General features: G+C 44.9%; 23 protein-coding genes, 3 long non-coding RNA genes, 4 other non-coding genes and 3 pseudogenes across 42 annotated transcripts; 18 read left to right on the forward strand and 15 right to left on the reverse strand.

The window, feature by feature from the left end:
* Window positions 1–373: 373 nt before the first annotated feature.
* On the forward strand, window positions 374–4,190 carry LOC133929249 (proteasome subunit alpha type-1). The gene is made up of 2 exons (XM_062375939.1): window positions 374–853; window positions 3,520–4,190. The coding sequence occupies exons 1-2, from the start codon at window positions 503–505 to the stop codon at window positions 3,970–3,972; spliced, it is 804 nt and encodes a 267-aa protein (XP_062231923.1). The 5' UTR covers window positions 374–502; the 3' UTR covers window positions 3,973–4,190.
* Window positions 4,191–5,090: 900 nt separating this feature from the next.
* Window positions 5,091–8,363, forward strand: LOC133929879 (probable pectinesterase 53). Its single transcript, XM_062376635.1, has 5 exons — window positions 5,091–5,826; window positions 5,970–6,159; window positions 6,252–6,458; window positions 7,479–7,714; window positions 7,799–8,363. Exons 1-5 carry the CDS (start codon window positions 5,444–5,446, stop codon window positions 7,944–7,946), a joined length of 1,164 nt encoding a protein of 387 aa, XP_062232619.1. The 5' UTR covers window positions 5,091–5,443; the 3' UTR covers window positions 7,947–8,363.
* Window positions 8,364–15,705: 7,342 nt separating this feature from the next.
* LOC133929250 (protein IQ-DOMAIN 19-like) lies at window positions 15,706–18,735 on the reverse strand. Of its 2 annotated transcripts, none has more exons than XM_062375940.1 (4): window positions 17,989–18,735; window positions 17,240–17,546; window positions 16,578–16,751; window positions 15,706–16,497 (listed from the first exon to the last, which is right to left on the reverse strand). In XM_062375940.1, exons 2-4 carry the CDS (start codon window positions 17,528–17,530, stop codon window positions 15,886–15,888), a joined length of 1,077 nt encoding a protein of 358 aa, XP_062231924.1. In that variant the 5' UTR covers window positions 17,531–17,546; window positions 17,989–18,735; the 3' UTR covers window positions 15,706–15,885. The 2 variants fall into 2 exon arrangements, with proteins under 2 accessions (XP_062231924.1, XP_062231925.1); XM_062375941.1 differs by having other exon boundaries at window positions 18,144–18,734.
* Window positions 18,736–24,157: 5,422 nt separating this feature from the next.
* LOC133929252 (hexokinase-5) lies at window positions 24,158–29,215 on the forward strand. 3 transcript variants are annotated; one of them, XM_062375944.1, is made up of 10 exons: window positions 24,158–24,744; window positions 25,762–25,912; window positions 26,000–26,182; window positions 26,583–26,657; window positions 26,877–27,032; window positions 27,167–27,265; window positions 27,358–27,488; window positions 28,356–28,437; window positions 28,521–28,880; window positions 28,990–29,215. In XM_062375944.1, the coding sequence occupies exons 1-9, from the start codon at window positions 24,446–24,448 to the stop codon at window positions 28,866–28,868; spliced, it is 1,524 nt and encodes a 507-aa protein (XP_062231928.1). In that variant the 5' UTR covers window positions 24,158–24,445; the 3' UTR covers window positions 28,869–28,880; window positions 28,990–29,215. The 3 variants fall into 3 exon arrangements, with proteins under 3 accessions (XP_062231928.1, XP_062231929.1, XP_062231927.1); XM_062375945.1 differs by having other exon boundaries at window positions 29,079–29,215; XM_062375943.1 differs by having other exon boundaries at window positions 24,169–24,744; window positions 28,521–29,215.
* Window positions 29,205–32,941, reverse strand: LOC133929251 (receptor-like protein kinase 5). Its single transcript, XM_062375942.1, has 2 exons — window positions 30,014–32,941; window positions 29,205–29,928 (listed from the first exon to the last, which is right to left on the reverse strand). The coding sequence occupies exons 1-2, from the start codon at window positions 32,718–32,720 to the stop codon at window positions 29,477–29,479; spliced, it is 3,159 nt and encodes a 1,052-aa protein (XP_062231926.1). The 5' UTR covers window positions 32,721–32,941; the 3' UTR covers window positions 29,205–29,476.
* A 21,936-nt stretch (window positions 32,942–54,877) lies between these two features.
* On the reverse strand, window positions 54,878–57,874 carry LOC133929255 (auxin-responsive protein IAA18-like). Of its 4 annotated transcripts, none has more exons than XM_062375950.1 (7): window positions 57,580–57,874; window positions 56,732–57,079; window positions 56,493–56,652; window positions 56,000–56,262; window positions 55,717–55,864; window positions 55,410–55,472; window positions 54,878–55,315 (listed from the first exon to the last, which is right to left on the reverse strand). In XM_062375950.1, coding segments are annotated over exons 2-7 (978 nt in total). In that variant the 5' UTR covers window positions 57,075–57,079; window positions 57,580–57,874; the 3' UTR covers window positions 54,878–55,314. The 4 variants fall into 4 exon arrangements, with proteins under 4 accessions (XP_062231934.1, XP_062231932.1, XP_062231933.1 ...); XM_062375948.1 differs by having other exon boundaries at window positions 56,732–57,084; window positions 57,580–57,873; XM_062375949.1 differs by having other exon boundaries at window positions 57,555–57,873.
* Window positions 57,875–83,938: 26,064 nt separating this feature from the next.
* LOC133929256 (protein OXIDATIVE STRESS 3 LIKE 3-like) lies at window positions 83,939–84,887 on the forward strand. The gene is made up of 2 exons (XM_062375952.1): window positions 83,939–84,328; window positions 84,452–84,887. Exons 1-2 carry the CDS (start codon window positions 84,108–84,110, stop codon window positions 84,714–84,716), a joined length of 486 nt encoding a protein of 161 aa, XP_062231936.1. The 5' UTR covers window positions 83,939–84,107; the 3' UTR covers window positions 84,717–84,887.
* Window positions 84,888–84,943: 56 nt separating this feature from the next.
* LOC133929253 (phosphatidylglycerophosphate phosphatase PTPMT2-like) lies at window positions 84,944–90,351 on the reverse strand. The gene is made up of 6 exons (XM_062375946.1): window positions 89,868–90,351; window positions 87,496–87,618; window positions 86,992–87,085; window positions 86,123–86,205; window positions 85,948–86,037; window positions 84,944–85,873 (listed from the first exon to the last, which is right to left on the reverse strand). Exons 1-6 carry the CDS (start codon window positions 90,099–90,101, stop codon window positions 85,376–85,378), a joined length of 1,122 nt encoding a protein of 373 aa, XP_062231930.1. The 5' UTR covers window positions 90,102–90,351; the 3' UTR covers window positions 84,944–85,375.
* Window positions 90,352–91,490: 1,139 nt separating this feature from the next.
* On the forward strand, window positions 91,491–102,958 carry LOC133929261 (uncharacterized). The gene is made up of 3 exons (XR_009911584.1): window positions 91,491–91,539; window positions 92,791–92,912; window positions 102,823–102,958. It is a non-coding gene; the product is annotated as an uncharacterized LOC133929261 (long non-coding RNA).
* LOC133929257 (uncharacterized) lies at window positions 93,953–95,067 on the forward strand. Its single transcript, XM_062375953.1, has 5 exons — window positions 93,953–94,216; window positions 94,311–94,398; window positions 94,502–94,626; window positions 94,724–94,795; window positions 94,906–95,067. The coding sequence occupies exons 1-5, from the start codon at window positions 94,135–94,137 to the stop codon at window positions 94,998–95,000; spliced, it is 462 nt and encodes a 153-aa protein (XP_062231937.1). The 5' UTR covers window positions 93,953–94,134; the 3' UTR covers window positions 95,001–95,067.
* Window positions 102,959–107,104: 4,146 nt separating the features above from the next.
* LOC133929258 (putative leucine-rich repeat receptor-like protein kinase At2g19210) lies at window positions 107,105–113,605 on the forward strand. Its single transcript, XM_062375954.1, has 13 exons — window positions 107,105–107,219; window positions 107,364–107,922; window positions 107,999–108,495; window positions 108,591–108,729; window positions 108,938–109,009; window positions 109,102–109,173; window positions 109,259–109,339; window positions 109,427–109,587; window positions 109,669–109,943; window positions 112,259–112,385; window positions 112,540–112,608; window positions 112,693–112,885; window positions 112,978–113,605. The coding sequence occupies exons 1-13, from the start codon at window positions 107,114–107,116 to the stop codon at window positions 113,477–113,479; spliced, it is 2,853 nt and encodes a 950-aa protein (XP_062231938.1). The 5' UTR covers window positions 107,105–107,113; the 3' UTR covers window positions 113,480–113,605.
* Window positions 113,606–116,123: 2,518 nt separating this feature from the next.
* On the forward strand, window positions 116,124–117,064 carry LOC133929260 (uncharacterized). The gene is made up of 2 exons (XR_009911583.1): window positions 116,124–116,339; window positions 116,794–117,064. It is a non-coding gene; the product is annotated as an uncharacterized LOC133929260 (long non-coding RNA).
* Window positions 116,684–117,673, reverse strand: LOC133929259 (uncharacterized). 2 transcript variants are annotated; one of them, XR_009911582.1, is made up of 4 exons: window positions 117,510–117,673; window positions 117,337–117,417; window positions 117,076–117,242; window positions 116,684–116,995 (listed from the first exon to the last, which is right to left on the reverse strand). It is a non-coding gene; the product is annotated as an uncharacterized LOC133929259 (long non-coding RNA). The 2 variants fall into 2 exon arrangements; XR_009911581.1 differs by lacking the exon at window positions 117,510–117,673 and having other exon boundaries at window positions 117,337–117,477.
* A 769-nt stretch (window positions 117,674–118,442) lies between these two features.
* On the reverse strand, window positions 118,443–119,571 carry LOC133928170 (putative leucine-rich repeat receptor-like protein kinase At2g19210; annotated as a pseudogene).
* Window positions 119,572–125,672: 6,101 nt separating this feature from the next.
* Window positions 125,673–131,545, forward strand: LOC133929262 (ATP-dependent 6-phosphofructokinase 6-like). Its single transcript, XM_062375955.1, has 14 exons — window positions 125,673–126,152; window positions 126,846–126,892; window positions 127,006–127,045; window positions 127,130–127,192; window positions 127,281–127,418; window positions 127,890–128,048; window positions 128,132–128,185; window positions 128,780–128,848; window positions 128,959–129,088; window positions 129,375–129,415; window positions 129,567–129,785; window positions 130,399–130,444; window positions 130,540–130,691; window positions 130,961–131,545. Exons 1-14 carry the CDS (start codon window positions 125,847–125,849, stop codon window positions 131,180–131,182), a joined length of 1,686 nt encoding a protein of 561 aa, XP_062231939.1. The 5' UTR covers window positions 125,673–125,846; the 3' UTR covers window positions 131,183–131,545.
* Window positions 131,546–133,513: 1,968 nt separating this feature from the next.
* Window positions 133,514–135,258, forward strand: LOC133929265 (putative leucine-rich repeat receptor-like protein kinase At2g19210; annotated as a pseudogene).
* Window positions 135,259–147,488: 12,230 nt separating this feature from the next.
* On the forward strand, window positions 147,489–151,473 carry LOC133929263 (putative leucine-rich repeat receptor-like serine/threonine-protein kinase At2g19230). The gene is made up of 13 exons (XM_062375956.1): window positions 147,489–147,612; window positions 147,702–148,461; window positions 148,542–148,822; window positions 148,920–149,058; window positions 149,141–149,212; window positions 149,297–149,368; window positions 149,460–149,540; window positions 149,639–149,796; window positions 149,895–150,157; window positions 150,268–150,394; window positions 150,470–150,538; window positions 150,667–150,859; window positions 150,958–151,473. The coding sequence occupies exons 1-13, from the start codon at window positions 147,495–147,497 to the stop codon at window positions 151,280–151,282; spliced, it is 2,658 nt and encodes an 885-aa protein (XP_062231940.1). The 5' UTR covers window positions 147,489–147,494; the 3' UTR covers window positions 151,283–151,473.
* A 2,109-nt stretch (window positions 151,474–153,582) lies between these two features.
* LOC133929266 (pentatricopeptide repeat-containing protein At1g09410, mitochondrial-like) lies at window positions 153,583–158,669 on the forward strand. 2 transcript variants are annotated; one of them, XM_062375957.1, is made up of 5 exons: window positions 153,583–156,798; window positions 157,090–157,184; window positions 157,288–157,334; window positions 157,446–157,554; window positions 157,665–158,669. In XM_062375957.1, exon 1 carries the CDS (start codon window positions 153,703–153,705, stop codon window positions 156,499–156,501), a length of 2,799 nt encoding a protein of 932 aa, XP_062231941.1. In that variant the 5' UTR covers window positions 153,583–153,702; the 3' UTR covers window positions 156,502–156,798; window positions 157,090–157,184; window positions 157,288–157,334; window positions 157,446–157,554; window positions 157,665–158,669. The 2 variants fall into 2 exon arrangements, with proteins under 2 accessions (XP_062231941.1, XP_062231942.1); XM_062375958.1 differs by having other exon boundaries at window positions 157,713–158,669.
* Window positions 158,670–160,790: 2,121 nt separating this feature from the next.
* Window positions 160,791–162,353, reverse strand: LOC133929267 (zinc finger CCCH domain-containing protein 37-like). The gene has a single exon (XM_062375960.1). The coding sequence runs from the start codon at window positions 162,300–162,302 to the stop codon at window positions 161,166–161,168; it is 1,137 nt and encodes a 378-aa protein (XP_062231944.1). The 5' UTR covers window positions 162,303–162,353; the 3' UTR covers window positions 160,791–161,165.
* Window positions 162,354–180,403: 18,050 nt separating this feature from the next.
* On the forward strand, window positions 180,404–181,851 carry LOC133929268 (photosystem I assembly factor PSA3, chloroplastic-like). The gene is made up of 3 exons (XM_062375961.1): window positions 180,404–180,831; window positions 180,906–181,070; window positions 181,176–181,851. Exons 1-3 carry the CDS (start codon window positions 180,502–180,504, stop codon window positions 181,485–181,487), a joined length of 807 nt encoding a protein of 268 aa, XP_062231945.1. The 5' UTR covers window positions 180,404–180,501; the 3' UTR covers window positions 181,488–181,851.
* Window positions 181,852–184,668: 2,817 nt separating this feature from the next.
* LOC133929269 (F-box protein At5g52880-like) lies at window positions 184,669–187,723 on the forward strand. Its single transcript, XM_062375962.1, has 6 exons — window positions 184,669–184,987; window positions 185,931–186,082; window positions 186,583–186,670; window positions 186,748–186,947; window positions 187,051–187,202; window positions 187,430–187,723. The coding sequence occupies exons 1-6, from the start codon at window positions 184,770–184,772 to the stop codon at window positions 187,562–187,564; spliced, it is 945 nt and encodes a 314-aa protein (XP_062231946.1). The 5' UTR covers window positions 184,669–184,769; the 3' UTR covers window positions 187,565–187,723.
* A 199-nt stretch (window positions 187,724–187,922) lies between these two features.
* LOC133929270 (reticulon-like protein B1) lies at window positions 187,923–190,035 on the reverse strand. 2 transcript variants are annotated; one of them, XM_062375963.1, is made up of 5 exons: window positions 189,671–190,035; window positions 189,004–189,184; window positions 188,627–188,768; window positions 188,463–188,532; window positions 187,923–188,375 (listed from the first exon to the last, which is right to left on the reverse strand). In XM_062375963.1, the coding sequence occupies exons 1-5, from the start codon at window positions 189,858–189,860 to the stop codon at window positions 188,206–188,208; spliced, it is 753 nt and encodes a 250-aa protein (XP_062231947.1). In that variant the 5' UTR covers window positions 189,861–190,035; the 3' UTR covers window positions 187,923–188,205. The 2 variants fall into 2 exon arrangements, with proteins under 2 accessions (XP_062231947.1, XP_062231948.1); XM_062375964.1 differs by having other exon boundaries at window positions 189,629–190,035.
* Window positions 190,036–191,215: 1,180 nt separating this feature from the next.
* Window positions 191,216–191,287, forward strand: TRNAD-GUC (transfer RNA aspartic acid (anticodon GUC)). The gene has a single exon. It is a non-coding gene; the product is annotated as a tRNA-Asp (tRNA).
* A 7,664-nt stretch (window positions 191,288–198,951) lies between these two features.
* Window positions 198,952–200,206, forward strand: LOC133929271 (RING-H2 finger protein ATL67-like). Its single transcript, XM_062375965.1, has 2 exons — window positions 198,952–199,829; window positions 199,938–200,206. The coding sequence occupies exons 1-2, from the start codon at window positions 199,222–199,224 to the stop codon at window positions 199,945–199,947; spliced, it is 618 nt and encodes a 205-aa protein (XP_062231949.1). The 5' UTR covers window positions 198,952–199,221; the 3' UTR covers window positions 199,948–200,206.
* Window positions 200,207–209,440: 9,234 nt separating this feature from the next.
* On the forward strand, window positions 209,441–212,379 carry LOC133929272 (anthocyanidin 5,3-O-glucosyltransferase-like). 2 transcript variants are annotated; one of them, XM_062375967.1, is made up of 3 exons: window positions 209,441–211,343; window positions 211,457–211,606; window positions 211,708–212,379. In XM_062375967.1, the coding sequence occupies exon 1, from the start codon at window positions 209,521–209,523 to the stop codon at window positions 211,003–211,005; it is 1,485 nt and encodes a 494-aa protein (XP_062231951.1). In that variant the 5' UTR covers window positions 209,441–209,520; the 3' UTR covers window positions 211,006–211,343; window positions 211,457–211,606; window positions 211,708–212,379. The 2 variants fall into 2 exon arrangements, with proteins under 2 accessions (XP_062231951.1, XP_062231950.1); XM_062375966.1 differs by having other exon boundaries at window positions 209,441–211,606.
* Window positions 212,380–213,077: 698 nt separating this feature from the next.
* LOC133929974 (small nucleolar RNA Z247) lies at window positions 213,078–213,216 on the forward strand. The gene has a single exon (XR_009911695.1). It is a non-coding gene; the product is annotated as a small nucleolar RNA Z247 (small nucleolar RNA).
* Window positions 213,217–220,251: 7,035 nt separating this feature from the next.
* Window positions 220,252–222,250, reverse strand: LOC133929274 (anthocyanidin 5,3-O-glucosyltransferase-like). Of its 2 annotated transcripts, XR_009911585.1 has the most exons (2): window positions 220,690–222,250; window positions 220,252–220,384 (listed from the first exon to the last, which is right to left on the reverse strand). XR_009911585.1 is itself a non-coding variant. In XM_062375968.1 (1 exon), the coding sequence occupies exon 1, from the start codon at window positions 222,135–222,137 to the stop codon at window positions 220,743–220,745; it is 1,395 nt and encodes a 464-aa protein (XP_062231952.1). In that variant the 5' UTR covers window positions 222,138–222,250; the 3' UTR covers window positions 220,477–220,742. The 2 variants fall into 2 exon arrangements, 1 of the variants encoding a protein (XP_062231952.1); XM_062375968.1 differs by lacking the exon at window positions 220,252–220,384 and having other exon boundaries at window positions 220,477–222,250.
* Window positions 222,251–227,478: 5,228 nt separating this feature from the next.
* Window positions 227,479–235,111, reverse strand: LOC133929275 (respiratory burst oxidase homolog protein A-like). Of its 2 annotated transcripts, XM_062375970.1 has the most exons (15): window positions 234,386–235,111; window positions 234,132–234,291; window positions 233,999–234,047; window positions 233,243–233,356; window positions 231,292–231,714; window positions 230,345–230,728; window positions 230,164–230,259; window positions 229,975–230,090; window positions 229,689–229,856; window positions 229,445–229,604; window positions 229,059–229,256; window positions 228,837–228,965; window positions 228,622–228,700; window positions 228,182–228,300; window positions 227,479–228,081 (listed from the first exon to the last, which is right to left on the reverse strand). In XM_062375970.1, exons 1-14 carry the CDS (start codon window positions 235,062–235,064, stop codon window positions 228,191–228,193), a joined length of 2,865 nt encoding a protein of 954 aa, XP_062231954.1. In that variant the 5' UTR covers window positions 235,065–235,111; the 3' UTR covers window positions 227,479–228,081; window positions 228,182–228,190. The 2 variants fall into 2 exon arrangements, with proteins under 2 accessions (XP_062231954.1, XP_062231953.1); XM_062375969.1 differs by having other exon boundaries at window positions 227,479–228,300.
* Window positions 235,112–245,413: 10,302 nt separating this feature from the next.
* On the reverse strand, window positions 245,414–246,015 carry LOC133927934 (uncharacterized; annotated as a pseudogene).
* Window positions 246,016–249,088: 3,073 nt separating this feature from the next.
* Window positions 249,089–250,488, reverse strand: LOC133929881 (probable WRKY transcription factor 56). The gene is made up of 2 exons (XM_062376637.1): window positions 249,934–250,488; window positions 249,089–249,462 (listed from the first exon to the last, which is right to left on the reverse strand). The coding sequence occupies exons 1-2, from the start codon at window positions 250,455–250,457 to the stop codon at window positions 249,282–249,284; spliced, it is 705 nt and encodes a 234-aa protein (XP_062232621.1). The 5' UTR covers window positions 250,458–250,488; the 3' UTR covers window positions 249,089–249,281.
* A 2,805-nt stretch (window positions 250,489–253,293) lies between these two features.
* LOC133929963 (small nucleolar RNA snR60/Z15/Z230/Z193/J17) lies at window positions 253,294–253,394 on the reverse strand. The gene has a single exon (XR_009911684.1). It is a non-coding gene; the product is annotated as a small nucleolar RNA snR60/Z15/Z230/Z193/J17 (small nucleolar RNA).
* A 356-nt stretch (window positions 253,395–253,750) lies between these two features.
* On the reverse strand, window positions 253,751–253,847 carry LOC133929979 (small nucleolar RNA Z43). The gene has a single exon (XR_009911700.1). It is a non-coding gene; the product is annotated as a small nucleolar RNA Z43 (small nucleolar RNA).
* Window positions 253,848–254,559: 712 nt separating this feature from the next.
* Window positions 254,560–258,364, reverse strand: LOC133929276 (protein LIKE COV 1-like). The gene is made up of 7 exons (XM_062375972.1): window positions 258,014–258,364; window positions 257,260–257,312; window positions 256,142–256,251; window positions 255,563–255,730; window positions 255,392–255,489; window positions 254,991–255,117; window positions 254,560–254,881 (listed from the first exon to the last, which is right to left on the reverse strand). The coding sequence occupies exons 1-7, from the start codon at window positions 258,179–258,181 to the stop codon at window positions 254,805–254,807; spliced, it is 801 nt and encodes a 266-aa protein (XP_062231956.1). The 5' UTR covers window positions 258,182–258,364; the 3' UTR covers window positions 254,560–254,804.
* Between the last annotated feature and the right edge of the window lie 3,640 nt (window positions 258,365–262,004).

Genomic DNA, 262,004 nt, shown 5'->3' on the forward strand with positions numbered 1-262,004 from the left:
CTTACTACTGCGAGAGGCAGCGTTGCCTTTGTGTGCTTGGTGGGGATGGTCACCGAGATGGCGATGCGAGGGGAGCCACGGCAGCGGCAGGAGGAGGAGGAGCAGGCGGAGGTTGATAGGGAGCTTGACCTCTTCCACAACGGCTCCACGCTGCCCATCGTCGAGGGCTTCATGGGCGTGCTCCACGGCGCCGGCACCGGTGCCGTTGTGTTCATTTGTTTCCGACACCGATACTTTTTAGTTATGATCGCTACTTTGTTTACATACCGGTATTTTCTAATTACCTTTGCGTTGGCGTTACCATTTCTGAGCCGAACACCACCTAAATTAGTAGCATGGATGGAATTATTTTCACACAGGGAATTATCTCTCCCTCCTCCCGCTGCCACGTGGGTCCCCAACCAAACGCTCCCCACTGTTCCGTCTGGAGTCCAAGAAGAGATCTCCCCGCACCGGCAAACCCGAGCGAGGGAGAAATCGAAAAGGAGGAGAAGCTTCGAGAATGTTCCGGAACCAGTACGACACCGACGTGACGACATGGAGCCCCGCGGGGCGGCTCTTCCAGGTGGAGTACGCGATGGAGGCCGTCAAGCAGGGCTCCGCCTGCGTCGGCCTCCGCTCCTGCACCCACGCCGTCCTCGCCGCCGCCAACAAGGCCGCCTCCGAGCTCTCCTCCCACCAGCGCAAGGTCTTCCGCGTCGCCGACCATGCGGGGGTAGCGCTCGCGGGGCTCACTGCCGACGGCCGCGTCCTGTCCCGGTTCCTCCGCTCCGAGTGCATCAACCACGCCTTCGTCTACGACGCGCCGCTCCCGGTCTCCAGGCTCGCGCTCCGCCTAGCAGACAAGGCGCAGGTCCGTCCGTCTCGATTGCTTGATCTGCTTATGTGCTTAGGGTTTTGAGGTAGAGGGATCAGATCTGGCGCGGGAGCTGGGATTTCGCGCGTAGTCTCAGGTAGGTTTTTAGTTGGTAGTTTGGGTTTTGATCCGTGGTATCGCTGGGTGCCCGCACCAATGGTCAAGTTTTCATGGTGGTTTGTGCTGCGGGTCAGGATACAGACTCCATATTGGAGCTTACACCTCTTATTTCGACTATATTTGTGCGTGTTGTGTATTTTGGTGATAGTTTTCTTTTTTCTTCTGTTGGAATTCCCTGGAATTTTACAGCACTAGAGAAATTCTAGCAGTATCAGAGTTTCCTGTGATAAGTCCTTACTGCTCACATTTTACTCTAAAGGCACATCAAAAGGTCTGAACTTCTCCCACCACGTCGTAACCTGTCATCGTTGGCATTCTGTTGATCTACTGAGGATGTTGCTTAAATATGGTCTGATGTGTATTTAGGTTGATAGGTGCTTATATCTTACTACAGACGTCAGCTAGGTATAGTGTTAGACTTTGCAAGTGAAATTGTTGAATTTTCGCAGTTGGGTTACTGCTCACTTGTGAAAAGGGAACATTAAGTCAGGTTGAGGAGAAGCTGTGATAGGATAGGATATGATTGAAGACCAACTGGACAGATTACTCATTCAGAATAATTGAGTACTTGAGTTTGGACACATGGAAATTGAGATATCATATCTTGCAAGTTTGCAACACGCTGAGATGGTTATAATTCAACAAAGAAAAGTCACAAAAGAAGCTAGATAGGTTACAATTATTGAAAGATGATTCGGGAAGTAAGAATTATTGTCTTGACCTTATTCCATCCAGCAGGATTATCTGCTTCAATGGGAACAAGCAAGAGCAATTTTTTTCCCTAGTTGTTCCATTCTTCCATTGTCACTGCTTAGCAAGAAGCCAAGAAGTTTGTCCAGTGAGTTCAAAAGGGCATTCATTTTGGCTTCTTCACATGTCACATTATGTATTGTTTGTTGCTCCTTAATCCTTGTTTGCAAACTTTATGTATGTGACATAACATTAGGTTTTACTGTACCACTATGTGTTTTATGATTCCATTACTGTCTTTGCCATAACATTTTCAAGTAACAAATCCTAGTTGTATCACATAAGCGGCAATTTGGCAGTTATGAATCAGAATGTACTCTCTCTTTTTTCATATATTCACTGGATTTTTTCCCTTGTCATCCTTTTGCAGTTAGCGACAAATAATAGACATTAAAATTGATTTTTGTGATAAGCTTATCTTGCTTGTTTAGTGGCCTATCAACATACTTCTAGTTAATTCTCACTTTCTTGCCATCATATATTTGCATTTATAGCTGTAGTGCCTTCTAGCTTGTTGTGTCCCTGCCAGTGAAAACAATGTGTGTTTATATCATTTATGTTAGTTCTGCTCTTGATATGGTGTTCTTGGATGTATCATGCATATGTTGCCTATGTTGCACCTTAAAGTTCGAGATAAAATATCAGGTGTTCATGAACCAGCATGACACGATTCACAGTTTCACGCTCAAACTGGTGAATTTAGAAATGCATGCAACATGCAAATAGAATACCTCTTATGCAGCTTCCCAGTATTTGTGCCTAGTCATCATGCTGGTAAGATTTTACACCCCGAGTCATACTGAAAACCGTCTCTCAGTATACCAAATCTTATGTAAAAAAGTCGTTGGAATATGCATGTTCAATAAACAACTAACTGTTTTATATTGTTTCAAGTATCTGGTCTATCACATTAGGAAAGAAAAAGCCACACTGGGGAGCAGTTTCTCAGATTTAGAATCATCAATGAGTAGGGCCGTGGTTCCATAGTGTTTATTTTTTCTTTTTGCTTTTCAATATGCTACCTTCTGCCATGTGTTTTTTTTTAACTGTAAACTATGAATTGCATCAGCTCACAAACAGTCTTTAAGAGAAGTATAAGTAGTTATTGTTGAAGACTAACGATTTGCAAAAACCTTTCTGTGAAGGCTGATTTGTTACCTGGTTACTATGATGTGGTATCCGGATCACCAGCTAGCAACTTCATTCTAATGTTTTGTTTGAAGCATACTTCTGTCTCCAAGTTCTCTACTTAGTCTCCTTAAGATTTTAATTTACACTTGGTACATCAACTTAGTATTGATGCGGAGTTGGGTACTGGTGCTTAAGATATCTGTTTGTCTACCACCAAGTTGAGCCCAGTATCACATCTGCTCATTGTAATAGAATTTTTTAATGTTGGTTCATTAATATATCTATTGCTCATTCTTATTGCCTCAAACTTGACTGTGATCATACATTTACACTTTAGTACAAATATGTTTCTTGATTACCATGCTTTTATTCTGGGACAGTTCATTAGATGAGATATATCTATCCTTCCCATAAGGCCATAAGCATGCGATTTATTGTTGACCACGAATGTTGTTGTGATTCTAATTTTCTACTCGTAGGCAAATAATGAGATGAGTCAAATAATCACTTTAAACAGGCACCTAGTTCATGTTATATCATGATACTGTAACCTGTATGGAAGAGTATTCATAAGTAAAATCCATGTGCTTATCCATGCATTTTGTTTCGTCTTCCACTCCAGGTGGGCATGTGTTTACCTTGTTTCTTTAATGCTATTGCAGGTTTGCACACAGCGGTCATGGAAGAGGCCATATGGTGTTGGCCTCCTTGTTGCCGGACTGGATGAGTCTGGAGCTCATCTCTATTATAACTGCCCCAGTGGGAATTACTTTGAGTACCAGGCATTTGCTATTGGTTCTCGCTCTCAGGCTGCCAAGACTTTCCTTGAGCGCAGATTTGCAGGCTACAACAACTACACCCCAGAGCAACTCATCAAGGATGCTCTCTCCGCCATAAAGGAAACACTGCAAGGTGAGAAACTGACCAGCTCCAACTGCACTGTCGCCATCGTTGGCAGAAAGGACGATGGCACCATCGAGCCATTCGAGATGATTGACGCGAAGAGGATCCAAGAAATAATTGACTCCATGGAAGCCGCCGATGAGGCACAAGCAGAGCCGAGCTCCATGCAGGAGGAGGACAAGGGTTCCAATGCCGCGCCAATGGACATCTAGGCCTCCAATACTTCATCTCGAGCCTTACAACACAATTCTTAGTTTGCAAAGACTCACTGTTTTAGAAAGTTAGTGACTCTTGTCTACTCTTGCTTCCATGCTCCAACTTTGTGAGTCTCTTTGACGAACTACCTGGGTTTGGAGTTGGACCGCTTGTTTATCACGCGATGCAAACAAAATATTTTGGTTCCGGGTACCAACTTAATTTTGCCTATCTACCATGGTTTCAACAAAGTATCTACCATGGCAGACTTAGCGTGTTCCTTGTTGGCAGTTTACTACTCAGGTGTACATATTTCACTCTGCCGAAAATGTACTTGTACACTGGTGGCGCTGTAGACAGTAGCACAGCTACATGGTTAGCTGTGTCGATATTTAGTCGTTAGTTACTACTGAGCTGGAGCCAATGGCAACCGCATGAGCCTAGCTATCTAGCAAGCGGCAGCCAATGCGTATGGCACATGTGCCGTGGCCGCGATTCTACGCATTGTCCTTTTCTTTTGAGCCAGAGTCTCTGGAGCCACTAGCGATTGTGCAGAGAGAACCCTCACGGTCACGGCTGGCAGCAAACAACCAGACAGAAACGAACAGAGAGTTGAAGCCACAGGAACAGACTGACTGGAGAGGAGCTGGTCAGATGGGAGGAAACACAACAATGGTGCTGGAGGAATGCACTTCTTCGCGTTTGTATCTACCTAACCTTAATGATTCGCTGGAAATGCTCTAAGGAATCCGAAATGAAATCAGCTAGCGGAGTGAATTAGCGAAAAGGGGCGTTCTCTATCTGGCTTACTGCATAAGCGCTGCTGTTAGTGTTTCATGCTAACCGCGATACCACAATAAATTCACCTGATGGTTGCATGATAGTAGAAACGTATGAAATGTGTACTGGCACTAGAGGCCTCCGAAGAGCAAAGACAGGGATAAATCGTCAGACGATGCTCTTTCTGTTGCTGGACAAATAATTATGATGACACATACGCCATTGGAAAAATAAGAGACAGATGAACTCAACAAGTACCGAAGGAACAGTGGTCGGAACAAATCCAATCACGGGGTAAAAACAATTCCTGCACACCAAACCCCAGCAGAGGGCTACTTGCTGTCACATTCCCCGGGACAATTCCTGCACAAGAAATTCCTCAGAGGCGGTGCGCCGCCGCTGTATTTGTGTCTGTCAGCATGTCATCTTTGCTAAAGAGACAGGGTGAGGTGAGTTGAGGCAACGAACACGAACACATGCATTTGCTGCGCCACCGGCTAGATGCGCACGCGCCACAACCAACCAACATAACAGCCTCTCCTGCTGCGACTCGCGAGTTGTGTCATTCCATCGCTCCTTCGCCTCGCCGTGCCCGTGATCTCCTTAGATTCCCCAGCGCTATCCCCTCCGGGATAAAAACCTGGCACCCCTGGCCGCTTGCTAGTTAGTGTAGCTCACTGGGTGACCACAGCGACCACCGCCACTGCGATGGCCGTGTCGTTGCGGGCGCGGCTCTTGCTCTACGCCGCCGTGGTGCTGCTCGTCGCGTCGGGCGACGTGGCCGGCGGGCGGCACGGGCACACGAAGACCCTGAGGCCGGGGAAGAACGCGCCCGCGAAGCCGTACCCGGTGGACGCGACGCGGGTGGAGGCGATCGAGCGGCAGTTCACGCGGTGGGTGCGGTTCATGGGCGGGCTCGGGCACAGCACGTTTAACCGCGCGCTCAATCGCGCGTTCCTGCCCACGCGCACGCTGGTGGTGGACAAGAACCCGGCGGCCGGCAACTTCACGTCCATCCAGGCCGCCGTCGACTCGCTCCCGCTCATTAACCTCGCCCGCGTCGTCATCAAGGTCAACGCCGGCACATACACGTACGTACGTAAGTGCGTGGCCGCGTGCCCCCGCGCGACGTCGCGGCATCGCGCGCCCCTCTTGCTTACCAGTTTTCTTCGGTTTACTCAGTGCTTAGCGCAGGAAGAGCTAACCCGCGAACCGTGTGCCGCGCGGAGTGCAGGGAGAAGGTGAACATCTCGCCGATGCGCGCGTTCATCACCATCGAGGGCGCCGGGGCCGGCAAGACGGTGGTGCAGTGGGGCGACACCGCCGACACGGTCGGGCCATGGGGGCACGCCATCGGCACGTTCGCCTCCGCCACATTCGCCGTGAACTCGGCGTTCTTCGTCGCCAAGAACATAACTTTCAAGGTGCGCCGACGCGACAACCAGCTCCTCCTGTGCAAATGCAGTCTTCTCCGTTGCTACGTAACTGACACGGTGCTGCCATTTGCGTTGGCCAGAACACGGCCCCGGTACCGAGGCCGGGCGCGCTGGGCAAGCAGGGGGTGGCGCTGCGGATATCGGCGGACAACGCCGCGTTCGTGGGGTGCAACTTCCTGGGCGCGCAGGACACGCTGTACGATCACCTGGGCCGGCATTACTACAGGGACTGCTACATCGAAGGGTCCGTGGACTTCATCTTCGGCAACGCGCTCTCCCTGTTTGAGGTATGCAGCTTAGCCTACTCCCAGTGCTGGTATCTTATGCGCTATGCAGTGTAAACTCTGCATGTTCCTTTCAATGCGTTCTGCAAAGCAGAGCACCAGCTTAGTCAATGAGCTTTCGCACAATCGCACAGGGCATCCATGTTGGCCAAAGTGGCAGTACCCCAATCCCCAGCACAGAGGCCGTCGTTGCAGTATGGCACCAGGGCACTTCTGGGACACAGACAGTCAGACACTGTTAAACCCGGGATTTCCTGCTTCCTTCCTATGCAGGGGACTGTAAGCACTCTGAATCTGTGTTACTGCTCCCAGTAAGGCAGTAACCATTCTTGGACAAAATGCCATCTCACTCCGTGCTGCCATATCCATGCGACAGCACCACCGATTCTGTTCACAGGCTCACAGGTCACAGCCGCTTGTCCCTGTCCACATTTGGCCCTGATCTTGTGACTGGCCCTACAGCATTTCCATCCATGGACAAGATGATCTAGTACCAAGTACCGACACTTGATGCCAGACAGGCAATATCTACCACGTTTACTGGCAGAAAGTCACATAAAAGTTAGTGCAAACGGAATGTTGATGGCCATTAAGTAACCAGCCTTTTGGTTTTTATGGGGCTTAGTTCAGTGATTACCTCTAGCTGACATCACTTATTTCTTCTAGCATATTTTTCAAAAGATTATGTTTTCAATTCCCCGTATCTTATGATGTTTAGAGATATCTTTTATTTTCTCTTATTTAAAAACTAGTTCTTTAAGATTCTTCTTCAAGTGAGTAAGATTTTTTTTCTTTCTTTATACCACGGTAGTAAGAGCTAGCTGTTATATCTGAAGTTGCCGAATGCGGTTTCTGAAACCTGCAGGTTCTCTGGTCCCCTGGCCCCAGGTGCCGGCCGATCGGGCCGGCCCGTGACGCCGGAGCTGGGCGCCCTTGTGCCTGCCTTTTCTTTTTACTTCCTTTCTCTGCTCCCAGCTCCCTCCCATGGCTGCGTACACGCTTACACGCATATGTGAATTGCAGGGGTGTCACGTTCACGCGATCGCGCGGAACTACGGCGCGCTGACGGCGCAGAACCGGATGAGCATCCTGGACGACACGGGGTTCTCGTTCGTCAACTGCCGGGTGACGGGCTCCGGCGCGCTCTACCTGGGCCGCGCCTGGGGCTCCTTCTCCCGCGTCGTCTTCGCCTACACCTACATGGACAACATCATCATCCCGCGCGGATGGTACAACTGGGGCGACCCCACCCGGGAGATGTCAGTAGTGCCCACCGCCTCGCCGTTCACCTCTCGATCTGCTGCGTTTCCGCTACTGATTGCTATCTGCTGGCTGCGTTGCAGGACGGTGTTCTACGGGCAGTACAAGTGCACGGGGCCGGGGGCCAACTACGCCGGCAGGGTGGAGTGGTCGAGGGAGCTCACCGACGAGGAGGCCAAGCCCTTCATCTCCCTCGATTTCATCGATGGGTTCGAGTGGCTCCGGTTGTAGCACATCTAGCTGAAACTCATTCACCTATGACCTTATTGTGAAGACAAGAAAGAAGACAACAGAAATACTAATTCGATTGTTGCGATTGCATGATATTGGTGAGCACCGCAGTCTCCTTCGCCTCGGTTTACGGCTATTGGGATCACTGCAAATAGCACCAAAGCCGATAGTCACTGCTACTGCGCGTAGGTCTTGAACTCTCTCGGTGATCAGCAAGCACTCGACACACGATGAATGAAACAAAACTGAGGGCTGGAAAACCGAGGCAGGCTTGCATGGGCCTCTGCTGCCTGCCGTCCCCAACCGTGGTCGGTCCAAGCAACAAGAACAACGGTTGTTTCGTCCACTGTCAGACTCAACAAGGCCTAGTTAAAAAAGGGCCCATTGCTGGCCTAGGAACTCCATTGCAAGTTTGCGACCAAAACAGTACATGCGTAATGGTAAAACTGAGCATTTTCCTCCAAACAAAGAAACTGAGCATTCGTATTTACAGTCAGCTCAACTACTCGCATTGTCCTACGTTCATATTTACAGGGGTCAACTACTCCCATTGTCCTACGTTCCAAGTTCCAACGAGTTCCGTCTTTCCAAACACAAAAAACTCTGCAGATTTCGCTCGGTTTTACAGACCCTGTGACGATACCAGCATTTACTGAGAGGTCAGCACAGAACTTGACCCCTGCATTGACCTGAGCCACTGACAGCGTCAAGAGTTTTACGTACACGCTTAGACCATTTTCAACCGATTTTCTTCAAAGTTCAGAATCTCACTGTGAACGGATTTTCATATACTTCAATTTTCCAATAATTTACCTCACGATTTTCATCACGAAATGATTCCTAAGATAATTTACTTTCAGACGGGATTCTCTTTTTGTTTCACAAATCTTTTTAAAATAAAGATGTGAGAGATAAGAGAAAATAAAAACAGAAAGAAGAATTAAGAAAAGAACGAAATGGATAAAATATAATTGGATTGTCTTACGGCGCAGTGGCACCACAAAACAATCTTCCCCGGCACGTACAGTCACGCCACGCCGAGCTTGTCCAAGCAGGATCCAGATCGAGCAGCGCGCAGACGAAAACAAATCTCAACCCCTTCGCTTTCGAGTCACTCCGTCAGCTCGAACAAAAATCGACAGCTGCAGGTCATGTGCATGTCCTCTTCAATGGAGTCGCTCAACCTGACGCCTTTGACCTGTCCTTTGCTCCCCGGTGTCGAATCACGAGTCAGAGCAGATCACCTCAAAAGCATGGGAAGACAGCTTGGCGAGGCGATCGAGTGGACACGGGATGAAAATAAAAATTTGCTGGCAGAAGCTTTCTTCCAAATGTTGGAACTGTGACACTGTTTGGATGTCCAAATGCCCAAATTATACCGCCTGCTTCCAGCTTTGTAGGAGTAATTTCTGTCCCCAAACAACCACATTTCCCCCTCCCCCCCTCAACTCTGAAATATCTTCAAGTGCACATAATGTCATAATCTGGTTAAAAAAAGTGCTGAAACTGAAGAAAGAACCAAAGATCTGCAGCGGCCTCATCAGCATGGAAAACAACCAGCAGCCATGAATGAACACATTCTGATGATCATCACTTATTCACTTCAGTCCATGCTTCAAACCAGAACTTTTCAAACTTAAAAGGGACCATTAAGGACAAACAGGAATTTTTCTATTTCTACGATAATTAAACTATTTTATGTGAAATTCTTGCGTTCAAAATAGGTACGAGAGTACATGCACAACGAAAGACCACCAAAATGTACTAATCTGTTTTCTCCATCTTTGGTACACTATGACATTCGGCTACTGGCCACTTGGCCACATTAACTTGGAAGAAAACTCTGAAGATCGAAACATTATCATCTCAACATCCAAACATGCAGAGGCATTGAATTCTTTCCTTGCAAACTCTTGTAACCGAAACCAACTCGGTCATGTCAGCACTCAACTGACGCCTTATGCGCAAAGTCCCAAGCGCAACCATGGTCTAGCACCAGTTCACTACCAGTTCTATTTTTCACGATCCTTGCCTGATACTACTTCGCATCAGAGCACCGCACCAGACAACCACAACCTTGTCTTCACTGCAAAGGATGTGTTGCCTTTAATCCTGTGCTTGCTTAGGTAGTTTACAGTTTTTCTTTTTAGCTGAATAAGCTGGCCTGTCTGTTGGGCTAAGCGAGTCTGTAGGAGAGCTTGACGCATGCAAGTTCAAGTCCATGCGGAGTGCGTCTTCAGGGAAGTATGCGTGGTGGAGTTCGTGGCCTTGGGATGGCAGGGCTGTTCAGCGGCATGCCGCGCATATAGGGCAACTAGTGCCACGATTAGTCTTTGGATTTCCTTTATATGTTCAGCTCATGCATAACAGAAAAGTCGCCGAGTTTTGCAGCACAATCACCTGTCCACAATAGCTCTGTGTGCGTGTGAAGCTTGTGCAGATTTCAGTTGATCGCCGGCGTCCGAGCTCGCCGGGATTGACAACAATTGCTATCAGAGCATTGCCGGTTCCTGAGCCATGGCGTCGTCCACTCCGCACGACGGAAACTCCAGGACACCGCCACGGGATGGTCGTCGCCAGTCTCCTTCCCTGCCTCCACGCCGCTCGCGCCACCAGGACGCCGGAAGGCACGAGGTCGTCGTGCAGCGGACGGTGCGGGAAGTCGCAGGAGGAGCGGCGCACTACCCCACGCTGACGCCGACCAACTACAACGACTGGGCGCTCCTCATGAAGGTTAAGATGCAGGCGCGCGGGCTTTGGGAAGCCATCGAGCCCGGCGGCGTCGACGTTCAGGAGGATCGGATGGCCCTCGACATCATCTGCAGCGCGGCGCCGCCGGAGATGATCTCGACGTTGGCAGTCAAGCCGTCGGCCCGGGAGGCATGGGAGGCCCTGAGGACGATGCGGATCGGTGACAACCGCATCTGAAAGACGACCGCGCTGAAGCTTCGCCGGGAATACGAGTTGCTCGCGTTCCGGGACGGCGAATCAGTGGAGAATTTCGCACTGCGTCTAACCGGCATCGTCGCCCAGCTTGCGACGCTGGGTGACCCCGAGCCTCCCAACAAGGTTGTGGAGAAGTACCTTCGCATCGCCCGTCCCAAGTTTAAACAACTCGTCCTCTCGATTGAAACCTTGTTGGATGTGTCCACACTCTCGGTGGAGGAGATCACCGGCCGGTTGAAGGCCGTCGAGGACGATGAACAAGCATTTTCTGCCACGCCTACAGCCGGTGGGAAGCTTTACCTCACTGAGGAGTAGTGGGAGGCGCGGTTGAAGGAGAGGCAGACCAGCGACACCGGCTCGTCGAAGTCGGGGAACCGCCGGCGGCGCCCACGCCGTGCCGCGCCGGGCGGTGGCAGTGGTGAGCGCTCTGGCACGGGGTCTGGACGCGCGGTGGGCCATGACCAGTGCCGGAAGTGCGGGAAAACCGGGCATTGGGCCAGAGAGTGCCGGTCCAAGCCCAAGCAAAGTGAGGCCCATGTCGTGCAGGCAGAAGAAGAGGAGGGCACGTTGTTGATGGCCCGAGTCTGCTCCGTCCAGCTCCAGTCCGTCTGCGATGCCGACGGCGCTCCCCTGCCGGTTCCGATGTCGGCGCTGGAGACTCTGCCGGCCCCGCTCCAGAGGCCGATGGCCCAGATCCAGGCGCCGTCCGCGCCGATCCCAGGGGCCAGGACCTCGCCGACCTCGCCGACGGCGTCCTCAGCAACACCGGCACTAGCTCCGCAGCGGGTGCTGGTCGCCTCGATTAAGGAGGGGCTGGTCCGCATCCCGGCGCTGAAGGCGCCACCGACCGCTGTGGAAGCCCCGTCCCCGCAGCTGGTGGAGCCGCGAGTCGCGACGAAGCAGACACGGGTGCACTTGGAGGAGGTGCGCGCCTACACGCACGTCGATGGCGCGGGAGGCCAAGATGACGCCGCCTGGTTTCTCGACACAGGCGCGACCAATCACATGACGGGGTCGCGCGCGGTCTTCTCTGACATCGACAAAACCGTCACTGGTACCGTGAGGTTTGGCGATGGATCTCTGGTCAACATCGAAGGTCGGGGCACGGTGTTGTTCTCCTGCAAGACTGGTGAGCACAGGGAGCTCGCCGGCGTCTATTTGATTCCACAGCTGGACACCAATCTGATAAGTGTTGGCCAGTTGGATGAGGACGGTTATGACATCCACATCAACAAAGGGGTGATGCAGATCCGCGACGAACGACGACGGCTTCTCGCTCAAGTGCGGCGCTCCCCCAACCGGATCTACTCGATCCGGTTCAACATCACTCGCCCAGTATGCCTCACTGCGCGCCGGGTGGACGAAGCGTGGCGCTGGCACGAGTGCTTCGGCCACATCAGCTTTCAAGCGTTGCGCAAGCTGGTGACCGGAGACATGGTCCGGGGCCTGCCACGGATTGATCACGTCGATCAAGTCTGTGAAGGGTGCCTGGCCGGGAAGCAACGGCGCAACCCGTTCCCAGCTCAAGCGCGGCGACGAGCAGAGGATGTACTTGATCTGGTGCACGGGGACATTTGCGGGCCGGTCACGCCGACAACCCCGAGTGGCAACCGTTTCTTCTTGCTGCTGGTAGATGACATGAGCAGATACATGTGGCTCTGTCTTCTCGCAAGCAAGGATCAAGCGCTGGTGGCGATCCGGAGGTTCAAAGCGGCTGCAGAGGTGGAGTCTGGGCGGAAGCTGAAGATGCTGCGTACTGATCGTGGGGGTGAATTCACGTCGATTGAGTTTGGAGCCTACTGCGCTGAGCAAGGAGTGCAGCGTCAACTCACGGCCCCCTACACGCCACAGCAAAATGGGGTCGTGGAGAGGCGCAACCAGACGGTCGTCGGGATGGCGCGAAGCATGCTGCTGGCGAAGAGACTCCCAGGGATGTTCTGGGGTGAGGCTGTCACCACAGCGATGTTCATCCTCAACCGTTCTCCAACGCGCAGCCTCGACGGCAAGACACCGCATGAGGCCTGGCATGGCGAACGCCCGGCGGTTGGTTTTCTCAGGACCTTCGGGTGTGTGGCGCACGTGAAGAACACCAAGCCTCATTTGAAGAAGCTGGATGCGCGCAGCACGCCCATGATTTTTGTGGGGTATGAGGCAGGTTCGAAGGCCTACAGGATGTATAATCCTGTGGATGGTCGCGTACACATCACGCGCGACGCTGTATTCGACGAGGCAGCTCAGTGGAGCTGGGACCAAGACGCACCTGGAGGCAGCAAGGGTGTCGACACGTTCACGGTGGAGCATAGCACGTATCAGCCGACCGTGGTGGGTGAGGCTGCAGGAGGGAGTCCTGTAGTGGCCAACTCCCCGCCCATGGTTGCTGATTCTGGTGGAGGTGCTGCTCCAGGAACGCCTCCTGAGGCACCGGCTTCACCAACTATATCTGGAGCAGCAGCATCACCCGAACACATCGAGTTCGCCACACCACCCGCGAACCTGGAAGAGTTGGTGGACGCTGAGCATGACGAAGACGTTCCTGCTCGGTTCCGCACCGTCGACAACGTCCAGGGCGCGGCCATGCCACCAGGCATGGCGGCGCGTGTCTTGGACGGTGGTGAGTTGCTGTTCACCTCAGCGGAGGAGCCGACGACATTCCAGGAGGCTGAGCAGAGCACGTGCTGGCGGCGGGCGATGCTCGAGGAGATCAAGTCAATCGAAGAGAACAAGACTTGGAACCTCGTCGACCTCCCCGCCGGCCACAAGCCCATCGGCCTCAAATGGGTCTTCAAGGTGAAGCGTGACGAGCGCGGCGGCATCATCAAGCACAAGGCACGGCTGGTGGCCAAGGGATACGTCCAGCGCCCAGGTATTGATTTTGATGAGGTGTTTGCTCCCGTGGCTCGGCTGGAATCCGTTCGCTTGCTGCTGGCAGTGGCAGCACATGAAGGCTGGGAAGTCCATCACATGGACGTAAAGAGCGCCTTCCTGAACGGCGATCTGCAGGAGGAGGTGTATGTCGCCCAGCCAGCAGGTTTCGTTGTCAAGGGAGCCGAGCACAAGGTGTTGCGGCTCAAGAAGGCTTTGTACGGTCTACGGCAAGCACCCAGGGCCTGGAATGCCAAGTTGGAAAGCAGCCTGCTGTCACTTGGTTTCCAGAGGAGCACGGGAGAGCATGGCATGTACATCCGTGGATCAGGCGGCGACCGTCTCGTCGTTGGGGTCTACGTCGACGATCTTGTGATCACAGGGCGCAAGGGCATCGCCAAGTTCAAGTCTGAGATGCTGAAGCTCTTCAGGATGAGTGACCTTGGGTTGCTCTCCTACTACCTCGGGCTGGAAGTGCGACAGGCGGCGAGTGGCATCAGCATCAGCCAAGTGGCATACGCTGCCAAGCTGGTGGATCGGAGTGGCATGGCAGGTTGCAACTCCTGTGCTACTCCAATGGAGCCAAGGCCCAAGCTGAGCAAGATGAACAACAGCCCCCTGGTGAATGCAACAGAATACCGAAACACCGTTGGTGGGCTCCGGTACTTGGTAAACACAAGGCCCGACCTTGCCTACGCGGTGGGGTTCATGAGTCGTTTCTTGGAGGAGCCAAGAGAAGACCACCGTGCAGCAGTGAAGCACTTGCTTCGTTACATCTCAGGTACGCTGGATCACGGTGTGTCTTATGGAAGGGGAAATCATCTGCATTTGATCGGATATAGTGACAGCGATCACGCCGGTGATACTGATGATCGAAGGAGCACCAGCGGTGTTCTGTACTATCTCGGCGACAGCCCCATCACTTGGCAATCAAGCAAGCAGAAGGTGGTGGCCCTTTCTTCGTGCGAGGCAGAATACATCGCTGCGGCAGCAGGTGCATGTCAAGGAGTTTGGCTGACTCGGCTGCTAGGAGACCTCATCGGTTCAGTGCCTGGAGCACCAATCCTCAAGGTGGACAACAAGTCCGCCATTGATTTGAGTAAGAACCCCGTCCACCATGATCGGACCAAACACATAGACACAAAAATTTCATTATATCAGAGAATGTGTGGAGGGGGGAAAGATTGTCCTCAAGCAGATTTTAACACAAGATCAGCTTGCCGACATTCTGACAAAGTCGCTTGGGTGGATGAAGTTCCAGGAGCTTCGCAATCGCATCGGCGTCGTCAACATCAAGTCCAAGCCTCAGGATTAGGAGGAGAATGTTGCCTTTAATCCTGTGCTTGCTTAGGTAGTTTACAGTTTTTCTTTTTAGCTGAATAAGCTGGCCTGTCTGTTGGGCTAAGCGAGTCTGTAGGAGAGCTTGACGTATGCAAGTCCAAGTCCATGCGGAGCGCGTCTTCAGGGAAGTATGCGTGGTGGAGTTCGTGGCCTTGGGATGGCAGGGCTGTTCAGCGGCATGCCGCGCATATAGGGCAACTAGTGCCACGATTAGTCTTTGGATTTCCTTTATATGTTCAGCTAATGCATAACAGAAAAGTCGCCGAGTTTTGCAGCACAATCACCTGTCCACAATAGCTCTGTGTGCGTGTGAAGCTTGTGCAGATTTCAGTTGATCGCCGGCGTCCGAGCTCGCCGGGATTGACAACAGGATGTGAGTGCCAAGAAGCCAGAAGCTCATCCGTATAACCTTCATTCCCTTCGTTCCTATCTCCATGCCATTTGTACGGTCAAGCTATAGACGTCGGTGTCCGATTCTCCGTATGAGCACGGAAGCTGCGCTTGTACAGTGTCAGAACTGTTTTTAGATGCGCAGTGTCAGAACTGAAATAAGCAATTAAAAGTTCAGTTTGCATCTCTGTTTTTTGTTTCCGTTTCCAAACAGTCAGTAGAAGTAGAACAGAGTTTATCTCCTCTGTGATGCATGGTCGAGCCACATAGTACTTAGATTAGTAGTCATACTCGTAGTATAATGCCATCTTGCCATGATCTAAACCTTCTTGATCCTACTACTAATATGTACCAAAATGTTAAGAGTTCCTTCTCCTAAACCAGTGGCGCAATGGCGGGATCACCAGAGCCGGTCCAGGTAGTAATCTCTGGTGATCTCGTTGCTGAACTCCGACTGCTCCACGCGGCTGGCCTCCGAGCTCTTGAAGCTGAAGCTGTCCAGCTGCCGCGCCTGGTTCCTCGAGCAGGAGCGGCTAAGGCTGGGCCACGGCTCGGCAGGCGCGGGCGCCTGTGCTACGTGCGCGCCGTGACGCTGCTTGGGCGTGCTCTGGCACCGGGTGCGCGCCACGGACGAGGCCGTGTCCGCCATGTAGCGCGGGCTGCTGCCGGCGTCCCGGCACGAAACGGCGCGCCCCCCTTTCGCCGGCGAGCCGAGGAAGCCGGGGAACGCGCCGAGGCGGGGCGTGTTGTGGGTCGTCTTGGGGTGCGGGGGCTCGTGCTCCTGGAGGCGCGACGCCGGCTTGTACAGGTAAAGGAGCGGCGAGGAGCCCGGCGAGTCGGCGGCGTACCGGCTCGTGATCCGGGACGACCGGCAGCGGAGATGGCACGTGTCCATCTCCACGATCCTCGGGCTGCGCTCGATGGCGGAGTCCCCGCCATCAGACAGCCGCCGGCGGTGCACCACCGGAAGCGACAGCGGCTTCACGCGCGCATCTTGCGCAACAATCCGCTGCTACTTATAAAAAACGATGAAAAAAAATTAAAACTTAACTTCACCTCGTGAAATGTGATCAACAGCGGCAAAATTCTCACTTGTTCGATGGATTTCCGGGATGAGGCCGTCTTGAGGGCGTGCGAGGAGGCCTGGAGCTTCATGAGCGCTTGCAGCCTGCGCAGAGTCGTGTCTGCCTGCTTCCTCACGAGGTAGCCACGTATCAGAGCTTGCAACTTCACGAGCGACTTGAGGGCACGCAGTGCCTTCCTAGCCTGCAGTGCAAAATTCAAATTTTTACAGTCGCATTGGAACGCTGCAGGCTGCTTCGGAAACAAAAGAAGAATTGAGCATTAAACAGCTGCGGTGACGAGTGACGACTAGGTGCGTCACACTGTGCAGTTCACAAACCGCTCTAGCAATAAACAAAAATATCGCCAAAAATTTGGAAGCAGATTAATCAATGAGCAAGTAGCTAACGACTCAACGGAAAGGAACAGCTAGCAACCATGCAGTGCAGCAGTTACTGAAGTCAAATCTCATGTCCAATGCGAAAGCAAAAGAATCTACCAAAATCATGTGCACTTGTTCATCCATTGATTGCTTAGAATTGAAAAACTGTACCGACAGAAAACTAATGAATCGCCAAAATCACCCAACTCTGCAGTTCAACAGTCCTATTCAGCAGAATCATTTTTTGAAGAAAAAAATGGCAACAAAGCATGAACAGAAAGAATCCATGCCTAGGTGATAAATGACTTACCAAGTAGCCTCTGAAGGCCTTCTGGATCATGACGACGGCGTCCACTTCTCGCTCCTGGCCGCAGTTGCACGGCCGCACCTGCGACAGCACCCCGGCGGCGACGGTGGTCACCGAAGGCCTCCGACTGCCATCAGCCACGCTGTTCCTCGGCTTCGCGAAGCTCCACCTCCTCTTCTCTACCGATGGCCCGATGACACCGCTGGCGCACGCGGCATGGTGCTCCTTGTGATCCCTGACCCCTTCCTTCTTGCCGGTGAGAACCTTCTTGAGCCACCTCATTGCGCGGCCCATGGCGTCGCCGTCCTAGCTGCACGAACAGATGCGTCAAAAAGTGGAGCAGGCGCCAAAAAGGATGCAAGAAAGGAACTGGTTAGATGAAGCAACGAGGTTTTACAAAAAGGTTGCTGCAGGAGCAGAGGCACGACTACAGTATCGGAACTCGCTGAGATCAACTCGGGAGTTCTTTAAAGTTGGAGAGTCCAGATGCAAGGACTAAAAGTTGCAGTTTGAACCCTTGCCGAAACAAAAGGTTGCATATTTTTTCCAGATAAAAAACAAATAAAGGGTCACAAATTGAAATAGCAGGGTGAGAAACTTGAACGATGCAAGAAAGATCACAGGAAGGAAAAGGAAGAAACTTTTAGGAGAGGGAAAGGTAAAACGGAAAGGTCTCAGAGAACACGGTAGAATAAATGCAGGAAGCGTAGCGCCAAGGGAGAAGAAAGAGCGGGTAAGAGCAGGAAAATTACAGAGGCGACAGTCAGTCGAAGCGAAACGGCGAGACGCCTACGTCTACGTGAAGCCCCGAAGCTGAAACCTTTTTCCCGAGAACTTTTCAGGCAACAGCCACCGAGCAAAGGAAAGCCACTAAACCAAGCGGAGACGACGCGACGCGTGCTCTCACCTCGCCACACCAACGCGCAGCAGCTGCAGCTAGGCGGGGAGGGGAAGATTCCTCCTGCTTGCCCCTCGCCTCCTCAGCCTAAGAGTCCGAGCACAAGGCAACAAGGCGAGAGAGGCCACCGCCCCGCCCCGCCCCGCCCAGACCCGGAGCACGGCTCAAAACGCGAGCGGGACGAGGCGAGCAGGACGAAGGCGTCGCGGGGACGCGAAGCGCGCAATCATTCGCACACCTCAAAAGGGTCGACGTCGAGGACGAGGTAATCGCCGCAAGTGGCCGCCCCCGGCTCGGCTTTTGGAGCTGGCCGGGCACGTCCGGCCAAGAACCCACGCAAAGATCCGATCCGGCAAATGTTTTTAATTTCTGGGAGGGATGCTAGTTTTCTTCAGCTCAAGCCTCACCCCTTTCTGCACTCGGGGCAACGGGAACGGGCGGTGAACTCCCACGGCAGCACCGGTGGTGCTCACTGATCCGGCCAAATAAATGTCTCTGCAGATTTTGTATCGCCTTGCGCTTGTGCATCGACTCGACGCGGCAGCGGAGAGCGCGCTATATAGGGCTCGGTTCAAATGGAGGCCTAGACGATGGACCACCTGAGGTGGTTAAGCCAACTGCAACCCAGATGTACAAGAACCCCTCGTCCCCTCGCATTACTTCATCAGAGTTATAAATGCCTCGTAGTACATGAACATTGTTGGGAAGCCTATGCGTATTGCTACCCCTGCAAATGCGAAAACGATGGTTCCATGTGATACCATCGCCAACAACGAACCTCAGACAGAACGTTTAATGGCCGGTGTTGACTTATCATGGCTCTCTGGTACTAGAGTAATAGCTTATCAAACCAGACGGCTGCACATACTTAAAAATTTAGCTTACAATTAAATTATAGATATATATGTTAATAATATTTGTATGATAAGATACATCAGTTATTTATATTTAAATATTAGAATGTAAAATATAAATATAATTTTTGTTCATAATATTGGAATCATGTTTATTATTTGTGAATAGATCTAATTTATAATTTTCATTTTATGTGTTATGCAAATTGGTTTTTATTTGTTTCTTGATTTTTGAAATTATTATTATTTTTAATGTTGTCACCGTATCTCATATTATTTTTTTAAAATACATTATAAATTCTTTGATATTATTTTTATGTGATAATCCGTAATATGTTTGTGTTCTGTTGTTTTAATTTTGTAATATTTGATTACACGTATATTTAATTGATATATTTTAATTGATTTGGAAAAGTGTGTTAATTGCTAACGTAACTAAGTTAAAGTAGAGTTTGCTAACGTAATCTTGTTGGACAAAGTGTATCTACAACAAAAAAGGAAGGAAATACAATGCAAGAAATAGTCTTAGGGTTGGACTATATGATTTATTTTTTAATCTTCTATATTATTTTGTTTGATTATTGATACATGGTTACAGTTAGTTAATCAATCAATTCGATAGTCGAATGTTTTATTTTTTTAAATATTTAGGATTTTTCTACGATTAACGTGGAGTCACAAAGAAACCTACCATTAGTAAATATAAGATGTTGTTTGCATTATTTTTAAAGTATGCTGTAAAAAAAAAATCAAAACAAGAAGTTGGTGCGGTATACCAACCCCTGCGGCCTTGAATGTTCTCAAATCACTAACTTCTGATTGGTGCTGGTCAATGCCGCCACTCCAGTTTACATAAATTTTAATAGAAATAATGCTCACCAATCAAGGGAAAATATTTAGTGGCCACCTCTCTCTCGTGGAATCGTGAATCCTTGGACCCTCCCCTCCAAACAAAAATATTTAGAAGTTTCAAAAATTATGAAAAAAAAACTAACACATATAGTGGTAATGATGACATACATGCATATAAAGTTTTAAGTCCAAACTCGATTTTGCTTATGAGATATGAAACCGACAAAGTACGATAAAAAAGGAAAGAAAAATGACAAAAACAGCATATATCTTATAAACGAAGTCGAATTTGGACCTAACATTTTATACGGATATGTATCACCACCTTATTTATATGTGTGATTTGTTTGAGATTTTTTCAAACTTCTTAACATAGTTTTTGGATTTGTTCAAAACTTCTAATATATATTTGTGTGTCTAACCAGTAGGCCAGTAGGCCAACTCCAAACGGTCCTCTCGTAACCACCACTGTCATGTGGTCTCTCCTTCCCAGAAACGGGACAGACGATTGCCATTTGCACGGAAAAAAGCGCCCGTGCAAGAGAGAAGATCCTCTATAGAGTGCATTAAAAATCACTACGTGTAAATCCGAGGCTCACATGTGAGCGACTCTGCATTGGATCCCTAATTGCAAGCGAACCCTGGACCCCGCCGCGGACGAACGCGTGACGCAAGGCGCGTGCACAGAGAAGAATTTTTTTTTTTGAAGGGAGAGAGTACGGACGCCGAAAGATATAACTTTTTTCTGTTAAGATCATGCCTTTCTCAACCAATCTCTATACGAAGAGATTTTCTTTTAGTTTAACACTGTAACGATTTTTTTTTTACGGTTTTTTATGAAAGGGTTTTTAAAGGTTATTCTTTTCAAGATGAGATCTCACTTTTTTACTTTACGAATTCTTTAGAAGGAAAGTTTTTCGAGATAAGAGAAAATAAATTAAATGAGAATAAGAAAGAGAATAAAAAATAAAAGAAAAAGAAAAATGGTTAGATGGTCTAACTAGTGGCACCACACGCTTCTCGAGGCGGACTCCGGGCGGCCGGTGATGACGTGATGTCATCCCGACGAGGAATAAGGTTTCAGTCTGCGGCTGCAGCGTGGCCTCGTACTTGATCTTGATCCGGTGAAGAGGAAGAGAGAAAAAATCACAGAGGCGGATCTGTGGTGCTGTACGGTGGGGCCCGCCGAGCTTCTGGCCGCTGCTGCCTGCTGGTCCGGTACGCGATCGCCGTATCGGCCGCGCGTCCCCGGAGCTGGAAGGCACTAGCTCGCGCCGCGTACGGCACGAGACAGGACCAGAAAGAGCGCTGGCGTTGGCTCGTAGTACCGGACGCGGGATCTGGCCCGCGGCTCGTACCTTGCCCTCGTCGCCCCGTCGGTTTTGCCGTCCTTTTTTCACAGCGCCGCGTGCGTCGATGCTGGGGACCGGGAGATCTCACTCGGGATTCATGGAGGCAGCTAACGAAGTTAGAGCGTGCGCGTGACGAACGCAGTACAGTACCACTGCGCCGCGCGGATCGGTTTGGGTGTGTAACGACAGGCCGGGAAGCACCGTGCATAGCAGCGTAGGCACAGCAAAATTGACACCGAACGAGAAGCATCGGCACGGTAGATAGACAATGAGGGCTGGAAGGGTGCAATCAAGCGACGCGATAAAAATGGCGAGGCAGACCAAACGGCATCACCATCGTCAAGTCCCAATCCTGCCCCGCTTCGATTCGGTTCTGCACTTGTGCTGCTGCCGCTTCTGCAGGGTCAGCCCTCATTCCTGCGAGGCATTTTCGGAGCAGTTCTAGACCTGCCGCGCCGGTAGGGTCATGCCGGAAGAGGAGTGGCGCCGCGTCCAATTCAGTCGCAACCGGGGGCACTGCCAACTGCAGTGCCGCGAGCCCCCTGCGCCGTGCAGGCTATCCGTTTCTATTTAGTAAAGCAAGCCCAGCGAGCGCAGGCTGCAGTGCAGCAGCGGCAAGTGGAGTAAAGGGAGGCCATGCGCGTCGCATGAACGGACGGCGTGGCCGCGTGGGCTCGCTGTCGACGCTGTGGTACTTGGAGGAGCCGCATTGAAGAGGTAGACAAATCGGTACTAGTGTCGCTGTGTCGAGCTACTATAATGCATGCGCGTTTGCTATGGTCATGCTGCAAGGCGAGGTTATGCGCTGCATTGATAAGCTTCTGAGGTACCCCATGCAATTCGTTACACAACTTTTTGCTATGGAAGAAGCCGAGAGAGGATAAGCACTTTTCTAACAAATAATATTATTTAAAAAAATCACAAAGCGTGGCCTTTGCAGTACTCCGCTGCACAGCCCAGGTACCGTAGCCACATTCTCCAAGAAAAACAATTGCCTTTAAAGAGGAAATGGCAACCTTCTCAAGGTCGTGTAGCGACCGAACAATACTGGGCCATCGCAGGCCAACTTGTCTACTACACTTGGTTTCACCGCGACACATGGACTCCATGGTTTATTGTGGGCTGCTTGCGTTGGGCCATCACAGGCCACACTGTGTTTCGTGCAAAGTAGAATCAGATGAGTTGGACGAGCCTTTTTTATTTTTATATTTAGAAAATAAAAAATTGCTAAACTAAGCATCCTTTTGAAAATTTTCAAAAATAGGCTATCGTCGGCGTCGTCCTTCCAATATACAACATCTTAAAAAAACTTTTCAACAGATGATAGATTAAAAAATAAAAAATATTATATTTTATTGCTCTTAAAATTCAAAACACTATTAAAATAGTCATAAAAAATCTAAATGAAGTATGTTGCAGAGGATGCTATAATTTATCTCTAAAAAAAATTCAACTCAAACAACTATGTAAAATGAATTTGTATTTTTGTTTCTTATTAACAAATTATTTATTTGTTTGAATTTTTCAAGTGCTAAATCATAGTATCCTCTACAACATATATTTTTAAGAACTTTTAATGACTATTTCGATAGTATTTTAAATTTTAAGAGTAATATAACGTAGTGTTTTTTTAAAGTGTCGCCCGTTGGAAGGACGATAAAAGTGACGTAATTCCACGGGACAACGATAGCTTATTTTTTAATTTTTTCAAACGAGACCTCTAATTTTACAATTTTTTAATTTTCGAAATATAAAAAAATCGAGTTGGACTAGGAATTCTGCAGCTTTGAGGCCTTGGTATGAATAGACAGGCCTTCGAAGGAAGACCAAACACAGTACCTGGGCTTAGGCCTTTATAAAAACATCAAGACCAAGTACAATTTAGATGACTGTGGCATCCTCTCTCTCGTGGCGAAACATCTCTGGTTTCTTGCCATAGCTTTAGAAAGACATTTCTTTGTTGCGTATTTTGGGCATACATTTCACCATTAGATATAGGTCGAACCGCAGGGCATTGCAAATAACTTGATGCGGGCGTATATATTTGGATCAAACCAACATTTTTGCCTGTCCACAACTAGGCGCCTCTCCTACCATGGGTTTTCATCAGCGGCCATCGGATTCTTCAGACCAACATCTTGCTACGTGATCCTCCAGAGCGGTTGCGTTGTGGTAAAAGGGACATATCACCTGAGCAAGACAAGTTGAAGATCAGCTCTGATGGAGCTTATTATGATCAAGCTTCTTTCTCCGGAAGGATGGGGTTTTGTGAAGAGACAGTTATGGCGAGTTAGTGCATGCAGGCGCTTTGGAGAGTTTGGCATATATGAGCTATCTGCAAACTTGGATAAGGAAATGTTCGAAGCTTCGATTGGGTTGCTTTCTTTATCCAAATTTTTCTGAAACGGTGAATTTGATCAAATTCATCTTATGCATGGCCATGGGACTATGCCATGGTGTACAAGCAAATCGCCGGACCTGTCTACCGTACTTACCATCCGTACGAACGCAGGTGTCGGTGGTGATCGCGATACAGTTGCCCGTGAGCGATCGTTGAAGAGGAGCTGTTCGTCCATCGCGGGCAGTTGGTGGCTGGCGGTTGACCCTGCAGCCGCCGCGCAGATGGCTTACACGAATCTCCAATAGGCCCGCGAGACATCCCGTCAGGAATCTCCGCTGGGCCCGGCTATCCACATGGGCCCGCTTTCATCGCTCACCAGTCACCTTCCGATTTTGACCTAGAGGCTTAATGCAATTTCGATTAGAGTCACTGAAATGTGGGCCTAGCTGCGATGGGACCACCTGTCACTGTCATCCGATTGCTTGGTAAGGCATTTCTTGCGGTAACAGTCGCTTATCTATTTCCGTACTCAAACTAATCCCCCAATCCATTCGGTAAATTTTTTGAGTGGAAACCCATCCGGTAATTAACACACATCCTATCACCCCGAAGCCTTCATTTCCAGGCAAACCCCCAGATCCATTTACCCCACGCTCCGATCCAGACCGTCCAGTTCGACACGGAACGGATCTCAGCCGTGCAAACCCGAGGGTGGATCCGTGAATTCCGGAAAGCCGAGGGGTGGTTAGCTACCGGTAAAAACGCCCGAGCCAGTGGCTCCCGTCTTCCTCCAACGCAGCCGGGGAGGGTGGAGGAAGGATTCGCTGGTGTTAGCGCTCGGATCCAGAACGCGGGGTTCGTGCGGCGCTCGGATTGGTCGCTCGAAGGGTGAGGTAGAGATCAGCTTCGGCGATGGGGAAGGCGGCGGTGGTGGGCACGGCGGTGGTGGTGTGCGCCGCGGTAGGGGTGGCGGTGGTGCTGGCGCGGCGGCGACAGCGGAGAGGCGCGGAGCTGGTGGGGTCCGCTGCGGCGGAGCGGAAGAGGAGGGCGGCCGCGGTGATCGAGGACGTGGAGCGCAGCCTGGCCACGCCGACGGCGCTACTGCGGAGCATCGCGGACGCCATGGTGGTCGAGATGGAGCGTGGGCTGCGCGGGGACATCCACGCGTGTCTTAAGATGCTCATCAGCTACGTCGACAACCTCCCCACCGGGTAAGTGGCTCCGTTCCGATCTGATCTCTCTTTTCCTTTACCTTCGGGCTGTGTGATGTGACCTGTGAACTTTGTGATCCGAAAGACGATGCGTTTTTTTTTTCTTTTTTTCGTGGGGAAGGTTGCATACGGACGTGATCTGGACGCAGAAGCGCCTTATTGATCGCTTAAGTGTGGGGATTTTTCTTCTTGTTTCGATTAGGAACGGCCGAATGGGTGGCCTTTTGGTTAATTGGCTGGAAATCTGCGAATTTTCTTGTAATTTTTTTCAAGAAGGCCGCACTTTTGGTGTTTCAATGCCAAATCGGGAAATATTCATATTTTATTGATCTTCCTTTGGTAATGTTCTCGGCGACTCATGGGCAAGGAGGGAATCTTTCTGTTTATTGTGGATATCATTGTTAGATGAGCTTTGGACTGTGTGATCTCTAGCAGATTGCATGGTTTTCTTCAATGAGCGTGCACCTGTCATGGTGCTTCTATCATATAGGTACGAGTTGGATGTGGTGTTTGCTTTGCAACTCTGGGAGTTGACTTACCAAGCATTAGCTGATCGGCCACTAAGTTGGATGAACTAACCAGTTTATGGCAGCGATATATCTTTTAGATTTACTACCACTCTACTGTTGCCAATTCTGTAGAAATGTGAGCATGTCGTTGTGGACCTTGTAGTTTCTTGTAGCAACCGAACCAGTTATATCCATCAAATGCGCACATCTGGAGGAATAAATTGGTTTAGTCATTTATTTATCAAGGACTACTCTCCGTATTGTGTAGTTAAATTGTCAAATACATGCTCACAGAAATGAAGGTTCTTCAATCCAATGATTCATTCACCGCCAGTCTGTTAAGTGCAATCCACTCATAAGTATGAAATATTGAGTAGGGATTTTCCTTGCTGTAATCCTTAAAAAAAATGTATGAAATATCGGTTTTAGCAACATTGAGTATCATCTGACCACTTCCAGCACTTGTGCTTCACTTCATTCCTTAATCATCCGGGTCTTGCTTATTCAGAGATGAACATGGGCTGTTTTATGCACTGGATCTTGGCGGGACCAACTTCCGTGTATTGCGAGTCCAACTTGGAGGAAGGGAGAAACGTGTGGTCAAGCAACAGTACGAAGAAGTCTCCATTCCACCACATCTGATGGTCGGAACTTCCATGGTGAGTATTTGCTGTTCTATTTCAAGTTTCTTTGAGTTGTACACTTTCAACCTGGCTTGCCTTATGAATCTTGAATTATTGATACAGGAACTTTTCGATTTCATTGCTGCTGCATTGGCTAAATTTGTGGATACTGAAGGTGATGATTTCCACCTCCCTGAGGGTAGGCAGAGGGAGCTTGGTTTCACCTTTTCCTTCCCAGTGCACCAAACATCAATATCATCAGGAACACTCATCAAGTGGACAAAGGGCTTTTCCATCAATGGCACGGTAAAAAGTCAAAACACCTTTTCATGCACCCCCCCCCCCCCCCAAAAAAAAATCACCAGTTGAACATCATCCTTGTAGCTCAGTAAGCATAGATTGATTATTGAACAGGAATCTCCTAGTAACGCATGAATTCCTCTTACAAATTTCCTTGATAAAGTTTCATTTTTTAGGGGTAACCATGTAGCTTACTACCTACTCCGTTCTTTTCATTCCCAGTTATACAGATTCTGATCAAACAGATTTATTTGTCTCAACGAAAATTGAGTTTGTTTAGGAAGGATATTTCTGAGGCTCTTTATGAATGCTATGTCTGTCCAGTCGATGGTGTCTGCGTTAGTTGTCAAGTGTCCTATAATAATCACAGTTACTTGATTTGAATATTTGATTTCTTCTGAATCAGGTTGGTGAAGATGTTGTGTCTGAGTTGAGCAGGGCCATGGAGAGGCAGGGGCTATATATGAAAGTTTCAGCCTTGGTGAGTAATTATCTGTTAAGTTATTCAATTTCTGCACCATATCTGTGCTTACATTTCATATCTAAAACATTGTTTTTTTTACCATGAATTTCTGTTGGTTCGTTTTTAGCTTTTCTCTCGGGTGACAGGATGCAAACATGATTAACATCATGCAAAACTTTTCTTCTGGAGACATTTTCAAAATCTCCACTATTCAGACTAATTATTGATTTTCTGTAGGTTAACGACACAGTTGGAACATTGGCTGGTGGGAGATATATGGATAATGATGTAGTTGCAGCCGTAATACTGGGCACCGGTACAAATGCAGCATATGTTGAGCATGCTAATGTAATTCCTAAATGGACTGGGCTACTTCCTAGATCCGGCAATATGGTCAGAGTTTGTATTCCTTAAGCTTGTAATTATAAATTTTGTAGAACCAATGTATGGTCTCTCTTATATGCACTGTGTCTATGCTGGTGTAAAATTCACCACACGTGAAATAACATATAATCTGTGTGCTCTAGGTAATCAATACGGAATGGGGGAGCTTCAAATCTGACAAGCTTCCTCTTTCGGAATACGATAAAGCCATGGACTTTGAAAGTTTAAACCCAGGAGAACAGGTACTGTCTCTGGTCTTTTACTTTCCCATTGTCTTTTTCTTCTGAACTGCATCAATGTATGTTGACAATTTGTGTTTGTTGCCTTCCGACAGATATATGAAAAGATGATTTCTGGCATGTATCTTGGAGAAATTGTGCGAAGAATTCTACTGAAGCTGGCTCATGACGCTTCTTTGTTTGGGGATGTTGTTCCACCTAAGCTAGAGCAGCCATTTGTACTGAGGTATACTTTCTTGATCTATTGGTCATCGAGCTGTCCGTGCCGGTTGGCATGGAAAAGCTGTTTTATTTTTGTTATTATTTGTTAGCTAACCAGCTGGTTAAATTTTTTCTCAATTTCCACAACCATCTTCCTTGGATAGTAAATGTATCTGACATCAAGAGTTTGGCAATCTTTTCCCATGATAATATTTAAGTTGGTGGCAATAATAGTCATACTTGACTAAATCGCAGCCATGGAAGCTGTGTGTCTTCTCAAGTTTCATGTTGCATCAGCTATGTAATCCAAAGATGGTGGCACATGACAATTTTTTTTTCTGCTGGTCAACTCTCAGTTTTATCACAATTGCTTGCAACTCTAAACTTGGTCTCTTTTCTTCTCTGATGTATTGGCAATTTTGCAAAACTAGCTGGATGGCATGAGAAATTGTGTGGCTAGATAGACTGTTTCATGGATAGTTTTATAGTATAGTTCAGAAATTAATAGAGTATTTGTTGGGTTCAAATTCAAAATAAATAATAGACCTCTAATCTCTACTTAGTTTGCTAATAAATATATAAATTGGGTAGTATAGCATATTAATAGAGTATTTTTGGGTCCAAAATAAATAATAGACCTCCAATCTCTCCTTAGTTTATTAATGAAATATGAATAGGGTAGTCTAGCATACTTGGCATATCATGAAGACCTCATGCCATTTGTAACAAATCTTTGTGCAATGCTTAACATTTTTTCCCACACCAGCTCAGTTACAGGAAAAGGATTTATTTATAGAAACTCTACTAGTCTTATGTGCTTAATTCATCCAACTTCTGAATCTTATGGAGCTATAGAACTAGTTTTGTGAATATATTGATTGTGGTATCACAGGACGCCAGATATGTCGGCCATGCATCATGACTCCTCACATGACCTTAAAATTCTGGGAGCTAAGCTGAAGGATATCGTGGGGGTATGACTTGATCTGTGCCAAAGTGGATATAAATGATGTTCAATGACTATTAGTTGCTTATGAAATATTTGATCTTTGTTCAGGTACCAGATACTTCCCTGGAAGTAAGATACATTACTCGTCACATCTGTGACATTGTTGCAGAGCGTGGGGCACGCTTGGCTGCTGCTGGTATATATAGCATCCTGAAGAAGGTAGGTCGGGACAAAGTACCAAGTGATGGCAGTAAAATGCCGAGGACTGTCATTGCCTTGGATGGTGGGCTCTATGAACATTACAAGAAGTTCAGCAGTTGCTTAGAAACAACTCTTACAGACCTGCTCGGAGAAGAGGCCTCGTCTTCTGTGGTTGCCAAGCTGTCCAACGATGGCTCTGGCATTGGAGCTGCACTTCTTGCAGCCTCGCACTCCCAGTATGCCGAGGTTGACTAGTTTTGAGAATGAGTATGGATCAAACTGAGTGTAACTTCTCATATTTTTTCCCATCAAACGCTCCTAATATTCCAGGCTCCCGTCGGGGAATGTTTATTTTTCTTTCTTGGCTATTCTGCAGACCGCACTTCGGTTCTCTGCAACGGGATATAGCTAGTGTAGCACCAATGAGTTTGGAGGTTATCTAACGCATAAGTGTTTCGATGGCAGGAGCATGGAAATGGAGGCTTGAACGATGCCATTCCTGTTCTGCCTATTCTTTCCCCTCTTGTATGGTGTTGTAAACTAAGAAAAAATTTGAACTTTTTTATTTGAAATAAAGATGAGAACACGATGGAATTTGAAAATCTGTTCTCTTCCTTGTTTCTTCCAATATATATGGTTGAATTTACTTGCATGGCTTCCAAATATAGTTACACTTACAGTACATACACACCAAAGGATGTGGCATTGTCCATCAGTTTTATTGCAACTAGTGTTGGTGTGGTGATTGGGCTTTCGTTTGCTCTGCTCTCCTAAGATTGTGCACAAGGCTTGCTAGTGTATCGTCCTAGATCCTAACCTCAGGCGATCAAGCTTCTTATCGCCATTGCTCACTCTGCTTTTCTTCAGACTTCGCAGTCCAAACCGCCCTTGCCCTTGTCGACCCCTTTGGCGTCGGAAAGCTGCTTCCGCCGGCTGCCTCCCCGTACCTGCAGCAGCGGAGCGGCGTCGTAGTTGGCAACATTCTCGTCCACGGTTTTCTGGTGCGCCTGCTCGCACCGCAGCAGTATCTGCAGCACGTCCTTCATCGTTGGCCGCGTGGACGGCTGGGCGCCGGTGCATATGATGCCGAGCTTGAAGACGGCCTCGACGTCATCGCCGTACCCCGCGTCGCTGAGGCACTTGTCTGCGGCATCGGCGATCCTTTTACCGGACTGCAAGTGCCGCCACGCCCACTCGGCCAGGGAGCCGTGCTCGCCGCCGTCGTTGGCCTCCCTGCCAGTGCTCAGCTCCAAGAGAACAACCCCGAAGCTGTACACGTCGACCTTCTCGTTCACCTTCCTCGTGTACGCGCACTCTGCACAAAGAAACGTGACGAGCACAAAAATAAGCTGTGCACCACTGGAAATTGGCGTTTAGGATCACCGAGGCAAGGCAAGTACCGGGAGCCGTGTAACCAAATGTTCCGGCGACGGCGGACACGTTGTCGGGCGCGCCGGCCTGCACCAACATCCGGGCGAGCCCGAAGTCGGCGACCTTGGCATGGAATTCCGAGTCGAGCAAGATGTTGCTGGACTTGACGTCCCGGTGCACGATCGGCGGCGAGCATTCGTGGTGCATGTAACACAGCCCCCGCGCGGCGCCTACGGCCACCCTGACCCTCGTCGGCCAGTCCAGCGGCGCTCGCCGGACAGACGGGGCCCTCGCCATAGCGCTTCCAGCCAGCCATTTGTCGCCGTGCAGCCACTTGTCCAGGCTACCATTGTCCATGTACTCGTAGACGAGGAGCTTGGTCTCCGCGCGGGAGAGGCAACACAGAAGCTTGACGATGTTGGTATGCCGGATGTGGCCGAGGATGTCCACCTCGGACGCGAACTCGCGCTCCAGGTTCTTGTTCAGCTTCCTGCCGGTCCATATGCGCTTCACGGCCACGGTGCCCCCCATGCAACCGCTGCTCCGGCTGGTGTAGGCGACGCGGTACACGCGCCCCGAGCCACCCTTACCGATAAGATTTTCGTCGGAGAGCCCGCGCAGCACGGAGGCCTCGCCGAAGTCCAGAGGATGGAAAGGGGTGAGCTTCCAGGCCTCCTCGGCCTGAACGAGCCGCCGGTTTCGCCTCTTGATGTCGCGAACCACGAAGAAGGCGAGCGCCGCGATGACGACGAGGAGCGCGGCACCCGCCGCGAGGAGACCCGCGCGGAGACGCGGCGAGACATGGTCGGATGAGTTGGCCGCACACGAGCGCACGCCCGTGAGGTACACCGACGACGGTGCCGCGGTGCAGAGGCCCGGGTTTGCCAAGAAGCTTCGGTCGTTGGCAGAGGTAGCGAGCGCCACCGGGACCTCGCCGGTGAGCTGGTTCGACGACAAGTTAAGCTGGTTAACTCTCAGCGATCCCAGCGCCGGCGGTATGGCACCGGAAAGCTGGTTCGACGAAAGGTCGAGCAAGGTGAGCACCGGCATGGAGCCTAACCCGGCCGGTATCTCGCCGGTGAGCTGGTTATTGCTGAAGTTCATCTGCGACAGACCACTGATCGACGCAATGTTCGCCGGGATTGCCCCGGACAGCTGGTTCACTGACAGATCCAGCTCCTGCAGCAGTGGCATCCCGGCGACGAATCCCGCTGGTATATCGCCAGAGAACAAGTTATTTCCAGCGTGAAACTTCTGGAGCCGAGGGGCCGATGCCGGAAGCCGGCCGGTGAACCGGTTGTTGTCGATGAAGAGCCTCGTCAGATTCCAGTACAGCTTCTCCGGCAGGCTTCCACCTAGCTGTCCATTATTGTGCAAATACAGGGTGGTTAGCTTCGTCTCCGTCCACAGAGCGGCCGGCACCTCACCGGACAAGTCGTTATCTTGGAGCTGCAGCCATATGAGAGCGGGGCAGTTGGCAAGGCTGGTCGGGATTGAGCCGTTCAAGCGGTTACCGGAGGCGGTGAGCACCCACAACTGCCGGTGGTCGCAGATCCCCACCGGTATTGGCCCATAAAAATCGTTCTCATCGATCTGGATGTCTCTCAGCAACGGCGTCTGCTTCCCGAGTTCCGCCGGGAGAACTCCAGTAAGGTTATTGCTCCACAGCCACAAGAATACCAAGGAGGGTAGTTGGACAATGCTCGCCGGTATCTCGCCAGAGAGATAGTTCTGGTGCAAGTTCAGTAACCTTAGGTTCACCAAGCTTCCGAAGCTTTCTGAGATCGTTCCACTCAGCTGGTTCTCGGACAGGTCGACCTCTACCAAACCTGTCGCTCCGATCGGGCCGTTGATGACGAGGTCACCGGAGAGGTTGTTCTTGTACAGATACAAGTACTGCAGCTTTTGGAGGTTCCAGATCCCAGAAGGTATGCTTCCGGTGAATGCGTTCCCAGACAGGTCGAGCCACTCAATCTCCGACATCTCCGTGACATAGCTCGGAAATTCGCCGGTGAGTTTGCACTGCCCCATCCAGACAGTCCTTAGCTTCGTCAAGTTCTTGAATGACTGCGGCAGTATGCCGGCACCGAACGGATTCACCTCAAGCTTGAGCGTCTGAAGGCTAGTCAACTCACCGAGCTCCGGCGGGATCGTGCCGGTGAGCTGGTTTTCGTTGAGAGCAAGGTAAGTCAGCCTCTTGAGCTTCGATACCGCCGCCGGTATTTCGCCGGTGAAGTTGTTGTGGTCCAAGGCGAGGTAAGTCAGGTTCCCCCCAGCTCCAAGGCGGCCGATGTCGGCCGGGAGCTCCCCGCCGAGCTGGTTCTTCGAGAGGTTGATGGACGTGATGCCGGTGAGGTTGTAAAGGAACGCCGGGAAGCCGCCGCCGACGCTGGTGTTGTGCAGGTCGAGCACCGTGAGGCCGGAGAGGCCGCCGATGGCCTCGGGGACAGTGCCGGCGAGCGTGACGTTGGGGAGGGCGAGCGACGTGACCCGGCCGGCCGCGTCGCAGGACACGTAGGCCCAGTTGCAGTGCGTGGCCCCGTTCGCGGCGCCCCACGACGCGAGCGGCGCCGGGTCGCCCCACGCGCGCTTGATCTGGAGGAGCAGCTGCGCCTCGTCGGCCGGCGCTGCGGCTGGCTGGGCCGCGGCGTGGCGCGGGAGGCACGGGAGGGCGAGGCAGACGCACGACAGAACGAGGACACGGAGGCAGGCGTGCGCGCGTGGCGATGGTGCCATGGTTTTGGCGTGGTTTTCGGTTGGTTTCGTCTTTCGTGTGATTCTCTCCGTCCGCCGCCGCGGGTGCGCGCGCGCGTTCAGTTTGCTGGGCGGGTGCGGTAGCCTGCCATCGCGGACCGCGGGAACTGCGAAACGAGCGTGGGCACTATATTATTGGGTCGTTTTGGGTCAACTGGGTGTGGTTGCTTGGAAGATTCAGACTTGCCTGATTCCTACGACAATTGGTGCTTGCACGTTCTTTTATTGGGGTTTAGACGGGTCAAATTGCTTTGTTTGAAAGGGATGTGTTCGAGATGAATTTGTTGGATGTGGCTGCTAAAATACGGACCAAACTGAGCTACGTGGCTGCTAAACTTCGTTGACCATTGTGCTGATCTAGAAGATAATCTGCTCCGGTCCTTTGGACTAGAGGGGTGTGCCGGCCCATTGCTTGGCTGAGAGCGGAGAGTTTTTATGTTTATATTTTCTAATATTAATATTTAAATAAATATATTTTTAATGACAATATTTGTATAGATGACCGTCTAACGTCTTCTGAAAGGGCTGTAACTCTTTCAGAGATAGTAAAGATGATAACGTGACAGCAGAATATTTTATCGCTATCTCAAAGAACGGTTAGTCCTTACCACCCTCTGAAATATATCACCCCTTACCGCTCACTGAGAGGGCGGGTAGCCACCCTCTTAGGAGACGGTTAGCCTCCGCACCCCCCATAGCCCACACATTATAAAATAGTTGAATATCAGCCAAAATAGCAATTTAAATCCAAAAAAAAAGTGAGGGGAGGAGAGGAGAGGAGGTAGCGCGGCAAAGTGTGAGTGTGTTTAGCATATCTCGATGTTATATTTGTAAGGTTTTCGTCTTACATATGTACGTTGTATTTGATTGTATATTTATATATTATAATATGTTCATGTAACTATGTGTATATATGTTGTTCATGTAACTGTGTGTATATATAATATATTCATGTAACTTTGTGTACCTGTATGTTATATGCTGTTCACGTAATTGTGTGTATATGTAATATGTTCATATAATAGAATGTTTATATTTGGTTCCAATGCAGATATGACACGCCCACTGACCCCTGAGCTTCTTGTCCTTGCAGTGCACAAGAAGCATCACAGTTTCATGTATGTAGTTTACTAGATAGAGTTAGGAGTTTTCTGACCATGTGGCCTCGAGGAGCTACTTACGATCGACGATTGTTGGAAGCACCGATATGTTATGAGTTAGCTGCGTATGTGCCTAATTATTTATTTATTGCATGCTCTACATTCACTTAGTATTTCAAATGGTATAGGTTGGCAGCATCTGAACTCCTACCGTTGTATCGCTTGGTGGAGGTTCGAGCGACAGAGAACTCTAAGGCAGCCGTGAGACGATTCTATTTTGACCGCTCGCTGATCGCTGCACTGGTCGACTGGTGGAAACCTGAGATCCACACTTACCACTTCCCCTGCGACGAGATAGCTCCGACGTTGCAGGACGTAGCCTACCTGTTAGGCTTACCATGCGGCGGAATCGTCGTTGGATTCATTGACGTGGATGCAGACTGGATGAATGTCATGTTCGCGCGGTTCACCGCTGTTCAGCGGATGGGCGACGCAGCCGCCTACGTGCCTGAGTTTCTGTCAGATCCGCGATGGCCCACGAAGAAGTGGATCCTTCAGTTCTAGGTACCTTGCCATTTACTTTACGATTTGCAAGATATTTTACTCATCATCATTTGATTTACTTCAAGCTTGCATAGATGCACCCAGACGCCGGTGTGTACTCGGTCTCGAGGCACTTGGAGGCTTCCCTGCTTTGATTGTTCGACTGGGTTATGTTCACCAATGGCTAAGACCACCTGGTGTCGAGGACCCTTGTTTCTGTACGTGAGGGGATCGCAGATGCGGAGCCCGATGATGTCCCTCAGTTGAGCTGGGCCTCCGCTGTCCTGGCGGCGACGTATCGGGCCTTGTGCGACGCGTGTACGAAGAAGGAGCCACAACCCATATTTTTTGGGTGCCCACTGTTGCTGCAGTTGTGGTCGTACGAGCGGTTTGCGATTGGTCGACCCGTTGTGGACCAGTATTCGTACCCTTAGGAATGGTACGAGGAACCCGATGGGCCCACCATAGGCTTGTTGTGGTGTCAACGTCGGGTACGTAAGAAATATAGCTCTACTTCACTTGCCACATATTATAAGCCCGATTTCTTACTATTTTTTTCCATAGATGCATTGGGCGCACAAGCAGGCCCACGGTGTGTACAAGCATTTTAGGTTGTAGTTCGACTGTCTGCATCTAGATGACGTGGTTTGGACCCCTTACAGGCACTTGATGATACAAGCTCATGCGCCTTTCGATTTGTCTCTATTGAGCTGCCGTGATGAGGACTATCGGCTTACAAAGAAGCCACTCGTCTTCGACATCTACGTCGATGAGTACTCACCCCACCACGTGATGAGCCAGTTCAGACGCTTATTGGCGTTCCCCCTCATCAACGTTCGTATGGTTCTGAGCCATGTTTGCAGGTAACTAAAATCAAATATATAATCTACAACATTCGTCTCATTTGTAGTCTATCTAATGTGATTGACTTGCAGGTATACAAGTAAGGGCCAACCGGGTGGCAACCTCTGGACAGATCGCTTGGCGCCATATGTCTTAGCGTGGGCCCATGTCCTGGAGGATATCGTCGTGGAGCCTCGTCTTTTTGCCGACCCGAGCTTCAAGGAGTACCTATGGTGGTACGTCCCGCGTAAACGTATACGAGGCACCTACACCCCAGATATTGTCCGGTCACACGTCACTTCAACTACGGATGCCTACACGGGCCATTACGACGAGGACACTGCATTAGCGGTATGTTTAATTAACGTCTTGTTTTTTTATCATATAATTCTATACGAACCAATATAAACTGAAATTCTCATTTCATGTTTGTTTCAACAGTTCAATATCATATACGATATCCATAGGGACATGACTGGAATCATGGAGCGCCTCAGGCAAGGGATTCAGCTTAGTGCGGTGGATGTAGCGGGATTTGTCAAGCGGTTTTTGATAAGGTCGAGTGGGCCTTGAAGCTTACCTCATGCTGATCCACCGTAGACGTCACCGATGCTCCTTTCAGGTCCAGTGGGATCCGCACAGAGTCGCCCAGGAGGTCTGGTGTGCAACGACCTCTAGCGGGATCGACATCCACACCAGCCTCCACCTTGACCACGACCTCTAGGGCCAGACACAACATGTACATATTTTTTATACACACGGCTGTTAGCGATATTCTTTTGTTACTAATGCATTAATTTTAAAAATATATATTAGGTGCACCTGCACACTTATCGACACTGACACCTAGACTCTCGGGTAATGGGCGCCAATATACTGCCGCATTCAATATATTCAATAGTATATCTAATATAATCATCCGTTCGTGGGTTACTACGGTGATGAAGTCAGGACGTTTTCATGTGCACCTCGAGTGTTCCTAGTACTGCTTTCCCAACGTTTATCTCTATTGGATCATTCTGTTACGCCTCAGCTAGCAGCACAAGAGGAAGACCACGTTCACTTGCTATATGTATGTACTGACTCTAAGTAGATGTTGCATTAATCAGGACGAGCTCCCCGAAGTACCCCAGAGTAGCACGGCTTAGTACAGCTCTCAGCTTAAGCTCATGTTGCTAACGATCTAGTTGAAAATGGCGCATCAGCCACTTGCACATGCCAACTATGATTCTCTCATTGGCTCTACTAAGTCCCTTTGACAAATGCTGAAATTTAGAGAGATATCAACCGCTAGAATCATAACCAGTCCGATATTCACCATAATATATATGAAAATATAGCTTATCGGACATCCCTGGAAACATCCGAAAATATATCTAATGTTAATACCGAAAAACTATACTTCTGATTATGGAAACTTTGATAAAATTACCAGAACCAATGATCAACTAACAATATGTTTAGTCCACTACAATCAATATTGCTCATCAACAAACTAACCAACCCCACTAATTTACCATCTATCTACTTAATAAAGTTTATAATTATCTATAATTATAAGATACATCATTATTATGTAAAATCTAGATAATCGATACTACCGTACTCTAAATACCACTATACAAACTAACCAACCCCGCTAATTTACCATCTGTCTACTTAATAAAGTTTATAATTATCTATAATTATAAGATACATCATTATTATGTAAAATCTAGATAATCGATACTACCGTACTCTAAATACCACTATATATCTGACGGTTATCTTGCTATTTTAAAATGGATCTTTACAATATACTACAAAAGATAGAAAAATCATCATTTTCTGATTATCTTGCTAAATCCTAAGTCTCATATAATATAACTATTGTTACGTTGCTAGACCCTAGATGTAGTGGTACTTTAATTAATAATAAAAATATAAGTCTAGAAAAATTAACAGAAACCGAGATCTAAAATTAAGATAAAAAATAGTAGAGCTTCGCCACACTACCTCCCTCTCCTCTCCCCCTCTTTCTTTTTTTTTTATGAATTTAAATTGCTATTTTGACTAATTTTCAGTCATTTTATAGTGTGTGTGGGCAGTGAGGGGGCGGCGCGTGTGCGGGGGGGCTAACTGTCATCTGAGAGAGTGGCAAGGGGCATTACTCATCCTCTCAGTGGGCGGTAAGGGCTGGTATGGTCGATGGGCTCGAGGGGTGGGGCATGCTCGCTCTCTGAAAGAGCGGTAAGGACTAACTGCCATTTGAAAGGGCGGTAAGCGGTTCCACTGTCACGTTGCCATCCTCAGCTCTTTTAGAGAGTGATAGATGTCTATTTATATAAATATTATTATCAGAGATCTATTTATTTAAATATTAATGTTAAAAAATATATAAAAAGAACTCAAAAGCGGAATGGGCAAACTTTTCCGCAGCAGCGAGGTCCATCGCCGGTGACAAAGAAGGATGAGTTGCCTTCAAAGGAAGAAAAAAAAAAGCCTCTACAAGCCTCTAAATTCATCGTTTCAGTTTTCCAGTTGGCTCACTGGTTGAAACTGTTGGTGCTTATAAATTATAGTAATTCTTACGTGTCAGATCGTGTCGTTTTCAACTACCGTCTCAGCCTCTAACTAGCTTGTACAATATTTGATCGTGTTACACTGAGCAGTTGGACCCACTAGAGCTTGGCGCGTTACGTCAGCTCGAGGTCACGGACGGAGTGAGCCACGTCATGATACGAAGTGTTTAACTGATCGCCTGACAAGTGGGCCCTGGATATCAATATCTCTTGGTCGTTCCGGCCTAAGCGAGTCAAACGGAAAAGTCCAAGATAAGGTTGTTGTGGGCGTAGTGGCCTTGTTAGGTTGTTTGACTAATCTAGTGGTATATAGTCAGTCGTCGACAATACATGTTCATGTGCATCAAGCTCATATGCCAATAAGTACCTTTCTTAGACACGAGACAATTGTAATCTTGTCCAACTCGCTACTCTTCGTGGCGGATCAAGAATATTAAAAAAACACGTATACATTCAGATTAACTTAGTTTTTAAGTACTGAAACCTCGACTCCAATTGCTGATTCCTCATATGCTAACTAGTTCATCAAAGTCGTCGTTAATAAAGCTTCTAGTGATATTTAAAAAATCTTGTGCTAATACTGATACTATCTCTATTTTTTTAATTATCATCATATTTTTTGCTGTAGCAATTTTAACTTTATATTTTTAAAAAATATTATAGATATCTAAAATTTTCGTATCATTAAATTTATCGTAAAATATATTCTATCAGTATAGTATACTTTTAAGTATTTCTAAATTTTTTAGAAAAACATAGATTAAAACTGCTACAGTAAAACACGTGACTACTGAAAACGAGGGTAATAGTATTTATGTACTCCATGTGTCAACTAAAAGAAAATATTTCCAGGCTTTTAGGCCTAACAAAACCGGTGGTATATACTTGTCTTCTTCATCTTGACAATGTACCCCTCTTCTATAATTCTTGGGGAAAAAAGAAAATACAACTTTACGAAGAAATGCTTCGCTGGAAACACACTAGATATGAAGTGCAGTATGACGATGCGACGACAAAATAATTTTCCACTCGAATTAACAACTGCTTCTAGACGTTAGCAAATGTTTAACTGCACAGCCCATTGACTGGTCTGCCTCCACTGCCCCACCGAGACAGCCAAGTGCCGGTCCCACCATCGTCCGCCTCTTGTTCAATGTCCCGGCGAACTCCTCGTGAAGCAGCGCGATGACGGAGCGGGATGTCGTCAATGTGCAATAGAAGATACGCGGTGCTGGCGCCACTGGTGTGGATGAAGAGGGAGGGTGAAGCATTTAGGTTTTAATTTGTGTTTTGATAGTTAATAATAATATTTAGATATTGACTAATTTATTTATTTGAGTTATGAGAATGTTAGTCTGAGAATTATTGAGGAGCTCAAAGAAGCATGTGCAGAAGATATATAAATAGTTCACTTAAAGACAAATGTATAAAATGTATGATAATTTTTTTACTGGTCAACGATGATTAGAGAAGAAAAGTGATCGGATTAATAGGATAAATGCTATATTATTAAGAGAGATTGATGTGTGTTTATTTGAGATATCAAAAGTATTATAATTGCTCAAACTTATATTTAATCTAGAGTGAGGAATTCACTTTAAGAGAAATTGAAAATCTTGTATGAAAAATTTACCTTAGGAAGAACCAGAAAAATGCCCTTAGATGTTTCTAGGTAGCTTGGGATCTGACCGCAAGGTGTGACCAGTCCGACTGCTGAATGAGCAAGGGCAAAGTTTCGTATGTCATGGTCTGATAGTGGGGATTCCCGGTCTGATCGCTAAGGGAGTAGAAAGTACAAATTCTCTGCTCCGGTTCGTGGTCTGACCGTAGGGTGTCCTGCTCTGACTGCTAGAAGAACAAAGAGTTTTAGCTCCCTGTTCTAGGATCACGGTTTGACCATCAGGTCAAAATTTCTTCAAAGTCAGAATAATGATTGCACTGATATAGTCGTTGGACTAGTGGCAGTCTGAACGCTAGTTGTATTGTAGTTTGACTGCCAAATGCTCAGAGAAATCAGCTTTTGGATAACGACTACATTTCGAGTTGTAGTCTATATATTATCCTTTTGCTGGTTCAAGGAGTCTCTCTTGGACAACCATTATGACCTCTTGAGCACCTGACATCCTCCCCTCTCTTTCTTGGCTTAGTGATTGTATATTTGAGAGTGTGAAAGTATCTAGTGCATTGTTTTGTAGCATTTAAGTTTTGTGGCACTAGTGATCTTTCAAGCAAGCATCGTCAACTTGTTATTCTTAGAGGTTGTTGCCTCTTAGATGTCTTGGATGTGGTTGCACCATTGAGTCCTTCAAAGAAGTTTGTGAAGGAGCCCCGATGGTGATTGTGAGAGGTTTTGAGTACGTCTCACCAGAGCGGTAAAGTTATACTCTAGTAGAATCAAGATATTGAGTAGTTCATTGTTTTAAACTGGCTCAATATCAGTTGCGATGTGAGCCTGTTCTCGTGGTGAGAATTGCATACTTGATAAAGTAGTGGCTAAAAGCTTGAACTCACCTTAACGTGTATTAGGGGTGATCGGCAAATCACCGATACCACGAGATAAATTCATCGTCTCTTCCGTGTGATATCTCTTATGCATACAATTTACCTTATGCAATTTATCTTCCTAGAATATAAATTATTGTATCTCATCTTATGATTGCAAATCTTGACATAGTTATAGTCGCTTTATTTTGCTCTAGTGATCTCTAGTTCAATTTCCGCAAGTTTTATTTTGATCGCTTAGAAATTAGTTTTGAAACGCATATTCATCCCCATCTAGTCAGTATCCTTGATCCTAAAGAGGGGTCGCTCCTTGATGCAACGAACTCGGCAGAGAGGATGTACCGAAGCGGCTGAACCAAGTGCAAGGGGCTTGGTTGAGGCTGTATATCAACTTGTTAAGGCGGCAAACGTGGTGAGGCCAAGTATCATCGACGAACCTGGGAGGTTGTTGACAGTAAACTGTCTCAGCGATCATACCAAGAAGGGAGGCATTCTTGACATCCAACTGATGAATAGGCCAGACGCTACTGAGCGCGATGGAGAGAATGGTGTGGAACATCGCTTGCTTGACAACAGGGTTGAAGGTTTCATCGTAGTCAATGTTGGATTATTGTAAAAAGCCACGTAGCGCCAACGAGCCTTGTACTATGCGAGTGATCCATCGGAGTTAAGCTTGTGGCGAAATATCCACTTGCTAGTGATGATGTTGGTGTTGACGGGCTGGGTGATGAGAGACCACATGTTGTTGTCGGTGAGTGCACGAAACTCATCGAGCACGGTGGCGTGCTAGTGTGGATCCTTGAGAGTGTTGCGGTAGGTCTAGGAACTGGCAAGATCGTGCCAACGTTGAGATCCAGGATGTCACGTGGTAGGACGCGCATCCCGAACTTGCCGTGAGTCCATATGCTGTGTGTATTCTCCACCGGGTTGACAGGCGCGATTCCAGCACTTGAAGAAGTGGGTGTTGGTGCGAAACAGGTAGGAGAGATCGATGCTGGTGGCCTAGCAGGGAAGGAGGGTTGGCCCGAGTGCAGCAGGTGCCGTAGGGGGCTAGGAAGGAGGCAGTGTGAGACCCCAAACCCGAGATCTCCTATGCCTCCTATATCAGTCCCTAGATAAATTAATTGATACTCATAGTATAACAATTATGGTATCACTATCAAACTTCGTACATAAGGTATTAAGATTCAGAGTACAAAATGTTAACAAACCATACAATATATTACAAACTTGGCCTAACGGCCAACAAAAGTATAGTGAAAAATAACAACCCAAATACACAAGCAGCTAGGGTGCGAACGCGACTTCTAAGTCTACTCTTCATTCTCGCCTTCTCCTCCAGCTAAGTCGGCTTAAGATTCCTCATCTGAATGACAACAAGAGTGAGTACAGAAGTTACTCAACAAACCCTATACTACTTCAAATATTTGATAGATGCAGAAAGGATAATTTAAAGATAAGGCTTTACGGCTTAGTTTTAAGTGCATATTAGTTTATGCCGGGTTTCAGTTGTATTCTCAATTGTTAACTTTAAAACAGTTTGAAATAATTTGAAACCAGGTAACAAGTCATATCTGGGGGTTTTTGGTCATGGGAGGGGCTACACCTCACTCCGCAGTCCCTATCATTATATCTGGTGTAGCTCTAGCATTACATAGATCATGACGGATTGAGCCAACAACCTCATCATATGGACATCTAGTCCACACACTTACCCATCAAGACACACGTACCCAGAGTTTAATCAAGCGTGACATGCCTTCGCATGTCCATAACCGTTACACGACTATTCGAATAGTTTTATACTCTGTAGAGATTGTACACTACACCCACGCGATATGTTCAGCCTCCAACAATTGCAAGTGGAGGAGCGAATCATACCGAGACACTTCAATCACTTTTCTTGTCGGGTTTTTTCTACGAGACACCCCTAGTACTAGAGACCTTGTACTAAATGCTAGGTTTCATTTTTAAGCACTTGTCGGTCTTTGCACATTCAAACAGAGGGACATATTCACTTGACTCATCGTTGCTCTCAGCCTCCTAGTATGATACCCAACACAGTCTGATAAAAGAGAAGTCAAGTCCTGCCCATATGAGACGCATGATTACACGGGGGTGACTAAGTATGACGGTACAAGATTCGATGCTGAAACGGTCAAGGTAGGTATCTTCTGGCAATGAATACCACAATGGTAACTCAAGCCCCCAAGAGCATTCTCGACCGGAGGACTACTCTTCCTATTCTCGCCAAAATATTTTTCACATAATTTTACACATCTCCTGCCATATCCCACTCAACATCAAGGACTTCACGACCATCACAGAATCCACAACCATTAAGGATCCATGGTATATGGGTTAATTTGATAAATAGTGAATTGATATCTCCAAAAAGATGCATTTCAAGATGACATCTCTGAGGAGACGTATTCAATCCTAAGCATGTTAGATATCAAGGCGTAGTCCAACGTTAATATAGACAATGACAGGTAATTCCTAGTGTTATATGTATTCTGGATGATGATATTTTAGACATGATAATTGTTTGATATGATTAACTACTATAAGCAGTTTAGAAAAACGCAATACATGTCACATGTGATAATAAATCCATTTTTAGGTGATAATGTAGATTATTTGAAATAATAGGTTCAATATGATCAAGGAGATAAGACTTGCCTTCTCTGAAGATCTCCTCTAAGTCTTGGTCATAATTTGGATTCTCCGGGCTCTTGACGCTTCCAGCGTAGCACTCACAAAACCCCACTGGTTCTGCAAACGCGACTATGATCAACAATGAACTATACTAGAGAAGAAATAATAACAATAGAAAGACAAAATGAATCCTAATAGATATCACATTGTGATAGATTGGTAGATATCGAATTTAGATGAATTTTGACAAAAGAATCGTCGAAATCGAAGCCAGAATAGAAAAGTGATGACTCTCGAAAGATTTAATATAAAATTAAATCAGGAATATATGAAATAACACTGTTCATGGGTTGGACCCACTGACTAGTAATCGGGGCCCACTGAATAGTAACTTGTGGGACACACATGCATAGTACCCGGTTGGGCTGGGCTTGGCCCTAAGCCGCACCGTGTTGGGTTGCGCAATATCTGGTCTACTCAAGTCGGGCCATTTGGTTTGTGGTTGCAAGAGCTGAGCCGACCGATTCGGGCACAACCTTCTAGTGGCTGGGTTGGCCTGGCACGTCGACTGCTATTGGGCCGAACCACGACCTGGCTGGGCCGGGCAACGCCAACAGGCCAAGACGGTCTCCCACGCAATCGCGGTGCGCCGGTGGGGTTCTAACGGTAGCGAAGGGGAATGGGTGACGGTGAGCCATCATGGTGGTGTGTTGCCGGGGAACTCGCTGGAGCCACTTTACCGCAGAGTTCCATGACGAGATGCTAACACTGACCACGTAAGCGCTACGGGGAATTCGACTAGGGGTTCGTCAACAGTAGGCCGTGATCAGAGCAATGCCAGACGACGGTCGAAGAAGGTGATGATGACGTAGAAAACTTGGGCAGCACCTCCCCTATTCTACGCACGATGTACGTGCATGGAAAAAAGGATTCTAGAGCTCTTGGGCTACAAGGCACAATGGTCGGACCACATCTGAAGTGTAAACACATGCCGGCGGCGACCATGGCACGGTGGCGGAGGAAAAAACACGCTGTTGCACATGGCCACGGGAGTAGAGAGCACTAGGACGGTGACATGCTAGCTAGAAGGTTGTGTGAGGGGACGGGGCTGCTCATAGCTCGAAAATGGAGAGAAACTGGACGGCAGATAGTGATGCGACGGAGCAGCTCGGCTCCCAGTGCGGGAGTGCTCCCGTCAGGCTTCCAGCGCGATGGAGGGTGGCACAAGGATGGTGACAGCATCCTGGTACTCCTTGGCAGCTCATGGGGGAGAAACAACGACGATGAAGCTACGGCGGTGGAGCAATGGTGCGACGGCTGTGCTATGGTGGCGGCGTGGTAGGGAAACAGAGAAACAGAGGTCGGGCTGCTCTATTTATAGAAGGAGAGGGAGAACAGTAAGGTGGCAAGGAGTGAGACGTTGCATATAGAGGCGGTAGTGGCGAGAAGGTGTGGCACAGCTTCTCTATGGCGGTGGCAGGATTGTGCCTGCCTTGCGCACACGAGGTCGCGAAAGTCAAGTGGTGTTAGGCTTTCGGGCGACGTGTTGTGAGGGCAGAGAGAGGGGAGAGAGAGCGAGAGCATGGAGCAACGGGCAAGAAAGTCTCTGGCAGTCGCGGTGGCGGGGCGAACACTGTGGCAGCATTGCGCTAGCGAGGGAGAAGGCGCAGTGATGGTCCGTCAGATGGGGACCGTGGACAACGCGGCTCTTGTGTGGGCACGGGCGATCGGGCTGGCGCACGCGGGCGAAGCTAGGCTGGTGGTGCGTCTACGGCCCAAGCGTAGGAGAGTGGAGCGGGGAAAGAAGCCGGGCCGGTTGGGCTGCAGGTTGGGCTGCGCCAAGAGAGAGGGAGGGAGATTGAGCCCGGGGAAGAAAAAGAAAAGGAAAAAGGGGAAATATTTTTGGAATAATTCAAAAGAGAGATTTGAATTTAGATTTGACTTTGAACTTGGCATAAATTCAAATAGGTATATTTGCATTATGACTTGGATTGGACTTGGAGACCTGAGAGGATTTGAATTCAACTGGATTTGAACTGAAGGGAAACTAAGAGTATATTCGAATCTGAGAGACATTCAAATTCAAACTTCCACAAAAGCACCTCAAAACTTAAACAAAAGCAGAAATATAGAGAAGTTTTAACAAAAGAAAATCGAGGCAACACGACTCCATGGATGATATATGAGCCGTATATTCTATTTAAGATAAATCCATATGTCTTAACACGTAAAAGATCACAACTTGCAAAGAAACAAGAAAAGATGAATACTGAGCAACGAAATACTCCAAGTTGATTGTCTAGAGGTAAGGGAATTCAAGATCCCATCATATAAGCATATGTATGCGAATTTTATGTCTCTAGAAACAAGAAGAATGACTCATAAGGTGCTGAAATTCTAGCCCAAAAACCAAAATGAAAATCAAATTCGGAAACCAAAAAACTTACAAACTTGCAAGGGAACCAATAGATGAAAAATAGAAAGAGGTGAGCAAAATAAAATGAAGAAAAATAAACTTCATTGCAGTAGAGGTCGATCCTATTTTAGACGAATTACAAAGATTTATCTCTTAAAACTCTCACCTATTACATAGGCTAAGCACTTATCATTCTCTTCTCTAAAACCCTAGCTTTAGACTCTCAAATAGGTGGCACAAAGGGTTCAAGTGGCTGGTTCAAACTCTCTCATAGCACTACCCATCTATTTATAGGTCTAAAAAATTTGACCCCTAAGTTTTCTAGTTCTCCCCCAAATACTCATCTCTTGTAGTACACTCATACCTAGCACCAATGGTATTTTGATCTATTTTCTTCTTCATTCATCGGACAGCCGTGACGTCTTCACGACTTAGCTCCGCTTCGACGCAAGCTTCGCGATAGTGTCACGTACTCATCCAGTCCTCCCACGTTTTGAGGCCAAATCGCGAAAAGCGCCTGCACGCTTCTCAAAGCGTGACTCGCCGCCTTACTTACACCTTAAACAAGCACTTCGATGTCAATGCGTGTATTCCTTCATGCGATCATGACCGCCGGCAAGTCTTGCCCGTTCCCGATCCCTCAGGTCGTCTTGTCACTTATACTGGTATACCCTTCGCTTGACTTTGTCAACACACCGTCTCTATCTGACTTTTATGCTTTGTTTAACCTCCACGTATTCAGCTAGAATCATCGTTGACTCCGTCCGGCCTCCTTGATCTTCTGGCACTAAGCACTCCGCTTGACCCCGATCATCCTGCTGTCGACCGCCAAGTTGTATCAATCAACTGCACACCATGAGATAAGCAAACACATATGTCCAACTCCAATTCTAATTAGTCAATAATCAATATACTCAAATAAAATCTCAAATCAATTCAAATCACATCAAAACTCATGCAAAACCAAAGATCATCAAGCTAAATAAATATCAATGTCAATAATTCATCACAGTAAACCAAGACGTATTTTAACCAATAATTCTCAGGTAAGATCTTGTATTAGGCTGATACCATGATAGATTGGATGCTTAAAGAGAATTGCACGCAATGCCTATTCCATTGACCTGTGAGGGCTAAATAGTCAAGATAACAATACATCAGGAGTTGGTTAGGAAAGTTACAACAGAGTTAGGAAAGATATAAACTGAATCAATCTAGCGAATCCTATTCTATCCTTAGCAGCGGAATGAGCTGTGCGCCGCTGGTGAATCGCGCACGTTTCGCGGGTTGCTATGCATGTGTAGTCTAACAGTCCCGTGATCCAGAGTCGAGCTGTGGCAGGGAAGGAAATGAGCGGGAAGCGTCGCCCTGCAACGTCAGGTGCAGAAGAAAATTTCTCACGCCGGTTCGCCTTTGCTGACCGTCGACTCGCCGTGCGTACACTGACCGCTTTCCAACGAAAAAAAGTCACACTATCGCCCACTGTTCTTGCTACACCCACCACCACCAACGGCAGCTCTGTCTTCGTTATCAAACACAAGATCTACAAACTGAACTGTACGCCTGTACTCTGAATCTGAGTCTCTCTAGAACCTTGCAGCATAGTAGCACACGATCTGCAAAAGGAGGAAAACAAAACAGTGCAGAGGTATCAAAATTCGATACTATTTGTTTTCATCCAAGATTTCAAGAGGTAGGCACTACCGCAGCAATTGATGACTTTTTGCTGCGAATTTTACTCACATGCTCTTAGTAAAAAGCCTGGACAGCAGCCGAGCGAGGTATGCAAGTCTACCGGAAGACTGAATAATTTGCTTCCAGAGAGAAGAAACTTCTCTTCTGGGTTGCATGCATATCGCTACCCGCACGAGGGAATGCCTGGTGTCGCTGGCGGCGGCGTCTGGTTTTCTTCTACTCTTGCGACTTCAGAGCTCAGATTAGAGACGGGGACACGAACAACGGGACATGCGACTCATCTGATAGAGACCGTGGCTATGAAAAGAATGCAGGTACCTTCTAGAATGAAAATCCTATTCGAAAGCTCGGCGTTGCTACACGCAAGATCAGATTGCGAAATCCAATTCATAAAAACGCATGGCTAGTTTCGATTGTTGAGCTAGGGATTTTTTCGAGGGAACGGTTGTTGAGCCAGGTGACGAGCAGTCCGGCCGGGCAGCGACACGTCCACCAGAGTGGGAAGCACAAGAAATCCGCAGACCTCGCCGACAGGCCCGTCGTCGTCCGGAGCGTTTTGGAATCGAGATTTGTTGGGTTGTGGCCCACTCAAATACCGTTGCGTGATGGGCTGCTCAATTCGCCGCGCACCCCAGCCTTCAAAATGTTGAGTGTATAGAAAACATAAAAATTAAAATTAGTAAAATAATGAACCAATACGAATATATTTTGCATGTTTCAGATTTTTTATAATTCAATATTTTGAATATAATTTTGCAATATCTTTAATATACTGTTTCAAAAATTTTAGATAAAATGTCGAACTAACGTTTACAAGTTGTTTAGATTTTGAAAAATGTTGAATCTAAACTTTCAAAATGCTGAGTGTACAAAAAGCACAAAATAAAAAACCAGTAAAATAATGAATTACCAATAAAGTTTAGAAACAACTAAACAAAAAAGGGAAAAAAACTTACGTGAGCAAGTGAGCCGTTGCCCTATTGTTGCTGGTCTTGATGGGCCGCGTATGCGACAAGGCCGCTGAAACTTTATTCTGGATGATGGGCCTGCTCATCGCGCGCCGAGCAGCAAATGCGTCCCGCTCTTGCGCCACCACCCGCGCTGGTCTTGTCCGTCGGCACCGTCGAGGCCGGCCGGTTGCGCGCGATGCCGATGAGTCGCTGACACAGTCGTATGTACTCGCCGCTCACCGTCTGGTACCTCATACCCGCGGGCGGCCGCCCTCCCGAATCCCGGCCATCCCGTCTCCTGCTGCACCAGACCAGTCTCGAGCGCTCCTCGCCCAAGGTCCGTGCGCCGCCGACGTCTTGTTTCCCCTCCGACGGACCCGACTCCTCGACCCACCGCCGCCGCCCCTCGTCTCATTTTCTCTAGGTTGGTTTTCCTCCTGCACCGCTGCACGGGACGGGCGGGCGCTGCTCCTGCTAATGGCCCGGCCCGGCGCGGGGAGGCCAGCCGGCCACGGATCGGATCGCGGTCACTATGCTGGGTGTAGTGGAGAGCTTGGTGCAGGACATGAGGCCGACTGGATTGAACGACACAGCATTGGGTTACCGTTAACACTTCTACATTGGCACCAAAAGGTATGAACAATTGGGTTCTTTCCCTTTCGCGGTCTGAAAACGATGTGAAAATCGTTAGTGGCTTGGACCTTCCATTCCAGCATTTCTGGCAATCCGATATGTTCGCATTTGCTCTTTTATGAGTGCTTTCTTATTGACAAGAGCAATTGTAAGCCTTAGCCTCACTGGGATGCTGGTGCAATTTTACGTGTGTTACCAATTTGTTTAGCCATCTCTCATCATAGTATCAGGGAAAGTGACACTGAACAATCTTACTGTTGAGCTGAGTTGCAGGTCGCATCGCACATCAATTCCTTGACGCCTTCTGTTGCAGGCTAGGAAGATGAGGCGAAGTATATAACAGATTAGCAAGCAAGAGTCATTTCACATGCTGAATGGATCCCATGACAGATTAGCAATTGTCTTGTTCTGGCTAGTGGTACTCTTCCTTCAGATGTCACCTAGAATTTACAGGTGGCAGCCTACAGCTGCATGATGTGTTCATGAGTAGAAAATTGTACTAGTGGGAAATTTGAAACTATAATGTTAAAACAAAGAACACAGTTGAGTTGTCAATTCTCATGTACCTGTAGGATCTGATACATTAGCAGATCACTGTTATAGTATTGAAAGACAGATTGCACTCGAATAGAAAATTCAGGAAATGAGGATATGATGCCAGTACAAGTAACAAACATTTATTTTTCATTTGAAAACGCTAAAAGCATCAATTGAGAATATTCTACATGCTGGTTGGTGCACATGTACAAAGTGTGGATCTCTTTCTGCCTGGTGTCGGACAAACAGAGATAAGAATTAAGAAATCCTTAGCCATTATTTAGCGTAGTTTATGTCTTATTTTAATCGGGCCACCTGTCGACCTACCAAGTGTATTCTTTGATGCAATGTCTAACTTATCCGATTTGTGAACTTTGCATGTTTCTAGCATTTGTGCATCTCGCTCTCGGAGAACAAAGCTGCTTAGCAGTCAGCACCACATCTTTGCTTATCGCGCTGTAAAGTGTTTTTTTTTTTTTTGGTTGCACTTACCTGAACTGTCTATGCTTTGATTTTATCTGTTCGCAATGCTCCAACTCGATGTCTTTCCTTGAATAGTTACTTTCAGCGAGTTCACATGCTCTTTTCTCTCTCTTTCTGGAAAAGAGACGCTATCTATTTTTGCCATTCGTAGTTATCTATCTGGCCTGTTAAAGGCTCCTGGCTGTGGTCTTGAAGTAATTTCTAGGAGGATTTGATCTATACTCCCACAATCATTTCGTCTGATGAACTAAACTTCGTAACATAAATTTCACTGGATGATTAGTGCATGGTAGATATACAACTTGTTGAAACTATGAAGTGTTTTGCATAGTCTGCAGCTTGCTTGGGACCATGTATTTTCACGGATGCTGGATTTGCAGATGACCTCTTTATTTTCTGTAAGTTCATGTGCAACCTCTATGTCCCAGTTGTTATTGTTAGGCATGATAACTGTATTCTATGAGTCGTACTACAGTCTAAACGGCTGCAGAAAAGCATGAACCAGTTATGTCTTTTGAGATACTATCTCCGTTCTCTTTTAATATCGTTTTAGTATTCGGCATATAGAATAGTGTTGCAATAAAATTTTTCATATATAATATGTTTACTCCTCTCGATTTCTTCAACATTCAATTAATTACACATAAGCCACTAATCTACTATACTCATTGAATTAAAACTTCACTTTCCAATAAACTTTAATATAGACACTTTAACAAAATAGCACCTTAAAAACCTAAAATGACATCTATTTAAAAATAAAATCAAATTTATAAAACGATATCTAATTGAGAACAGAGTTAGTAGTAGCTAGTAGCTACTTTTGTTCGGCACATATGCGATGAATGACAATGCATGCATGTATGGCATCTATCTCTATGTGAAAAAGAAATAAAGGAGGTACAAAATTAGTGACGAGTCATATATGACTCGTCATTTATGATATGACTCGTCACTTATGATAATAGTGATGGGTCGTAAGTGACGGGTTACCCTAAATAAATCATAAGTGACGGGTCAAATCATTTATTACTAGTTATAAGTGACGGATTATCCTAACTCAGTTATAAGTGACGAATCATTCTAGAGAGTCATTAGCGATATGTCAAATTGTGATCCGTCATTAATGATCAGTTTGATGACACGAAGCAAATACATGAACTTTAATTAATCAATCATTAGATATATTAGTCAATTAATTTTCTACCACAACTTACTTAATTTTTTATATAGTAAATATGTATATAGCATAATGCTATAATATTCTTATTTTTTTCTTATTTTTTCTCACCTCAATAGCACTAGAATAAAAATCATTGTATATTTTTTTCTCAAGTTTGATATAAGGGGTGGCAGTTATGGATATAAACGCGTGTTTTAAAAATTGTACAGAAACTTTAGAGGGCGAGAACTCAATCTTCCAGACTATTTTTGGCCTCGAAAAATTCGTCGAACCCGACGAAGTCGGGGAGAAACAGATATAACTTTTTTTAATATCCGTAGAAAAAAAACATCAAAATCAAAGGCCATATGCAAAAGTTATATTCATTTTTCTAAAGACGCTCTGGATCACCTATTTGGTAACATGGTCATATGTGACAGGTTACGTTATGATGTGTTACATATGACCTTCGGCAATGAAGGTTAAAAAGATAAAATATTAATTTTCTATCACAATGACGTGATAGCTGAGGTGGTAAGAGGGTACGAACGCGAGAGGGGGTTACGGGTTCGATTCTCACAAAACACAAAGACTAAAAGCGGTTTGAAAAATGGCGTGGCTTGTGAGGTATATGTGATGGGTCCTGTGCTAGCTGGCTCGGGTGAATATATATATTTTTATTTTATTTTTTCGTGTCAAAAAGCATGAAAAAAATCATTAGTGACAGGTCATTATTACGATATGTCACTTATGAAGACAGACCAATTTATAACTCGTCTCCTATAATTGAATTGGTAATGGGTGTTAATCCGTTATTAATGACAACTCATCAGTGATGCGTTCAGAATGATAGATACGGAACCCGTTACTAATGACGGTTACCACCCGTTATCTATGACTTTTTTTATGTAGCGCATGATGACTGGCTAGAACTGTTTAACCTTTTAAGATAAAGCTAGAACTGTTTAACTGGATGGCATTGTTCATTGGATCATATCCTTTATGCTGATGAGTGAGGATCTCAATTATATGCAGATCTTCACAATTTACCACACAATTTAAAAGTCTTTTTCATTTGGCCTGACATTTGTAGTTTCCACTACCATGTTCACCATTCCACATGTAGCTTTTCAATCCACCCCAGTACATCATGTAGTATTTTTCTGACAAGTTGTTTTCAAGAGTAGAATACTGGAATGCAATAGTGCAAGCAAGAGTAAACTGTAGTATTGGCATTTTTAATTTTATAGTACTCCTGTTGCTTTCACATGCTCCAATGCGTTGTTCTTGCAAAGGCAATGCATCTTTTAGCCCAGGAACTAAAATATGCACTGGTGACATATGAGCACACAACACGGGGGATACGGATGTTTAGGAAGGACACAACAAAAGGAGCTGAAGATTCTTTCGTAATCCACCCCGTCTCTTCTTCTTTTCCGCAGTTCGGTATTCAGGGTGGTCCAATGACAGAGACCTTTCCTTTGTCCCCAATTCCAAGGCTGGAAGCATGACTGTGAATATTTCCATCTGTACCATAAAAAGAAATGGTTATTTTTGGTCTGTTGTTATATGCTTTGTGTAACTTACAGACCTTGATTATATGCAGAATGAGCTTGTGATTATAAACCAGCTGACTATCTGTCCTGAAGGGTGGCTACTGCAGAACCTAAACCCTAGCAGTCGCCAACCCCCTCCAACCTCGCTGCCGCCCAAGTGCACAGCCAGAAGCCCGTACGACCGCAAGGACGGTGGCGGCAGGGCTTCTTCCTCCTCACACGCGGTTCGCCTCTCTGGATTTGGTCGCCCCACGCGAAAGACGGCGAGACCCGGGTGCGGTTGGGTCAGATCCGACCCGAGGTGGTCAGATCCGACACTTCGCTGGTAGGATCCTTGCAGGAGTGGCGGCGCAGAGCGCGCTGAGGCACGCCGCAGCGCGGTGGCTGCGGCTACAAATGCAGCTGCGGAGGAGAGGCGCGTTTGGGCGTGGAGAAAGCAGATGCGTGGAGGCCGTGAGGGTGGAGGCTCAAGAAGGTGCGGGTGACGCAGCGCACGAGGCGCAGCTGCCACGGAGGTGCTGAACGTTTTGGGCGGAGGCGCTACGGGTGCAGAGGAGCGCACACTCGATGTGGCGGCGCAGAGGTCGTGGAGGCGTGATAGATCGGTGGCATGGTGCGCGTGGAGGACCGGTGATGCAGTGCGTAGTGGTAGCACGACATTGTTGTGGCGCGACACAGTGGGGGCGCAATGGAGACGCGTCGCAGTGGAGGCGCATGGAGGCGAGGTGTCGTGCGCGTGGTGGCACGGCAACCCGGCGGCATGAGTGTGGCGGCTGCGTTGTTGCAGAGGCTAACGGTGGCGCGATCTCCTGTTCAGCGGGACTTCCCATCTCCTTTCGGTGCTTTACGTCAGTGGTTGTGCTCCAATGTCCCAAGACCCCAACTGTTGGCCCTGCGGTTTGGTGTGGGTGCTGCTGACCGAGTTAGGTAGTCAGGCGTGAGAGCATGGCTCCGCCTGTTGAGTTGTCGGGTTGTTCTGGTCGAGGTGCTAGCTGGGCACAGTTGCTTTGCTGGGTTGCGTTGCTTGGTGTGGGTACCGTTTGGGTGAGAAGGCCAAATGTTGCAGCTGGTCTTTGTGCTATGGAGCTGGTGGGGCATGGTGGTGCGGAAGCGATCGGTCACGCGGTGGCCGTTTTCGGCGCATGGTGTCTGTGATCGGTGACATGGTTGGTGTGGCGTCAACCGGAGATAGCTGCACGCTTGTCAGCTTGGCGGCTTGCAGTGGCTAGCCCTGCCTGGCAGCGGCTAATATGATGCGGGACATCGTCGATGACGACGCATTGGCAAGAAGGCTTGCAGTGGACTGTGGCGGCTAGCTTTGCTTGACAGTGGTTAGTTTTGGTACGAGGCAACGTTGCAAGATGGCGCAAGCAGTATCGATGGTGTGTCAGCATGCTAGCTATGTTTTTGCACATTGGTCGATGGTGGCGGGTGGAGTTTGTGGGTGGTGTTCGCTAGTGCGTTTGGGTTGCCGTTGCTTCTAGCAACCTGTGACTGCGCACGTGGTGTGGCCGTGAGTTTTCTGGGTGGTGGCATGGCGGAAGGCGGATGTGCACAGGTGCAGGGTGGTGCTGCGCATCCCCGATGGCTAAGCATACCGGATCCGAGGTGTGGTGTTCGGTGGCGGGTGTGGGGTGGTGCCCGTGCGCTATGGTAGAGGCATCAAGAGGTTGAGGCGGCCTTGGAAAGTGACCGGATCTGGTGCAGCGCTTCGGTTGGTGGGTCTGTTCGGTGCTGCAGCGGCACTGTGGCAACGGGTCCCGCTCAGCGGTGACTTTCTCGGTGCAGCATGATGCAGTCTGCTTCTCGTTGGCTTCTGTCGACGCTCGGTCGCGACCAGGGTTTCGATGTTTACGAGCGCGCGTCGAGGGGGTGTGGGGCGGACGATGGCTTGGTGACGCGGCGACGGCTAACCCTGCTTGGTGGCATCTTTTTTTATGATCGCCAATTGGTTGGCGTGGCGTGCGGGTGCTTTCGTGGTGTTTTCCTTTTCTGTTGTTGGCACGTGTTATAATTCTTTATCTAACTGACCGTGTGGTTAGTTGTTACTGTCGTTTGTGGTTTTGGTTGTTGCCCTTGTTTTTTTTCCTGGTTATAGCCTTGCAGGACTATAGTTTTGTATTTCTTCCTGCTTTATCAATAGAAATAAGCACTGTTTGATGCGGTTGGTTAAAAAAAACCTGCTGGCTATTGATGAATACCGGTGTTTCAACAGTGCAATTGACTACCCGAGCTGCTGCAAGCATATATGGTTTTTTCTGTATATTTTTTCGGAGTTCAAATTTCAGGTATACCTCATGTTTCTCGTGTCTCTGTATTCTACAAAGTCTGAAGCCATGTTCGTATCTTTGGACATCGTGGTTTTGGAGGTCTGACGTCTGAGGTATCCGACCAGGGGTGCTCAAAGTTTACTGTGTAGTCCTGATGCTACAGCAATCTGGCTTCTATACTGGTAACCATTCATAAAGATGGTAAATTTACATGCCCTTGAAGGAGGAAATTCAAGTATTCAACATGGTGATGCTGCTCCATTATTGATGAGCTACCTGCATTCCATGGTTGTTCACTTGCTCCCTGCGTTGGTGCAACAGTTCACGATTAACCATTGTGATCTGAACATTTGGTACGCCTCTTGCATCTCAGCGAAGTTAGTAGAAAATTATCCATCACACTAAAAAACACATTTTCCAGCTTTAGAAACCTACCACGTAGAATTGCACTAACCAACACTACATCCGAAATGAAGCAAGGTAAATTACACAATATGCGTTGCATTTAGGCAATATGCAATGTGCTAACATTTATCTTATTAGATTTATCTCTACAAGCCAAAAAGGGTCATCCAAAGAAAGCTGATTGACTACAGCTGGCACGATCCCATGGCTGGACGATTTCTGCAATTTCAGTGATCTGCTACCCTCCCAGGGGCATCTTTAATCTGGAAAATTACATAGAATGAGGCGAAACATGGGATCGAGGAAGTGAAATCAATAGTGTGGCCTACAAAGGGAACTTCAATCGACTGTACTTACCAGCCATGGGGAAGCTCTGAGCTTCTCATAACCCTCAGCCTCTTAGCAGTAGAAACAAATACACTGCCGGTGTTAAAAACATTTAATTTAGATACGATATCAGACATGTTCTTGTGTTTTCCTTCTAAAACTTTGACAAAACTATACGATAATTAAAAATTGTGACTGTATCTGAAGGCGATAAAACAACTCCGTGAAATACTGCGTTTCTTATGCCTAAGAAACTTACAGAAAGCTACTAGGTGTAAGGTGTGATATGAACTGAATATGCTATAGATAGAAGGAGAAAGGAATAACGAAGGCTTACTTCCATGGTAAGTCCCCAACTCGTGACCTCCCTCCTCCACTGTCTTCGTAAACTAAAGTGTATTCACCAGTTCCATCCAACAACCCTGAAAATATTTTCTCTTCCGCTCCTTGCTCTCCACTTTCAGTACAGGTTACATCCTTTTGAGCTGCAGAACACCAAATGCATATTCCTTAGATTTTTTTTTTTTGTCTCCAATTGGTGGTATTCAGAATTCAGTCACACAAATATTTTTGCTAAAAAAAATGACCTAGATATTTGTTTTCTGTTGTTTAGTTTGTACCTTCAAGAAAGCCACGAAACAACTCTTCAACGGCAGATGACACCTTTTGGTAGCTGTCATAAGCTGCGAGGTCTATTTTCCTTCCAATGGGGATCCCATCCATGTTTATTTTGACAAGGGGGCTCCTCTTGCAGGTTAGCTTTGCCTTGTCACCAGCTTCATCATTTTGTCGTTCAGGGGATTGCTTAGATGAACTTACATTTGTGAGGTTTCTCCTGAAGGATCGGACCGGTGGCCAACCGACTACTGGAAGAACAGCACATCTACATCGAATTAGAGCACCAGTTAGTTCGAGTAAGTTTCCAAATTTTTGTTTATCACATTTGATTCAGAAAGCCAGGATCAAGAAGTCAAATTGAAGAGGACAAAACAACATTAAACCGTGTAATCCTTTCTCATCAAGACCACAAATAGCTGTCAAGAATAAATAAGCACAGCTTCCATAGCTGAGATCACAAAAGACGGGAAAGGCAGTAAAAAGTCCTGTCCTTACCTCCCCTGGAGGTTGCTGCTGCTGTGCAGAGGCGCAGCAACTGAATCATGCGATGATGCTGGGGGACAACATCCTTTCTTCCTCCGACCTGCCATATTTTCACCTCCTAATATTAACTCATTCCCACATCCTTCCCTGTCCTGGTGCCTCTGATTACAACCTTAAATTACACAAGAAAGATGTCAAAAAAGGTGAACACCTCAGCGAACTAAAAGGCTGAATATTTTCCTTTGCCCTACCTTCTGGTTTGGCACCAACAGTGGCCAAGAACCCTCTCTTAGCCCCAGTGGTAGCAGTGCTGGTAGTGAGCTTTGAATGTGCAGGGAAGCAGCCAAGGGAGAGTGCTGTGTAGCTCTCTTCTTGTTGTTGTTCTATCTCCTCTCGTGGGCCGGCCGTTCTCTCTTCTTCTTGGACACCAGGAAGGCCGAGCTTCAGCTCTAGCTTCTTGTCCTCCTCAGCATCGGAGCTTGTGGTTCTTGATCTCCCTCCATCTTTTGCTTCTCTCACCTTCCATTCTCCCTCATCTCGGATGAGGTTTATTAGTTGAGGAATAGAAGCTCTTTCTTTGGAGTCTTCCCCCATTGGACCTGGTCTACGAGAGGCACAAGAAAAGAAAGCTTTGCATATGAATATGCGGATGGTAGTCCAGAAAGAGAACCCAAGAGCCAATTTTAAAGGCTTCAACACTCAAACCCTAGTGCCTATAATAAAATTTGATAGAGAGTTGGGAGGTAACGAGAGGAATAAAAGTATGCAACTACTTGAAAAAGTCTTGTTTTGCAGTCAACTTAGGATGAGAAAGTGTGAAACAAACGTGCTGTATAACTCTTAAGGTCAGAGTGAAGGCTAGCTGAGAAGAGAAAATCAAGTCATGTCAAAGGCATTTCGGGCAAGGGAAATGGAGCCTGCAACTTATCCTATTTGGCGACAAGACACCCAGTCGGCTCATGTCAAGTCTTAAGATTGATTCAGACATGGATAGTAGTAGTACACCCTGAAACTCTCAAACAAAACCATCTAGCAAGAGAATTCAACAGAGCAAGAAGCCAAGAACTCATTCACCTGAGACAAGAACAGCTGCAGTAACCTGAGCTAGCTGAAGAAGTCGAGAACGCAGGTGAGAGAAATGGATGGCCAAAAGCAAGCAAGCAAAAATCTTGGGCAATCAATCTCTCCTTTTTATCCTGCCCTTCTTTGCATCTGTGTTCTTGGCAAGCACGCAGTTGGTGGGTGCATATAGCAGAAGGCAACGGCGTCGTTCTCTTCTCTTCTCGCGTTGCGCACGCGCGCGCGCGGGGGATGATTGGGAGGGCCGGGGCGACGCTTATCCAAGATTCCAAGCAAGTGCGGCGATGTGATGCGATGCTATGATGCTGCTGCGTTACTGGATTATTATATATCTGGGAGTGGTTCGTGTCGGGTGATGGTGGTGTTGTGGGTGATGCGATGGTTTGCTCTTCTGGCTTTCTTCAGCGGCCGGGCCAACCCCGGGGGACCACCGTCGGCGTTCCTGTTGAGCTGTGCAATTTGTATGTGTGATCCGCGGCGACCCATGCTGTTGAAGAATAAGTTCGTGGTCACTGGTGGGTATATATGGCTTCTTTGACAATTCAAGAAAGATCAAAGCGGCTGAGAGTTGAAACAGTGTCTCGTTCTTGTGAAAATAGTTTTTGTTGGACGGAAACGATTCATCCTTCTATGACAACTTCTGCATATGCATATCTAATCAAGTTGTCTTTAAAATGCCAATTATACTTTGCAGTTAACGAAAATCATATCTAACCATGTCAGCTTTTACTCTTCATGTTGCAGCCTGGTGCTGTGCAGGTAGTGCCGGTCTACATGTAGCCGCAACTGGACGGTGCCCTTTCCGTGCCCATGCTTTGACAAATTCAAAAAGGATCCAGAAAGAGGTAACCACCTCTCGTCCAAAATTGGTACTTGACGAAACAAAGCTAAGCTGAAGACGGAGTAAAGCGTGCAATACGTAGATCAGCACGCAGCAAGAGCAACTGCCTAGAGCAGCGAGCCACGTAAGCAACCAAGCAAGCAAGCACCTCATGCCTAAATTCTAAGTAAATTGAGTCTATGCAAGTGAGTTTAGTGTTAATTTAACTGACACTCCGATGTGTTTGAGTGTTAAATGATCAAATCTCTCATGAATGTGATGAGCACGCGCGCACGGAATATGCTACCAGCACAAGACATAAGAGTGAGTGGACTTTGCGGCGGCAATTCGGCGCCGCGTGGTAGAGAAGAGTGGACTTCGTCGCGTTGGCGTCACACATGCACCAGTGGTCACCGGCCGCGGGCGTGCAGTGTGCGTCTACGGCGCTGGGTGGTGGTCCAGCGCTACCTCGCCCGAGTTGGAGTACACGTCCATCCCCGTGCCGCGAGCAGCTGCGGCATGGCCGGGGATGCGCCGTGCACGCGCGCCACCGGACGAGTGGTGGCGTGCAGCTGTGAGCACATGGTTGATTACGTGCGGTGTGATCCTGCTGCGGCCGGCACCGGCCTGGAGCGCGCAGCATAGAGAGGGCAGCCGGCCCATGCGCGTCTCGTGGATTATGGATGAGAGGAGCACGTGGGAAATGCCCCGGGGCAATCTGGTAGACGGTCCCGGCCGCTGGGGGCAGAGCTGCGCCTTCTGCTGGGACGGCGCGGACGCCTCCGCCGTCGTTGGTTGTCCAGGCGCGTGCAGCTGGCTGCTGCCCGCCGGTGGTTAGTAACACCCTTCAACTTTTGCTAACTTTTGTTACTCAGAAGTAGAAAAATAAATCAAACAGTCTGTTTTTGAAAATATTTTTTAAGAAGTAAAAATAGGTAAAAACTGTTTTTATTACTAAGAAGAAAAGCTGGTTTGGAGGAGATAGATAATGTTTTGAGAGACATTATATATATTATATATTTTATTCACATCAAAAAGCTAATTAAAAATAGTTTTTTATAAACCGTTTCTCAACAACAACTTTTAAAAATAGTTGGTGGAAAAATTTCAGCTCATGTGTCCTGGCTGATCTTCGGAATTGCAGCGTGATTTTGCTATGTGAAAAGGCCCATTTGTTTCTGAGAGGAAGATGAATAAGCCCATATATATGGAGTCTAAAAGGGAGAACTCATTTCGGCCTTTGGTCTAAAAACGGGGACTCCCAAGGTGGGCCGTGAATTGTTTGGTCCATTCGGCCAGCGTGCCCGTGATCCGAGTAGCCAGTAGTTTCAAATTCCCAGAGCCGCAACAACCTCCACGACGCGCAGTTCCTCGTCAGGTACTATGGCCTCATAAGCCGCAACAACATCCACGACTTCCTCTTCTCCTTGCCACCTGGCAGCGTCCACGTCCTGATTTTGGACGTTATGTCCATCGAGGTGCTCGACCTCGACGTCGCCAAGAAGCTTGGGATCATCCCAGCTTACTCCTTCGTCCCCACAAGGCGCAGAGGGTCAGCCAAGCTTCAAGGAGCTAGGAGACACCCCTCTCAATTTCCATGGCGTCCCACCCATGACGGCCTCTCACCTCGACAGCGAAATGCTCGAGGACCCGGAGAGTGAGAAGGTGATGATGAACCTGATTTGCAGGAAGCAGCAAGAGGCCGACGGCGTCCTGGTGAACACCTTCGCGTCCCTACATGCTCTGGCGGTGGCGCTCCCAGGGACAAGCTATGTTTGGACAAATTCAAACAAATTTCAAATAGAATTTAAATAAACAAAATTTAAATATTACCGGTAAGTGTTTTTTTAATGTAGTCTAATCTTTTTGAGAATGTAGAGATCTATATGAGAGATGGCTTCAGCTTCGAAATTTAGATTTGCAATTTTAGATTTTTAAGAAAAAAATGAAATAAAAAGAGGGGGAGGGATTCAAACCTAAAACCTCGTAGAAACAAATGATATACTCTATCAATATGTTAGATGTTAATTTATTTAATATTCTATGACTTTCATATTGTATACATTTTAAAATTCAAATTTATCCAATTTTCTTATCTAATTTGTTTTTTACCGGTACCCACCAGTAAACCGGGTTTACCCTTGGTTTTTGCCCCGTAAAATGAACCTTTATTCGAGCGTAGTGTATGCTTGTTGTGCATGTAGAACTTGAACTTATTTCAGCGGGTGTGTCCACGCGTGTTGCTGTGCATGATAGTATGGTGTTTAAGAGAAAGATCTATGTTTTGCTTTCCAAATGGAAATTTACGGCAAACAACCGAACTTTGAGCCGGTCTGGCAGGGCTCTTCTCTTGGATTCTTGTCCCAGATAGAGCCGTAGAGCAGCCGGAGGCCAGCCATACGCACCTCTGGGTTCCAACTTCCGAGGAGCAGCTGGGGAGCGGAGCTACTTTTACACTAGAAACCAAATAACCCTAAAAGTTTCACCTATGTTCTAAATTATATATCCTTTTAACTTTATGTATGGGTTTCAACTAGTAAGGAAAGTCATCATATGTCTCTATATTTTGATAAATATGTATTTATTAATCTCGTTTGTCTCTCCAACTATCCAGTATGACCAATGAACAATAGAGTTAAGTATTGAAAAGTATTAAAAACACTAAATAAGGTAGGACCTTATAGCTATGTCTATTCTTAGGATCTTAAAAGGATAAATAAAAAAGAACGCTTTTCAATTCATAAAAAGACAAATAAAAAAGAACAGAGATAATAAAATTTTTGTAAGCCTGTAATGTAGAAATAGATCATGATAAGTGTGACATCCAATGTCACACACGGAAAAGGCCAATTGAATTTGACTAGCATAAAATTGTTGAACAAGACCACCCAACAACTAAGCACCTGAAATTTGTACGTTTTAATCTCTCAAACCATATCAAATTGGCACTGGAAATTTCGTTTGAATGTAGATCAGAGTCTCATCTATAGCTGAAAATATATATAATTTTTTAGAACTTCTAGCTAGGGTTTCTACGAGATTTGCAACATTTACAATATTTGATGTATTTGCACTATACCCTATGAGAACCGTTCAAATTATATTCAGATTAATTATTAGAACAATCATTTAATAATATGAGAGGCAGCACACGTCCCATCTTTCAACATACTACGTGCTAACCTACCTCTCGATAATATATGATCGCGATCAATAATAATTAATTATAATATAATTCCAGTAGTCCTACCAAGTGTTTTATAACTAAGATTGTAACACGCAACTTTACAACAAACTTCATCATATCAAAGCATAATAAAAAGTAAGTAATGTAAAAATATTATAAGTCTTTAAGTTATTACAAATTCAACAATTTATAGAACAACGAAAACTAGAAGAACAAATTATAACAATTTCATCTTCTAGCCGATTAGAGTTACTACGCACCAGAATTAAAGTTTATAAACAACAAAAGGGAGGTGACACCATTTGCCCTGGGGCACCATCGAAACACCATGAGCAGCCCATACTACTCTTGCCATCACTGACATCAACGGTCATGAAGTAATCGTACACTACTTCTTCCTCACATGCAAAACTCAACAAAACAAGATGAGTACAAATGTACTTGCAAGACTTATTTCATATTAGCTACATATAATAACCTGACTCTAAGGATCATACATTTGAGTATGCATAACAAGAAATCGATCTCAAAGTTAAATGAATTTATTTGTAAAAGCAATTTGTCAACTCAAGAGTGTGAGTATCTACACATCTTAACATCTCGTACCCTCCTATCATGAGATTATAACCATAACATAACTATTATTCAATCATACTCTTCTCAACAGAACTCATCATTGGCCACTTCCCAACATACCACATACATCCTAATCGGAATTCTATGATTAATATGGATGGATATAAGCATGCTTATAACTTAGCGTGCGACAATTTAAATTGATCTTACACCCTGCAGAGGCATATATTTACCCACATAACTCGGGTCCATCCTCTCGGCCCCTGCGATAACCTTTCTCATACCCAAAACTACCCACTTGCACATGTCTCTATGGCACCAGGGTTATCACGAGCGTGTCCCAAACACATCTGACTTTGTGCCACCTTGCTTCTCCTCATCATTTTTCTCTTACGCGTCATAGGGTCGCAAGTCAAGCGTTAGCACAACGTATGATAATCGGCTCATTCGTACATTTAATATATAAAAGTACAGAAAGTGCTTAAACCAACAACAAATAACACTTGATGCTTAATTGATGCAAACGGTCTATGACATTCGGGTTCCTCTCCCGAATTACCTCTAGCACCGTACATATCCCGTCTCATCGTCACCAACTCTTTATCCCAACATTATTTTCATTGTGAACCAATAATTAAGCCCTATAGCTCACAAACGATGGTCGAACCACCGCTCGACTTCTACCAATGATCAATGTGTTGCTAAGCATCTCGGATAACTTTTAAGTTAAACATCACATTGTTATACCCAGGTTACAAGAACGGAGATCATCAATAATTTAAGGTATGAACAACGCATCAACATAGGTTCTACCCACAAATCCCAAAAATTGATTTGCTAACATGCACAACATACATAAAAAGATAACTTATCGAATTAGACACCACAAGATCCAAAGTAAAAGGTGAAATATGCTTAGATGCTTGTCTTATTGCTCTAGCACTTCGCTCACATATAGTTCCGATTTGGTGTCAGCCTCGACTGCTTGAACCGTCGACGCGTCACTCTCTAAATAATGTAAGAACACATCGAATGAACAAATTAACGATGAAGATATAAGCTTATGATGCATAATTGTAAATGAGATGCAATGAGTCGTGTCATGAGAACCTCTGCGAAAGAACGCCTAAGTAATAGGGTTAAAAGAGGTTTGAATCTCGCATGAGACAACATAAAGTCATAGAGTAGTAAGTAGCTGGCGGTCAGACCGTGTGGTCAAACAAAGAAGAAAATAGTACTGAGTAGACCTAGTGGTTAGACCGGTCCTAGCGGCAGTCAGACTCCTAACTATGGAGTTTGACTGGCCCTAGCGGCAGTTAGACAGTTGGGCCTAGCTGACGACACCTCGGCGAGGTCATCGGCGAAGGCTCCGGTAATACCTTCGACCATGAAGGATACCAAAACACTCTAGAAGACTAGGAAAATATTTCTTGAGTGGTTTAGACAACATGCATGTGGCCAAACTTGAGGACCCCATGGATGAAGTCCGTGGCTAGGGTTGAGCTCGGGCCTAAACCAAATAGAGACCGGTTGTAGCTCCGGAAAGGTGGGAAAATAGTAGGGGTATTCTCACCTTAGTATGGAGAAGTTTTCTAGGGGGTTGGTCAACTTTGGGGAAGCTTCGATTCAAAAATCGAGCTCTGGGGTGGTGTTTGACCTTGATGTGGAAGAAGTTGCGTGGAAGCGTCTCCGGCAAAAAAAGACAGTGCGAAGTCGGGAAAGCCTTTGAGAAGCTCGGGGAAGTCCTCTTTGTCAATCTTTGACCGTCGAGGTTGTCAGGGTGGTCGCCTGTCTCTCTAGCGGTTTGGTGACGAGGAGTAAGGGAGTGAATGAACGAGAGAGAGAGAGAGCAAGTGAGAGTAGATCAAGGGCTTTAAGTGGCACATCTGTGCTCTGACGTTTCAACCACGGAGAGTCCCGATTAGATCACGGGCAGAACCCATATGTTGAAAGCTTTCATTCTTTTCTTCATTTCTTTATTTCCTTTTTCTTCTCCTTCCTAAATGACTTTGGACCCTCCTAATTCTTTCTAAACAATTCGCAAAATGTTGCTTAGACAATGAAGGAGAATCAGACTACTTCTCAGACGAATACGAAGACTGCTAGGCAGGTAAACCTCCAGTCGATTGCCTGTGGAAGATGTGAATTTCACTGTGTTTTACTAGTGTGCTTTGGTTAGGACTTTGAGGTCCTTTCTATTTATTTATGTTAAACGTTATAATAATGGAACTATGTATGATATATTGATGAAGTCGTTGCATGTATAAAACTTGATCATGTATGTATGTATAAAATTTGATCATGACATACATGTAGTTTATATCTGATTTTGTTCCTTTATAAAATCGGATGTGACATACTCCGACGTGTATACTTATGTGAGCACTAGATTATCAGGTGTGATATCTTTTCTGAGCACTGGACCATCCGGTGGATGCAATTTGAGTTCAACTTTGATAACTTCTTCATGTATTATATCCATAAGACCTACTAAAATATACGCTTAACAAACATGTTAGTGCTATGAACTATACTATCATTAATCATCAAAATTACATACATAACTAAAAGACTCATATTCACTACAATACAGGATCTCGCGGATCTGAGTCCACAATATCCAAAGTTATTACGGTATACTCTTTTATGTGATATATTTTATAATTAGATATCCGACCGCATAAATAGATCGAGGAGTGGAACACTAGATCACGCCCCAACCACCCGTTCATCTCTTCGCGCCCTTCGAGGGTTGCTTGCTTACTACTCTGCCAGGATAATGAAGCGCCCGCCCATAGATATGGCTGAAGTCTCTCGTCCCGTCACTCCAAAATGAGAGATGATGGGACCGAGAGACTACGCGGCACATAAAAGAGGATACCGTAATACGCGGGCAGTTGTTGCACTCTTCGGCAAACTACGCGGGTACAGCCGCACAGCACATCTGCCGCTGCAGCTTTTGGATCAAGAAACTTGAAATGAACTAGTTAAATACTCGCTACATTTCAAAATATAAGGCGTTTGATTTGTCATGGTCTAAAAAACTAACTATATTTTCATCGTTAATTTCTCTTAAGCACATTGTTCGCAATAGCAATATTACGATCATGTGAAAGTACTTCAAAATACAAAATCAAAGGGTACAATTTTTATGTCACTAAATCTACAAATAAAAATATAACAAGTTTGAATCTTGAAAGTAAGTGCGCCTTGTAAAAAGAAACGAAGGGAGTACTTAATCACCGATGAGTTGGTGCGGGTATATACCCATGATGCACGTTGGACTTACAATTGTGAACAAGTACTATTGTATTGGGTGGATTGACGCATCTACATCGCGTCTATTTTTTTTTGGCACAGAGCATGATAGAAGAAGACTAAAAAAATTAGGTTTACAAATTTTGGACATCTCAATATTTATTTATAAAATTTATCAATATTTAACACATTCATTTAATTATGTGAAAAACAGTGGTACTTTCATATATGCACATAATTTTAACATGTAGACGATAGTAATACGAACCTAACTAAATATTTTTCATATTTTTTTGAGTTTTAGATATTTTCGTATGCATTTTAGATTATTTCAACTGATTTATCAATATGACTATTACTCCTCTTGTTATTTTTCTGAAATATCGCAAAAAAGGTATATATACATATATATATGTACACCGTGTACATATATATATATATATATATATATATATATATATGTATGTATATATGTATTTATATATATATATATGTATTTATATATATATATATGTATTTATATATATATATGTATTTATATATATATGTATTTATATATATATATGTATATATATATATACATGTATACATATGTGAGACCTGTATAAACAGTAGCTACAACACCTTAGCTCCTAGCATCCCTCCGTATTTAGACCTTTAATATATGTAATAGACTATCAGTCTAGCACTTGCATGGTGAATTAACAAGAAATTCGTCAAAGTTCATAGTTTTCTCGGCTCATAAAGTCTCAGTGACGATGTTGGAGCTGAATTGATCGAGACATATCAACGTGCAACCCGATCCTCACAGGAATTTTTCTCTCAAATATATTTTTATTAATATTATAAACCTTTGATGCCTTGATTAATCCCATAAGACAGTTATAGTAGAGGTGTTTAGATATACTGTTACGAATTTCGGTGAGAGCTCTCACATTCTAAATCATGAAGCTCTTATCGGATGAATAAGTAATTGTTTTGTTGTTGTTTCTGCTTGTATCCTTCCCTCCCCTACATTTTACTTACCCCTCCTCCCCTTTATAGTCACATCAGAAAAGTGTAGCCTACTAGAAGTCCCGAACGTAACATTTTCTAGAATGTGTTATTTAGAGGATTATTTTCTAATTCAGATATAGTTTATATATAAAGTATGATGAATTGTATGGAAGTATCCACGCATGTCTTATTTACCTCGGCGGCTCTTAAACCTACCGTATAAGGTAATCGGTATGTGTATGATGATACTGCATCCTCAACATATATTATACTTCTAGTAATTCTTTAATTATTAATTATCAAAACCCAACAATAGAAATGGACCCTATTGCCTAACAAACGGGTGGCAGGGCCTAATCGTTCAAACATTGGCGATTTTTACAAATATTGCCTATTTATTGTGTGACGTTTGCAAAAATCATAAAAATGCCGTGAGTATTTGTTCTCAACCTTCAAAAAACCATCCAGATAGTCCTGGATAATTCTATAAACATTTTTTATATAGAGGATGCTATCTTTAAGTTCTCCATGAAATTTCAACCTAAATAGTATCTTGTACAATGAGAAGCCAAAAAAGACATTGCTTGAGTTCTAATATTGTGGAGCACTTGAAGAGAGCATACTCTACAATACTTTTTTTTCATTTTTGTGACTATTTAGATGGTGTGTGGAAGGTCTGAGCAAAGGAATTTAATTTTTTTATTTTTTAACAAATCGTCCAATCAAAGGCGGATTTTCCTTTGTTGCCATATGGTTGGGGGATAGGGGTATATTTATGCGAAATTACCAAACGGTGGCCTGATTTTGCAATATTAATAAAAGCTACATATATATATATTTTTAAAAAACATCCTCAAAGTACCATTACGGGCCAAAATTATGGGCCTTTTCAAAGTACCAAGCACAGTAGTCTCCAAAAGCCCAAGGTAAGCCCAGCAAAAGGCCCGACCAAAAAAAGCCGAGACTGACCATGTGTGCAGAAGCTATTATTCCCAGACTCTGGTCCACCTGTACGGCTATAAGACTAGTGGTGCACACCACACCGCAAAGAACGTTCTTTTTTTTTTGCGGGGAAGCAAAGAACGTTCTTTGACATCACGACCATGGAGGAACCTTCGCCCAGCCTAACATTCGGATGGCATGGGGTCGGCCTGATCTCAGCCCATCTGACCTCGATCTAATCGTCGGCAGAATGGACTGGATACAGAGCTCGTTCTTCGGCTATGGAAACCGCACGATTTCGTCGAAAAAAACACCGTGCCTGCAGTTCCAAGCTCCAACCGTTTGGTTAGCTCTGCAACCTTCTCTTCTCTGTGACGTGTAGATGTGACCCTGTGACTCGGCTCACCACGAACAACAAGATGGCGTAACCTGATGCATGCCCCCCTGTTCATCTGTCATAGGCCCATAGCGCACCCGATCTGAACTCCGAAACCTTCAATTCCCTACCTGCGATGGGGACTTCTCTGCCTACACGATATCCATGCATTTCTGGTTGGCATTCCTATTTCGCTCTCATCTTTTGCCCTTTTCCTCCCAAAAGGCAGAATGTTCTGGAGACATTATTGTGGAGTTGATCAGTACGTACACCGCAAAAGAGATAGGCCAGGGCTTTGGAACCATTTGATAACTACAGGTCAAGAAGCAGCAGCAGCACCTGTTGCGTTACACCAGCTGTACTTGGTAAAATGTCCGTAGTGCTTGGCCAAAAGTGGTATAAACCGAGAGGCTGTGTTTTCCCGTTCATTCGATGCACCAAAACTGGCTAAAGCAGAAGCCCACGTGTCACCTAGCTCGGACCATTCTCGTAGCCGACTGGATCAGAGTAGCTGGTCCAAAGGCACGTGCCGCCCACTCTACATCAGTACCTTCGTCACATGCTACGGTGCCCATTTCAGCGCCGTGCAGTGCGTCACGTAGAAATCTTACAAATCTTCACGGTTGTAAACACACGATCGGAAGATACCGTCGTGGGATAGCCGGATAACGGGATGAGGAGGCAACCGAGCCACGGCGCCACATGGTGATGCACTATTGCATTCTGCTGTCCTCCTCGCACCATGGATATGATGCAGCCCAAAAACGCCTTTCCCATGCCGCGGACCGCGTTGCTCGGCCGCCTGGCGCGGCGCCGGAGCTCGGAACCGAGGCAGGCAGGCAGACAGGCAACCACACAGGTCGATCGCCAAACGCGGCGGGCCTGGCTGCGATCTCCGCAGGGCGCGATTAGTTTGTGTCACCGACTACACAGCAAAGAGCAGCATGAGAAAGATGGCGTCCAGTACACTTAAGCGGAGGAGTATTCTCAAGTTGCTGGAGAGGATGGCGGGAACGAACCAGAAGTGGAGAGGCGTCAGAGGAAACCTAACACTAGAGCGTTAGGGTCGGAATGGATGAACTGAGGGTGGGCCATGTACCTGGCCGCCCGTTGTGTGGTGTCTGGAGGGGAGAGGTGAACCGATTAAAAGAGTCATGTGTTGTAAGAAAGACCTGACGAAGAAGAGATGATGAACTCGATGAAATCGAGCACAGCTCGTCCCCGTGTCTCTGGCAAGGTTGACGTTACCGAGCTCCGATGGTAATTCAAATCTCACGTTAACCGCGGTTATCGGTTAAAAGTTAAAAAAAATTCAGAGAAAATTTATTCGGCAAAATTTGAATTTTTACAAAAAAAAATCGAGTTTTTGCCATCTCGGTAACCAGTTGGTTGAAGCTCTGAATGAGCATCGGGGGCAGGATAATGGTACGGATATGATCCAGAACTACTCTCCATGCCATGGCTGCTGGAATAGCTCGCACTATCTTGTGGTCCATCGTGGCCACCATGTATTATATACCTTGGTGAGGATGGAGCACTGTGGTCCTGATCTTGCGTGGTATGCGAAAACTGACTCTCACCGGCGAATTGCACAAGAGGAATGACAGATGTTTGGCCTGGATGAGCATCACCGCCCTGACCATCATCATCACCGCTGTCAGTCTTTGAGCTGCTGTCATTCGATTCTTGGTAAGTTGGGCTCTTTGGGTCACTATTCGTGCTCTCATCGCTTTGCATTTATCTTTTGCCCTTGCCCTTAGTCCTCTTGCTCTTCTTTCTTTGCATTATTTGCTTCTTCCTCTTTCCCGTGTGTATATCACCAACCGCTGTAGCAGCCCATTGTTGCAAGTCAGGTGTGTTCACTGTGTCTGTCACCAGGTGAGTAGGCAGGGGTACGTCGCTATCTGTGTCCTCCTCGTCAAGCTCAGGGGCTGCATTTGATCTCCCAATCTCCATCCAGTCCTGGAGCGGATTGTTATCCTCATTCAATGTGAGCTCCATAAGCCGTTGAAATGGATCATCATTAACAGTTGACCTGATACCTGCATCCAAGTTGTTCTGTATTCTCAGGTTGTAGTTGACATACACCAACTTATGGAGGTTCTTGTAGCTTAATCGGTTGCGAACTTTGGTGTGGATGAAAGCAAATGTACTCCAGTTCCTCTCACACCCACTAGATGATGCGCACTACGACACTAGGCGTCTAGCAAGCATTGATAGTGTAGGTGTAGACGAACCAAACATAGACCACCATTGCGCTGCAAGTAGGTATAGTGATATGAGGCTCAGAAAAGTAGGTAAAATGACGGATCAGATAGATATGTAAAAATTTTCGTACCCGGATGAGTCCTGCCGTCACAAGCCATCCGTGTAGCTAGAGGACCTGAGAATGAGAGAGACTTTGTCCAATACGTTTCAGCCTCAATAAGTGCTTCCGCGGCAGTAGTAACATCAGTCATCCTCTCAAATGCCTCACAGAGATCTTCGAACAAGGTTGGACCTGTGCCATACGCGTAATGCGTGTGGGGGTTCAAAGCGGCCGCTGCAAGTTGATGATCGAAATATTAGTACTAAAAGCATTAGAAACACAAGCATTTGAAAAGTGGTAGGAGTGTATTACTGACATTCATGTATGTTCCATTGGCTAGATCATTCATTCTGCAATCGATAATTGCCATGTACTTATCCAAAGAATCCCTATCATTCCGATATAACGATTCATACTCATGCTTCACAATGGTGTATCTCAGGAGCACCTCACTCAATATTGGCACTTTGTCTTGATCCGCAAAACGGAGGAATGCATACAATGGCAGGACGGAATCGACAACCATTTTTAGATTATCCCACCATGGTAAACTGGATAGGCAACTATGTGCATATCTCCCAATATCAGAACTAATCTATCGAGACTACTGGAGCTCACTAGATGTCATCCATTGCATGAACTTATCCTTTCGTCGTAGAAAGCTATCAAGAAATAGGTAGTTAGTTCCAAATCTTCTGGCATTCCACCTCACCAACTCTCCATCAATTGTTGCCTTCATCATTTCATGCAGTTTCGAATGATTGTACAGCCATCGTGATATGGCCCTTGCACTTTGGATGACAATGTCGTGTTCTCTAAAATCACTAACCGATTTTAACATTAAATTTATCGTGTGTGCCACACAAGGCTGCCACGCGATAGCAGGATATTCCCTTCTCAGAACCTGACATGCCTTCTTGTAGTTGGATCCGTTATCAGTCACAATCTGTACAATATTTTGTGGGCCCAAATCAGTTACCACTGCTCTTATCTCCTACATAAAAGAATGAACCAAATAAATATGCAATAATTTAAATACTATGTTAGCAACTGAGAAAAATAATGTACCTTGTTCAAATATTTTACATCTTGACTGTAGTCGGTCGCATCTACAGACTTGTGAAAAAACATACGACCATTGCAATATAAGAGGAAATTAATAATACTCATGTGCGTCGGTCCCGTCCACGAATCGCACATTATAGTAACACCATATTCTGGCCATTCTAGCTTCCACTTGTCAAATATTTTCTTTAAAGTATTTTTATTCTCGTCCAGATACTTACCATCTATATCCCGCCCTGTTGGAGATGGTACACCCTCGCCTATTACAGAACAAATGATCAGACCTCAAAAAGAAAGAAGTATGATAATAATAAATTTATTACAAACTTAATCACTCACCCCATTTTTGTGTTTCTTTAACTACAGCGATAAAGAATGCATCGTCTGCCCTTCTGCCAGGAATGCCTGAAGTGTGAAAAAATTTGGACCATGCCACACCAATAGTTTCCTTCGCTTTCTTTCCCTTAGCACTCTATGACCCGGTGTCAATCCTCGGTTGCACAGGGGATTTTGCTAAAGCAATATTGTAATCCCGGACACTTGGTGGTAGATCCCTTGTTGACGATGCTCTCCTAAGCATCCTCTTTAACACAAAGCCCCCTCTGTCAGTACCACTACCACCTCCATACTCGTAGGACTCGCCTGCCCTCCTCCTAAACTCTTTCTCATCCCTCGATTGACCTATGGTACGCTGCACCTGTTCCTCTTCCGTGTCCTCATTGTCACTTGTCAAATCTACTTGAACTCTAGCTGATTCTTGCCTCCGAACCCTCTCGTCTGCCTTTCCCTTCCTCTTATCTCTTGCCATATCCAACTCACGTCTAAAATAATCACGTACATCTGGAGGCACCCTATCACAGTGTACAACATTTGATCTGTGCCCTGCCAAATGTTCTTTTAACCTTGTGGCACCACCGCCTCTCTTCTCCTTATTGCAATAATTACACCTAAAACCCAGGGCCAAATTGTCCCCATGCTGCCACACCATATCTTTATCTATCATCGATTAGTTTGCAATTTCTCTGTAGGAAGAAGAAATCTCGAAGGTTAGCCTACTAATACATATGCCCACATGTGTTCAAATTGTTACTCAACTCAATTGAATAAAAATTATCAATGCTTACCCAACTAATAAAATTATTTGACCAAATATTAGCATCATATACACCTAAATAGCCGATTATCTAGCACGAATATTACCATCATTCACATGTACACAGACAATTCAATGTAATAAGGTCTATAACTCAATGAATCAACCGAACTCATCACCGAACAATGCATTTTACACAAAAAAAAAACTACTACATAGTTCACAACCGAACTAATAACGCAATGCACCGTCGAAATAACAAGAAATCTCTCACTACCGACCGTGTTACAACGATTACCGACCGTTAAAATCACAAAATCGAGCTAATTGCAGCGGTTACCGAGGAGATCGAAACGGTTACCGAGCGTGAGGCGTTGCTAGCCAATGAGCTGCGGTGGGCGGTCGGTTACCGAATAATTGCGGTTGGTAACCGAGCTGATGACGGCGATAACCGACGAATAAACACCGGATTTGCGCTGGCCTTCAGCAGATTGGCTCGGGAAGTCGCCGGCGCCGCTCGTGGAGCTGCTGGAGTTGCGGTGGGGAAAGTGTAGCGCTACCAGCACGCTCCAATCTGACGCCACCTTATCCACTGGCCGTGGGCTGCAAATGGGCCATAGTCGACTGTTCATTCGGCCCAGAACAGAAACGAGCCCATTACAAATATATCCGAAGTTTGCCCGTCAATTTGGATGTCCAACGATATTTTTTTTTCAAGTTTGGTTTTCACATATACTCTTGAAATTATCTCTAGTTTTTTATCAGATTTTTTATAGGATTTTTTTTTTCAAAATTGGTTTAAATTTTTTGAATTCAAATTCGGTAACCGATCGACTTTTGAAACCGAGCCGCAGCGAGAAGGTCGGTAACCGTGATTTTTGGGCGGTTACCATCGCATTTTTGAACTGTGGTCCCTGGACCATCTCTCGATTCCTGATTCTTCTTCCTTTTCAGAGTAGCGAGATCATAACAACTGGCATCAGTGCCTCCAATCCTGGCAACGCATCATCACGGGACTAGGCTACAACTAGCGATGAAGGTCGACGAGCAACACGCCGAGTTGGTGGCGATGCTGAAGGAGATCAATGCCTGAATCATAGAAGTGAAGTCATCGGTGGAAGATCTGAAGGTCACGAAGGGAGAGTTTGAGCAGTGGAAGCCCCTGGTGGAAACAACCATGATGGATCTACAATCCAGCATGGCCGACCTGCGGATTCGAGTGGAGTAGGTCGCATCCAGAGTAGGATCCTCCACCAAGTCATTTGGCGATTTGCCGACTATGCCGTCGTTCACTCTAGACATGGGGACGCACCCTCAGATGCCAGCCACCACTCACCTAGTGGCATCCTCTTCTGAGGTGGCTCTGGGGCCTAATGGCCATTGTTCTGATGATCATAACCAGGGGTATGGTTTTGGGGTGATTTCCACTCTAACACCGCCTTCGGTCACAAGTGCATCTCAAGCTCGTGGATATGCTTCTATACCATTGCAATTGCGGGATTCACCTGCCACCAATACTATGAGCCTTAATTCTAGTCTAATAGCAGCTTTGCCTCGGCTGAATTGTCCCCAATTCAATGGCAATAGTCCTAAGGTGTGGATTAGGCGTTGTCGGTGATATGGGATCCGGGGGTTCTCAAGTCCCGAGGCCAGGACAGCGCAGTGCCACATGGCGCCTTCCCTCGGGGACCACCTCCGCAAGGGCCCGAGGGAAGCCAGGTTCGGGAGGGGGTGCTCGAAGCCAAGAACAATTGGCCTTCGAAGTACCCAGAGTGCCCCGAAGACCCGAGAAGAGCCAGGTCTGGGAGTGGGCGCTCGGGACCAAGTACAGTTGGTCCTCGAGTACCCGGAGTGCCCCGAGGACCCTAGAAGAGCCAGGTCCGAGAGTGGGCACTCGGGGCCAAGAGTAGTTGGTCCCCGAGTACCCAGAGTGCCCCGAGGACCCGAGAAAAGCAAGGACCAGGAGTGGGCGCTCGGGGCCATGTACAGTTGGTCCCCGAGCACCCGACAAGCCCTATGCCGGTGGACCCTGCAGGGACTCCACGATGAGGTGTCGGTCGGTGGGAGGCCCGATGCTGCATTTAATGGGGAGCGTGGACGGTCACATCCAACCACTCTCCCCCATACCTGTCATACTGAAAACGTCAGTCCCTGCCACCGCCTGGCAGGAAGGCGTGAGCATAATTAATACGACGGGTCCCATCGCATGTCCCCTCGTGGGGCCCATAAAGAAAGAAGGCTCGACGATATCTTCGATGGGCTTGAGGCTTATCGCCTATCGCCCTGTTGCATCAGACCATGTCAGACCTACTCTTACTAGACGGGCATGAGAGAGTACTCAGAGACTGGCCGGTGGGCGCCCCTGCGCCTGCTAAAGTTGGTACGTGAAGACCGATGGGACCGTCCGAAGGATGCATTTTCAACCCTCTGTAATATCAATTGTAGACTCATGATGGTTGTTTTCTATTTATTATTTACGGGAACTTGTGCCTTCGTTCTGGGCACTCCCTGGAGGGCCTCCCCCCTAGTAGATAAAGGGGGGAGCACTTCGTAGAACAAAAAAGGGAAAAAGGAAGCTCGAGACTTCACATAGCCGATAGAACGGCAGCTCCTTGTAACACAGAGAAAAACGAGAGTGATAGAGATCCAGAGAAAGGCATTCGAAAAGCATTGATAATATACTAAACACACAGGAGTAGGGTATTACGCCTCTATGCAGCTGAACCTGTCTAAACCCTTGGTTTATTCATTACTACTATCCAACGACAATTCATCCTGCCTAAGTCCCACACGCATTAACCCCATGTACGAGGTAGATCCAGAATCAGCCCCCCAGCCGAATCTCAAATGGGGTCCCTCAGGATCCTTGCTTACGGTGTTCATCCACCGACAGACGTTGTGAGACATTCTTTGAAATCTATGAGATACTTTATAATTTGTGGGTCAAACTATCCACTATGCATTTTATTGGTTCCATGGCCTTTTGGTTACAGTCCATAGAAGGGTGTTAGTCAGTTGTCGGAGAATTAACTCCTATCGCAGGGATCCTAAGAGACCCCTTTTTAGAGATTCGGCCGGAGGGATGATCCTGAATAAGTTCGTTGAAGAAATAAATGGAGGTGGAAGTAAATGCAACGGCCGGTGGTGGGGGATGAAGACCTAGTGCAAGAAGAAGTAAATGCACCGAAATTTAGACAGGTTCGGGCCGCACGGAGGCGTAATACCCTACTCCTGTATGAATGTAAATAACTGTCCTGAGGAAGTCCCTCAAGGATGTTTCTGGTTACAAGAATATTTGTCTAACTAAGAGCTTGAGGCTCCTTGTTCTTGGGCAGGGACTGTGCCTTGGGTTGGTCTATGGTTCGGCTCTTGGTGCTTCTGTGTTCTCTTGTTCGCTTGTTGGGTCTTTCTTTTGATGGTTTGTTTTTTGGGCCCCCTTTCGGATGTCCTTTTTTCCTTGTCTTCTTCTCTTCTGTGTAACGACCCTTTTATGCACTCGCTGGCCGAGACATGCCCCGAACAGGAAGGAGGGGGGCACAAGTTTTGACGCGCCGTGACTGAGAAAGTCGTCATCATTTCTTCTGGGTGAAGTGATCGGAGGGTGAAAAATGCGTCGCACGCCTGGTCACCTATCACCATAAACGCCCTGGCAACGGGCGCCGCAGAGAGGGCCCACCGAGAAGCCGCAGAGCAACCCAGCGTGCCCGCCCAGTCTTGTTCTTCTGCCACAGCAGGGCTGCAGACGGAACGCCTTGATCCTAGCGATATTTTCCCGAGACACACCGGAGGATACGGGACGGGACCCGTGCAATTAATAGCCCCACGCCTCTCTGCCAAAACATGGCAGGAATTGACACCGCGGCGGGAGCAGTTGGGGATGTCAGGCCACGCACGCCCATTAAATGCGGCCTAAGACCTCTGACCAGTTGACACCCCATCGGTGGGCCCCTCGGGGGCCTTTCTGGGTCGTCGGGGCACCGAGTGCTCGAGGGTACTGTTCACCTCCCCGAGCACTCTCTCCCGAGAATGCCTATCCTTGCCCTCGGGGTACCGGATGCTCGGGGGGACTGTTCACCTCCCCGAGCACCCTCTCCCGAGCACTCTTGAACGAACCTTCGGGGAACCGAGTGCTCGGGGGCTGCCACGTGCAGCCCCGAGCACTCTCTCCCGAGCACTTTTGCACAGATCTTTCGGGGAACAGAGAGCTCAGGGGCTGCCACGTGCAGCCACGAGCACTCTCTCCCGAGCACTTTCACACTAACCCTCGGGGAACCGAGCGCTCGGGGGTTGCCGCACGCAGTCCCCGAGCACTCTCTCCCGGAACTTAGCTCTTCTGATCGTCGGGGGACTAGGGTGTTCGGGGGTGACCGGGCACCTCCCCGAGCACTTTCTTCCCGGTACTTAGACTCTGCGGATCATCGGGGAACTGGGGTGCTCGGGGACCAGGGACTGTGGCCCCGAGCACCTTCTCCAGGGACTTTGAACTTTCCTTACCCCGCAGGAGGGACCTCGCGGGATGGCAACATGTGGCGGATGGCTGGTTTGGCCTCGGGACTCAGGGACCCCCAGTTCCTGATACACCGACATCAGTGGAGTTTGAAAAATCAAGTGGAGAAGTACCTTGATTTATATGTCGTGAGGCATTGATAACAGTTGATGTATCTTGAACTTGGTTAGTATATATTTATAGATGTTTGTTCTTGTTCATGTCTAACTTGAGTTGGTGGTATTTGAAATTGTCGAATTCTTCTCTGTACGTAAAAAAATTACACATGATCCTTCTATTAACAAATTTGTGATTACTAATCATTTTATTGATGAACTAAAATGAGACATCAAATCTGTTGTGTTAATTCATATGCCTTTAGACCTCGATACTACTAGCTCTCTTGCTCTATTATAGGAAGAAGTTCTTCAAGAATCACCTCGAAGAGAACACAGAAGGCAGGAGGGAGTATCTTATTCAAAGAGTCTGCTAAGATCTCATATTCTTGTTCCATCTCCAACAATGAAGAATTATGTTGGTTTGAATGCTCCTAAAGACACAAGGGGGGTGTCAAGTAACAATTCTAGGGAGTAGGGTACTGAAGATTGGCCGTCTAATCTGAGGGCATATAGAAGAGTGAATGACCTATGCTTCAAATGTGGAAACAAGTGGGGACTAAGCCATAAGTGTGATGCAGTGGTGCCACTAAATGTGGTGGAGTAGCTTTGGTAGTTATTACCTGTAGATACTAAAAATATAGATTGTACAGTTGTCTGCATAAATCTTATTCTGAGGAAGAGTTGATGGCAATCTCTCAACAAGCTGTGAATGGTACTGAAGACAATACCACAATGAGATTATATGGATATTTACCTCATTGTGAAGTGATCCTATTAGTTGATTCTGAAGCTCTCACTCAGTTATCAAGAGTAGTTAGAATCAACTATGGCAAAACTGGGCACACCTACGAAGGTGAGGGTAGCTAATGGCAATATACTTATGTGTACTCATGAACTGAAGGATCAAAATTGGGGTGTTAAAGATCGTACTTTCTGTACCAACTTCAAAATCATTCCTCTCAATTGTTATGATATAATTCAGGCATGGATTGAATGCAAGAGCACAGTCCTATGCAAGTCCATGGGATGGATAAGTGGCTGAAGTTTCAGCATAACCACAAGGAGATCAGATTGCAAGGTCTCCAATCTACAGTCAAACTAGGAACACCTATAATTGAGACACAATTGCAAGCTATGCAAAGGGCATATAGTTTTGTACATGTTTTACAATTGAAGCCAATGGAGCCACAATCTGTGATTGAGAGCAATTGGCCACCAGAAATCAAAAGATTGATAGAGGATTTTGCTGAGATATTTTAGGAACCTACTGGTTTGCCACCTCAGAGATAGTGTGACCACACAACACCATTGATGCAAGGTGCACAACCTTTTCAAATTCGTCCATATAGATATAATCCTGCACAAAAGGGTGAAATTGAAAGGCAGATCAATGAATTGCTTAAGACATGATACAATCAAGCTCAAGTCATTTTGCATCACCAGTGATGTTGGTTAAGAAGAAAATAGGAGAATAGAGGCTATGTGTGGACTATAGAAGTCGCAATGCACTAATAGTAAGAAATAAGTAGCCCTACCTATCATAGATGAACTCATGGATGAGCTATGTGGTGCTTGTTGGTTTACCTCATTGGACTTAAGGGATGGATATCACCAAATAAGTATGTTTGAATGTGACGAGAGTAAAACCGCCTTCTAAACACACCATGGACACTTTGAGTACAAAGTTATGCCATATGGACTCACTGGTGTCCCTGCTACCTTTCAAGGAGTGATGAACCAAGTGCTAGCTCCATTACTCAGGAAGTGTGTAGTGGTTTTTATACATGACATACTGATTTATATCAAGAGTTGGCATGATCATGCGCAGCACATTTAGCAAGTTTTTGATATCTTGAAGGAAAATCAATTGAAAGTGTAAATCTCTAAGTGCTATTTTGCTCAGACCCAACTTTCTTACTTTGGTCACATCATCAGTAAGCAAGGAGTCTCTACAGATCCAAGTAAGATTGACATCATTAAAACTTGGCCTACCCCTACTGATTTCAAGGATGTTAGGAGTTTCTTGGAGATGGTTGGTTATTATAGAAAATTTGTGAGGTATTTTGGACATATTAGCAAACCTTTAACCAATTTCTTAAAAATGGTGAGTTATTTGTTTGAAATCAAGCCACTGAGGAAGCATTTCAAACCTTAAAACAAGCATTAGTGTCTGCTCCCATTTTAACTTTGTCAAATGTTCAGAAGGCATTTGTGATTGAGACAGATGCTTCATAAATGGGTATTAGGGTAGTGCTACAACAAGAAGTCATCCAATTGCATTTGTGAGTAAAGCCTTAGGATCTAGAACCAAAGGTTTATCTACATATGAAAAGGAAACTTGGCAATTATTATGGTTGTTGATCATTGGAGATTTTATTTGCAACAAGCTAAGTTCTTGATCAAAACAGACTATAAAAGTTTATTCATTTGGGAGATCAAAGGCTTTCTACACCCTGCCAGCATAAGGCTCTTACTAAGTTGCTGGATCTACAATATAAAATCATCTATAAAAAGGGAGCTGAAAATAGGGTGACAGATGCTTTGTCTAGAGCACCTCATGCAACCCTAAACAATTTGGTCTCTATATCCCAAGCAATATAGCTAGAGGAAGTGGTGTCTGGATATCATCAAGATGACCACACTTCAAAACTTTTGAGTAAACTAGTGGTTAAGGGTTCAGTAGGACACTCCACTCTTAAGGAGGCCTTAATTAGAGATAAACAAAGAATTTGGGTGGCTAATGATCTTACTATGCAAAGCAAAAATTTACAGGCACTGCACACTAGTGCTATTGGGGGTCACTCTGGTATAGAAGTGACCTACAAGAAGGTGAAATGTCTATTTGCTTGGCACAAGATGAAGCAAACAGTTAAGATCTTTATGGTTCAATGCAAGATATGTCAGCAAGCAAAGGCAGAGAGAACTCCCTATCTTAGGCTGCTATCTCCACTACCTGTCCCATAAGGTGCTTGGCAAGTTATCACCATGGACTTCATTAAAGGACTTCAGATATAATTATGTCTTTGTGGCAGTAGACAAGTTTTCCATGTATTCTCACTTCATGCCTTTAGCCTAACCCTTTACTGCTTTTCATGTAGCCATGACTTTTATGAACAACATTTTTAAATTGCATGGTTTTCCTAGAGCAATCATCTCAGACAGAGACAAGGCTAGGGATGATAATTTATCCCGATTACCCATTTACATGCTTGTAAATACCCGAATAGGGTAGGATATATGTAGCAAATGGTACCTAAGCGTATGTTTATGAGTAAAAAATACTACCCAACGGGCAAATAGGTATGAGTATAGGTAAGACATACTCATACCTGTGAAACTCATATACCCGCCATATAAATATCTCACCTTCAAACCCTAACATTCTACATCATATAAATACCCCACCCCTGCCCCCCTCACGTGCCGCCGCCGCCCCGTCTCGCCGCCGCCACCCCACGTCGCACCACCCTGGCTTGCCCCGTCTCACCATTGTCACCTCATGCCTCCCCGCGCCACCCTATCATGTCGCCCCGCCCTGCCACGCCCTGGCCCACCCCATCGCCCTGTCTCGCCGCTGTCGCTGTCGCCGTCACGCCACCCTGTCATGTCACGTCGTCGTGCCGTCCCACGGGCAAACGGGTATACCCATGAATGCCCGCGGGTGGGTAAAAAACTGACGGATACGGGTATGGATGAGCACTACCTGTACCCGTCGTACCCGATTGCTATCCCTAGACAAAGTCTTTACTAGCTTGGTTTGGCAAGAATTGTTTAAGTTAGTGGGCACTGATCTTAGAATGAGTACATCCTATCATCCACAAACAGATGGCCAAACCAAAAGAGTGAACTAGTGTTTAGAAATATACCTAAGATGTTTTCGTCATGCATGTCAAAACAAATGTTCCAAATGGATACCTTTAGCTGAATTTTGGTACAACATAAGTTGTCATTCAGTTCTGAGAAAGATTACCTTTGAGGTTCTTTATGGACATGAACCTAGACATCTTGGTATATTGATAGAGTGGAAGCATGTAAAGTTGCAGATTTACAAGATTGTTTGAAAGATAGGGAACTAATGACTACTTTGCTTCATCAACATCTATTGAGGGCTCAACAGCGTATGAAACTCAAGCAGACAAGAATTGTTCTAAGCGTCAATTTTCAGGTGGAGATTATGTGTATTTCAAATTACAGCCCTATCTGCAACCTTTAGTGGCAAAACGAGCACATCAAAAATTATAATTTCAGTATTTTTGTCCTTATTTGGTTCTGCGGAGAATTGGCACAATAGCATATAAATTGCAGATGTCTCCTTCTTCCTCTGTACATCTAGTCTTTCATGTATCACAATTGAAGAAAGCTGTGCTAACTTCAGACCAGGTACATACAGAACTGCCTCCTATATTTTGTGGCATGCAGGTGCCAAAAATACTCATCCAGTGGTCTGCTTGGCCTATATCTTTGGCTACCTCGGAGGATGAAGCACTTTTTCACCAACAATTTCTAGATGTGCTGGCTTGGGGACAAGCCAGTTCTCAAGGAGAAGGAACTGTCACCAACTACATGACCAAGGGGTAGCACAGGAAGATGGCGTCCAGTACTCTGAAGCGGAGGAGCATTCTCAAGTTGTTGGAGAGGATGACGGGAAGGAACCAGTGGTGGGGAGGCGTCAGAGGAAGCCTAACACTAGAACGTTTGGACCAGAATGGATGAACTGAGGGTGGCCCATGTACCTGACGACCCGTTGTATGGTGTCTGAAGGCGAGAGGTGAATTGATTAAAAGAGATGTACGATGTAAGAAGGACCTAACGAAGAACAGACGACGAACTGGATGATGAAATCAAGCACGGCTCATCGCCATGTCTCTAGAGTATCTCTCGATTCCTGATTTCTACCTCCTCTTCAGATGAGTAAGATCATAACAGTTTGGTCACTTTCCAGCGACTAGGTCATGGAACTTGGATTCGTCGCGTCCAGTCGGGGGCTCCTCTGCATGGTTCTGACGGGAACTATGCAGTCTGCAGCTGGCAACCGTGTGGTCTTCTCCAGTCTTTAACTACAGTTATCAGATCGGTCGCAAATCTTTCGATCCATGCGTCCCCACGAGCTGATCACGTCCTCTGTCTCAACTGGGACGTGTCTGCTGCACCGAACAAGCGAAAACAACGCGACCCAATAGGGAGTAGGAACCGACCGGCCGGACAGACGACCTGAAAGCTCAAGTCTGGTACAGAGCTTTGGTCTAAACCCAGCCGATCACGCCGCAAAAAGGGCCGAAAGGACATCCGGCACATGGCTTCTGTGCTGATCCACAAGACTTGGCTCGGAGCAGCCGTGACGTGGAGAAGGTCGAATTAACGTCAGTTTTTTTTAACTCAAAGATTATGATCATAAGTTAAAATGAATATATTAGATTTTAAAAGCTAGATCGTGTAGTCTAACTTTCAAATTATAACAATTCAACTATTTACTTTTCATCAATTTCTACAAAATATACAATTTATTTTTTATAATTTAACTATTTACACTCCACAGCCTACAAGGCTACAAGTTATTTTTTACTATCCACTACTAAAATAAAGCTACCGAGCGTACTAGTGCCTGACAACCTCGATTAGACGCCGAGACTAGGAAATTAATGCCGAAGATTAGGACACTCGATCGGCTCGAGGGGAAAACGCTGAAAGGGAAAAAGAAAAGGCTGACCAGTCTGACAGACGCATTTGGCCAGCGTGACATCCTGCCGAGCGACATGCGAACACGAGAAAGCCTGTCCCTGGTCTCGCTGGCCGGACCCGTGGCCGTGTCCCTGGGAACGCCGCCGGTTTTGATTATTATTCTTCTCCTCCGGCTCCCTGGCCTACGTGTTGGGTCACTGAGCGGCGTGTCGGGCTCGCCGGGTTCCGGGACACGCAACCTTGGCACGTAGCCGCTTCTCCCGACGCGTGTCCGGTGCCCAGAACGCGGCACTAACCGCATTAAAGAAATGTGGCACTTACATGATGATGTGGCACTTACCCTGAGGAGGATGGGAAAAATAGATCGCGGGAAAACGATATCGTGCCAAAACACCAAAAGAGCTTTCGTCAATTCCCATTTGACCCCTCACCCGAAATAAACATGTCCAGCTCGCTGTCAAGTGTCAAGCTATTCAGGGACTCGGCGTCCAGCCCTCAACCTTCTCTTTGTGTTGCCGTTCTCTCGAGGGCTTTACGGTGACGTGTAAATCTGCCATACCGTTCAAACGCATTTTCGTTCAATTGCCTGATGATACGGATGTACGACTATCACGTAACTTCGAGTTTTTTAAACACGTATTTAACTGTCTATTTAAAAAATATTGAAACAAAAACTGAAAGCTGTACTTTCATTATTAAAAAATATTTTCCCTTCGAGAGCAAAATGTATCTTGCGAGATCCAGCTACAATCTCAAGGACCCTACGATCAGTGGCCACCTGGTACAAATAAAGTAAAGATTCCCTGCGAATTAAGACTCGATTTGGCCACCACGCGTCAGCCCCCGAGACCTCTGCCCCAGGTTTCGAACCAAACCGGGCCCCCATCCCCGCGACCCGAACTGAGATGAGGATAAGATCAGACCAGGGGGGCACTGCCGCGGAACAGAAAGCCATGGGACTGCATAGCCTCGAATCAGGATAGCTCTGACTCTAAGAAACAACCTTTTTTAGTTTTTTAAGTGGAATTTTTTAGAATGATTTTTTAAATAAATTAAATACTAAGAGTTAAAAAAATTATTTGATTCACTCACCATACAGAGTCACTTCTGTTATAAAATTCATTTAGAGAATTATTTTTAATCATAAAATTACTTTTCTTAAATAATCACTTTTTAAAAAAAATTAGACCCAAACAGCGTGGCAGTGCGGGAGCCGCCAACCCGACCCGACCCGACCCAGCATTATTAACCCAAACAGCCATGGACCCGCGGGCGACCGGTATGGACCCCGTGCCAGCGTCGCGGACGACCCGATTCCAGCCGTGTAGCCGCACCGGCAGCGGCGATGCGAGGGAGCATCTGCAGATAGCGCACGTTACCGTGGTGGTGCTGGTGAATGGACGCCGAGCCGCGTCTGAAAGCGAATGGGCACCGCGCGTTATCCCGTCGGGCTCGGTTGTTGCTTTTGCGCCTGTGCCAGTATATATATGGGCCACCCCACCGGCGCTGCGGAGGCCAGTGCCCAGACTCGCGAGAGATCAGAGAAGGGAAACGAAACGGCTCAGAGAGAGCAGGAAGCAGCTAGCTGCGTTTTCGTGGCGAGGGGAGTAGTTCAGACGTTGCCGCCGACAAGAGCTTCAGGATGGCGGCGCACCATGAGGAGGGGAACGAGGAGCTGTTCGAGACGACGTCGTCCGTCTCCGGCGGCGAGTCCGACGCCGACGGCGAGGACCAGTTCCTGGACAGCGCGAGGGAGGGTACGTGTGACCAGGACCACCGCCTGTTCGTGCCGCAGCCGCTGCGGAGGATGAACTCGGACAGCATCTACGACATGTCGTCCATGACGTTGCAGATCCCATCCAAGTAAGGACGCTCTCCCAGTCTCTCGGCAAAATCACATGAAAGCCTGAAGCTTTTCATCACAAGGGTAATGGTTTCTTGCTCACCGACTCACCGTGCACGAACTGGGGTACTCTGAATTTGCAGGAAGAAGGGGTTGTCGCGGTACTACGAGGGCAAGTCCCAGTCGTTCACGTGCATGTCGGAGGTGAGGTGCCTGGAGGACCTGCAGAAGAAGGACAGCGCCTACAAGCAGAAGATCAAGTCGTGCAAGAGCTACGTCGCGCTGGGAGGGATGGCCAAGAAGCCCTCCTCGAATTCCTGCGCGAATCGGGACCTCGTAGCCGCCAACGGGTTCAGGGCGCCCCCGATTCATGTCAACAAGAACGGATATCACCAGCAGGCGAGCTAGAGTACTGCAGGAACGTTTTTGTTCTCGAGGATCTCTGAATTTCTTTTCTTTTCTTTTTTGTCTTCCCACTACTTCTGCAGGAATTTTCTTCACGGGCGCATTAGTCTCTGAAATTTTACGTGTTAAACTGTTCCTTGCTCTTATCAATAGAGAAACTTAGACCGTTTCGCACTTTTGCTGCTCGGCAAGAAAATTGTTCTGTGTACTGTAAATACGGAGCAGGACAGTGCGATGCAGAAACATATCGAAACTTTCCTTACATTGTACATGTGAATCTTTCAATCTAGCACCTTATTGCAGTTTGCCAGGATGAGATTATTACCAGTCTAAGACTCTAGGGCTTCAGGCTCAGTAGTATTCGCGGAGTCTCTCCGGGTGGATCCGTCGAACAAAACGGTGCCCGTACAAATTGAAGCTGATTTGCAAGTTATTAATGAGGCAGATATTCACACAAAACATGCACACCTCAGATCTCTCGCTCGCTCTGCACAACATACAGTTCTATTCCGAGGGCCATCTCTCTCTCTCTCTCTCTCTCTCTCTCTCTCCAACATACAGTTCTCTCCCGAGGGCATACCGCGGCCTGTGCAGACTCGTGCCGCTAACTACACTCTTCCGATGTACAACGTGGAAAAAAGACGCAGACATTGCAGATCTACCTAGCAGGCTCGAACCTCAGTTAAACGGCTCGGAGGTGGTTCGCAGTTGAGGGTAAGCTTCAAGGACCCAAGGAAGCAGGATAGCTTCCTCATGATGGGCTTGTGGCGGACCACTACGTCCACTGAGACAACATCCTTACCGGCATCGGCGTAGGTCCCGTAGCCCTCGAGATCTGCTTCAGTTATGAACACTGCATCGCTACCCCCGGTGGGGCTTGTCGGCCTGGATAGCAAGCTTCGACAACGAGGTAACACAAAATGCTCGCTGTCAAACTCGGTGGTGTAGCCATCAACTTCAGGGTCTGCGACGGATGCTTCACTGGATTCTTCGTCAGATGTTACCGAGGAGTCTTCATTTGAGCACTCTATCCAAAGGCACCTGGTGGTCAGTGTGCTAAATAGTTCACTTGATTCTTTCTCAGATTGTACCGAGCAGGTTCCGTTTGAGCTCTGAATCGAAAGGCATCTGCTGGTGACCGTGCTAAACAGTTTAACAGCCTGCAGCAAAGTACGATGTATCAGCAAGCACTATCGAGGTAGTTGAAAATTGCATCTGAGGTCAGATTGCATGCCTGCCATTGGGATGGCGCTAAAAGCACTCTGGGCCTCACAGACCTTGCATGATCCAAAGCTGCTTCAGGAGTCATATTCCTGTACTTGATCTGCATTTTACACATATAGTAAGTTTGATACAGAAAATGAACGGAAACAAGAAATCTAAAGCCTAAGTAGATCAGTTTGTCCTACCAAAAAACACAAAACAATAGTGGTGCTTCGTCCCCTTCCAGCCTTACAATGGACATAGGTGCTACCACCTTGCATTTCATTTCCTGGGAAAAGAACAGACATTATTAACTTTGTCCGCCTGACTTTTGCACAAACCTTGTCAAAGAAGTATAAAAAATATTGACATGGATTCACTATTATATCGTTGCTAAAGCCGTGAAGCATTACCATTGAGGTGCAATGTTTCTAATTTTATAATGGATATTGGACATAGCACGCCCAATGACTAAAAGTGAGCCTGAGAGGTCCTTTACTATTTCCCAGTGAATCAGCATTGTTGTTTGACTGTTGCTTATGTAGCTCAATCAAATGAATTTTCTTCTGACGATTATCACCAGATATCAATCTTTGATAGTAGGAAAATCAAACAGAAATGTATTAATACAACTATTAAATTAATACGAATGATAACGATGATCAACCCAATTCAATAAGCTATCTTTTTCATTCCTTAAACTGATTAAAGTACTGCAGATTTCTAACTGCACCTTACTAATTAATTCACTACATTGTTACGTCTGATACCGTACATCATAAATGATAACAAATATAATCATATGCTTGCACTTGGGACTTGTATTGAAAAACAGCCCTTTACTTACGACTAGATAAAATGTACAACTACAACAAAGAGAATAGCAACATTCCCTTTGTGAAGTAACATGCACCCCCTAAACCCAAGCAAACCACTATCACCTATTAGTATCCTAAAGCTGAGTTGACATCTACCTAGACAAGTTGCCTGTTGAAGCAGCACATCAAGTAAAAACGCAAATAAATCATGGAATCATGGTTGACCTCATGGTTTAGAGAAAAGTCATGATACTTACGGTGAATAAAATCCACTGCTTGACAAATATGCTCCAGAGAGGGGGCAAAAAGGTAGTCCCTTGTGGGAATTTCGAGGTGATTGATACCATGAGCCTGAAAAACAGAATTTTCTAATTATTCAGATCAGAACTCAGAAAGCAGTGGTACGTAACATTCTCCCACTACCTATCTCAAGTCTACCAATGCCAGTGTGACCAAGTGTTTAACTGATTCCAAAATGCATCACCAGGCAAGGAAATGATGTCTATAAGCACACAGTATGACATTATATATTTTGCACATGCATAGACGAGAATATGATTTCTGCTACTTCTACAATGAGTTAGAAACAAGTACTTCCTGAAGTTTGAACTAAAGGTTTCCAACTTGAGTGCGGCATTAATCTCAAAGATATAGATACTTAGATTATACTTAGCCTGTAGTTATCCAACTAAGTGATGACATTAAGTTCAAAGGGAATAAAATAAATCCTGCAGCTACAAGATTAGGTAAAGGATATCTACCTGGTACAGGGATGTTGAAACGAGAGTTTCGTAAGGCTCATTCAGTGTGACAACTCCTTTTACTCCAAGTTGCTTCAGGCGTGGGACATCACTGGAGAACGGAACAGCGCCTAGCAAAACATACTGAAGATAGAGGTGGAAAAAGTCAGGATACAATAGCTATTGCACTAGACGGAATGACTACAATTATTCCATAACCAGTTGAACTGGCAAGGCTCCACAGACCCAACCTATATGATAAATCTACTCATCATTGCCCAACAAAGCATCACGGAGCAATGCAAACAGGGAACACCATCATACATGTAACAAATAACTGCTCAGATTTCTCATATTGGGAGACTCGAGACTTACTACAAGAGGAGTACTCGAATGAAGACTACATGATTAGAACTATTCAGTATCTACAAACATTCCACAATCGTAGTTATGCATTAATAAGCTGTCAGAAACGGTAACGTCTAAGAGGGGAGAGAATTATGACATTTAAAAACTAATGGCTCTAAAAACTTCACAAGATAAATCTATCACAATTTCTACATAAATGTGTTATAGGTTTATGTAGTGTATCTACTCTACCGCTCAAGAGGATTACAACCTACTCTAGCAAGGTAATTGCAAGTATGTAAATGCGAAAACTAAATAAGTTAGAGAGACAAATTCGACACAATAGATTTTTATCTCGTGGTATCGGTGGCACGCAAGCCACCCCTAATCCATGTTAGAGCTCCACAAAGGATATGCTCCCGGTCGTCAGGTCTCTTTCGGTCACAGCTCTTGAGCTACCAAATTATCAAGACAATGCCTCAAACGCGATTAGTCACCAAGCCACCAATGTGAGGTCTCACCACAAACCTCTCTTTCAGTCACTTGTGCGTCGTCTTCACTTAGGAGCTTTAGTCACAAAGACAAGGGTAATCGCGTCCCCGCACAATCTTCTTACCGCCGATCCACACCAAGTCGGAGGGTCAACAAGTTACCAGCAAGTTACAAAGACTCCAAGGCGCCGGCGTACCTCACGGTACACGTTTGTATCACTCCTTGATTCACTCTCTAGGTTGTAGAACCTAGCAACACTTCTCTCTAGACCTATAAACACTAATCACTCTCTAATGATGTGCTTAATCGCTTTGAATGAACACTTTAAGTATTTTGATGGCTTGGATGTCTTCTCAAGTGCATATAGGATTCTCTGGACTCTAGGACCTTTAAATGGACGAGTGAGAGGGTATATATAGCCTCAACCCCGCGGACTAGCTGTTGCTCCAACGGCTTAACTTTATTGTGAACACCGGATGATCCGATGACCACAGTAGTACAAGCACCGGACCATCTGGTGTGTACATCAGTGGATACTAGCCATTTGAACTTGACTTAAACTTCTTCTGAACACCGAATTGGCCGATGCATACTTCATCTCCATCATCGGACTATCCGGTGTGTATATTTGAGTCTGACCGAGCCAACTTCTTCAATGTTCAACTGTCCGGTGTGTACATCTTCTAATCACCGAATCTTCCGGTGTGTTGATTTTTATCTCTTTGCAACTCTTTGTAAAACACTCCGATGTGCAATGTCATATAGTCACCGGACCTTTCGGTGTATTGATCTTTATCCTTCGACATTTGCAGTCTTCTCTGGAACAAATGCTCTGGTGTGTAGAGCACAGAGATCACTGAACTATCCAGTGAAATCATTTCTTTCCTCCTCTGAGTGAAAACACTATGTGTGTGCAAACACCTGAGCATCAGACCTTCCGGTGAAAACAAACTAATTTCATCTCAGTTTTTCACCCTTCTGGAAAATGCTCCGGTGTGTATACCTTTGGTATCACTAGACTATCCGGCGTAGTCATTTTCCGTGGGACTTCTCCAATTCAATCAAACTTTGTCCCGACTTTAATGGCTTATTCATATATTGCATTCATGAAACCTACTAACATATATTCTTGACAAATATATTAGTTTCATTGACTATGTTATCATTAATCACCAAAATCACAATCGTAGCCTAACAGAGCCATTTTCGCTAAGCAATAAAGATGAAACGTAAGCCGTTAAGGCATAATATACAGAACGAAAACTAACCAGAACAAATTAGAAAGGCCAGCCCAGTGAGAGAATTGGCACAATTCCGAGAAGTTTGTTCCTAAAATTTAAGTATCGATCCTTAAAATAAGGGTCCCTAGGCCGAAGTTTGGAAATTCCACATATTTATTGATGAATCAACAGATGAAAGCCTGGAAGGGCGGAACCTGAATTAACTAACCACAATATATGATATCGATGAGACAATACAGAGTTCCTGATCGCGCCCAAAATACTAACCTAGTTCATAGAACATGGAGGTGGAGACGGGAAGAAGGTTAGCACCTTGTCGACGCGATCCCACCACCGGAACTCGGCCTCGAACCGGTTGCGGAGGACGTTGTAGAGCAGCGTCGGGTAGAACAGGACCCTCGCGCCGGCGCCGACGAGCGCGCGCTTGGCCCTCAACCGCGCGACGGCAGCGACCTCGCCGCCACCGCCGCTCCTCGCCTCCTCCTCCCGCTCCTGCTCCTCCTCCTCCAGCCCCCCGGCGCCGTCCCTGAGCTCCCGGATGCTCATGCCCGCCCGGATCGCAGCCCCAACCCGACCGACAAACCCTAGCAGCCGGCGCGCCTCGCGGTGTCCTCCCGCGCTCCTCGATTTAGGGAGCGGGCGGAATGGAGAGAGGGATTCGCGGATCGAGAGGGGAGGTGATTAATCTACTGGCTTCGAGACGCCAGAATGGGAAGGAAGGGGAAGAGCGCTCAGCTAAGGGCGTCTACATCCGGCGGAGAAGGTCGTTTGGATCTTGGCCCTTCGATATGTATATCCGGACAAGGTAGTTTGGAGTCTGACTGGAGTTTTTTTACGGAGTTTGGGCTAATCTCTCCTACTTAAAAAAGACGCAAGGCGTGTTCCGTCCGCCAGAATATTCCTCCGCTCTTCTCCGATCCGTCCGAGCTTCGTGACCTCCGCTCCGTCGCCGCCTTCTCCGCCCCCCCCCCCCCCATACGCAACAGTCGCGCCATTTCCCCCTCCGCTCCGTCCGATCTCCGCCTTCTCCGCTCCCACAACAGCGGCGCCTTTTCCCCTCCGCCTTCTCCGCTCCCACCCCCCCCCCCCCCGCCCTCCCCGACCCCCCGGGAAAACCCGCTGCCGCGGAGCTCCCGCAAGCCGCCTTCTCCGATCCGTCCAAGCTGCGTGACCTCCGCTCCGTCGCCATCTTCTCCGCCCCCCCCCCCCCATCCGCAACAGTCGCGCCTTTTCCCCCTCCACTCCGTCCGATCTCCGCGACCCCTGCCCACAACAGCGGCGCCTTTTCCCCTCCGCCTTCTCCGCTCCCCCCCCCCCCCCCCGCCCTCCCCGACCCCCCGGGAAAACCCGCTGCCGCGGAGCTCCCGCAAGCCGCCTTCTTCGCTCCCCCCGCCTTCTCGCCCCCGCCCCCCGCTCCGGGCTTCTCCGCAACTGTCGCTCCCTTCTTCGCCGCAGATCCCGTGCTTTTTCCGCTCCATCCGAGCTCCTCTACCCAGCCCTGTACGGGTAAATCTGCCGTCGCCGCCTTCTCCGCTCCCCCCGCCCTACCCGGGAAAACCCGCTGCCGCCAGTCCCGCCCACCCGTACCCGGGAGAAACTGCTGCCGCCATTCCCGCCCCGGGCTTCTCCGCAACACCCGCCACAGCCGCTTCGGGCTTCTCCGCAACAGCCGCACTGGGTTCCCCGCCCACGTGTGGTCCCATGGAGGAGACCCCACTGCCACCAGACCCTCCCTATAAGTACCTCGTCATCGAGGGCAACACCACGGTGGAGACGGCGAGTACACATCCTCCGGCCCCCTTGCGAGGTAGTCTATGTTCCTTTCTCCCTAACAGATCATGATTGAATTTAATTAAAATGCAATGACTTGGTGATTGAATTTCATTCTCTGTTCCTTTCACCCTTCTTGATCATGCTCAGTTGATCGATTCTGTAACAAGGTGGAGGCGCTGTACGAGCTGTACAAGAAGATCCCTTCAAACTGGTATGTCCTGGAATTTGGCCTTGGTGCCTCTTGTCGAACTGATGCTTGTTGTGAATGTGTTCACCCGGCCCTAGCTTGGCTGCAATACCAGATTCGCTGATGTAGTAGAGGTTGCATTTGCTTGCGATAGATCGCTCTCTGGATTTGGTTGTCTATGTGGTTCATTGTATATGAGTGTACAGTCGTTTTATGAATGTCATATACTGGTGCCTCTTGTTCAATTCTTTGATGGATGGCTTTGATCCTGCGGGTCTGCCAAACTCATGCTCTGAACCACATTGCGGGTATTGCAGCGGAACGACGACGCTTTACATCTTCATTGATTCATTCCATCACTTATTTGTGAATGTGTTCACCCGGCCCTAGCTTGGCTGCAATACCAGATTCGCTGATGTAGTAGAGGTTGCATTTGCTTGCGATAGATCGCTCTCTGGATTTGGTTGTCTATGTGGTTCATTGTATATGAGTGTACGGTTGTTTTATGAATGTCATATACTAATGCAAGTACTTGGTTTGCTTACAATTTCTCCCTTCCAGAGTTGGTATTTAATTAAAATGCAAGTGCTTGGTATACAATGACAGTACCTGAACTTTATGTTTCATCTTTCTGTTTCATCTTTTTTTTGCTTAGGTTGGATAATGTGGTAGGTTTTGTAGTAGAGATTGAACACGTACAAATGGATCCACCGCTGATAAACATGGATATCACTTATTAGATGGGGCAATTTAGTAGCAGTTTAATGTGGAGAGCTCATGGTTAAGCTCAATTAAAATTTTCAGAAATTCTCAGTATATTAGAATTGAGTAGTATATCAGCCAAAAAAAAAAAACACGATGTCAGAATTTCTGAGAACTTGTTTTGTTTGAACTGAATGACTTGGTTCGATGTTATTGGATTGTAAGACTTAAGATTATAGTATAGTATGTAACTAAAACTTAAGCAGTTCTGCTACCCTCAGTCATATACTAATGCAAGTACTTGGTTTGCTTACAATTTCTCCCTTCCAGAGTTGGTATTTAATTAAAATGCAAGTACTTGGTATACAATGACAGTTGTTGTCGAATCATGCTCTTGGTATTTCATTAGATCTTATTTACCTTTAGCACGAACTTGCACTCACTACAGTTTAGCCATTCAATTTTTTGCTGTTCTTTTACGGGCGCGTCGGGTTTCAGGCTGGGCATAGGGCTTTTGCTGATTGCATGAAGCTGGGCTCCGGCCTGACGTTTTGACCCCATGTTTTTTTTCAGACCAACAGATCTAGCACTGAATTGTGGCCTGCCATTGTGTTAAGCTTTGCGCTGGATGATCAGCCAGAAGGTGCAGGACTGCTGAGGTGCAACTTGTCGGCATTGTATCTTTGCATTATCAGGTAATAGAGTTCTTTCTTCGTTATCATATGGAATTAATGCAGAATGGGCCTATTTTATTATTTGGAGGTATGCGAAGTAAACTATTTTATCTCGTGGACTATTTTATCTCGTGGACACATTGATTCGTAAACTATTTTATCTCGTGGAATCTATATATTGCGTGTCATATTTTTGAGTTGTTGCAACGCACACAGTACCTGAACTTTATGTTTCATCTTTCTGTTTCATCTTTTTTTTGCTTAGGTTGGATAATGTGGTAGGTTTTGTAGTAGAGATTGAACACGTACAAATGGATCCACCGCTGATAAACATGGATATCACTTATTAGATGGGGCAATTTGGTAGATCTTTAATGTGGAGAGCTCATGGTTAAGCTCAATTAAAATTTTCAGAAATTCTCAGTATATTAGAATTGAGTAGTATATCAGCCAAAAAAAAACACGATGTCAGAATTTCTGAGAACTTGTTTTGTTTGAACTGAATGACTTGGTTCGATGTTATTGGATTGTAAGACTTAAGATTATAGTATAGTATGTAACTAAAACTTAAGCAGTTCTGCTACCCTCAGTCTTCGGACTCTTACCCAATCAGAAAATTTTTCATTTCCTAAAACTTTAGCAGTTCTTACTTTCCTTAACCACCGTCTTGTACTGCCAGCCCAATGGTGCCAACTAATGTTACTCAAAAGAGAACATTTGCAGACTTCTCCTACCGCCCAGCAGTTCCTAGGTGAGTTCAATTTCACCTGTCAAATCAAAATTAAAATTAATCATGAATAAGTAAAGCTAAAAATATGTTTTTTAATACAGATTCCAATTATTCGACGACATTGAATATTTGGACTTGGAGAGATTAAGGAGTGTCGTTGTTAGGGTAGATGTCAAGTTCCCGGTCTCTCGTCATCGTGATAGCCAACACTTTATTCTCATGGATATCAATGTAAGTCACCTGTCTAATGGACATAGAGATAACAATCGTGTTATAAGAAATCGTATCACAACCTAACTTTTCCTGTTATTAAAATTTAAGGGATCCAAAATAGAAGCTATTGCATCGAACAACAACGTTGAGAGATTCAACACTTTACTCGCAGAAGGGTGCGTTTATACCCTACATGATGTGAGATTTCATCCTAACTTGGAGGAGGCGGTGCTGCTTCGTAATATTGGGCATCGGTATGAGTGTGCCTTGAACGATCGCACTAGGGTTGAGCCATATACCATGCCTATTCAATTTCCGCTCTATCCGAAGCATCTCATGCCAATCCATGAAGTGTACCGACGTCCAAACAAGACGTTTGTAGGTAAGAATTAAGTGTGAAACATTTTCTTTTGTCTATTATATTGAGAGAAGCATGATTGTTCATTTAATAAACTGATAATTAATAAATCATACAGATATAGCCGGAGTTGTTGTGCACTGGTGTAAACTTGAGCACGTTGGTAACAAAAAACCCTATAGGGAGGTCATACTCATGGACGAAAGGTATACTTTTGTTGATATGAATAGAAATTTGTAAACTCCAGCTTTATATAGTAGAGATAATAAGTTCATACATAACAACATAGTTTTTATTTTTAAATTGTAGGTTCAACCTCATAGTTGTTGGAATTTGGAGTGAGCTTTTAGAGCAGTATACGATAAGCTTGCAATCTGCAGGAAATAATAAACATGTTATCATTGGCACTATGCTAAAATTGAACAAGAGACACAGTGAGTGATTCATCACCTTTCTTTTTAAAGATAAAGAATATTGATAATTTCTACATATATAAATGTATAGTAACTAAGAAAGTTCAATTTATGATAGGGTGTCTGGAGACTTCAGTTCACACGAGTTTTGCATTCAATCCAACTAATCTACAAACCCGTAAACTGCATGGTGAGTAGTTCTAGAACCATCTATAAAATTTTGTCCATGAACTCAAGTACTAAAAGGATGCTAAATCAAATAGTTGAATTAATTGAGAAATCCCTGATTGGATAATGCAGCCTTGCAGCGGTCGTTAGTCACGGGCAAGTGGGACCTCAGATTCGTGAACAGATTTATTGAAAAAAGATGGGCGTACCTAGCAACAGTGGTGTGACCTATGGAAGATACTTATGGATTTATTCATCGCGAAGGATATTTTTGTAACAGATAGTGCTAAATAATGTTTGAAGGATATTTTTGTAGCAGATAGTGCTAAATAATGTTTGGTTTATAATTTTAGATGAGACATGCTGTTATGTTTATGTTTATGTTTCATTGGATGTTTACTTCATCATGAATTGAGTGAGATCTGCTGCAATGCTTTTGGTGATTTCCAAGCTTTCTTGCTCTCACGTAAGTAACATAGCACACTGCTAAAAGGTTTTAAGTAGACAAAATCTAGCAAATTTGTTGTAAAGGTAAGTAAGTCTATATGCGCAAACTTTGTTATTTTATTCTATTATATACACTATTAAATATGGATCTATATATAAGTTTGGATGGTACGATATAGCTGATCTATATTAAGTTAGTGGTTGACTATATTATTGCTTTAATGTAGCCGGATGTAAAACTTCTTTACTTTATTTCCTTAACGAAGGGTGGTGCTCTTGCCATTTGCGAAAAAATCGAAGAGCATCGTCACGGTATACTTTTGCAAAATTAGTGTGGCTTTGTAAGATCATTTCTAAGCAAATTCTGTCAGGGACTAAATTAACTTTACGAAAGGATTTTTTTCTTTCAGCGTTCCAACAGTTTTCTTCACGATTTCCGTCATTCCCTTTAGGACCGGATTTTATCTACTTTTCTTTTTACGAATTTTTTCGATGAAAAGCTATCAGGTATAAGAGAAAATAAAAAAATGAAAATGAAAAGAGAAATCGGAAAGAAACTAAATGAAGGAAATGTGATTGGTGATGGGGCTGTGATTGGTGATGGGGAAGCAGCGGTGCGGTTGCGTGAACGGACCGGTGTTCGTCGGCGGCAGGGGCTGCGGCGGGTGCCGTGCCCGGCTCCGGCGTCTGCGGCACCTACCTCTCCTGAAGTCCCTGATCGAGCGGGCGGTCGCCCATCAACGTGCACCCGCTGTACACTTGCACGGGAGCGGTGGGCATGCGTGTAATAAGGAGCTGAAATTGAAAGCTTCACTGGCCCTGCACCATGGCTGCTCTGGTCTCTCTTCTCTCTTCTTCTTTTTTCCTAGAACTGTTCACTCTGCTTGAGCGCTTGTGCTTTTCTCCTACTACACAGCATCCTGTTAATCAATAATCAATATTGTAATTAGTTGAGGAGATCTGCTGCAATGCTTTTGGTGATTTCCAAGCTTTCTTGCTCTCACGTAAGTAACATAGTGCACTGCTTACCACTCCTGACATATACATAGAACATGGTTCTGGACAATATCAGACTGTAGAAAAGAACACCTTAATTCACTTTATTCTAAAATTGGAATCACAATTGGTACAATTTCTTCACACAGTACAACTAAACTTTGAAGATAACTAAACTTTGGAGAGGGCAGAATCGGTCATTTTATGGCTTTGGAGTTTGGAACTCGAAAATTCTTTTCAGCGTGCGTGCGATTCTATTGATGGATACGAAACTGAGATCGGTTTCTTAATTTTATATTCATCTAAGCATCAGAGATGTTACCACAGGTGTTCTTCCTCGCATATGTCATCTTCGAATAATTTTGGGTGTCGCGCACCGTTCGGAGACATATCCAACACCACCAGTTCACAGACGGCCCTCGCAGACCCTAAAGAACGTAAAAGGCAACTTGATCGGAAACGGTATGCGCAGAGAAAAGATGAAATACTAAAGAAGCAACGTGAAGCATACCATCGAAAGAAAGCTGAAGCCGCCTTTATAAATGTCCACCAGCATCAAAGTGCTACAACAAATACCTCTGTCCATTTACCAGGTACTTTGAAAAGTAATCAATGGTCATTATTGTTATAGAAGATACAAGTTATTAGTTGAAGCTACTGAATTCTTATAGTATTTTCTTAGTTAACCCCAACATTATCAACAAAGAAAATGTGGCTGTCAGCGGAAGCACAAATTGGCAACAAGTTTGTACCTCGTATAATGGCCAAGAAAACATCGTCAACAGTGCAAAGACAACAAATACCAACTCTGGTCAATTGCCAGGTGGACACGAAAGCATCATAAACGTCACTACGAGTCCAAATTGCCATATCTCAGGTACATACATTGACCTATTTTTGCGTTATTACATTCCTGATGTTGGCACCTGATCCCATTTTAGGAGAAAAGCGTGGTCGCATCGCAGAGCAACATAGTACCATGTCAGAAGAGCAACTACCACTACAATGTACCCCTGATATCATCCAGACCGTGACCATTGATGATTGTGCGACCCATACTCTACCTGCTAATAATTCGCAGAGGGTAGAGTTAACAAACAGGCAAGTTGAAGCTAAACGAGTGAGGGATTGTGCACGATACGCAAATATGACACCTGAACATAGGCAAGCAAGACTCGATCGTCAAAAGGTGTCCTACGCAGTGCGACGCAACACCCTTAGTGAGGAGCATATTGAAGCAAGTCGCGAACGTCGAAGGGTGCATAATATGACACCTGAAAACAATCAGGCAAAGAGATATCGCGATAAAGCATGGAAAGAGTTGCGCCGCAACACTCTAAGCCAAGATTCCATCGCAATGCAGAACCCATTGTATGTCCCTGAGGTTGTGCCACTCACAGTGGATGCATCCAGTCCACATGGATCCACAATCACACGTGATTGGTCAATTCCTGCGGTCAAAGGTAGCCCTATTTACATCCAGTCAGCAGGTGAGCAAATGTTGGACATGGAGATCCCCGATATGGCTGCCAGTCAAATATCACGTAGACAACGTGTAACACCTGGAGAAAGGCAAGCATTGCTAGCCCATCGTAACGTGCACTTTGCAACAAGGCGTGACAAGAAACGGTCTGCCTTGACAGAAGAAAGTCCAACTAAGACTGCGGAAGACATCAATGGTTTAGAACCTCCAACACAATCAATCGTCATTAACAATGGTAATGCTCTTACATGTGTTGTTCTTTCCTCGAAATCCAATACAATATAGGTACCGATTTACGGAACTCGTTTTGTATTGACAGAAAATACCCATCTGACCCCCCGAATTGACAACGCCGCCATGCCTCCAACACAGCCACCAGTTAATGCTGATGGTAATTTCATTGATTGTATTCATTTTATATTTCAAATGAAATGAGGACCCTCATAAAAATTTATATTACCGCGACAGGTGATGATGATGGCGTCATATTCGAGGAGGATTCCGAAGATGAGGAGGGCTACATGTTCGGTGGTCAAGGTACTTCTGACATTGTTTCACCTTCTGTCCATATCTTGTGTAGCATTATCTAACTACTTGATGCTAAAAATATCTTCAGACGGGGACGCCTTTGAGGATGTTGAATTCGATCAAGCTGACGATGCCTCTGCTTCTATCTCTAGCGTACCTGATCTGTACGACCACGTGTATAGCAATATACCCCCAGCCACGCACATGCTGAAGCCTATTGAAAACTGCCAATATTGCAATGCCAAGAAGTTCAAGCATGAGACAAAGGGGTTCTGCTGCCGTAATGGAAATATTAAACTATCCACCCCAGATACGCCACCTGAGCTCGTGAGGCTATGGTCGAGTGTAGACTCTGATGCTAGGCACTTTCGTGACAATATTAGGTTTTTCAACGGTCATTTCTCATTCACCTCGTTGTACTGTCACCTTGACAATGAGACCACTGACATGAGAAAACATGGTATTTACACGTTTCGTGCCCACGACCAAATGTACCACAACATACGATCGTTCGGTAGAGATGGTTCGGAACCCAAGCACCTAGAGCTTTATTTCTACGATGATGATCCCAGTCTAGAGCTTCGATTTCGTCGATGCCGCAAAGAGCAGTACCAGCAAGACAAGGATGTCATCAGAAAGTTGGTCGACATACTGCGTGGTAACCCGTACTCTGAACAACTCCGGTGTATGGGACAGGTCGAGGACCTTGATGACTATCGTGTGACACTGAACCTTGATCATAGGTTGGACCAGAGAACATATAACGTGCCGGCCACTTCAGAGGTGGCCGCTGTTTGGGTTGAGGGGAGTGAACGCCGAAGGCAGTTTGACAATAGCGTTATCCTGCAAGGGAAGAACAGAGAAGTATATGGCATTCAATCATATCATGGATGCTATGATGCACTGTCATACCCTCTCTTCTTCCCTAGAGGAGAACTCGGCTGGCATACCGGCATCCCAAAGGTTGGTGTGTCCATCGATCAGGTGAATGCGGCTCGTGCGGCTCGTAAGGCTCGTGGTAATAATGATGACGACCCAGGTAAGTGTTCTCAAAAGACGGCATTTTCACTGTCAATACTTGCCACTATACTCTCTTATGTACAACACTAGCCTCTAACGTAATATGCTCTGTGCAGATTCTGGTGGCAGGCTATGTGTGTCCGTGCGGGATTACTACTGCTACAAATTCCAGATTCGGCAAGGGATATTCAACCCAATGTTGTTTGGCAAGCGTCTTTTTCAGCAATTCGTGGTTGACACATACATCAAGATCGAGAGCTCGCGGCTGGACTACATATGGGCTCATCAGAAAGAGTTAAGGGCGGACCTGTACCAAGGCTTGGTGGACAGCTTGCATGCCGGTGAGGGAAGAGCGGACGCTATTGGAAAACGGACTGTGCTGGCTACGTCATTTATTGGAGGACCTCGAGACAAGAGGCGTCGGTACATGGATGCTATGGCTTTAGTGCGGAAGTACGGGAAGCCAGACATCTTCCTCACAATGACATGCAACCCAAACTGGGATGAGATCACGCGCGAACTCTACCCTATCCAGATACCCCAGGATCGTCCGGATCTCGTGGTGCGTGTTTTCAGGGCGAAGCTAGAGGAACTAAAAAAGCAATTGCTTGAAAAGGACATTCTTGGCAAGGTGAGGGCCTATGTCTATGTGGTGGAGTTTCAGAAGAGGGGCCTACCGCATGCCCACTTCCTGCTCATCATGCAGGGGCGGTACAAGCTCACGTGTCCCGAGCAGTATGATTGTCTCATCTCAGCCGAGCTCCCGGACAAGCATAAGTATCCAGAGCTCTATAAGATGGTCGCCAAGCATATGATGCATGGGCCTTGCGGTGTGCTAAACCGCGATTGCCCGTGCACAAAGGATCGTTCGTCATGCAAAAATCATTATCCGCGTCCTTTCAACGCGACTACCTTACAGGGCAAGGACTCCTACCCGGTGTATAGGAGACGTGAAGATGGCCGCTGTGCAATGGTTCAAAAACACCTGCTGGACAACAGGTGGGTCGTCCCTTATAACCCTTACCTTCTGCGGCTGTTCAACTGTCACATCAATGTTGAGGCGTGCTCGAGCATAAAGGCTGTTAAATACCTATTCAAGTACATATACAAGGGCCATGACCGGGCCTCTGTGACTGTGAGCGAGGCTGACAAGGCAGACAACAACAACAACATCGATGAGATCAGGCAGTATAGAGATGCGAGGTGGGTGACCCCTCCAGAAGCCTTGTGGAGGATATACGGCTTTGAATTGAGCAAGAACTTTCCACCTGTGATGCAGCTGCAACTTCATCTCCCAAACATGCACATGGTTTCGTTTCAAGAGGGCCAAGATATCCGACAAGTGGTAAACCGTGAAGGTGCCGAGAAGTCAATGCTTACAGAGTACTTTGAGGCGAACAGATTACATGAGCATGCTCGGGGTATCTTGTACCGGGATTTCCCCGAGTGGTATACTTGGCAGAAAGGCAATAAAAAGAAATTCTGGCAAAGAAGGGTACGAGAAACAGGAGGACAGGTTGGTAGAATCGTGTCAGCTCATCCGGCAGAGGGGGAACGCTACTATCTCCGGGTTCTCCTAAACCACGCATCTGGTGCCACCTCCTACGATGATCTAAGGAGGGTTGACGGCGAGATCCTACCGACGTTTCGTGAAGCTGCAGAGAGAAGGGGCCTGATTGAAGCAGACAACACACTTGACGAATGCCTTACGGAAGCCGAGTTGTTCCAGATGCCACCATCGCTCCGAAGGCTCTTTGCAACAATATTGGTATTCTGTGAGCCGAGTGACGTGCGAGGACTCTGGCACAAACACCTAGAGGCAATGTCGGAGGACTATCGCTGCAATAATCTATGCACAATCGCCGTAGAACAGATGGTTTTGATAGATATCAGGAATATGCTACAGTCAATGGGGAAGGATATAAGGTCGTTCCCTCTTCCCGAGATCGACGAGGCACATGATACGGCCAACGGTGTGCCCAGGGAGATCTTCGAGGAGTCCATCATCGAGCTCAACGTTGAGGACGCAACTCTATCGGACTCCCTCAACACTGAGCAGAGGGCTGCCTATGATGAGATTCTATCTGCTGTTGACAGCGACAAGGGCGGCGTGTTCTTTGTGGATGGACCTGGAGGCACCGGAAAGACTTTTCTATACAAGGCGTTGCTCGCAACGATACGCGGTCAAAATAAGATTGCCGTGGCAACAGCTACGTCCGGTGTTGCAGCTTCCATAATGCCTGGTGGAAGAACTGCGCACTCGCGCTTCAAGATACCACTGAGTATTGATGATGGTGCATTCTGTAGCTTCACAAAACAGAGTGGGACTGCCAAGCTCCTGCTGAAGGCTTCTCTCATTATTTGGGACGAGGCTTCCATGACAAAGAGACAGGCTGTGGAGGCACTGGACAACAGCATGCGTGATATAATGAGCCGACCAGAACTGCCGTTCGGTGGGAAGACGGTTGTGTTTGGTGGAGATTTCAGGCAGGTCCTCCCTGTTGTCCGAAAGGGGTCAAGGGCTCAGATAATTGATGCATCGCTGTGTAGGTCATACATTTGGGATTGCATGCGTCACTTAAAGCTGGTACGTAACATGAGGGCACAGAGTGACCCGTGGTTTGCAAAATACCTATTGCGCATTGGTGGTGGCACCGAGGAGACCAATGGTGATGGCGACGTGCGTCTTCCTGATGAGATATGCGTGCCGTATACAGGGGAGGACACTGACTTGGATAACCTTATAGATAACATTTTTCCAATGCTTGATGATAATATGTCGGATCCAAACTATATCACCTCGAGAGCCATCTTGTCCACACGAAACAATTGTGTGGATAAGATTAATATGAAGATGATCGATCGCTTCCGAGGGGAGGAGGTGGTGTACCATAGCTTTGATCATGCAGAAGACGATCCCCATAACTACTACCCCCCTGAGTTTCTTAACTCGCTGACACCTAACGGGCTGCCTCCACACGTTCTGAAGCTCAAGATGAACTGCCCTATCATATTACTCAGGAATATTGACCCCGCGAATGGACTTTGTAATGGGACTAGGCTGGTGGTCCGGGGGTTCCAGAGAAATGCCATCGATGCAGAGATTGTGCTGGGGCAGCATGTTGGAAAGAGGGTTTTTCTACCTCGGATCCCCCTGTGTCCTTCTGATGATGAGATGTTCCCTTTCCAGTTCAAGAGGAAGCAGTTTCCTGTCAGGCTCAGCTTCGCCATGACGATCAACAAGGCACAGGGACAGACCATCCCCAACGTCAGTATTTACCTACCCGAGCGAGTGTTCTCTCACGGTCAGTTATACGTCGCGCTATCTAGAGCCACCGCCAGAGTGAACATCAGGATCCTCGCTGTCCAGTCTGATGACAAAAAAAAGAAGTTCTTAAAGCAAAATGGTACGTACACGATGAACATCGTCTACAGAGAGGTCCTTACAGCATAAGCGAGGTATTTGTGGCATATTTGTCGTTTATACTCTACATAATCATGATTTTTTTTTTAATTCTATCCATCTGTTTATGCACTTCTTCTGACAATTACAATGAAATATAATGCGTTTACAGGATGTGCACGAACTAAGAAAGAAGTTTCTGGTTGACCTGCTAAAATACAATGGGAATGAATCTAAAGACAACATCCCTGAAGTTGTACGAGAATTTGTTAAACGTATTAGATAGTGTATTGTTTCGGAATGAGATATAAGTTGTACTATTATTTTTGCTTATGACTATTGTACTATTTACCGTTTATTTTGCTTATTATGACTATTGTACCATTTGTTAAACGTTATATCGGATGCTGTTTTACCTTAATGTAGTATTTTTCTGAATTTTTCTCTTTTTTTATTCACCACATCATCGTATTATTAGTGTATTTGCTTTTTCAGAGAAATGAATTTTGGTGGAGTAAAAGTCAGGATCCGGAGCCTTGAGTCCTCATCTTGTGCTTTCTTCTTCCTTTTACTATTTCTCCCGTTGCAACGCACGGGCAGAAAACTAGTAGATATATTATATTTGTTATCTTCTTCAACGGGTCTTCTTATTAGTCTGAAATACATAGGATCACTATATTCATATATATATATATATATATATATATATATATATATATAAGTATCTTTATATAATTAAAATTACTATATCTGTTTAATCTACTCTTACTCATCTAAAATATACACTGTTATAAAAAACCATAGGAACGACCAAACACAACCTAAACCTAGGAGGTGGACAACGACAGAATCGGGTAGTGTATTTGGCTGCGACAAATCTGCCTTCGTCTTGGTTCAGCGCTCTGATCAGCGGATGAGTCATCGCAGACGCTGAGGTGTATTTTACGCAGTGGGTCCTTGGATGGTTGGATAATTATGTGGGTTCATTTTTTGGTATGTGAGAACAAAATACTCTTCCCTCTATCTTCAGTCACTGTGGAGTCTATTTTGAAATTAAGAACACTACCTACAAAGTTGACTATGCTATTCTCAATCGAATGCATGAGGGCCTATAATAAAATTTGAAGATGGCACTCTAAAATTGAAATTAAGAGCACCACCAACAAAGTAGACTATGGTTGCGGATATAAAAGAATAAGTGGTTCTCTATAAGAAGGGCATTGGCCGGTAGATACCAACTGACAGCTGATATTTTAAAAACCATAGCCCCTGCGTGACTAGCGAGGCTCACGCAACCAGTCACCTAATCACAGATGAAAATCTCACGATCAAACCTTACTAGTCGAGAGGTAGGTAATCACATAACTAATCTAATCGTATTTAATGGCATCTACTTATGCATTTTTCTTCTTCAGGCACCTTCTCAACGAGCGAAGTCGTGAACCGACGCAGAGATGGTGTGACACATATGCTATGGGATAGCCTGGCAGGCGCGCGTGACAGCCTAGCAGATGGGCGTGATGAGCGCGCAGCAAATATGATAGTGGTTAGCGGATGGGACAGAGCGTACAGGACAACTAGGCTGGGCTGAGCATACCACCCTCCATAATGATGACCTAGGATAGCTATATTTGTCAGATATAGGACAGCCACCATATTTTAATATAGTCTGTTTATATATACATGTGGAGTCACCAACATTACATATCATATTCAAATTTGGAAAATTCACAACTAAATCTGATAAAAAATTAATAAATAATTAAATAGTTATTGTAAATACGGTATATTTTAAAGATAGATCATTATTGTATATGTGTCCTTCATCCGATACGGTAAATTTCATAACCGTTATGAGATACATAAGGTATTTGCTGATGTTCTAGGCAGTTCATTGTGTTTCACACGAATACCATCTACGGATTATGAAAGAGTTCTCCAAATATCGGGAAGTAATACAATCTAAAAAGGTTACACTTATAGACTTCGAGTACGGTACATCTCTCTAACCAGACTATATAAAGAGGAAAGTGGTACGACTAACGGAGGATCGAAATAAGCGAGATTGGAAATTGGACAGGCAATATAAAGCAAGTCTAGTCGGATAGAAGCAGGAACAATCTATTGAGATCTACAACAGATTCGAGTAATAATTAGATTCATCCAACAATACCTTCAGAATCTAGAACATAAGATAACTCGCCAAGATCCTTAATCTTTAGATATAGACATATCTCTATTATAATTATCTTCTCATAAGATTAATCAATGTAGAGCAAGATATAAGACTATTATTCTAAGAAATACATTAACCTATATAAAATCTTGTGTTATATTTTTTATACTTCCAGTTGGTAAATAGATATTTTTACTTTAAATAAATATTTATATAATCTTTTTTACTAATCATCCACAAAACCATTTAGCTTATCGTAGAGAATAACTAAAACCACCGGAATGTATGAATGTCATTGTGTCCATATGGCTACGGAATTGACAGCTACTAACAATTTGCTCAAAAAGATTTAAAGGCCTACGGCGTAGTTATGCAACATGACGGCATAAAAAAGGTACGTAGAGAACAATATTAACCACATGAAGGAGGGTGCAAATGCAAAATCGTCTAATGACCAGGCCGACCAGGCACGACCTTTGATTTCCTTTTCGTTTTAAGCGGACGTCACCTCGACGGCAACCGGTCTAATCACCGAACGCGCGTCGCCTTCAGCGCGCAGCTTCCACAGATCGCCCCCAGATGTCAACCCCCGCCGCGTATATTCCTGTCGCGAAGAGCCGCTCTACGGGCGACGGGCACGGGATTCTCCGCGGTATTGGAGAGGATATTGAAAGTTCCAACTCATACGTTAGTGTCTTAATATTTTTTACACATATATATTTTTACTTATCATTTAAGATATCGATACAATCTTTAACCAGCACAATTAATTGTCAATTTTAATAACTATCTCTTATTAAAAGTTATTAAAAATTAGATAATGTTGTATTATTTTTTATAATAAATTTATTACTACCATTTTTATGTGTCAAATTCTAATAATTTTATGTATATTAATAATTAAATTTTTTAAAATTTGACCCTATATATATTAGGACCACATCTATATCAGAACGCAGTAGTATTACTGTACAAGATCTGTGTTTGCCTAGGCTACCAGCCTTGGACCATCCGCGGCCGTCCGATCCCAAGGGGACGCCTCCGCACTCACTCCGAGATCTTTATGTGGCTTTCAGAAATGAGAAACCGCAGCTCCAGGCCTGCGCCCATGTGGGCGATCGCGGCGGCCTGGCCTTGTGTCACCCATGGCCCGCTCCCTGCTCGTGTCGCCCATGTGGGCGACTGCGGCTGCCTGGCCTGATAGCATGTCTCGCGTCAGGCCATGAGTTCATTTCGAACGTTGGACTCGTACCATGGGCCGGGCCAAATTTTGTTTAATCCGTTTAAACGATGAAGCAGATCCCGGTTAAGCTAACCTTAAAATCTGAATTTTTTATTTTTATATTTTGAAAATAAAAAATTATAAAACTATATATCAATTTAAAAATTTACAAACATAGGCTAATTTTAAGATATAAAAATAAAAAACTCACAAAATCTGCAGGAGCGACACAACAGGTGGCCTGCGGGACCAAAGTTTGACAGGATCCTTTTTCTTGTGCAAAATGCCAGATCAAATTCAAATAGTTTGACTTATGCCTTGTGGAAGCAAGTACGGAAGTACCTACATATATATACACAGGCTGCAAACCTGCTTGCAAAATTATCGATGACACTGAAAATGGGAAAAATATTCAGTACAACGACTAGAGCAGTTTCGTCAATCAAGTATAATGCAACTCGCACCTCGGAAAAAAAAAGTAGAATCCAACTTGCACAATCTAAATTAATCTGACGACTTGTAGAGACAATTTTTCCTGCAAGGTACGTAAGAAACTTGGTTAATATCACTGTATTTTTGGGAAAGACGGTGGATCCTTTGATTCGGCGAAAAAAAACAAAGAGTTTCCGGCTTGCAATCTACCAATTTCCGGCGCGAAGAAGTCAGAAGTCTACTACCGGAGGGCCCATTGGTTACTTGGCGCCATTGCCATACACGGTCACTGACATGCCGATCCCATCAAGAGTTGGCCGGCCATCGATGGTTAGAGAAGGCCTCACGAGTTACGATGAACTCGTCCAGTCGTTTGTGTATGTTTTGCCGTATGATAGGAGCTAGGGGCATCGACGACGACCTGCGGTACGAAAGGTGTGCACTGGATAGAGACGTGCTGACCGCGTGGTTCAAATTATGGTAGTGCTGATGCGATCGGTGTGCTAGCAATTGGCATGTGGGAGAATTGATATATACCTGTTCATCGTCTAGAATAAGGACTCGCTATGTATAGAAGAGGCACATCGATCGTCCTTGGTGTATATTATGCTCCTTCGGCTACTTGCTTGTGCAATGGAGCGATCAATGCCGAGAAAAATGGCAGCAGCGTCGTGGTGGCTGCTTATCTGCCTCGCCGCCGCGGGGGTACTCCAAGCTCGTGCGCAGCCTGACAGCATCGGTATGCTCAACACCTGGGAGGTTTCACACCATTCCGATAATCCTACTGCATGTATATATAGGTGGCATGCATGACAACACAGCTCCATGTACCATGCGAGATCTATGCACGATTGAAGAACGAGGCATTCTTGTGCGGTTGCAGGTTTCACCAGCATAGACTGTGGCCTGCCAGGGACGGCGAGCTACGTGGATAACACCACCAAGCTGTCGTACGTCCCGGACGCCGCCTTCACCGACGCCGGCTCTAACCACAACATCTCGGCCGAGTACATGATGCCGCTGCTCTCCAAGCGCTACTACAACGTGCGCAGCTTCCCGGACGGGGCGCGCAACTGCTACACCGTCAGGTCCCTTGTGGCCGGGCTCAAGTACCTCATCCGCGCCGCGTTCATGTACGGCAACTATGACGGCTTCGGCCGTCCGCCCATCTTCGACCTCTACGTCGGCGTCAACTTCTGGACCATGGTGAACATCACGGACGCAGACACCGCGGTGATCCAGGAGGCCATCGTCGTCGTGCCTGACGAATTCGTGCAGATTTGCCTGGTGAACACTGGCTCCGGGACGCCGTTCATCTCCGTGCTGGACCTTAGGCCCCTCAAGAGCACGCTCTACCCGCAGGCGAACGCGACGCAGGGCCTGGTCCTGCTCGACAGGAGGAACTTCGGCCCGGCCGATGTCACGCCTGCGGACATCGTCAGGTGAGCTCCGTCACCTGTTTTAATTGAGACTGGGGAGCAGTGAATTAATTGACGGCGAAAACAATTGAATGGTCAGGTACCCTGATGATCCATACGACAGAGTATGGTTCCCTTGGGTCGACGCCACCACCTGGAAATCTCTATCGACGACGAACAGGGTGCAGAACATAGACAACGATCTGTTCGAGGCGCCGTCGAAGGTGATGCAGACAGCGATCAAGCCGCGCAACGCCTCCAAGAACATCGAGTTCTCCTGGGAGTCTGAGAAGCAGCCCAAGGACCCGACGCCGGAGTACATCGCCATCATGCACTTCTCCGAGCTGCAGCTCCTCCCCGGCAACGCCGTGCGCGAGTTCTACATCAACGTCAACGGCAAGCTGTGGTTCCCGAGCGGTATCACGCCATTCTACCTCAGCACCGGCTTCGTCTACGGCATGGACCCCTTTCGGGGCTCCGCTCAGTACGACGTCTCCATCAACGCCACCGCCAACTCCACTCTGCCGCCGTTCATCAACGCCATCGAGGTTTTCTCCGTTATCTCCACCACCAACGTCGGCACGGACTCCTCAGACGGTACGTGCATGTAGATATATACATTAGCATGCAGTGAGCTCATGACTAAGCATGCAAGGCCTGGGTGTTATTGAAAACATGGATGCAATTAACAGTATCTGCCATCACGGCGATCAAGACGAAGTACCAGGTGCAAAAGAACTGGATGGGTGACCCATGTGTTCCGAAGACTCTTGTGTGGGACGGGTTGACTTGCAGCTATGTCATATCCGGTCCTCCAAGAATCACCGGCGTGTGAGTACTTCAAATTCATACCGAACACTAACTTACGCTCAAGACTCATGACAAAACGGGATAGAAATCATTGGTCCATATAGGACCTTTCTTCTATCAAAACTGAAAAATAAGGAAAGAAAAAGGAAAGTTGGTTACTATGCTTAAATAAACTGTTTTCTTTAATAATAAAAACTATGGTTAAACTGACTTGTCGGATATTATGTAGGAACATATCCTTCAGTGGCCTCAACGGAGATATATCGTCTTCTTTCGAAAATCTCAAGTCCGTCCAATATTTGTACGTGCGGAGTTCTCGATCTATCTCAAATTCGTAGTGGATCTCTGTAACAAAATAAGCCAGACATATCACGGTCCATATATATTTTGCAGGGATCTGTCACACAACAACTTGATAGGCTCAATTCCTGAAGTATTTTCACAATTACCTTCACTAACAGTTCTGTAAGTTGCTAACTTATTAAATTTTGCCTGATCCGACCCCCATGGATCACGTTGACTCACATCAATTGCATCTGGTTTCTTTCAGAGATCTGACAGGCAACCAGCTCAGTGGATCAATTCCCTCTGGCCTTCTCAAAAGAATTCAAGATGGCTCCTTGAACCTAAGGTCGATCCCTGATACTCTTTTGGTTATTGTGCAAGTATGATATCTTGAGAGTTTGATTAAAACCATTCTTATTCCATTCGTTTGTAGATATGGCAATAATCCAAACCTTTGCACCAACGCCGATTCATGTCAGACCGCGAAAGGGAAGAGCAAGCTTGCCGTCTACATTTCTGTCCCTGTAGTTCTGGTTGTGGTGATAGGACTACTGGCAGCACTACTCTTTTGCTTGCTGAGACGAAAAAAGCAAGGTGACACATCAGTTGTCTGCTCCAGCAAATTTCCCCCATCCTGAACACAAAACCGATGTCTATTGTGTCACTGCCATTCAGGACCGACGAAGAACGACAACGCCGTGGAGCATCAGAACGAGACGCCGATGAGCCATGTGCCGACAGGTGACGCGTACGCGCAGAGCTCGCTGCAGCTTGAGAACCGCCGGTTCATGTACAGCGAATTAGAGGTCATAACGAACAACTTCCAGCGTGTGCTCGGCCGAGGAGGGTTCGGGAAAGTTTACCATGGCTTCTTGGAGGATGGTACTCAGGTGGCAGTCAAGCTGCGGTCTCACTCTTCCAATCAGGGTGCCAAGCAGTTCCTTGCAGAGGTAGAATCTTTCTATTTACTAATTGGAGGTTCTCCTAGAAGCTCCATGATGATTCTTAGATGAGACACACTAAGAATAAAAAAAGAAACCCGGTAAAATTAAAAAGCAAAACATCTAGCCGTTGATTTAGATATTTAACGATGGATCTGCTAGACATCAAGTAGATTTATCATGTAGTAGCAGATGCACTTACACATTGTGATATTGAGTTTGGTTCACATAGGCAACATGCTATCTGTAAGCCCATAACAAATACGGATTATGGGGGTTCTCTTCATAACATAGATGGAGTCCTATTTGAATAATTGAAGACGATGCGATCTAAAAAGGATACTATGGCATGCATGCATGTTACGGACTTAAGCACAAGCAGCTGTTGCCTTCCGTGTAGATCCAGGGCTAAGTCCAACGGTTGAGTCAAGTTTCAACTCGTTTACTTTGTCTTGCAACACCAGCATATTTCCACGCAAAGCAATGGATCCATGTACGTCTTCCTTGCGTGTTGGATGTCACGTGATAACCAAATTAGGTGAAAAATAAGATACAAGGTGTGGAACGAAATAATTACACATTGACAACAATATGTGTACGGGCAAGAAGCAATCCAATTTCTTAATAAAACTGAAATTCCAAGTAAAGGCAATAATAAATCAGGAACTAGAGTCAAGTTTAATTTGGAGCTACAACTATTCAAATTCCAACGTGTAACTACTACTCGAAAGTGACCAGTTAAGTGGGGCCTCGAGGGGCTATCACCATGTTAAGGGCGCGTTTGGTTACAGATTCTCACCCGATTCTCAAGCGTTTCTTCGAGAATACATACCAAACGGTGAGGTGATTCTCTGAAACGGTGAGATGATTCTCGTTGAAACGTGAAACAGCTTCGGAGGTGTTTCTCCGATTCTCGGAATCACCTGCCTCTGAGAAACGTTTTTCCGAGAAACCGAATCCAAACCAAACGCGCCCTAAGTTAGTGGTGGATGTAAAAGCTTGAAATTATCGTGTTAGGCCCCGTTTGGTAGAGTTCTGGGAGCTGATTCTGTTCCGGAATCACTCCCAGCATTGCCAAACGGGTTGGTCGGGGAGTGATTCTGCTCGGGAATCACTTACCGTTTTGTATAGCGAGGTGGGAGCTGAAAAAACTAGCTTCCACCTGATTTTCGACTGATTCTCCTCGATTTCAACACAATATCCTCTCAGGAATCACTTCCATCACTAGTATACCAAACGATTTTACAAACAGAATCACTTTCACCACAGAATCACTCCTACCCTACTCCACCACAGAATCACTCTCACCACAGAATCAGAGCTCTACCAAACGGCCTCTTAGTAAAAAAATGGCTAGAAGTTTTGAGATTATTCAAGCGAAAGAGAAACATATGGCTGTCCATATAAGGTTCGGTTGTTATTCTAAGGATTCATATAAAAAGTATGTGATAGCTATGAATCACAAAGAAAAGACTCAATGTCAAATATGAATCTAAATTATATAAAACAACGACTTGCTTCCAAGTACAATTATATCAAGACTCTATGCCTATACAATTAATAAAATTTCAGATTTGAATGTTCCAGAAAGAATAATTAGACATTCTGAGTATAATTATATCAATAATTTATGTCTGATATGATTCTAAAAACACAAATATGTACTTGAATCTTATTGTTTATCATATTCTGGGGACTTATTTTTTTATAAAAAAATCCAATAATGATGCACTCCAACTGTCAATATTATGAAAAGTTTGACATTCTCCCATTAATCGCAGAAAAATAAAATAAATCAAAGAGATCCATTCTTTAGGACCAAGTCATATAATAGGTTCGATACTTGGATGTGATATATCCCCTTCGGGCCGGTGTATTCTCTTCTTTTTAAAATGAATGCAGAGCTCTTGCCCTTAGTTTCAAAAGTATAATAGACTGGGCTGAAGGAATACATGAGAAATACTCACTTTGTTCTTTCACATTTCACGTCCTATAGTTGGTCCCGTCAAACTTCAGTATGTTTGAAATTATCAAGGGCTATACAAAATGATATCAATATATTTGTCTTCAAAATGCTTTCATCTCAATAGTTTAGTCCATGTCAAAACTTATTCTAGTCCTATGAACCAGGCAATGGCCAATGAGTCCACTAAATTGTTGTAGCTGCAATTGGAATAGGACAATACTTTAGGAGATCAATTATTAGCAGTATATATTACAAAACACAAAAATATGTTTGGCCCGTGTTGACGGCTAGTTTCTTCAAAATTGCATCATGAAAATTCGCTGTGGAATTTGATTAATAGTCGTGATCACTTACTCAGGCTCAGATCTTAACACGTATTCATCACAAGAATCTCGTGTCCATGATCGGTTACTGCAAGGATGGGCAGTACATGGCACTTGTCTACGAGTACATGTCAGAAGGCACCCTGCAAGAGCAGATCGCAGGTATGCCATTTTGTGAGTTGTTAAGCAGTTCAGCTTGCACGGCGCACCGTAACACTTCAAACTGCCAAGATTTATTGAGTGTTATTCAACTACAGGATCATTTGTGAAGTGCCCCCGTTGATATGAATTTCTCGTTCTATGGTTCCGTTTGCAGGAAATGGCGGCAACGGAAGATGCTTGACCTGGAGGCAGAGGCTTCGAATCGCACTGGAATCAGCGCAAGGTACTTATTTATGAATTTCATTTGTAGTCCAATTGATATTGGAGTTTGGTTTTGCCAGAAGCGTGAACGCTGTTGTGCGTGCAGGGCTAGAGTATCTGCACAAGGGGTGCAACCCACCTCTGATTCACAGGGATGTGAAGACGACTAACATCCTACTGAATGCAAAACTAGATGTCAAGATTGCCGATTTCGGCTTGTCCAAGGCTTTCAATCATGACAACGAAGCTCATATATCCACGAATACACTCGTTGGTACACTTGGATACGTTGATCCAGAGTATGTCAATCCGAACACCCTTTACGAATTCTCTCTCGTTTTCCTTTCCTTTTTTTTCCCGGACGATTCATCCATGCAACCGAAACGTGCAGATACCATGCAACAGGCAAGCCGACGACCAAGAGCGACGCGTACAGCTTCGGCGTCGTGCTGCTGGAGCTGGTCACGGGGAGGCCGGCCATCCTGCGGGACCCGGAGCCCACCAGCATCATCCAGTGGGCGCGGCAGCGGCTTGCGCGGGGAAACATCGAGGGCGTCGTGGACCCGCGCATGCACGGCAACCACGACATCAACGGCGTGTGGAAGGCCGCGGATATCGCGTTCAAGTGCACCGCGCAGGCCTCGCTGCAGCGGCCCACCATGACCGAGGTGGTGGCACAGCTGCAGGAGTGCCTGGAGCTCGAGGAGGGCCACGCCGGCGGTGACGCAAACGCCAGCGCCTACACCGGCAGCAGCAGCGACCCCAACTTGGGTTACAACGCGTACGCTGCTAACGGCCAGTCCATTGGCGCGGGCTACAGCGGCCCTGAATTTGAGATGGAGCATAATTTTGGCAAGGTGCCAACAATGGGGGCAGATCCTGTTGCACGATAAGGTTCTTGGGGTTTTTCAGTGACATTAGAAGTGTGTGCAATTTTTCAGACATTAGAAGTGTGTGCAATTTTGCGCTAGCAAAAGAGAGAGCACAGTGTATGTATATTTATATTTTGCAAGACCTCGGAGTCACTACATGAAAAATAGATAAAATAAACATGAAATTAATAACATGTTATTACATAACCTATTACTTATTAACAGTTATTAATGACGTGTCAAATTATGATCCGCCAATAATGATAAATTCATCCGTGACGGGTCATCCTAGATCGGTCACAAATAACAGATCAAATTATGATCCATCATTAATGATGATTTTTTTTTCTAGTGCAGCACTTATGCCAATGACCTTTGACGTATGTTTAGATATTTTCGATGGCTGTGTATAAGAATCAGCTGTCTCACAAGAACTCATCTCTGCAGCTCTCCATCATCCCATCTATGTCCTATTAGTTTATCAGTTACCACAATCAAACAAAGCTGCAGTAGATAGTTGTCGCCATAGTCCCTCTTTAATTTGTCGCCCACCAGCGATCACCGGACTCGGTCGACTGCGGATTGTTTGGTGGATTCGGACAAGATTATTGTCAGATATCGATGCATATCTTAGAATCCTATAATCACGCGAAGTCGGAACAATATGTATCGATATATAGATCTTAATTCACAGAATCGTGATCGTAGATATACTATCAAGTGAATTGCGTAGGATCAAACATAGGTCCAGATTATAACAACCTTGTTGTTAACCTATAAAATTAGGTAATACTTATGGTTAAGCAGGTTAAGTTATTGAAGCATGAATAAATAATATTTTAAACTAAGTTCAATCAAAACTGATATGAAAAGGTACACTCGAATTTCCAAAATTTGACTAAGTTTATCAAAATCAACATTATAAATACTCATTTCTTAGAACATATTGCACTTCTTATATGAAATATATGCATTTTTAAAAATCAAATTAAATCATGATTCTACGATCCCATCATGTCGAGCAAAAACGATCCTAGCTAGGGTCCCAACCCTGATAACCTTCATTCTAACTAATGTGCTAGCTCCTAAACCACCTCAGCCACACTAGAGCTGCTGAGTCAGTGGGATTAGCCCGGTTGGCAGATTTCCAACTGCACAATCTGATAACCTTCATTACAACTATGATTGTTTCAGTTAGAGATCGTGAAAAGCAGTTTATAAATTATTAATTGTAAAAACTATATTGTATGATCTGTCTGTTTATTTCAGCTTGTAAATTGGGATCAAATTGTGATCACAATCCACAATCTGCAAGTTGAAACAAACATGACACTATATTTGTTTTGCACGGCTAGACCAAGATTAGTGGCTTTATTTCAAATTTCTAGTATAGAACATACTAGTAATTATACATGTGTGACACATACACGTAATATTTGTGTATTTACGATTTCTGATATAATTTTAGAACATCAAGAATAAAAATAAATGATACAACAAGTAATATATGATTAAATATATAGTCACGTGCAAATATAATATCGCAACTAATTTATCTTTCGAAACATGTCTAATGTACCTAATAATTTGTTCATATGGGTTGTTGGACAAGTTGGTGTACCACATTGTTCGTGTGGGGCATTAGACGCGTGCATGGGCCAGACTAATTTGGCTTGTTCAAGAAAAAAGTCTATTTCGGCTCCTTAAACTATTCTATTTATCTGATTTTTCTCTCCGAACCAGAAAAACAGATATGGAGGCTCTCGCAACAATTGAAACCGTTAGTTTTTTCTCACTAAGTGGTTTGGACAGTGATTTTATTCAACATAGATCACACGTAACAGTGGCCTTCACATGTCATATGACATCTCATCTTTTCTTCTTCCGTCTTTGCTCTCTCAAAAAAAAAAAAAACAGATCTCACCGGCGCTTACTACGGTCGATTTCTCCGAAAACAAGCTTAGCGGCGCAATCCCAGCGGAGCTAGACAACCTGTCACAGCTAAATTTTTTGGCGGGTCCAAGAATGACTTATTTAGTGTCGTGCTAGCGGGCCTTGCCATGCTGAAGCACCACAACCTCAGCCGCCATGCTGCGGCCAGCGTCCTCGGTGCCCATGCCAGCTCCTCCTTCTATGTCGCAGACAAATTCTCAAACATCACGAAAAACACCTGCCTGCTCACCTCAGGCAACGACACATGACCGACAGCATCAGCGCCCTGCAACAATCGTGATTCCCCTCGAAAGAAAGCTGTTGGAGATGAGAGAAAATAAAAGAAATAAAAACGAGGAATGAAATGAAATGAAGGAAATATGGTTAGAGATGGTCTAACACAGAGTGTGGGAGGAGGCTGGTGGTGGCTGTAGCGGTAGTGGTAGGAAGAGAATGGGAGTGAGCACGTGGCTCTTTTTTTAGAGAGAGAAAAGAGGAAAGAAAAAAAAAGATGAGATGACATATGCTATTCGAGAGCCACTGCCATATTTAACTCACTTTAGATAAATCACTGTTTAAACTATTTAGAAAGGAAAAACAAATAATTTTAATTGTTACGGAAGCTTTTATATCTGATTTTTCAGTTTAGGAGGAAAATCGAACACAGACATAGTTGAAGGAGTCGAATTATAATTTTTCCCTGTTCAACGGGCAAGCCCCCAGTCCATCGACGGCCTACTGGCAGCCCACAAAGCAGTGGCCCAGCGTGCGAGGCGGATCCGGTTCGCCCTGGTCTTTTCTTCCGCCGCACCAGTTCTTCTGCACGCGCGCACCACCCCTCGCCGGCGGCTCCTCCTCCTCCTCCGCCGCCGCCGCCGCAGCGTCGCAGGAGCTCGCCTCGTCGGTGACCATGTACCGCGCAGCGGGGAGCCACCTCCGCTCCCTCAAGGTTCCGCTCTCCCCTTCCTCCCCACGTAACCCCGTTGCATGCATGTCTCGATCCACTCGGCGTAAGCGCACTTGGATTAGATCCAAGCGGCTCGCACTGGTCGATTTGCTCATGTGGCGATTAGTCTGGGGCCCGGTTCGCTAGTCCAGTTTCGATATAGGGAAATAGACGGACAGCGGAATTATAATGCTTTTTTTCTTAATTACGAATCTACTGGGGACGGAGTTCAGTCTTCAGCCTTGGTGGTTTTGTCAGCTGTCATATATATTTCAGATGCCCCTTGAGTCATGTTGCTTACATGCTTCATGTTAATTATTGACGCGTTCTGCATCCTCAAGACATGATTTTTTTCTCAACATTTCTTGATGCAAATTTATTGCTCGAAACATAAACTGCATCTGAATAAATCGTACCTCTGCGAGGAACTCCTTGACGCCCTGATTGGAAGATTCAGACCGCAGCTTGATCGCCACCTGGGTACCATCCTCCAAGAAGCCATCGTAGACGTACCCGAAGCCGCCCCGGCCGAGCACTCGCTGGAAGTTGTTCGTGATGACCTCTAATTCCCCGTACGTGAACCGACGGTTCTCAAGTTGCAGCGAGCTCTGCACATGGCTCGTCATCTCATTGAGGCTTCACAGAGTTGCTGTTTGATCCTAATTAGAACATAAAACAAGCATCAGTTTTTTGTTCAGGTTGGGGAAAATTTGCTGGAGCAGACAGTTGATAGTGTCACCTTGCTTTTTTCGTCGCTGCAAGCAGAAGAGCAGTACTACCACTGATAGTATCACCACGACCAGAACTACAGCGATAGCAATGTAGACGGCTAGCTTGCTTCACCCTTTCGTGGTCTGAGTCTGACATGAATCGGCGTTGGTGCATAGGTTTGGATTATTGCCATACCTACAAACAAAACGAGCTTAAAAAATAATTTTTAATTGAACTGTCAAGATATCATGTTTGCTACAACCAAATCAAAGAGAATCAGGGAATTGACCTTAGATTTCGGGAATCATCTTTAATTCTTTTGAGAAGTCCAGGGGGAATTGATCCACTGAGCTGGTTGCCTATCAAATCTCTGAAAGAAACCACGAATGCAATGACGTGAGTCAACGTTATGCATAGGAAACCAGATGTGGCAAAAAAAAGTATTACAAGTTAGGAACTTACAGAATTAATAGTGAAGGTAACTGTGAAAGGTCATCAGGAATTGAGCCTGTCAAGTTGTTGTGTGATAGATTCCTGCAACATATGGACCATGAGATGTCTGTCTCAGAGATCCACTACGAGGTTAAAATAGATCAAGAACTCCACACGTACACGAATTGGATGGCCTTGAGATTTGTGAAAGAAGAGGGTATCTCGCCGTTCATACCACTGAACGATAGGTTTCTGTCGAATATCAGGCGTGTCAGTTTATCCAGTTCTTTTTAAACACTGTTTAAGCACAGTAACGAGCTTTTCTTTCTCTTTCCCATTTTGTAAGGAGTCATGAGCATAGGTTAGTGTTATGTATAAATTTGAAATACTTAAAGTATCTCCAGCAGAATGGTCAAATTACTCGCCATCGTCTTATTCGGCTCAACTCCGAGAAAACAGGGTCCAGCAGCATCGGCAAATAGCTCGCCATCACTGTAGACTGGCCATCGAGCGAGAATGGCTCGGCAAATATAGCCAGCCCTCTTGCCTCGCTATCCCTAGCACCACCGGATTCCCCACCTCTGTTCTCGCCTCCGTTCCCGTGTCCGATCGGAGTCGTCGCCTCTGCGAGCCGTCCTCGACCTATTCTGCCTCCGACCTCGCAGCAGGAGGTGGCCCCACCGCCGCGTTCCCTCATTGGCCTCCTCTGCATGTGCCGTCGCAGTAGGAGGTGGCCAGAGGAAGGAGATGGCTTGAGCAGGAACATGTGGATTGTCTTGAGCAGGAAAAAATAAAATATAGGTAAAAATAGGATACGAAGAGTGAGATTTGGTCAATCTACTGTAGTATATATAAATATAGAGAGAAAATTTTATGAAGTGACTAAATAAATAAAGATATAAAAAGTTAAATTTAACTAATCGGCTGAAAATGCTCTTATACGATTGATGATTCTTGGAGAAATGGAACTGTCATATCTACATGTTAGCCCGTCCCACGAAAGATTATTCGGACCGCTCGGGTCACCGATCCAGTTCTTTTGCACCCGATAGTTTGCCTTGATCGCCGTGATGGCAAATACTGTCAATTGCACCCAAGTTTTCAACGACACCTACGCTTTGTTTAATCATGAGCTCATCTTCATGTTGATGTCTACACCTAAACGAACGTACCGTCCGGCGAATCTGTGCCAACGTTGGTGGTGGAGATGACGGTGAAAATCTCGATGGCGTTGATGATAGGCGGCAGCGTCGAGTTGGGTGCGGTTTTGATGGAGACGACGTGCTTATCGGAGCCCTGCAAGGGGTTGGTGCTGTAGATGGGGACGGCGCTGAGGTAGTCTGGCGTGATACAGTCCGGGCGCCACAGCTTGCCGTTGATGTTGATGTAGAACTCGCGCACGGCGTTGCTGGGTAGGAGCTGCAGCTCGGAGAAGTGCATGACGACGAGGTACTCCGGCGTCGGGCCCCTGGGCCGCGGCCTGCGGAACCAGGAAAACTTGGAGGCGTTGAGAGGCGTACGTGATCGCCGTCTGCATCACCTTGGACGGCACCTCGAAGGGATCGTTGTCTTTGTTTGTCACCCAGTCTGTCGTCGATATAGAGTTCCAGCTGGTCGTGTTGACCCAAGGGAACCATACTCTGTCGTGTGGATCATCAGGGTACCTGATCAATTAATTGTTTTCGTGATCAATATTACTTCACAGCTGCTCCAGTCCCATCGCGTCAAGGATTTCTATTGCTCACCTGACGATGTCCGTCTGATTAGTCGGGCCGAAGTTGCGCCTGTGGAGCAAGACAAGGCCCTGCGTCGCGTTCTCTTGCGGGTAGAGCGAACTCTTGATGAGAGGCCTCAGGGCCAGCCCGGAGATGAACGGCGTCCCGGAGCCGGTGTTCACCAGGCAGGCATGTACGAAGTCGTCCGGCACGAGGACGAAGGCCGTCGTAGTTGCCGTACATGAAGTAGCTGAGGAGAATGTACTTGATCCCGGCCACAGGGACCGGAGGGTGTAGCAGTTGCGCACGCCGTCGGGGAAGCTGCGCACGTTTCGGAGTTTATTTGTTTCCCTTATTCTTTTTCTCTTATGAATCATTATAACATACGAAAATATTTTCACGATGTATAATATTTGATATTTTGATTTATCTTACCACTAGATCAATATATGATGAGCATAGAAAATTTTAAAACTAACGACAACGACAGACAGTGCTTAATCAATATAAGCAATCTATAACATTTGAGTTTCTTTCCTAACTTACCCTAGAAAACTCCACATCAGGACCGGAGAAAACACCCCTAACACCATTCACATCTCATTTCATCCTCACTACTCATTCAAACAACATCATGAATCCAACATTATTATCATTGTGATAGTAATTAGAGTCTATGCTCGCAAACGATAAATTCATTTCACCGCTCGACTTCTGCTGAAGAATCTAAACATGGCTAAGCAATTTGGTTAACCTTTGAATCAGATAACATCAAGTTAAATCTCGATTACAAAGATATGTATCATCAATATCTCAAGATAGGGGATGTAAGACATCAATATATGTTCTACCCATACCAAAATCCGACGTCGACTCGGTAACATGCAAACATACATAAAGCATATGTTATCATATTAAACACACATGATCCAAATTAATGAGAGAAATATGCTTAGATGTTACTCGCCTAATGCTACCTTGTTGCTCTGGTGACCGCATAATGCTACCCACGCAACACTCGTAGAATTCTGGTAGATTGGCGTCGTCTTCGCCCACGCTTGTGTCATGCTCCGATTATTTGTTCACTGAAGAAGAACGCATGCAATGATGAGTATGAATAAGATGCAACAATGTATTCTACAATATGCATAACAATATATTAAGAGTGCAAGATATGTGAAATAATAACAAACTTTGTGATCTAAACAACACCAGAAAACTAACATGAGGCTAAAGACTCTAGGTTGAACTCAGAATATCTAGGTTCTGGAACCTCCGGATTGTACTCCGGATGGGAGTTCTCGGTTAGCCATTTTTGAATTACTTAGAAGGTCCAGGTTGGGTCTAGAACCTCCGGGTTAGGTCGAAATGTCCAGGTAAAGCTCTAAGTAAGGGTGCTCTGCTAAATCTAAATCGAATTAACCTGAAACCTTTGGGCTATACCCGGAATCTCCGTGTTGGGCGGATTATCCGCGTGAAGCTCCGAGCGAGGGTGCTCGATTAAAAGCATTGCGAACTACCCGGACCCTCTAGATTTAACCTGGAACATCCGGGTTGGACCGACTTGAACTTCTCGATGGTTTTCCACAGCCGATTCAACCCGCGTGTTGAATCTATCATACATAGATATGGATATACATTATACAAAGATTTTTAGACTCAAAATGCACCCTAAACCCTAACGATTTTTATATAATTTAGCGGGGGTTTCACCAGGCTACATGAAACCTCTTGATTCTATCGAACTATCCGGGTTGTTGTAGAGAGCATTTATTCGCGGAGAGAAATGACATATTTGATTTGCGAGCTTCCTCGATGCAAAGAGAAAAGGTTTTGCACTAGTTTATGGACTCTAAACTTCACCTACCAACACGACAACTCGATTCCATGACTTAAAACTCATCCAAAGCCTCAAAATTGCTCATAAGCATCAATAACACGAAAAATGTTGCAACTTCGCAACCGAAACTCTAAACTCATAATTTATCCAACAAAAACGTGCATCCTTACCATGATAGTTTAGGAGACTCACTCAAGATGCTTTATCCAACAAAAACGTGCATCCTTACCATGATAGTTTAGGAGACTCACTCAAGATGCTTTATCGAGATTGGTGACCGTCGAGGGAAGGTGAAAAAGCTCAAAAAGGGGAAGAATGCCAGTACTTCTCATGCTTCAACCCAAAACATCAAAATCAGTCAAGAACGGCTCGAATCCTTCAAAAAAATGCAAATAAATTGGATGAATGCGGACCTTAGAAGCTAAGGATCGTATTAGTAACACATGTATATCTCGATTCCTATTCTTGAGGTGGGATTTTGGGGAGAAGAAGAGAGTGCTTGAGAGAGGGAGGGTCTGCTTTGGTTTGACCAGTTGGAGAGGAGAGGGAGCTCGAGTGGGAGTGAAGGAGAGAGAGGGAGAATGTGGGGCTGCTGCCTAGGGGGGGAGGAAGCGTGGTTGATCACTCATGTGAGCCCCACATGCTAGGGAAAAAAGACTGTTTTAACTGCGAATTTATTTCTTTTCTATCTCAAATTTCTTTATCTCATCCAATTGATTTAAAACCAAATGCTTTAATGCAAAATCAAACATAATACTTATGAAGCATGATTATATTTAATTACATGATTACGATTTTGAGACGTGAAAGATAACTAACCCTTCTATGATATTCTTTTTCGACATAAACACAGTTTATGAAGATCCAATTATATTTTTGTTACCCTATTGATCCTATTCACCTATCTTAGTGAAGATCTTAAAGCTCACGTTAAACCGACAAATATGTCTAAACTGTTTTATTTGTGCTCCATTTTTTAGTTTTGGCAAAAGTTCATAATCCTAAAATTAAGAGTCCTAAAGATGCAGAACGAGCGTTGGCAACAAGGTTATAATCCCAAAATCTGTTTGCTGCTTGCCCGCAAATTCAAATTGCATTAAGCAAGAAATTTGCATACAATAATCTGTATAACGGATATGCTAAAATTCACTCGTGTGTTTATGCCTTTTTCCTCAGCCGGTTTATCTCTTTTTCCCTCTGCAGTAATAAGACTAAAGCATCTGGGTATTTTTTGGTAAAAGAAAACATACGGAATTCTAGTAGTAATTTGCAGCTGGGCTGTGCATGTGATGGATTCAGCGGCCTATTACTTGCTAGGACGTCCAACGCGGGCAAATTGCTTAGGCTCTGTTTGTTTCCACTTAAGATTATAATAAGCTAGCTTATTTATGTAAAGTGAAAACAAATAAATAGATTATTTATCTAGATTATTATAAGCTGAAGTTCAGATTATAATAATCTCATAAGCTGTGGAGGAGAAGCTTATTTCAGTTTATTTCAGCTTATTTCGACTTTTTACTATACTACCCATTGAATTTAGAGGAAATTAACCACCAATACCACTCCTCCCACCCCACACCCGAATTCCCCGCTCCCTATTAAGGGCATTGCAGACTTTTGCCAACAATCCAGACTCCAATAATCCAAGTTGCCAAACAGCTTACAGCTTATTTTCCTCCAACTTATTATAATCCAGCTTATTATAATCCATTATCTATAAGCTGCTTATTATAATTTTAAGTGGAAACAAACAGGGCCTTAGACAGAGAAATATGGGGTCGCTGGTTCATTATTGGAAATACGGTGCTACCTGTGGTCAACTGAAAAAAAATCGACGATTGTTTTATTTCTTTCGCTTTCTTTCACATGTTTTTACCTATGGGTTTTTTCTTGTGTCCCTAAACCTTTTTAAAAAAAATAGTTGTAAACAGTAGACTGACTAAAAATTATTGGATTAGGTTTAAAAAATAGTAGGTTTAAGAAAATTGGTGCTTAATGTTCTTTTTTTCCTTCCAAAATTGATGTATTAAGTCTCACAGCTATTGTTTTAGTTGTTTCTAAATATCGCATAGCAATATTGTTGTCTAAAGTTTTTAAAAATTATCCATACTCCTATCAAATGAACGAGTTATGATAAATATTAATGATCTTCACTGTCCATCTAAATTGATCAAATAATCCTCATATAAAGTTGGATCCCATTCCCCACACACGAATCAAGGAATTAACAATGATTGTATTATCTTTTTGGCAACCACACACGTATATTTTTGAAAAGTTTGATATACAATTTTTTTATTATGCTATATTATTTTACTTCTTCGGATTAATATGTGATGTATTAATTTTATGTGTGTGAAACATATGTGCACATTGCTAATTGTATAAGAAAACTAACGACATTCTATTTATGACAAGTGATGATTCTTAAGTTAACCCTAACACGAGGCGACTCGCCATCTAATCGCGTCCAAAAACTTTTCTACCTAAAAAATAATTAAAGAGTCTCGCGCCCACTGGTCCGTGCCTGGTTTTTTTTAAGAAAGTTTCCGCGGCCTCCCGTTGCAAATGCTCAACGTCACCGGTGCTACTTGCAAATGTAATCCGCGGCGGTGGTTTATCATCACGTCATAGTGGAATAAAAGAAGGGAGGCAAAACCGAAGCAAACTTCGTTTCTAGATTCTCGGCCAGGTTTGCTGTTTCCGCGTAAAGCCGCGTACGAGGCACGAGTAATTTGCTACTAGCACGATCCCGCTGCGCCCTTTCCTGCGGCGCGAAGGCGAATACGCTACGCCGGGAATTGACCTGCAACGTGGCGGCGGCGCGGTACACGGTTTTGCCTGGTTTCGTGTGGCCGGGCCCGACCAGACCAGCCACAACCCTGAGCCTTGATGAATGAAACCAGCAAACGCACGACCTATGGGCGCGGCCTCTGGGATTTGATTCCGCCGAGCATCAATACTGAAAGTCCCCGATAGGCAAAAGTGATTATACTGTAGCGGCCGGTACGTCGGAGAACCATTTTCATGGTCCTGTCGTGTTGTGCTGATGAAGTAGAAGTGGTAACGAAAGACAACGCCAACTCGTATGCAAGCTCACGATCCAATCGCCCCGCCGAGGACTGAGGCCAATCTCCATGCTTCCTCGTGGTTTTTTAAATAATAGTATTTTTTGAAAAATTAAAAAATAACAGTCGAATTCATAAAAGTATAAAAATAGATAAATATTGGCAAGCGAAATACCGACGTATTCCTAGTCGGCATGCAATATGCCGACTAGTAACTGTCGGCCTCCATATGCTACATCCTACGTGGCAGTGAGCCGATGGGTCTATGGTATTCCGCATACCGACAGTTCCTATGTCCCGTAGATGATATTAAAAGAAAAATTTATAAGTTTTTGATATTATATCAGATGGAGATGATCTTTATATGAAAATTATGGATTTCAATGAGATCTATAATTTTGTAGTTAAACACTTTTTATTTAAATTCGTTTACATGTTCAAAAAGTGGCTACGAATTTCGAATTAAAAAAATTAGATCTGGAACTTATAGCCAACTTTTGTACATATACACAGATTCAGATATAAAAGTATTTAATTATAAAATTATAGATCCTATCGAGAGTCACAATTTTAATATAAAGATCACCTTCATCCAAGATTATATCAAAAAGTTATGAATTTTTTTTAATATCATATGTAGGATATAGGATCTGTCGGCATATGGAATATCGACAGGTCCCCAGATTCACTGCCACGTAATATGTCGGCATGTGGAATACCGACTAGGTATTTGTCGACATATCGCGTGTCAACGGGTAATTATTTTTTAATTTTATAAATTTAACTATTATTTTATAATTTCCCAAAAATACTATTATTTTAAAAAAATCCTTCCTCATGTAGGGTGTACCAGCACACCACGTACATCGTCTGTTACTTAATCTGTGTGTTTGTTTTATTGTATAAGGTTTGTAGGGTTGTATCGTAATTTTGTTGAGTAGAAGTAGATTGAATGTAATAATATTTGTTAAAAAGAAAAATATTTTGTTGTTTATATCTGTCTAGATATGCTAAGTTAAATTTTTTTTATCGAATCGAGATTATAGGAGCAGATGTAAAATTTGAGATTATAATTGTTTACTTGTATAAAGATAATTTCAAGGTCCTGATAAATAAGTCCACCTGTATAAGTGGGTACAAGACTCTCCATCCGTCGAACTAGATTGTGAAGTGAAGTTCGACTACTGAGGTACACTGAATACATATATGTATATCCATTAGATCAACTGTACAGTGAAGCTCAACTTCTGAGATAAACTGAATACATATATTTATATCCACTAAATCAAACCAGAACAGTAAATATATATAATCAAATATATTTTTTAAGATTATATATATTTAGGTCAAGATTGTAGAAAATTCGAACAAACAAACACACCTCTGCACATGCAGTAGTGCGAATCACCGAATTCGTATGCTGCCCCTGCTCGCCGACCGCAGGGGCCATCGCCGTCTAAACAAAACCGCGACCACTCGACGTTTCCACCGCATCAAACAGCGGAGCAAAACCTCCCACCTGGAGAGACGCACGCGCAGGCCGCAGCTCAAAACCAGCACCCGGAGACGAGACGCCGTCTGACCCATCCTACACTGCCCCTCTCTTTCCTCGCATTATTAAGCCACCGGAAACGCAGTCACCTTGTCCGCTTGTGGCAGCAAAGCAACGAGAGCTAAACCTCGGAACGGAACGGCAACCGCGAGCGCGGCACACCCAAGGAGGCTTCCCTTCCGATCACTCCCCATGGCGTCGCACATCATCCTGCCGCCGGAGGACGACGACGACGACGATTACAGTCTGGGGGAAGAGGAAGAGGAGGAGCGGGAGGATTGGGAACGCGGGCCCCCGGAGCTGCCGGCGAAGGCGGCGCTGCCGTTCTCGGCGTCGTGCGTGCGGATCTCCCGCGACTCGTACCCCAACCTCCGCGCGCTCCGCAACGCCTCCTCCGTCAGCGTCGCCGACGCCGCCTACGTCAAGATCTCCGAGGGCGACTTCGGATACGTCCTCGACGACGTGCCGCACCTCACCGACTACCTCCCCAACATCCCGGTGAGCACCGACATCGATCCCCACCCCCCCCCCCTCGCCCCCTTGTTGCTCTGAAGGAATCGCTCCGGAGAGACGAGTTTGTGGTGTCGCGACGCTTTGTTATGGTCGGTTCCGGTCCATGGATGGTCTTTGTGTTGTCCGCTTCCGGGCGGTGAGGTGTGGCTTTAGTTAAGTACGAACAGGGAACCGATTTTCGGGGGAGATTGCTTGCTTGTTGGTTGCCATGTTTCTCGGATTTAGTCGATTGGGATTTCTGTCATGGAGATCCATTTTTGGTGACTAGGATGATGTAGCAGTTGAGCGTGCAGTGAGCTGTTTAATCAGTTACAGTCAAAAGAGGAGCCAAATAGAGCAAATCAGCTCTTAAGCTGTCAACGTTGCGGGTATTATATGGATTCATTGTCATATTCGTTAGATGAGAGATTTCAGCGGGTAGAATGGAGATCACTAGAGAAAGCAAGGTATTGCTATTGGCTTGTTTCAGCTCCCTTCCAAAAACCAGTTACTACTTGTCAGCCGAATCATGGAAGCATGTGGTAAAAGGTGGGATACTATATTTTGATAAAAAAAGAGCGAGCTACTATATGGAAAATATTTGTCTGTTTTGACTGAAGTTTGCTGAGCTGAGTTCACATCACAGGGTGAAACTTTGATGATTGAGCTAATTGTTTGCTATTTTATTCTTGTTGGCAGACTTATCCTAACCCATTACAAGATCATCCGGCCTATTCAATTGTCAAGTACGGCTTGTGCTTATATATTGTTTAAATGCTTTCAATTCTTTTGGCTTATCTCTATGCATGAGTTGCTTCGCAGTATGTAAAGCTGGAACTTTTGTTCTTATCATTACCAGGCAATATTTTGTCAATGAAGATGACACTGTACCTCAAAAGGTAAAAAATAAATGTTAAACAATATGTTGTGTTGTGATATTGTAGTCAATGGTGGATTTACAAGCAAATATATCGCTCTTACAGGTGGTTGGTCAGAAGAACAGCCGGCGCGGTGTTCACTTCCGTCGCGCTGGGCCTCGTCAGAGAGTAGGATACACTAGCCACCTCCTTTAATTATGGCAACACATCTCTTGTTTCTAGGTTGACGGAAACCTTTGGACTTGGACTTTTTTAGGTTTATTTTGACTCTGATGAAGTGAAAGCCTGCATTGTAACTTGTGGAGGCCTCTGCCCTGGGCTTAACACTGTTATCAGAGAACTGGTGTGTGGTTTGTCACACATGTACAATGTCAACAAAATCTATGGAATTCAGGTGCGTGTCCCCTTCTTAATGGCCATGTCACTCCAATAGATTGTTAAATTCTAATCTTGCATCTCAGACATGCTTTTTGCCCCCTACAGTTTGCTCCCTGTAATTTGCTGTTGTAAAAAAATGAATGTCTAGCATACTCTAGGTTCTTATCACAGCTTATTAAGCATCTCATGCTTTAGTGTGTCTAAGAAAATTCCGACCATCTTTGAATTTTCATTTTCATTTCATTCTAATAAAATAGCAGCAGGTTGAATGTGTACTAGTGTTGATGTTTTAGTCAAATGTGTGTGTGAAATTAGGTATTATTATATGACAACAACCAATATGTATGCTGACGGGTAGGTTTAATATGTTATCTCTCATGTGGTAGGATGGTAGCAGATCTAGGGTAATCAAATTTGATCAGCTTATATTTTGAATTTTGATTATGGTTCAGAGTCTACTATCTTAACATGTTATCGCCAATTACAGAATGGATACAAGGGCTTCTATTCTAGCAACTACCTTCCCCTGACACCAAAGAGTGTCAATGACATCCACAAAAGGGGTGGTACAGTTCTTGGAACATCACGAGGCGGTCATGATACAAAAAAGATTGTTGATAACATTCAAGATCGTGGGATTAATCAGGTAAAGATGATTGTATAAATTGAACCCTTTGACATAACTCTTCTGATTGGATGATGACTGATTTACTAACACACCCTATCCAGGTGTATATCATCGGAGGAGATGGAACTCAGAAGGGATCATATGAGATCTTCAAGGTAATTATCACTGACAGGTGGTACTCATGACATTTAATTTGTTCAGCATAGACCATAGAAGAATGTGGTATTAGCAGCATCTACAAAATTGCATGTAACAGTGGCAGAGGGTTCTTTTCGCCAACCTGGCCACCTGGCTGGGCCTTGCCACCCCCTCCCCCTCCCACTGAGTATTAGCTTATGTGATATGCATCGATTTGACCACTGTAGCCCTCTTTGTGAGTAATAGTGGACTCGGGTAGCATCTTTTTTCCTTTCTCGAGGAGGTTCTTGTTTCATATATTCCTTAATCACATTTCTAGTAATGTATTTGGATCAGTTTTGGTCAAGCTATTGAACTTAAAGCATAATTATTTTCTGTTCAAATCAAAATTCTGACACCATTAAATTTGTATGGCACATCTTGCAATCAGTTAGTTAATCTGCCCGCCCTGCCACTGTGTAGTAATGCTGATTTTTTAATGTGTGGTACTCTGAAACAGCATTGTGTACATGTATGCATTGTAGTAGCAAGAAGATATGTAGAAAACCAAAATAGTGCATTTCAGTGAAGATGTTCGTTACTCTGTTACATCACTTTCAAATTACTGGCAGGAAATCCGAAAACGTGGCCTAAAAGTTGCTGTGGCTGGAATTCCAAAGACAATAGATAATGACATCGCGGTAACGTTCTGCATCATATGTTTATTTTCCTATGCAGAAGCTTTTTCTACACGCCTTGTTAATATGGCCACTCGTATGAGGATGTGACCTGCTAATCTCCTGATTCTTAGATTATCGACAAGTCCTTTGGCTTTGATACGGCTGTGGAAGAGGCCCAGCGCGCCATTGATTCAGCTCATGTGGAAGCTTGCAGCGCCGAGAATGGAATAGGCTTAGTAAAACTGATGGGTCGTTATAGTGGTTAGTTTCCTAACATATTTGATACCTGCCATCTCTTTGCATACTATCTTAATGATGCCGTCAATTTAAGATGCTGAAAGCACCTACCAGACTTGTTATAAAAAGAAAAAAAACATAATTATCTTAATCTTTAACCAGGCACTCTTAGTTAGCACATTTCCACTCTGAATACAGAACAGTTGATTTATCCTTTGATTCAAACACCATGACTTTACCAACTGATCTGCTGTAGCTATTCCTTTCATTTTCTTGTCCTTGATGTTGTATTGGTGCCCTACTATTGCAGGGTTCATTGCGATGTATGCTACTCTTGCTAACAGAGATGTGGTAAGTTGATGTATTCTGTAGCTGCAGGATCTTTCATTTCGCTTTAGTCCATTATTTCTGATTCTTGCTTGTTGGAGTGTTTTCTTTTTCAAACAATGGTATTGGAATTCTTTTTTCCCCTAATTCATTACCTCACTTCCAATTTCTTTAGGACTGCTGTTTGATTCCAGAGTCTCCATTTTATATGGATGGAGAAGGTGGATTGCTTCAATATATAGAAAGGAGGCTAAAAGAGAACAAGCACATGGTTATTGTTGTTGCTGAGGGAGCAGGACAGGATCTTATTGCAAAAAGTATAGCCAATCAGCAAGATGCATCTGGAAATAAGCTGCTTCTTGATATTGGTCTTTGGTTGACTCACAAGATAAAGGTGCATATCAAAATCTTTCTTGCTGCCGGAGGCCAGACACAATTCAATTCTCTATCTTGTAATTTTGGTATTCAGTCTCATGGATTATTTGGGAACTAGTATATAATAGTACTCCCTCCTGTCAAGATTACGTGATGCTGGTGGGTTTTTAGAAAAGTACATGAAAACTTGACGCTGAAGGAAAAAGAAGAGCAATAGTCCGCTTATACCCCTCATTAACCCACCCTCATGAAGACTTGCTTTAGTTAACTCAGCCAATTCCATCATCAAATCAGTACTAGTACTTGGCATGCCGCATGCACTAGGAAGGACTAGTACTAGGCAGGCAGTTGGCAGTACTACTAGTACTAGTAGTAATGGAGGGAAAATGAGAAGAGACTTGCAGCGACAAGTCCTCGATTCCTCATCGGAGCTCAAGCCAGTGTGAACATCGGTTTCTCTTTAGCGCGGTGTGAGCAGAGCAGTTATTAGGGGTAGAAGAGTAAACATCACCATTCCTTAATATGTGAAATCCTGTCAAAATAGATGACTGGAGGGAGTATATAATACTGTCATATGTGTTGCTTGAAGTTTTGAATTAATATTCCATTAACCTTGTACAAACTCCTTGTAGGACTACTTCAAGAGCAAAAAGATGGAGATGACGATCAAATACATAGGTAGCCACTTAACTAATTGTGTTATTTTCACAATGGATATGGTTGTAAAACAATTTATGTATCTATTGTTAATAATATTCCATCTACATTGGCAGATCCTACCTACATGATCCGTGCAATTCCAAGCAATGCATCAGACAATGTCTACTGCACACTTCTGGCTCACAGTGCTATCCATGGTGCAATGGCAGGGTATAGCTTCACAGTTGGAATGGTCAATGGCAGACATACCTATATACCTTTCTATGTGAGTAACAACCGCTTATTTATTTACATGGCAGTATGGTGTTTTTTGTGCTTGTTGAATACACAGTAGCTGTAGCATCTGGTGTGTAGTTAAGTTTCACCCCGCCTAAACTTCCCAGCCCTTCCTGGCTTCTTGCACGAGCTGCAGTATGCTGTGCTCCAGAGTTCAGACGAAGTGAAACATGTTATCAAACAGAATTAGACCAATTCAAGAGAGTTCCACTGCATTTGGAATTTTACATACTAATGTGGAATTTCTTTTAATGCCAGAGGGTGACATCCATAAGGAACAAAGTTAAGATCACTGACAGAATGTGGGCGAGGCTGCTATCGTCAACCAACCAGCCAAGCTTCTGGAGTCAGAAGGACATTGATGAAGCGAGTGAGGCTGATAGGTTGGCCAAGAGGCCACCGCTGCCAATGATCGCCAGCCATCGCGTGGCCAACTCTTTCGAGCAATCTGCGTCGACTTCTTCAAATAGCGAGAACTAGTGATTGCTGGTGCAATCACAATCTGTGTACAGTAAGCTACCGCTATCCTTCTGAGACCTGGGCTGTTGGCGACGCTACAAGTTTTGCTTTTGATACGCATATGCTTGTGTAGAAGGGACACATCACACACGGATACTATCCTGATAGCACGAGTAATAAAACGAACACCAGAGTGATGAAGCTTTACACGTACTACCGTATTTACACTAGTATCTGCCGAGTTGTGCCATCGATTTTTTCTTCTTATTTTCTTTTGGGAGCAGACGTGCCATCGGCTGGTGATCGTCTGCTCTTAGATCATGGTCCATGTCAGTTGAAATCACTTCAGCAATGTGATGGCCCGTCAGATGGTTGGCTTGTATATGGTCTGCATTTGCCAAATTTCACGGTGGCCGGGCAGGCGTCCGACAAGTCGGAGCCGTGAGCCATATCTCTGTATCTGAATTCTGAATCCAGGTTGGAGTTGTCACAGAACTGAGATGTCACATCCGGTTTTAAAAGAACAAATTAGATGTATTTTACGTATACGTCAGGATCAAGTTTTATACATACGATGATTTTACAATTGATAACATAACAGTGTTATTACGTAATGATAAGATTTATTATAAAAGGACACATATGTTTAAAAAAAAAATATTAAGATAACTTTCAGCTGTGGTGAGTTTTTTATCTATTCACAGACGTTGTTTAAAGAAGCGTTAACCTAGAACATGGTCTTTAAGTCAAAAACTTTGTCTAGAATTTAGCTCCATCGGCTGGAATGTCCTTGAAGTTCTCATCTTTTAAGCAGCATCAAGAGTTTGGGAGAAGATAAGCGTGAGTATATGAAGTAAAGTGTGGAAAAAAAATGATATGAAGGTTTAAGGCAAGAGAGTTTTGATTCAGGTTTACTGCATCTATGTTATCCTAATCTAGGACTCAAAAATGACTTAGTAATTCTATTTATTATGTGTGATAATACCAACCTTAAAGGAACAACTCATTGGATTCTATTCGACTACAAGACTCATCAAAACGTAGCATGCAGAATATAAAATAGAGAGAATTTCGAATCATCAACTCATCAACTTACGAAACTTGATTTTTGTTGCATAGATGAGTTTACAGGATGCCTCTCTAAAGCATCCAACAAGGATTTTCACGAAATTCCAAAACAACTCTCTTTCTTGAGTTTCTGTGTTGCCCTGTTCTGCGCGTTTATAATCCAGTACAACAGATCTCTCTATTTATAGGGTAGCTATATGCACAAACGTGATTGAATCGAACTACAACTTCCTGTTGTATTCAATCTGTTCTCTGTTCTCCTCTAATCACAAGAGGACAAACAACTTCCGCTAATTAAACTAATTAGCCAATAACTCTTAGGTAATCATGTATGCACATCTCTCATGCACACATGCATATACGTAACCAACTCAGAGTTCGTCTCCGACACCAACTCTTGTCTCAAGTCCAGCCACCACACGACTCCCTCGTGCCTGCTCCGACTTGAACACGAATTAGTCTTCACGTCCTCTCATGATCAGATCGCCTCCTGCATTCATCGCGAAGCCTTGTCTCCATATGCATTGTTTTCTCAGCTCGAACATCCCGCATGATATTCTCGATCACCACGACCTCAGTTCCTTCTGAACCAAGTCACCGAACACCACGCAAACTTCAAGCAAAACTAACACGCTAATATAAGCATACTCAACTAATGATAACGCATCAAACCATGAACATCAACCAAATGTCATTATGCTAAATACTTTGCTCTACCAATTTCATCAATCAAACCAATTTTTAATCACATGATCTCACAATTTCCCCCTTGATAAAAACATTTGCAACCCTCATGTGAACATTAGTAATCTTTTAATAGACATGATTTGATTTAAAATCAAACGGAAAGTGAAATTAAAAGATAAAAAAAATTCTTTGAAGAAAAAAAATCTCTCCCCCTTTGAAGAAAAAAATCAAAATGAGCTACTTTCTCTCCCCTTTTGACAATGATTTAATCAAAAATTCAAAAGAGAGAATTAAATCTTATTATTTCAATCATTTCAATGAGTATCAGAATTCATCCACATATATAGGCCCTGTTTATTTCAGTTTATCAGTAGCTTAAACAAACGTCAAACTTATTGCTAGCTTATGACTTTTCTAATAAATTGGTTTTTGTTGAAATAAACTAAAAGCTGATAAGCTGGCTGATATCAGCTTTTCTGAAAAACTAATGTACTTAGAGCCTAAAAATTAAGTCTCGCTTTTCTCAGAAGCCCTAAACAGCTTTTTAGAAAAATTCATAAATTTTAACTGTACCAAACAGGGTTACAATGGTTACAGAAGGAGCGACTAAAGTTGAACATATATTATGCTGCAGTGACCGCTTGCATGTGCAGTGGGACAATCAACGCCTAGAACAATGGCGGCGAGGTTGTGGCTGCTGCTTCTCTGCCTCGCCGTCGCCGGCACCGTCGGCGTGCTCCAAGCTCACGCTCAGCCCGACAACATCGATACGCGCAGCATGCATCTCAGACTTTCTTTTCTCAGATCCTGTACTGCATGCACGGATGGTTTCGCAAGTCGCAACACGATGCAATGCACCATGCACGATTGAAGAACAAAGTAATGTGTGCGGTTGCAGATTTCATTAGCATATAGACTGTGGCCTTCCGGGGACGGCGACCTACGTGCACGACACCACCAAGTTGTCCTACGCTTCGGGCGCCGCCTTCATCGACTCCAGCTCGAACCACAACATCTCGGCCGAGTACATCACGCCGCTGCTCGGCAAGCACTACCACAACATGTGCATCTTCCTCGACAGCGTGCGCAATTGCTACGCCTTCGGTCCCTGGTGGCCGGGCTCAAGTACATCCTCTGCGCCACCTTCAAGTACGGCAACTACGACGGCCTTGGCCGGCTGCCCATCTTCGACCTCTACGTCGGCTTCAACTTTTGGACCATGTTGAACATCACGGACGCAGACACCGCGGTGATCCAGGAGGCCATCGTCCTCGTGCCGGACGACTTCGTGTAGGTCTGCCTGGTGAACACCGGCTCTAGCACGCCATTCATCTCCGGGCTGGACCTGAGGCCCCTCAAGAGCTCGTTGTACCCGCAGGCGAACGCGACTACGCGACGCAGGGCCTAGTCTTGCTCGACGGGTTCAACTTCGGCCCGACCAATTACACGCTTGCGGACATCGTCAGGTGAGCTCCGTCTCCTGTTTTAATCAATTCGAAGAGCCACGTAATGCGGAGCAGTGAAGTAATCGACCGTGAAAATGATTGATTGGTCTGGTACCTTGATGATCCACACGACTGGATTCCTTTGGTCGACACGACCAGCTGGAACACTATATCGACTATGAAGAGCGTGCTGAACATAGTCAACAAGTTCGAGGCATCGTCGAAGGTGATGCAGACGACGATCACGCCATGCAACGCGTCCAAGAACATTGAGTTCTTCTGGGACCCAGTGCCGCAACCCAAGGACTCGGTGCCGGGGTACATCGGCATCATGTACTTCTCCGAGCTGCAGCTCCTACCCAGCAACGTCGTGCGGCAGTTCTACATCAACCTCAACGGCAAGTCGTGGTACCCCAAGGCCTTCACGCCGGGGTACCTCTACACCGACGCCAGCTACAACAGCAACCCCGTCAGGGCTTCACCCAGTACAACGCCGCCGATCATCAACGCCGTCGAGGTGTTCTCCGTCACCCCACCACCAACGTTGGTACGGATTCCAAGGACGATGCATGCATGTATTGTAGACACATATATGCGGCAAATACATGAGCTGATGATTAGTGACTGTAACTGATTATTTGGGTGCAATTGACAGTATCTACCATCACGACAATCAAGGAGAAGTATCATGTGCAGAAGAACTGGATGGGTGACCCATGCGCTCCAAAGACTCCTGTGTGGGATGGGTTGACATGCAGCTATGCCATTCCCAGTCCTCCCAGAATCATCGACGTGTAAGTAGTTCAGATTTACACAGAGTATATACTTGTGTTTATGATTAAACTAACAGGCGCCTCACGCTAATAACGTGGCTAAGTATCGCTGCAATATTTTTGTTGACAATAACCTTTGATTAAAAATTGAAGAGCTATTGTTTCCGTCTGACAACGGCTGGTCAAGCTCTGTTAGGCTAGTTCTATTGTTACGCTGACTCTGTAAATCTCGCTGCACGCCTGCTAGCATCTAGGCATTCGATTAGGGAGTTTGCTGCTCGATTGAGCTCATATACTTATATAAATACTGGTTCATACAATGAATACAAGTGTGAGTTGATTCTCAATCTCTGCATGGTATCAGTTACCAACGATTCTTGCTAATTCCGCTGCACCTCTGATGGCGTCCTCTCCTTCATCCTCTGCCTCCTCGGCTGCTCCTTCTTGTAATCCCTTTCTTCCCCAACCTGCCATCCCCAATGCCATCTCTTTCGCATCCCTGCAACTCACAAACATCAAAATTCATGTCCCAGTCACCCTAGACATGGCCAAATCCAATTTCTCCCAATGGAGCACCTTCTACTCCCTCTCTTTCCGCAAGTTTGGAATTCTTGACCATGTTGATGGCTCTGTTGATGCTCGCTTGAAAATCAACGATGCCGAATGGACTCAGATCGATTGCTGCATCGTTTCCTGGTTGTATTCAACGGTCTTTCCTGAGATCATGAATATGGTTCTCTGTCCCAACGACTGCGCGTTCAATGTGTGGGCAGCGATCACCGGACTCTTCCATAGCTGCATGTAATGTGCATTCTATGCACAACAAGAATTCCACAGTTTGTACCAGGGATCTATGTCAATCACTGAGTATTGTGGTCATCTCAAGAAGCTTGCTGACTGTGACAGCCCAAAATCCTTAAACCTATCATTAAGCATTAATGAGTATCATTAGCATTATGTTTATTGTTTTGAGCAATTTTTGACATGTAATTTAAATTAAACAAATTGTTAAAGTCAATATTAACTGATGCTTTGTGAAGCAACTCACAAAATCACTATACAACATAGGGTTGAAGATAATTTTAGAAATTAGTACATGCCATTTAAAGAATATTAGTAATTTTTCCCAAATTTTTGGGAATTTTTTTGAGGGCATAAAAATTACAACAAGTTATAAAATATTGCCACTTTGAAGAATTTTAATTTAAAATTGGCTTAGGATTTTTGGATCAAACAAGTTAAAATGGGTTGAACATGAATTTTAGTTTTATGTTTTTGGATTAGAGTAGAAGAGGGGATGTTTTTCTTTCTGCTAGTCACTGTTCATCGTGGCCCCACTGTCATCCTCTCCATCCTCTCTCACCCGAGCAGCTTCCAGAGGGCACCGCAGATGTTGACATTTGACCCCGGCCACAGCCACATCGCCGGCCACAGCGTCTTCTCAAAAGATCGCCCACCGCCTTACCCTCTCTCTCTCCCCCCCTTATCCCTCGGTCCCTCTCTCTCTTTGCTCACTTCTCTCACTCAGCCACGCGCACAGAGTAGAGCAGAGCGCAGCCAAGCACAACACAGTCGCCGCCAACCCAAATCCGCCGCGCCCGAGCACTATTCCGTTGAGACCGAGCCACAAGAGGCACAGTGGAAGGTCGCGCGAGCTTCCCCAAGTTCTCTCCCGCACGAGCTCCACCGTTTCCCGGCCGGATTTTCGTGCGCTAGTGCTCCTTTCTTAGCTCCGGCAGCTTTCTCCGCCACATCTCCGGCGAGCCGCTTCACCGTTGCTTCTTCGGTCAAACCAGTCCCGCGGTGAGCTTCCTCGTGACCTCTTGAATCTTTTGTACGCGTAGCTTTCCCTTTTGGCTTGTTGCCGACACACTTCTCCATGGTGGTCGAGCCGCTGCTGCCCGTGCGTGCACGCCGCCGGCCGAGACGCAGCCAGGCTCGCCGGTCAGTAGCTGCACCGTTGTGTTCGCTGGACCGCATAGATGTGGTTGGAGCTTCGGGCTGGGCCAATTATGATGCCGATTAGCCGCTGGCGTGTGGGACAGAGCCGCCGCCGAGCAGCTGCCGCCGCTTGCTGTCGCTGGCTGCTCTTCGGACCTCGCCGTCGACCACATGTTCCACTGGTGTGATCTCTGCGTCGCGCTGGTGCTGTGGGTGCCCTTGGTTGGTCGTTTCCTACCGCCGTTCACCGCTGGCGAGGTCGCCCGTGCCACTAGTGCACTGTGCAGCTGGCCTCATGGCCATTTTGACCAGAGTCAAAATGCCTGGGCCCACTGTCAGTCACTGTTATCATTTCCATGTCATATCAATATGCACAAGTTTATGAGAGAGCGTGCTCTTTGTGATGAGTTCACTAACCTCTTCGGACCCAATGAGTTTGGGGATCAAATTGTACTTGAATGAGTTTTAGGTACAATGAAGATGCATCGGATGCTTGAATTAATCATAATGAAGGTCCTTTCAAGTAAAAGCTCATTTCAATTGAAATTCATGAAGATGATTTTATCCTTTCAATTGGATTTTTCATGAAGAAGGTCTTTATCTTTCAATTGGTATCTACAAAAAGACCATCTCCTTCAATTTCAATTGGAATCAAAAGAAGGACCATATCAAAGCGAGCAATTCAATATCATTTCAAGTAATTTGTTCTTGATTTATGCATTTAATTTCAAAGATTCAATCTTGTGTATATTGCATCATAGCATGAAAATGTCTTGCAAAAATTTGTTTTTCTTGCAAGTGCTTAAAACCTCTTTATTGCAAATATGAGCAATTTGAAGTAGCATAATTTTGTGGGAACTCTATAATCATGTTTATGATTCATCCAATCCCAATATGCAAAAGATTTCATATCAAATGCTTGAGTTGCTCCTATATGCAATATTGATGAAAATTGCAAAATCTTTTGCTTGAGGTTTGTAGTCCGCTTTAAATTGCTCTTTTGGACATATAGGCTCATGAGATGTTGACACTTTGTGATAAATGAGAAATTCGTTATATTGTCAACCATTTTGCTATGTTCAACTTAGAGCATAATCTATTGCATTTGTGTTTGAATATTTATTTCGGACTCATGCTTGTTTTGCCTTCAATTGAATTAGTTTCAATTAGAATTGGTATCTCTTTCAATTGTTTCAATTGGTATGCTTTGAATTTTCAATTGATATCCTTTGGAATTTTAATTGGTATCTTTTTCAATTGGTATCTCTTGTAGGTATCTAATTGATATCTTTTAAAGTTTTAATTGGTATTTCCTTTTGAAATATTTTTTCGCATATCTTTGAACCCTTTTGACCTATTGTATAGCTTGTTCTCCCTTTTGATCTATTGTATAGCTTGTTCTCCTCACATAGCTCGTAATTGGATAAGTGTATTTGGTCTAACTCAAACTATGAAAAATACACATATCATAAGGAGTTTACACTATACATGGTCTTGCACTAGCTTTCAATGATTCCCTCTTGTGGGATAGGGTTAATGGTGTTTTGGAGAAAGATTTTTCTTTTAGCAAGTCCTACTTAATTCTTACCAATTTGATGTAAATTGGGGGAGAATTTGTTTCGATGATTCCATTTTGGCATTGATGTCAATTGGGGGAGAATTTGGACTAGATGTTATATTTTGTAAGACGACTTTGCTTATGGAGGATAATTTGCTTATATGGTGAAGATGTTAATTAGGGGAGAATTTGAATGATTGCCTTTGAAAGGTTTGCTTTGCATGAGCATATTCATCTTCATACATACTTTGTCATGCTTGCTTGATATGTATAAAGAAAACTCCGTCCAAAATTTGAGATAGACAATATATGCAATGATATTCAAAATTCATTCACACATACATAGATTGTGGGGGAGTTTATTATATACATATGTTGGTTTTTACTAACATCAAAACCTTTGTGGTGTTTGATGCTAGTAAAACTAGTTTTGGCAATCTCAAATATCTTTGTGATATTTGGTATTTCCAAAACTTGTTCTTCGTATACATTCATCTTCGGATTATATGTGTACTTAGAACTTTAAATTTTGTCAAATATAATCATCTAGTGAGATTGTCATCAATTACCAAAATGGGGGAGATTGAAAGTGCATCTAGCCCCTATGTGTGGTTTTGGTAATTAATGACAATACATATGGACTAACAATGTTGTTGAGATTGTTAGTAGGTTGTTCAATAGGTGATGCATGGAGAAGAGACATGCATGAACTCTAGGTGAATGGGAAGATTGAAAGTACATCAAGATGAATGAGCTCTAGGTGATGCTCGGATGTGATGCATGGAGGAGAAATATGCATCTAAATAAAGGAGCTTTTAGTGATGCTCATAAGAAGAAGAAGAAGAAGCTCAATAAGATTAGTAATAAGCTTGAATGCTAAGTTATTTGTGGAGATCAAGTAACTAAAGGTATGACTTGTTAATAGAGTTTTATGGACTAACCCGTGTGCTATGTGTTTAAGAATGAGTAGGGTTAGGTTCTATATGAAGATTGACAATATGCGTGAAGGCTAATAAGTTACTTGTGAAGATCAAGTAACTTAAGGTATAAATATTGTCATTTAGGTTTTATAGACTAACCCATGTGCTTTGTGCTTGAGAGTGAGTTGGGGTTAGGATCCATAAGAAGGTATAAGTTGAATTGAAATCACATATGTCAAGCGTGAAGAACAAAAGTGGACTCCATATATGAAAAAGTGAATTATCTGAAGATGTCGAATACAAAGTGGTTTTCTATGGCAAGACGGTGAAGGGCAAGCAAGACTCGGCTGCGATGGACCATCCGTGGTGAAGGGCAAGCAAATGGCTTGGCGCCGAAGGACCAAGGCAGTGGTGAAGAGCGAGTAAAGACTTTGCGCCGATGGACCGTGCGAGGCCATGGGAAGCTATGGATGATTCACATCAATCATATGAAGAATCAAGAAGAGATGGAGTGAAGAATATATGAAAGTTGGCAACCCTCAAGGTTTAAAAGAAAGAAGCGGTACTTGAAAGTTTTTCAAAAGCTCAAAGTGGTTCAAATGAGTTTTATCTTTGAAATTGAGTATAGGTATGCTGCACTATTAAGAGGGATGCAACGTGAGCTAATTGTCGCGTCTCAGTGCTCAAGAGTTCCCAACCAAACCCAAAGTGAGAGTTTGTTGTTAAGAGTCCGGAACGGAAAGTGCGGAAGTGTCCAAAATGGGTTTTTGAGTGTTCCTAATTTGATCCTATGACTTTTAGGTCGTGAATTCAGTTGGGATGTGTAGCCCTCTGAATAAGCTTTCCATAGAGTCCAAAATCGTCAAAATCGGACTCCGGGATCAAAAGTTATCGCCATTTTTCGGAGGTCAGCTGTGCTGTGGCCGGAGACTCCGGTGTAGGTCGGACACTCCGGTACCTGGAAAGGCCGGAGACTCCGGTGAACTCCGGATACTCCGGTACCTGGAGTGGCCGGAGACTCCGGGAAGTCTCCGGGACTGTTTTCTGGGTTAAGTGCCGACCGGAGACTCCGGTGTAGGCCGGATACTCCGGTAAAAGTCTAGAAAAGAGCATAACGGCTAGTTCTGACACATTCTGTGACCGTTCTGACGCCGTATTTAGATTTAGTGCCGGATACTCCGGTGTTCACCGGATACTCCGGTCAGTTCTGACAAAAACAGTAACGGCTAGTTGTTTGGAGTGAGCTATTTATACCCCACTTACCCCATCCTTTGGGGCTGCTGCAAGGGGCACGAAAGAACACATTTTTAGAGCCAAAAGAACCTCTCCCACTCCATTCTAGTGTGTGATTTGAGAAGAAAAGTGAGTTGGGTTAAGAGATTAGAAGATTGAGTGCAAGTGAGCCAAATCCATTCTTGAGCACTTGAGTTCTCGGCAAGAAGTTCGATTGCATTTGTTACTCTTGGAGGTGAAGCCTCCTAGCCGGCTAGGTGTTGCCCGGTGAGCTCCCGCACGTGTGGTGAGCCGCGAGAAAGTTTGTGAAGGTCGATCTCGCCTCCGAAAGGGAAGAGATAAACCTAGTGGATTGAGGAAAGCGGTTGAAAGAGACCCGGCTCGTTGGAGCTTCCTCAACGGAGACGTAGGATTCACGGTGGTGAATCCGAACTTCGGGAAATAAATCTTTGTGTCTCCTCTCTTGTTCCCTTACTTTTAAGTTCTTACTCAATCTTTGTGCATATTGCTCGATCTACTTGTTTGTGTGTATTTGAGTATAGGTTCTTCGTGAATCTACTTGGAATCATCTCCGGGAACACACGACATCACCTAGTTTGAGCTAGAACTCTCTACTCATCCTTTATATTTAGTTTCGGGCTCAGTTCTGTACAGAACCCAGAGAATCCGGCCTTTACCGGAGTTTCCGGACCTGTACAACCCGGAGAATCCGGTCTTCACCGGAGTCTCCGGTGAACAGTAATTCCAGGCATATGAACAGTGTTTTCAGCCTTTTTCAATTGAAGTTTTATTCATATCTCTTGCTAGAATTGAATAATTTTAGTCACCTTAGGATTGTAATTTCCACACTTATTTAGGGTGATTGTGCACTAGTTGAGCCTAGCATATTTAGATCCGTTAATTTATATTCCGCTGCAAGTTTAGGCTAACGGTAAAAAGGGGACGAATTTTTGTAAAACGCCTATTCACCCCCCCTCTAGGCGACATCATTGTTCTTTCAGGGATGTCGGCTCGCAGGTCACATTTCAGGCTCTCATCATCAACACTCTACATGGCCTCAACTCCAAATTCGCCCATGCCATCTCCACCATCTCTGCTCAGGCGCCACCAATGTCCTTTCCATGTACGCATTCCTATCTTGTACAAGAGGAAACACGCATTGCCTACATGGCCAAGATGGAGGCCTCGACTCCTCTTCTTGCCACTGCTTCTTCCTCGACCACAACCACTCCATCTGACAATAGCACACGACAAAAGAAGAAACGAAAGAACGACGGCCACAGACGCCCCTCCTCAAACTCCAACGGCGTGCCCCGTCCACCAACCGCACCGACTCCATCCTGGATTCTTGCCGTCAACCCGTGGGCCATGGACGGGTGTTGTGTAGACTTGGCCACTCCCGCAATGCCCTGTTGGTGCAGGTCTGCTTGGTCCCCGCCCCAGTGTGGCACCTCCCTAGGCCATAACTGCGCCATACCTCGCTCCCGACTCCTCTGAGATCCAAGCTCCACCACCAACGGCATCTGGCATCCCTCCTGAGCTCTCCACCGTGATCTACGACATCTCTACACAAAGTCGATATGCAGGTGGTGGAAATTGGTTCCTCAATACCGGTGCCACAGCGCATATGGCCGCTCATCTGGGTATAACCTCCTCCTATACTCCATCATCTTCCTCTTCTCACATTGTTGTTAGAAATGGTTCCCATTTATCTGTTCATTATATCAAGGCTTATGTTCCTACTTCTTCTTCATCTTTGCCTTGAAAAAAGGGCCTGAAAGGCCTTCGTGCCGTGCCTCCACCCAAAAGCTCGAAGGCACAAACATACCTCGAGACAAATATAAGGGTTTGTTGTTTTAACTAGAGATTATAAAAAACAACTTGTAGATTTTGGATTGTAAGAAACTAAATTGTACAATCTACAGAAGCTAATGAAATTCGGATTGCTAGATTGTTACAATCTGAGAGCTGAATTATGATCTGGAGTGTTTATTTTAACTTACAAATTATAATTCACAATATAGCAATTGAAAGCTAAAACAAACAGTACCTAACACTAGAAAGCGGACAAAGACTCCCACCTAAAACACTAAACCTGGATCTAGGGATAAGGCAATTTACTATAATGCCCTTTAGGTCGGCGTCCTGGCAGATATTATTAGGGTCCTAACCATTCTTTACTAGTTAGTCTCTTCTAGGCTTCACACTTTCTACCCTTCGAGTCTAGGTTCGAAAGCCCCCTCTCTGCTTGTTTGGATCAGTATCCACAACAAGTATATTGTTGCCATCAACTATCTTCTTCGTCATTGACGAGTGAGTATCTGCCTTCTAGTTTAAGTGGGGCCCAGTTTGTTGTGAGTAGCATAAGAAAGGACAATGGAATAGCTCAAGTATGGTGGTAGGGTCAGTGATGCAATGGAGGATGGAGGACACGATCGCAAATGAGTGACGCATGACATAGTGGCTCAGCTGGATGTAGTATCACAGGCGAGCATACTATGTAAAAGGGCAATCTATATCATGCAATTAGGTAGTAAGTGTGGGTCTTGGGTAAGTGGGCTTTTGTTGTTGCAATTCCGACAATGTGTAGTCCTATAAGGGCTATTAAGCTGGGGCCCGCATCTCAATTAAAAAAAAGAAAATAATCCAACTACCCACCCCTCACCTACGATTCTTTCACCCATGACGCCCTTCGGACTTGTCGTCCATGTATCACCTACGGACAAGGCCTTGTGGCCATCCATTGCAAGGTCGACTTCTCCTTGCACGGCTCCTAGCAGGGCCACTCTTCCCCTCTCCACCGCAAGGCCGTCCATCGCTACTCTTCTCCAGGTGGTCGCCGGAAGGAGGCGAGGTCGTGGAGGTGGCACTATCATAGAAAGGGTTATAAAAAATCGAGCCAACACGAACTAGTAATGATAGTGATTATCATTCTTCGTTAGAATCGACAGTTGTCGGAGGGTGAACTCCTGTCGCAGGGATCCCGAGAGACCCCTTTTTAGAGATTCGGCCGGGGGGATGATCCTAGAAAAGTTTGCACGGGAAATGAGCGGAAAAGGAAATAAATGCGATGGCTTGCGGGGACACCGGGTTTTTGGACAGGTTCGGGCCGCGCGGAGGCGTAACACCCTACTCCTGTGTGAGTGTTATCTCTGGTTCTCGAAGGAGAACTCTTTTACAAAAGAGTCGAAGGCTCCTATGTTCTAGCTAGCTGGTCTCTTGATCGTCTTGCGATCGGGGCTGTTCTTTCCTTGTTCTCTTTTTCTGTCTTCGTCTATCCGTCCTCTCTAGCGTCCTCCTTCCTTTCCTTTTATAGATGCGCCGACCTCGACATATCCTGAATGGGAAAGAGGGGATGCCAATGCCCAGGTGCCACGGAGAAAGGCCTAATCATCTCATTTTGGCGAAGTGACAGGGGCGGTGGAGGAAGGCGGCGCGCATTCGACCACTAGCCGCTGTGGAAGCATCGGGGTGCCATAAAAGAAAGGCCCACCGGACAGCCTCAGAGGTGCCCGGTGCGCCCACTCTGTCTTGTTCTCCTGCCAGGGCAGGGTGGCAGGCCGAGTGCTTCGATTCTGGTAACGTTATCCCGAGGTGCGCAAGTGGAAACGGGACGGGACCCGTGCATTTAATGAACCCACGCCCCCCAGCCTGGGCATGGCCGGGTCTGACACTGGGGCGTGGGCAGCCGAGAATGTCAGGATGTCAGAATGCCAGGCCACGCGCGCCTATTAAATGCGGCATCGGGCCCTTGACTGGATGACACTCTGGCGACGGGGCCCTTTGAGTCTTTGAACGATCTTGCGCGAACCTTCTGGGGACCGAGTCCCCGGGGGCTGCCACGTGCAGCCCCGAGCACTATCTCCCGAGCATCTTGGGGGGACCTTCGGGGCACCGGGTCCTCGGGGGCTGCCACGTGCAGCCCCGAGCACTCTCTCCCGAGGACTTCAGTGAGACCTTCGGGGCACCGAGTCCTCGCGGGCTGCCACGTGCAGCCCCGAGCACCCTCTCCCGAGCACTTTAGAGGGACCTTCGGGGCACCGAGTCCTCGGGGGCTGCCACGCGCAGCCCCGAGCACCCTCTCCCGAGTACTTGAGTGAGACCTTCGGGGCACCGAGTCCTCGCGGGCTGCCACGTGCAGCCCCGAGCACCCTCTCCCGAGCACTTTAGAGGGACCTTCGGGGCACCGAGTCCTCGGGGGCTGCCACGCGCAGCCCCGAGCACCCTCTCCCGAGTACTTGAGTGAGACCTTCGGGGCACCGAGTCCTCGCGGGCTGCCACGTGCAGCCCCGAGCACCCTCTCCCGAGTCTCTGCTTTTACCTTGCAGGGTGGTGATATGTGGTGGGCGGCCGGTTTGGCCTCGGGACTTAGGGACCCCTGGTTCTAAATACACCGACAACAGTGATATTAGTTCATCAAAAAATATGCCTCTAATAATATACAGTGATAATGGATATCACTATCAGTTATATTTACGAACTAGCTGTGATACCAAAAAACCGTACAAATTCATGAGTCTGCCTGCTCGGCTTTTCCAAGTGTCTTTAAATATTTCGCACGCGATCACAAACGCTCTCACTTGATCACTCTTGCTCTTGCTCTCGCTCTCACCCTCTCCCCTCCACTGCCGTCGCCTCTGCCGCCGCACGATGGATCCAAGTTATTCTTCTCCTGCTCTAGCCACTCCACCGTCGCCACCTTCTCCGACCACGACACCCACACCTACGCCATCGTCCGACGACGAGATGGTGGCCCTGTCGGAGAGCTCGGACGAGGCATAAACCTCGAACTCCAGCGATTCGATGGGGTCCCCCTTCGAGGACGACATCGTGTGAGATTTCTTCCTCGACAAACTGAAGGAGAAGAGACCCTAACCAAGCTTGGATGAGGAGGAAGAAGAGGAGAAAGAGGAGGAGGAGGAAGAGGAGTAGGAAGCCAGTGACGACGGCGGTGAGGACGAGGACGAGGACGACGGCGATGGCGAGGACAAGGACGACGACGACGACGGTGTTTAGGGTTTTTTTGCCTGCGCGAGTTTAGAGTTTTTTGCGCACAGTCGTGCATGTCTTTTGTTTTGGTGTATAGTAATGGATTTAACGACTTAATTATAAATTAGTATGATATAAAGCTTTAAATCTGGACATTAGTAATATAAAGCTCGATTAAATTATTGCATGTCTTTTATTTTATTTTATTTTTTGCTCTGGATTGAGTATCACTACCGATTCGTAGTTGGAACCATCAGTGATAAGTATTTAAATCTGCAGAATAAACTTAAGAACTGACAGTGATAATTTGCATCACTATCGGTTAGTTATATGAATCGGCGTTACAATCACTGTCGATTCAAAAACTGATAGTAATATAGTTTTTAACTAGTAATGATGACTTTTTTCTGTAGTAGTGTGGTGTAAGCAGCAACGACTTGTGTAGCGAGGAGGGGAGTGGGGATATGAGTGTTTTTAGTGCTTGTGGCCGGGCAGTAGTGTTATGGCAGACATCAAGCTACTGTTGCCTATGGCCTGCTTTAAGACCACCCCACAATGTTTGTTGTCTACTACAAGTCCTTATTATCCCCTTTTCCGTTGTGGCTGCTCCAAGCTAAGCACAGCATTCCAACGGTGTGGTACTGCTATGGCCGGATAGTAGTGCTATGACCGATATCAAGCTGCTGCTGCTGTTGCTGCTTATGGTCTGCTTTACTATCCCCTCATATTTTCCCATTGTGGCTTCTCTAAGCTAAGCATAGCATCCCAATGGTCTGTCTAGGTGAAGCTTGGCCAAGCGGCTAGCTGAGCCAGAAACCCAACGGTGTAGTGTTTGCCAAGCCTAGCAAGCGACTTGACCATTTTTATAATATGATTTGTAACGATGCACAAGCGTTTAACTAGTAATTCTAGACATAGTAATTCTGATATCTAGTGTAACGTTCAAGCTTCCCTGGTCTAATGGTAAATCACAAGTTTTCAAGTGTGAGCTTGTCAATTTAAAGATTGAAGTTCCATTCTTCCTCCTTAATTGTGGAAAACAAGTGGTAGATCCTCGTTTATATTCTAGTTTTTCCTTTTAAAATTATTAAAAAAAAAGAAGAAGAAAAAGAAAAGTTACAGATTGTCATGGGCAACCAAATTCAATACTCTACAATAAAAGAAAACCAGCGAAGTCGTTGACTAACTCAGTCAAGTCAACTCCTCCCCGAGTCCATACGAACAGCTTGTTATTTCTCCTTTTCTTTTTCTGAAGCGGTAAGGTTATCACCTCCCAAGCATCGTGTCCTGCACTGTGTGGACAAAGCTTGCTTACACTAGTATTGCAATGTTGCGCAAGGTCCATGGGAACATGAATGGCAGATTCAACGTATACTACTGTTCACGTACTACTAGCATGGAGCGTTGTAAAAGTCCTCTAACATGAACCGGAGCTCACAGATCGCGATTCATCTGTCCAATCTGTGTTGTGATTCCGAGTGTTGACTAGGGCTGCGGCGCCGTTCGAGAGCTGCAGTGTGCAAACTGGCTGTGGATGTGGTATCGATTAATCATTGTTCCGTGGATCGGTTGATGCGATTAATTAATTAATTTAGTCGAACAATTAAAATTCCTTTTGGTTTATTGTCTATGGCCGTAGGTTAGCAAACGTATATTTTGTACGAGTCCCAATTGCTGGATGCTGTGTGGTACTGTGGTGGCATGTGCGCACGTAGTGCAATGGCGCGATCAACGCCGAGAACAATGGCGGCCCGGTCGTGGCTGCTCCAGCTCGTCCTCGCAGCCGCCGCCGGTGGCGTGCTTCGAGTTCGTGGACAGGGCTTGCCCGACAGCACAGGTGAGCTCATGATCTCGTTCGCTAATGCACCTCACACCGTCGCATTTGCAATGCAGTCAAAACCATCTCTTTTCGTTGCGGCGGCGCAGGATTCGTAAGCATAGACTGCGGCATCCCGGAGAAGAGCAGCTACGTGGACGGCGTCACCAAACTGCCGTACGTCTCGGACGCCGGCTTCACCGACGCCGGCTCCAACCACAACGTCTCGGCCGAGTACATCAACCCGTCCTGCTCCAAGCGCTACCTCAACTTGCGCAGCTTCCCGGACGCGGCACGCAGCTGCTACACCCTCGGCTCCCTCGCGCCGGGGTCCAAGTACCTCCTCCGGGCCACGTTCATGTACGGCAACTACGACGGGCTCAGCCGGCCCCCGGTGTTCGACCTCCACCTCGGCGTCAACTTCTGGACAACGGTGAACATCACCGCCGCCGACCTTGCGGTGCTCGCCGAGGTCATCGCCATCGTCCGAGACGACGTCGTGCTGGTTTGCCTGGTGAACACCGGCTCCGGGACGCCGTTCATCTCCGGACTGGACCTGAGGCCCCTGACGAGCACGCTGTACCCGCAAGTGAACGCGACGCAGGGGCTGGTCCTGCTCGCCCGGCGCAACTTCGGGCCGAGCGATAGTACGGTTGTGGTCAGGTACCCGGACGATCCGTACGACCGCGCGTGGACCCCGTGGAGCAACCCGGCGGAGTGGTCGGAGATCTCGACGACCGAGAAGGTGGGCGGAACAGCCATGGCGGCGCCGTCCGCCGTGATGCAGACTGCCATCACGCCCCTCAACGCCTCCAAGAACATCGACTTCTCGTGGGACGCCGTGCCGAACCAAGTCTATCCCGCGCCCGGGTACGAACTACGAACGTACAATCCACACACAATGCGTTTTTACTCCATTCCTAAGCTCTTGTGCCTCTGCATCAATGTAGGTACATCAGCAACGTGCACGTCGCGGAGTTGCGGAGCCTAGCCGGGAACGCAACACGCCAGTTCTACTTAACCATCAATGGCAAGCTTTGGTACGGTCTCCCAGAAACGCCGCATTACCTCTTCACCGATGTCATCTATGACAGGGAGCCACACCAAGGTTTCAACCAGTACAACGTCTCACTAAACGCCACGGCGAACTCGACGCTGCCGCCGATCATCAACGCCGTTGAGGTTTTCTCAGTCATCTCCACGGCCAACATTGGCACGGAAGCACAGGATGGTGAGTGAAGAACCATGTTGATTAATAATGAGGTGTATCGATAGAACATGGCCTTATGACTGTTGCTCTTTGTCTTGACTACTGAAAAATCCGACAGTTTCTGCCATTACGGGGATCAAGGCCAAGTATCAGGTGAAGAAGAACTGGATGGGTGACCCCTGCGCTCCGAAGGCTCTTGCATGGGATGGGTTGAGCTGCAGCTATGACATTTCCGGTCCTCCAAGAATCACAACCGTGTAAGTTCGAATTGAGTACATGAGAAACTGGTGCAATGAAGTCGTCTGAAGTCTGAGCTTTGAACCGTTGGATATGTTACAGAAATCTTTCGTCCAGTGGATTGAGCGGAGATATATCATTTTACTTCGCCAAACTCAAAGCAACCCAGTATTTGTAAGTAGCAAGTTTTCAATCCAAGTTCACATTGAACTTTACTGACTGAAGATACATTTGGCATGTCTGTCATTTCTTTTTCAGGAATTTGTCGCACAATAAGTTGACAGGCTCAATTCCTGATGTCCTTTCACAACTACCCTCTCTGAATGTTATGTAAGTAATTCTCTCCCATGCTGTAGAGTGTAGACATTAGTTTGTGCTCAAGAGTCAAGACATTGACATCCATACTACTTGGTTTGTTTAGAGATTTGACAGGCAACCAGCTCAACGGATCAATCCCCTCAGGGATTCTGAAAAGAATTCAAGATGGCTCCCTAAAGCTGAGGTTAATCCCCATTCTGTTGTCACCATATATATAGGTTTTCCAATATTGACTTTGCTTCTTTATGATCGAAACTGCTAATTGTTTCTTTGTTTCTATAGGTATGGCGACAATCCAAACCTTTGCAACGACGGCAGTTGCAAGTCCACAAAAAAGATGAGCAGCTCAATGCTTGCCGTCTATATTGCTGTTCCAGTAGTGGCATTTGTTGTGGTTGGAACACTAGTGTTATTGCTTTTCTTAATGAGAAAAAAGAAAGGTAATAGTTCGCATATTAACACATAGATTGTTCTACCTGTACCTGCAAGCAACTGTCACTCATACGGGTAATTCCATTCTTGCCTTACAAATGAACAGCAAAGAGCTGCGTAAAGCCACTGAATGGGGTGCGTGACGTGCAGCCGCGATCACAGAACGGCAATGGACATGGCCTGCCGCAGCTGGAGAACCGTCGGTTCACGTACCGGGAACTAGAGGCCATCACGAACAACTTCCAGCGAGTGCTCGGCCGAGGAGGGTTCGGGTCTGTCTATGATGGCTTCTTGAAGGATGGCACCCAGGTTGCAGTCAAGCTGCGGTCTCAATCTTCCAATCAAAGTGTCCGAGAGTTCCTGACAGAGGTAATGCAATCTCTGATCAAAGCTAGTTGGTGCACCAAGATATTGCCAGATGAAGTAGATGTGCAGCTGACTTTGGAGATCTCTGTAATTTTTTTCTTCTTGACATTCAGGTCCAGACCTTAACAAAGATTCATCACAAGAATATTGTCTCCTTGATCGGTTACTGCAAGGATGGAGAGTTTTTGGCGCTTGTCTACGAGCATATGTCAGAAGGAACCCTGGAAGACAAACTAAGAGGTATGCTATTTCAGTTTCATCTGTAGGAGCATCTGAAATTTCTTTCTCAAATTCTACCTTGACGATCCTCTGCAGGGAGAGATCGCAACGCTGGATCTCTGACCTGGAGACAGAGGCTCCGCATTGCACTGGAGTCCGCGCAAGGTAAAATTTCAGATTGATCATTGGAACCTGTTTTACTTGTTGCTTTTGAGGCCATTTTTTAATTGTTTCGCTAGAAATTAACTTGTAGTCTGGTGTGGTCGTTGCCGATGATCCCTTCCCGCGCGCAGGGCTTGAGTATCTGCACAAGGCGTGCAGGCCGGCTTGTGTTCACAGGGACGTGAAGACGTCGAACATCCTGCTGAATGCAGATCTCGAGGCCAAGATCGCCGATTTTGGCCTGCTGAAGGCCTTCCAACGCGATGACGATACCCATGTATCCACAGATAGGGTGGTCGGCACACACGGCTACCTTGCTCCTGAGTACGTATACGCTCTAGCTTTCTTGCTGACCATTTCGAGTAACACAGTTAATTCACAGCTCAAGAAAGTGTCGTGGATCGCATCCTGTGAGTGCACAGGTACGCGGCGGCTCTGCAGCTGACGGAGAAGAGCGACGTGTACAGCTTCGGCATCGTGCTGCTGGAGGTGATCACGGGGCAGCCGCCGATCCTGCGGTGCCCGGAGCCCACGAGCATCGTCCAGTGGGTGCGGCAGCGCCTGGCGCGCGGGGACATCGACGACGCGGTGGATGCGCGCATGCGTGGCGGCTACGACGTCAACGCCGTGTGGAAGGCCGCCGACGTCGCGCTCAAGTGCACCGCGCAGGCGCCCGCGCAGCGGCCCACCATGACCGACGTGGTGGCGCAGCTGCAGGAGTGCCTCGGGCTCGAGGAAGGCCGCTGACCATTTCGCTGGTGCAAGTCGGAGCAGCGCTGCATTTTCGGGAGGGTGCCAAAATTGGCCACCAGCCCTGCATCATGTCATTCTTCAAGTTCTTTGATAATGTCGTTTTGTCAGACAAGGTGGATATCAGCGTACAAATGTTTACACGTTTGACATGTCCAGCATACCCTTTTCTTTGTCAAACTGAATTGATCCGTCCTTCTCATCTGCTGTCATACAAGTCGATCTGTTTTGCTCGAGAAATCATATCATTGTTTGAATTGTAATCAGTTATCTCCAAAGCCATCGGTGCATAGCAATGCTCCATGGACATATTTTTTAGTCTTCTCTATGAGAGTGGTCATGGTAGAAGCAACCTTTAACCCAAGAAAAAAATTTCTTAAATTGTTCTCCTAGAGAGGTATAGGGTTTTTCTATTGGTAGAGAAAACTATAGGTGAAACTCATAAATTCAGATGAATATGCTTATTACAGTCATACAATTTTCTATAGCAAATGTTATGTTTTTTTTTTCCAAAAGACAACCCAATGGTTAGTCCGCTTGCCATGAACACATGAATCTAATTTGAAAGTTATTATTAAAAGCACATGCTCATAGCCAACGAGCACATCACCCAGCATCTCCCAAAAGTCTCTCAAATGTGGATCTACATCCCGAAATTAATGAACATCATGACATAGCGGGAGATCGAGATAGATCTCATAGAAGATCCAGACCAAGTTTCGGAAATCATACTAATTCGGCTAAGGGTGGAGGTTATAAGCCCAACTACCAAGTGGTCAGGAATCATGTTTAGGTGTATTTTGTGACTATTAAAAGAAAATAAGATAAGTGAAAGCAATGTAGCACTCTCATTTATCATTGTCTGGACGCAGCTTTCACAAATAGAAAAAATTTAGAACAACAAATTAAAAACTTGACAAGGAAGATTGTAAAGCGCTTAAATTCTATAGAGCGTGCAAAATGCGCAGGCCACTGCTAGTGATATTGTAACATGAAAAGTGATTACATCCCTATCTTTTACATAATAGACCCTAAGAAAACTGAAAATTACATCAATAAGAATTAGGGTCAATGAACAAATAAATCAGGACCTACCCAGATCCACAAAGAGTCAGCAAGAAAGAGCACATAGACCTGAAGACTTTAAGCACCATTAGGAGGCTCCAATTCCAACACCGCCGGCGGATCCAACGCAACCGACGATGAGGAAGACGAGACCTTGCCACTCTGAACGAAGTGACCCAACACTTTGGAAAATCGCAAGAGATGGGCCCTCTGTGGTACATCGGCCGTCCACTTAGTCGTCTCGGTACTTCAACACTCCAGCGCTGCGGTTCCAGCCGGCGACCCAGAAGACAACACCAGCACTCGCCACAGCGCTCGACTCCAAACTCCAGTCCCTGGCTTGGCGCTGCACCGAAACTCATCTGCCGCCGCGCGCCGCCGGCACCGTAGGATTCGGGCAGCGAGAGACCGAGCACGAGTTGTCGAGTTCCACTGGGCCCACGGGGCGCAACTGCCACGAGCGGTAACGAGCCGGTTCCAAACATTGGGCCGACTGGTCTGCCTCATTGAGCTCGCGGGCCGAAGGGATTTAGGCTAGCGGGCCGCACGCACGATCTGCTGGTGACCGCGCGGCGGCCTCTTCCTCCCGAGAGTCGAGTTTTTTTTTTTATATATTTTCTAACTTAAAATATTAAATAAATATACTCATATCAGAAGGATTAGTAAAAATAAACACTTATCGTCTTCTCGTAATGCAGCCAGCACCTACCATCCCTGAGAGAGCGACAAACAGTCCAACTTTACCACATAACAACGTGAACTCTTACCACTCTCTGAAAGCTCTTACCGCCTATGAATTACTATTTATGACTCTCATTTTCTCTTCCATATGCTCTATTTAAAACAGTAGCCTTCTGCTATTTTAAAAATTTTAAGATTTTTTATACGTGTTTCATAATCCATGTGTAAAATTTTTTAATTGAAATTATCCAAAAAGGCTACGTAAAATTTAAACTAAAATTATCAAAAAAGCTACTTTTATAACTTCTAATAGGGTCTCAAATAAATTTTAAAAAATCTGAAAAAATTCATTAATATCCTTTTTATATGATGGACAAAAGATTACTATTTTGAATAGAGGATATGAGAGATGAAATGAGAGTCATAAATAGTAATTTTGATGAGTACTGTTCAATCCAGGGACCAACTGTCTATTTTTTAAATCTTTCCACATACATGCATTTATTTAATATTTTAAGTTAGAAAATATAAAAATAAAAAAAGCTCCCGAAAGTCTGCAGCGGCGGTATGGCCCATAGGCGTCCTGAGTAAGTTCAGCGGCCGTAGCCGGCGCTCGAGACCCGGCGGTGTATCCGCCGGCCACTGCTCATCCCCCACAACACGCCGCTCCTATGTTGTTTCCGATCAAATGGAGCAAGCCACCGATGGCTTACTGCCAGCACCTCAGCCGCTTCCTCTCATCCGTCACCGCCAAAGCAGCGCCGCCGATCCCCGCGCGGCGCCTCCCCCGGTCTCTCGGCACGTCCGCGCACAGTGCCCGTATCCGGGAGCTCGCCCGCCTCGGCCGCGTGCGCGAGGCCAGGGAGGTGTTCGATGCGATGCCCCTCCGCGACATCATCGCCTGGAACTCCATGATCTTCGCCTACTGCAACAACGGGATGCCCGACGCCGCGAGGTCGCTCACCGCCGCGATATCCGGCGGGAACCTGCGCACGGGCACCATCTTGCTGTCGGGTTACTCCCGTCGCGGCCGCGTGCGTGACGCTCGCAGAGTGTTCGATGAAATGCCCGCTCGGAACGTCGTGGCGTGGAACGCCATGGTCAGTTGCTATGTCAAGAACGGGGACATCTCCCTTGCACGCAGGTTGTTCGATGCAATGCCGAGCAGAGATGTCACGTCGTGGAACACAATGCTTACTGGGTATTGCCATAGCCAACAGATGGTGGATGCAAGGAATCTGTTTGGACAAATGCCAGAGCGAAACTTGGTTTCCTGGACATTGATGATTTCTGGGTATGTCCTGATTGAGCAGCATGGCAAGGCTTGGGACATGTTTTGCACGATGCACCGTGAAGGAATGCCACCAGACCAACCAAACCTTGTATCCGTGCTTTCAGCTGTAAGTCGTTTTGAGAATATTGGCATTCTAGAGAGTCTCCGTGTTGTTGCTCTTAAGACAGGCTTTGAGAGGGACGTGGTCATCGGCACAGCAATGCTTAATGTGTACACTAGGGATGCGAGTATGCTTGACATTGCAATGAAGTTCTTTGAAGGAATGACGGAGAGGAATGAGTACACATGGTCAACCATGATCGCTGCACTATCTCAGGGTGGACGAATAGATGATGCTATTGCTATCTACCAAAGAGACCCTTTAAAGTCAATTCCTAGTCGGACTGCGATGCTCACAGGACTTGCTCGATGTGGAAGGATTAACGATGCAAGGATTCTATTTGAGCAGATTCCTGAGCCTAATGTTGTATCCTGGAACGCCATGATTACTGGGTACATGCAGAATGAAATGGTTGATGAGGCAGAAGAGCTTTTTAACATGATGCCTTTTAGAAACACAATATCTTGGGCTGGGATGATTGCGGGGTATGCACATAACGGGAGGAGTGAAGAAGCATTGGTTTTGCTCCAAGCGCTCCATAGGAATGGGATGTTACCTAGCCTGTCTAGTTTGACTAGTAGCTTCTTTGCTTGTTCGAATATTGAAGCTCTTGAGACAGGAAAGCAAGTGCATTCTCTTGCAGTGAAGGCTGGCTGTCAGTTCAATAGCTATGTATGTAATGCACTGATTACTATGTATGCCAAGTGCAGAAACATAGGTTTTGTGAGACAAATCTTTAGTCGGATGACAGTTAAAGATACTGTGTCATATAACTCTTTTATTACCGCACTTGTACAGAATAATCTGTTGGAAGAAGCAAGAGATACATTTGACAACATGACCAGTCGAGATGTTGTCTCTTGGACTACTATAATATCTGCATATGCACAAGCTGAGCAGGGGAATGAGGCAGTAGAGATTTTCAGAAGTATGCTGTATGAGCATGAATTACCCAATTCACCAATATTAACAATACTTCTTGGTATTGGTGGAAGTCTTGGTGCTTCCAAACTTGGACAGAAAATTCACACTGTCGCTATTAAACTTGGAATGGATTCAGGACTTATAGTGGCTAATGCACTCATATCGATGTATTTCAAGTGTGGTTCTGCAGATACTCTTAAGATTTTTTATTCAATGGAGGAACGAGACATTTTTACATGGAATACCATTATTACAGGCTATGCTCAACATGGCCTTGGAAGAGAAGCCATCAGGATGTATCAACAAATGGAATCTGCAGGAGTATTTCCAAACGAGGTCACTTTTGTGGGGCTTTTACATGCATGCAGCCATTCTGGTTTGGTAGATGAGGGGCGTCAGTTTTTCAAGTCTATGAGCAGTGATTATGGACTAACTCCTCTGCTGGAGCACTATGCTTGCATGGTGGACCTAATTGGGCGAGCTGGTGATGTGCAAGGAGCTGAACACTTTATTTATGATATGCCTATTGAGCCAGATACAGTGATCTGGAGTGCTCTTCTAGGGGCATGCAAGATTCACAAGAATGTAGAAATTGGTAGAAGGGCAGCTGAGAAACTTTTCGCTATTGAGCCATCAAATGCTGGCAATTATGTTATGTTGTCAAATATATATTCCTCCCTAGGGATGTGGGATGAAGTCGCAAAGATACGAAAACTAATGAAAGAACAAGGTGTGAACAAGGAGCCTGGTTGTAGCTGGATGCAGATAAAGAACAAAATGCACTCATTTATCACTGGAGATAAGGAGCACGAGCAAATTCAAGATATATATGCTACCCTCCAGGAGTTGTACACTTTGTTAAAGGCTACAGGCTATGTGCCTGACACAGAATTTGTTCTCCATGACATTGATGAAGAGCAGAAAGAGAGCTCCCTTCTGTACCACAGTGAGAAGCTTGCTGTTGCTTATGGCCTTCTTGTTACACCTAAGGGCATGCCCATACAGATAATGAAGAACCTTAGAATATGTGGTGACTGTCACACTTTCATCAAGTTCGTATCCCATGTCACCAAGAGAGAAATTGACATTAGGGATGGAAATCGGTTTCATCATTTTAGGAATGGAAGTTGTTCATGTGGTGACTTTTGGTGATGCATTATTTTGACTTCAGATGAGATAATGGGAATATCATCAACTTCACAATTTTGTGGAGTTGCAGGAGAGGAAGCAGACAAGAGTATATTGACTAACCAAATTAGTGTACTTTAGCTTGCCACAGGTTATTGGATGCAATATTGAAGAATCTGGCAAGTTCAGCATTTTGCAAACTGATGCATGATATAGTGAACAGTCTGCTGTTAACTGAGTATTTCTGCATATGAATGTTGGCATGTGGAGAGGGTCTAAACTCTAAACCATGCTGTTACCCACTGTGCTCTTTACAGTGTGGTAAGTATCTGTCTCTTCGACATAAATCTTTTATCACTTTGCAAGGTAACTTAGTTATAGGAAACACAAGAACAAAGAAAAGAATGATAGTGCTGCTGCAAGCCTGCAAGAGCTTCCTGCAAGAACTCCATGTTTTTGATAATATATAAACAGCAAATGTAAATTTAGTATCTTTTGGTTCGATTTATTCAGCTTCTTATTAATAATCTTCTGACTGAATTTGGAAGAGTATGTTCACATGTTTTCTTAGGCATAGGCATTATGAGTATATTGTTCTGTTGATATATTCAGGGAAGTTGGCACTCAGCATTGATGAAAAGAAGAGCCATTTCCTATGGCTCAACAAGACAAAAGAGAGTTGGGATCAAGTTCATACTCCTTCCTAGGTAGACATTTGGACCTAACCTTAGTGCTGACTTAGCTTATTATCTGGTTATCTTAAATAGGGCAACCTTCTTTTGTTGAAAATATGTCATTTACTTTTCTTAGGCCTGCATCCAGAATCGTTCACGAGAAACTCTACTTTAGTTTCAAAGGTATGTCCTCCTTTGTTCTGAACTTTCTCCAACTTCCTTTCTGTCATCTAGATGCCTCATTGCCAATGAACTTTCATTGAAAGCTTTAGTTTGTACTCTGTTAATGCCCAGTTTATTGGAGATGATACATCATCTCATTCATTGAGATCGATGATGGAGGACAAAGAAAGGAAAAGAAGGATGTTTGGGCAACAGAACTCAGAGCAATTCGAACTTGAAGGTATTGTCCTCCTTTCTTCTAATTCTCTCTAAGTTTTGTTTGGAAACTTAGATGCCCCATTTCCCATGAACTTTTATTGAAACATTCGTTTCTACTCTATTTGTGCCTAGTTTATTGGAAATGATGCACCAGCACGTCTGTTGGCATTGATGATGTAGGACAAAGAGACTAAAAGAAGGATGTTCAAGCCACTGAACTCAGATAATCACTTAGTTGAACTTTTACACGCTTTCAGTGGTACCACTGTTGTTGAATGCTACAAATTCAATCCTGCATCATAAGTAGATAGTTGAACAGATGGAAATATACTTAAGAGGGGTTAAAGGTACAAATTCAAAGGAATGCGAAGATAGGAGGCCCAATGCTGTGAACCACATATCAAGTGCTACAAATTCAATCAACAACTCTGAAGCTAGAGTGTCAATGGGAAACTCAGATAGGCGGGTAAAATGCTATGAACCATACAGCAAAGGAGTGCTAAGATAGGAAGGTCAACGACTTGGAAGAAAGACTACGAATCTCGGTTGAAGGAGACGAAGGTAAATCGTCAGGCAATCATGATGAGAAATCCTGGAAACGACGGTGAGGGAAGAGGAGCTCAAAAGTGAATGTGCAAGATAAGCTATGAGCTCCCCCCCCCCCCCTACGTTTTTCTGCCGAATGCTGCTACACGTACAGCCCATTTGTAGAACTCTTTTACAACCGAGAGATCAAAGCGCTCAAATCACTTAGGTCGTGTCTCACTTATCAATCAAAGGAACTAAAACACCTGATTGTAACGAAGTTGTACAAATAGGTTAGGTTAAGTATTTTCCTTTTCTACCATTGTGTCAAGGATAAAGTCCAAGATGGGAAATTTCTTCTCTCCCAGTACTTCTATCTGAAGACTGATGAGATCATTATGTGCTCCATCGTCGGTGGTGGTGCTATTATTCGTCCGGTGTGTTGTGTCAAAGCTCAAAAGGATCATAGGTGAATCTAAGAGGCCTGTACAAGTATATTAGTCGTAAATGGACATTGTATGTCACCGTGTGGTGTAGAGAGGTAAACCTGAAATACAGAAGTTTTATTCAATACAGACAATCCGCCCTGAGCAAATAGAGACGCAACAACAATACTGTAAGATGCGTACCGTAAGCTTTTTTTTTTCGAATGCGCAAAGCATAACATTTGTTGTCTGCTTACTCGGCGAAAAGTTATGTTTCTCAGTTGTACCTGAGTCTCATATTGATAGACGGACTCACTTTGCTTGCATTGTGCAAGACTCTTTATTTCCATTTCAGTTCACTGGTCACTACCCCCTCCGGATTGTTGAGTTTGGAAATATGTTTATTCTTTAATTGGTAGTTCGGTGCTGCTCTGGATTATATTTTAAACAGCAACATGGTAACATGAAGTCCACAAAAACAAAATCTTGCTAGAGTGGTCAGCCTCTATCGCTGCATATACGAGCAAAGTCGAAATTGCTAAGCAATTTATCTCCCTCACGGTCGCGAGCTCACGGCCAATGATGGTAGATTCAACCGAGAACACTTCAGTACTTCACCTACCGATGAGAATCAGGTAGCCCCCGACTACGAACCCATCTTTTTTTAGAAGGTTTCAGACAAGCCCACATGTCACCCAGGTGGCCAGGTACTTTTCTTCCTACCCGGCACCAAGCACCAAATACTGTCGAGCCGCGTCGAGACGGGAGAAAGCGAAAGCGAAACCGAGGAACCATTCTGCTGCGCAGAAAAAAACGAAGATAAAAGGACGCAAGTTGCAGCCCAACTTGGCAGCCGAACAACGGGAACTCGCCACCTGAACGCCAGCGCCCGCGCGGCCACACGTAAAAGCGACGGCATGCGCATGTCCACCCTCCCTTGCCGCGCGGCCGAGGTGGTGTGCCGAAACCGTGGTCGCGTCGCGTGGGCGAGGAACCTTTCAAAGGCGGGGGCAACTTGCGCACGGCGCACCAACGTCTGCAACGTGCCCCCCGCCCTCCCGCGGCCCTGGGCGGGGCAGAGCAAGTTGCGGCCGATGCAGCAGGGCCCGAAGCCGAAGCGCGCACCCGTTGTTTTGCTCTAATCCCACGGGCCACGGCGTTTCGCTTTCATGGCTCGGTAGGAGAGCTTTTTTCATTTATATATTTTTATTTTTTATATTTATAAAAATATATGTTTATTTTAAAATATTGCACAAGTATGCTACCATTCTTTGTTGAAAGGACTATAGTAAAGTGTTGTTTATCCAACAAGTAACATCTTATAAAACACACTATCGTAACGATTAAAAATTAAATACTCTAATTGACATAACGTCCACGACGATGCGACACCTTTATACCCGCAGAGCCCATAAAAAAAGGCTACACAACATGCTCTCACAACAGTATTTTTCGCTCGGGTTAATCACATGCATGAATGCATGCTTTTCAAGAAAAAAAAAGCTAGCATCTTTATTAATCACAATAGATCTGCATTAATCACATGCATCCATATAACAACATAACCTACACGTAACACGTTTACATGAACGTTACGTTGGTTAATATATTTAATTTTTAATCCTTACGTTGTGAGCCCTATAAGGTATCTGATCCTTACACTGTAAGCCCTATAAAATATCGTCTATTAGATGAATGACACATTTCTATTACTCTTCTAATAGATTAGGATAGTCTAGATATGGAGTATTTTAAAATGAACATATATTTTTATAAATATTAAAAAATAAAAATATATAAATAAAAAATTCCTCGTAGGATAAGCTTTCCGACTTGTCGTTCGTGGTCCTTGATCCGTAGCCGGACAAGGCTGCGTCGATGAATTGAGCAGACAACTATATACAATTCCAACGAGCAAATCTTACGGAATTCATCGCCGCGAATAATTTTGTGACTCAGACATTGGAGAGTCAACTGACACTTGCAATATAAATTTGCAAATCAAGTTCTGTTTATCAATTGACATTCTCAAAAAAAAGAGGGGAGAGCCAGGGGAAACTGGAGAGTACGTACACGACTTTGCCGAGCTTGCCTAACGGCATCGTCCTATGTTGTGTGCCGCTCACTGCGAACTCGGCCGGGACCAGGGCTTATCTTCGCAGTGGCTGCTCCCCTTCTTAGTTTTTACTCGATCTCCGGGGGGGGGGGGGGGGATGTTTCTCGTACCATGTCTACCTCACTGATGGTGGCATTGGCAAATCTGTGTTGATAGCCAGAATAAGAAGAGATCAGATAAATCCCTGCAAGCTGCAGTGGATCACTTTATGGCTGAACATATTAAGCACGTACAAAGTACACCAAACCGTGATGCATCACGAAACACCGAAGGCTTTCAGCCTATTACACTTGTATCTACATTGAATGGTAATCGGATACCATGGCTAATAACATATTACGCCCATGATTTTAGACCCAAAAAAAAAAACACGGGGAACACACGCCACACTTGCAGAATATTGCTGTATTCAGGCTTGCACCATATTTTGTTCATCCACAGAAGAATGATGCAATTTACGAAAATGCTAGAATTAAGGTTGCTTAATGAAGCTGTCCCGAATGGCGCGAGAGGCGCCTTTTTTGCCGTCGGCGAACGAGATGGCGTCTTGGGCTTGGAAGGCGCTGGCTACATCACCAGCTCCGACACCCACCCGAAGTCCGGCCCGTCGTCCTCGGTGACAGGAGGCAGCACCGGCGCTACCGGCGCCGACGACGCCGAGGCCTTCCTGATGCTGAGCTCCCGCATTGCGAGCATAAACTCTTCCATCTCCGCATCCGCGTCCGACTCATCGATGGGGTCGACCCAACTCTGTCGTTCCTCCACCGGCGACACCGGCGGCGACTCCCAGAGAGACGCCAGCGTCGACTTGGGCGAGAGCGACAGCGGCGAGTCCCCCTTGGGCGCGGCCCGGAGCTCACCCGCCGTGTGAGCGAAGAAGCAGACGTGGCGGCGGCAGGCCGTGCCCGTGCGGCACGGGCGCGTGCGGTACCGCAACGGGTGGAGCCACAGCTCGAACGTGCCATGCGCGAACGGGCACTTGTTCCCCTGCGGGCACGCGGCGCCCGGCCGGCGCCGGAAGTCCGGGCACGGCTCGCCCGTGTACGCCACGCGCCGCGGGTCCCGCCGCCGCGCGGCCTCGCCCGGGTGCGCGTAGGGGCACGCCGTCCAGTCGTGGCTCCGCGCCCGCGCGCAGCGCCGCACCTTGAACTCGTACATCATGAACTCGTCGTCCGCCTCGTCCTCGGCCTCGGCGTCCCCGTAGCCGTGCCCGGCGGAGAGGTACTCCCCCAGCGCCGCGAAGAGCTGCGGCGGGATCTCCACCGCCGCCGGATCGGCCCAGGACACGCCCAGCGCCGCGGAGTCGAGCACAAGGTGCTCGTAGTCGTGGTGGTGCTCACGGCTCACCATGCCTGCCTGTCCCCCTCGCTCAATTAACCGTGCTTTGAGGTGGCAGCGGCGGGGTGTGTGGCGCGCGGCTTTATAGGTCGCCGCGTGCGAGGCGGGATGGACGGACGCGCCGTTGGGTTGGGAGGGCGTGGCATGGGCGGTATTGAGTGCGCTCTTGGTCGCCGAGCTACATCGGGTCGGCGTGGCTGCGTGGGCTGTGGGTTTGGCGCGGGGCGGGGTACGTGGACGGGCGTGGACGCCGGTGCTGCATGTTGCCCGCCACGTCGCGAAGCGGTACGGAAGTTTTCTCGGCCGCTGGCCGACGGAAGTGGGCGCCTGTCTCTCCCTCTTCCTTTCTTTAGCTTTGCGGCTCATCTGGGGCGGTTCCGCTTGGAATCGTGCAATTGCTCAGGGGCAAGAACTTTCGGATAACTGGTGCAGCTGGTGTTCTTGTAAAAGGTGACAGCTTCTCTGAATCTAGGCATTTGATTTGGTTCTCATATCAGTGTGTGCTATCGTTATATTGAATTCCAGTTCTTTCTTCGCCAGTTCTTCTGGATCTATTCGTTCGAATCAGCGACTGAGAGTAAAGTCTAATGATTCATCTAATCAGCGTCGATGGGACAAACGCTCCAGTGTACATATAAAACCCTATATTCTCCTGTAACGTAACTTCTCTACGGATAAGCTTCGACTACTGAATGAAGAGATAGTGAGATCTACTTCAATATGGTTCTTCAGAGAACGAATATGGGACTTTTAGAAGAAGACACGCACCATTTTCCCATTTCTGGGAGCCGACTAGAAGTGTACTGCACTTCTGCTGCGAAGCACGGGACACGCGCACGCACACAAGAGCCTCGTTGTTGCATCAAGGCTCGTGTCAGTGCAGAGACAAGAGGCACTTGGACATTCCTCTCTTTAAAGCATTTACTTCCGTAAGTGATACTTCTTTTATACAAATGCACACGCGAACGCTACCGCTAACACGGGAAAACCCCGCGCGTGCACCCACGTTCGGGGAAACGTCGAACACGGGCGGGCGGGGCATTCGCTTATGCCCCACGGTTCCCTACTTTCAGATTCAGATAGATTGCCAGCTAAATTATATCCAGTCTTTTGAGAAGTTATTAAAAATGACTTTATGGACATGTTCAGGGATTTTCATAGAGCATAATTCTCTCTCTTCAATTTGAATTTGGGGGTGATGTATCATCCTATGTACCTCCTTCTTCCTAAGAAATGTAACACGCTGAAAATACAGGAGTATCATCTTATGTACCTCTTCAATGTTAGTTTTAAAATTTTCACTAAAGTTGTCACTAATCAAATAAATACAGTGGCTGAAAAAATAATCCGCCCTACGCAAATAACCTTTATGCTTGGTCACAATATAATAGAAGGATAATACTCCATGAGACCATCTATGAATTGCATAGGAAGAAGCAGAATGATGTGATACTAAAGATAGACTTTGAGAAGGTGTATGACAACGTGAAATGGTTCTTCCTCTGACAGACATCGAGAATGAAAGAATTTTCAGTAAAATGGTGTGATTGGATCCAAAATATTATGTCTGGGCAGCACGTAGGAATTAAGGTCAATAATGAGGTTGCACCTTATTTCCAAACCCTTAAAGGACTTAGACAGAGAGACCACTATCGTCTATACTCTTTAATATTGCGACAGATATACTAGCATTATTGGTATCAAGAGCTAAAGAGGATGGGCAAATCACTGAAGTTGTTCCACACTTGGTGGATGTTGGATTATCAATTTTGCAATACGCTGATGATATTATCATTTTTATGGATCATGACCTCAAAAAAGTTAAAAATATGAAGCTCCTGCTTTGTGTATTTGAACAACTCTCGAGTTTGAAGATAAACTTTTATAAGAGCAAACTTTCTGTTATAGCGAGGGCAAAGAATGGGAGACCAATATGCAAAATTATTCGAATATGATATTGGTCAACTACCCTTTAGATACATTGGTATTCCAATAATATATAGGAAACTAAGGAATAATGACTGGAAATGGGTTGAAGAAAGGTTTGAGAAGAAATTGAGTAACTGAAAAGGGAAACTTATGTCAGCAGGGGGCCAATTAGTGCTCATAAACTCAGTGTTAAGTTGTCTTTTATGAGATTCCCCGAGGTGTGCTTAAAAGATTGGATCTTCGATTCAGGTTTTTTTTTTTGCAAGGGAATAACCATAAAAAGAAATATAGACTAGCAAGATGGAATATCTTATGCCAGCCAAAAGACTAAGGAGGCCTTAGCATTATTGATCTCTCTGTCAAGAATATATGCCTCCTTAGTAAGTGAATTTTTCGGTTACTTAATGAGGACAGGATCTGGCAAAGAATGCTCAAAAATAAATATCTCGACGGTAAAACACTCACCCAAGTGAAAGGAAAAATCAAGTGATTCTCATTTTTGGTCAAGTGGTCATGAAAGTTAAAAATGAATTTCTCAAATGGAGTTCCTTCCAAATAAAAAATAGGTGTCAGACTAGATTCTGGAATAATAAATAGGTGGGTAATACTTCACTTAGTGTGCAATATTCGATACTATATAATATGGTGTAAAGGAAATAAGCTACAGTGACAGATATTATGCCATCCTTGCCGCTAAACCTCTCCTTCTGCAGATCAATTGTCGGGGATAAACTAATTGCTTGACAACATATAGTGTCACAAATAGCTTATGTACAATTATGTAACGAGCCAGACATTTTTAGGTGGGACATCTTTAGGTGGGACTTGCATGCGTATGGAATATTCTTAGTTCAATCTATATACAAGCAAATGATATCTTGACCCACCATTATTACTGTAAAATATCTATGAAAGCTTAAGATTAAGATTTTCTTATAGCATTTAGGTAAAGGTGTTCTTTTGACTAAGGATAATTTGATAAAAAGATATCGTGATGGAAACCTAAAGTGATATTTTTGAAACTATAATAGAGCCATTAATCACCTTTTCTTTGAATGCCACTTTGCTAGAATCTTATGACAAATTATTTCTATTCCCTTAGGTATTAAAAAGTCTAGCAGTACGAGCCGTATTATGGGTAGTTGACTAACAGAAAAAAAAGGTGAGAATAAAGGAAAAGATATTAGTGGGGGTAGCTACCATCTGTTGATTAATATGGCTATGTCAAAATAATATTGTGTTTAATTATACTTCTAATATATCTTTAATACAGACAATTTTTAAGGACCTATTGATTGCGTTTCTAAAAGTTATTACAAAAGAAGATCAAAGGGACGACATTTTGAAGACATGTCAAGCTTTGAAGGTGATGATCATGAAAATATTGATTAATTACATGATATATAGATAACTTTTATATCATCTTTTGTTTCACTTTACCTTCCGAATTTCTAATTATCCACGATAAAACTGTGTAATAATGAATAAAATGCTTTATACGTTGCAAAAGGCAAAAACTATATTCCATTATTAAAAAAGCGTCTACTTTTGTGCGCTTTTAAAGACATGTTTGTTTTATAGCCAAAACTTACCACGATTTACCACGTCTAAAATTAGTCAGGTTTGACCAGCTTAGATATTTGTTTGGTTCGTAACAAAATTTTATCTTTGCTGCTATGGTTCCACGTGTCAATGATTTAAAAAAATATGACAAAATTTCCTTAGATGTAATAAAATATGATAAAGATTTTGAACGACTAACCTTATGTGAGTGTGATAAATAGTAACTAGATTAGTATATAACTAAACAGATCCTTAATACGGACAGGGTTACAAACCTCCTCGCCAAGCCACTTGCATCAACTGACTTGGGAGTTTATGAGCTTCCCGTATGGACATTTTCGCCCGCAGTGAGCTGGGCCTTTCTCACCATCAGCAGCATTACCCTGCGTTCGTACGTCCGCAGCGTACCCTTTCTCTTTCGAGTTTGGAGCGAGAAATGCATGGACGGACCTGCGGCGTACGCCAATGAACCATGTTCCGTACGTCCATCGCGGAACCGCGCTCTCCACTTGCTCGAAGGCACGTTCCTGATTAAGAGGCCGGACGGCCTGCAGCGTCCGTGCGCGCGGGCGTGGCTGGTCCCCTGGAGCGGACATACAGCGATCCGCCCTTGTGCGTGAGGCGAGAGGCGCAGCAGCAACCCGCGGTTCGGCACACCGTGACGAAAACAGCGGCGGCGGGCCAGCCGCGCGTCCGCCGAGGAGGATAAGTATTGCCAGATGGGCGAGACGCGCGTGCGGGACAGACTCGCAGGATTTCCCATCCCGTGTGAAGACGCGCGGCGCGTGTGGTTTCTGTCAGGCTCAACTCAGGGCCCTCAAATTGCTCTATGGATACTGCGAGTCTTTAACCTCACCAATCATATTTTCTTCATTTTATTCCTTTTTCGATTCTCCTTATTATTCTTTTTATTTTTTTATCTTAAACAGTTTATTTTCGAAGAGATTCGTGAAGAAAAAGAAAAGAGAATCCAGTCCTAGAGTGAATGAATTTGAGAATCACTTCGTGACGGTAACCGTGAAAGAAAATCGTTAGAGCTCTGAAGGAAACCTTCGTGAAAAAAATTTAGACCCTAACAAAAATTGAGTGGGGATGGTCTTAGCCTTCACATTGGTGAATGGGCTATCCTGAATTCCATAATATAATCCATCGTGGTAAGAAAGTGCGGCGCCCATATTATCAAGGAAAATAAAAAGTGCCCCCAAGTACATACGCATTGCATTATTGGATATACACTGAGATTCATGTATATAGAAATCTGTTGTAGAATTTATCTTTTTCCTCAACTGCACGAATCTCAGCGCAAGTCAACAAAACAGTGTGTAATGGTGTATACCTTTAAGGGCAGAAAAACCGTGCCCCGTGCTGATTTTCTTGTCACATTGTTTTCTTTAGCCGGAATAGCTTTTGCTATTGCGATATGTGAATAATGTCCGAAAGCCCGAAAGGATAATGCAGGAGCACATGATTTGCAACGGACCAGACGTTGTACTGTGTATTATCAACAACCGTAAAATTTATCGAAAAATAAGACCAGCAGTCGAGTCTCCCACCAATGGATTGACTTGAATATTCGTGCTCGGATCGACGAGTTATTCTGGTTCTCCTGAGTCAACGAGTTTGCGGTTTAAGTTTACTTAGTCTCTGACCCTAAGAATTAAGGCACAGGTGGTACTGACGGTGGATAGGCCAGCAGCTTCTACTTCTTAGACAAGCTCCAGCTTTGATTTTTTTTCAGGGTGCTAGGAGGGGAGAGGGAGAAAATTCTCAGAGTGCTTCAGGCTAGAGCTTGGGTGCTGAGAAGCAACACCTTGCCGAGGTGCTTAATTTTGCACCCAGTGCTAGGAATAAAATAACGATTTGCATGCCTGTCATTTATTAGTGGGCCATTTAGGCCTCTTTTGGATTGCAGTTTTTTTTAATTCTATTTTTTTTGAAATTGAATTTGTTGGAGAAACGTTTCAGTCCGGAGATATTTAGACGGTGTATTATAATATTACTATAATTGTTATAGTATCTTAGTTATCACGTGATATGTGAAGTGGTGAAATGATAAAAATACCTCTATAGGCATATAATTGTAATATAATATCTTAGGAGCAGATCGGTAATTTCTTGCCTCTTCTCTCTATAAATATGCCCTCCAAAAACAGGAGAGGACCTCAATGATTTTTTCTCATTACTTTATCTCGCTCTCTCCTTTTCACTCACAGGCTCCATCTCCAAGCTTAAACCTCCTCTGATGAGTGGGGCTCTTGTTATATCTGTTCGGGGCACACACTTATGCCCTAACATCGTGCCGTCCATGGGGATGCGAATAAAGAGCCTTGCGGAAGGAGAAGGCGAGAGAAAGCACCAAGCGCCACGAGCAAGACGTCAGCGTGCAGGCTACCTTCAGCCCCGATGTGTCATCGCCACACGAGCATGCGCTTTTGATGCATACGCAACCATCATGCACGCTAGCCCGTACTTGGCTACACCTGCAACTGTGAGCCGGAGTACACCCTCGCCCACCCTTCGGAGAGAACGCGGGGGCCTCTCAGGCCACTCCAAACATGTCTGGGATAAAGGGGATACAGCTGCGAGCGCCACTCTGTGAGCACGACCCCATTGGCGTCTTGCGAGTGAAGAACCCACGCTTGCATCGGCCCAGGCGAGTGTGAACGATGACTGTGGCGTGCTGCGAGCTACTCTCGAGATCGTCCGGAGGCAAAGCACGTATGAGTGTGGTTCCCCCATGCCCCTTAGGCCTTGAGCGAAGGCTAACCCATGTGAGAGCAAAATCAAAGGTAAAACCCATACGAACCTCCACGCACAAGGTAAGTGCATGCACCCATTTATTGCGCAGCAATTATATATACCTATTCATTACTAGTGTCAGCTGGTGGTCAGTTGGATCTGCAAGTGGACTAGCTAGTACTCCGGCTAATATTTTCATCCTTATGTGCGATTCTTTGGGCAAGTGTCCACTACACCTAGTCGTTGTCAGCTTTAGGGTATTGAAAACCTTCGTTTATTAACACCAAAGATCTGCATCCAAGCTAGAAAGATATGGTGAAAAATAGAGTAAACCCGTTTAAATACCACAAGATAAAGTTATAAATGCTCCATCGTGCATGTAGTGATAGAGATAGAGCAGATAGCCAGTAAAAAAATAAACTATCCCACCTGATGCACACACTATCCACATTAGAGCATGGCGTTGCAACATTTGACAAAAGCTTTTACGTTCACACCATGACCTATGGATATTTACTCACATGGTGTAAGAAATAGCAGTATATTTTATTTACCATATGCCAAAGAAATAGTAGCATGCATGTGAACAGTATGGGAGGATAGCTCTTAACTTTTGTGGTACCCATGCTTTCTTGCTGCTAGCAAGCTTATCGTGTGTCGGCATGTCAGAATATTTAAGGCACGTTTATTGTGGCCACTACCTCCTATGGATTGTCGTAGTACCATATGCATATTCTAACAAATGCACGCAACTAGCCGAGGGCGACCTTGAGCGTGTGCTTAGCTTTCATATATCCTTGAGTCGCGTCAGCATGCTGTCCGTCGGGCCGCTCCAGAGGCCAAGCGCTCCGTGCCATCTCCACAGACCACGTTAGAGGACGAGCGCTCTGAGATACCTCCATGCACCGCGATGCCTCCATGGCCTCTGCTTCTCCGCACCTCCACACACGAAGCCGTCGAGCGGGAGCCTCCCTAAGCCACTACGCCGGAGCCTGGCCGGACCAGAGCCTCCCCCATATTCCAGAGCCTCGCCATACTTCAGCCTCAACGGGCTCCAGCCTCGCCGACCTCCGGCACCTCCATGCCTCTCCATACTCCGGAGCCTCGCTGGAGACCTTCCGCTTGCTGGACCACCTCCGTGCTCACTGCCGGAGCCCTCCACAGTCATTGTTGGGTCAGGCACCAAACAGGGAGCACACGCAAGCATTGAAGAGAAGGTAACACTCAGACTCAACGCGAACACACACGCGAGCACATTCACACAGAGAAGAAAGCTAGAACTGCTCACACCATATAAGCTCACAAACTGAATACAGATGACAGTAACACCTCACAGTCAAAGCTCTGTCTACCTTTCGTAACCCACTATGCTCTACGACTGGAGTCTGTCCGCCTCGCTATTGGTGGAGCACATCTCTAGCCACCGGAGCCTCCAATCCATGCCTACTCTGGCCTCCGGACTCTCTGGCCACGACTACACCGGAGCCTTCAAGCCGTGCCTACTCCGGCCTCCGGTGTCTCCATCCATGACTACACCGGAGCCTCCAAGACGCGCCTACTCTGACCTCCGGAGTCTCCGGCCATGACAATATTGGAGCGTCCAAGCTGCACCTACTTTGGCCTCCGGAGTCTCCAGCCACGACTTCATTGGAGTCTCCAAGCCACGCCTACTCTAGCTTATGGAGTCTCCAGCTACGACTGCATCGAAGCCCCCAGCCGCGTCACTCTGGCATCGCCTACACTGGCTGTGATGCCTCTATCCATGCCACTCCAACGTCACCTACACTAGCTCCAAAGCCTCCGACTGCTCCTCTCCAGCATCGCCTACGCTGGCTCTGATGCCTCCGATCGTGCCACTCTGGAGTCGCCTGCACCAGCCTCCGAAGTCCCCACCCTCTCCACTCTAGCGTCACCTACACCGGCTCTAAAGCCTCCGACTGCGGCCGGGCCTCCTCCAGCTCGTTGCCATGCAAGAGACCTCCTCCAAGCCCCTACCGCGTCGGAGGCTTCCTCCGGCTTTGGACACCACTGTGCCAAAGTCGGAGCTCTGACCCACTTCACCGGAGGCCACGCGTACTCACCGGAGGCTAGACAGTGCTTCGGGTGTCTGCGTTGGAGGCCAGGCTACCCTCCGACCAACTCTCCGCTGGAGGATGAGCTTCACATGGCGGAAACCCCTCCGCGCACCTCACCGAAGGCCTTCTGTGCTCCCATCGGAGGCCTCACTCGGAGGCCACTCACCCAGATCCAAGATCCCCACCGGAGCTTCACGTCCTTGCCCCGGGCGCTGATGTATTAGACCGGCTAATGTTTGTTTCTTGCTAGCCTTCATCAGTTCACTTAGCTTCCCCGTGCATACACGTTCCGCGGGGTTCTGAGCTGCTCGCCAGAGGAGGTGCTCCGACCATATTCCATGTCGAGGGTCAAGCTCCTCGCCAAGAGCCTCACTCCGGCCACCCGCCTTGACAGAGGCTGTGCTCCGACCGCCACCCTCCGCGCTCATCGGTCGAGAAAACCCATCTCCTCAGGCTGCGCCAGTTGCCGCAGGAGCTCGAACGAGCTAGCTTGCCCCTGCAACTTATGAGCAGCAATATGAGTTAGCATCCTAGGCCGCATAGGGCAGGTTGGCTACATTCATAACCAAAATAATAAAGTATGTGCTAGACCACCAGCGCATAGTCTTTACATGTATTCCTTTGCAAGGTACGTGTTACCCTGCTAGTTCATATTGTTTGCATGCATATCCTTTACTAGGTAGTACTGGTGCATGGTCATACCCATCGCAGGCTAAAAAATCCAGCGATCGACCAACATGTGCTAGGCGTCTGAGCGCAGCATGTGTATTTAATGCTTAGCAGACATGCACTCTTTTCCTCACACATAAAAGGAGTAGGGCATTAGGCCACGAAAGCCACGCATGTGTGCAGCTCTTGCTTTTTGTGATATATGCATGTATGCGTGCACAACTTTCTCTATTTTTTAGGAGCCAGAAGCAGGACCTTGAGTGGACCTAGGAGCAAGGAGTGGTTGAGACCCAGCTTCGCAAGAATGGTGGACCCCCTCTAGGCGTGCGCAAGCTCCTCCGGACTCGCTGCCTCCGCTTCTAGCTCGGCAGGACTCTGGCCGTGTGCACCTGAGGTAACGCGCCTGAACTCCTACTAATCACTAGGTACGCCCCACCACTGCCACGTCAAATTCAGCATCGTTGTTTACTTACAACATGTACATAGCATTCTACTGCAATTAGCTATTCACTAGCAACAGTAAAACATCAAAGCTTAAAGTTATACCTTAGTCTAGCATGTGCTAAGAATAGCCATCTGACCTAGTAATAATTTATGATGCAACTAGCTATTCGCTGACAACAATAGACTATTAAGCTTAAGCCATATATCTGTTTGACAATAGACAGTAAAACCTAAGTTATATTTCTGTTCACAGTAGACAGCAAAACTTGAGTCATATCTCTATTCATAGTAGACAACAAAACTTAAGTTATATCTTATTTTGGCATGTGCTAAAAATAGCCGTCCGACCTAGTCATAACTTATACTACAACTAGCTCTTTACCGATAACAGTGAGGTACCAAACTTACCTTAAGTTATGCCTTTGCTCAAACAGTGTATAGACATGAAAACTCTCCTCATCGATAGCATAGCCTTGGTGATGGAGATGCATTAAAAACCTCCACACGAGGAGATGTCTTAAAAATCTCCTCACCGATAGTATAGCCTCGGTGGCGGAGAGGTCTGTGCCAGAGAGGTGTAAAACCCTCTGGCATCTTGAAGCCAAAGCCTCCATACCAAAGAGGTTCAAAACCCTCTAATATCTTGAAGGCAAAGCCTCCATGCCAGATCAGCATTGGACTCTCTGTCATCTTGAAAGCCTAACTAGCCTCCATGACGGCTGCGGCATGCACCCTCCGGCATCTTGAAAGCAAAGCACCTGTGCCGGATTAGCATTGAACCCTCTGTTATCTTGAAGGCCTAGCTAGCCTCCGTGACGGCTGCGGCATGCACCCTCCGGCATCTTGAAGGTAAAATCTCAGTGCCGGATCAATATTGGACCCTCTATCATTTTGAAGGCCTAGCTAGCCTCCGTGACGGCTGCGGCATGCACCCTCCAACATCTTGAAGGCCTAGCCTTCATGCCAGATCAGAATTGGACCCTCCATCATCTTGAAGGCCTAGCCAGCATTTGTGACAGTTGTGATATGCACCCCCCAGTATCTTGAAGGACTAGCCTTCATGCTGGACCCGCGAGGGCCCTAGGGCATCTTGAAGGCCTAGCCTTCGTGCCGGAGAGGTCTAACACCTTATGCTCCAAAAAATATGTAGGTCAAGACAAATCACTAGCTAACGTAGAATTTAGATTTCCCCCAACCAACGCAACTAAGCACCCCTAAAAAATCGCACCCTCCAGCTGCTAGCGGCCGCAAAGTGCGAGGGGGCTGGGAAACGGGAGACATACGAAGCGTTGGTACAACCAAAGTTAAAAGGTGAAAGTCAACATAGTACAACTTCATTCATACATCATACATACATATATACATATACACATACATTCATACATCATACATACATGAGTACATAGGCATACGCGTGGTACAACCGCCTTAAAAACTTTCCTGCCTCGGCTAAAGCCATGGCATTAGCGCTAATAGAACACGCTCTCTGCCTGCTCACGACCGAAAAGCGAGAGGGGCTGGGGAGTTAGGGAGTCAAAAGGCTTTGTCGATTCTGCATAAGTTATAGAATTTTGTTATTTCCTATCAGAACATTTTATGTTCGAAACCCTCCAGTACCTTGAAGGTAAAACACTCCGTGCAGGAGAGGTAATTATTCTTCAAACAATTATAGGAACAATGTAAGAAACGAAATTCCAACAAACTTAAGTGCGACTCATAATATGTTGGCTCCGGACAGCCCCACGCTGCCCCAGCCTCGCCGTCGACTCTGCCTTTGGCTTCCGCCACCAAATGCTCCGGACGGCTCTGCCCCATCACGCCCCTCAACCTCGCCATCGACTCCACCTCCGGCATCCACTACTGAGGGGGTAGTGGGCTGCCTCCGCCTTCCATTGCTGAGGGGGTAGCGGGCTGCCTCAGCCTCGTCGTCTCTCCACCCCCGCCCTCTGCTGCCGAGGGCTCCGGACGGCTCTGCCCCGTCATGCTCCTCAGCCCCGCCGTTGACTCCACCTCCAGCATCCACCGCTGAGGGGGTAGCGGGCCACCTCTAGCTTCCTCTGCTGAGGGGGAAGTGGGCTACCTCAGTCTCGCCGTCTATTCCGCCCCTGGCTTCCGCCACCGAGGGCTTTGGATTGCTATGCCCCGTCACACCTCTTAGCCTCGCCGTCGACTCCACCTCCGGCATCCACCGTTGAGGGGGTAGCGGGCCGCCTCCAGCTTCCATCGTTGTGGGGGTAGCGGGCTGCCTCAACCTTGCCGTCTACTCTACCCCCGGCTTCCATCGCTGAGGGCTCTGGATGGCTCAGCCTCGTCACGCCTCTCAGCCTCGCCGTCGACTCCACCTCCGGCATCCATCGCTGAGGGGGTAGCGGGCTGCCTCAGCCTCACCGATGACTCTTCCTCCGGCTTCCACCGCTGAGGGGGTAGTGGGCTGCCTCAGCCTCGCCGTTTACTCAGCCCCTGGCTTCCACCGCCGAGGGCTCCAGACGGCTCTGCTTCGGTCATATCCCTCAGCCTCACCGTTGACTCCACCTCTGGCATCCACCGCTGAGGGAGGAGCAGGCTGCCTTAGCCTTGCCATCGACTCCGCCTCCAGCTTCCGCCACCGAGGGCTCTAGATGACTCTGCCTCCGTCACGCCCCTCAGCTCTGCCGACAACTCCACCCTCTACTTCACCGCAACACTCTGGCCGGTCTAACCTCCGTCGAGCATTGTCATGAGCTCCGAACCATGTCACCTCCATCAAACCTCATTGTCGCCGCTTGCAGCCATTACCGAGAGGTTTTACAAGGATGAGAAGTTGTTCGAGGTATCCTAACACCTAGGTGGCTGGAGCTAGTTTTCTGATCATCCGCTCATCCCTCATAACCTCAAAGCCGTAGATGAGGGAATACTGTTGGGGGAATGCCTTAGCCTGAAGATATTTAGATGGTGCACTGTTGTATTATTACATCACGTGGTATGTGAAGGGGTGAAATTCTAAAAGTACCCCTCTAGGTATATGATTATAACATAATATCTTAGAGGTAGACAAGTAATTTTCTCTGCCCCTTCTCTCTATAAATATGCTCTCCAAGGGCAGGAGAGGGAGAACCCCAGTGATTTTTCCCTATTATATAAATAATATTTCTCTCACTCTCTCCTTTCCACTCACAAGCTCCGTCTTCAAGCTTAAACCTTCTCTTATGAGTGGGGCTCTTGACGTATCCGTTCGGGGCACACGCTCGTGCCCCCAACAGAACTGATTCCTGCGAAATTCATTTACGATTCCTGTAAAATTCTTATTTTGAGTTCAAAGAAGCTCTTAAAATGAGCTTTTGCAACTAGCTGTGGTGGGGAAAGTTGGGTTTAGGTAGGGCTTTTTTTTCGGGTGGGATTTAGCTTAGAACCGCTCGGTGGAGCTTATACGTTGGAGCAATCTGAGCCTGATTCCATATGGGCGATGTGTCCTCCTTACCAATTCTTAGAACGAATGTACGCTGGAGCTGCTCTTATGATTATGACATACCTCTTTCAATAGCATCTACCACTTTAGATATTATACTTTACTTGAGGCGGCAAAAGGGATTTAGGAAACTAAAAGATAATTATTGATAGTATAATACTCTAGAAGAAAAATGCTCTTCTTTCACCGAAGGCTTTCCTTAGATGACTAATTTGACTTTTCTTACATAGAAACTGGTGAAACTACCTTTCTTAAACCTGCTTTGCTAAGCTTTTGTTTAGAAACTCTAACTAGTCCTTTTTTTTTTCAAGTATCTCCGTAAGGTATCCTATCTATTACTACTTGTATTGTAAGAACTATTAGACCCTTTAGACTGGAAAAAAAATCCTATAAGACTTGATTTCATATGTTTAAAGACTATACTCAATTTATGATATGATATGTAGCATAAGTTGCTATAAAATGTACTGAGGAGTCATAGAAAATTATGGATAAAAAACAAATAAAAAATAAAATAGCACATGTCACATCATAAATTAAATCAAGTCCTTAAATACACGAGATCAAGTCTTATAGAATTATTTTGAGCAATATCTATCTTGCAACCGAACGAAAAGTACTTCTACTCCTAATAAGCAAATTCGCTATTTTCATACTCAAGGGCAAGTTAAGTTCAAAATTGAAATGGCAAGAGGTTGTGCCTATATATGTAGCCGTTAAGAGTAACCCTATTGTGCATTCAATTTTGCACAGAAAAATGGTTGACGTGGAATATGGTTCGCCAGCTCTAATGCTGTGTTCGATATAAAAAAGACAGTTTGCTATGTTCTATCATAAAAATTGTAAAAATTAAAAAATATTATTAGTGTGAGGATGACATGTGTGTCCTGTGTATCGTTCTGAAACATTCATGTCATCTTTACACCGATATTATTTTCTAATATAGACACTTTTACGATAGTATCTACATAATTTTATCAAAACAAAATATTATGTCCAATAAATGGGCCCAAAGGTAATATTAAAAGTGGCAGTTCTTTATTCACTCTTCTCTCTCATTGGGGTCTATTTGTTAGAGTTTTCTCTAATTTAAATTATTATTTTCTAAGTAAGTGGTTATGTGGTTAAAAGTAATTCTTTGAATTAAATTATATAGCAAGAGTAATTTTGTGAGAAAATGAATCAGCGGAAATAGATTTTTTCAACTCACAACATCTATTTTATTTTAGTAAATCACTACTATAAAATTAATCTTGAACCTAAAAACTAGAAAAATAGAGCTCTTCCTAATTTAGGCGAAAGAGCTCTAGACTAGCTCCATCACTTAGGAGGAGCTCCTAATTTTACTAAACCAACTCTATCTCTCCGGTCGAAACTGCTCGCAGTGCGCTGCCGCCAGCAGTCCCGTCACCGCCCATCACTCCCACTGCTGGCCCGCCCTATCGCCGCCGTAGCGCTGCCCCCACGCTCCCGCCACCTCAGCCCGACGAGGCCGCGCGCTGCAGTGGTCTTCCCTGATACCCCCCACCATCGCCCCGCAGCTGCTAGGTTGGAGGGAGAGGCGAAGGAGAAGCCATCCGTGGAGGGGCTTGGGGCAGAGGAGATGTTGTGAAGGAGGGGCATGGGTTGAGGAGACTCGAGGCCGTCGCCGCTGCCGAGAATGGCATCCAGGCGGAAGAGGATGTGCCGTGCTCCATCACTTATGATCAGCACCGATCCGGCAGGGATTTCGACATTATTCCGGCGGGGAGTGATTCCCGCGGTGGGATGCTCGATCCATAGGCCGTGCGTTTTCGGCTGTGGGGAGCTTGAACCACGAGAGCATCGCTAGGGCAGGGTCTTTCCGATGGGAAGTGCCCAGTTTTTTTTATTCCCAGAGGTCGAATCGAGTTCAAGTCGAGGCAAATTAAGAGTTCTGTTGGGTTCCATCTCCCCTATCGTGACCAAACGGATAGAATCTAAAAAAAATCTTGGTTTTCTATACCTACCGTTGCAGTTTGATCTGATGAGGCGTAAATATACTGTCTAATTTTAGTTCTGTAGTAAAATTCAATTCGAGTTTCAACCCATAGCTTGATCCGGTGCGCATACTTTTATATTAGTGAGCCTATTTATTAGTATTATAAAATTATTTTTATATAAACAAAAAATCACAATTTAACTCTGATATTCGTTCATATAAATTTAGATCCAATCAATCAAATAAAAACTCAGCTCAGCTCAATCTATTAAACAAATATAACTAACTAAACGCTTTTATTTTTAACAAATATAATTTTATTTAATCTATTTATATAATATAGCTCAATTAAACCTCACATGGAGAACCAAACACACCCCGCACCCTAAGATTAGCTGCTCTAGTGCATAAAGCGAAATGTGGTGCTCTCTCAGTTTGTTTTGGGATCACACTGGAGCGAGGAAGAAATCAAGAGTCTGATGATATCGACAACATTGTTAATCCCATTCGTAGGTGGCTACCATGTAGCAACAATAAAAAAAATGTGATATGGATGGTTCACGACGAACTATGGAGGTGGGATGTTAATCACTGTAGAATCAAGGCCGGCCATGGGGCAAGGTGGGCGGGGCAACCGCCCTAGGCACCAAATCCAGGGTCTCCAACTACAAGTATATGTAGGGATGGAAACGGATCGAATACGCATGGAATCGAATTCGGATAGTACGATTTATCACATTTTAATCCGAATGCGAATACGAATACGAATCGGATAGTTCGAATACGAATCTGCATTCGGATATCTACTCGATCTTCAAAATTCAGGTCAAAAATTTAAATTTTTGAAAAAAATTGACTGAAATTTGTTCTAATTTGATTGGGCTGGAATTTTAGAAATTTTGTTCAAAATTAATGTTGGAAATTTAAATTTTTGATCAAATTTAACTGAAAAATTTGTTCCAATTTGATTGGGTTGGAATTTCATTCATATCTGAAATTTCTAAAACTTTAGCAAAATTTGGTTCCTAGTTGGCGGATACGGATACGAATCGGATATATCTCGAATTCGGATATCCACATTTGAATCCGAATCTCGAAAACGAATTCGGATATATCCATTTTAGTATCAATTTCAGAAACGAATACGGATACGGATATCCATATTCGTATTTTAACTTAAGTTTGTATACTGCACAATCTATTAGCAAATAGCAATAAAATCTAAGTGAGCATCTAAATCTATAAATTTCTCTAACCAGACCATAGATGAAGGATTGTTTCTAAGTTAACGAAGCATCACGCGCAAGCTTGATCGTGCGGTATTGCAGTTATGCCATCATTGACCCTAGTCAAATTGACCCTAATTTCCAGAAGCAGCAGCGATCACAATCTTTGCCCATTCCCCTCCCCTCCTCTTGGTCTCTCCATGTTTTCATCCAAAACGATATGCCAGCATCAGCTTACCTGATCCTCCTCCTCCCGAAGCTCAAGATCGATTGTCCAAAATTGACAAAAGCCTAATCCCCAACCTCGACCACGGTAAGCTATTGTTCGCCCGTTTCCCTCCCTTCTTCTCCTCTTGATCATCAGCAGGTATGGTCCCCGTGCTTAATCGAATTAAGGGCTAATCCACAACTGGATGATTTCGTTTATTTGGTTTAATTATTTTACAACTTTGCACTAGTTGTCAATTATTGATGACTTTTTTATTTTAATTTTCAGTACTATTTATACCTAATTATTATTGTGTGATAATATTGCATCTAGAAAGCATGTACCTAACAGGAAAAAAGGAAAGAATAAAAGAAACGAGTTGATAAGTAACATAAAGAATACCTTGACAATTTTTCAATGCATATAATATTGTATTTATAATTGATATATAAATATTTTGATGTTTATGTTTAATAGGGACCCTTATTTTAGTTTCGCCTCGGGCCACCAAAATCTTAGGACCGACCCTATGGAGAATCGATAAGGTTAAATTATGGGTCTATCGACTCAACAATCAAGTGTTTCTAGATTGTTGGGTGCTTGATTGATGACTCACTTCACCTCGTTGGCGTCTTCTACTATATCGGTGAGCCCATGCCCCTGTATACACATTTATCCATAACTCTAGTGGATTTCTTCTTTGTGCCCTCTCCTTTGTCCCACTGGCCTTCCTTGTCTCCGGAGAGCCATCCGACATCGTGCTAACCCATCAAGTCGTGACATCCTCATCCTGACACTACCGAAGTGACTGTCCTTTACCTCCTGTGGGCGGTGACATAACCACTGCCCTGCTCTTGCATCCGCCATCTCTGCCAGGCTACCCCTAACACCAGCAGCCTTCCTTCTAAGTCTGCTGCTCACCCCGATGAAAAATCCATCCCCAACCCTGAAAAACTAATCCTAAGCTCGTCGGAGACTCACCAGAGTTGGAGACGAAGCAACTATTGGGATATGGGCCTAGCCCATCTATTTTTGAGAATAATTTCCAACAATTCACAAAGGCCCATTAAAAATTTAGAGGTGTTGAGTTTATTCCCATATTAGTAGTGGAGGTAGAGAGAGATTAGCTTATAAAGAGTTATGTCATCAATTCTTTTACCACATGTGGATAAAAGGACTAAAAGACCTCATATGCGTGTTCGCTTGCCTCGTTGTGCCTCGTCACCACAAAAGGATATACACGGATAGGGTTTTGCCTTTTGCTCTCTGTTGTGTTGCCATAAGTAGTTTACTTCATCACACTGTGGCGGCATGCACTAGCAATTGGGAGAGCATGTCTCCAGAACCCGTCGTACCTGCAGCAATATGATGCGAAGCTATTCCTCCCCTTACGATCCTACAGCACTTTGCATGACTACTCGCGATATGTTTCTTCTTCACCATCGGCTGCACACGATTGCATCCTGTTCATTAGCACCTTTTACACGAGCTTCTACGTCTCTCACTACCGATCGATACATTCATTATGATCAATTTTTATTTAGTCATTTTTGTCATGCTGATGTTTTTGTTAGCGAGAACTTTCGAGAGTTACAAGTGTAGTTTAGTTACATACATGTCCACTTTGTATTATTGCTATTTCATGATGTTAGTCTACAGTTTATGCTTATGATTTACTTATGAATTAAATTAATCTAAAAGTACGTATTTTTCCAACAGCAGCCGAGTGCAAATGATGGCATTGACCTAGCGGCCAAAGAAATCCAGCGCTGGAGCCGGCTAAAACGCTCCAGCAGGTTACAGTTTTTTCATAAACTACAGCGTTAGAGGTGATGTTAGGGGTGAATTGAAATGGACAGTTTTTTGGTTGAGTGATATAAACACTCCTTAAAATAGGACAAAAACACTAGAAATCGTTAAGTGCAGAGTAATTAAAGGCTATTTTGATGGAGGATTTGAAGCAAAATCGCTAGAAATAAATTCAAGTTTGAGGCAAACCATAAAATTCTCGGAGCAGTCGTCCTCATTAAAAGGAAAAATTCAAGATTTGCCATCCTTATGGGGTGGATGGCAAATTTTTTATCACCTTAAACCACCTGTCAGTAATTAAGATGATGGTGGCAAAAAGTAAATGACCCTCGTTAGAACGGGGATCTGTGAATGCCCTAGTCAGGTAAATGACCCATCCTCTTGAGAGGCCCTAGTCCGAACTGGCTTCGAACAAGCTTAGTCCATGAGCAGATAAGGCGCGCGCCACGCCCACCACACACACACACAACGCGTCCCAAGTAAACCCCATCGACGGGCATGGGAGCTCTACCCGTCGCCCACAAGCTCGCTCTCACATCCCCCTTCCTCCCGCGCCACCGCAGGCCCCGCCCCACCGCCCGCAGCTGGCGCCGGCGACATGGAGCGGTGGTGGCGTACATGGAGCCTAATCCAAACTCCCCGGCGTCCATCGCGGGGCGCCTCATCGGTGCCTTCCCCGTGGTGGGCCTCGTGGCGCGCATACTAAGCGACGAGGGCGGCGTCGGCGGCGACATCATCGACTTCGCCGAGTTCCGCCGCCGCGTCAGCAAGAAGTGCACCGTCATGGACTCGCAGGCCTTCTACGATTTCAACGAACGCCGCGGCAAGGTACCCGCACGACTCATCCGGCTGTGCAAAACTTTCGAGTAAAAGAGAGATCTTTACATCGCGTCGTTGGGCAGCCAGGAGACCCCTTCTACGTTTTGCTGTGCTGCTGGCTGGCTGCCGTCGGCGGCGGGCTGCTGAAAACAGAGGAGATTTTGGAAGGCGTGGCGCGGCTCCGCATCTCCAACGACATCGAGTTTGAGGAGGAGACATTTATCGACATGATGAGGGCGGCAAAGGAGGTAAGCGGCTTTCTGCAATATTCCTCAGCATTGTAAATTTGCAATGGCCTGGTAGAATTATGGGAAGTTTCAGTTCGCCCCTGAGAGAACATGAACTGTATGCAGAAAAGAGCAAAGCTGAAGGCTCCAACTCCGCAGATACCGATGGAAGCGCGGGCAGAGAAGGCCCTCGAAGCCATCTACATCTGCTGCTTCTGGCAGGACATGGTCGAGGAAGAGGACGAGAAGCTCCTGTGCACGATACTGAACGCGGTCTTCCCGTCGGTCGGGAGGCCGACGGTCGAGAGGATGGTGTCTGCCATGGCGGAGCAGGTGGCCTCCGGCGAGAGGAAGCGGGACGTCAAGAACGTGTCGAAGGAAGTGGTGCAGCGGCAGCTCAAGGACCTTGAGTTTTTGAAACAGAACAAGCTGGACTAGTGACGAGCAGGACATTTTTTTGTCGAACAGATGGTTTTTACAGTCCAGGAAAAACAAATCATGCGGCGTGCTTGGCCGTAGTTCAGTCAGGTATTGAGGTTCGTAATTGCAGGAAGCCAGGAACGAAGCAGATGCAGGGTGGTTTTGATCATAGGTGTGCTAGGACGAATCAGCCATGACAGCAGACATTGCAACACAGTTTACACAGTTGAATCAATATTGCGGTCACTGTCTTCTAAGATAAAGTTGTGAGTCTTGTGACACATTCGGAAAAAAAAATTGTACTTTTTAATGCTCCATGTGTTGTGTTTTTTCAATCATCAGCTCAAGTGAACAATGCAAATCACGGACCATCGGTTTAAGAGTGCAAAAGGTTAATCCAGAGCAAAATCCAGCAGGTGATTATATGTTGCATAGAAAAAGCTCGTGCTTGTGCGGTGCCCTTGTCGTTCTGATCTCCCTGAAACGCTTGCACCTCCTCTCGTCGGTTTGGTCTCTTCCCCCTGAACGGGCCTGTAGGGATCTAGGCGTCTTGGTGTTGATTTTTTGGATGGTACAAGTTGGTGAATGTACAAGATATTAGTTAGAGTGGTGAATAGACGTTCCTATAAAATAAAAAAAATTTGCAGCGGATTAACATAATTCGAATATTCTAGGTTTAATTCAAAACTTTCAGGTTTCAAAAGTTCCGAGCTCAACTCGGATATTCTGGTTGGAACACAAAATTAAAAATTAAGAACACATAAGCAAGTCTAGATGATTCTTAGTGTTACCACAAGTTCCAAAGAATGTGTAGAGGTTTTTTTTAACGGAACACCTGCAGCTGCAAACTCATAAACACGTAGATCAGTCAAATCACTCAAAAGTCAACTAGAACAAGAATGAACACAAGAATGCAAAGGAGACACGAATTTATTTCGCGAAGTTCGGATCTAAATATCTTATGTCTCCGTTGAGATGCTTACAAAGAGTCGGATTTCTTTCAACCCTTGTCCTCACCAAACGAGCACTAAGATCGAATTTGGGCTTACTCAATTGTCCTCTTCCCTTGCGGAGGCGAGAATAATCTTCACGCACATCTCATGATGCCCCACAATCTTGGGTGCTCATCGAGCGACGCTTAGTCGTCTAGGAGGATAAACCTCCAATAGTAACCAATGCGGCTCGATCGGCTTAACGATGAATTCAAATGCTCAAAGATTTGAATATGGCTCACTAGCACTTAATCTCTTGCTCCCACACTCACACCCAAGAGTATCACATAGAATCGTGATAACTCTACAGAAACATGTAATTTTAGCCCTAAGATCTAAAATAAAGACCAAGTCATACAGCAAAGGAATTTATTTCTAATATTTTAAAAATTTAGATTTAATAGGAATTACATAATCTCTTAGAAGATTGTCATTGTCAAAGCTGTTTAAATGAGTAACAATTTCAATAGTATTATGCACTACTAAAAAAGATATTAGATAATAAACTCACAGTTGAATCATAAAAAAATTCAAAAAACTCTAGTATCCTTTCGAAAACATACCAATGCGCTTATGTGAGTAAAGTTTGACCCATGCTCATGATATAGTGTATGGATAAATAGACCAAATGTGCTCTTATATGGTATAATATTTTTGAGCATGAAGAAAGTAGAGTTCCATATGCTGCAATTTGTTGGTCAGAGGAGTTCATAAAATTCATTGTTATACGAAAATAATCTAGATATTACTCCATTCTCCTTAAATGGATTTTACTATAAGATTGATAATATAACAAGTACGATGTTGACGTAACAAAAAAGATTGAGCATATGTACTAAACCACGAAGTAAAAATAACCATTGCTCTAGAGTTTGCATCAATATTATCTAAAATAATAGAATATTTTATTTACGACTCCAAAGTCTTCAACTACTTAAGATATTTTTCAGCAATATTTTCTCCAGTATATTCTCTTTTTTTACTTTTCAATCATTATTAACAAAATAAGCAACAATACTAAGATAATCCTCTTTAGCCCTATCTACCCATATATCCGAGGTTAAAGTAACTGAAAATGTATATGTTTCCAACATTTCTTTAAGCTTGTTACGACATGTATTATAGTATTTTACCATATGTACGAGTTGTCTGTCTAGAAACATACGTGAATATAGGATAATGACCTTGCTTAATATAATCTTCAAATACAATAGACTTACCGATGTTGAATGGTAGATCCGTTCTTGCAATGAAGCGGTATAACTCTTTTCTAACATTGGTGGAGGCATATTCCCAATGACGAACAGAGCCATCAGAGTTGTACTGCAGCATCGTATGTTCCATAACTGTCCCACTCTTTCTCTTGCAAGTTCTGACGTACCTCATCAAGTGTCATGTTTCACCTGAGAACTTTGCAGATAATTTATGTTTACAAATATAACACCTAGCAAGAGAAAAATAATTAATTTTTTGCTCAGTTTTTCTTAATTAATTGAGCATTCTTACCCATCTATCTCTTCTTATTAAGATACTAGACTGTTTTTCTGTCAGTTTCATTTAAAAAATAAAAATAAAAATATTCAAATTAAATCTTTTTTTATTAATTCTAAATAACAAGGTCGATTAAACGGATTCGAAAATGCATGCATGATGTATGAGAAAAATGCGTTTGAATTTTGAGACTCAATCTAAATCTCCCCGAACCCATGCTGACACAGTAATTTATGAGACGCTAAACAATAGCCTAACGTCTCACAGCTGACTTCACTCCGCCGTGAAGTCAGAGTATCCCGATCCTTTGCCCGCGCGTCCATAAATCCCAGCCGTCCGAGAGCCCAACCATTCATCTGATCCAGCAGCCCATCACACGCGTGCGATCCATCGGTTGGAGGGAGCAAACTCTCTCGTGCACGACACCGAGCACAGCACCCGACCACACTTCACAAGCGTGGGCGCGTAGCCCAACCCAAGCCGCTGGTGGCCGTGGTGCGTGCGAGGTGGGACGAGAAGACGGGGACGGACGGCGAGCGGTGGACGTGGCGGAATCGTATCCTCTGACTTCACCAGTAGGTGAAGACTTCACCAGTAGGTGAAGTCAGTGACTTCGATCGTTGGTTTATGGATGGATGGATCAGATGTAAAATGTGTACAGAAATTAACGGAACTGTGTCTACAGTAAATTGACGTCAGAGAACTGTTCACCTACCCGCAAATTACTGTTCACTCGTGACTTCATCCCCTGAAGTCAGGGGATCCGGATCCGGACGTGGCCAATCACCGGCATCCTTGATTCCGTCTCCGCCCAGCGATGCCGGTGAGGCGGCGGCAGCCGCGGCAGCAGGAGACGGGGGTGGCGGAGAGGTACAGGGAGGCGGGGATAGCGGCGGCGCTGTCGCGGCCGTGGGACTACCCCACGGCCTGCGGCGAGCTGGCCGCCCTCCTCCGCTACGGGTACGCGGACCTCCCGAAGGCCGCCCAGGCGCTCGTCGCCAGTGACGTGCTGTTCGCGTTCCGTCTCCTCCCCGAGTAAACCCCTCCTCTCCAATCATGCATCCCATATGTGCAGAATTTTGTCGGATTACTGACGGCCGTGGAAAATTTAGCCGTCAATCCCGTAAACTTGTGTTGATGATGGTTGATCTGTCCAATTCTGCTACTTTGCATGCTAAGTTGTCTTAGGTACTTCTGGTTGGTTAGTTTTATGTGCAGATTACAGATAATTTCCTCTTAAAACTATAGATATTTTGGGCAATGTAGATCTATATCTGTTTGTCATGCTCCAACAGTCGAATGGCTGTATGAAATTTTGCAGATGATCTCATTATCGATTATAGTTGATTCTTCAGTTCTTAAAGTAATTGTACGCCAAGGTTCTGATAGCTTTGGTGTCAGAATTGCTTAAAAAATTTCTGCGAGTATGGCATTTCACATGTAAGGTGTAACTTTGACAGACATAGGTTCTTTTTTTTGCATAAATTTTAATGGATCATCAGTGATATGAAGAAAAACAAAGGTTGCGTTGGTAGTCAACATGTGTGCAATAACAATTGGGATTCAATTCACTCTTCTGAGAATTTAACATCAATCCTGAACAAAGCTTGCACAAGGGAATATGCATTTATGCACTGAGGTTGATGATTTATTGTGTGGATATTGAGCTTATAGTGTGTTATGGCACTGATATTTTTTCTGCTCCGACCCATGTTTAGTTGGAAAATACTGAGTTGTCTTATACTCTTATGCTTCCGAGGCTCACTTTCTGATGGCCATAATTTCTGGCTAGTTGCTGATTGGTCATATACTTGCATAAGATTTTTTCCATGTACCATAAAGCTTTCAATCATGTTTGTTGTCGCTCCACTGCCCGTTTATTCTCAATGTTCAACGTTATGTTTTTGAGTTATGACCTCTCAATGTTCTCATTCTTTGATGCTATTGCTACATCATATGAACTCATTATTTCCCACAGTGTGCAGACAGGTTATGCAGTAACTGCGGCTAATGGCCTTCTCCAAGCAGTAGAAGTTGCCCTACCAAAGCAAAAGAAGGCACAGGCTGCTTCAGAGTTCAAGCATTCTGTTGTTGCACATAAGAGACGTGCTAGAGTTCAACAAGAACCAGGTACGTAACAGGTTCCTTTTCAATTGTACAACTGAATCAATTTCCATGCTTAGCACAAAGTACAAACATGATATCTTGGTTACACATTTGATGAGTGGCGGGAACTGTATGTGTGCTACTTATTTGCTTTACTGCTACAATAAACGGAACTACTATGCCTGCTTTTGCTGCTAGCCTGATACAGTAACATAGAGGTCACCCTCATCTGCCATTTTTTCTTACTTAAATCTTCCAGGTTATTTGAAGTGTGTTGAGATTTTCATGGTTGATGCTCTGTTAGAATGGTAAACATGCAAGTATAAAATCGGCTTAAGTAAAATTTATAAATTTTGCAGTGAATTCTGTTAAAATGGTAAAGGACCATGATTTGATCATTTCAAACTACAAAGTCCACTTAAGCTGCAGCCTCCTCAAGATTTGGGAGGATGAACTTACAGATGAGTACTTACTGATACTAGTCAATAGTCATCGTGATGTGTTATCTCCAACCCCTTTGACAGGTTCACCGCACATACCACACGACGTGCTTGTTCATATCTTCAGTTTTCTGGACATGCGTTCTTTGGTTGCAGCTGGTCTTGTCTGCTGGTATTTTTTCCCTTGTCCTTATACCTCTTTCAAACACATGCTAGTTTCTTGTTGGTCACACTTGTCTTCCTTAGAAGGTCTTGGAATTCAGCTGCAAATGACAACAACCTGTGGAAGATGAATTACTCTCTTTTCTTTGGCGTATGTCATTGGAATGGAACAAGCATACCTGTATCTGGTTTACAGAACATTCTTGATGTTGTGCACAATAGCATGGATTCAATGTCCATTGAATTTACTTTTTACTGGAAAGAATTTTTCCACAATAAGTATGCAGGTATTTTGCCATTGTTCTCGTTGCAAATACCTTGATACCAGACTACACACTACAATTTCCAAGGTTGTCCTCTTAAACATTGCTGAATTATGAATTATTACAGAATGCGCAACATGGAGATTTGCATCAAATAGAGCACTATGTGGGAATTGCAGATCAGTTATTTGGCTGAGCAACCTGACATGTGCTTCTCCACACCATTGCTCTAAGAATGGAAAAGATGAAGTAAAACTACGGGCTCTGTTACCTGACACGGTAAGTTGTTTTATCCTATGTCATTCATATGTCTAAATTTTACGATGGTTTAGACCTAGAAGATAGATGTAGTTTTATCTAATTTGCTGATCATTACATTGTGAACAGCTGTTCCCTATCCATCTTTTTATCAATTTATTTTCTGTTTGATCAGCCTTCCAATTTTGTCCATGAATTCCGCCGTACATATGATATGAACCTTCTGATTTAACCCTTTCCTGTACCAGGTTGCTGAATACATATTGCACGCTGAAGATTTAGCAGCTTCATCATCTGAAAGTGATGATACATATAGTGATTCTGAGGACGAATACGAGCACAGAAGATTTTGGATGTACAACGAAACGAGACTTGGATTGTGATAGTTATGTCTTAATCTCTGGTAATTTGTTGTTTGCGGTATCCACTGTGTTATTAGTAGGAACTGCAAACAGTATTCATCTCCATGAGATGGCTCGCCGAGTGAAAATGAAACATGAACATTGTACTTCGAACACTATTCGAATAACATATTTGCATCAGTAAGAGTAACTGCATCATGGGCACCTGCACACCCAACGCAAGGGATAACAACGGGGCTTTAATCTCATGTCAACCGGGCTCGGTACTTGTTTGAATAATAGTATCAACCTATTTTCAGCATCAACCATACATAAGGATTGTGCAACTGATACAGTAACTGCTACATTGCACCAATCGAAGCACCAGGAAAGACACGAATAACCAAGAACCGCTTCATCATAGTCTAGCGATGTCATGTAATAACGCGACCATATATTACAGACACTGAAGAATCACCAACTTCCAAACAAGGAAGCAATGTTAAACATGGAGTTTCAGGGCACGATTTAGAGTAAGCTGGTCACACTAGAACACGGTCATGTAGGCATTTACCATCAACCGAAGACATGGTCACATGGAATCACAACCATCCTTCAAAACCGACAAGCAGTAATCAACAGAGATGATAAATCAGCGCAGTGCCTTCTATGGTTCTACTGCTCTAATGCTGCTTCTTGTCTTTCGACGGACCCTTCGGAATCTTAGATAGACATTTCTCATCGAAAATGGCATAATACTTCTTCAACTCGATCATAGCCTTCTCTCCAAAAGCATCAACCTTATCCTCGTACTTCTCATACAGAACCGGGACAGTGTACAGTACCATAAAGACTGCATGCAATGCAAGGAAACCATAATTGGTGAATGTTGCTGAAATAATCATGCATCACACAACTGTTAACACCAAACACCAATTACCTATATAGCACAAGGTAAGGAAGTTGCAGCAGCTCCCAAGAGCAGAAAGAATCCACAGTCCTGCAATCACCTGACAATAGAAACAAACAGATTAGATGCATTCCGCAAGAAATGCCCTTAATCAACCAGGTTTAAAAAAAATCAAATCCACCCGGTCAACATACAATCAGAAATTTCTTCAGGTCATGGCCTTGACCAATCTGCCTCAAGGTAGCAAAGCCCCTGTTGATCTCATATCTCAGCGAACGTGCAACATTCACAGCCAGGTCCTCTGGGATCCTCACCTCAGGGATGTTAGGAGGAGACCTAAAGAACCATTGCAAACATGTTTCATTCCAGAGCCTACGATAATCATCTACTCATCAACAGGCAAATGCTCTAAAAAACAGGAAGTCCAAATGAAATTTATAGTAGTCGCAGCCACACAGAACATTGATTCATTTGCCATCCAGCATCTAAGTTGGGTTAACATGACATTATTAGCATAAATCTAACATAAATGTGAAGGATATTGTGTGTTTAAGGGATCCTACTAACTTACTTGTTGATGAAAGTGGAGGCATTGGACCAGAGGAACAGGATGGCCAGGGTGAGGATGAGGCAGTGGCATAGCAGGGTTAGGAGGTGGTACTCCATGACCTCAAACAGCAGCCAGATGGCCGTGGCGCCTGCCAGCACCCCGCCAGAGATCCTCTTATTCCTCCACAGAAACAGATCGGCAGCTGAAAGCGTGATCACAAGCACATCACAACAAGGCCCCCAATAAAAAATTGAGAACAATGCTTGCTACCAAACAAACAAAGAATCTACAGTGAGAAACAATTAAGCGTAACTCGTGCTACAACACGGTTTACCTACTAGTCTGCTACTGTTACAAGCTTATAGCATCATTCAATCACTTCGATCCTGACCTAGAAGCAAATTCTATAGTGAGAAACAGTAATATGACCACATCCTACTAGCACTGTGGAGGCAATGCCGCATAAATTTGACTCCAAAAGACAAGTGGATCGAGAGTCGAGACATTTTCCACACGCTAAAGATCTTTCCCCAGAAATTTCTCCAAACAAAAGAACAATGTGGCCACAGATTAACAGTTCACCACCGCCGGTACAAGTGAAGCAAACCCCGATGCGGTCGGATCTATAGGCTAAATAGCCATAAACCCCACAAGTGGAGATCGGAGAGAGCTTTAAGGTTCGGCTTACGCTGGCCGCCGCCGAGGACGGAGTGGATGGGCTTCTCGCGGCCGAAGAGGCGGTAGATCCTGGCCTTCACGGCGGCCGTCGCCGACGTCCGCTCGTCGTCCGAGTCCGACAACAACGAGGAGCCGCCCCCGCGGCCGTGGAGCTTGTCCGAGATCTTGTCCATCACCGACTCCTTATGCTCCTCAGCCATGGCTCGCTCTCTCTCCCTCCTCCCTCCTCGCTTCTGCCGTACGAACAACACCAGCAACAAGCTTTCCGCTTTCGCTTCTCTCTGTGCTGTGTTTGGGAAGCAAACTCACGTCATTAAAAGCTGAAGAGAAGAGAAGAGACGCGTATTATTATTTGAGGTTCTTTTCGTAAAATCGGGTGTTTCAGAATTTGCTTCACTGTGTTTGGGCTGCGCGCTTTATGCGCGGCACGGCGCCATCTCAGCCGTTGACTCGATCACGACGGGCCGTGTGATTCGTCCTACGTTAACCTAGTGTCATTTACTCGCGCCGCGTGCCGCTCCACGGCGACGGAACCCTGCTGGGCCCGCCTGTAAGCGAGTGTAGGGTGACGCGCTTGGTGGACGAGGGGGACGTGGTCCTCGCCGTCACGTCTCCATGGCGGCCTCCGTAGCCGTGGGCCCCGCGGGGGTGGAGATCGCGAGGACGACCGGGCGGCGTGACGACGCGTGGCGTGTCAGGACTTTCGCCGGCACCCTCCGCAGCGGAGGGGTCGGGGCGTGGGCCAAGAGGACGGGGCCTCGTCCTCCGCAGCGGAGGGGTCGGAAACTTCTAGACGTCGAAGGAGCGGTGGTGGGCTTGGTCGATTCTTGCGGGCCAAGTCCATCTTACCTCGCTTTGTAGTTTTTCTTTTCGAAAAAGCTAGCTTTTGTAGTGTAGCAAAATGGAGTTATTCGTCTCTTGCAGGCTAAGGTAGTGACGATTAGGGTACAAATTAATTAATTTAAGAGTATCCATTGATTCTTGTTAGTTCAACTAATAACAATAGTTTCCTAAGAAAATACTCAATTTGATAAAAATAATGTTTAATTGAACTAAAAAGGTATATAGGTAACTCATAGATTAATTAATTTGCACACCTAGTGACGATTTCCTCCTGGCCGATTCTTTCGGGCTACGCAAAAGAAGTCGAACTCAGAACTTTTGAACTGTTAAGCACCGTGAGTAGTAGTATTAATTCCTGCACAAACACAACCATCAAATTGCAAAAAGCGTACGAAAATTGTTGTTTCGAGCTAATCGATGGTCTTTTGAACTTACATGTGCTTTAAGAAAGTCCATAAGAAGAACAAAAGGGAGGATATGATCCATATGGACCTCGTGATCAAGAGACAAACTTTGGATCCTCTCGTAAGAAAAGGACGGACTCGCATTTGGATCACGTGACATACAAACTTGCTAGGCATCACATTCCACCGTCCACAATCTATGTAAGTTTATTGTCGTCTCAAAGTCACAAAAGTTCCATCCTGGAAAATCTTAGCAACATTAGGCTATTTTCAAAGGACTAGTACTTCATGAAAATATGATCATCAAAGTCGTTGTAGTATAGTGGTGAGTATTCCCGCCTGTCACGCGGGTGACCCGGGTTCGATCCCCGGCAACGGCGATTTTGATTTTTTCAATCGAAACGCATCTAAACTCTAAGTGTTTCATTTCTACAACGGTGAATATTTTATTTCCCTTTGACTTCTGCTACTTTATTTTATTGACTGAAATGCAATCTCCCTTTGACTGAATTTGCCCCCGTGAGTTGCAAATCTACGCGAGTTTTCACTGTGTAACTTCATTTTATGATTTTTTTTCTCCAAACACTCTATATCTTTGAAGCAAACAACTACAACAATATGCTGATCTATCGTGTAGGTCACCTTTTTCCTTCTTATTAAACAGAATTTGTCAAATCACAACTTAATCTAGTTCTATTTGGAACAAAAGACTTTCCCCCCCAAATTCCTCTTGCAGTTCAGCAGTCTCGTGCAGAATTAGTGCGTCGAGTGAAAACAATTAGCATGGTCGGAAGTACATAATCGTTGTAAGAATTGAAACAATTACCATTGAAAACTCGCAGTTAGCTTTGGATGGACAACATTCCAAGAGTATGCACGGTTGAAACCGGCAAACCGCACGCCCGTTGTATGCTTGAAAAACCTTTTAGCCTCTCAAGCATTGCTCTTGCCATTGCGTATAACGATTTCCTCGAGGAAAAACCGTGGAACCGAAGATGCAATTGCTCTCAATGCTTACAACTAAAAAGTAAGATATGACCCACTTGTAGGTGAACCAAGGACGGAGAGAGAGAGAGAGTGAGAGTGCCTTGGTTGGTAGAAATGTAGGGACATTTTAATCGAGATTAGAGAGAGAATGAGTAAAATCTTGAAGGAAAAAAGAATGTAGCATCTATGTGACATGATAGTGAGGTGACGAATTTAACATTGCCTACCGTAGGTGCTCAAATGATGTAGGGTGCCATACAACTTTGAATCCAAATAAGCAGTGAAACATGAGAAGACGTAGCAATAGAAACCCTTTGAAAAGTTCATAGGTTGCATGTGCTGACATACTTAGCATGATTTAGTTTGCGTATAGCTAAGATATTCTTAGTATTCCTTGTATAAAAGTGTCCATCCTAACCTCTACATAAAACTCAACTACAAGATAAACCTATATCAATTTTTATCTAAATATGCTATAGATTTATCTAGTATATCTACTCTACTGATCAAAGCACTTACAACATATCTCAGAAGGTAAATTGTAAGAATGTAAATACATAAACGTAAATAAGATAGAGAGAGTAAACTCGTCACAAGTGATTTTTTCCTCTTGGTATTGATGGCATGAATATCACCCCTAGTCCACATTGGAGCTTCACAAAGAATATGCTCCCGGTCGGCACCCGGTCACGGCTTTTGAGCCACCAAGTCATAAAGACAAGTTTTCCACCCGGATGAGCCACCAAGCCACCAAGGCAAGGTCTCGTAACTAGCCTCTCTTTAGGTTCCTTGCCGCTGTGATCACTTCGGAGCTTGAGCCACTAAGACAAGGGTCTCCACGTCCCCGCACAATCGTCTTGCCGTTGCTCCACACCGAATCGGAGGGTCAACAAACTTGCTGACGAGTCACTAAGACTCTAAGGTACCGACATACTATTTGGTACAAGGTTGGATCACTCCTTGATCCACTCTTTAGGCAGCAATCACCTAGCAATACTCTCCCTAGGCCTATCAGCACTAATCACTCACTAATCGTGTGCTTAATAACCTTGGATAATCACATTAAGCACTTTAGTGACTTGGATGTCTTCTCAACTGTGTATAAGTTTTCTCTAGACTCCAGCAGAATGCCACGTCTTCAAATGACTGAGTGGAGAGGTATTTATAGCATCAAGCTCGCGCACTAGTTGTTAACCCGACGACTCAAAAAAGTTGTTAACACCGGATGATCTGATAGAATAATAGTACTAACATCAGACCATCCGGTGAGTACACTCTTACAAACTAGCCGTTGGAACCTTACTCAAGCTTTTGTGAACACCAGACATTCCGGTGTATACTTTATCTCCACCACCGTACTATCCGATGAGTTATCTTGAGCCATCCGAGCTAACTGCTTCCTCTCTGTGTATTGCTCCGGTGAAAGCATCCGGTGCACATCACTTCATCACCGGACTATCCGGTGAGTTGACTTTAGCCAACCGAGCCAATATAACCCTCTCTGGAAATAATACTCCGGTGTGCACAGCCTTCATCACTGGACCATCTGATGCGTTGAACTTCGTTCTGCCTCTTTGCATTGTTCATTGTCCGGTATGTGTAACACATTGATCACCGGACCATCCGAAGCTTTGATCTTTAACTTCAATGGTTGCAACCTTATCTAGATAAAATATATTCTGGTGAGTTCAACACCTAGATCACCGGACCATCCAGTGAGACAAATATTCTTGAGACTTCTCCAATTCAATCCAACTTTGTCCTGGCTATGGTGGTTTCTTCATGTATTGCATCTATGAGACCTACTAACATATATTCCTGACAAACATATTAGTCTCATTGAATATATTGTCATTAATCATCAAAATCACAATCATAACTTAATAGAATATCTTGTAGTAGGTGAATAACAAATTAGAATATATACAGGCTTCATATTTCAATAAGTATGTGAATAACAAATTAGAATATATTGCAAGCTTCGTGGTTCAATAAATAGGTGAATAATAAGCTTCATGTTCAATAAAAAATATCATATGTAATACCAGTACCATATGATGTATTACAAAATAAGTAATACAACTAATAGGTGAATAACAATTTAGAATACGAACCATGATTGTGAATAACTTCAAATAACAAACTAAAATGCAACAACTCTAATACACTACAGTTCGATAGTGATCTAATAGTTTACTACCGGGTCGGACATGTCCTCCTATTATGGCCAGGTTGTTTGCAAAGTTTGCACCATCCTCCTGTCAATGGTGCTATATGACCCATCCTCTAGCTTGATCGGCTCATCTACCATGCCCATTAAGTCCCTAGATTTGTCAAGGCAATCTTCTATAGCAGCCTTGGAGTATAGTTATAAGACTTCTTGAAGCTCCAAACAGCATCTTCAAAGCCTTCTGCTTCGCTCGCCACATGATGTGGTAATTGATCAACATATCCGTCTTAGTCTACACCTCCTCCATAATAGATTTTGGCGACAAACAAATATCCATGCCAACAAGAGTGATGAGGAATTGGGCTATGAACCTCGCATCAACGACATGACTCACATCCCTAATAGCCTCTTTGCTGTATATATGTGGATTGTGTCTACTGATTACAAAATAGTTCTTATATTTCAGCTTATGTGCTCGTATGAAGTAAGGATAATTTGGGTGCTTGATACACCTGACCTCATACTCTGTAGGGTTAGAACGGGCGCACTTGTTATCCCTTCTTATCATTATAGTATAGTTGCTAATAAAGTGGATGACCTCCCCTTGTTACGAAATTGTTGCTCGATCTGGATGTCGCTATTATGTTATCTCTAGTTCGATAAGGTGTTATACTCAACGACGGCACAATCCAGCAGTCTAGCACCACGAAAGTACTGGATCACCGACACCGGATCATCATTGTCAGCAGCTTTTTCATCCCCTCTACCACCGACTTTATCATGCATGCATCTTGTATCTACCTCAGATGAGTCCACTCTAGCTCTCTCTCTCTCTCTCTCTCTCTCTCTCTCTCTCTCTCTCTCTCTCTCTCTCTCTCTCTCTCTCTCTCTCTCTCTACCGGAACTATCCTCCCCAACATGCCATACATCCTTTTCATGCATCACCTGCTGGCCTGATCCTTCCACGATAGTCACTGCATCACCTTAGTCATGACACTATATTTACGTACACCCTCATATCAAAGTTCCTCCAATGTCTTGCGTGAGTATAAAGCCCATGCGTTGTTCCTTCTCATCTCAAACAACATATGGACAACGACCGAGCTATTTGCCACAACCATGACTATACACTCTCTAGGACAACAATATGTGATTGATGGTTCACACACAAAAAGCTCATAACACATGACTTTAGGTCATCCAGGTCATTTGGTATCTCAACCGAACTCTCTATGTACTGGCAGTTCTAAATTGTTATGCGCCTCCCGTGCAAAACCGCGATACGTTCTCTATAATAAATATGAAAAATTATACCGTATCTGCTAAACAAAGTTACATCTAATAAAATAACTACTTATATGTATGTATGATACATAACTAATTACATCCTCAATAAATAATGTATAAATTAACAATGCAAATTAAATAGTAATATACTTAACAATGCTAACTAAATCATCGATATTGAATTCAAATGAAATAATTAATATTGAATTAAAATTTTAATTAAACTAACATGAAAGTTATATAGACAAAATATTCAATCTTATTATAAATTGATTTTAAAACTATTTTGAAAGCTAGTTCTACTAGGTTTCTTTACACCACATTTATTCTTTTAGAAATTACAAGCATCAGTATACCGCTCTCAACCAGGTGGTCATCTCCTTTTTATAGTGAATACTATTATGTATATAGTTCATAGCAAAATTTCAGTGCTCACATTTGACAATGTATTGTTAACCTATTTATAGATTTCTTTATGCTAAGTGAGTTAAAGAGAGAAAGAGACTAGTCTACCGTGAGTAGAAGACTAAAAATATTACTCTATTTGACTTCATAGCTGCTTCTTTTTTTTAACTAAGGGTAGAAGTTCTTGTGCGCATCACTATTTTAATAGATTGAATTAAAATACTAATTAAACAAGTGCACACCACTATTAATTAAAAAAAATCAATTTGACAATTTTTTGGTGCATTACGATTTTAATCAAATATTTCTGTCAAACTCAAGTTATTTTGAATCTTTCTAAAATTTATTTTGTATCATTTACTCTTTCCTTTTTCTTTCTTTTTCTCTCTTTCCTCTCATTGCACCGACACCCTACTTACACCTATAGAGTGCATGCATGCACTAGGTCACCATCATACGCCACCACTAGCACAAAGTGCCACAACTAGACCATCATATTATTAAACTAATTAAATAATCTAATTACACTAACTAATCAAATTCATGTTAATTACTATTGTACAATCTATTTACTCTAACTAAGCAAATAATTAATATTATACAAATTCACGCTAATTACTATTATATTGACTAAGCAAATAATCACATTCATATAGTCAAACTAAATAAATAATTAAACAAATTAAATAATCTACTTATTTTAATTACTATTATTACTGCAAGTATTAATTAAATATATATTTTAAGGATTTATTGTAACTCGCGCTACTGCTTTTCCTCGTCTTGAGCTGATTCTGCTCTCCTCGCGCTGCTGCTACTCATCACCTCACGCTGCTTCTCCTCTCTCCACGCTGCGCTGCTGCTCCTCTCCTCTTCTCCCTTGCTCACGCTACTTGTCTACTCTCTACTCGTGTTGTGGCTCCTTACCGATCCGCTCTCATCTTATAGTGAAACACGATAATGTGGGGGCTAACTAATTAACGCAGGGACAACAACGCGTAGGTTCAGGGACAACAACGTGTTAGTTTAAAAAACTAACAAAAAACGAAATAACGTGACATGACATGACCGGACGCATCGAAAGCAATGACACGACACGACGTGAGCCGAATAAAGTGCCAAATACGACATTGTTCACCATATTCAGCACCTCAGGTATCGAAAACTACCTGTATTCGACACCTCAGGTGTCGAGATACCGAATATATAAGTTTTCGGTGCCTTAGATACCGAAATCGATTTTTTATTGTTTGAGATGCCTAATATAGGTGTTAGATTTATAAATATGCTGATATATTATCTATCTTAAACATACGATAGCATTTATTATCTATTTTTGGGTGTCGAATGCTACCGAAATCGATTTTTCGGTGCTTTAGTTACCGAAATCGATTTTTGGTATTTAAGGTACCTATCGGAGGATTAACTCCTATCGCAGGGATCCCGAGAGACCCCTTTTTAGAGATTCGGCCGGGGGAATGATCCTGAATAAGTTCGTCGGAGAAATAAATGGGAATGAATGCAAATGGCCGGTGGTGGGGATGTCGACCTAGTGCAAGGAGAAGTAAATGCACTGAAATTTAGACAGGTTCGGACCCGCACGGGAGCGTAATACCCTACTCCTGTATGGTTGCTATAACTATTCTGAGGAAGTCCCTCAAGGATGTTGCTGCTTATAAGAATATTGGCCTAACTAAGAACTTGAGGCTCCTTGTTTTTCGGCTGGAACTGTGCTCAGCTTTACTCACAGTGTCTCTCCTCGTTGGTCTAGTTCGTTGTGTGGTTGGTGTTCTTACGCCGTTGTTGATCTTCTCTGAGAGAGTTCTTGTGTCTCTTCTTCCAGTGCCCCTTGCTTCTGAGTCGCCGGCTATTTTAAGTATCCGCCGGCCGAGACATGTCCCGAACGAGAAGGAGGGGGCACAAGTTCCAAGACGCCATGACTGAAAAATGCGTCATCATTTCTTCTGGGTGAAGTGACCGGGGGTGGAAAATGCATCGCACGCCCGGTCATCTATCACCATAAACGCCCTGGCAACAGGCGCCGTGAAGAGGGCCCACCGGGCAGCCGCAGAGCAACCCGGCGTGCCCGCCCTGTCTTGTTTCTCTGCCACAGCAGTGCGGCAGACGGAACGTCTTGATCCTCGCGATGTTATCCCAAGACAAACTGGATGACACGGGACGGGACCCGTGCAATTAATGACCCCACGCCTCTCTGCCAAAACATGGCAGGAACTGACGCTGCGGCGGGAGCAGTTGGAGGTGTCAGGCTACGCACGCTCATTAAATGCGGCCTCGGACCTCCGACTGATTGACACCTCATCGGCGGGCCCCTCGGGGGACTTTCTGGGTCGTCGGGGCACCGAGTGCTCAGGGGTACTGTTCGCATCCCCGAGCACTCTCTCCCGAGCGCGCCTATTCTTGTCCTTGGGGTACCGAGTGCTCGGGGGTACTGTTCACCTCCCCGAGCACTCTTGCCCGAAACTTCGGGGAACTGAGTGCTCGGAGACTGCAACGTGCAGCCTCGAGCACTCTCTCCCGAGCACTCTTGTATGGATCTTCGGGGAACCGAGTGCTCGGGAGCTGCCGCACGCAGCCCCGAGCACTCTCTCCCGAAACTTAGCTCTTCTGATCATCAGGGGACTAGGGTGCTCGGGGGTGACCGGGCACCTCCCCGAGCACTTTCTTCCCGGTACTTAGACTCTGTGGATCATCGGGGAACTGAGGTGATCGGGGACCACTGACTGTGGCCCCGAGTACCTTCTTCCGGGATTTGAGCTTTTCTCATCCTACAGGAGGGACCTCGCAGGATGGCGCCATGTGGCGGATGGCTGGCCTGGCCTCGGGACTCAAGGACCACCGGTTCCTGATACACCGACAGTACCGAATACATGTATTAGATTTGTAAATACGTCTATATATTATCTATTTTAGCAAATACTATAGCGTTTATCATCTATTTTTAATTTTTAAATAGTAAATATGATAACGTATGGTATCTATTTTTAATTTTTGCCCCATTTTTAAAGGAAACCTGCACGGCCCGCATCACTCGCTGCCGCCATCCGTCAGTCCGTGCACCAGCTCGAGTCGCAATGTCAACGACGGCCCAACGCGCATTGCTCCGGCCGTGGCTTCCAAAATCACAGCAGCTAGAAGAGCGGGAACCCGCCCGCCCTCTTCCACTCCCAGACTCCCAGTCCCAGCCAGCCAGCCAGCCGCGCGGCAGACAGACGCATCAAAACACACGGCACGGCAGCGCGCCGCATCCTTCCAGGCTCCAGTCCCCTTCTCGGCTTCTCTTCCCTCCCCGGCAATTAATGCCGCCAACAACCAGATCCAGCCCCCCGGAAACCTAACCAAACAAATACCCTCTTCCCATTCCGCCCCTCCCCCGCGCATCATGCCATTCCGTCCCACGATCACATCCCCGCCGCCGCCGCCGCCGACGACGAGGGGGAGAGAGCCATGTCCATCCTCGACCCGCTCGCCTCGCTCGGGCTCGGGTACGCCATCGCCATCGCGTTCGGCTTCCTCGTGCTGCTCGCGTCGGTGCTGCTCGTCTCCTACTTCTGCCTCCGCCGCGGGGCCGGCGAGGGGCTGGGGGGCGACGGCGGAGGCGGCGGAGGCTCCGCGCGGCACGCCGCCTCCTCCGCCTCCAGCTCGGGGCACATCTCCATCACCGTGCCCCGCGTCGTCTTCGTGGCGGAGGACTACGACTCCCCGGGGTCCTCCTCCCGCGGCGCCGCTGCCGCTGCCTCGCCCGTCGGGCTCGACCCCGCCGTCATCGCGTCGTACCCGAGGGTGCCCTTCTCCAGGGCCGCGGCGGGGGCGGACGCTGAGGCCGCGTGCTCGATCTGCCTCAGCGAGTACAGGGAGGGGGAGATGCTGCGGGTGATGCCCGAGTGCAGGCACAGGTTCCACCTAGCGTGCCTCGACGCGTGGCTGCGGCGGAGCGCGTCGTGTCCCGTGTGCCGGTCCTCGCCCATCCCCACCCCCGTCGCCACCCCGCTCTCTACCCCACTCTCGGAGCTCGTCCCGTTATCGCAGTACGCTGCCGATCGTCGCCGGAGCAGGTGATGGGGATTGCCATTTCACGCTCTTCATTCTTTTCGTTTTAATCCCGTTTGCTGCTGTTTATCAACGATGGGATGCAGTGCTGACTGTTGCATTTGTCGGGACAGGTTTGGGTGATCCATCGGTGATGCTTAGCGTTTTTAATCTGTCGGGTTAGAACTGCCGTAGCTTAGAGAAAGTTTTGCTTGGAAGCAGCACATTGTTGACCTAAGGCCGGCAATCAGTGTACATTCATTCTTCTTCCATTCTAATATAGCTTCTATCATGTGAGGTTACCCGTGACCTATAGTTGTATGTGCAAGATCAATCTCCGAATCATCTTGTTCCATTTATATGAATTATATATTGCAATGTTCTTGTATGTTGGCTACCCTTACTTTGGTAGCAAGAAAATGAAAGAAAAACCTGCTATTTCTCAACAAAATGTAGGAGTATTTCTGTGCAAGCAAGTTACTAGCATCTCAAAGGAAGCATATTGTAACGGAAGGTGGAGCATTCCTCAGTATTACTCTTAGTTATTGAGATATTTCTGGGTATTAGAGACTTCTGATCCCGCATGACAGATAATTTGGAGCATTGATTTTGCAATCACGATGAATCAATTTTGTTTCTGTTGTCATAAATCGAATTCATAGTTTATCTACCTTAGTAAACTATTAATCTGCAATGTGTTCAAGAGAAGCACCTAAACTTCTGAATGAAACTATGCCCCTACTATTTCAAACATATTTATTACGGAAAACTCCGTTTTTCAATTTTTAATTGATATAGTTCACTTCACTCTTTGCTTTGGTGATGGATGAGGTCACAAGAGATATACAAGGTGATATCCCATGGTGTATGCTCTTTGCAGATGATGTGGTGCTAGTCGACGATAGTCGGACGGGGGTAAATGGAAAGTTGGAGCTGTGGAGACAGACCTTGGAGTCGAAGGGTTTTAGGCTTAGTAAAACTAAAACTGAGTACATGAGGTGCGATTTTAGTACTACTAGGCACGAGGAGGATGAGGTTTGCCTTGACGGGCAGGTGATACCTCAGAAGGATACCTTTCGATATTTGGGGTCGATGCTGCAGAAGGATGGTGAAATCGATGAAGATGTGAGCCATCGAATCAAAGCCGGATGGATGAAGTGGCGCCAAGCTTCCGGCGTCCTCTGCGACAAGAGAGTACCACAGAAGCTAAAAGGTAGGTTCTATAGGACGGTAATTAGACCTGTGATGTTGTATGGCGCAGAATGTTGGCCAACTAAAAGGCGACATGTCCAACGGTTGAGTGTAGCGGAGATGCGCATGCTGAGATGGATGTGTGGCCACACAAGAAAGGATCGGGTTCGGAATGATGACATACGTGATAAAGTTGGTGTAGCACCAATTGAAGAGAAGCTTGTCCAACATCGTTTGAGATGGTTTGGGCATATACAACGCAGGCCCTCAGAAGCGCCTGTACATAGCGGAAGAATAAAGCGTGCGGATAATGTCAAAAGAGGTCGAGGTAGACCAAACTTGACATGAGAGGAGTCTGTAAAGAGGGATCTGAAAGACTGGAATATCACCAAAGAACTAGCCATGTACAGGGGTGCGTGGAAGTTAGCTATCCACGTGCCAGAGCCATGACTAGACTTGCAAGATCTTATGGGTTTCATCTCTAGTCTACCCCAACTTGTTTGGAACTGAAAGGCTTTGTTGTTGTTGTTGTTCACTTCACTCTATTGATTAGCCTGAAATCTCAAATGCTATCCTAGTAGGTTGAATTATTCATATTTTCTATCTCTGGTCCATAGATTTCTGGCTAAACGTTTTCATTTTGCATATGAATTTTGTTCGCTTCTCTTGTCTGTTGGTTTCCAAGATTAGTACACCAATTGTAACTAGCTGATAACATGAACCAGTAAGTGAGAATGTATGCCATACCTGATTTGGGTTCTTCTAAGGTAATTTACATATAGATGGTAAGATGTTTTCATGCTAGTGAACTATTGTGACCTCCCACAGTTTGGTTGCTAGTTGCAGACTTGGACAACTACCAAACGAACAATGAAACTGATATTGTACTCTAGTACAATGATCAGTTGGTGTTGAAGTTATTTTGTTGTGAATCTTCATTTTCTATCTATCACTATGCAACAAGAGTCATGGTGATACTCCCTTTTCTTTTATCTGTTTCTTTTTCTTTTCCGGGATGGGGGACTGTATATTCCAATCTTATCCACTCTCTTATTATTCCATTCACATGTGGGGGGTCAGACAACTAATAAATTTGGATGCCATTTGGAGTTAACTCTGTGATGTTGGAGGTTGGCATAACGCTACCACTACTATGACCCCCACTTCATTCGTAGGAATCTCAAGGGTTGTGTTCATGTGGGGCTGAGAACCAATAATGCATGATAAAGAAATTATTGATGTTCTTGCCTGTCCCTATTGTATCTAGCTGGTTATATTTGAACAAGCGACGTTGTGTAGGGAAAGGCTTTCTTTATAGTAACAAATATGGCATTTGTGCTTATTTGCATTCAGAGCCTGGCTACATTTTCTGTTGGTGAGAGCTAGACAACTTGACTGTAGGATTCTATTATACGAATTGGTTATTACTTATTATTAGTATTTGACATCTGTGGATTATGTGCTGAATTTTCTAATTATTGTATTAAAGTAATTTTTTTGCAGGCCATCGTGCCAAAGTAGGTTGATATTTTTGTAGTTCAAATTCTGAATCAAACTTTTCTGTCACATTAGCTTTAATTGATCTCGTCCGGAGGTATCTTTGTAATTTTATTACTCTTTTGTTGGAAACATTACCATTAGAAGATATGATATGGACATTCAACCTTTTTCATAATATCTAGGTTTATATTTGTCGTGATCAGTTTGTACAGGGAAGCCTCTGTATTCATTTTGTGTTCTGTTACTTGGTTTTATATTTCTACATGTTATATTTCTACATGTTTTAATGATGCATTCATAGCACCTATTTTCTGTTGTTTATAGAAACTATCTTCTTTGCATATTTGGTATCCGGAGAGTAAGTTCTTCTGCTACTATCAACTGCCGTCTTTTAACTCCTTCCTCTGCCAGCGTTTATGCTGATTCCGAAGTAGTTACTTTATGTTTTAGTCTACCCAAACCTGGCACCGGCAGTGCTAGGTTTCCAGCTTCAGGATGTCTCTTAAGATGATCTTGCACCCACTGTTGTTGTGAAACAAGGAATTTAGACAACAACAGCAGTTATTACTGATATTGCACACAAGCCACGAACATCCTTTATCTGAAATGAAACAGTATCCGTGTACCATGGATACCGTTTATCCCTTTCATGACATGTCTTCAGCTGCCTTCAGCTACTCAGTCTCAACTCATGTGCATTTCATAATAATTTACAAATTTCAGAAAGAATCCATTAAGCTAAGATATTGTTCACTTGCTAAAAAATGTAGCATCATAATCTAAGCATGGAAACGTAACATATAAAGTATTTCTACAACCTACATAACAATCTAGAGTTGATCTACAAAAGGGAAAGGAGTAAGCCTCAAAATCATATGCAAATGACCCGTTGAAAAGGATCCGTAACGTCTTGAGAGGGGTAAATTAGAATATTTAAAAATTAATCTAATTGGTTTAAAAGAATTCACAAGATAAATTTATATTAATTTCTATTTAAATGTGCTTTACTTTTATCTAGTGCATATTCTATTGTTTAAAAGGTTTACAACTTATAATCAATCCTAGTAAACTACTCTAAGAAAGTAAATGCATAAAGATAGATTACAAGAATATAAATATGAAAGCGTAAAGATGGTAGAGAAAATAAACTCGGTATAAGAGATTTTTATCACGTGGTATCGATGATATGAATGTTACCTCTAGTCTATGTTGGAGCTCTACTACGGATATACTCTCGATTGTCAAGACTTTTCTGGCCACAGCTCTGGAGTCATCAAGTCAAAAAACAAGGCCTCAACCTGAATGAGCCATTAACAATAAATATAAGGTCTCATCACTAGCCGAGACCTTATCATCGTCTTCACTTCGGAGCTTAAGCTAACAGGGCAAGGGTCTCTGCGTCATTGTACACGTATCTTGTCGTTGTTTCGCTCTATTTTGCCATTATTTTTCTTCTTGAATTTATAGTGGTTGCTCTTGGTTTTGGTCTTATAGTTGGACATGGTATAGATGTTGGAGGTCTTGTTTGAGAGATTCATGATCTTTTTCTTCTCCTTAATCTTCTTGACTTGCTTGCATTGAAAATACTTGTGACCTTCTTGATGACACTTTGTAAGTTTTTTCACTATGGTAACATGATTATCTTGAGAAGGTTAGACATGATTCTTGTTCTTTAATCTTGTCAAGTCCTCCTTAAGTTTCTCCACTTCTTGTTTGAGCTCATTATTTTTGTTAGAATTTTATTATAGTTAGTGATCAATTAGCAATAGGTGTCTTAACCAAAGGGGCATATCCTTTGGTGGAGAGTCATGTCTCTCCAATGGCACCCCTTCATCATATATATATATATATAGGAAAACTAGTATGTACTCCTGGGTGTATGTACTCCCACCTCTCATATACCACTTTTACACATGTGTTATACTTCTTTATCACTTTAAATATACTTCATTAGTAATTATAAGATACTACAATACAAATCCCACGAATTTTTTTATGAAATTCCATGATTTTTATCTTAATTTGCGTATATACTTCTTTTATGTATAAAAAAGAGTATATAGCAAAAATAAAAGGCTAACATTGAATTTTTTTTCATACAACTCATATTGGAGTATCTTAGAATTAGTATTAGAGTATACTAAAAATGATAAAAGAGTATAAAGTGTTTGTTTAGGTGGTATATTGCATGTGGGAGTACATACTCCTAGGAGTATAGAATAGGTGTCATATATATATATATACATATATATATATATATACATATATATATATATATACATATACATATATATATATATATATATGTAAACATCTCATTGAATAAATACAAGAGTTTCATTCTTTCTACTCTATTCTTTGAGTTCAATCTCTCCATTCTTAACACGTTATCAGCACGCTTCACCACTGAGCAAAAACACAGAACAAGAATAAAGGGCCGATCAGCCACCACAAGAACCAGAGCAGATTCGAAGGTCCCTCTCAGATTAAGGTAAAAGAAAGAAGATGGATCCTCTTCATCCACTGCCGGCTCCACTGTGGCTACCCCTACTGCGCCGATCGATCGCACCCTCCGCCGCTCCAACATCGGCGGCCCGGCCCCTCTGCACGACGGCTCGGTTGCTCCTCCGCCCGGCGACCCGGCCACCAGCTCCGCACGACGGGTCGGCCGCCCGCTCCCCACGGCAGCTCGACCACCCTCCCCGGCGGCCCGGCCATCCGCTCCGCACGGTTGCTCAGCTGGCACGCCAACAGTCACGGCGTCGACGGCCGACGCCGCCTCGGCCTCCCCTCCCGTCGGCTCCGTTGCCGCCGATGCTTTGGCCTCCCCTCTCGTCGGCTCAGCCGCCGCCGACGCCTCGGCCCCTCTCTCCACGGCGGCTCGGCTCGGCCACCGCCAACGCCGCCTCGGCCCCCGCTCCACGGTGGCTTGGCCACCGCTCCCCCCTTTCACTGCCGGCTCTGGCTTCCAAGGACCGGAGTGGATCCGGCGATCCAACCTCCAGCGGCCTACTCCGGTGGCTTGCTCCGGCCCTCCCCTCTGCCATCGGCTCGGCCTCAACATTGGCCGGCCCGGCTCCATACAGCGGTGATGGCGGCACAAAAGGCTGGTTAGGGTTTGGCTAACGCTAACCGACCGGCTTTTATATGGTGCGGGGGGGGGGGGAGCACCACATGGGCTGGGTCGAAAGGCCAAAAAGGCTGCAGCCCACATTCTTTCGGCCCGTCAGCCAAAAAAAATTCCTAAAAAATGGCATTTTTCAGAAACCCCCCAGGTTTCAGAATATTTGTAGCCAATTTCAGTATTTATTATTTACAGTTCTATAAAATCACATTATAGCTCATGTCTTTAACTATAATTGTGATTCGTTTTGTTTATGTTGTAAATATATATGTTCCAGTCCCTATTCTCTTTGGCAATTTTGAATAAAACGAAAATGTTAGGGGCCTTTTGTAAAAATAGAGGGTCCATTTTGTACTTATAGAAAAGTTTAGGGACTAAACTATAAAAATAGGCTTTTGGTAAATACAGAAAAGTTTAGGGGCTAAAGTGCAAAATTGCCATTTTCCTAAATTAAAAACAAATGCGGTTCACTAGGAAAAGACTTTGCTGATGTGGCTTGGCACGACGGCGCATCGGCTGATGTGGCTGATGACAAGGGCACCACGTCGACTCTGGGTTAGGGAGCAAAGGGGTATATTTAGATCCTATCTTGGTCGTGTCCTCTAGATCCAACGGCTAAGGGTTGGTGGAATGGGTTAGTCGGTTGGTGGCTTGAACTGAGATGACGGAGGAGCTCGGGCACGGCGACACACGGTTGGAGTCTTGCCGGACTTGAGCTTTGGCTCGCCGGCAACGACGACGAACAGCGGAAAGGCATCACAGAAGGGCAACGTGAGCTCACCTATGTGATTCCGAAGACCAGAGAGGCGGCGGGTCAGCCTAGCGATGGCAAACAGCGGGGGCGGCTCATGGGCGTTGACGAAGAGGGCTTTCTAGCGGCGTAGAGTCGGCGAGGGGCGACGGAATCGATTCCTCACGAGCGTGCGGTGCCAGATCTGGTCTCAGATGCGACGGGGAGGTGGTGAGAGCGACAGGCGGTGAGCTCGACCATGGGCAGCAATGGCGATGGCGGCGGTGGCTAGTATCCCGATGGCAGTGTGCTAGGGCTAGGTTTTCGAGGAGATGCAAAAACCAGGGAGCAAAGGCCCCTATTTTTATAGGCGGGCGGCTCGTGGGGCCAGCGAAGGTGGCGGTGGCACGGTTGGAGTCCGGATCGGATTCACGACGGTGGCGGTCGAATCGGAGATGGGTGACGCTGCGCGCGGTGGAAAAAGGTGCGAGCGCGAAGCAGCGAGGAAAACGGTTTTGGCCAGGGCGCCGCCCGAATGGATCGAGAACTGGGTTAGGTACGCACGTGGCCCAAGCGGAAGGCGGGGTGAGAAGAGGGGGAAAACAGGCTCCGCTCAAAAAGGAAGGAGAGTGGGCTGTAAGAAAAAGGAAGAAAAAAGAAAAAGGGAGGGAGATTCGGTCTTGGGAAAGAAAAAAGATTTTACTTTTATGGAATCAATTTCAAACTTCGCAAAAATCTAAACGGCGCGTCTCGATATTTTTAAAAAATTATTTTTCACACAATAAAACTCTAATACTTTTACTCAGCATGAATACAACACATTAAAATAAATATAACATAAATTAATTATTTAATTTAGAAAATAAATTTACACCTAGGGTTTTGAGACAAAGATTAACACCTAAACTAAAAAAAACTTTTTTACTATTTCAAAAAAATTAAAAATTAAGATGTTACATCCTATATCAGGATATTCAATCCCACGAAATGGATCGACAAACTACCTAGTTTGCTCAGTCTTTAATGAGCGATGGTATGCGTACGAACAAATTGTCAAAACCGTTTAGGTTTGAATCACCAGGCGCCTAATTATCCGGTTTAGTAGGTTCTACCTTCTAGCTCCGTATTAAATTTTGATGTTGTAAACTATAATAAAATAATTTAAGATATTATTTTAATTTAAAATAAAAATAAAATAATTCATCTAAATACCTACAGTGTACATAGTTAGCTCAAACTCTATAAAATTTTAAAGTTAAAAATACTTAGCTTAAAAACAATTAGAGTTAAAGATGTGCTTACAGTTTATGCAAATCACGGAACAGTTACTCCAATTCTCGTTGATCCACTCTCATGGCAGCCTTTTGTAAACAGTTAGTAAAAGGAAAAGTTCGTACATTTCGCGTCTTCAATTTCCGATTTGTTGGAATCTATCGTTTTCTAGTTGAATAATGTGTCATCGAAAACATTTTCATATGTTGGCAACACACCATCAAATCATCTATAGTCTGCGTGGAATGAAAACCATGTGTTATTTATGTACTGGCTTCCATTATTATTAATATAAGCCAGAAGGTCTTTCTCTCTTAAGAAAATGGGCATTCAGAGTTGTCAGTCAGCGTTCGATTTGGGATGTTCCGATTGGCCCCGCCAACGCTGCTGCTACTTAGCGATGGCGTATTTTACTGGTATGTCCGCGGGTAAAACACTAATAAGCACGGATTTAAAATGCATCCTTTACTCATAGGTTTAGATATGAGTTTGATATTGAATTAAATGAGTAGAGATATATGGACATAAAATAACCTTATTCGTATTCACTTCGTTCATATACGTATTCCACATTTCTGATATATAAGCCCAAATTATTTTTAAGTATATAAATTAGCAGTCTTACTTGTTAGTGTTTCTTATTCTCGTCTCATTCCAACCCCTACTCAGCCCTAAAACGCCTGCCTCAAATTATCCACCGTGTTGTAGTGGCAGTCCTTTATAGTAATAGCGAAATATCTCCTTTCAAAAAGTATCTGTACGACTCTTGAAAATCATGCCGGTGTCTCCGATCTCCATCACTAGGGTCGTGCAAAGTTTTTCATATATTGTATGAACTGTGGAAGTCATGGAAGTTCTCACGAAATCACTGATTGATTGGCCATTTTTTTCTCGAAAAAATGATTATTCTCGAATCTGTTTTTCGGGAAATCATTTGCGTTGTATGAGGCCGTGAGGGAATCCAAATGGAAAATTTAGATCTATGCCAATCCTATCTTTTTTAAAATGGAATGCCAATCCTAATCAGTTCATATATTCTCCCTGGGCCCACATCTTGACTTTTGAAAAGTTTGTATTCGGCCCTGAAAAACTAACTTGGGCATTGCTTTGTTAAGCAGCCTATATTCCCTCTTTGAGCCTATCCGTTAATTCCCTATCTTTTCTGTTCCATTTTATGACAGTCCATCTGTTGTTTTGGGCCAAAATCTGTAAAGAAAACGCAAACATATTCGAGTTACAAGCTCTACTAGAGATGCAAATAAGTATGGGTAGTTTTGATTTGTTACTTAGTTTATTTTTTGTTAAGTCAATTAGATGGATGTAAATTATTAGTTTAATTAAATGAGTTATGAGTCAATTATTGATACAAGTTTTGTATTTTTGAGTCATTAGATTAACCTAAAACTAACAAAATAAACAAAGATTCACCACATATAATTAAATTATAAAAAAATAACTAACTATCCGTTAGATACCACTCCATTCCTGGCTACACGGCCCAAACTAATATCGTTATAAGTGGCAAAAACAATAATACTTCTTTCTTTTTATAATATTTGTTTATAGTTTTAGTATCTGGCTCAAATTATTTGTTTATTGTGGTAACCAATTATACTTTATGATCTATTTTTTGCTATGCTCTTAAATACATATATGTATTTACTTAAACGTTAATGAGTTACTTACTCTTATCCTTACCTTATTAGAAATAGCATACTTATATCACTGTATTTTTTACTTAATTTAATATTTTTTATTTTATACGTAATGTTATGCTCCACTAGACCACCAGTAGGTACGGCAGTTTCGTCTAAAAAAAAAGTAGGTCGTCATCATCCCCAACCCAACCCAACCCAGAGAATTCAGAATTCAACTCGGTTTGTCCGCATCGCCGTCGCCGATGGAGCCCAATCCCAACCCGACAGTGGTGCTGCACGCCTGCCTCGGCGTGGGCCACCTCATCCCCATGGTGGAGCTCGCCAAGCTCTTCCTCCGCCGCGGTCTCGCCGTCGTCATCGCCGTCCCGACCCCGCCGGCCTCCACCGCCGACTACTTCGCCTCCTCCGCCTCCGCCGTCGCGGACCTCGCAGCCGCCAATCCCTCCGTCTCCTTCCACCACCTCCCGCCCCCGGACTACCCCGCCCCGGACCCGGACCCTTTCCTCCAGATGCTCGACGCGCTCCGCCTCACCGTGCCCTCCCTCGCGGACTTCCTCCGCTCACTCCCCTCCGTCGCTGCCCTCGTGCTCGACCTCTTCTGCGTGGACGCCCTCGACGCTGCAGCCGCGGCCGGCGTCCCGGCCTACTTCTACTACACCTCCTGCGCCGGCGACCTAGCCGTGTTCCTCCACCTCCCCCACTACTTCGCCACGGCGCAGGACGGCAGCGCTAGCTTCAAGGACATGGGCAAGGCGCTCCTCCACTTCCCCGGCGTACCGCCGATCCCGGCGTCGGACATGCCGCACACCGTGCTCGACCGCGCGGACCGGACCTGCGCCGCGCGGGTCGGGCACTACGGCCGCATCCCCGAGGGGCGGGGCGTGCTGATCAATACCTACGAGTGGCTGGAGGCGCGGGCCGTGAGCTCTCTCAGGGACGGTGTCTGTGTCCCTGGCCGCCCCACGCCGCCGGTTTACCCCATCGGGCCGTTGATTGTCAAGGGTCAGGAGGCGGCGGAAGGAGAGCGGCACGCGTGCCTGTCGTGGCTAGACGCGCAGCCGGAGCGGAGCGTGGTGTTCCTCTGCTTCGGCAGCTTGGGCGCCGTCTCGGCGGCGCAGCTGAAGGAGATAGCTCGCGGGCTGGAGAGCTCCGCGCATCGCTTCATATGGGTCGTGCGGAGCCCGCCTGAGGACCCGAGCAAGTTCTTCCTCTTGCGTCCCGAGCCGGACTTGGACTCACTGCTTCCGGAGGGGTTCTTGGAGAGGACGCGTGACAGGGGGTTGGTGGTGAAGATGTGGGCGCCGCAGGTGGAGGTGCTGCGGCACGCGGCCACCGGCGCGTTCGTGACGCACTGCGGGTGGAACTCGGTGTTGGAGTCAGCTTCGGCCGGGGTGCCGATGCTGTGCTGGCCTCTTTATGCGGAGCAGAGGCTGAATAAGGTGTTTGTGGTGGACGAGATGAAGGCCGGGGTGGTCATGGAGGGGTACGACGAGGAGCTGGTGAAGGCGGAGGAGGTGGAAAAGAAGGTAAGGCTGGTGATGGAGTCCGAGGACGGGGAGAAGCTCAGGGAGAGGCTGGCATTGGCGAAGCAGAGGGCAGCAGAGGCACTGGCCAACGGTGGGCCGTCGGCCATGGCGTTTGAAGAGTTCTTGAAGGATTTGAAGCTCCCCAAAGGATCAAGCACAGAAGCTGAGCAACTGAGCATCATGGTTGATGATGGAAGGTGACATGCTATAAGGCTAGCGTCAATTCCATCTCTGAACCCTTTCAATGAGACATCATGGCTATGATTTGTGAGTTTTACAGACTATCTGCTTCAGCATTTATACTCGGAATGAAATATTGTACCTGTGCTTCCAAGCTGAGGGTAATGAAAACTGCAAGATTTCCTCAGTAGCATGCTCTATCATAAATCACATTATGCTGCTAAATACTGATACAATGATTGGTGAATCAGTTCAGAAAATAAAAGTAAGAATTGGCAGTCACAATGAGCTCTTGAGTTTAGCACGCCAGTGGCTCATTGCTTGATGATTTTCCCTAACTAACTGGTCTAATTTTACTGGTATATTACACATTCAAAATTTCATTTATTTATGTTGATGAAAAAATTGTGATATCGAATCCTCAAGTAATGGCTAACTTCTATAAGTTGTTACCAATTTACCACCATTGCAGTTCATCTGTCATACACCTTGATCAGTTGCATTTCCCGCATTCGGAGGCTTAGAGCTGCTGTTCTCACCCAAATCTCTCAAGAACTCGGTGAATGCCACTTCAGAAGACCCGCCTTCACTGATAGCCTCCAGAGCCTTCTCCCTCACCAACGTGAGCCTCTCCCTTAGCAACTTTCCTTCCTTAGGTCTCCATCACCAGCCTCACCTTCTTGTCCACCTCTTACGCCTTCACAAATTCTTTGTATCTGTCAGCACCTCTCTACCTGGTACGACAAGCGGCGACGACAACAGGCGAAGCGAGGTACTGAGCAAACAGAGGAGCACGCGGGCCAAGCGACCAACTGTGATGTTGTTTGGATCTGAATGGCTCTGTAAGGTTGGCGTGGGCTAGGCCAGTGAGAGAGGGAGAGGCGTGTGTATGTGTCTGAGTGAGCACACTTTAAGTTGAGCGGGAGTTAGCGGTAAGAGGACAGGCTGTAAGACTAAACGAGCGGAGCGGGGTGGTCATGGAGGGGTATGACGAGGAGCTGGTGAAGGCGGAGGAGGTGGAAAAGAAGGTAAGGCTGGTGATGGAGTCCGAGGATGGGGAGAAGCTCAGGGAGAGGCTGGCATTGGCGAAGCAGAGGGCAGCAGAGGCATTGGCCAATGGTGGGCCGTCGGCCATGGCGTTTGAAGAGTTCTTGAAGGATTTGAAGCTCCCCAAAGGATCAAGCACAGAAGCTGAGCAACTGAGCATCATGGTTGATGATGGAAGGTGACATGCTATAAGGCTAGCGTCAATTCCATCTCTGAACTCTTTCAATGAGACATCATGGCTATGATTTGTGAGTTTTACAGACTATCTGCTTCAGCATTTATACTCGGAATGAAATGTTGTACCTGTGCTTCCAAGCTGAGGGTAATGAAAACTGCAAGATTTCCTCACTTGTTTGAATCGAGTCATATCTATTTGATATCGGATGTAATCTATCTCTACGTAACTGAGTCAGTTGCACCTGTAAATCCTGCTACATTTTGCCAGCGACTATAAATAATTATGCGGCCTCGACCATGGGTGACAACCCTTCCTAGGTTAGCCTCTTTATGGTAATCAGAGTCGTTCCTCTGATCGCATCTATGGTGGCGAGTTCGAGCGACAGTTCCATGGCTTCCCTGTCTGACCTGATGCTGTCTGCATCCCTCGGTCATCTTGTTACCGAAAAGCTCACCAAGACCAACTATTCACTATGGCAAGTGCAGGCCTTGCTTGCAATCCACAACGCGATGCTTGAAGGGGTCCTCAATGGCACTAATGGAACGCCACCGAAGGAGATCGACACCAGTATAGGAGACAAGCCAGACAAGGTTCTGAACCCAGCGTATGTTCAATGGATGAGCATGATCAGTAAGTTTTGAGCTACTTGTTGTCATCACTGTCTCGAGAAGTCCTTTCGAAAGTTGTCGCAACAAAGACTTCAGTGCAGGTGTGAAAGGCCATTGAGGACATGTTCTCCTCCTAGACATGTGCGAGGTCAGTTAATACCCGCATAGCGCTAGCTACAATGTAAAAGGGCAACATGTCGATTGCCAAATATGTTAGGAAGATGAGGGCTCTAGGAGATGAGATGGTGTCCGTCGGCAGACCTCTTGATGATGAAGAGATGGTTTCATACATTCTTATCGGCCTCGACATCGTCTACACTCCAATTGTGTTGGCTATAGTCAGACGAGTGGAACCTATCACGGCAGATGAATTGTATGCTTAGCTTTTAAGCTTTGAAACGAGATTGGATCTTCTCCAATGTGGGTCTCAATCCCAATCATCTGTCAATGTTGTGTCACGTGGTTGCCAAAATAGCTCCAATTTTCACGGTCAAGTAAGACGTGCACATGGTAAGGATCAAGGGTGTGGTAGCCACTCCAACAACACTTGGTCCTGCAGCACAAACAACAATGACAGTAATAATTTGAGGTGGCCTAAGTGTCAGTTATGTCACAAAAACACACGAACATCAATTGTTGGAATCACTTCGATTCTAACTTTGTTCCTGATGAAAGAAGTGCAGCAGCGACGACCAACTCATATGGTGTGGACAAAAATTGGTATACAAACACAAGTGCTACAGATCACAACACCAGTGAGCTCGACAAGCTGATTGTTCATGATAAGTATAAAGGCAAAGATCAAATCAAGACAACAAGTGGTACATGTATGAATATGAATCATATTGGACATGCTATTGTTCGCACCCCCAATCATAATCTTCATCTAAATAATGTACTTCATCTATCTCAAGCTGCAAAGAACCTTGTTTCCATTCATCATCTTGTCACTAACAATAAAGCCTTTCTGGAGTTTCATCTTAATTTTTTCTTGATTAAGGATCAGACAATGAAGAAAGTGCTCCTTCGAGGCACATGTGAAGGTGGACTTTATCCCCTCTCTTCCATCCCAACTGAATCAAGGAGACAAGCTCTGGGTGATCCTTTATCTGCAAGGTGGCACAGTTGTCTAGGTCGTTCCAGGTCATTCAGCATGTTATTAGTAAGAATATTCTTTCCTGTTCTAGTGAGTCAAGTTAGGAGTCTGTTTGTGATGCTTGTCAACAAGCTAAGAGCCATCAGTTGCCTTATCCAAGGTCTTCTAGTGTGTTCAGAGTTGGTTTTCTCTGATGTATAGGGTCCTGCTCCAGTCTCATTTGGAAGAAAAAAAATATTATGTTAGCTTTATTGATGATTACATCAAATTTACCTAGATATATTTGCTAAAGCATAAGTTAGAAGTTTTACAGAGATTTCATGAGTTCCAAAATCTTGTTGAAAGGTTGTTTAGTAAAAAAAAATAATTGCTATGCAAACAGACTGGGGGGATAATATGAAAGGCTAAACTCCTTCTTCCAAAAGGTGGGCATCACTCATCTTGTTTCATGTCCACATTCTCATCAACAGAATGGCATCGACATATAGTAGAAGTTGGCCTTGCTTTGCTTGCTCATACATCTATTCCCCTAAAGTTTTGGAACGAAGTGTTTCACACAGCCACCTACTTAATCAACCGCACACCTAGTAAAGTCATTCAAAATACTACGCCCTTAGAAAGATTGTTTCATCAAACACCTGACTATTCCTCTCTTCGTGTCTTTAGGTGTATGTGTTGAACAAATCTTTGTCCCTATAATTCGCGCATGCTTCAATTTAGATCCAAGAAGTATGATTTCCTTAGCTATAGCAATTTGCATAAAGGGTCAAGTGTCTAACCCTCGGGCTATCTCCTGTAACTGCACACCCGAGAAGGCACCGATGCTACCAAAGCAGAGCAACATGACACTCCAGTTAGGCTGGCATCCAACCACGCAAGGCACTCATGCCTCTTGCCATCGCTGTTATCTTCCCTTCTTGCCATCATTGACTAGCGGCCCGATGCAGTAGACCCTTGGCATTGACCGACTGGGCACATAGACGTCGTCCTCGAGCCCTTTCAGGGCCTTGTGCTCCAACCAATTGAAGATGTTCACCAACACGTCCCTCCCCTCTGGGATGCGCTTGTATCAATACAGCCGGACCTTGATCGAGTTGCTCTCCTTGTCTAGCATTGTACTGGACAGCACAGCTAGCAGCCGGAGCGGGGTCGTTGTTTGAAATGGCCACCCCATCTGGTTTCATTGCAGTTCAAATCAACGAGAAAAAATTCTACAAAGTTTGTTAGGGATGCAGATTTTAGGGAGAAATCATTAAGAGAAATTTCAAGCTCAAATATGATCTGCAAAGGGAGAACTAAAAAAAGTTCAGGAAGGTGGTCGTTATTTCGAATATTGACCACCTTGGCTCCATTGCACTTCGTACATGTGGGCATAATACTTTGATTTAATCATCAAATTGTTAGCCCTAATGAGGCCATAGGGCTTGATGGAGGTTGGTACATTGCTATGGACAAAGAGATTGCCGATTTGGTGAGGTGCTCAGAGTAGAGGTGTATGTGTGGTAGAAATCACTGGCGTACTAGTGTAGATGACGTCAAGGATGACGATGGTAGCGGCGACCGCCTTCACCCCATCATCAGCACACTTAAGGATCGGATTAGGATTTTAGGTACGAAGAGAGGCGGCTTAGACTTGCGTGAGTTGATTGTGATCCCGTCGGCCCCTCCTCTCATCTATTTATATGGTGTTGCATGGGGTGGGACCACAACCAACATGTTAGTTGCAGCCCCAATCCAGGCGCGTACGTGAGGAATCGGCTCCCCCTTAGGACTCGGTCTTTGATCGTACATGATGGAGCTGAGATCAAACACCAACATTCTCCCTTTTGATCGTAACGCTAACATCATAAGCTCACTCTCAATGAAACAGCATACCAAGGCAAAGCGTTACATTGACCAATGAAATGCCACTAAAACACAAATACATATTCTGTACCACTCCATCTCTAAATGGAAATTTGTTATGCTTAATAGAAGTTGGTTTGCTTTATGGTCCTCTTAATCTAGAATTATAGGTTCTCTAATAACCCCATGTCGGTAACATAATCACAAAAATTATATGGTGGTAAGCCTTTAGTGAGCGTCGTCGTAAGCATTAACTTAGTATTTATATGCTTGACCCTGATAGTTTAATCCTGGATTCTACCTTTCACAACATAATACTTAATGTCGATGTGGTTGGTAGCACCACTCGATTTATAAAAACTATGTAAGTTGTCTTAAAATAATGTCTACCACTCTTAATTCGGGTAAAAATTCTTTAGTCATCTAGCCAGCCCGGTAGCCTCATAACATGCTACAAACTCATTTCGCGTCATTGACGATGTCGTAAGTGTCTGTTTGAACCTTTTTTCACGAGATAGCTCCTCTGGCGAGGGTGAGGTGTAGCGAAAATGATCCTATTAGGCTATGATTGTGATTTTAGTGATTAATGATAATATATTCATTGAGACTAACATGTTTGTCAAGAATATATGTTAATAGGTCTTATGGATGCAATACATGAAGAAACCACCGAAGTCGGGATAGAGTTTGGTTGAATTGGAAAAAGTCCCAAGAGAAATAACTACACTGGATGGTCCGGTGCTCAGGGTATTTGCACTCACCAGAGCATATTTTCCAGAGAGGATTGCATTGACTCGGCTGGCTGAGGATAACGCATCGGATGGTCTGGTGATGAAGTGATGCACACCGGAGAATACACCAGAGAAATTTACACAGAGAAGATGTTGGCTCGGATAGCTAAGTTATAGTCACTGGAAAGTCCGGTGATGAATGTGGAGTATACACCGGAGTATCCGGTATTCACAGAGACTTGAGTGAGGTTCCAACGGCTAGTTTCTGAGAAAATACTCATCGGATGATCCGGTGTTAATACTACTGTTCTCACTGGATCATCCAGTGTTAACAACTTTTTAGAGTCGTTGGGTTAACGGTTAGTGTGTAAGTTTAAGGCTAAAAATACCCCTTCACTCAGTCATTTGAGTGTGCTGGAGTCTAGAGAAGTTTATATACATCTGAGAAGATATCCAAGCCAACAAAGTGCTTAAAGTGATCATTTAAGGTGATTAAGCACAAGATTTGTGAGTGATTAGTGCTTATAGGCCTAGAGAGTGAGTTGCTAGGTGATTGCTGCCTAGAGAGTGGATTAAGGAGTGATCCAACAGTGTACCTCTTGGTACGCTAGCACTTTGGAGTCTTGGTGACTCGCCGGCAAGCTTGTTAACCCTCCGACTTGGTGTGAAGCGGGGGCAAGGCGATTGTGCGGGGACGCGGAGACCCTTGACTTTGTGGCTCAAGCTCCGAAGTGATCACGGTGACAAGGAATCAGAAGAGAGGCTAGCGGTGAGACCTTGCCTTGGTGGTTTGGTGGCTCATCCAAGTGGAGGCATTGTCTTTGTGACTTGGTGGCTCAAAGGCTGTGACTAGGTGCCGACCGGGAGCATATCCTTTGTGGAGCTCCAACGTGAACTAGGAGTGGCATTCATGCCATCGATACCACGGAAAAAAATTCTTGTGCCGAGTTTGCTCTCTCTACCTTATTTACGTTTTCATATTTACTTACTTGCAATTTACCTTCTTAGATAGGTTGTAAGTTCTTCGATAGAGTAGACACACTAGATAAATCTAGAGTATATTTAGATAGAAATTGATATAGATTTATTTTGTGTTGTTTTTGGAGCCGAAATAGTTTTAAGTGTCCTAATTCACCCCCCCTAGGACGTCACCGATCCTCACATGAGGATATAACATCTCGTGGTTTTTCTTAATATTCACACACCTTGCAGACGGATTCTTAAACACGAGCATTTAATACTTAGTGCCTTATGAATAGCAAAGTACTTTCTCAACTGTTTTCCAGTGGTCCAGTCCTGGATTTGACTGATGTTTGCCAAGTATCCTAATTACGAAAATTAAATTAGGGTGCGTACATAGTACTTCTAACAGTTGAAGCATAAGGAACCGACTTCATCTAATCATTTTTATAAAGATTCCTCTGACATCGCATATCAAAATGCCCCAAACTTGTTGCCCTTAATAGTAGGAGCAGACGAGACAGATCACTTATGCATATTGTATTTCTTTAGTACTGTATTCATATATGCCTTTGGACCTATCTCGTTGAACATCAATACAAAGAGCATAAAAGCTTCATCGAGATCCTTCTTATGACTAAGATAGTGAATTTTTTCCTTCTAAACTTTGCTTAAATGCAGTTATCAATTTCCTTATGATTTGAACCAAAACGAAAAAAAATCATTAGTTGAGTTTTATTATGATCAATCTCTTCTCTTTAAGCTTTGCTTTGAACCTTTTAATAATTCGCTTAGAGTCACGCTTTGTTTTGTAGACCTATCCTTCGGGAATTTCTACTAAATCTCATTCATCTTTATTACTTAGAGACTTTAATTCAACATTCATGGAGTTAAGACATTCAGGCGAATACTCTTTATATGAGTTGGGATCTTCTGGAACTGTTGAGGCTCATCGTTAGGTGCTTCATTATGAATTTTAGACACCTCAATAGATCCCCTTCAATTTATGCCATAGTCAGAATCAGAAAAGTCTAAAGGGTGGAGAATCATTTTCTTAATGAGATGCTCAATTCCCCCTCGTAATGTGGCCTATAAGACAACACCATAGTTTCAAATAAGTCTCATTATTCACAACACAAACATTTAGAGATATCAAGAATTCATTCAGAGGAAGCAGGACAAATAATTTATGAATTTGAACTTAATGATATAATTATTGTCTCCAAAATTATATTAATAACTATAATCATCCAATGAAGAAACTAAAGTAGGATTCCTCCTCATGGAAGGAACATAAAAATATTATTAATGGAGCTTCTTCTTAAAAATTATAACCCCATTGGAATTTTCTCTTGCTGGGGCTGCTAACATTACGCACATGATCTTTATTTTTGGCTCTCGGCCTCTCCTCTTCTTAGAGACATATCGCGATCAAGTTGATCATGGTCTACTTCTCCTTCCGAATGTTGTAATTGATTTTAAATGGAGAAAACTCAGGAGGAAAAGATATCATAATGAAATGGACATGAAAACCCTAAAATATCTCCATGTCCATACACTTGAGCTTGGCAGGCATGTCTCTCGTCATCATCATGTGCTCTCTAAAGCTGTTGGACCCATTATACTTAGTGCTTAAAAGTCTCTAAATGAGTGTATTAGCATTAACCTTGCAGGTGCATTCAAATTGCTCCTCCACAAACACCAAGTATGTTTTAGCAGTATCTGAGTAACGAGCTGCTCCTCTTTATCGCAATTGAGATAGAATTCTTCATAACCATCAGAGATAAACGGTTCAGCTGCTCCCGATTCTCAGCAATATTATCATAAGTTTTCTTAAAGTTCATCGTAATTCTACACACCAACGGTGGGAGCAGTGAGAGTATCAACTCTTAGTGCATAATCAACCTCATCACGTGCGTGGCCCAGAGCGACTGCAGGTGCACGCCGGCCCAACAGAGTGCGTGGCCCATTGTGCGGTCGTGGCCAAGAGAGCCCAATGCCGGCCTTCTCACGTGCTAGCCTACACACATGACGTCAGCCCATAGACGCAGCCCCAGAACTGGCCCGACCTCCCTCACTCGCTCAGCCGCCCACGAATGCATCAGCGTTGATCTTCATTGGACGACCGAGTGTGCATTTCGCTAGAACAAAAACATGGCTCGCCTCAGAACCCTAACCATAATCATCTCCTCCCATTTCCCATCCTCCTATGAGAAAATCATGCGGCGGTCGATAGAGAAGTGAGAAGAGCGGGAAAGCGGCGCCGATGAAGAAGATTCTAGTCATTGGGAAAGAGAGAGATAAGAGTGCTTAGATGAGAGGGTGAGGGGATGTCGTAGCTACAAAGTGGCATCCTTACTGGCCCGCACACCGGCAGTAAGAGGGAACAAGGTGTTCGTGGTGGATGAGATGAAGGCCGGGATGGTGATGAAGGGGTACGACAAGGAGCCGGTACAGGCCGAGGGGGTGGAGAAGAAGGTGAGGGTGATGATGGAGTTGTAGGAAGGGGAGAAGCTGAAGAGGCTGGCATTGGTGAATGAGAACGCAGCAAAGCAGAGGGCCGTCACGGTTGGCATTTGAAGAGTTTTTCAAGGATTTGAAGCTCGCCAACTAAAAAATGTTCATGGGGGTGGTCGGTCACCCCTGGCTCCATTGCACTTCGTACAAACCATCCAAATCTTCACCAAAAATTCTAGAAAAATTCGTAGAGAAGCGGAAAACTGAGACGAATCACCTAGAGAAATTCCAGACTCAAACGAATTTCGGGAGAGCAAGAAACAAAAAGGAGAAACGTTCAAATAACGACCACCCCGCATCAACAGCCTTCTACTTCCATCCTGACAGCATGGCTATAACTCGTGAGAGTTTCACAGATTATGTATCTGCTTCAGCATTTATACTCAGAAAAACTGTGGTTGTGCTTCCAACTTGCAAGCTGAGGCAAATGAAAAAAAATGTAAGCTTGCCTCGGTAGCATGTTCTATCACAAATCAAATATGCTACTAGATACGATAATCAGTGGATCAGTTCAGAAAAATAAAAGTGTGAATTGACAGTCAAATTGAGTTCTTGCGTGTGGTAGGCCATTGCTTGATGACATGCTCCCAACCAACTGGTCCAATTCTACTGACATAGTTGCATGATACAGATGCAAAATCCTAATTTTCATTTATTTATGCGGATGGCAAAATTTGCAATATCTGAATCCTCAAGTAGTTGCTAACTTCTATAAATTGTTACCATCATTTCGGAGTTCGTCTGTCATACAACTTGATCAATTGCATTCTCCGTTTTTAGAGCTGCCCTTCTTCTCCAGACCTGATGAACTCAGCGATTGCCACTTCAGAGGACCCACCTTCCTTGATAGCCTCCAATGCCTTCTCCCTCGCCACCGCGAGCCTCTCCCTAAGCATCTTCCCTTCCTCAGTCTCCATCACCAGCCTCACCTTCACGTCCACCTCCTCAGCCTTAACAAACTCCTCGTAACCCTCCATCGTCACCGCGATCTTCATCTCCTCCACCAAGAAAATCTTGTTCAGCCGCTGCTCCGCGTACAGCGGCCAGCATATCATCGGCAGCCCTGACATGATCGCCTCGAGCGTGGAGTTCCACCCGCAGTGCGTCACGAATGCGCCGACCGCCTCGTGCTGCACCACCTCCGCTTGTGGCACCCAGTTCTTCACCACCATGCCCCTGTCCCTCGTCCGCTCCAAGAACCCCGCCGGAAGCAGCCGCTCCAAGTCTGGTTCAGGGAACTCCCTCTGTTCCTCTGGTGGGCTCCTAACGGCCCACAAGAACCGGTGGCCGGAGCTCTCTAACCCGCGGGCGATCTCCTGTAACTGCGCAGCCGAGAAGGCGCCCATGCTGCCGAAGCAGAGGAACACGACGCTCCGGTTCGGCTGCGCATCCAGCCACGCAAGGCACTCGTGCCTCTCGCCGTCGCTGTTATCTCCCTTCTTGCCGTCGTTGACCAGTGGCCCGATGCAGTAAACCCTCGGCGTCGACCGGCCGGGCACGCAGACGCCGCTCTCGAGCGCTTTCAGGGCCCTGTGCTCCAACCAATCGAAGCTGTTCACCAGCACGCCCCTCCCCTCCGGGATGCGCTTGTACTGATACAGCCGGACCTTGGTCGGGTCGCTCTCCTTGTCCTGCACCATCAGCGGCATGTCCAGCGCGCGGATCGCCGGCATGCCGGGAAAGTGCACAAGCGCCTTACCCTTGTCCTTGAACGACGGTATGGTGGGGTAGTAGTGCGGCAGGTTGAGTGACACGGCGAGGACGCTCGCCGCGGAGGCGAAGAAGAAGTAAGCGGGGACGCCGAGCTCGGCCGCGACGTCGAGCGCGTCGACGCAGAACATGTCGAGCAGGAGCGCGTCGACGGCCGGCAGCGAGCGCAGGTACTCTCGCAGCGCGGGGTTGGCGAGACGGAGCGTGTCCAGGCTGCGCTTCACCGGGTGCGCGTCGAGGTCGGAGCTGGCCGGGGCCGGCAGGAGGCGGAACGTGATGGTCGGGTTGGCGGCCGCGAGGCGCGCCACCGCGGCCGCCGTCACGGCGTCAGTGTCGGGCGGGTCGATGACGGCGATAACCACGCCGAGGCCGTGGCGCAGGAGGTTCTTGGCCAGCTCCACCATCGGGATCAGGTGGCCCACGCCCAGCGACGGGTAGAGCACGAACGTCTTCTTCCCCATGGTTGCGTCGCTTCGACCTTCCGTTCCGACTTTCAACTGCACAGGAATGGGATTTGCAGAGCGGAAACCGTACGATATGAATGAGCTGCACGCGTAAAAATATTAGGAGCCGATCGTACTTAAATGGCCATGTATATTTGAAGTTCCTGCAAGTGCGCCAGTATATTTATACTCCGAGTTTCCCCTATGGGCAAATTCTTTATTTACCATTAAAAAAACTTTCTCATTCTCTCTTTGCCACTCAAATTTTTAAACTTCCTGCCACCGATTTTATCTTTATTCCGTATATGTTTTTGTTCGATCCTCCGTCAAATTTATTAAATAGAGTATTATAAAATAATCTACTTTTTCACCATATAATGTAGGACAAAAATAATTTTAAAAATTATTCTATCACATAATAATAATATTAGTGATTTTTTTAAAATTTTTAAGACCCTAACAATTGCTAGAATTTATAAAAATAGTCTTTTTTAAGAATTTTAGTTTAAATTCTACACATATTTTTTAGATGAATCTAATTAAAATAGGTTACACATAATTATTAAATACGAATAAATTTTTTATAATTTTTGCAAAAACAGAATACCATTGTTTTAGAGAAACAGAATCGATAAATAGTGACTTTGACCAACGATTGAACGGAAATATGAATGGAACGACAGACGAAAGATAAAATCGATGATAATAAAAGAAGTTCAAAAATTTAAATGCCAGAGAGAGAAGAAGAAGTTTTTTTATAACAAATAAGGAATTTGTCCTTCTAACTTCTCGTGGCTGCACGCATCCAGTGGCCAACATACGCTTTGTGTTTTGCTCGTTCACTCGTAGTCAAAATCAGCAGGCGGTCAGTAACAGTAGCCGGCGGCTTACGTCCCAAAGCCGCATGGCTGTTTCGTGTGCGATGACGAAATCAACAGGCAAAATACTTGACCAGTGAGCAGTAACTGGGTACATGAAATTTCTACCCCTGGCAACACCTGTTCCAGGCACCTGGACCGACCATGGTGTCCTCGAGAGACATGTCGTCGGAACATGTATCGTGCGTGTATGTTTTTTTTTTCACCAAGCAGATTTTTCTTTTGAGACGAAGCTTATTTCTTGACCAAGCAATTGAACGGACTAATTAGTCAGTCCCATATCATGTGTGGGTGTGTGCTCGTCATGGGTGACGTTTAAGAAGAAAAGCATCCACACTTGCTCGTTGGCTGGTCCGAGAGAAGTTTAACACTTTTGATGCTTCAGCTATCTAGGAGCGTGTAGGTCCGGGTCATCGCGGCGGCCGAACGTCTCTTCGGGTTGTCTCGCAGAGGGGCTCCCGCTCTTACTGGAAGAAATTTTTTTATAGGTGTATAATTTATTAGGATCGTTTATTTGTATTGAAAGATATTAAAAGAATGAATAAAAATTTATAAGGTACGTAAAAAATCAACATTGAGTATGTAATCTATTATAAAATTACATTTTCTAGCTTAGCACCGCCTACAAGAACCGGTGGGCATCAGTCACAACAGTACCTTATTTCCTCACATGCTGAATCATTTCAAGCTGGCTATGCTGCAGTGGACCTTATAGTTGCTACTTTGCTTGTTCAGTTGTTGTCCTGAATAAGACTGACAACGAGTCGATTTACTGTTTATACACAGAGGCTATTGATGCTGTCAGGAATACCTAGCTTCAAAATCATTTAGCAAGCAACCACGAAGTTCAAGATAGTGGCTTAGCTGTGTCACTTGTGTCATGAGCTTGATCAGTGCTACTCAATTTGTTCAGAAAAAATATTGCTACTCAAATTTAAATTGGGTTCATCCATATGTAGTATTGAACTCATCTAGCTTTATGTCTATATTACAGGGGGCTTGGAGCTCTGAGGCATCTAGATCTCTAATTTGTGTTTTTAATTAATGATAATATGTCTGTTATGGACTAACATGTTTGAATGAGTTATGAAAAGGTTAGTCATAAAGATATTATGAAGGTAGAAGATACATGTGTTAAAGACATGAAAATGGCTAGCTCAAGGCAAATGTATTATTATAGGGTATTTTCTTTTGCCGGTCAAATAAGATTAGAGAAGAGAAATTGATCGAATTGATAGAATAAATAGTGTACTATTAAGAGGGGTTGATGTATGTTTACTTGAGATATATATAATGTCACAATTGCTCAAACTTGTATTTCATACAGAGTGAGAAATTTAGTTTGAGAGAAACCAATAAAAGGCTATCTTTAGGATGTTTCTGAGTTGTAACGGTCTGACTGCTGTATAAACTTGGTCGATGCTTAGTAGAACTCGGTTCCGGTTTGATCGAATAGTGTGTCGGTCTGACCGCCAAACGAACATAGGGGTTTGGACCCTCTGGTCTGGCTGACGATCTGACTGCTCTGGGAGCTAAGAGTTTTGACACTCTATTCCCTGCTCGCAGTCTGATCGTGAGGGGTCGCGGTCTGACCGCCAGACGTGTGTCAAAGTCATCATCACACCTTTTGTAGCTATTGTATTTGCAGCGGTCCGATCGACGATTGAGCTACGGTCTAACCGTCCAATGCGTAAAGGTGTCAAATCAACAGCAACAACTATATTCTTGAGTGTGGGATATAAATAAGAGTTTGGCTGGTTCAAGGAATGACTCTAACACTTCATTACAACTCATTCGAGCTCTTGCCTTCCTCCTCTCCCTCTCTTAGCTTAGTGGTTGCATTTTTTAGAGTGTGAAAACATCTACTGCATAACTTTGAAGAGTTTGAGCATTGGGACATTAGTGATCTTTCAAGTAAGCATCATCAACTTATTACTCTTGAAGGTTGTCGTCTGCTAGACGGCTCGGAGGTTGTTGCGTTGTTGAGGCCTTTAAAGAAGATTGTGAAGGAGCCACGGCGGTGATTGTGGGAGACTTTGAGCACGTCTTGCCGGAAAGGCTAAGTGCTACTCTAGTGGAATCGAGGTATTGAATAGTTCTTGTTCTATTCTGGTTTAAAATCAAGTTGTTCGGTGTGAGCCATTTCTCATGTGAGAATTGGATACTTTATTGAGAAAGGTTAGAAGTTTAAACTTACCTCAACGTGGATTATGGGTGATCAGCAAATCACCGATACCTTGGGACAAGTTTCGTAGGTTATCCTTTGAGCAATTTACTTTATACAATTTATTTGACTGGAATATAAATTATTACATGTCACTCTAGAATTGCAAATTTTGACATAGCTTTTAGTTATTTTTATATTTCTCTAGTGATCTTTAATTTGTTTCCGTAAATTTTGTTAATAGCTTAATTATTAGTTTTAAAAAACATCTATTTACCCCCTCTAATTGGTACCTAGATCTACAGGCTCTCAAATATTCCTAAAAGTAGAGATGATCAACCTACTCCCCGGTGGATCCGCCTATGTGTATCAACGAAGTATAAACACACTAGGAATGACCTTGCAAAACACACATACGCGCACCAGAGATGAGTTCAAATTCCAATAAACTATGCTTGATCAGATGAGCCAAACTACTAAATTGCACAATAAAACCAAAGGTGCTTCCAAGTTATTGTTGGGGCACTAAATAGGGGAACATACACTCGTCACAATCATGAAATCAGCCCTTCTGAGGCTAAGTAAAACTCAACATCAAGTGCCCAGCTTAGGTAGTTGTGCCCATCAACTGCAAGCTCAATTCTTTTCTTAGTGAGATCCGACATCTCTGAATCAATACAAATGGAGTTTATTTTGATGGTGATTTAGACCATAAACATCTTTAACATGAATTCCTACTATTTGATTATGTATAGAAAAAAATTCTACATTTAAAACATAGCAGAAAACAATTTCTAGATTGAAAACATACTTCCAGAGCTAAATCATTCTTAAACATGTTAATTAAAAACCTTAAAATATTAAACTATACATTTTAGGGGTTTATATGCAACTTTTATCTGAAAGACCTATTTTTCAATTTCAAGGGACATATACGTAAATTCCGAGAAAAAAACTGGGAATTTATCGTAATTTTTGGGTCCAAAGAACCCATTTGCAAATTTCGAGACTCTTTTTCTAATATTGCAGAAATATGGGGGCCTTTTCGCAAAATCCGGATCAATTCGGCCCAATGGGTCACAGCCCATGTGGGCCGTTGCTCACCCGAGCGGCCCACCTACCCCGGTCGGCTAGGGTTCAAAATCCTAGCCGTCCGGCCGCGGCGGCGTGGACGCCCGCCTGCCTGACCGTCCGCTCGGGTGGAGCGACGCGGCGGCAGCAACGAAGGGGCCCGGCGACGCGCGCGCGCCCGTCCTCCCGAGTTCTCGGTGCGACGGCGGCGGTGCGGCGCGGCACCCACGCCCATCTGCCCGGGGGCAAGACGCGGCCGCGGCGGTGCGGCTGGGTGCTCGCGTGCGCACGCCCGTTCGCCCGGAGGCGCAACGCGGCGGTGGCGGTAGCACAGCTGCACGCTCGTCGGTTGGCGTGCCTAGGGATGGCGCGGTGGCCCGTAGGTCCATGCTGCCATCCGGCACGGCGGATTGGCGGCGGCGCCGTCCATCCCGACAAGAAGGCGATGAGATCGGCGTCAGCCATGCCTTCGGCGTTGACGGTCGGCGTTGAGGGCGGCGATGGTGATGCTGTTGGTGTCGGCGCGCGTCCTCTAAGGCGGGGCGTGCAGCCGGGGTGGCGCGCCGGTGAGCTCACAAAGGCGAGGTTCGGCCGGCCGGTCGGTCGGGGAGGGGCCGCGCCAAGGTGGTGTCATATTTTCTTTTCCAGAAAACTTCAATAAAAATATTTTATTAAAAAAATTAGTACCACCTGTTTATCGAGCAATTATGTGTTATGATTATTATAACCGTGCTTTAATGAAACAATTTTTTTAATATAACAGCATAGAAGACAAAAGATGTAGTTCGATATCATTCTATTTTATTAATAATTATGTGTGCCACTTGAGAACCTTTACTCTTCTTATATTTAGGGGAGAAAATACCCTTTTTACATGAATAAACAATAAACTTACTACCACCGATAGACATAATTTAAACTAAGTGTCCACATTAATAGTCCTATGATATGGGGCTCTGATGTAAGTATTTTTTTAATGGAAGAAAGTATTTTGCAAAACGATTTCATAAGAAATGATATAATTTATGCAATGCATACATCATACATATATGAACCTTCAATGTCATTCCATTATCAATTTTCCGCAGGAGCAAATAAATTCCAACGTATCTTGTTGCCAGTTATCATCACAGCTTACCAAGTGTAAACAACAGTGTTATCATCACAGCTTCTTACCAAGTGCAAATGTAACATATCATATCATCATTTACCACATCTAATCTTTCAACACAAAGTTCCAAGCATCGACATGTACAAACTGCATTATAAATAAAATGTTATAAAGAACAAGGGCTTTGCCACAATATGATATACATCATTATATGTAACATCATACCCCCAAAAAATGCATCTTCTCACTCGGCACAGCAAAGAAACAGCCTTGAATGGTATTTGAGCCCCCCAATCACTACCAAACTACGCTACTTACAAAAATCAACTATACTCTGTTTTCCATTCCTGTATATACTTACAAAGTTAGAACAAATTTGTAGCCTCTGTTAAGCACTCAGCTGCATGCAAATATACAGTTAGATAGCCTTGTGAAATCCTGGCCTTCCTATGTCCTACACCACGCTGCTTCTAATCACAACCATCCAAAGAAAATCAATATCATCGGGTGGACTCTGCACAAGGGAGATCTTATTGAGGGAATCCCCTCGCTGGCCCACTTGGGTATGTGCTGTTGAACCAATGATGGATGCCTTATGTATTGTACCAGCTGGCCCCCGATTTCTCCTTTCTCGGTGCTCTTATTGTATTCGAGCATCTCAAGCATGAAATTAGTAGTAACTGGCAGCAGAAGCGCTGTGCGCTTGGGCAACACAACACTGTATGCTTCTCCCTTGCTCTTTCCAACTCATTGCGAAGATGGCAACATGTTAAAGCAAAAAATGACATAGATATAATGATACAACTCATCTTCCTTTGTTTCCCTATTGTGTATTTACCTTAGTATTTCAGAAATGCTCCTTGTGGAACTCAAATTTTGTTGTGCACTTGCCATTGAAGTCATGACAAAGTTTGCTTAGTTCCTGGGCCAGAACTGGAGCCCCACAGTAGAACACTCCTATACACAACAGTAACCATTACTAATTCAGCCATAAATAGGTTTTTCTTTGGGTCATGCAGTGTAGCTAAAACAGAAATGTAGAGGATTTCTAGTCTTTTAACCATGTCTACTGCTTAAGTTGATCATGCTACCCTCCTGTTTTTGTTGCATGTTGTATGTACTGTTGAAAATCGAGATGTTAACCACAGGAAGTCTCTGGTTTTAGTTACATCTTTTTAGTGCCGGTTTTATTAAAAAAATGCATCTTGATGGATATTTCATCTAAAGGGTATAAAAGGATAACTTTCAAGTATATCAAGAATATGAAAAGTAACTGACCTATTTTAGCATAAGGATGTTTGGAGGCTATCTTAGATAGGACCTTCTTAAAATTTGGCCTTGCAAAATGTGTCCTGACCTGCAAAAAAATTAAATGGAATTATTAGCGGCACATTGAACATGACAAGGTATTCCTCCCTCATATTTTTCTCATCCTAGTAATAAAGCAAAGTGTTACAGTATGATGCATGTTGTATTGGAGTACTAGAACGTACTTTAGTTCCCGAAACTATATCGACACCATTCTTGGCGTGGTTGAGAGCTTGCAGCATTGTGATGAGTGCTGACCGGGCATCCCCTTCCTCATAAACACTTGTGAGATAGTTGTGCATCTCAATGATATTCTAGTAATGAACAAGAGCATCTGTAAGAACAAATTTGCAAACGGAAAAGCAAATAGCGTGATTTGTAAAAAAAAATGATTTGATGGTACTTACCCTTTGATCTAGTTCAGCAATCTCATTCATGACTCCTTTAAACCAGTCAAAAGAGCCTTGTTCACGTGTCACCCAATAAAAGTACGCATTTGTTGTCTTCAAAACCCTCTTTGGTTTTGAGGTAATCCTCATAAGGGTGTCAAGATCAACATGTGCCTTACTGCGACCGATTGGTGGGTAAAGATCGCTCGAAGCTTCCTGCAAAGATAGGTGAAAAAATTAATCATTGGCCTAGTCTGTCATGATATTAGTGGGGAAAAGGTATTTCGAAAAGATGGCCAACTAAAGCACAAAGAAAATAACAATTACAGATCAATTCTTATTTCTTATAGTAGTTACTGGCTATCATGAAGAGGTCAATTGGTAGCCTAAGAAAGATCACTTACTTCCTCTTCCTCCATTTTGATGATGTTATTGAGCAGGTCTTTCAATATGCTAATAAAAGGTGTGGCACCAATTCCTAATCCAACAAGTAGTAAAACATCATACTTTCCGTAGTCTTGCGCAGGAGAACCATATGGTCCATCAATCAAAAGTTTTGGTAAGCTGCATTTCCAAAAATATATTATGAAGCCCCAAATTGCTGAAATATGTTATCAAGTATAAGATGCATATAGGGACTGAACATACGCTTTCTTAGTTGTCTCATCTGCTCGAAGAAGGCCGCTTTTCCCACCCACCGGTGGCTCACAAGCTGCTGAAAATACCCGCTTGAGCTCCCGTGTCCAGTCACCAAGTTGCCGAACATGAATGCTTAGATAGTCATCCCCAGGTGCCGAAGTTATTGAGAAAGGATGCCTGAAAAGGGAAAGAAGTTTCTAACTACATATTCTACAAACAAAATGTCCAGAAACATATTTTTCCGATCTTAAAATGGAAATCTCCAGAAATAGTTTAATTACAAAGAGCCATGTACCACTCAAAGGGTGAAACAGCTGGGCATTGAACAAACATATACTGTCCGCTCTTGTAACGGAATGTGGGAGGTTTAGACATCTGCAATGTCAAAACATTACCAGGATATATGGCCACCTGCTAAAGAACTATGGGTCAGAGGACCATAAACAAATACAGAACTAAAATTCCTAAATGTGTGTGAGTTGACCTTCAATAGCCGGACAGAATAACTGCCTGACCTGAAGAACCTCAGAGTCCTCTCCCCTACATACAGACCAACAGGCACTGAAAGATACATCCATGTCTGTACAAAATAAAAAGATATTAAATACTTACAAAGTTGTTCAGGTCCAGAGAGTAAATGGGGGGGGGGGGGGAGATTATCTCACCGTTTTTTTGTACCAATCGTGGATAAGGTATAGACACTCTCCATGAATAACGAGTGCTATGTACACTATGATGAACAAATGATGGGAGTACCAGAATGCATTGAACCCAGTTAGTTTGTCAAATGGCCTTGGAAGCTTCACCAGGCTACGTCGGAACCACCTTGTTGCTAGAGTAAAAGCGATAAGCATGCACACAACCATGATTACTCCAGTTATCCCCTCCACTCCTTTGACCAGCGTTAGATATGTCGGCTTCTGTTCCCCAAAGTACATGCGCAAAGGAGCATACTTCTCCTCTGATGAATTTATGAGCCGTGGAAAATCACATACAAGGTGATTCCCTGCATGAAGGATAACACCAACCACAATTGCCGCTGCAATAGTCTGCCATTACAACACAAGGAAATTTTTTGTTCTTTTAGTCATATTCTTGGTCTGCCTGAAGCATGTCATATGTATGTCCTTGCCAGGCATCACTAGTGACCCCATTATACTTATGATTAACCATTTGTTCAATAAACTATTCACATCTTATGCATTCCAATGAAAAAATGAACTAAAGTGCATCTCATGCAGCATGTATATGTTGCTTCACAAGCTGCTACATTTCATAGCCAGGAAAAACGGGCCAGGCATGAGTTACCTTGACATAAAATTGGTGAAGTATAACTATGAGCTGATTGCTATGGTCCAATCATGGCCCACGTGCATTTTGCATGGTACCAACCAAATGGTTTTAGCTTCTCTTGTGCCTCTTTTAGGCAAGTATCAGGCATGGTTATGATTCAGTACAAAATCATGTGATGTAAATGGCAAAGAGACAAACAGGATAAGGAAGATACATTCTCGAACACAAATCCGTTGATAAGTCCTAAAGCCGTACTGTGACCCCATCCCCTATCTTTTCGAAAGGATAAGGAAGAACTGAGTTGAGTCTAGTGTCTAACCTTGTGGAAATTTATGTTATCATCAAATGGCAATGCCCGTGCAGCTTTTGTATTCCGCAGCCAGGTGATGATGTTGCGGCATACAGGCAAGAGGATAAGTGCCATGTTCAGCTTGAGAGTCTCGGCAGCCCCCTTTGCAGTTGTGACACAGTACCCCATCACATCAAAGACATACCGGTTGCGATACTGAATGAACTTCCAAATGAACAGTCCAGCCATTATCCCAATCCACAATGCGAGCACCCAGAGGCGTTTCCAGTTGTCCTCCAGATAGTAGCTTAACGTGGAGCTAATTTTTCGTATCGGGCTCCTTTTCCTGAGACCAGCAAGGTTCTGGCTTAGTGCCTGGCTTGTGTAGCTCAAGGCCTGGCTGTAGTTCACATAGGTATCCTTTTGCAGTAGCAGTGTCTCCAATTGCCAAAGCTGCAATACCAATCACAAGCAGTCTTTTTTCAAGATGTCACAAATTGCACTCCAAGGTCTATAAAACCATATCAAATTGGAAAAATGGAATAACAGAGCATTTTTTTCCCAAGATATTTGTTATGTAGATGCCAACCAATGGGTCATCGATTAGGATCATTTAGAAAACAAACAAGTTATACATGTAACCTAGCACATTTCAATTTTAAACCGTGGCATAAATGATTAATTTGGTACAGAAATTATAGATCAAAGCTACAAATTACAAGTGAGGAGCTCGCTGCACATAGGAAATTCTCGAATTAAAATAAACTCTTGTTTAAGATTTAAGAGCAGCGGAAATTCTCAGCAACATTACATAGAATTCAGGATAACAATTTGATATTTGAAAGTTACTTTACAGATGCTTCTATGGCATAATGGTCCTCGTGAGCATGGATTCAATGCATGCAGACATTTCATTTATTAGCACATTTTTATTAAATCACTGTAATACTATAGCATTATTGCCTAATTTTGTGGTATTAACTAAAGTTGCATGTTCCTTTTGGATTCTACAATAGCTGTGAAAGAATTTAAGCTGCCATGGCTAGGCAATCTTGGTTGTTATATGAATGCTGACAGTATAAATGTTTTAATTACAACATACAACTCTCCTAAAAAGAAATACGACATACAACGGTTGGCTAGAGCTACTCTATTACTGTTGCTAAAAGATGCAACCCTAGGTGAACCAGCACATAATGGCTTTAAATATAACAGTCAAAGTGTTTTCAACTTTTCTTGGATGAAGTCAGATGGCTACATTTTTAGACCAAAGGGCTCCAGGCGCCAAGTTCCTTTTATTATACAAAGAAACTAAACCTCGCTGTCGTTAAAAAAATTCAGGTAGAACTCCAGCAACTATGTGTGGGGCAAAGCATTAGAACAAATAAAGAAACAAGAGACCTGTCTCCCAGACTGAACATGAGCTAGATGGTTATTGACACATGCCACTGCATCCCGGTATGTTAAGTAGACGTACAGAAGGGAGGCAGAGGAGAAGAGAAGATAAACTGGTATGTACGAAAACTGGAGATCAGTTGAAGGGTTTGACTGGCAGGAGCAAGAAAAAATCTTCCTTTAGATTCTAACAATAATACCTTCCCTGGGGGAATGGGATTCTTTCGAAAGAAAAGTTGGTTAACTTTCGCTTTCAGTTTTCACCAAACAAGCAATGGTGCTGATGAATTGAGGACCAGCCATGTCGTATTGTTTGGTTAAAACAAGTTAATATAACCCTGACCCTGTAGTGTCAATTTATGATGGATAAACCCAAAAATGTCCAGTCCAAATCACTATTTTTTTCTCACTATCCCGTAAGTCAACAATTTTCCAGTTAAGATGTTTCCCCTGAACACCTCCAAAATCAGTGGATAATGAGGATCATGGGATATCAGACAGGATCATGGAACCAATCATGGTGCACCAACTCCTATCAGACCATACCCAGTACGGGATAAAAAAGTTAAAAATAAATGTATTTTACCTCAATGTAGCCAAGCCCTTCGGGATCAAGTTCCTCCATGATCAAAGCCGCATACTCTTCAGCTTGCTCCTTAAGCCTCGACAGTTTATTAGCAGAAGCACTTAACATAATGATCTGGAAACAAAGCAATGGCATTTTTCAATTAATTGATCACAAACCATCTTTTTCACACCTCGAGAAAAGTTGGGTAAACAAACAACCTGGCCTGGCCCTTTCCACGATGACCTCAGCAAAATTAATAAACTGAACTCTAATCCAAAAGTTCCCCTCTTTCCACGCATCATTTGAACAGATTATAATACTAATTAGGCAGCATGACGGAAATGCCCCCACCAACTACTGCCTTCTGGTCTCTGGACTTCCATATCCATCAATAGTAAATTTACTAAACACCCCTCCCACGTTCTAGAACAAGCAATTTCAATAGCTAAAAAAAATGCTGTGTGGAGACCGGAAGGTGGGGGTGCTTTCCCCGCCAGTTTCGCCGGGAGACCTCGATTAGTCGACAATGTTTTTGCAAGCTACCAAATTCCATAATCCTTATGCGTAAATCCAGGAACACAAACTCGTAAGACAACAAAAGAACAAGTACATATCTACGGACAGTTAAACAAAAGTAGTACATATCTACAGAGATAGGGAAATGGACAGCTCAATTATCAAAAGACTCCAAAAATTCTATCAAAATATCCCCAAACAGCAAGAGCAAAAATTTTGCGAGTGAAATACCCAGCACAGCCACGAGGAATTGTTTACCTCTTTCACTTCCGCCTCCGTGATATGGCCATCTGCATTCTTATCCACCCTGATTAAATCATACCAAAACGAAGGCACGTTAACGGAACTGATTGCGGTAACTAATTAGCAGTTGGCAGATTGTGGGAGTTACATGTCGAAGAAGATCTGGAGGCGCGAGTCGAAGCTGTTGTCGGTGATCTGCTGCCAGATCTCGCGCAGCTCCTCCTTGTTTATCTTGTCCACCTGCATCTGCCGCCGCCGGCTCAGCGTGTCGAATAGCTCCATCGCGAACTCCTGCGATTCCGTCATCCCTACATCCAAAACTCCAATGCGGTTAGGACTTAGGAACAGATTGAGATGCGTGGGGTTTCTGCAGGGGGTGGAGGGATTATTAAGAGGGGTTACCGATGCATTTCGGGAAGTCGGCGCGGGAGAGGTAGCCGTCGCGGGCGAGGCGATCGAAGTTGGCCTGGACCTCGATCCAGGCGTTGCTTGCCTTGTTGCTGCCGCTGATAAAGCGGAGACCGCGGATCGCGCGCTGCGCGCCGGACTTGGTGCGGTCGAGCTGCGCGCGCTGCCGTCGCGCGGCGCGGGCCGCGAGGGCGGACTCGATGCCCGTCGGCAACGCCGCGGACGATGGCTCCCCGGCGAGATTCGCGCGGCTGTGGGTGCGCGTGAACCGCTTGGTGAGGTCCTGCGAGAACTGCTTCGCGGTCGCCTTGAGCTCCTGCGAGAACTGCAGCAGCCGGTGCGAGGAGGTCCGCCGCATCGCCGGCGACCGCGACCGCGACGAAGCCGCGGACGCCGGGGGCTCCGCGCGCCGAGGAAGGGGAGGCGCCACCAACGAGGGCGACGCCCCCATTCCCGCCGCCGCGGCACCAGCCGCCGGCTCGACGCTCCGCAGCACAATGGTGTCGTCCTCCTGCAGGTCCAGCGTCACCTCGACCAGCTCCTCCCCGTCGTCGGAGCTCCTGTCTGACCCGCGCGGCGACGAGCCTATGCTCAGCGACCGCGGCGTCGTCGCGCCAGACCCCCATCGCGGGCGTCCCGGCGTGCCGACGCCTCCTCCTCCTCCTCCTCGCATCACTCCCGCTCCCCTCCCGGCACTGCTGCAAGCCACCAAACTCCTTTGACAATATGGGGGCCGGGCGAGAGAGATATAGCTCGCACAACTGTCCAAGCAAACGGTACCTAAGGCGCGGTAAAAGATTCTTATAGTATTTTATTTATATCATTCATTTTATAATTTAATTGTTGAATTAACAAAAGAGATAATAGATGTGTAGACGTGTATTATCATATGAGAGATGGTCTTTCGTATTACAGAATCTTATACAATTTGCTTTCGAGACATATACGTGTATGGAGAAAGGAGGCACCCTCGTGTCAGGGACAAGAGAGTCCAAACCGAAGAAAAGAGGAGATAGGGGTAGCAATTTATCTTGGTCATGGAGAAGCTGACACCGTCAAAGGGAAAAAATCTGAAATATTTGGTAATGTTTGGTTGGATAGGGAGATGAAATGGAACGATTCTATTTATATATTTGATTATGTGATGATTTAATTCGTATATAGATGTTTGTTTAGTGGATAGGATGAAACGACTTTATTTTAGTATCTCGAACCTACCGTCAGTGTCACGTTAGAAGTGGAACGGCTGTGTTCCATCTTTTTTTAACATCTGTGTTCCAAATCTTTGAAGAATATTATCTGATTTTGAACAATCTCATCACGCTGCTCTCCATTCAAATAACTCAAAAACAGGATAAATATGTTCTGTTTCATCTCATCCCACGAACCAAAAACTACCTTAACTTTTTATCACCCTCCTGAAGTAATAATTCTCTACTAAGACTGAAAAATAGGCCATTGAGTTTATAAACTATAGATTGGGTAATAAATTTGGTACTGTACTAAATGGTAGAGTGACAAAAAAACAAATATTCTGAAAATTCCACAACGTGTGCATAGCACCTTATATTTTGGTTGTGTATTTACGTTAAGATTCATGTTGAAGAATTAGATGAAGAAAAAAAAATATGAGATAGATATGAGAATCAATTGATGGATAAAAATGATATTCGGTCGAGATATAGAGTGTGTATGTATAACGTTGTGGAGTTTTATTTCCTGTCAATGCCCCCGAAACCTAATGTAAAAACACGCTCGTGCTGCGGCCGTTAACTCTGCCCCGCCGGCTCAGCAAATATGTGTAATTTGCAGCGAAATTTGATGGTTTTTAAGCCAATCTTTCCGGGTCAAAACGGTCCGTTCAAGTTGCGTGATGACGAATTTCAGAGCTGAGAAAAACCGAACAATGCAGCTCGAATCCGGACGAACAGCGCCTACCGTGGATGGATGGGACGATTGTAGAAGAGGGAGGGAAGAATTGACCTGTAAACACCGCGCGCCAGTGGCCATGATGCATGGCTGCTGCGATGATCTGGCCGCGGAATCTCCTCCTGCTCGTGGGCATGCTTGCGCCGAGCCGACACTCTACCCGCGCCAGCGTTTCCGATTTCGACAGTCCTCGCGTCTTTTCTCCCAGCCTGCCAGCCAAAACTGCCCTTTTCCCCGTCATCCGCGTCTCACGGCCGAGCCGAGCCGAGCACGCTCGCCTCGTCCCGTCCCGCGCCCGCCGATACGGAACACCACCCACCCCCCACCCACCGCCCGCGCGCGCGATCCCGTTCGGCTCGTTGGAGCCGCACCATGGTACGCGCGCCGTGCCGCGACTCGCTGCGCTCCGTAGGCAGGCAGGCAGGCAGGCATGCGCGGCCGGGGGATTTGTGCGTCGGGGTGGGGCGCACCTAACGTGATCAGTGAGATCACGGGCAGTGCCCTCTGGCCTCTGCCCTGCGCCGCAGCTGCCGAGATATCATCATGAGCCGGAACACCACATGCTCTGTGCTGTGCAGCTGCGGACGCTGTGCTCGTCGAAACCGAAACGTACTCGAGTTCTTGGTGAGTGTGGTGACAGCATCATGGTTGTTGAGGACTTGGTCTCAAACCGCAGCTGACTAGTGGTGGCTATTGGCTGGTGATTGATAGAGAGCTTTGGAACGAGCCAGGAGAGAGGCAAATGCGTGTCTTACAAGCGGAAAAAAAATCCGGATAAATCGCAACAGTTACCGTGAATCATTTTTGTCCTATGTCAACTACACTTATTCAACATTCTGGCATTTCGTAGCAACTATCTAGACCGTTGGCGCAATTGTGCGACTTGAGCATTCGGGCTTTCGTTGGCGACTATACAAATTGTCGACGCAATTCTGTGGATAGATAGAAAATAACGTTCCATTTGTTAACTATTTAATGACTCGTGATCATAATGCAGCCATATTTGTCATAAACATGTAAAATTTTGCAGCATACAACCACCTCATCAAAAATAAGTAGGCCGGGATATTTTATATTCCATTATGTAACAATAAACCTCCTCAAAATAAGTAGTAAACAATTCTTCTAGGCAACTGCTACGGAGAGGTACATGATTAACACAATCACAAGTTTGCAAGCTGAAAAATGAAAGAAAAGTGACAAACTATAGTGAAAAGGCTGCAATTGTTTGGAACACTTTCAGACACAGAATGGGACATTCTGATTGCCCATTCATGAGTTTCAACCTAGATGAGTTTGTTCTTGTAAGGGGCAACTTTGAGAAAATATCTGACCCCTTCTCTTCTGAAGAAATTGACTCTATAGTAAAAAATATGCCGTCCGATAAGGCCCTAGGACCTAATGGTTATAATGGTCTCTTACTCAAAAAATACTAGAACTTTATAAAAGAGGACTTTTACTACCATGGGATATTGGACCTTCAACCAATCAATAACTCTCTCGTTACCTTGGTTCCAAAGGTCAACACCTCTGAAACTTTGAATGACTACAAGACAATCTCTCTACTCAATACTTGACTCAAGATGATCACCAAATTGCTGACAAGCAAGCTTCAGATGGTCATCATCGATCTTATTCATAAGAACTAGTATGGTTTCATAAAAGGAAGGTACATTCAAGATTGCCTTGGATGGATGGGCCTTCGAATATCTCCATCAATGCCATCAATCCAAACAGGGAATGGTGATCATCAAGCTTAATTTTGAAAAGGCTTTCGACGCTATTGAGCACAGACAATCATGCAAATGCTAAAGCATCTTCGTTTCAATGATCGCTGGTTGTGCTGGGTTAGTTCCATTCTTGCCTCGGGGTCCTCCTCAGTCTTACTCAACGGGGTTCCTGAAAAGACCTTCCAATGTAAGACAAGCAGAGTAACCTCCTTTCACATTTGCTATTTGTTCTTACTGATGATCTCCTGCAGAGTATTGTCAATGAAGCTGCCAATAGAGGTTTGCTCAGTCACCATTTGCATCTTCCTTGTGAATTTGACTTTCCAATGATTCAATATGCAGATAACACAATCTTGATTCTTAAAGTATCTCAAAGAGAGATCTTCTGCCTCAAAGGGCTTATGCACACTTTCAGTACCTCCACAGGACTAAGGGTTAATTACCACAAATTATGTATGGTTACCGCTAACGTTTCTATAGATAAAATGGAGCTTCTTGTTGGAGTTTTTGGGTGCAAAATCGGATCCTTTCCTTTTACCTACCTGGGCCTTCCGCTGAGAACTCATAGGGCAAAAATGGAACATTTCTCCCCTCTCATGAACAAATTTGAGAATTGTTTGCAAGTCGGCTCACTTTGGTCAACTTGCCCCTCTCATCTTTACCAACCTATGCAATGTGCTTGCTCTGGCTCCTCAAGAAGTTTATTGAAAACATGAACAGAGCTAGTAAGCACTGTCTCTGGAGGGGATTAGATGTAAATGCTAAAGGAAGATATCTGGTGGTGTGGACTTAGGTTTGCACCCTATAAAATAGAGGTGGGCTACGTGTTGTCAACCTTCATGTGCAAAATGACTGCCTACTAATGAAACACCTCTTTAAGTTCTACAATAAAATGGGCGTGCCTTGAATCAATTTGATATAGGATACACACTATAGTGGAGATCTGGTTCCCCAAAATACCTCTCCTAAAGGATCCTTCTGGTGAAAGGATATTATGAAATTCTGTTATCATTTTAGAGGGGTGGCAGTGAGATCACCGGATGATGAATCTACGATCCTTCTTTGGCTATATGCTTAGAACAGGATGTATCTTAAGGAGCACCTGCCAAGATTATTTTTCTTTGCAAAAGATAAGAGTATTTCTCTAGCTCATTTTGCAACATCTGGAGGCCATCAAGAACATTTCCACTCCCCAATGAGTCAACAAGCCATAGGTGAACTTAACATGCTCCAAGAGCACGAGTCAAGCCCACATCGCAGTTGGTCAGACGAACACATGGACTTGCAACTGGGGCTCCAACTCATACTCTTCCAAAAAGGTTTTATGATTTCATTTTCAAGATTCTCAACCCCACCCCACCCACCCCCCCCCCCCACCCTTCATTTGGATTTGGAAATCCAAATGCCTCAAGAAGGTCAAAGATTTCATGTGGCTGCTCTTCAAAGATAGGATCAACTCTATCTCCTCAGAAGGAAGAACTTTCATATAGAAAGGAATGACTACAATCATATTCTATGTTCATAGAATGTTGAAGAGACCACATACCATCTTTTCTCCGCTTGCCCGTTTGCCTCAAGATGTTGGTTGTCCCTTCATGTCGTTTAGGATCATTCAAGACCATTCTTCTCCATGATCCAAGAAGCAAGGCAGCAGTCTCAACTCCCCTTATTCATAGATCTTCATGATCGCAGCATGAGAAATTTGGAAGTAAAGAAATACGAAAATCTTTAAAAGAAATGTGCCTTCGTTGCAATCCTGGAAGGCATGTTTCAAAGATAGTGTTTTACTACACTTGCATAGAATGAACGATGTACTAAGTGAAAGCATCTAGGCCTCTAATTCGTGTTTTGGTAATTAATGACAATATATCTTTGTGGACTAACTTGTTTGATTGAGTTATGAAAAGGTTAGCTACAAAGACGTTGCGGAGCTAGAAGATGAATGAGTGGAAATTATGAAAAAGGCTAGCTCAAGGTAAAGGTATACTATAGGGCATTTTTTGATTTGCCGGTCAAAGGTGTTTAGAGAAAAAAATTGATCGGATTTATAGGATAAATGCCATACTATTAAGAGGAGTTGATGTGTATTTACTTAAGGTTTTTGTGGTGCCAAAATTGCTCAAACTTGCATTTCATATAGAGTTAAAAATTATAGTTTGAGAAAAGATTGCCCTTGGGAGCTTCTGAGTGTTGGCGGTCTGACCAGCCCAGGCAGCGATATGACCGCTGTATATGAATCAGAGCAGTCTTACTTTTCTTGAGAGTGGCGGTTTGACTGGCCCTTCGGGCAGTCTGACCGCTGTATAACTTCGGTAGCTTTTAGATTTGTTCTCTTGCCTGGTCTAATCGTCTTGTCTCACAGTCTAACCGCCAAGAAACAGAGGCTCTGGAACATTTCTGCTCAGTGGGCGGTCTGACCGCGGGGTCGGCCAGTCTGACCGCCAAGATTGTGACGGTCTGACCGCCGGTTTATTGCCGGTCCAACCGTGCGCATACAGAAGGTTTTTGTGTTGGCGGTCTGACTGAGAAGGGCGGCGGTATGACAGCCAGCCTGTGTCAGAATTAAATTTGACCGTGGTCTCTAGCTGTTGTACGGGGGCGGTCTGACCGCCATTTGTGTTGCGGTCTGACCGTCACTTGCGCAGAACTGTCAGAACCATAGTAACGGTCAGTTTTTGTGTAGAAGTGTATAAATAAGGGCATAGCTGGTTCATTGAATGTCTCTCTTAACTCTAGCACATAAATACAACACCTTGAGCTCTTGCCCTCTCTCTCCATTGACTTAGTGATTGTATCTTTGAGAGGTTGAGAGCAACTACTGCACAATTTCAAAGAGTTTGAGTAATTAGGCACTTGTGATCCTTCAAGCAAGCATCATTGGATTATTACTCTTGGTGGTTGCCGCCTCCTAGACGGTTTGGAGGTTGTGGAACCGTCGAGCCCTTCAAGGAAGATTGTGAAGGAGTCACAGTGGTGATTGTGAGAGGTTTGAGCACGTCTTGCCGGAGCGGTAAAGTGCTTAGCTAGTGGAATCAAGGTTTTGAGTAGTTCTTGTTCAATTTCGGTATAAGATCAAGTTGCTCGGTATGAGCCCTTTCTCGTGTGAGAATTGAATACTTGATAGTGAAGTGGTTTGAAGCTTAAACTCACCTCAACGTGGATTAGGGGTGATCGGCAAATCACTGATACCACGGAAAAAATCTCTTGTGTCATCTTTGAGCTATTAATTTATTATTGAGATATTTACGTTCATGCAATTTACATCAAGTAATTTATCTTCCTAGATTATAAATTGTTGCATGTCACCCTAGGTTTGCAAATCTCAATATAGCCCTTAGTTATTCTACAAGTAACCATTAGTTTTTAAAACCGTCTATTCAACCCCTCTAATCAGTATCCTTGACCCTACACTAAGTCTAACTATTTCTTCTTGGCTTGATTCCTTGCCATAGTTTTTTTTTTCTCTTTGTGTTGGATATGCTTGATCCATCTGATGTACATGTTCTCTCTTTTATTTGTTCTTTCCTTTATATTAATGTAAAGTAATACAGTAGGGAATTTCCCCTACTGTACGTACAGCTTTAAAAAAATAGTAGATGTTATTCTGTTTTTCCCTTAGACAAATGGAGAATTTGTAGGGTTCCTGGTTTCTTGGACTATTGTAGGAATTTTGAACAGCCTTTTAAACCAAGGAGGTGCCTATAGTCTCACCAGTTGCACTACATCAAATTCTGTCATCGTCTGGTTGTGAAGTAAAAATCTGTTTATTGTAGCCGAATTACACAGCGGCAACCTTTTATAAGGAAGAGAATTTTCCTGTGCAAAAATAACAGTGTGAATATGAAAGTAATAGGAAGATGGGGAAATTTACACATTGATGATACGAGTTGTGAGTTCTGATGCATCCAATGATTTGCCCTTTTCTTTTTGCCAAGAATGGTCTGCTCATTTGATTAGCAATATTCAACTAACACCCCATGATTAACCAGCTCATCAGAAAAAGATATATATACGTGCATCAAATAAAAGATCTCGTTCGTACACCATAACTATTTCCTAAGACACTTGCAAAAGCTTAGCATTGAGCTTGACGAGCTTGGTCAATGGATTTCTATGTCAATGCCTGTGCTTCAGAAGCTAGGAAACCAGAAAATGTAACTGAGCGATGCATAGTAGTGGAGAACACCTTGAGCTCGATGGCGACCAAGTCCGTAACTAACGTCTCTTGGCATATGATATGCACTTGATTGTTGGATTCCAGCAGGTATGATATAGAAAATGAGAGGTTTTCAGAGGAAAGAAGAACATTTTCCTCGCAAAAATAAAAATGAAAGAAGAAAATTATCGAACTGATTGGCCATCCACAATCACAATATCAAAAATTAGGTGGCGAATAAAGTAAAATTTCTAGTTGACCTAGCTATCGCTACCATGTTCCACATCTGCTTGACAATTCCTGAATCATGTTAGTTCGTGGCGATCTAACATACATGTTCACGATAGATTGTTCGTACAGCAGATTCAGATGCCCATTATTAAGAAAATTGGTTCCAGAAAAAATGAGAAGTACGTTGGAGATCATTTGGTTAACTATTATATCAGTTTAAATTCAAAAAAAAAATATTATGTCAGTTTTGAGATGCAGTGATCCTCACCCTTGTTTTTCAGAGTCCAGATTAGCAGCAGCCTTAAATGTCCCGAGTTTGTCTTAGGCTGCAGTTAGGGTTGGACCATGCTACTTGTAATGCGACAGTACCGCCGACCTACCACTGCCCTGTTTCCCATCTATTGAAACTGTTACCAACTTGACGCTACCTGTCAATGACAAATTTCTTGCATGCAGCTCATGTACAACAGGTACGATGACGATCAAACAACGGATCATCCACGCTACATAGAAAACGATGTCGTCCATGGTGTCCAGAGAAAATCTCTTTCAGTTAGCTGAGATAGTCATCTACTCACCTAACACCACACAAAGTAGTCTCACACAGGAAGCTCACTCAGAGCCTCCCAATCCCTATAATGGATATTGCTTTGGTTGCCCAAGGTAGATGATGATGATACTTTGCGCTAATTCCTTCGAGGGAAGGGCACGGTTAAAAGCAACATATTTACAAAGAAAGACGTGGTCCTCTCACGGGTCTGGTAATTGGAGAGTAAAGAACTCACCAACCTCCTAGTCTAAGACCGTCTTCAGCCAAGTTGCTAAGCCGCTAGACATCACTAGATGTAGCGATCTAGGACAAAACAAGCTCTAGCCGACTCCCTACCCCTCATCATTTTTATCGGCTTTCATTTTCTTCTCGTCGCTCGCCAAATCGAGAGATCGTAAACGAGCTTGGCACCGCAACTGCCACTGTCCGGAGCGTCCTGCGAAAGTGTCATGCGCACTAGATATTAATAAAATATAGATGAGTGAAATTTAAGGAGTGAGATTTAGATAATTGATTGAATCACGTAAAGAATTAGAGAAGAATTTTTTTTAAAAAAGACTCATTATATGAAAATATTATAGGAAAACGAGATTTAAGGAACCGATTGAAGATGCTTCAAGGATCACACCTAGATAAACATCAAAGGTGTATTCCCTTCCATGTTCTCATTTAAAAGACATGGCAGGATCATTCTTAACTTATCAAATTGACGAGGGTAAGTATAATAGGTAGGGTTGTCGACGAGCCGAGCTCGAGCAAACTTGATCGAGCCGAGCTAGAACGAGCCTACGATAACGGTCGAGCTTGGGGACGGGCTCGAGTAGGCTCAAGTTTGGCTCATATAAGCTCGATAATGGGAGAAATCTTAAGTAGGTCTTATCGTCTTGGTTGTTTGATATGACGTGTTCATCTAGATAGGCTTGAGGATGACCCATCCCTTCAGGTCCTTGTAACTTGCAACGCCTCCTTAGACCTTGGCGATACATAAGGAAAATTAAGGTCGTATAGAGTAGGTAGTATGATGAACTTAAATAAAAATCGCAATATTCATTAACTTGACCCTTATCGAGCATTGCCCTAAACTCGAGTTTGGTTCATTTTGAGATCAAGTCAAGCTTGAATCGAGCCTATAACAAATCAAAATTGAGTAACTCGCGAGTTTTAAGCTTTATTTTTTACAGCCCTAATAACAGGGAGGCTATAGCAATCAAGAAAAGCTAACTAAGATAAGGAACCACATAAGGAATATGTAAGGTACTGATGTCACGACAAAAAAAATGCACATTGGCATAATATTATAACAGGACAACAAACACTTAGCCGACACCAAGGAGTGTCTTTCTTCTAGACGATGATGGTGCAGACTGCAGACGACACACTGAATTTTTAAGAGATGTGATGATGCCATGATTTCAGAAGAAGGCAAACATCAACAACTCGTCTGCAGTCTGCACCATCAGACCACATCCTTTTTTCCATGTGCTTGAAAATGAGTGGCCACTTACTCTCTTGGTTGCCGCCTTAGCTTGTGCAGAAAAGTACAAAACGTAATCGATGATCAGTTCTGCTAAAGTTTTCAAGAGTAAACAGGACACATTCAGGGATGGCAGTTATCCCATTGGGTCGGGTCCCTATAGGTTTCAGATGTGATAGAGACGGATTCGATTATGAAAACAACCCCACGAGGGCATCGAATCGGGGTGGCCCATTCGGTCCCAGAAGTGGAGGAGCCCAGGTGGTCTCGTCGCCCACATGCATGCCCACACTAGCCCGCGCGGACGGACCCTGTCCAGCCGTCGTTCGTCTGGTCATCCATCGCTTGGCCGCCCCATCACTTGACCTCCATCTATCTGGTCAGCGCCCTCGTTGCTCCCCAACCTCCCACTGTCGATGCACCCCACATGTCCGCTCCACCCACCCTCCGCCTCCGCGTCGCCTTGCCCCGCCCCATCACTCGCACTCCCTCGTCCGTGCCCTCTACCACCGCACCCCGTCGCCCGCACGCCCTCCACAACTGCCGCCTCGTCCGCACCCTCCGCCGCCAAGCCACCTCCCCTTGTTGCTCTGTGTCCGTGGTCACCGCTGAGCCCACGCTCGGGTTCCCACCAAGGCCAGGGGCCATTTTGCACCTGGTATCTATTTTGAAGCTGGATCGGGTTTAAGGAATTGGGTTTCAGATCGGATCTGTTCTAGCCAAACCCGACATGACAGACCCATTGCCACCCTTACACGTTCTCCATAAAACCAAAAATAAGGGGCAGGAGGTACATCACATGTAATTAGATGGTCTGTTCAACAGGTCACCAAACAGAAAAACAGGAATAACACGTGCAATAACCATAACAAGCTCTTCGTAACATTACAAGCTGAAAAGTTACTTTCATATGTGGATGTAACCATTAAGTTAATTATTTAGCAGGAAACGTTTACAGAATGCTTGCTAGTCCCTCCTTAACAAGAACATGCCTATTGCCAGGAAATGCATTGCGAGATGCATCGACAAGAGCCTTGAAGCTGTATGGCTCATGCATTGACAGCTTTGAGAGTACCTTCCTGTTGAGTTGGATATTCTCCTTCATCAATCCATGCATGAAGTTTCCATAGTTCACCTGGACAGTAAGTTAAGACAATACAATAAGCATAGCTCTCTGCAGTGGCTAAATTAGAAACACAAGAATTTAAAGCTCTTGTACGTAGCTTATTCTCCTTGTACATGAGGAACAAAGCTCATGGTTTCCGAGAATTGTTTGTTTTATCATGAGCATGCAAGAAACCTTGGTCTATGGTTAGCAAATGATACAATGCATTTCCATGTGACACCTCAAATGTAAATGGATACATACCCCATGGAGGCGTGTACCAGCATTGATGCGCTCAATCCAAAGAGATCGCATGTCCCTCTTCTTGTTGTGTCGATCTCTGTAAGAATATTGCAACGCCTTTCCACCCTCCCCCTTGCTATGCTTATGCAGTTTTTTGCCTTTCCTCTGAATCCCTTAGCTAACTTAAATTTTTTGCCCTTGTTCATTTTTTAGCTCTCGTAGTCTCACACAATACTCTTTCCGTATATCTACAGCATCAAAGGAAAAGCGGGGAAAACAGTGGAATTCAGTATACCCTAATCAGATCTGTGTTCAGACAATGCATAGGATCTAGGTGACATTTATTCCCAGCTAGGGATTGATTACAAATGAATCGTGTCGGAAGATAATTTCTGCAATTAATTCTATGCTACACAGTAGTATCAAGTTCACTTGAAATTTGAAGTATATGTTAGCAGCAATAACTAGTGTGTAGGCATTTTTTTAATCATTATGCACTTTCTAAACTACCCTAGACCAAAATGTCACAATTTTGTTCAGTGATCAACCAAAATACACACAACACTAACACTACCTAACTAAATTAAAGATTGACAAAAAAACAAATATAATCAAAATTCTACATAGAATCCCTATTTCAATGGGAAGTCTTTACTATGAACTTGAATCTTGAAAACAATGCACATGGCAAAACGAAGCATTTGAAATCTGATACCTGAGTCAAGACAAATGCTCAACAAGTGTATACAACTTGTACTCACATAGTAACATAGTACCATATCACAAAAATCTGACCATTAACATATACAAATTTTCCGGTACTTGTTCACATAAAGTGATTCACAGATCACAGAGGCTGTTTTGTAATTAAACTCTTGAAATTGCACTATGCTTCCACTAATTCACACTTATTCCACCAATTCATACTACCGATGTTTCCATGGGGAGTACAATTCATACTAGAGAGCAGCACAACAACGCAAAAGAATGCATTGAGGATGAGAATGGAGCAGCATCCAAGAGAGAGAGAGAGAGAGAGATGTGGCAGCCCAAAATGGTAATACAACTTCCACATCATCAAAACCGCTTAGAGGAAACCGGTATAAAGAGTGATGTGAGCTGGTATTACAAGATCAAGGGGTTAAGTAAACCCAAAAAAAAATACTGTAGTGGGTCAAGTGGTCTCTCCTGATATCGTGATATTTTAGGGGAGTGAAGTTGACCTTTTTCCTTCTCTATTTGAGGTCTATTCACACTGACTCGGCATGGGTCATGGTCATTTGAAAGAATACTGCACATAAAATTCCCAAGAATCACGCATTAATTTAGAAAGTGCTAGGAACAGAAGAGCACATTATGTTCATGGATGATCATTCATATTGACAAAATGGAACACAGTGATTGTGCGTATTTACTTTCTTTTCAAGAGAAGAGGATCATATTTTGATTACTGTAGCTTATCAGTGAGATCACAATCAAAAGTATTTCAAAATTACTCCGAAGTAAAACATCCAGATCTGCACTCTTTCCTCCACTGAACCAGTGTCTTCCGATTAGACCTACCAAATCCCCCATTTAACCAAATTGAAAATTTTCAAGCGCATGAAAGTTGAAACCTCGAACCTGGATGAAAGTAATTGTCCTACAGCCAGTTTAAGTTGGGCCTCATACCGGTGGTAGGACGACAGCATGGTCACCGAGGGAAGAAGAGGACTGCAGCGGCGAGTAGGCGTTAGATCACAAATGAACCGTTAGGATTTAATACTATAACATTAGTATAGTAGTATATGAACAGTGATATTGCTACAGTGTATAATATTGTAGTAACTGCTAGATGTTGGAATACAATTTAACTTCTCACGATTTATTGTTCACATATGAGGATTTGGATCCGAACATGAGAGGACGGCAGCGGGTGCAGGACATGGAGGATTAGGCGGTGGCGCCGCCGTGCGAGCGCCGAGTGGAGCTTTTCCACTCTTCTATTTTCTCAGCCTGACCGTTTGCATCGTCATGCGTGTTTGGGCCTCTTCATACGACCCAAGATAATTAATCTGGCTGGATCCATGTTTCTTCTACCATGCCTGATGAATAATTTTTTTATTTTTCAATATTCACAAAAGTACATGCCATTCAAAATATTATATATCTAGGTTATTATCGTCTGTTGGGTGGACGACAGCAAGGTGTGTCACCTGTTGGATAGACGACACTTAAAAAATAAAAAAAATAGAAAACATTACATTCTATTGCTCTTAAAATTCAAAACATTATTGAAATAGTTATGAACAATTTTGAAAAAATGTATGTTATAGAGGATACTATGATCTACCTTTAAAAAAATTCAGACAAAAATATAATTTGTACAATAAGAAACAAATAAAGACAAATTTTCATTGTACACAGTCTAATGAAATTTATCTTTTTTATTTTTTATTGTAAAAGTATTGGTTTGAGTTGAATTTTTTAGAGATAGATTATAGCATCCTTTACAACATACTTGTTTTCATAATTTCATGATTATTTCAATAGTGTTTTGAATTTTGAAGTAATAAAATGCATAGTTTTTTATTTTTTAAGATGTCATTAATTGGAAGAGTGACATCTTTATTTTTTAAAGGTATCGTCTGTTGAAAGGGTAACACGAGCGACTAGACTAGATGTGTAATTTTTTTGAGATAGGAATGTACTTTTGTAAATATTGAAAAATAAAAATAAAAAATACTCCTTGATGAACAGTAGAAAGCCTAGCCCTCAGGACGGGAATCATCATGTGGACCAAAACTGAGAGCAGAGCCGCTGAACACCCCGCCCCCCCCCCCCCCCCTCACAACCAGGTGGCCCGCTCGAAGGTGCTTCTTCAACGTCGTGATGTGCTCGCCGGCGACTAGGTTTAGAGTTAAGGTCTAGGGTTGTTAGGGTTGAGGATAGGTGGTTGCCTGGCTTAGAGGGAAGCTGGATAGCGGTAGCTGGAAATGGTGGAGACTGAGGAGGAGGAGGAGGATGGCGCGGAAACGATGACAGATCCAAGTCGAGCTAATTAGCAGGCAAAGTGTGTTCACGTCGTCACCAAATCCACATGCAAAATCATTATTGTCCCATAAGAAGTGAGAATTGAGATTATGAGAGAACTGGTGACTGGTGAGATAAATTTGCACAAGTAAATTGCAACTTAAATTGCAAAGTCTAGTAAAGCTTTCATCAGCATATATACATCTCTTTTGTAAGTTCGGTACACATGCATATATTAGTACCTAACGCACATGTATATATATATATATATATGCATGAACACGTACGTACAGATCATCTGTATAGATCAGCTGTTGCGTAGCTAGGAGGTCGTAGGACAGTTCTTTTCTCTTCTCTTCGCTATTTGAGCTTGCTTTGTACACTTGGGTAGTAAATTTGCATTAGTTCAGGCAGATCACACGCTGCCGGTGTCAGATACTCAAATGGGTTGATTGGTACTCTACCGGAACTGCGAGAGGAACTGGAGCTGCTTGACGATGGGGCTGAGGGCCTCCATGAGCTTCTCGCAGGGGTGGTTGTGGACTCCCTCGTACGTGGTCACCACAATGCTCGTGTCCTTGGCCAGCCGCTGCACCTGCTTCTTCACGTTGCATGTGTGATGCGTGCACCGGTAGTAGCTCCTGCACATCATTGCGTGCATTGGCAAAACAAATGTTATTCCTAGCATTCATCGCGCCTGCGCGTATGCGATATGCACGAGCTGAGACTACATGGCTCGGTTAATGCATGCAACAAGATGCATTTTGCTCCGAATATAGGGTCTTTTTGATAGAGATCTAGCTTCAAAAAAATTTAGAACAGAGTATTACAAGCTTTAGAAATTTATAGAGTTATAGTTTTAAGTGTATTGAAAATATTTAAGTAAGCCATCTTATTTCTATTCTAGACTAATAGTAATATAAACCACTTTATTATAAATTGTAACCTCAAAATCTAATATGAAGCTAAAAGTTAAACTCTATCAAACCGGTCATGCACATCTCGTCGCAGATCTACGTTCGTGTATGTACACCACCATTACACAGCAAGTCAGCATTGGATATGCATGCATGATATTAATTTATACTACAAGTGCAGAGACGAATGAAAACCTGGGGTAGGCGCTGTCCTTGACGGCCTTCTGGCCGTACTTCCTCCACCGGTAGCCGTCGTCGAGGATGTCGTTCTCGCTCCTCGTCTGGAACGCGAACTTCGGCCGGCTCGCCTTCTTCTTCCCCCTCCCGCTGCCCTGTATCGCTTTCATCTCCTTATTATTATTACACCCTCCATCGGTGGTACCACTCCCACCGCCGTTGCTGCTCCCGGCTGCCGCCACAGTGCCACTGGCCTCATCACCACCCGCACCCGCCGCCGCACGAGCCGCGGGGAGGACCGCCATCACCTGCTGCGGCGTCGACCCGACGTGCAACCCCGGCCAGGATGACGACGCCCAGTCCACCACCGCCGGGGGGCAGCTCAGAACGTCCTGGGGGCGCCCCAGGGCCGCAGCACTATTGCACGTCTGCTGCTGCTCCAGCTGCGGACCTGCAAGCGGCGGCGACCACGACGCGAGGTACGTGGGCAGCCGAGGAAGCAGCGCATTTGGTTGCTGAGCCCCCTGCAGTGAGTTCTCCATCGATTGCACAACACGCGGTGTGTCGTGCGCACGCTCGGCGGCGGCGAGATCAGGTGATCGGAGCACATGGCAGCGGGATATATAGGTGGGTGCAGCTGAGGGGTAGCTGTGACTGGGGGGCAGAGCGCTCGTGAGAGGGAAGGCGCTGGAAGGTGAGAGGCGTTGGGCAAACGTGCTGCATGCGCGCTCAAACACCGGGAGATGAGAGATCGTGAGGAACCGAACGCAGCGAGCGAGCCAGCGACCACATCTCAACAACTGCATGGATGGAGGATTCTGCTCAACTGCCCCGTCCGCCGTAAATTTTTTACGTCGCGACGAAGCGGAGACGTGGACTGCTACTACAAACTCGCGCGGGCTCATGCCTCGTGCTCACTTCAGACCGTAAAATTAGAGTCTCAAGGATTAATATAAGCGCTTATTAGTCCTGGAGGTAGCTTAATTCTTCAGAAATGATTGCGTGTAATCACCGTACATGGTCAAAGTTACTGAGCACGATGATTCAAAAAACAGTGTATGGCTTGGTTAACCTTGTTCAATAGTTTCTGTTCACCCTGCCGTGGGAGAAAATTTATTGTGTAACGGTTAAGCAAACGGATTCATATAGAGATACTATTCACATTTCTATTTTTCTAAATTTATAAGAAGACAGATAATAACATGATGTACATTATTATATTTTTATCGGAAAGACTCCTAAGATTTTGATTGGTTAGTTACACAGATCCTTTTGTGTAACTGTTAACTGTAATTTCTCATTTGAGATTCGAGTTTTTTTTTATTTTTTAACATAAAAATTTATTTAAATATATCCCGATAAAAAGATTTAAGAAAATAGGCGATTGAGAGACGGTAGGCTGAACAGTATCCCGCGGTGAACAGTACTCCGAAGTTCCATGTCCTCTTCTGTGTTCAAAACAGTGATATTTTGTTGCTCCAAAAATTCTAAAACTTTTTTTACATGTTCTATAATACATGTGCAACCCATTTTAATTAAATTCACCCAAAAAATCTGTGCAGAATTTAAACTAAAATTCTCCAAAAAATACTACTTTTATAACTTCTACTAATTGTTAGTGCCTCAAATAAATTTCTAAAAATATGGTAAAATTCACTAATATTCTTCTTATGTGATGTGATAATTTCTAAAATTATTTTTAGCCCTAGATTATGTGGTAAAAAAGTGGATTTCTTTGTAATGCACCATTTATATGTATTTTTGTAATTTCATTTGATATTATTTTTTAACTTAATTTGAATTCAAACATATATAAACCTAGTGCTAAAAATAAACGTTTTAGAATTTTTAGAGCAACAGAACATCACTATTAGAAGGGGAAATTGAACTTCTAAGTATTGTTCAACTATCCGTCTCCATGAAAGGGTGATAAGAGTCTGTGGCTGCAGTGGATTGCTTACCGTCTTCTCGGGGGCGGTAAGGGCCTAACCATATCATGAGAGAGCGGTAGGCGTTTATTTTCGCAAATTTTTTCATCCGGAATATATTTAAATAAATTTTTATGTTAGAAAATATATAAAAAAAAACTCTGGGAGATTCAGTGTTCTCAGGATGCTCAAGAGGCGGAGCCCAATAGGCCTAAGGGATGCATCGTCGTTTCATGTCCATCATGGCCCAACAAGGGAAAGGGAGTGAAGGCTCGAGGCAACACCATGAGCCCAACAATTCGTAAACACCCAATTTGGATGAATCGGATTGGCCAGGCAGTAGAGGGAAGACGAATAGACGACGATTAAATCCCAGTCGATCACCGTCGGTCGCCGCTCAACCCTCGACGATTGCCTACGCGCCCGGCCGCCCACACTGGCCGACGACCCTTCCACGCTCCAGCACGAGCTCGCCCGCAGCGCCCAAGGCCCAACTCGGCATCACGCGCCATGTAGAGCACTCCCAGCTAGGTGATTCCACAATCTGACGAGCTTAACTAGTTTTAAACTTCTAATCGTATTTTCCTTGCCAAATGCCAATCATTTTCATTACTCACACAGCACCCTAATAGTGTAGACTTGCAGGCTGTAGCAGTAGCCATATTTGATTTCTCTTTATTACTACCAATTAGGCAATTACCATGAGTATTGGAGTGTCAGGTGTTGCTGTAAAAACTCTGGAATCATCATGTGTGAGAAAGCATATCTAGCTAGTTAGTATCTCATTAATCGAGATGCCTTCAGAAGGGCAGTGAACTAGCAACACAACAATCCTGCCAATTCATGAGATGACGAGAGCAAAACAGCAGAAACAATCTACCTAAGTACCTAGATCAATCCAGTTTTTTTAATACACCAGACATTATCTTTATAATTTATATATTAATTAAATTTTTAATATACCACTAAAATCTCAGCACCAGCCCTGCAACTAGGTCTATTTAAGTTTTACTCGGGCTGAGCCTTGTTTTTGTCCTTGCACCACCTCGTCATTTCAGCCAGTGAAGATCTGGCAGTCGTTAAATTACCAGGCCGACATCGAACGATCATTGCTCCGTGAGACCGTCCAATGTGTAGAATCACCATGTGAAGTAGCATTATCGACTTCTCAGGTTCTTTGATCATGGAGTTTTGAATGTTGACATTCGAGTAGTTCTAGCATTCGCGACAAATTTGCTTCCGCTCGATTGGTCTCAACTTTTATTAAACGGAATCTATACATTGTAAATTCAGAAGTATGATTTGGATGCAGTGCATCTATCGTTCTTCCAGGAACGATTATCTTGGAGATACACGAAAACTGTAGATTGATCACCAATGGCGAAGCCAGGTCCAGCAGCGTAGAAACATATTTTGGGGTCAAATTTCGAGGAGATTGTCAGATGATGGTAAAGGCCGTCAGTTAGGAGCGAAAGACTATTGATTCAAGGTAATCATAACCACTAGGGTTGATCATCTGAACTATGCATTTTTGCTCATCATCCGACCTTTCCAACAAATTTCAGGGTAATATTTTATAAAAAAATGGAAGATTTGAAATGTCACGAGTCCTCAGAAGGCAGACAGTATTGGTATTGTAATAAAAATATCATACCTAAATAGCATCCAGAATCTTCATCCTTAACAAAATCGACAAAAAAAAAAACGAACAGCAAGATCTAAAGATTTAGCTTGGTAGAGACGACCTCATAGAGAAGATTAGGCTTTTCCACATAGAAAGATTCAGACATATGCTTGTCTATTTTTTAATCTAATCATCGGCCACAAAACATAGATCCAAGACCAACATCCAGAAGCAAGAACAATAGGAAAAATGTTGAGAGGATAGTGATTTGCAGATGAGGAGAGGACTCAGAATATGGGTGGTGATATATCAGGATGGTCGGCAAGGCAAACAGATGCCAGTTACGACGAACGAGACCAATAGATAAATCTTCACCGTCCTCCATCCCCCCAAAAAAAATCAGATCCCGCGTCAAACAATCAAAAACCAAGAAGGGAGAAGAGAAATCGCAGATCGAAACCTGTAGTTCCTCAAAGAACTCCTGATCCAGATCTGCGTATCAGGTAAGGCGAAAAGAAACGAAGAGAGGGGTCCGAAGAGAGAGGGATGGCGGCGTGAGGGCAGGAATGCTCCGGCGCGTGGTTTTATAGAGGCTTCTAGGGCATTAGGGTTTTACAGGGGCGGCCTTTGTGTTTCTCGGGTTCTCTTCGACGAGTGAATCACAGCCGTCCGATCGCCTTAGTCCGGATGACGTGGGCTCTAACTTGTCACTGTCAAGTGGGCCCAGGTTGCGATCTGCTGTGTCTTGAGCGACCCGTTCCGCTGCTCAGGAGTCAGGCCAGGAGGGCCGAAGCTTTTGCAGGCCGAGCCCGGAAAATCTCATCTCCTGTACAAGGCCGGCACAATTTCTCGTACGCGTTTCTCACTGGAAAAACGGAAGTCTCGTACGTTTTTGCGTGCTCAAGGCCAGGGATTGACGAGACCGTCAGAACAAAGGCTTTCAATAATGCAATGAGAACGTTGCTCCAAGAATGCAGCATAAGTTGGTTTTTTCCAAAACAAATAACGTGACACAAATCCACAACACAAGTCAGCATCGTCAACCGCAAGTCCGCAAGCAAAGCGGCACTCCAACAGAAAGCACCACACAGATGATGGCAATGTTACAACAGTTCATATCACAGCTGGGATGCGTCTTTCTTGCATAGAAGTGCAGTACAAACTCCAAAGGACAAAGAAATCATGTGAGTCACCTACTTCTACTTAATTTACAGATACTTGTGCTCGGAAATCTAGTTTGCTGTACTCGTGGTAGCTTGTAAGAAAATGTTGCTAGTTGCCAATAGAAAAAGGTGCACAAAGGGCTCATATCAGCTTCAGCTTCTGCTTGGTCCAGTTCAGTCCCCAAGGATCGTCTGCGGGTCGAGAGTTGACAGAATTTGGGGCATTGACATACCACCAGATACAACAATCTCTGCAAAATGTGTGCAGTTATGTAAAGTGTTTTGTGGCAGAGTAACCACCCATCCCATTTCTTAAGCAAAATATCAAATGGGGCAGCAAGAGGAGAGGTTATGAATTACCAATGCCTTCCCGCACAGACAGATTTGGCCTTATGACATCCTTTGAGTTCACCATGAAGATATCACCAATGTAAAGATGGTTGGTTGGGACATAGACGCAGTATAGATCTTCTTGACCAGAATAACTCTGCAACAACATAGCAATGAGATAGATGTACATAGAGAAAACTCCATGAAATAACAATAAGACAATAAAAAAAAGAAGAGAGAACGTCATTTCGTTTCAATTCTTCTTGTCCTGCAACCTTTAAGAGAGAACTTCACCCGTGTCGCCAGTACAATTGGGTTTCAATATTGCAAGAATTCAAACTGATAAGTAGAATACTAGGTAGCATAGCTGCAGGCTGCAGCACATGAATGGGAAGCAATCACACTTGGAGCAATGGTAGAGTCTTGCAAACCTGAAGAGACACTGATGATGTAATGAAACCAAATGCATATTCTCCAACACGAGGATGCCTTATGATGACCACTTCCTTGAATGCCTGTTTGTTCTGATCTGTAGACCAACCAGAGTTTATTTAGCACCTAAGCTAATTTGATTGAATCCAGCATGGGAACGATAAGTTTACCTGGCGATATTGCAGCACTTATTTGCTTGGATGCATTGTAGATATGACGAACAAGTGGCATGCGCTTAATAATCCACTCGCCAAGGCTAAGGACAGATGCTCCAACCCAGGATGACATGAAGACGCCAATCAAAAATATGAAAGTGACAGAGGTGATGAAGCCAAGGCCTGGGGATTCAACATTGCAGGTGAGAAAAAGAAAAAAGAAATAAACTGGATAGGCAATATGTATTCTTCTCAGTGATGACAAATTACCATATAACATTAATTTTGCCTACACTGCTTGAATGCCAAGTTTCCCACATTTCTGAACGAACTGAGAATCTAATCTCAGTGTATACTAAAACTTAGAACAAGCTAGCACTTTAATTTTTTAGGTTCAATGATGAACATATGCAGATTTTATTGCACACCATATAAAACAGCACAGGCCAAAATGTAACACTGTAATGACCAAGCCCCAACCAAAGCAAAGGCAGAATGATGGTGGTTAATGATCATAAGGAAAATAAATCATAACACATACCAACTATTCCAAAATTTAACATTTCAATACAATGAGGTGATTAGTTCACATACCAAATATGTTGATCCCCAGTTGTGCATAGATTGGAGAGAAGAATCCATCAACAAAGTGAATGAACCACCAGGTGATGTAGAATGTTATTGCTATGGGAAAGAGAATTACACTGGAAGTAACCCAGCAACAAATGACCACACAAAAAATTTGTCTTAGTATAGGTAGCTTGCATGTGGAAAGAAAAGCCCATGTAATATGATTGGCTCATTGCAAAATGTTTTCACATAGGAATGGTGCATGTAAAGCCACAGACCTGTCAGATAATGGTTCATATAGATTCCAATCAGAGCAGGAGAAAGGAGTATAAGTATTTTTCAGAACAGCTAGACTAAGGGTGGAATATACTTGTATGAAGTTCACTGAAAACACAAGGATTTACGCTCCTTGTTATAGAACTTTGTCTTTATGGCAATCCTGCAGTTGGAAAAATATGGTATTTTTCTAAAATCATAATTCAAGTTTCCATATTTCAGTTGTTGGGTTATCACCAAGGAGCTATCAGGCAAGTGGTAAACAAGTAAATCCTTCGTACCAAGCATGAAGCACTGATGTTCTCTCTATTTCTCCAAGGTGAATTTTCTTCTTAATTGGAAGAAACAAAACCCAGATTCAAAGAAACAGAATCACACTGTTTCTACAAATCATATAATCCCACTGGTATTATTCCATCACCTCCCTTAATGATTTCCTACTGTATAAAGGGGAATGGATGAAGCAATGTGGTCCCTCTATTTGTCCAAAGGTGGATTTTCTTCTTAATTGGAAGAGACAAAACCCAGATACAAAGAAACAAAATCCCAGTGCCTCTGCTAACTATATAGTCCATTGATATTATTCCACCACCTGCCTAAATGATTTCCTAGTGTATAAAGGGGAATGGATGCTTGCATTTAGGAAGGTCAAATAGCTTTGTGACTGTGTCCACAGATTTGACTTTTGAAGTGGCTGCTAATTCATACTACAATACATATCCACAAATATCTGGGCACACGTGACAAAACAATGAAAATACAAGCTAGCATTAGCTAGTAGGAAGCATACTTCTACTATTTCATTGCTAAACACTAGGCAGTAATCAAGAGGACAAAGTGGAGATTTACGTTGCTAGAGACCTTACCATCCAGTCATGAACTTCTTTGAAGCCCAACTGCGGACCACCTTATGGAAAGCCTGTATTGCACAAAAAAGTGATGCGAAAATCAACATTCTAGCTTCAGCAATACATAGAGAAATGCCTAATCTGGAGAACATACTAATCTGCAAGGCAAGTATCAAATAGGAAAAGCAAGGACAGGAACATAAACATTCTACTAATTCTACTTCCCTTTTGGCCAAGTAATGGTTGTTTCAAATGGCGACCCACTGTCCTAAATGCCCCAGGAAGCTTAGGTATTAATTAAAATTCTAACCAGATAAATAGTTTACCTATCAAATGTTCCCCTTCGTTCAGGTTGTAATACAAAGATATGTTCCTCGCGGAAAAGTGCAACTCAACAAAGTGTTGCCACAGTTCCTTACGTAAGACGATTGAATAAGCAACAGGATGCAGCAAGCCACTCGAGTTCATCATCAATATGACAACAATGGCTTCCCCGCATCAATCACGCATTCACGGACCCAGTGACAATATCCTGAGCTCCCAAGTGCAACATCGAACCGTTTTCTATCACAAAAACAGCTTCTATATGCTCCTTAATTCCTAGCGTTAACCCGAATCTACAAGAGGCTGCAAGGTGACAGGAAGAGAAAAACACAAATCGCACACCAGCCTCGTCAAACTGGCCGAACTACATCAATATAACCGCAGCTGAACGATAGAGAAAACGCTAGGAATCGGGTGGACAGGGGACCGGGTTGGGACGAGGACGGACCTCGCGGCCGGAAGAGGACAGCGCGGCGGAGGCGGAGGAGGAGGCTGCCCTGTCGCCGTCCTCGTCCCCGTCGCCGGGGGCCGAGCCACCGCCGGAGACGGGGATGAGGAGCTCCCGGTCGCGGCCGCCCATCGGGCTCAGGCTCAGCGGAGACTTGTCGTCGCCCATGGGGCTCCTCGCCGCGGCGGCGGTCTCCCTCGCCGGCTCCGGTCGTCGCGATCGATGTGGAATAGAGACACGGCTCGGCAGTCGGCAGTCGGCACGGACGGGCGAGGGGGCAGAGAGACCTTTGTTGAGTAACTCGTACTGTCTCGTTGGCACCTGTCGAGTCGCTCTCGGCTCTTGCTCGCCGCCCCGCCGTGGAATGGAGGCCACGTGTGACGTGTACGTGCGAGAGGTAAGTGGTAGTTGATCTCAGAACTGGCACCATCCACGCGTTTTTTTGCCCGGTTGGAGCACGGCACGGTATGATTAGCCAGGCCGTGTCATAGGTCGAGGTCTCCGCACGGCCGGCTTGTTAAAGGGTTTTCATATTTTTTTTATTTTTTTTATTTTTCAAGGCTTTTCTTTTTAAACAGGCTAACCGGACTTAAACGTATGAATCGGTCCACTCTATTGATCGGGTCTAACTGTATCTGAGCCTAAATGTGCCGACTAGACCTACACGTGTTGATCAGGTCTAACCGTGTCTGAGCTAATCGAGCACGACATGCTCCTTCACGAGCCGTGCTATGTACTCTGGCACACGGACTAACACAGCACAACCCGAATCTATTAACGGGTATAGCTTTAGTTGATTTGGTGGGTATGATGATCATTTATGGTTTATTTATTTTTTATTGTGATTTTGAAAATTTGATTTTGGATGGTACATTTTGGAAAGCTGAATTGTGAAAAGCTGGATTATAAAAAGCTGAGTGTTGTTTGGTAATCATAGATTCTGGATGTCTTGGATGATTGCTTTTTGTGTGTTATGTTTATAATACCCTTAGCTGTTAAATTAAGATTTAGAACATAGTTGAGCCTCCAAACTTAGTTTCAACCCATATATGATGTATGACACTATATAATGTGAGTGTGACCGTGTAACTACGGACAGTGGCTTACAATAATAAAATTGCCATGAGTATTGAGGCTTGCAATAACCAATAAAGAAAATGCAAGTAATCACAGACCAATGAAGATAACACAATTTATATGATTGTACTTTTATCCCTATAATATATCCTCTAATAGACATCAAAGATAGTAACAATCTACTTTCTCATAGAAAATAAACTGTTAGTAAGATTATTGTCGGTATAAAGAATAATAGAGTCCCCTGGCAGGGGGACCCACGACGGTATAATTTCTAAAATGTCTTTCATTATCTTAACTATAGGGTTGTTCCTATGCTTCTTGGGGTTATCAGTATTAGGAGGCGCACTACGCTTCAATTCATTGGCACCCTTCCTATTGATGTTGCTTTCCTTAAGGCCTTCATCATCATCCAATTATTCCTTGACAGCCTCTTTACTAGCATCTTCTCCCACTCCTTCATCTGGAATACAAGAAGAACCATCAACATGACTATTCTCAAGCATCCTTTCAAGTTCTGTGAGATTTTCAGGTGGCACATTCTGAAGCTTCTTCTATTCTGCATGTCCTTGAAAACCATAGAGTATTATGCATTTCAAACTTAGCTACAATACAAAGAAATAGAACAAAATGATATCCTAGTGTGCTCTTTCCACCAACTGTCGCTTGCTACCACTGTTCCTTTAGCATTATCCCATCCAAGTCTTGTTCCTTTATTAATGGTTAACCAAAAATTATACAAACCCCTCAGTGCATCCTATCGATTTTTAAATTGTAGCTTTGTGTGTCTCTTTCCCATCCTAGCAAAAGACTTGTCATGCAGATTCTTATATCCTTTGCTATTCAAATTTCCAAAAGGCTTATTCCTAGCATCTATTTCTTCCACACAAATTATACAAAACACCTTATTGTGAAAGGTGACTCAATTTGCCTTATATGGAACAAATTTTATAGCTTCTGTTTCCTCCATCTATTTTTCCACAAATAATTACGCAGCTAGTAAGAAATAAAAAAAAATCATATTGCTCACAGGCGAAAAACAACATGTGAAATTGAGCTGTTTAAAACACACAACATGCATTCTTTAGCACTAGGATAGCTACCTACATTACAGATGAACTCTGAATCCACGAAAAAGAAACAAAGAACTCAAAATTGGGCAATCGCAGGCCAACTCGAGAAGAGGACCAACAAACTAGGATTTGGTGCAAAATTGGGAGAATGGAGGGAGCTGTAACTGGAGCTACTCGTTGGGGATGATGGGGGAAGATGTGCTAGCAGCGAGGCTTTTCTGCGTGGACAGCTGGCCGGTGGTAGGACGACTAGCATGTGGTAGGAAGGATGGCTAGCGGTGGGATGGCTGGTGGTGGGATGGCTAGTAGGCGGCGGGAAGGATGGCCGGCAGCGGTGAACCCTAGATCACGTGGCCACCTGTGACGGGATTCGACTGAGAGCCAAACAGACCTAGGGGTGTGGGGGGTTCGGGAGTGAGGTGGGCTGCAGGGTATACCCAGTGGCATTTGTGATAATTTTGCTACAATTGTATGCCCACTCTCATATCCCTATCCCCCACAATCTAAAAAAATCATCTTTTTCTCTTGATTGTGGATTTTTGCCACAATCTTGATTGTGATTGTGGATTGTGGAATCCAATAATTTATTTTTTATTCTAGTTTTTAAAAGCTATAATCCACAATCGCAATAAAAACAAATAGGTCCTTCATCAGGTGGGTAGAGTTTGATTGATAACAAAATTGTTAGCTCCATCAAGAAATAATAAAAAATGGGTAAGCCTTCAGCACATCTCAACTCTCAAATTCCCATTCCTGTAGCAAGTACAGTGTGCATGAAATCTTGAGATTTTAGACGATCGTGTAAATACGATGGACACTAGCGAGTTTAGGGGAGGGATTAAGGTTCAGGGTTTCGGGGTTCACCGACGACCCTGGTGGTTAGAGGGAGGTAGCTAGACTGGCAGTGTGGTGCTGTGGTGAGGCGGGAAGTGGGAGGGGTTGGCGGCGGGGCTGAGGAAAATAAAGTGGTTAGCACGGCGATGGGCGATGAGGGTGAGGAAAATAAAGTGGTTAGCGCGGTGACGGGCGGTGGGCGTAGATCTAGCAGCGAGAGAGCTACCGGAGGCAAGCGGGGCGAGGGAGCATGTCACAACATCATGGGGAGGAAGAAGCATTAGGAGAAAGTATGAAGGATGAAGATGACCAAACATCGTTAGATTGGAATTGGACGATGTGCGTTGTTGCATGAAAAATGCCCGTTTTTAGGCATGTGAAGTTTAGCATGACCCTTTTTTGTATGTAGCGTCAATTTGACCAGTTTTTATTGAGCCACGGGTGACACTTGATTTGTTTACTCCAAAATGTGTATAGGAAAGTTCACATCTCCTTTGAGAAAGTCTTCTAATCGAAAATTACGAACAACTTCATAAAAAACACGCTAATGTAAAATTTCATTTCATCCAGCTTCAGGACTAGCTATCCAAATATAAAGAGCTTTGCAGAGTGGATCCCTCTTGTTTAAAATATAGAAAGATAACCACACCAATTTCAAGTGTTGCCCACTTAGACTGCCTAGGCGCTAGGCAACACCATCGGCAGCCATCCGAACCTATGTTCCCTTTCCTTTAGCTGCTGAGCTTTTGTCCTCATCTGTCGACCCATGCTTGGGGCTGCACATCGACGGGCATTAGCAGGCATCTCTGGTCGCCGCCGCCTCCAGCAACCCATCCCTCGTCCCAGGGCTGGCCCTGCAGGGGGCAAACGGGGCGGCCACCCTGGCCCCCAAAATATGGAGACCCCTTCCCATATGGTGTATCAGTGGTGTATAGATTTTGACCTTTGATTATGGTTAATTGTTTTTACAAGCTGAGAAGATTTTTAAAATTAATTTATTTTTAGTT

This window comes from Phragmites australis, chromosome 9, assembly GCF_958298935.1.
Source record: "Phragmites australis chromosome 9, lpPhrAust1.1, whole genome shotgun sequence".
Lineage (NCBI taxonomy): Eukaryota > Viridiplantae > Streptophyta > Magnoliopsida > Poales > Poaceae > Phragmites > Phragmites australis.

Coding starts and splice junctions, on each gene's coding strand:
- LOC133929258 (XM_062375954.1), top strand. CDS start 107,114: ATGGAGCGATCAATGCCGAGAAAAATGGCAGCAGCGTCGTGGTGGCTG. Junction 108,730..108,937: donor CCTCCAAGAATCACCGGCGT/GTGAGTACTTCA, acceptor GATATTATGTAG/GAACATATCCTTCAGTGGCC. Junction 109,944..112,258: donor CCAAGCAGTTCCTTGCAGAG/GTAGAATCTTTC, acceptor TCACTTACTCAG/GCTCAGATCTTAACACGTAT.
- LOC133929276 (XM_062375972.1), bottom strand. CDS start 258,181: ATGGGCGACGACAAGTCTCCGCTGAGCCTGAGCCCGATGGGCGGCCGC. Junction 257,313..258,013: donor TGTCCTCTTCCGGCCGCGAG/GTCCGTCCTCGT, acceptor TGTGCAATACAG/GCTTTCCATAAGGTGGTCCG. Junction 256,252..257,259: donor AAGAAGTTCATGACTGGATG/GTAAGGTCTCTA, acceptor GGTTACTTCCAG/TGTAATTCTCTTTCCCATAG.
- LOC133929275 (XM_062375970.1), bottom strand. CDS start 235,064: ATGCGAGGAGGAGGAGGAGGAGGCGTCGGCACGCCGGGACGCCCGCGA. Junction 234,292..234,385: donor CGACTTCCCGAAATGCATCG/GTAACCCCTCTT, acceptor TTTTGGATGTAG/GGATGACGGAATCGCAGGAG. Junction 229,257..229,444: donor TCAAAATGGAGGAAGAGGAA/GTAAGTGATCTT, acceptor CTATCTTTGCAG/GAAGCTTCGAGCGATCTTTA.
- LOC133929274 (XM_062375968.1), bottom strand. CDS start 222,137: ATGGGGAAGAAGACGTTCGTGCTCTACCCGTCGCTGGGCGTGGGCCAC.
- LOC133929267 (XM_062375960.1), bottom strand. CDS start 162,302: ATGAGCCGCAAAGCTAAAGAAAGGAAGAGGGAGAGACAGGCGCCCACT.
- LOC133929257 (XM_062375953.1), top strand. CDS start 94,135: ATGCCTATTCAATTTCCGCTCTATCCGAAGCATCTCATGCCAATCCAT. Junction 94,399..94,501: donor GTCATACTCATGGACGAAAG/GTATACTTTTGT, acceptor TTTAAATTGTAG/GTTCAACCTCATAGTTGTTG. Junction 94,627..94,723: donor AAAATTGAACAAGAGACACA/GTGAGTGATTCA, acceptor AATTTATGATAG/GGTGTCTGGAGACTTCAGTT.
- LOC133929256 (XM_062375952.1), top strand. CDS start 84,108: ATGGCGGCGCACCATGAGGAGGGGAACGAGGAGCTGTTCGAGACGACG. Junction 84,329..84,451: donor ACGTTGCAGATCCCATCCAA/GTAAGGACGCTC, acceptor CTGAATTTGCAG/GAAGAAGGGGTTGTCGCGGT.
- LOC133929266 (XM_062375957.1), top strand. CDS start 153,703: ATGTTGTTTCCGATCAAATGGAGCAAGCCACCGATGGCTTACTGCCAG.
- LOC133929263 (XM_062375956.1), top strand. CDS start 147,495: ATGGCGCGATCAACGCCGAGAACAATGGCGGCCCGGTCGTGGCTGCTC. Junction 148,823..148,919: donor TGGCACGGAAGCACAGGATG/GTGAGTGAAGAA, acceptor AAAATCCGACAG/TTTCTGCCATTACGGGGATC. Junction 150,158..150,267: donor TCCGAGAGTTCCTGACAGAG/GTAATGCAATCT, acceptor CTTGACATTCAG/GTCCAGACCTTAACAAAGAT.
- LOC133929268 (XM_062375961.1), top strand. CDS start 180,502: ATGGGAGCTCTACCCGTCGCCCACAAGCTCGCTCTCACATCCCCCTTC. Junction 180,832..180,905: donor TCAACGAACGCCGCGGCAAG/GTACCCGCACGA, acceptor GTCGTTGGGCAG/CCAGGAGACCCCTTCTACGT. Junction 181,071..181,175: donor TGATGAGGGCGGCAAAGGAG/GTAAGCGGCTTT, acceptor AACTGTATGCAG/AAAAGAGCAAAGCTGAAGGC.
- LOC133929250 (XM_062375940.1), bottom strand. CDS start 17,530: ATGGGCCGCGCAATGAGGTGGCTCAAGAAGGTTCTCACCGGCAAGAAG. Junction 16,752..17,239: donor AGGCCTTCAGAGGCTACTTG/GTAAGTCATTTA, acceptor TTTGCACTGCAG/GCTAGGAAGGCACTGCGTGC. Junction 16,498..16,577: donor CCCGGAAATCCATCGAACAA/GTGAGAATTTTG, acceptor TTTTATAAGTAG/CAGCGGATTGTTGCGCAAGA.
- LOC133929253 (XM_062375946.1), bottom strand. CDS start 90,101: ATGAGCATCCGGGAGCTCAGGGACGGCGCCGGGGGGCTGGAGGAGGAG. Junction 87,086..87,495: donor TTTCAACATCCCTGTACCAG/GTAGATATCCTT, acceptor TCTGTTTTTCAG/GCTCATGGTATCAATCACCT. Junction 86,038..86,122: donor CTATTGTTTTGTGTTTTTTG/GTAGGACAAACT, acceptor TGTAAAATGCAG/ATCAAGTACAGGAATATGAC.
- LOC133929269 (XM_062375962.1), top strand. CDS start 184,770: ATGCCGGTGAGGCGGCGGCAGCCGCGGCAGCAGGAGACGGGGGTGGCG. Junction 186,083..186,582: donor TAGAGTTCAACAAGAACCAG/GTACGTAACAGG, acceptor CCCCTTTGACAG/GTTCACCGCACATACCACAC. Junction 186,671..186,747: donor GCAGCTGGTCTTGTCTGCTG/GTATTTTTTCCC, acceptor CTTCCTTAGAAG/GTCTTGGAATTCAGCTGCAA.
- LOC133929271 (XM_062375965.1), top strand. CDS start 199,222: ATGTCCATCCTCGACCCGCTCGCCTCGCTCGGGCTCGGGTACGCCATC.
- LOC133929879 (XM_062376635.1), top strand. CDS start 5,444: ATGGCCGTGTCGTTGCGGGCGCGGCTCTTGCTCTACGCCGCCGTGGTG. Junction 6,160..6,251: donor CCAAGAACATAACTTTCAAG/GTGCGCCGACGC, acceptor TGCGTTGGCCAG/AACACGGCCCCGGTACCGAG. Junction 6,459..7,478: donor ACGCGCTCTCCCTGTTTGAG/GTATGCAGCTTA, acceptor TGTGAATTGCAG/GGGTGTCACGTTCACGCGAT.
- LOC133929251 (XM_062375942.1), bottom strand. CDS start 32,720: ATGGCACCATCGCCACGCGCGCACGCCTGCCTCCGTGTCCTCGTTCTG. Junction 29,929..30,013: donor ATTTGGTTACACGGCTCCCG/GTACTTGCCTTG, acceptor TTCTTTGTGCAG/AGTGCGCGTACACGAGGAAG.
- LOC133929255 (XM_062375950.1), bottom strand. CDS start 57,074: ATGGGGGAAGACTCCAAAGAAAGAGCTTCTATTCCTCAACTAATAAAC. Junction 56,653..56,731: donor TGTTGGTGCCAAACCAGAAG/GTAGGGCAAAGG, acceptor GTGTAATTTAAG/GTTGTAATCAGAGGCACCAG. Junction 56,263..56,492: donor AGCAGCAACCTCCAGGGGAG/GTAAGGACAGGA, acceptor AATTCGATGTAG/ATGTGCTGTTCTTCCAGTAG.
- LOC133929252 (XM_062375944.1), top strand. CDS start 24,446: ATGGGGAAGGCGGCGGTGGTGGGCACGGCGGTGGTGGTGTGCGCCGCG. Junction 26,183..26,582: donor GCTTTTCCATCAATGGCACG/GTAAAAAGTCAA, acceptor CTTCTGAATCAG/GTTGGTGAAGATGTTGTGTC. Junction 27,033..27,166: donor TTCCTAGATCCGGCAATATG/GTCAGAGTTTGT, acceptor TGTGTGCTCTAG/GTAATCAATACGGAATGGGG.
- LOC133929249 (XM_062375939.1), top strand. CDS start 503: ATGTTCCGGAACCAGTACGACACCGACGTGACGACATGGAGCCCCGCG. Junction 854..3,519: donor GCCTAGCAGACAAGGCGCAG/GTCCGTCCGTCT, acceptor ATGCTATTGCAG/GTTTGCACACAGCGGTCATG.
- LOC133929262 (XM_062375955.1), top strand. CDS start 125,847: ATGGCGTCGCACATCATCCTGCCGCCGGAGGACGACGACGACGACGAT. Junction 127,046..127,129: donor ATGACACTGTACCTCAAAAG/GTAAAAAATAAA, acceptor TCGCTCTTACAG/GTGGTTGGTCAGAAGAACAG. Junction 128,049..128,131: donor AAGATCGTGGGATTAATCAG/GTAAAGATGATT, acceptor CACCCTATCCAG/GTGTATATCATCGGAGGAGA.
- LOC133929881 (XM_062376637.1), bottom strand. CDS start 250,457: ATGGAGAACTCACTGCAGGGGGCTCAGCAACCAAATGCGCTGCTTCCT. Junction 249,463..249,933: donor AAGGACAGCGCCTACCCCAG/GTTTTCATTCGT, acceptor AATGATGTGCAG/GAGCTACTACCGGTGCACGC.
- LOC133929270 (XM_062375964.1), bottom strand. CDS start 189,860: ATGGCTGAGGAGCATAAGGAGTCGGTGATGGACAAGATCTCGGACAAG. Junction 189,185..189,628: donor CTCCGATCTCCACTTGTGGG/GTTTATGGCTAT, acceptor TCACGCTTTCAG/CTGCCGATCTGTTTCTGTGG. Junction 188,533..188,626: donor ACCTGAAGAAATTTCTGATT/GTATGTTGACCG, acceptor TTCTATTGTCAG/GTGATTGCAGGACTGTGGAT.
- LOC133929272 (XM_062375966.1), top strand. CDS start 209,521: ATGGAGCCCAATCCCAACCCGACAGTGGTGCTGCACGCCTGCCTCGGC.